The following is a 288,358-nucleotide window of genomic DNA, read 5'->3' on the forward strand; positions in this document are numbered from 1 at the left end:
TTTGTAACTGATGTAACTTTCCTCATGTAAAGCGCTCTGATACCTCCGGGTCTAGCCAGCGCTATATAATACTCAAGTAAATAAATAAAATGGAAAGGAATGGACAGAAATCATAGATATGGAGCTTCCTCTCCAACCATTTCACTTAAGTCCAGATTGGGTCAATGAATATTCGCTCCAGATGATAAGATGTGAAGTACCCAGGAGACACTTGGTTGATGACTGTTCTTCAACATCTACTTGCACTCAATATAGGACATTTTAAATCCATATGTATGCTTATGACAACTAAATTCTCATTTAACGAGAAAGCAGGCCAGCAAGCCAGGCCAACAAGCCAGGCCAACATTTTCACCTGTGGGGGTCAACATGTTTGAATGAAAGAGGGTTCCCTTTTTCTGAAAGGTGTCAAGACTGAAATATTGATTATGGGAGGAAAATAATTCCCCTCACTGCTGCCACAGGGAGCCACTAAATTAGGAGCATCCCCACTGCAAGCTAGGAACCTGTGAGTCATATTTGACACAGATCTCCTTTACCACCCATCAAATTAATGCATTAGTCAAGGGCATCAATTTTGAATTGTTGGCATGAAAATGTCCCCTGCATGGTGTACAGTCATGTCCCCCTGCCATTAGTGCCTTACTGTTATTATACAGTATCCTCATTTTTGATTTTGGCCCAAGTTTCAAACTAATCTAGTGTGTGCTCAAAGGCCTGTTCCTTGACATGGTTGAGGTCATGGACCTATCCTGTGACCAAGAGGGGTATACCATATGTGCTCTCCTTTGACAGAAAGTGGAATACTGTCCTTGTCATGTGTTTGGCATGTAGAGTTGTGGTGGGAACATATCATGTTTTGTGAATCTGTATTTGTGACCGGACATTTTTATTTGTGTCACTTACCCACTCCTCTAAAATTCTGCTTCTATGCACTAACCCAGATGCTAGAGCTAACATCCCAATCATGTGGTATGCATGGGAATAGGGTTGCCATGCTGAGTAATGGAGGAACTCTGGTTCCATTTTGTAGCCCTCAAACCTGTTCCCTTGGACAAGATGGAGGTGAGGTTGTTTCCCTACACCACAGAAATGTATTGCTGACTTTTCTGAAGTTGGGGGCAGGAGGCCTAGACACTGACTGATAGAGTGAGTAGGTAGGGCTCCATTTATAAATCTAATTTAGTCATTTTTGCTGAGATGGGACGCACATTTATCTTCTTGAGCACTACCATGTGGTTGTTAGTGGTGGGTGAAAGGTGGGACTAAAATCTCTGTGGCTGCGAATAGATCTCTTTATACCTCTGTTGTGGGAACTCTATGCTGTAGAGTACCCTTTTGCGATGAGCATCACTGTGCACAAAGGCTCAGTCTGGATACCAGCCTGGAGAGACCAGATGAAAGAACACCTATTCCTGGCCCACTTCTGTAAAGTTCTTTCTCCATGCGCTAACCCAGATGCTAGTACTCACATCCCAACTGTGTGCTATGCACATGAATGGGTGGCCTTACAGAGTAATGGAGGCCTGCAAGTTCCATTTTGGAAGCTCCTGGCCTGTTCAGTTGCACAAGATAGTGGAAATGTATTGAAGACTTTTCTGAAGCTGCAGGGAGGAGACCTAGACACTGATATGGTGAATGAGAAGGCAGGGCTCCCTCTGCAAATTCAGTTAGGTCCTTTTTGCTGAGGGGGACTGCATATTAATCTTCCTGAGCACTGCCATGTGATAGATAGGGGCATGTGAAAGGTGAGAGTGCAATTTCAGTTGTTCAGAGTGTAAAGGGTCTTTTATGTGAAGCCAGCCTTTTGTCCCTTTCCTGATCACTCTTCATTGTGGCTGTTCATTGTCAGGTGCAGAAAGATCACACCTTTTGCATGCCTCTGCTATGGGAACTCTAGGCTGGAGAGTATCCTGCTGCTAGGAGCTTTACTGTGCACAAAGGCTCTGTCTGCAGAACACCTTGAATAAGCCAGAAGAAGGAAGAACTGACCTAAATCCAGTCTAGAAGTATAAGCATGGAATCCACATTCCCAGCCTTCTGTGCCTTCTATAAAAGTGAGAGCCACTGACCCTCTTGTTGTTCCAGTTCCACGTTCTCTTTGACTAAGAAATGGAGTAGCCCTCAGAGTACTCAGTGGACTGCTGTGCAACCAGAGCTGATGTCTGCCTGACAGCCTGCTTCCTAGAGGTGAAGGCACGTAACGAGCAGTCTTATCTTGCAGAAAGGAGCTGATCCTCTGACCTGAATCACCTTGAAGCCAATCTGTTGCTGAGATAGGAAAGAATTTCCCTCTGAACCTCACTGACATATACACTTTCTCTAGAATCCTTATATACCACTCCCTGGCCGTAAAATAAATTTTTGCTCCGAATTGTGGAATCTTATTTTCACTTATACTTTAAAATATGATCACTTTCCACAATTAGGCAATTTAAATATCCATTTATAGGACAACACTCCATCCGATTCTGTTGCCCTTCTGAGAGCACTAGCAGCTCTCCATCCTATTCTTAAAGTCTCATTTCCCTCTGATATCATGGACCACATCTTAGATTGGTTGTAGCTTTGTGTAATCCGCAAGGACCGTAGTGATCTTTGGTGGCTGTTACGTGCATGAGTGCCTAAGAGGATACAGCCATGTGCAAAATTCATCACAACTTTAAAGAGATCTCTGGATTGCCATATGTAATATATGGTGAGATATAATGAGAAAGATCTAGAAATCCCCAGAAGTGGACTACGATCAATAAATTATGAATATAAGGAAACAATAATTATTGAGGAACAATAGTGCCTTGGTCAACGTGGGAGAAGGCATTTAGACCACCCGATATATGTAATTAAGATTCCACAATTAAGCAATATGACTCTCCTGAGGAAGGCTTCACAGACGAAACGTGCATAGAGAATAGTGGAATATCCCATATACACTGAGAATAGTGGAGTATCCCATATACAATACCTACGGGATATTACTATATTATCGGATTATAGAAACCACAGTATATTATTCTTCATGATGAATTATAATATTGGTTTTAAAGAATTGTGAATATATTTTTATCAAATTATATTTCAAGTGGAGAAAGAATTGTGTAATAATCACATTTAACACAGGAAAAAGAATCAAGTTGCTCTACAGTTCTTGTGTAGTATGGGCTATGAGTGGTATGAATGAAATGATGGGATAAAGTGTGATGTTTCCTTATTTATATATGCATATATATATATATGTCTTTTTGTGGATTCTTTTAATAAAATATATGTATTTTTTTTTATAATTGTGTACATCTTTGTGTGATTTGAAACTTATTATGTTCTGATATACATTATATTGAGAGTAAAGTATAGAGTTGCCTGAGGATTTACAATATTATTACACATCTTAGCTCCTGCCTTCTCTAAGCTTGGAGAACTGTGTGTCTCTCCTCTGATCCCCTTACTCAGAACAGAACATTATTCTGGATCTATTCTGCTTGATCATGTGGTTGCCCCCACCATGCGTTCATTATGAACCCCTCCAGCCTGGTCCAATAGTTTGGAGATTCTCTAAGCCTCTGGCTAGCCAGCCTCACCACTGATCAACAACACAGCTTCTGCAGGCTCCAATTTCACTAAGTCGATCTCTTCATCATTGGATGCTGTAGGGCCTATGCCTGTTCTTGTCACGGAAAGCAACCATCTCCTTCATGGCTCGACATTCTTAGAGACATGAAAAGATCGCCAGAGTCCTCGAGGAAAAATTGATGCTTTGTTATGAACCCTTTGTTAAATATAGAGCAACTATCAAAATATACCAGTGTGCTATTCATTTGTCATGAGTTGCTTATTATACACATAAAATTGATACTAACACTAATTCTCCACTCAAAATAGCCACCTTTTTTAAGCCTATGATAATTCTGGTAACCACAAGTCAAACCATTGCTATTCCCTCCCAGCTCTCTATATGGTAAGGTACATTCACAATACATTTGCCACCATCTACACAAATTTGTAGGTGTAAACTATGACAAATGCTTCATCTGTTATAAATTCCTGTCTATAATGACTACATGACTTTGCCTATTTGATCTTTTTCTACCTCCTTCCTTAAATTTCAGACTCTTATACCTATTAATAATTCTTTTGCCCCCCCTCCGATTCTGGTCCCCCACATATTTTTGCTTTGGGAGCATCTCATATTGGTTCTGCACTAACTGATCCCAGCAATATCTTTCTGTGATCTGCCACAGACCCGTCCACCTGGAAATATGCTGTAGTTGTAAAAAGCTTCTGAAAAAGTTGTTCTTGAATCCATTCTACTTAGCTAACTACGGGGCCATCTCACTCTTACCATTCCCAACTAAAATCATTGACAACATGTGAACTCTCAGCTCTCACAATACCTTGAAACAATCATCTCCTGGTTCCCTTCCAATCATGTTTTTGGCCCCAGTACAGAAGCAAAACTGCACCCCTGGCTGTGACAGAATATCTTTGAATATTATCATGGAGGCAATGAGCTCTGAGCTCTTACATTATTAGACTTCTCTGTGACTTTCAACACCATGTCCCAACTTATTCTGGTCACTCACCTCTGTGGTCCTGAGATTTTTAAACCTGCACTCAAATAGCTCCTCTCTTTCTTAGCGAATAGAGTCAATTTGGTTACAGAGCATAGCTTTCATTGGTGGAGCACATGAAGTGGCATGCTGTATTTCAAACAACAGTAAGGAGGTTTCCTTCCTTGTGATAGGGCCCAGGACACACTAGTTACAATACTGATTACTTTCAGTAGACTCCTTCCACACTTACTCCTATGCTTTGCCTTGTGAGGTCTGAAAGAGTTCTTTTTTAAGCTTCACATTGTTCGGCATCAATTTGTCACCTTTCATGGCCATTATTGATTCATTTGGCTTCCCTATTTTTTCCCGTGCAGACAAAACGCAACTTCTTGTGTTCGTCTCCAATGGTCTGAGCTCCACCCAAGGCAGCCTCTGAGCTTGCATGTCTGCTGTCACCAAATGGCTGTGTTTCAATTGTTTAAAATGTAATGGTGAATATTCAGAAGTCATGCTGGTTGGAAATCAGCCTTCTTTTTGGCTAACTTGCTTAGCCTCTGAACTTAGGCAGCAACCAGAACCATCATTGTCTGTAAAGAATTATTTCTGAGATTACAAGTACATGCTTTGGCTTGCTGAGGATGCCCATGGAGATTCTTCCACTCTTACCTTTGACTGCTCAAAAATCGATAGTCTAGGCAGTATTCACTTCTCGCTTAGACTATGGCAAGTTCATTGATGTGGGTCGTGCTGAATCCATTTCATAGCAATTGCAAGTCAATCAATAATCCGTGGCTAGGTTTGTGTTTAATTTCCCCCACAATCAGCCTTTCATTCTACAGCTCAAACACCTACACTGGCTGCCAGTTACCAAGAGATCCATCTTTACGTCCTTATGCTTTGTCTATAATGCGTCCTCCAGTAAATACCCCATTTACCTACAACAACTACTTCACCTTTACCTCTCTTCATATAACCTTCGGTTCTCTGGCTTCAAACTTGCACTTTGTTCCCACGTTAATCTCTCCAGAAATAGTGGCCCCTCTTTTACCTATTTGGCTCCCAAACTGTGGAATATTCGGAACCTTTAGCTCTACTGAAACCACTTTCAGGAAGCGCATTAAAGCAGGCCTATTCCATAACTAGATGCTACTTATCTATGAGTCATAGACATTTTTTCCTCCATCCAAACTAACTGTTTAGTACTAGAATGCCCCAGTTGGGTAGATGCAACCTGTACAAAACTGTACAATTAAATCAAAATAAATCTGTCAACTGTGCAATGTGTGACAGAACTAAAGCAAGAGAGCAGCTTGATCCCCAGTTGTATGGGTCTGCCAGATGAAGGAGGATTGAGGAGACTGATCTGCAGGTACTAAAGATCATAGAGTGCAGTCTCTTGTTCCAAAGGGTTCCAGGTGGGAACTGCATCATAAAGTGTGCTGAGCAGACAGTGGCACACCCCAGGGAGATTTCCCGGAGCAGACTGTGCCGCAGCACCGGGGAAGCAAGGACTAAGCTGCTACAGCAGAGAAGTGTGCCCTAGTGGACTGTGCCACTGCTGCAAGAGAAGCCTGCTGATACATGTGAGAAATATGACCAAGTGGACTGTCCCACATGAAAAAATGTGCTCGGCGACTGGCTGATACGACAATAAACGTGTGCTGTGTTGGACCGCAGACTTGGACTGAGGTGGGTGTACAGCACTGCAAGGACTGTGCCAGAGCTGATCATGACGTTTAATGTCCACAGCCACCCCTGACTCACTGAAGCCCAGAAGCAGGGTTTTCATAACCTGGAGTACTGCAACATCACCAGAGATCCAGAGACCCGAAGATCTGCAAAGACTCCAGACAACAACATTACCTGTGCCTGCTGTGACCATTCCAAATGCGGGAGGAACCTCTCCTTCCAGAAGAGAGAGAGCAAGAAGGTATCTGCTGAGGGTCCACGCCGGCCACTCGAAAAGGACTGAAGTGCCACTGCTGTGGTGAGAACTAAAAAACAAGCACGGTTTTAAAATAACTGAGTGCACATGCTATAAAAAGGGGTAATTTGCACCTGAATAATGATTTCAGCCATAGTAGTCAAACCTGAAGGGGGGGGGGGGGGGGCTCCTTAATACCAAGAAGGAGTGGCACTCATTTGAAGGGAGGGGGTGGGGCAGGACCCCAAGTGCAAGTAAAGCATGCGTGCCTGTAGTCTGTTAGGTGTACTATTAGGTCTTACAGTTGCATTAACGTTCTTTTTTTCGTAATCAAAGTAAAGCACCAAGGGGCATATTAACAAGCCAGGCGATAAAATTATCGCCGCCTTAGCGGCAGAAAACTGGCGCTAAAGCGGCGATAATGGGCGTGATAATATGCTCTATGGAATTCCAATTGAAGCCCATGTTAGACTCCTTCACATTTAACATGGGTTTCAATTGGAATTCTATAGAGCATATTATCAAGCTCATTATCGCCGTTTTAGCGGCAGTTTTCTGCCGCTAAAGCGGAGATAATTTTATCGCCTGGCTTGTTAATTTGCCCCGAGGTTGGACAATCAGTCATTGCGCTGCTTGGTGACTCTTGGGTCCTCAGTTTGTGCACCCTGACACTACCTACCTCAAACATCTGTGACTGCTCACCTAGCTATCAATGAGAGTCAAGTGTTGAAGGGCCCAGTATGAAGAGCCATAGTAGGAAAGACCCCGGGGCATCAGAGACACAGGACCCGAGGCCCCACTCAAGGCCCAGTAGCACCCGCCTGCGCTTTGGCTTCCCAAACGGGATCTTACTGCATAACTGGAATTCATTTGTAATACTGCTTGTAGGCACAATATTTGATTGGTCATGAAGCGATCAAACATTATTCCCATAAGATGTTTATGCTAACATAAAAATCAATAAACAAATATTAAAACATTTATAATGTCTAATATTCTGAATTATATTTGATTTATCAGCGTTTTTATTTTATATGCAATATACGAATAGCACATCGCGCAATGTACTAAATCTGTGTTGGACATATAATTCTCATTTCCAAAAGCTCATAATTACGTTTTAAATAGACATTCTCAATGCTTTTATAGAGCTCTACTTCAGCCAATAAATAATGATCTATATTAGCTGAGCTGGCCATTCCTTTTCCGTGGCCGGTGTATCGCCACCTCCAATCTGTTTTTAAAGACAGTGAATAGAGCCGCAGTTTATCATTTTGACAAGAGCCGTGTGGAAAAAAACATGGAGAAATAAATGCAGCAAATTGCTCTTTAATAGAATGACCTTAAGCCTACTTTCATTTCCTGGGACGTAAAGGGCCCCACCAGCAATGTGCAAACGGTGAAACTAATATTGAAAAGCAAGCTGATGAAAAACTGATAAACATTGATTAACTATCATCAAATTATGCAGTGTTTAAGCAGTCTTCCTCACTGACCGATAGTAATGAATCCAATAAAGCGTTAAAAGAAAGTCAGGCCAGAGGGTCACACAGTGACATGAGAAAAACAGGACAATTGTTTAAGTGTATCCTCAGAGGATTTTTTTTCTAATCCCTTCGCCCTTTATCAGAGCAAATCTGTTCTGGGAATACAAATCACCAGAGGTTCCTGACCCCTGGATCTATGTACATTTTTTAAATTTGCTGTAAAATATATGTAGGTATTAATTAAACAGATATCTCTAATATTTGTCACTGACAATGGAACACATTTCTTGATCACTTTACGCACACAGGTAACCCCAGATCGTCTGTGCACCTTGTCCACTAGAGTTAATCAGGTATAGATGCCTGCAAGGGATTTGTTTGGAACATACTTTCTTTAAAAATAAATAGAGAGTTCATAAAACGTCCTCACATGACATTGTCAATTAACTGAATCAATACTTTCAAGATTAGTTTTGTAAATCAGTTGCAATAGCCTGGTGTATCATTGAAAGTTAAGTTAATATTAAAATGCAACATTTATATATATAAGGGTTAAAAAAAACACTTCTCACTTACATCGATAACAGAAATCACAAGTAAATCAAACGTGTGGGTACACTAGTCATCAATGTATAACTACCCATCTCCACACAGTCAAAGGTTGAGTCTGTCCTATGCATAGGATCTAGAAGTCATAGAATCAAATTTTAACAATAACTAAAAGGAAGAATGGGATATACGTTGATGTTTCAGTCTCCGTTACAGTGAATTATGGAGACTATCTTCAGGACATAAATAAATCTTGTGAGAATCCTCAACTCCTTTGTCAATAAATTGGAGATCAAAGTAATTTTGTCAATATGGTCTCCTCAAATGTATATAGTAGACTCAAGTTAAAGATAAGGTAGCCTTATGTAGAGGAATTGAATTTGGTGCATTCACATTTTTCGTAATGAAGGCGCGGCATTTGTCGGACGGTCTCTCTTGGCATTCCACACATGTTAGAAGCCCATTTCCACTGCAGTCATGGAGGGGGCTCTATTTTATTTCACCTTAAGGCATCGCTTTCCTGCTTGTGTGAAGTCAATTGCTGTGGCAGAGGTTTTACAAAAACACAGCAGCCTTTTGATGGTATGCATGCTTCTGCATATGCTGCTGTGTCTCTTTTGTGTTCTGTCCTCATCAGTCACAATGGACACATATTTAAGTTAGCCAAATGGCTCTAAAATCATATTCTGTAAATTTTCACTGACAGGGTTGTTGGCGTTCATTAGTACTTTGTGAAATTGGACATTTCGAAGTTATTTACTAGCCAGAAATGAGTAAAGTGGGTCAATTTAGGTGCTTCTTATACCTCATTCCATACTCCTCATCCATCACTCGTCATCCACTACACCACATCCCTCGTTTCTCATCTATTACTCTTTATCCCTCACTGTTCATCTCTCATTCCTCAACCTACAGTTGTTACCCCTCACTTCTAATCAATTTTTCTTCACCATTATTTCTCATCTCCCATTCCTGCTCATCTATTCTTCATCTCTCACCCCCTATCTCCCCCACAATCGTTCCCCCTTTCTCATCCCTCATTCCAAACTCCACAACTTTCACTTCTCATTCATTATGCCTTAAACCTCACCTCTCAGTCCTCATCCATCACTTCTCAACCCTTCTTCCACATCCCTCATTTGTCATCCATAGGTCCTCTTCTATCACTCCTGTTCCCTCACTGCTTACGCCTCATCCTTAAATTGATATCTCTCACTTCTACCCTGTGATTTCTCATCCATTATTCCCCATCTCACATGCCTCTTCACCCACTCTTCATATGGCACTCCTCAACAATTGTTCCCCCTTTCTCATTCCTTATCCCAAACCCGTCTTCTCAAGTCTCCTTTCTCATTATTTATGCTTTAAACCCCACCCTTTCTTCTTCCTCACTCCTCACCACTCAGATCTCACAATGGATGAGGAATGAAGAGTGTGGGATGAGGTATATGGATGTCCTAAAATCAATGCGGTTCACCCAGTGTGCATTGACAGTGCACTACAACAATTTGTGTTTCCTAATCTGTGTATGGCCCATCTGCTCCTTTGGGCCCTGGTTTATTCCTTGATGCTCCTTTGCTGTATTAAGTGCTCTCCTGGCATCTAAACTTTGTTTTTTTAGATCGGCTCAGTTAACTCATACTGTTACAAAGTATGAGGCAAAGGTTAGTTTCAGAACACATTTTCACAATGTGAGGAACATTTATCAGATTAAGGACAAGTATTTACCATGTCTACACTTTTGTTAACATGTGCAAGTTTTAGAGTGTATCATCTTACCTTGAAAATCAGGTCCATTTTTAAGATGGCATCGATTATGATGAATGATTGCAAAGCTGTAGAAAACTGGCATTTTGTTTAACCTCAATACTAGTGGGAGGGACGTTTGAGAGCTTAAACTTACTTAACAAGGTAAGAGTCATCCCTTTCTTTAATTAAGAAACTTCAACTTTTTTCAGTGCTCCTGGTATGTGAAAAGCCTTTTGTATGAAGCAACCAGCTGTCTCCTCAAGTTTTTGGCCTCCACATATATATCTGACTTTGTTCTTAGAAGCATTTCTGTTTTTCACCTACTTTGACTTTGACATTCACATGAAGACACTAATTAGATTAAGTCAGAGAGAAAAGATTGTAATCTTAACAAGCTGTGGACTTCAGGTCATGGGCAGGCCAGAAATCTCCAGCAGTGGAAGCCACATTTCTATCTTCAAATGATACACAAATTGCAATATGTCCATACTGAAAAACTAACAAGGGAAGAAATGAGTGCAATTTAATAGTCAGCTCCTGGAGTGTCCTGTTGCCTTTCGAAAGGTGTTGCACTAAACATATTTGTAACAGTCCTTAGCAATTTGGCTGGCAAAGTGGCAAAGTGTTTTTATTTTTTGGCTGGCAACATGGCATTTTACTTGTGTGTATGCAAGTAAAATGTCCCAAAATGAAAGATTTTCTCTTAAGCATAGTTTGTTCTCTCTTATTAGCCTGTTGTGGCAGCAAGTTTAGAGGATTACAAATTACAATTAAAAAAAAAAATTCTACAATTGCTTCAGTCATCCTTTGTATGAGGGGTTATGCTCTCATTCTTGCTTACCGACAAACACCTTTATTTATGTGGATGCATAGGCTCAGTGAGAGCTGTTCATAGCAACAAGTTCTTGTCATTATATTCAGATTGCAACTGAGAAGTCCTTTGCCATTAACAGCCAGTGGTTCCTCAAATTCTGAGATTTTTCCGAATATTTTGCCAGCCAGTTTTCTGCATGGGCAAAATAAGAAAATTAACTAACACTACTTGTTCTCCTGAATCTTATGGAAATAATTTGAACTCAGAAGGATCTTCTCTTTAAAATATGGAAGAACCTTATAATGTGAAGCAAAATGCAAAGGCCCCTTCCTTGTTACCAAAATTGGCTCAAGTAGCAAACACTTCCAGTTTCCTTATACCTAAAGTGTCACTAAACCCTAATGGCCTAAAAATGATCGTCCTTCGTCAGTCAAAACACCTTCCTCCCTATCAATGGAATTACTCTTAGAAGAGATCAGAGCTTTGCGACCATGTATTGAAGAAATTAATAAGAGATTAGAAACACTGAATGACAAATGGACTCACTTGGAAAAAACAGCGGCTGAAATTGAATAACAAGTGAGCACCCTAAAGGACTCTTATGCAAGGATCAAAAAAATGCAGTCACAAATATCTCTTCTTCAAAATCAAGTGGAGAATTTTAAAAATCACAACAGAAGTAACAATTTTAGGATTAATTGCCTGCCAAAAGGATCAGAAGGGAGTGATCCTGTTCAGTTTTTTTCAAACCATTATACCTAAGATGTACGACTAGCTATCATCAATTCCTCTAAATATTCAAACAGCACATAGATAGGTTAATAAACCAAATTTTGCTTCTTCATCTAACAGAGCCAGGGGTGCAATTAACCTTTTTTCTAGAAAATACTCACTTACTCAAAGTCATTATACCTTCTAAGACAAATAAAGAAGTTTCATGGTTTGGTCATGACTTACATTTCTCTTAATATATTGCAAAAGCCACTGCTGACAGAGGAAAGCAATTCTTAGAAGTGCGACCATAATTAATAGCTCTCAATGCTAGATTTGTTTTTTTTACATCCATGCTTTTTCAAAGTTATATATAAATATAAGACAACAACATATGAAGATCCAACTAAACTGAGGGCATTTGTGGATGACTATAAAGGAAAGGAAATGGATAATTCTAAAGTTTCTGAAGTTTCTCACTGACTGCCCTTTCTTCTTGTGCTTACTGCTTCTCTTTAACTTTAACTTTCATTATCATTATCTTATCTTTTATTATTTCCCTTTCTCCTCTCTTTTTCCAACCTCTCCTTTTCAACTCTAATCCAAATCTGCTTCGCTTTCTTTATCAATGTTATGAAATCATGAAATCATGATGGATACATTTTTATGTTTATGTTTGTTCTTTATCAATTTTTTAAGTGTAGCCTTCTAGGTTATAACTTACTTTTTCAGTATGGCACTTAGAGTAGTTTCATAGAATGCCAAGGGATTAGGCTCTTCGATTAAAGCTCATCTTGCCAACCTTACAACAAGCATTGCATAACTGCAGGAGACCCATCTTGTTGAAAGATAAATATTGAAGCATTAAAAGTACTGAGTGGACAATGTTTTTCTCATCTCCAGGTTGGGAAAAAGAAACAGAATGACCATTCTATGTGATAAACATCTTGGCATTCAACTTATCCCTCAAGAGAGTGATGATGAGGGGAGATGGGTGGATGTTAAACTACCTATTTAGAATACAGCTTTAACTATTTTCAGTGTATGTGGTCCAACTCAAATTGACAAATCCTTTTGGTGTAAAATCTCTCAAAAGCTAATGGAATATTCCGATTACAATTTAATAATTGGTGGAGATTATAACCAGATATCTGATCCTTTTATTTTTTTTAAAAAACAGATTTTATTGCCATTTTTTTTATTTTCCAGTCATAGGCATACATATCTTGTCATCCTTGTACTTTACATAATACTTTAACCTGCAATCAACTTTCTAGATTACATCCATTCTATATTTGTTATATACATTGTTATTCTTCAGTGATACCCGAGAGCTTCAACCTTATGATTGTATTGTCATTGTAGATTCCTCTCATGTTCCCCTCCCCCCAACTTCCCCAACATTCCCCCCTCCCACCCCGTGCTGCTGTCAACTAGGAAACCCATTGTTTCTCACAGTTTGTGTGGTCTGGGTCGCCCTCTGTGTTTTCCAGGTGCGTCAAGCCTCGGTCAGTTCCCCATGCCTTTAGGCTCTGCATGCCTTTGCTCCCTATACTACCCCTGCTGACCCCTCCCCAGGTCCGGGCTGCCAGGGCTCTCAGGTCTGGGTGGTTCCCTGGGGGTGCTAGGCGTTGATTCCTGTTTATCTGATCCTTTTCTTGACAGGAATTAAAACATTTCTTTTATCCCAAGTAAAATGTATAAACAATTGCTAAGGGAGTACACCTTTTTCTCTCCAGTTTATCATCCCAGTCTAGAATTGTTCATATACTTGTGGTTGTATGACGGAACCATACATGCAACTACAACGCATACCTTTACAACGTGGTCCTTACCACTACTACGTCTTTATCACACATTACTTCACAATGCATGGCTTAACAACGCATATGCCTTTACAATGCATGACTTTACACCAAAAAATGTAAGCATTTAGCATTTAGCAGATAAGTAGTAGGCCTTTATACACATGTATATATATTTCTATGTCTATACACACATATAAAGATAGATAGATAGATAGATAGATAGATAGATAGATAGATAGATAGATAGATAGATAGATAGATAGATAGATAGATAGATAGATAGATAGATAGATAGATAGATAGATAGATAGATAGATAGATAGATAGATAGAGAGATAGATATGTTTATATTTGGAGGTATCACAGTTACCTGTGAAATACTTATATTTTCATTGTATAAACATGCATGATGAATGTATATGCATTGTTAAAAATGCATATGTATATTTATATGTATTGTTATTCACACATACATGTATGTATGGATGTGTATATATTTTACATATACATATGTATTTTTAAAATACATATTTATTTTTAATTAGACATGGATATATGAATATATAAATAATGCAATAAATACATATTTTTATGTATATATAGATAATTTATTTTAACAACCCCCAAACCTACTCTAAATGCTACAAATTCCCATACCACCCAAAACCCCAAACCCATCCTAAACCCTAAAAATTCCCTTTCCACCCAAAATAACAAATCCACCCTAAATCCTAGAAATACCCTCACAAACCAACACTCACACACATCCCAAACCCTGAAAATTCCCTTGCCACCCAAAAACACAAACTCATCCTAAACCCTAAAATTACTCTATCTATCTATCTATCCATCTATCCATCTATCCATCTATCTATCTATCTATCTATCTATCTATCTATCTATCTATCTATCTATCTATCTATCTATCTATCTATCTATCTATCTATCTATCTATCTATCTATCTATCTATCTATCTATCTATCTATCTATCTATCTATCTATCTATCTATCTATCTATCTATCTATCTATCTATCTATCTATCTATCTATATATCTATCTATCTATCTATCTATCTATCTATCTATCTATTGGCTCTCTTGGCGGGGACAATTCCAGTTACTTACCTATTTGAGGTTTTAAATGAAACCAAACTGATGTAATATGCGCACAATTTTATGTGGTCATGCAAATTAATTATACCTATTTTATGAAGGTTGCAGACAAGAAACAGGAAGTATTTCTTCTATATCTAGTGATTTTTGACAAGCAATCAAAGCAACAAAATGTTTGGATTGAGAAAGACTTTGAGTTTCAGCCGAAACGCGTCTCCTGTCAATATACACAAATAAATTTAGACTGTGTCGCCAAGAGATTTTTCCTGTGCAGTCTTGTGGAGCAAAGGGATTTGGAATACTTCTCTCTTCGAGTGCAGGCTTTCTTTTGAGTAGGGAAGATGTCATTGGATGTTAAAAGTGCCTGCGGTAGCGCTAATACTTGCACCACCTGAGATTTGGCGGCAAGCTTGGAACTGCCATTGTGTAACTTTGGATGTTAAATACAGACAATTTCTCCCTGAAACTGACTGGAGCAGGAGATGGGGCTGGAGCAAGGAGAGGTTCGCGCTGAGAGCCAGTCGGCTCTCTTGGCAAAGACAATTGTCTCTGTTGAAGCCTTTGTCTTTGTTTATGATTGACTGATATCAGGAGCAGGGTACTCTAGGCATCACCGAATGGTAAGGAGGGAAGCCAATATTGCTTTTGAAGGACAAACTGCACAGAGTTTATGATATGAGTTGATCTGCGGCACAGCCTTCATTTGAATAAGTTGCTTTGGTTTGCCTGTGCAGAAAAAAGGATTATATTAACAGTTTCTTTTTTGCAAAGATGACAATTGAATGACAATCGAATATTATAAACATGATGGCAATATTGAGCACTGGAGAATTCTAGTTACTCACCTATCAGAGGTATTAAATGAAAACAAACTGATTTAATATGCGTACAATATTATGTAGTCATGCAACCTAATTATACCTATTTGATGAAAGTTGCAGACAAGAAACAGGTAGTATTTCTTCCATATCTAGTGATTATAAACTATATAACAAGCAATCATAGCAACAACACGTTTGGATTGAGAAAGGCTTTGAGTTTCAACTGAAACACGTCTCCTGTCAGTATGCACAAATGAATTTAGACTGTGTCGCCAAGAGATTTGTCCTGTGCAGTCTTGTGCAATAAAGGGATTTGGAATGTTTGCCTCTTCGAGTGCAGGTTTTTTTAAAGTAGGGAAGATGTCATTGGATGTTAAAAGTGCCTGCAGTAGCTCTAATACTTGCAACATCTGCGATTTGGCAGCAAGCTTGGAACCGCCATTGTGGAACTTTGAATTTTAAATAGAGGCTTGCCCCCTGACACGGACTGGAGCAGGAGATGGACTTGGAGCAAGGAGAGGTTCGCAGTGAGAGCCAGTCGGCTCTCTTGGTGGGAACAATTGTCTCTGTTGAATCCTCTGTCTTCGTTCATGATTGACCAATCTCAGGAGCAGGGTACCGTAGGCATCGGCCGAACGGTAGTGAGGGAAGCCAATAATGTTTTTGAACGACAAACTGCACTGAGTGTATGGTATGAGCTGATCTGCGGCACAATCTTCATTTGAATAAGTCGCTTTGGTTTGCCTGCACAGAAAAAAAAAAAAAGGATTATATTACCAGTTTCTTTGATGAAAAGGTGACAATTGAATGACAATCTAATAATATAAACATGATGGCAATATTAAGCGCTGGAGAATTCTAGTTACTTACCTTTGAGAGGTTTTAAATGATAACGAACTGATGTCACATGCGCACAATATTATGTAGTCATGCAAATTAATTATACCTATTTTATGAAGGTTGCAGACAAACAACAGGAAGTATTTCTTCGATATCTAGTGATTATTGACTATATAACAAGCAAACAAAGCAATGAAACGTTTGGATTGAGAAAGGCTGTAAGTTTCAGCCGAAATGTGTCTCCTGTCAGCATGAAAAAATGGATTAAGACTGTGGCTTCAAGAGATTTTTTTCTACGCAGTCTTGTGCAATAAAGTGATTTGGAATGTTTCCATCTTCAAGTGCAGGCTTTCTTGTCAGTAGTGAAAGTGTCATTGGATGTTAAAAGCGCCTGCAGTAGCGCTATTACTTGCACCACCTGCAATTTGGCAAGAAGCTTGGAACCACCATTGTGGAACTTCGGATATAAATACATATCTATATATAGATATATATTTATCGTAATTCAATTAGATCAATTGGAACAAGAAATTAAGGGTCAAGAGCCAGCATCTTCAGATCAGGAGACATTTGATGCACTAGGTTTAGATATTTATGGAAGTCAATCAACACCCTTTAAACTCCATACAGTTTTTACGCCATTATTACCAGGAGATTGAACTGATATTTTTTCAGAACTAGTAATACAGGATATGAAAAACCTTCAACAGAAAATATTACAACAGAGGGACAATCCTCTTAGAAACAAATCATTAAATATAACAAGTTAATGAAAACACTATTTACCAGGCAAGACACAGTCATCAGACAGTCAGGCAAAGGCGGGAACATTGTCCTTTGGCCATTACATATGTATAAAACTAAGGCTTTCAGACAACTGGATGTTAACGAATGTTATTGCTTGTCCTCCAAATTGGAGATGGAAGAAGTTAAAGCTAAATATAGTTTGGATTTGGCAAAATGGAGAGGTTCTGGATTGATTTCCAAAGAAGAATATTCATTCCTCAAGGTAGAACATCCAACAATACCTGTGCTATACCTCATACCAAAAATGCACAAGGACATTGTCAATTCGCCTGGGAGGCCAATTATATTGGCCATTGGAAGTTTGTTTGAGAATACATCTACGTATATTGATTTTTTCCTCCAGGATTATGTTCAAAATGTATCCTCTCTTATCCAAGATACTGGGGACTTCCTGAAAAGGATTTATGACTTTAATTGGGAGGGTTCATACATCCTCTTGAAGAATGTTTTTTAAAGGGAATGTTGAGGTGAAGGAGAGATCCCACAAGTGTGATAGACCCATTTTATAAAACGTGTCTCTCAGATCTTGCAGCCAGCTAATTTTATGAAATTGATTTGAATTAATAACATCCCTTAAGCCCTCAGTGTAAACTGACGAGTTCTGCGTAACCCATAGTCTTCGCCAGTATAGAATCGGGCGAAGCCTAGCATAGTCCTTTAGAGCTTTCTTACCCCGATCATTCATTAGGGGGAGGATGGGTGTGCTCTGTCGGAGGCTAGTAATTGCGCGTAAAAACGCGTTCTCTGCTAGTGTGAGCTGATTCAGGTATTTCAAGCCACACAGCCCCGCCCCATAGAGGACTGAGCTCACCACTTTACTATTGTAAATTTGAAGAGCAGGGCTAATGGGCTTTGTCAGAGAGGTTTTAACTTCCTTTCTAAGAGTACCAGCTAGCTGTTGATGCTTTAGTGCCATAACTTCAATATGAGGCTTCCTCCTCATGTCCTAATGAAGTTTGATGCCCAGATACGTCCATCTGCTCCAAGGGGAAGCCATTCATCATTATTTTCCCCCTGAAAGATCTATGCTGGTTAAATGTCATAAGTTTTGTCTTTGTGGCGTTGATTTTGAGGCCTCTTAAAAGACAAAACTCTTCGTATCGGTTAAGGGCACGCTGCAATCCATAGGTGTTTTGGAGATTATCAGCATGTCATCCGCAAACATGAGAATGGGATTTTTCCTTCCAGCTAAAACAGGGGCATCCGTGTGAATGGTGTCAAGGAAGTTTGCAACACCATTTATAAAAAAAGAGAACAGAGTCGGTGCTAGCACACATCCCTGACGAACGCCCTTGCACACAGGAAAAAGACCAGTCTTGTTTCCTGCTTCCCCCACAGTATTTGTGCATAACTGTCCGCATGGAGGTGGACAATTAGGGAGAGCAGATCTAGAGGCAACCCCATCTCCTTTAGGACCACCCACAATTTGTTCCTAGATACCATGTCAAAGGCAGATTTAGGATCGACAAAGGCAGCGTACATGCTGGCCTTGCCGGGGATAACTATACACCAGTAAATAAGAACAAAGTGGAACACCTGATCTATGGTGCTAATGCGGGCCCTGAAACCTGCCTGTAGAGGGGAGAGAGCAGCATTCTCATCAATACAGTTCTGGACCTTGGTCAGAACAAGCCTAGTCACCACTTTCTGCATGCAATCTATAAGGCTAATTGGCCTATAGTTACCAGGCAAGGATTTGTCTCCCTTTATATAAATGGGTATTATCTCTGCCCCTGCCAGGTATGCGGAATTGGTGCTCCTTGGGCTATGGCATTAGCAAATAGAAGTATGTAAGTAGACAATTTGGGCTTGTCGTGCAAGAAAATGTCTGCAGGAATGCAGAGGGGAAGTGGTGGATCAAGGATGGTACCCCATCATCAACTTCTTCCTCTGCATATTGAGTGGCAAAAAAATTAACCCACACATCAGGGTCAACGTGGTTATCCGGTGGGGCTGTCCTACTCCCCCCCTTCCCCATTTAACCACATTCCAAAATCATTTGGAGATTTTACTATCGCTGGGGGACTTTAGTTCCTGCCATCTGTCCTCGTCCCAGGATTTTTTGGCGCTGTGAATCGCTTGCTTGTATTTTGTATGTTGACCTAGCAGTTCTCACCCTATCCGCACACCCAGACTTAATTGCCTCACCAAGAATTTTACGTGCACTTCCGCACTCATGGTTGTACCATGATTTTTAGGCAGGGTATATTCCACCCTGGACTTGCTCTGTTTTTGAAATTGACAGCGTATCTTTGAAAGAAAAGAATTATGCAGCTCTGCAAATTCTATGGCCGATTAAGAGGTAAAATGGAAAGTCTCCATCATTTTAGTTGTACGTTTGAGCTCACTGCTTATAGTGATTAGTGTTTCTCGACATGTTAGGATTTTAGGCCATTTAACTCGGCGCATATTGTTAGAGACTAAGAGATCACTCACTGTAGGTAAAGTAGCCGGTGCCACCAGGACACTAAGATCCTTAAGTCTAAACAGTGAGCGTAGCAGATCATGATCACTCTCTATGCGTGCGTGTATGGTCATATCCTCAAAGGTGTACCATAAATTCAAGCTGACTAGGAGGTAGTCAATATGGCTGGAATGGTAGCCATTATTAAAGGTATCTCAACCTTGTCTGTCCGAGATGGAGCGGCCATTAGCTGCCCTAAGGCCATGCTCCAGACACAGTGCTTTTAGTTGGGTTGCGGCCTCTGTCCATCGTTTAATCAGATTTAATGCCAATGCTGGGACTCTCCAGTATTCATCCTCTTCCCTCACTAGGTATTGTTCACTATCTTTACAACCACATCCAGATATTCAATAGTGGTACTGCTGATGGTTTGGGAAAATACAAGATTATGATGGTTTCTGTTGAGTATGTCAATGAAATTGGTGGCTGGGGTACTGGATCCATTCGAAATGATAAATAAATTGCCAATGTACCTCAGCCACAAATCAACCTTCTCCAGATTCTTGTTAAGGTTGCTGTCCTCACATAATCCTTCCTTCCACCAGCCTTGGAAGACACTAGCTAGAGTCCAGGCAAAGCAAGTCCCCATGGCAGTCCAGAGGATTGGTTGGTTATGGGTGCCATAAAACAGGAAGATGTTGTGGGTCAAACAGTGTTGTATAATTTCTAAGATCATCTGTGTATTTGGGTGGTATTTGATGGGTCTGGTTTGCATGAAATGTTCACATGAGGCTAAAGCTTGTTCATGATCAATGACTGTGTCCAGTGATTCCACATGCAGTGTAATGAGCAAGTACTGTGGTTCCCATGCCACCCACATGATTTTACCCAGAAAGTCTTTGGTGTGTTGTACGTATGATGGTAAAGTCATGACAAACTCTCTAAATATGGAGTCAGCCTACCTCTATATATTCTCCAAAGCACTCCCTCGTGAGGAGACTATGGGTCTCCCAGGAGGTTTGTTCATATAGGTACAAAGTCAGCAGTTTGGGGTATTCCTTTCTTAAAAAAAATACTTTGTTCTAATCAATCAGACCATTGTTACGTCATATGGTCAGTTTATCCCAGATGGCGACAAAACTTTGAGTATATACATTCCCATCAAACTTGCAATAAGAAGTACTGCCATTACGTTGCTGCATGGCCTCAGTGAATAGTTGATTCAGTTCATCAGAACAATGTTGTCCTCTTTATCCGAGGGGCGTATCGCAATACTGTCATCCTATGAAAGAGAATCCACAACCTGCAAATTTTGTAAGGTAACCTTATAATTCTTATCAAATTTAGAATTTTTTGTAAGTTTTTTTAAATCAACAATCATCATTTCATGAAACATGTCTAGATTGTCATGGGGCATATTGGGATAAAAAGTGGATAAAGATTTAAACCCACTGGGAAATGCAGCATCATATTCAATAGACAATTCAGCACCAGTATTTATGTCATTTATGTTACCCTTGGAATGTTCTTGTAACATATTCAGGGTATTTGCATCCCCTACGGTTAGGTTGTTAGTTATGGGCACATCTGTCCAGTTGGCCAAATCTGTCTCACCTGTTCTGGGTTTGCGTTTATGCCATTTGGTCAATTTTGACTTCCTGATGTATTGAAATACATCAATCCTTGTGCCCGCATAGCTGTATCCTTGTGAGTGGCAGAAGGACAGACCCAAACATAATAGCTGTTTCTCTCTGAGACTTAATATTCTAACAGATAAATTAATGATAGTTTTATTTATCATTGACGCATCCATCATTGCTTGGTAGCTGTGCTTTGCATGTTGCTTCCCACGTGTCCTCTTGTAACTATCCTTATATCTTCTTTTCTGGAGTTTCTGGTGCCTCTGCAACTTCTCTCTGACCTTGACCTCTTCCTCTTGCTCGCCCTGGTGTCTGTTGCCCTCTCTGTTTGGGGGTTGTCTGCCCTCGTGGTAGCTGACCCTGTATTGATCAGAAAATTGCACTTACTTAGATCTCTTTTCACTTCTTGTGGTGTTTCTGACAGTGGATGTATCCGTTTCATTGCTGTTGATGTTCCTGTTTCATCTATGATGGCAGTGTTTTTACTGGTTTTAGATGCACTTATCATTTCTCAAAATCTCTGTTGTATTTCCGACTAAAGGGTAAGATGCACCCACTCGCATATTCGTCGCAATCCCTCTGTAGTTTGGTTTGTTTGCCCATTTTGATATCCTGTTCGTGTTTTTTTAGACGAACCTGCATGTCTGTGGTGAATTTGGTTATGATGTCTTTTTCGCTTCGATTGACCCATTCCATTTTCAGGGAGGCTATTTACTTCAATAATGTGTCCCTATCCAACCATGTATATTTAATAAGGATTTCAAGCATCCTTCTAGAGCTCTGGACTGTGTATTCTGACCATTCTTCAAGCATCACTGGGTTTGGAGACTGATATAATGGGATGGTGTAGATTATTAGACCCCTGGGGACCATATTATTGTCTGCATAGTTTTGTAGGGAGGTAGCCTCCTTCCATTTCGAGATTTCTGATTTATATATTGACACACATATATATTTATATGTTACCTACTGGCAGTCGCCAGTAGGTACTTATAGTGAGGGTGTAGTTTCTGTAGGAGGAATGTTTTTGGATTTGCCAATAACTTTGGCGTCGTTTGAATAATCTTCGTGAAACATTCAAAACTAGTTCAACACTCACTTAAGCTGTATTCTCAAACGTTTCAGGGTGATCCGTAAAGCAGGGGCCGAGAAAAAGGGGGAGGGCAAAAATGTGTTTTCCCCATGTTAATTTCGGCAGGAAACTTTAGACATGTCTACAGTCCGAACTGCTGAATGGAATTACACCAAATTTGTCAGGAAGGTAGATATTGGTTCAGGAAAATGTCTTTTCTTTAAATGGCGTAAATCTGTTGAGTAGTTGTGGAGTTATTTAAAGGTTTTTAAGATATACAGCTGGGCCACTTTGGATCCGCGACCCCTCCCGTGATCTTTGCTGAGATCTGATTGGATGCCAACACTTCAAACCAGGAAGTGTTGGTAGCCATCTTTTGACTCTGTTGAACCGAGTGGCAGGAAGAAACATTAAAAAAAAGAAAAGGGGGAAGGGTAGAAACACCTTGACCCCCTATGCCTCTTTGAAGGGGGGTACCACAGGGGCCCGCAGGGCCAGAAAAGCATTTTGATAAAAAGTAAATCAGCAGGTGTTGCACTGGATACGCAAATCCTGCTGCAAATGAAAAAAAAAAATAAGGGTGGCCTCCCGCGCTTCATTTATAATCGGCACCCAGGTGGGCCAGCTCCCTGGGCATGTCAATAATACGTTGGAGGTGGGCACATGGGGCCCCCTTCCTAGGAGCCTTAAAGCCACCATCATCCCTGGGTCATTTTGATCAATTAATCCAGGGTTTGTCCTTGGCAAGCGCCATACCCTGGGACCACCACACCCCGGGGCAAATGTTATTTTGATGCGTAGGGCCCGCGCGGCCTCCCCACAGCCCCAGGAACTGCTCCCATCCTGGGGCTAAATGTAATATTAATGCATGCAGGCTTTACCCCCCTGCAGCCCCGCAGACCGTCACCCCCGGGGTTTTACCCTGTAATGGAGAGGGTCCATACAGCCCCCCTCCTAGAGCCATGCATGGCCCTGGGGGCCACCACCCCTAAGGGCTGGCTCATGCTACGTCCTAAGTTTCCCACCACTGGGAGGTAGCTGTTTGCTATGGCTTGGCGGGAGCTTTACCGATCCTTTCAAGCCATAGCAAACTCTGCTCCGCTTCTAGCAAGCAAGAGCATAAAAAATGCTATTGCTTGATGAAAGCAGGGCAGAATTGCTTTTTGACCGGGGGAGCTGCATGTGCAGCAGCTCCCCCTGTCCAAAAGCATTGCTTACTCCTGCAGGGATATGGCAGGGACCCTGGGGGTCTTGAGGTCCTCAACAGTGACAAGCTCGTGCCCTGGGTGGAACCAAAGCACCCACACAAGAGGCTGGTCCCTGGGAGATGGGGTCCCCGGGGTTGAAATCGGCTCAGGAGTGGCCACCCTTCCATACATAAAAAAATATAATAACATTTTTAAAAATAGTCCAGGCCCCAGGCGGATGGGGTCCCTGAGGCCATAATAGGCCCCCGCCACCCGGGTGGATGGGGTCCCTGAGGCCAAAATAGGCCCCTGCACCTAATATGAAAAAAGGAAAAAACAAAGGAGCAGCAAGTGGCTGGAGGCCCTCCCCCTTTTACAACCATGCTGAAAATGCACCTTGTGGTGCACTTCTGTTTGGGGGATGAAGTCCACGTGGCTCCGGAGGGTCCTTTGGGGCCAACAAGCCCTCCTGTTACCTTCAGTAAATCCCACAGAGCATGATTGCTGAGAGGACTTTGGAGGCCATGACCCCTTTCTCCACCACTCTGCAAACACCCTATGGCAATTTATTGGCCTTTTTGAGTCCCTCTGAGACCCCTCTATTACACCCATTGGATCAGGGTGCTATTTTCAGCCCTGGGGACCATTTCCCAATACATAAAGTGGTGGTGAAAACTATTTAGTCAAGTTGCGGCCAGCCAATCAGGGCCCTGCTGTGGCACATGGACACGCAGATCCTCCAAGAGTAGATCCATGGAGGATAAGTACCCCCAGATATACAAATTTGGATTTTGGTTAATATCTCTAAAACTACTGGATGGATTTACACCAAAACACCCAAGGGCACAACCCTGGACCAAGATCTAGCTTCCTGCCTAATTTGTTGTAATTCGGTTCAGTGGTTTGGGATGTAGACCTCTTCAAAAACGCTATGTGAATTAACATGGGGAAAACACCTTTTGGGATCCCTCTATTTCTCATCCCCACTTCACAGATCACCCCAAAACTTTCCAGACAGCAGCTCAAGAGAGTGTCAATTGTTTGAGGGAAAATGTTGTGAAGATTCGGCAATACACGTTTTCGTATGAAAATTAGGTCCTAACTATAACTCCCTACTGGTTGCTGCCAGTAGGTAATATGTATTTATTACCTACTGTTACCTAGTTGCAGTAGCCAGTAGGTAGTTATAGTTAGGACCTAGTTTTCATAGGAAATGCGCTTTTTGACTTGCCTATATCTTTGGCATTGTTTGACGAATCTTCGTGAAATTTTCCCAAAAAAGTGGCATAATAAGTCGTGTTGTGCATGGGAAGTATTGGGGTGATCCGTTCAGTGGGGTTTGAGAAAAAGAGGCTTAAAAAAAGTGAATTTTCCCATTTTTAATCCTGTCGGACGCGTAGTCGAACATACAGCGCGAACCGCTGGATGGAATTACACCAAATGTGTCAGTAAGGTAGATGTTATTACACAAAGTGTGCTTTTAGTTATTTGGTGCAATATTGCTCAGTAGTTTTTGCGATACTTAAGAAAATACAGTAGGTGATATCTCTGGCCGCAACAACTTTGTGAAAAAAGACAAGCTCGTGCAGGGAAATGCATTGCTCTGATCGGCTGATCGGCTGATCGGCTGTCAACACTTCAACCAGGAAGTGCTGGCTTCTATCTTAGAACTCGGCTTCACTGAGTCCCCCCCAAAAAAGTGAAAATAAAGAAAAGAGGGAAGGGTAGGAACACCCTAGTACCGAAGTTATGGTCTTGGGGTCGCTCTGGAGCACACCATGCAAAAAAGTTTTAAAAAAGATATGGGGCAGATTTACGTTCCCTGGTGCATCCCTGCAAATCAGCAGGGATGCGCCAGGGAAGATGCGTCACGCAAGTTTGCCCTTGCGCCACCGCAGATGCGCCGCATTTACAATGCGGTGCATCGTGGCGCAAGGACAAGCAGATGTGTGATGCATCTGCCAGCGTAAGGTTGGCGCAGTGCTGAAGTTGTGTCGCAAGCGCGACGCAACTCCAGCATTGCTCCAACCTGCCCTATCCCTAACATGGTGCGTCACGCCTTATGCCTGCTTGAAGCAGGCGTAAGGATTTGACGCAACAGCGTCAGAAAAGTGACTGCGTGAAATCTTGTAGATTTCACTGCGTCACTTTTCCGAGGCTTTTTTCGACGTAACGCCCACCCTGCACACATTAAACCTGACGCGGGTTTAATGTGGCGCAGGGCTTTACAGCGTGACGCATCTCCCTAGATGCGTCACATTGTAAATCTGTCGCAGTATGGCGCTAGCTTTGCGCCGCCGCAGCGTCACAAAAGTGACGCAACAGCGGCGCAAAAGTGGCGCACGGGGCTTGTAAATCTGCCCCTATATTTCTACAAGGTCGCGAATAATTTGGAGTAAAAGTTTTTTTAAAAGACAAGCACGGCCTCCAGCCAAGTCCCAGAGAAATAATTAATAGTATGCTGGGGCCATGCGGCCCCCGCAGGCCCTGGGGAGTGTCACATCTCCAGGTCAATGAATTATTGAAATGTGGGGGGTCCGCGAGACCCCTTGCAGCCCTGGGTTCCTCCACCTCCTCAGAGCAATGAATTATAATAGTGTGGGAGACCTACACAGCCTCCTGCAGTCCCAGGGACTGCCACTTCACTAGGGCAATTAACTTAGAAATACAGGGGCCCGCTCCTTCCCCTCAGTCCCAGGGATGGCCACCTCCCCGGGGATCAAATAATATAATGAAGGGGCTCCATTGCTGTCACCAGTAGGTAGTAATAGTTAGGATGTACTTTCCATCTGAAGGAATCCTCGTGAAATTTTCAAACTAGTTTGCAGTTCACTGTGGCTGGTGTCTTGAAAATTTCAGAGTGATCCCTCAAGTGGGAAACGAGAAAAAGGGGGTCCCAAAACTCATTTTTGCCATGTTAATTTCCACAGGAACTTTAGTTAAGGCTACAGCCTGAACTGTGAAATTACACCAAACTTGGCAAAAAGGTTGATCCCAAAAAGCGATCTTTTTGTTAATTGGTGTAAATCCATCAGTAGTTGCAGAGCAATTTAAAGAACTTTCCAGTTGCATATCTAGGGACGCGGATGATCCAAGACCACTTCCGATCGCATGCTGAGATCTGATTGGCTGGCAACACTTCAAACCAGGAAGCCATCTTGGGACTCGGCTTCAACCGAGTCTCCAAAAAATTTCCAAAAAGTTAAAAGGGACAGGGTAGAAACACCCTGACTGCCTAGGCCTCTTGGAGGGGTCACAAAGGGACCTCGCAGGGCCAAAAAAGCATTTTTTTTAAAATTAAGGCGGTGTCATACTGGATCCACAGCTCCTGACGAAGTGCGAGCACCTGCACTTCATTTCTAATCAAGCCCCGGGTGGGCCAGATCCTAGAGACAATTTAATAAAGGATGGTGAGGCACATGGCCCCCCTCCTGGGGCTCCTTAATGCCCCAGGTGCCAACACCTCCCCGGGGCTTGTTTAAAAAAAAAAGCGGGGGAGGCCAGTATGGCCTCCCCATTTACCACGGGGATCACCACCTTCCTGGGACTTTATGTTTGAAGAATGTGAGAGGGCCCTGTGGACCTCCCGCAGCCCCGGGATGCTACCTCCCCAGACATTACCCACTGCGCTTTTGTCAATTTGAGTACCGCAGCCCCAGGGATCACCACCTTCCCAGGGTAAATTTTGAGAAATGAGGGGAGTTGTGCAGCCCCCCACCTGAAGCCAACATGGCCCTGTGGACAGCCATCCCCAGGGCCGGCTCCTGCTCTGTCCCAGGGTGCCTACCCTTGGGACATAGTTTTTTGCTATGGTGTGGCGGGAGCATTTGCGCTCCTGCCAAGCCATAGCAAACTGTGTTTGAATTCTAGCAAACAAGAGCATAAAAAATGCTCTTCCTTGCTAGAAGCAGAGCAAACTTGCTTACACAGAGAGGGAGCTGCATGTTAGCAGCTCCCTCCCTATGGGTGAGGCCAGGGCACCCAGAAGAGAGGACAGACTCTGGGGAATGGGGTCCCTGGGGGCGAAATCAGCCTGGGAGGGGGCCCCTCCCCTGATAACATAGTTAAAAAAAAACATTGTAAAGTCACCAGAGGCCTGCCCCCTTTCAACACCACTCTGCAATTGCACCTCCTGGTGCACTGCTGGTTGAGAGATGAAGTCCCCTGGGCTGCAGAGTATCTTTGGGGGCCAACAAGCCCTCCTATTACCTCTAGTAAGTCCCACACAGCTGACTTGCTAAGAGGTCTTCAGACACCACACCCCCTTCTCCATCAGTTTGCAAACAAGCCTGTTGGCGCACTGCTGGTTGGGGGATGAAGTCCTCTTGGATGCTGAGGGTTGTGGGGGCCTAGATGCCCACCTGTTATCTCCAGTAAGTCTCATGCAGCAGGATTCCTGAGAGCTGGTTGGAGGCCCGCACCTTTCTCCATCACTCTGCAAATGCAAATACCAGTTACAAAAACATAGAAATTCACTTCAAAAACCAAAGATTACATGGACATTATAGTTAGGAAATAGAATTTGAAAAACCTTAGAAATTCACTTGAAAAAACAAAGGTTACATGGTCATTATAGTTGTGAAAAATAATTGAAAAAAACCTTAGAAATTCCCAGAAAAGAACAAAGGTTACAGGAACATTATAGTTAGGTTCAGATTTCACTCGTACAAAACCAGTGAAAGTCGGCAGTTATAGTTACCTCTCAAACTATATCTTATGCCCCCGCAAAGCACTGCTTATGACCTCACATAAAACATCATTTATGGCATGGTCAGTGACATCACTGATGACATCTCAAATAACATCACTGACATATATATTATTTATATAAATACTTATACACATACTTCATTAAAAAAAAATATATATAACAAGTAACAAGTAACTTTTGGTGCTTGATTGCTGATGGAGCTACATGTGCCAGAACACAGCAGGATATGTCATGGCACTCAACAAGGCCCACAAGGGGGCCATTATCCAATAAAAGCATCAGCAACCTTGAAAGCATTTACTGCGCCATTTATTGAAACCAGCAGCCTTTGAGAACGGAGGTTTTATTCCCTGAAATTCGTCAGGCAAGCATAATGGAATGGTTTTATGGAGGCAGGCTGACCACAAGCACCGGATGATGGGCGAGCTGTTGAGTGCTCCTCTGAGCTTCTGGGCACTTTGTTTATTCATATTTACACACAGCAATCCTGCCGTGGGGGGAGCTCCATCTCTGTAAGAAGGAGAGGCTTAGGTGGGGAACTGGTCCGGCATTGTTAAGCACAGCTAGCCTTATGGAGTCAACTTACCCGAATAATTCTGGAATCTACTACAGACAAAGAATGCTTCCAAACAAGTAACTTTTGGCGCTTGATTGCTGATGGAACTACATGTCCCAGAACACAGCAGCATATGTCAGCGCAGTCAGCGAGGCCCACGAGGGGGCCATTAGCCAATAAAAGCATCAGCAACCTTGAAAGCCTTTACTGCGCTATTTATTGAAGCCCGCAGCCTTTGAGAAAGTGGTTTTATTCCTTGAAACGCGTCAGGCAAGCATAATGGAATGGTTTTATGGAGGCAGGCTGACCACAAGCACCGGATAGTGGGCGAGCTGTTGAGTGCTCCTCCGAACTTCTGGGCACTTTGTTTATTCGTATTTACACACGGCAGTCCTGCCGTGGGGAGAGCACCATCTCTATAAGAAGGAGAGGCTTAGGTGGGGAACTGGTCCGGCACCATTAAGCAAAGCGAGCCTTATGGAGTCAACTTACCCGAATAACTCGTGAATCTACTACAGACAAAGAACGCTTCCAAACAAGTAACTTTTGGTGCTTGATTGCTGATGGAACTACATGTCCCAGAACACAGCAGGATATGTCATCGCACTTAGCGAGGTCCACGAGGGGGCCATTATCCAATAAAAGCATCAGCAACCTTGAAAGCATTTACTTCACCATTTATTGAAGCCAGCAGCCTTTGAGAAAGGGGGTTTTATTCCCTGAAACACGTCAGGCAAGCATAATGGAATGGTTTTATGGAGGCCGGCTGACCACAAGCACCGGATGGTGGGCGAGCTGTTGAGTGCTCCTCCCAGCTTCTGAGCACTTTGTTTATTCATATATATATATATATATATATATATATATATATATATATATATATATATATATATATATATATATATATATATATATATACATATATATATATATGTAATAAACATGGAGCATTATATAGAAAACCTCAATCATTTGCAATCATCATGTTCTAAAATATATATAGAAATATATATATGTGTGTGTGTGTATTTATGCATGAACATGATGATTGTAAATCATTGAGATTTTCTATATAATACTACATGCTTTTTATTACCTATGCTGCCCGTCTAATTTACTTCTTAAAATTTCTAACTTTTAATTAATGCCCCACTATTCAATCAATCAATCAATTATGGCATTTGTAAAGCGCACTACGCACCCGCGAGGGTCTGAAGGTGCTGGGGGGGGGAGCTGCTACTGTTCGAAGAGACAGGTCTTGAGAAGGCCTCTGAAGGTCAGAAGCTCTTCGGTCTGCCGTAGGCGGATGGGGAGGCTGTTCCATGTCTTGGCGGCGAGGTGGGAGAATGATCTGCTGCCGGCGGTTACTCTTCGGATGCGGGGGACGGTGGCAAGGGCGAGGTTTACAGAGCAGAGCTGGCGGGTGGAGGTGTAGAGGCTGAGTCGGCTGTTGAGGTACGTTGGTCCGGTGTTGTGGAATGCCTTGTGTGCGTGGGTGAGGAGTTTGAAGGTTAGCCTCTTGTTGACAGGGAGCCAGTGTAGGTCTCTCAGGTTGGGTGTGATGTAGCTGCGGCGAGGGATGTCGAGGATCAGGCATGCGGAGGCGTTCTGGATGCGTTGAAGCCGTTTCAGGAGTTTGGCCGAGACTCCTGCATAGCGTGCGTTTCCGTAGTCCAGTCTACTGCTGACGAGGGCCTGGGTGACCGTCCTTCTTATTTCGGTGGGGAGCCACTTGAAGATCCTGTGAAGCATGCGGAGGGTGTTGAAGCAGGAGGAGGAGACGGCGTTGGCCTGCTTCATCATGGAGAGGGTAGAGTCGAGGATGACCCCTAGGTTGCTTGCATAGTCGGTGGGAGTTGGGGGTGTTCCTAGTGCAGTCGGCCACCAGGAGTTGTCCCAGGCCGAGGAGGTGGATCAGAGGATGAGGACCTCCATCTTGTCCGAGTTCAGCTTCAGTCGGCTGATTCTCATCCAGTCGGCGACGGCTTTCATTCCTTCGTGGAGGTTGGTTTTGGCGGTGTGGGTGTCCTTGGTGAGGGAGAGGATCATCTGGGTGTCATCGGCGTAGGAGATGATGTTGAGGTCGAGCCGTCGTGCGATGTGGGCGAGTGGTGCCATGTAGACTTCGAACAACTTTGGGCTATTCAGTCCTTTTTCTATTTCTTTTTCTTCTCTTCTCTTCTCATACATGGAGTTTCTATATACTCCTTTGTTTACTATTAGAATCATTCCTAGGTCTACATGTATTAATATTATCATGATATTCTGTTTTACACTATCTTCTTGGTAAAAGCATAATGTTGTTGTTAATTATAGAATGTTTATTATCTTATATGTCATATAACTATGATCAATAAAGTCTTTCTAAAACTTAAATATTGTAGTCCAGTCAAATGGATGTTGAATCCATTATCCTTTGCCTTTGGTCCCATGTTTTCAACATTTTTTAAATGGTATTCTTTATAATCACAATCATCAAATATACTTTTTTTAAAAAGACATAGAGAAAAAAGTAAGAGAGTGATAGGATCAGAGAAGGATAGGAACAGAAAGGTGGTGAAACAGGAAGAGACAGGGAAAAGGAAAAACAAAGAGGCAGGGAGTGATGGAGAAACAGACAGCAAGAAAGAAAGAAAGGCATGGTTAGAAAAAAAAGAGCAACTATGACCATGCCATTCTATTTAATTATTCTAAAATAAGAGACAGAGGCACAACTTAAGACCCACTGCACTGACCACACTGCACCACCAACCTCCTCTATGGGCTAGTCTAAGAATCAAAAGATGCACTACACCACTGAGCAAGATTGGTGCTGCTGATTCCCTCCCAACTCTCACTCTGGCTCCTGCCTAAATATCACCTGTCTTAAAGGCAGTGCAGCCTCAAGCAATGCGTGGGTATATGCAGTAAGTTTCACACCATTCTTTCCCCTTTGACAACTCTGAGAAAAGGTGAACGAGAGCTAGAGAAAACATGTGGATAAACACATATGAGAACAGAAAGCTAGATGAATCCTAGAAGATATGGTCTAAATGAAACAAACTTCAAGCTGAAACTACCATCCTCAATACAAACCTGCATCGCAGTCCTCACAGCTTCACAGCGGAACCAACACAGCCTCAGCACAAGCCCGCATTGCAGCCCTTGCAGGTCATCGAAACCGTCGCAGCACGATGCATCCTCAACTCAGACTTCGCATTGCTACTCAGAAATGCTGCTGTGCAGCGCAACGCTCCATAACCCGGACTTAAGGTACAATCATCAGTGGAACTAATTTGGCCCTTGCATCAGTCCCATGCTCTACTGTGTTTGTCCTGATCTTGTGACTTTGCCTCGGTCTGGCGGAACGGGATAACCGGAGTTGGAGCTTTGTGCTTTTGAGCACTATTTTCAACTAAACCTTTAAAATTGCATATCTCCGGTACTACTAATTGGATTCTTGACATTTTGGTGTCAAATAATGTAATATATTTTACTGTATCTTTCTAAAATTTTGTGAGATTTTTCTTGTGCTGTATTTTCACTTTATTGCTGTTTGAGGGGGCTAATGTAACATAGAAACATTTGGAGGATCTCTGGTACCCACAGGTGGCAGGAGGGTTGGAGCAAACCACACTGCTAGCAAGAAGCTTGAGATTAAGCCACCCAGGTCCATGCCCTCCCACAGCAGGACAGTTCATTCATGGTCCCTAGGTGGAGAGGTAGCCGGACAGTGGTGCTGTGACATCTCCCTGGTTGCTGAGAGTGAAGCTGCTCAGTGGTGCAGTGAGTGCTGGATGGATGTTTTTGGACACTCTTAGGGTTTGGGATGGCACTGCCAGCTCATTGACTCTTCTGAAAGGATTGCCTTTTCACGTAAAATGCTAAAATGATACTGGAAAGAGGTCATTTTTTACCCTTTGCAATGCTGATGGAAGATTTATTCCACCCGCATAGCGACAAGATATTGGATTTCACCTTGTGATATGCTGGGAGGTTTTGGGAAAGCAACCATGACAGAATTGCTTCGAAGTACAGAAGAGCACTGCAAATCAGAGTCATTAAACGAACCCTACCAAACCATGGCAACCAGATTTCTCAATGCTTATGTACCTTAAAATGGGAAAGGTCACAAACATTGTGGATGCCATGAGCTGCCTAGTACATATGTTGTTCATGCAGCCAGCATACTGTGAAAGTAAGCTGAGTAGGCAGGCCTGTGAGTGTTCAGCATTTGATTACAATGGAAACAGAGAAGGAGGAGAAGCCTTGAATGCTATCCAGAAATCTTAATTACGCCAAGTCTCAAGGTCACATTTAAAATTTGCAGAGCGGGAGCGCACTGGCATCATGTCCCACCAAACTGACTGATTCTCCATAGAGCCTCAGCTGGCTCCACCAGCAGAAACACTTGACCTCACAACCTGTCATCCACATGGCCACTAGGCCACTTTCACAGTAGCCTCCTCCATATTTAGGTTCAGGTGGTCAACACTAGATGTCCCTGTCTGAGTCAGCCATGTAAAGCATGACTGTCCCAGGCAGGGAAATCAATCAGTGGCCTCAAAATATGGTGAATGTCCCCCTGCCAGGGAAGCGGACTCCAGGGCCGCCACTAAACTAGCAGGCCTATTGGAAGGATCTAAATGACCCTCATAAGGCCCTCTGCAGAATTATGTCTGTAAAGTGGGTCCTCACCTGAGACAGATAACCCTTTTTTCATAACTAGAACGAAAACTGCTTTCCTTTTTCCAGCATCAGAACCACAGCATCAGCCAGGCCTGAACTGAAAAACAGGATGCTGCTAAATAAGTAAATTAATTAATTAATTAATAAATATTAGAGCAAGTAAGATTCAGGCACCGTTGTGATAATGCAGAAGAGTTTTGCAGCAGAAAGCCAGCAAAGGCTTGCACAGAAGCAGACAGACGACATCTCATGCAGACATTCCCAGAGGATGGTCAGCAATGCCCAGTAAACAGGAACAATCAGAACCACCTCGAGGTGCAAACAGGGAGCAAGCTTCCAAAGTTGAAACGGCAAGGCTGAACACTAATACAGTGGCAAGTGTAAGCCACAGGATGAGATGAAGCTGAAAATTGTGGAGGCCCACACAAAGTGAAGAAACACCAAACCCTTACAAACTGTGTGGGTCTAAAAAGAAACATTATTGCAACAGTCACCTAAAACAGCATGAGGGGACAGAAAGGGAAAGGTGAGCCCAAAATCTGGAAACACTAAAGCCAGAGGAGTGCCACTGGAAGCTGTATTGGAGGAAGCATGGTAACCATAATGAAAGCCAGTAAGGCAGTAGCATAAGCAAGAGCCAATGGACCAAGAAACAATGGCAGGACCATGGTGTCATTAGAGAGTGGACTGAAATCACCTCAAGGTCTTAAACAGTCTTTCACTTGAAGTCAAAAATCTCAAACTCACTCTCAGTCTCAGTCACACTGATGAACAGACTTGAGATTGCTTTGATCTGTAACTGTGTCCCATATTAATATCCTCACTCACTTCCTCACTCACTCGCTAATATACAAACTCACTCTTGCACTCATACCAATGCTTGATTAGATTACCCAGCCGCCACTCACAGTCACAGTCCTACCCTTAATCACTCCCAATCTAAGTCCCTTCTATTCTGGCAAATCAGTGTCATTCTTAGAATGTCACTAATATTCTCAGTAATATATTCACTGTCAGCAGGTCTCAGTGGAAGCCAGTCTCAGCCTCTATCTGTCTCTGCTTTAGTCACTACCAATGTCTGCCTTTCCCTCCCTCAGTCTCAGTCTGGGCTGGACTGGCCTACAGGGCAATCAGATAGTGCCCGACGAGCTGCTCTGACAAATCAGTATGTGGACCAGTTTTTTGGCTGAAATTGGCCTGTTTTATAGTCTGCTCGGCCAGTTTTTTACTGTTAATTTCCCCAACATTGCCTGCAGCAAGTTCAAATTCTATGTCAGGACCTGAGGTTCAGATTATGCTTCTCCTTCTGTACTACAAAATTTCAACAGCCAATAAATAGGTTTACACACATAAATTACATTTCCCATAAACACAACCATCAATCACGTGCCATTATTTGCCTTAAGTAACCCGGCCAGCCAAGTTAAATACCTGCCATTGATCTGCTATTACTGTGAGATTTATTTCACTGATAAGCGTGTTACTATTATTTCTACTATTCTCTGAAGGGCTTGTTGGGCCTGCTGTGTGCCACACTAAACGTTTATGCTATGAAGTTGTACTTTATAGTTATAATTTGTCAACTTTTTTCAGAGTGTGCTGATCTTGTGAGCACTGAGTGAGTTCTGCTGACTCGCTCTTCTGGTGGTGCAGGAGTGGGAAGCAGACAATAGTGACCAGCTTCACCCCCAGTCCAATTTCCATCTCCATGGGTAGGGCCACACATGTGCAAGCCTTCTGCGCTGTTTTCAAATAGGGAGTTACACTGGTGACCGCAGTGTGAATTCGGGCTGGATATAAGTTGCACTCACCACTTAGAACTATTCCTTAGGGGCATTATTCCGATGCATGGGTGTTGCAAGGAAATGGAAGCTATATAAAGTTGTGGTTGAATACACTCCCCTTCACACCACCGACCCTAATTTTTCTGGGGTTTCAGCTAAGGAGCTTGGCCAGATGCTCCCCCACATTCAAACTTCTGAACTCTGCTTCGCAGAGGTTAGCTCTCCCCGTTTTTCTTCGGTGACATTACGGCACCTGAGCCTAATGGCCTACTTCCAGCCAGACATGGACGGATACTAGGAGCACCAGAGGGAGCCTGAATACTCCATGGATGAAAGTTTAGTTGATGCATTGGACAATTTTGTTCAACAATCAGTCAACAAGGCCCTAATGCTGGCCCTACAACCTTTCAAGAAGCAGCTGCAAGGATATGCCTATCAGGCCACAGCAGACATGGGTTCGCATAATCAGAGCCCCCCAAAAAGACAGAGGATCCAGCTCCTCAAAAAGCAAGGAGAAGGCAAAGAAATGGCCCCATACTGAGACTCTAGAAAAATTATCAGATGCCTACCTGGGAGACCACTTCTATGGATCGTGAAATACACCTAACAAAACTGTCCCTTGGGCTCATGGGTCTGACATTGACCCACACTCTGATCACTCCTCCCAAACCACCTCTACCGAGGGGGATGAAGATTTTGGCCCTAGCAAAAAGAAATTCAAGTTGACCAGGATTCGGGTCAAAGGTTCTAAATTTTGACCCAGATGATTTCACATATCCCAGGTCATCAGAATTTAGCCTCCCCAAGGTGGCCATTTATGTTGAGACAACAATAAGAAAAAACTTTAATAGAGCTGTCCAAACTTGGTTCAGAGCCTAACGCCCTACCGGACATAGTCACCAGCACCCCTGAGTTGCCCCGAGCATGGTTAACTTCATGAGGAAGTATGCACAAGATCCGAAAAAGGACCTGGATAGAGCTTGGTGCAACTGCCAAAATAAGATACTAGACTTGGTGGGCCCTCTAAAAAAGATCCTAGAGATGGCTTATCCTGCCAAGGTCAATGCAGAACAGAATGATCCAGACATCTTGGCGGGTTGGGCAAAATGTGCAATCTGCAAACTAGGAAACACAAATTGTGCAATTTCATAAGAGCGGAGGAGATATAACATACTTTGAATTGACCTCAAACTTAATGATCTGCCAAGAATTGAAGCCAGTCCCATTGCTGAAGGATTGTTATCTGGCTCCCCCTGTGTAAATGACGTCAGCAAGTTTGTGCCCACCTTCAGTGGCATGGATAAAGCCCAAAGCTCCCTTAAAACTGTTTTTAAAGCAGGAATTTTTGAAGGGTGAGTGTTCGGTTTGAGGTTCATTCCAAGCACCTCAGTGGGGTTACAGTCCACAAGGCAACTGGTACGTGGCACCTTCTTCCCATCCGAGGCTGAGGCAGCAGAGGATGCTATCTGATAGGAGGATATCATAGCCCATCCTCTTCTAGATCTGAGGCAACTTTTACAGGTGAGATTGACTCCTCAAGAGGAGGTTATATTGGGGAATCATATTTGGTTTTACCTCCACAATTGGATGAAGATTTGTCAGGATGCGTGGGTCTTAGAGACAGTAGAGGGCTGCAAGTTAGAGTTATATAATACTCCAAACCAACATTCTCCCCAGAGACATCCGTCTTTTTCCTTTCAAGAACTGACCTTCATATACCACAAAATTCAGGAACTCTTGGAAAAAGATGCCACTAACCAATCAATTCACCATCCTAATGATTTCTTCAGCAGAATATTCTTAGTTCAGAAGAAGGGTGGCGGGACACGGCTAGTTCTAAACTTACAGGATTTCAATGTCTAGATTTTGTACCATCACTTCAAAATGGAGGGTATTCATCCTCCAAGCAACCTATTGCAAGACCAGGATTGGATGAGCATCTAGAACCAAAGAATGCTTTTTTAACAATTCATATCTTTGCCCCTCACAAGCATTTTCTGCAATTCCTCTGGTGAAGTACAGACCCACTGGCCTTGGCCATTGATGCCTTTCTGCAGAATGGTTCACAGAATCTTCATTACAGTTTATCCCATTTGTGATGATCCCGAGTGTTTCATCGCAAGTGAGGCAACAGATAGCTGAGATAATTCTGGTGAGTCTGATTTCATCACTTCTAGGTCTGTCGTACGATTCCCAATAAGACTCCCAACGACCAAGGACCATCTGATGGACCAGTAGAGCAGCTACATCCTCTGATCCTGTTGGGTCAATTGAAACTCATGGCGTGGAGGGTTTCCAGCAACAATGGAGTTTGCCAGGAATTTCACACCAGGCCAATCAATATATCCAACAATATTTGTCCTCTTCTAAAAGCAAACAATATGCTTCGACTTTGCGAAGATCGATTAGTTGGAGTGACAAACAGGGTCCTAATCCTATGAAGGCAGAATTGTCTGTAGTGATTAATTTCTTGATGCATGTGGTGGACACAGGGTTAGCTTACAGGTCAGTATACAATTTTTGATTGGCGATTACATTGGGTCACCTTCTACTGGTGGGTAAACCAGTTGGTGATCACTTTCTGGTCTGCAACCTGATGGGATACGTTAGATTGTCTAACCCTGTGAGACCAAGATAGCTAGCTCTTTAGGATGTCTCATTGGTACTGAAACTTCTGGAGCGATGGCCTGACTATAGTGTTGTGTTTGATATTCTGCAGGAGGGTATCAGATGTAAAGGCATTGGACTTAACAGGCATAGTGAGTGTTTTCTCTGAATGGAGCTCTTTTATTGTTTCACAACTTACAAAATGTAATTCTCATTGAATATCGTATCCAGCATTCTCGGACAGTCATAAATTGATTGTGGTGCATTGTATGAAGGAATATGAAGGATGTATGCATGAGTTGAGATAAATGCCACATGGGCAGTTGTTGATTGCATTACAAAACAAGCACTGGCATAGCCAATAGGTCTCGCCTTTGAGACCTTATAAGTGTTTAGCCATGCAACAGGTGATGTTGTTGCACCAAGGATATTGTGCTGGATAACTAAACACTTGTAAGTTCCCAAAGGCGAGACCTATTGGCTATGCCAATGCTTGTTTAGAATGTGGCTTCTAACACAATGTCAGCTGGATTATTTCCTGTCTGGGACCACCATGCACAGCATGCTTAGCACTGCGGTCCGTCTTGGGAGGAAAGGCACACCAATTGTTCACGTAAGAAAATAAACCCTGCTTGTGTGGTTTGATTTTGGAAAATGAAGAAGATGCTGCCACACCACCATGGCATGGTGGGCCAGCTGGCGATGTGTGGTTTTAGAAAAAGTGCTCTTTCCTCTTGGGCAGAAGCATGTTTTCACACAAAATTCTCTCCGACCAGATGGGGACCTCTAGGCTACTCTAGTGGTGTGGAGAGATGTTGTCTTTGCTGCCTAAGCAGTTGAGTGGCTTGTTTCAGCTCCAAAGGAAGTCCTAAGAGAGGTAAAACCGCGTTGCGTATTCTTAGCCTTTGTGTCGTCTTCAGAGTGTTCATTGTGTATGAAGGCATCTGCATTTTGGGTTTGGTTGGCAAAGTGTAGGTTTGTAATCTAATCGTGGTGAGAGATGGTAGACTTCATGACCTGCTCCAAGCTCCATGAAGTCTACCAAGAATGCGCTACATGTTTAAGAGAAGAAGAAAAAATTATAGTTAAAATGGCAGAAAATGTTGAAGTTGTGTGAACATTATTCTCAAAAGTTTGGCTGAAAAAAACTATGTTGATTAGATTTACTTACCCCAGTACAAATGAAAAATGCACACACTGCAAATGTAATCAACTGATGTTTTCGTTCAGTGAAATGTTTGAGGCACCTCATCAACATTTTCACAAAAAAACCACATTTACAAAAAAAAAAGTAATTTCCACTTGCATGGTGCGACCTTATTTTTACAGCGATCAGGTGATGCCACATCTGTTTGGTAAAAAGCTGTTCCCCTTGTAATCAGCATGTGTGCGATTTTTAGGGAGGTCTCAAAGAATTCCTGAAGTGCTCCAGGACAGAATCAGGAGCACTCACTCACAGGCTGACATTTAGTTGTGTGAAATTCACACGTAATGGAAACGTGTGCCTGCTGAACTGTAACGAAAACATTCAACGTCACATTTACCTCTTCTTTTTTTTTTGCTTTGGAGAACCCCTACATCTAAGCTTTTATTGAGCAAGGATGTAGCATTTGCATTTCGGTAAACGTAGCCCACCTAAGTTCGAGAATACCCACAGACTTACGCGTTTTAAAGGGCCTGATTTATAGTTTGGTGGACGGGTATTTCTCACAAGTGCGACTAATATCCCAACCGCCATCGCGACATGCGTTACATTGCTAAGGAGTAACTCGTCCACCAAAGCCTAGATCAGGCCCTTTGTTAGCTCTCCTTGTTCTCTATTGTATCCACGAGGAAGCCATGTATTTCATGAGAGATTGACAAGTGTCTCTTGACGGGAGGTGTGACCGTGCACTTACACACGTGAGATGCTCCATCAGACTGATGTCTCGCATGTAAACATGTCACCCTGTTGAGCCTCGAGCCTTTGAACTCTGATTGCGCAGGATTCCTCACAGAGAGCTGCCCAGGAAGACCAGCTGAGCGATCAACGCGAGACCGGGGGTTTATAAACCGACGCATTCTCAGGTTTTGAGGTGGGAACCTTGTGATAAGGAGGGCAGGCAAGGAAAACAGAGCAGCAGGGCAGAGCAAGGGTAAAGGAAGCGGCGGGCACCTGAAGAGAAAGGATGGGGTCCGATGTTAAAGGAGAAATGTTAGAAAAGGTGGAATCAAGCTGAACCAGCATAAGCGCACGCCTCGTGCGGCAGCAGGGGGATGGGGCCTACGCGATTCCCTTGCGGGAGCGAGCAGCAAGGAGCAATGATTGCGACCATATGGCACCACTATTTGGTGCCGCTCGCTTCCGCAAGTGAATCTCCACACGTGCACGCGTTGCCATTGAAGGCAATGGAACGCGTGCATGTTTTTAGCTGTCAAAGCTGTGCAGTTGACTAAAGGTCTCTCCTAAGCTGCGTAGGCGAGACCTAAACAGTTTGGGATGGTTTTGTCGGATACCTTGCCCAGGTGAGTCTGGTGCCTCTTGAGTGAGGTAGGTATTAATGTCACCAACTTTGGAGTCCCTTCAGATAGGGCAACAATGGCTTCCCAAAAATATATGCTTTGGGTGACATATTGGAAGATATAATGTTGCCCACAGATTGAGCTTCGGGGTCGACTTTTAAATCTTTTACCGTAAGCCTATTATGGATGTTGCTTCTGTTGTTGTGGGGCACCTTTAAACAAGCATAGTCTGAGCCTCTGGTCCTGATATGGAATAAAACTTTTTCTAGTAGATGAGTCAAGAATTTTCAATTCTATTAAGGACACGGAGTCGAGGATTATCCCACCCATTAGGCAAAGTGGTCTTGGGGATTTGTATTGATACATTGTTCTATTTCAAGCAAGGTCAAACTGTATTCATGTTCTTTTTTGCAACTTAGTCGTTCCTCTCTTTACTGAACACGTTATAATTTAGGTAATGACATCAGTGGTTATGGAGTTCCAGCTTCCACTTTTTTCTTTTCCTGTTTAGGATCAGATAACAAGCAAGTTTGAAGTTAAGAGTTACCTCCTGGTGACCTGATTTAGAATCAAGACATATATAGATATAGTATTTATGTTTATCCTTATCTGGATAATTGAGGATTAGGACAAGCGAACATCTGGATCTCCGTGTGCTATATTGGACTGGAATAATATTGTCACTGGACTATATGTGACCTGGTTCGTGTTGATTTGTTTTCCATAAAGTTATTTATATATTTGTGATGCAAAGAAAGAGGAATCAAGATAGGGGATGGGTTATTCATGTCAAGGAATGGCATTTGATCGGTACATGGATTATATGATGAAGTACATGTGTTTATGGGAAATGTACTTTTTGTATGTAAACTTTTCACTGGCTGCTGAAATTTTGCAGTAAAGAAGAAGCATAATCCTAGCTTCTGTGTCCTTACTAGAATTGAAAATTCTTGATGCATCTGCTGTAACTTTTTTTTATCCTTAAAGTCTCCCATACCTTGCAAAACACCTCATACAACATGTCTTTTCAAGATCAAAATGGCCCAATTTGCAAACATGGCCATTTTTCTAGCTAATTAATTCAGTAATGGGGCCAATTTTATTTTGATGCTTGGGCCTATTTTCTGTCCCAGTCTGGCCCTGGTCTCAGTCTCAACTATTTTTTGTCTTACTCTCTCAGTCATTCACTAACAGCCCAGTCTTTCTCAGTCTCAGTCTTTCCAAGTTCCAATCACTCTCAGTCACTCACTTGGTCTCTGTCACTCTTAGTCTCACTCTCCCACTCTCACCCAGAAGCAAGTTTAAATCGTTTAGTCTTAGTCACTATCAACATTTCATAGTCCCAGTCAGTCTTAGTCACTCTGAGTCAGACACTCTGAGTATGTCTCAGTCACTCTCTCAGACTGTCACTCTGTCCCTGAAGAATTATACCTCCCACCTGTCCTTGCAGTCTCTAGCTTCACAGCTACACTTAATGTCTCTCACTTCACAGCTGTCCATGCAGTTTTTTCTTTACTTCTCGCCTCCTCCTCAATGTCTCCCCTTCCTGCTCTTCTCTCTTCCTGCCTCCCTCATCCTCCTCTTTCTTCCTACCTCACTTCAGTTTTTCATTCTCCCTTGCCTTCCTCATTTGTTGCACCACCTGCTCTGCCATCTATCACATCACATCTCAGTCTGTCTCTTCCTTGCCCTCCTCCCTCCTCACCCTTTTCAGTTTCTCCTCCCTCATTCATCTCACTGATCTCTGCAGTTCCTCATGCTTCTTTCTCCTCCCTCTGCCTTGCTCACTACTCTCCGTGCCATACCCTCCACTATCTGTCTACTCTCTCTACCTCACCCTCCTCTCTCTGTCTCACATTAATCCATCTGCCTCGCCAACCTCCCTCCCAACTTAGCCATTCTCACTCTCTTTCTCTGACAGGCCATCCTCTGTTCCTCCATCATCCTCACTTTCTTTCTTGACCTCCTCTCCCTCGCTGCCTCGCCTTCCTCTTCCTCACCATCATTCCCTCCTCTTCCTCACTACAAAGCCTGTCTCTCTCTTCCTTGATCTCTCTTCTATCTTTCCACCTCGCACTCATTCCTCCCTGCCCTCCTCTCTCCTATCACCTGTCCCAGTAATCTAGCCCTGTCTGTCTCCTCTCTCCTCCCCTTCCCTCTCCCTGTCTTGCCAGCCTCTCTCCTCCCCATCCTCCTCACTTCTCCCTTCCTTGTCTGCCACTGCTTCACTGCCCTCCCTTCTTTCCATCATCACCTCGCCTTCCTCTGCCTCACCACCTGACACTCAACGTCTCACCCTCCTCTCCCTATGCACTTCAGGATCTGGTTCTACTGTCCCATCCTATTCTCTCCTTGCTTCAACAACCTCTTTCATACTTCACAGTTTTCTCTCCATGCCTCACCCTTATCTCTCTCAGCCTCACACGCCCATCCTCTCTCCCAGACTTTCCAACCTCTCTGCCTCACCCTCCTCTTTCCTCCCTACTCTCTACTCTCCCATCTCGCTCCCCTCTCCCTCCTTCTCTCCCTTCCCCTTCTCCCTCACAATGCTCTCTCTCCTCTCCTCTCCACATTCGCCTTCTCTTTTTGTCTCTCCTTTTTAGGTCTCGCTGAGCCCCAGCGCTTGCGCTGGCTCGAAGAGACATTTTGTATGTGGGCTCCAAAAAGTGCTACCAGGCCAGCCTAGAGGTACAGTGCATGTGCGCGGGCGCGCGCGCCACGCTTACTTTCACTTTTGCGACCGCACGGCCGCTTTGATCGCGATCACGGCCAACGATCACGGCCAACGCTTGTTTATTTTTGCTGAAATCCATGAGAGTGCATGTTTTTAACAATTAATCTCCCTTCCTACCCCGTCCTTCCTTGCACCCGCCTCCCACACAGAGGATGCTTCCACTCGCCCACTGCTCACACTTAGTTTGCGTACTTCCACACAGAGGCCATTACCAACCGCTGCGCGAAACGTGCACAGCTGCCATTTGGCTTCTTTCAGTATGCGTGTGAATGCCCTCCCCTACCACCTCCCTTCTGCCACTCCCTCCTTGTCAGTTTCATGTTTTTGCATGGCGCGCGATCACTTGTATCAGTTTCATTTACATTATTTGTAAACCATGTTTAAGCTTGAGCCAAGGTTGACTTTCGTGTACAAAGTTATCCTTCTTTGCCGAAATCCATGAGAGTGCATGTTTTTAACAATTAATCTCCCTTCCTACCCTGTCCTTACTTGCACCCACCTCCCACACAAAGGACGCTTCCACCCGCCCACTGCCCACGTATTCTTCTTGTATTCCTTGCGTTTTCTTCTCTCTTTCCACTCCAGTCCCGGCTGGGCTCTCACAGCTGGCCTGCAGAGAGGAGAGCCAGGAAACTGGTGTGGAGGTTTGCATGAAAGCTGATGGCCGCCCGGTGATGTCACACATACCGGCCTATTACTCCAAATTACTAACAGCCGCAGGAGAGTGAGGTACTGACAGACTGTTGGGACCAATTGAAATGAGAAATCAAATCCACACATGGGACCTTTTAAGACAACACCATGAGTCAGCAAAAAACACGAGCAGACCAAGTCATTCGGAAGAGTCTCCCAAACTGGTGAATTTTTAATCCAGATATGACAATACCACTAATTTACAAGGTGGTACCGCGATATGCGTGACATCTTCAGCCTGTCCAGGCGTTTTCGCCAAACAGTATGTTGTACTTTAGCTTTCAACATTCAGGGCTTTAAGTGGGCCGGGTCTTGCCGGTGTTCAGCACTGACAGTTCTATAAAGCAGGTGCTGATACGGGTCCCTTTCTGACTGTCCATTTTTTCCCTCACCCTCTGGATAAAGAAAACATGTTTCTTAACTCTGCAGTAGTGCCACCCTGTACTGTCTCTGACGTGACTTCAAATAAACTTGTTATAATTCTTTCGCAGTGTTATCACTTCAAAATCGAAGCATTTTCAATATTCTATACTACGAATCCATGGTTGTTGCTTATTCATGTTATGCAACTAACACCCTCTGACAAAGCCAATAGTACTGGCTTGTTGTAAGTGTAATGCTACTTGTTGTATTATATATATCTGGATGTAATGACAGAAGTAACAAAATACCACAAACCTAAGCATAGATCTTCAGTTTAGGTGCTTTTAAGACACACCCTTGAATACACCAGCCACGCCCCTCTGAGAGACCCACCCCAGATTTTTTTTATCTCACTTAAATCTCTGTCAACATTGTTCTACAAGATCCAATGGGCTGTTGGTAAAAATCAAGGAATTACAGATGGTTCCACGCAAAGAGTTTGTGAATTGGCGATGGTTAGCTCCTTGACTTCATTGTAACTTTTTTTCAGTTTGTTGAAGTGGAAAAAAATAGCAGGAAAGAAAGGGGATGAAAATGGTCCCTGCCAACTGCGGGACAAAATGTTCTCTGCCGCACAAGGCAAAATAATGCAATGTGGCTACCCGGAAGTGTTGTGCCGCACATAGAGCCGCTAAAGTTTCCCAGGTTCAGGGTCAGAAAGGGACACAAAAAAATTGACCCACGCACCAAACAAACAAGCATTGGCATAGCCAATAGGTCTCACCTTGGGACCTTATAAGTGTTTAGCCATGTAACATTTGATGTTGTTGCACCTACAATATTGTGCTGCCTAACTAAATACTTATAAGGTCTAAAAAGCGAGACCTATTGGCTATGCCAATGCTTGTTTCTCTTTCTGCCTCGCCTTCTCTTCTTGGCCTCGACCTCTCCTTTCTTTACTTCACCCTCTTGCCCTTCTCTCTCTCTCTCCACATTATGAAATCAACTCTCTCCCTCACCATCCTCTCTATCTGCCTCCCCCTTTCTCCATCCTCTCCTCTGCTTCTCCCTCGACTCTCTCAACCTCACCCACCCCCTGGGGTCTTACATCTTCCATTCTCTCCTCAGCTAAGGCAGGTACACTGCCGTCAGCCACAGCCAGACTGCACTGACGTGAGCTCCTCCCAGACACCCTGTCCCCACCCCATATCCCCGGACCCCTCCACATTTGCTGGCCCAGTCATGTACTGCGGCCTGATGGCAATGTGCATCCTCACCCGCAGCCTGCCAACGGAGGAGTGTGAGGTGGGATACGAGGGTCTTCCTAGGCCCCTGCCAGGCTCCACCACCCCAACCTGGGTCCGAATGACAGCATTCACTAAAGTACGCTGCACAGCCCACGGCATTTGAAAGTTTTCTTTACCGTTATGGCAAGGCTCACTGAGTGGACCCAGTGGAAGCTGTGCCGCAAGACCCAGGAGATAGTGGCTTTGGGTGAGGCATGGAGCCCATCCTACCATCTTCGAGGCAAGGCGCACCCGAAGCCATGGTCGAATTGCGGCGTAAGAGATAGAGCTGTCCTCAGTTCTCACACACCTGCAGTTCTTTATCGAAGTGCCCCTTCCCATCACGCAACCCAGCGTGTAAAGACAGGCGCAGGGCTTTAAGTGGGCCGGGTTTCACCGGTGCTGAGCACCGGCAGTTTTTTAAAGGGGGCCTCGAAACGGGTCCCTATCGGGTTCTGCTTTGTGCCATGGCACAGTGCGGTCCGCACCGACAGGAGACTGAGGCACACGATGTGCACGTGCTCACACTGCCCACTTCTCACTTGTGGAGAAGTTACGGCAATGACGTCACGCCAGGTGAGCGTCGTAGGGGAAGGAAAATCCTTTAAAGAGAGTCCTTTTTTCTCTGGATTTCACTTCTCTTTTTGAAACTCAGGAGCAGCAACATTGGTGTCACCAGGGCTTTAAGTGGAAGCTTTTTCAATATTATGTATAACAAGCCATAGGTGTTGCTTATTTATCTTATGCAACTAACAACCATTGACAAAGCCAATAGTCCTGACTTGTTGTAGGTATTATGTTATTTGTTGTATCATATATCTGGATGCAATGACAGAAACAGCAAAGTACAACTCGGGCGGCACACTATCCTAACCAGCAGATATTTAGCTTAAGTGTTTTCAAGCAACGCCCTTAATTACATTGGCCGCACCTCTTTGAGAGACCCCCCAGTTTTTTCATCCCACTTAAAGCCCTTGGCACAGGAGTGTAACTTCGACCTTTCCCTATATGTGTGGGAACGGTAGTCACTGCGCAGTAAAGGATTTGACCTATTAAACGCAAACTCTTATATTTTATTTCCACCTTTCAGGAATCTAGTGCGTGATAGTACAGTGGGATTGATCTCAAAGTATATCAGCTGTTTACTAGGTTTTGGACGTTACTGAATGATTGGGGAAGGTTTATTGAGTTTTCTGGAAATATAATGCGGACAATTGTAGATACCGTTTATGTAGCACCCACTTTTTAAAATTTCAATGAAAAATATATATTAATACATCGTATAATTCAATTGCCATTAAAGCATTCTACAGATCTGTTAAAAAAATATTTAAAAATACATTTGCGTTTTTTTTCATCTCAACACACTACATTTCACGTTTGTCGACATTGTATACACCAATCCATCGAATGAACAATTAATAAACTTTTACTGTTCCAATTTCCATCAGAGACTGGGGTGTACAGAAAGCACACTCTTTAAAATAGTGTATGACAAAAAAATGATGCCCTGTTACTGGACATACACAGCACTTAAAGTCGTTAATGGTTCTTATGAAATGCGCACGAGTTGCTTGGAGTGTGCCCTTAACTTCCCGTTTCAAGACCAGTTGATTATGAGAGACATTTCCGGTTTCAATAGGTAGGTCTGTTCCCATTGTCCTGAATATTGGAGCGGTCACATCATTATAGTAACTCTGTTCTGTTAGTCTCTCACCCCAGTGTGTTGAATAGCATTGGTCTCACTGTAAAATGCAATTTGTTCCTCAAATTTACTTAGGACATTCACATGGATCAAAGGTCCACCATTTGTTGGTTTGATCAATAAATTAACAAATTGGCTGAAAAACAAACAAGGAGCCACTTTCCGCTTTCAGACAATTACTCAATCGGAAGACCAATAAACAAATTTACGGAAATGCACCCAGTTTGAAAAGGAAGCCTTTTGAAGTGCAAAGGAAGATTCCTGCAATAGATATAGATTGCAGTGCATCAATTTCATACAGGTATTTCAGCATATATATTTCAATGGAAGCAAGGCTGAAAGCTACTGACATAGGGGTCTCAAAATTAAATATAGAAGAATATATTTTGCAGACAGGACAAAATGACTCAAAGGAGTTAAATAATTATTTTTGTCAGTTCTCTGAGATCCTCTATCCATCTCCAAACAGTATCACTAATCAGGGTTTAGAGGATTACATTAGCGGAATTACTACGTCAATACCACCTAAGGATAGAAGTAAAAGGATGGAATCCGTGACAGAAATTCAGCTGTTCATTGATCCTGTCCCTTCTGGAAAAACACATTCTGCAAAGGATCTTATAAATAAAATCTATAAAGTTACCAGCTTCTAGCATTGCATCTACTGGAGATGATTAATGAGATCCATCAATAGAACACAACTGTGGCAGAAGCTATTAGATGGTTTTTCTTTCACTTAAAAGGTAAAATTGCTCTGAGGTTTTATGATGTACAACAGAATCTGGGTAAATAAAGCTTTGGAAAACAGACATGATGTGAATGCACCTCTCTATTCTGATTCTATTCAATGGAAAGGGCCTGAGTCAGAGAATTTTCTGTGCCCCTAACTGAAACGTAAGGGCACAAAAAAACTTACAATGTGAATTCTTTACGATATTTTGTTTTACGTTGATAAAATGCACATATGGATACACATAATTTGGCAGAATTGCTGCATGCACAAGTTCAGGGTTGGGGTAGAGATTATGGACATTTCTGGGAGTGTCACCAGCAAATATAAATTTCACAGTGGTTGGAAATATGCAATGGTGTTGTTGGGCACATTTGTACCACTCTTGAACTATTTGAAACAGTCCTCCTGTATAAATTCCTATTTTTGAAGTGGGTATTCGGTGAAACTTTCTGTCTGTACTGTTCTTTATTTAATATATGAATGCAGAAGTACAAAGTCACACAGAACCAATATAAAATTGGCCATCACCAAGTTTAAATGATACATCCCTAGATCTTTCAGAAGAGGTAAATACAGTTAATAGTAAGAATTAAACATCTTACTCCTGAAAATGGACAACCTAACTTCGAGGCTCTAGTATCTTAACGAATGACAGGCCCGTACTGTCCACATGGCATGGTGGACCTGCTTCTATGGAGTACTTTTTCTTACCCACAGTGGCTCTCACCATGTAGGGAGAAGCCACGTTCGTGGAATTCTTTAAATGTGGGAGCCTGACCATGGTTGGTGTGAAGGAGGCATTGATACACCAGTGGTAGAAAGAGAGGTCACCAATGCATAAAAAAGCACCGTGGGAACATTGCACATTTGAACTCATCTGGGTTTGTCTCCGAGGCTAATATCGCCAATGAGCAGTAGTGTTATCAACAGCAGTCTCCATTTCTGGAAAAGGTGCACATTATTCAGACATTTTCTAACGGAGAACAGAGGTCAGCAATCTTTGATTTTTAATTGTGCAGCTGACACATTTCCAGGCTATCAGTTTCCACATATGGAAAAGTGAATGACGGAACATGCAATTTTCATCTTTTATCAAGTAGGTCTTATACAAGCCCTGAAAAATGTGATACACAAATTCACCCCCATGCCACTCCAAAACTTCTAAATGCACATAAATATAATGTAGGAATCTTTACGTAAAATATATTTTCTGAATGGTGAGTATAGAAAAGCATAGGGATGCAAGCACTACGGGTACAGCACAAAACAGGGGAAAATATTTTTGACAACTGGCCATCAGCTCCTTCATTGCCACAAAAAGGAGTCATTTCACATTAATTCCATGTTTGGGATGAGTAGGGGGACAAGTACGTTCTAGATTGAAGAAGGGCTGTTTCACTGCTACTGGGGGCTGCAATACCTGGATCTCATACAATAAATAGAGAGGTTAAGACGGTCAAGAGGGACTGAGATGGACCATAAAACTCTGTACAAATACACCACTGCTAAAGATCAATGTCGAGATACATTAAGTTCAGAAGAGAGCATCACACGCGCATAAGGAAATGACAAAACAGTGAAAGCCACCGGGCCAAATGATTGAGCATCAGAAAATGTCATGGTCCAAATATATGCAGTGGAAATCAGGAGGAGCCATCTCAAAAAATCAATACATGTCAGTGGCTATGACACAGTCAGTTGGTGGAGAGGAGAAGTGATCTTATATTCTTCTGGGACCATTTCTTACTGTTTTTCTTGACTTGGTCTCTGAATCCTGACCAAATCTGAAAGCCTTGTACAAGATCTGACCACAGTAATCTGGGAAAAATGAAATGGATCAGGTTGTGTGTTGCCGTCGTCAATATAGTATGTTTTCCCTTGCATCTTCATGACTGAATTGGCTGGAGCTTTCACCAGATGAGTCACTTGCCAGAGTTCCCATCCATCAGTCTCCCCAAAAGACTTAGATTTAAGTTGTGCACTTCAGCCATGACATAGTGAGCGAGCAATTCGGCCAAGGTAAAGCAGCATTAGGACAGTGGAGAGTATCAAGGGGCATGTAAAACCCCAGACTGTGACAGAGCCTCCTCTGTATTAGCTCACATGTTTCATGCAAGTAAGGCATAGGGATGCTTGGTCTGCTATCCTATGCCTTACTTAAATGAAAGAAGATGCTAGAATGAATGTGGCAGTATTCAAATGGCTATCCCCCAGTGGTAGATGAAGTTGAAGTGGGTGTAATAAAGAGACAATGTGCCCCCCCCAATAGCTGCTACATGTAGAAATATAGCTGCTCTAAAATATGTGTAATTGTGGAGATGGACAGCTCTCTATACCCTGACTCTCTCTGCTCCACAGTCTCTTACCAACTCTCTATAGGTTTCTGTGGCCTTAAAGTGACTGCAGTCATCCTCATCATCCGACTCTCTCTGGAGCATGTGGAACTATGGTATGTGTAATCAGTGAACAGAACTGGGACTTCAACCTGTCTGTGTTGATCACAAGAATATGGGATCATGATGAAGCTCCCTCACCAGCCATTGTGCAAAACACACATGCTGTGATCCACAGTGAAGATCCTATGCTTGAAGCCAGAGTATGGGAGGAAAGGAGTGTTGACAAAATCAAGCCAAATCTGCTCCTGTGACTGCCTCTATGTCAGCTCACCTCCATTTGTTTCAGATATTGTTACAGCCTTGGAATTAAAAGAACACCTTACAAACAACATTAACATCAGATTCATATTGATGTACCTTTAGAATAAGTATCAATAGATAGGGGGCTAGAAATTAGGCCTGGGTGTAATTTTCATTATGCTGGCGTAACCAGAGTAATTTCAGTAATTCCGTGTTACTCTTTGATGCATGATGAAAAGTAACAAAATGCCTTCCCATGCCCATGTTGGACATCAGGGAAGCCTTTTGTGATAAGAATATAGCGCTAAATGCCAAGAGTAAGTTGGGGTGAAAATCCAACTCAAGAGCACATTTAGCAAGCACAAGCAGCTGCTTGCCCTTGCTATTCATGTTCTGTTGCATTTAGCACTATTTCTAAGCTCAAAATGCATTCCCATGCCCATTTTAAAGAGACATTTTTGCAATAAGAGATAGCCATAAGCGCAGAATTACTCTTCTTGTGTGAATATGCATAGTCTTGTGGAGTATTTAGTTAACTGTGCATGATTACGATACACTAAATTACGAGAGTTATGCCCGCCCCTTAGAAAACAAATTTTCCAGATGGAAAGGGTAAGGAGGATGTCATTATGTTATTTACAGAAACTATATATTATTGAATTTTCCCAGAAAGTCATGAGAGTGGTTTGAGCAAAAAGGTGCATGAGCAGGGAATTGCATATTGCTGCTACAGCACCCTGGAATTGCATATTGCTGCCACAGCACTCTGGAATGACTGTAAGGATTCATGCTGGATTGATATTTTGCAAGGTTTGTAGTCTTAGAGGGTTGTGGCTTCTGAGGTTTCTGGAACTCTCCAAAAGGAATGCCTATTTGCGGTTAAGTGGCCATGTAATCATTGCAGTGCCCTATAGGTTAGGCAGACAAAGTTGGTGACACATTTGACTTCCAGGGGAAGCCAGTAAAGCCCTTTGAGAATGGACATGATTGAATTTGGACACGTGATTAATCTGCCAACCCAGTGCATGGTGCTTGTAGAAGAGATTTTTAGGATTTAGTAAGTCCTTCTAGCTAGAGTGGTCCCAAACCAATGCAGGGTGTAACAAGGGTATGAATGATTGTGTACAAGGTTTTTAATTCACTGCTGTGTTTGCACTTGGACCAAATTCATGTATCAAATCTTATCTTCTGCAATCTTTGCCAAACACCCTTTCAAGTTTGGAAAAGATGTCTCTTCGGCAACACCTCTTGATGAGACAGCCCCCCGAAAACAGTCCTGACTGGCGTCCTTCCTGCAATTTATAATCAAAATGCATTTACAGGATGGCCATTAAGAGCTACAAAAGTAAAATGTGCACGTTTGCACTGCACACTTCCCTCTAGGCACAGTACACATGGAAAACACCCCTCATCCTGTCAGAGAACTGCTTTCTATCACTAACTCTTTTATGAAATAAACTGCTTGTAATAATATTTATCTTTTCCTCCTAGGACCTGTTTAACAATCGTACTCATTTTTTCAGACAGAAAATTCAGAATTGCTTTGATGCAGTGCAATTCAGGCTTTAACCTAACACGTCACAGAAATACAATTATATACGTGCATTTGGCAATCTATTCACTATGTGCCTTAACTTCATTAACATATGTGAAACATTTAAACTCATCAATGAAATGTATTCACTGTAGAGACTGTAGATTTATACACATGTGCACTAATGTTTGATTGAAACATGTAAGTATATGTCCTTTATTCGTGATTTAACACTTACACTTCAAGTTATACTTGCATATGTGAACATGTATTCTTTTACTCACATTTGACATTTATTTCTCAAGTTACATGTGTGGATCTATAACCATATATTTGAAATACATATTAAAATGCTTAATTTAATTAGCCAGACTACAGGCCTCAATTGAAATGCTTTTTGCTTTGCCACCTTGTTTTCTCTTTCTTTGCAGGTTTATTATCATGATTTTAGTTAGTTAGAGAAAGACTTATTGTTTATATTAGACTGCTGATAGAGAGGCCTGGAGATAACAACTTAGCACTGAGTATGGAGAATTAATGGTCGAAAGAGGCCTTGTGTTCATTGTGTACTAGGATGGATAGATGTTCAAGGTTGAGAACTGCAGTCCCAGTTGGATGCTCTGAGAAACTGAAAGGATGTTGCAGATGCACTGGAGTAACAACTTGATTGGTTCCAAGTGGTGTGAAAGGCGATAAGGACATTTCTGAGTCTCCTATTACTTTTAAATTGGTGTTCTCGCAGTTGGAAGACACAGAGATTCCCTTTGAGTTCCAGAGGTACAGACCTCTCTGCTTGTCCTATTCTTGCAAATGTGAAGCTTTATGCTAAACACTTTTTTCCTTTTTCCAAGACTGCAAATGAAGTCTAATCATACTGACACCTTCTATGCTCCCTAATTAGAGAGCCTTAGTAAATGATCTTATATTTTAGACTTATGTTTATAGAAGGGAAGTTTCTTTATGGGACACCTGTTTGATTTAATCTGTTTCTTTATTGTTGTGGCTATCACTAATCTGTATTTCATTCTGTTTTGCCTCAACCTCTGGATATCTTGTAACATTGTATTGATGTACTTATTGGACTTCTTATTGGTTTGCATTTATTTTGGATTGATTGGTAATCCAAAGAAAACCCTTTATCTATATTTGATCATTCCTGGTCCTTATTGTGGAGTCACATTGGCTTTAAAAGTTAGAAATGTATTGTTGATGTGTTTTCCCTTGCAACGCTTCACATCAACTAACAAAGGCCCATACAACCAATGGGGAAACATTTCTAACGACTTAACTCAGAGATTAAGTTGTAAGGCCCAGTGTCCTTTCAGATTGTAACATTGCCGTATGAGTGGTTACTGAAGCAAAGGCAGTTAGAGTAACCTGTTAGAAATTCTAGACTTGCCCAAACCCAGTTCTAGCCCATATATCCCATGTCATGGTTCAGAGGATCAGTGGCATTGCAGCGGTTCGGCCAAGAGTTATAACAGTGGAGGTGGTGCGTTGTAATTGTGTATGTCAATCTTGCAGTATTTTACTGAGATTGAATGGTATGATATAATGATGTTTTAGTTGTTGTACAGATGTGAATGTGCTTAATGTTTAACAGTTGAAGTTGTCATTGGGCTGGACATAGACGAAGGTCCCGGGATAGGTATATAAGTGTGGAATACACTGTGTTCTAATTTGTCTGCTAAGTGTTGGTTGCACAATTGAGAAAGGAACATATATCTTTGGGTGAGAGTAAGGTATGATAGTTGGAGTGGATCCGGTCACGCAAAAGGAGAATCTGCACTGATCTGGCTGATTATCCTGCTGTTCGAGGATCCTCCCGCTGGTCAAGGTTTCTCTTGAGTGTGTGTGTCTGAGTGTTACTCTTTCTTTAGTGAAGCAGAGAAAAGTTATTTGATGAATTCACTTAGCGTTTTGTTTTATGCCTGCTTAGAGTTGAGAAAGGGCACCCTAATAAAAATTGTAAAGGATGTTGAACCACTGCACAGAGTGAAAAGTATGTCTTAGTGCATCTCACTGAGATTTGACAGTTAGTGTTAGTGCCACGCTGTTACTGGTGGACTATATAATAGAGTTCCGTGTTGAGATTAGTTGTTAGCACTCAATGAGAATTGTGGGTAAGGAAATTATTTCCTGGTTTATACGAAAATTTAATTTGTGATTGTTGATATTACTGCTGAAAAATGAGAAGTTTCAGAGCTATTCAAGATTTGTGAGATGTGAAAGTCCTTGTTCAATAAGAAGTGATGCCACCAGAAGGCACAGCAGTTATTTATATGGCGATAAATGTGGGACACCGCACATGCAGTTGGCTAAATCAGTGGCTTAATTTCATTGAAAATGAAGGCCCTTTGATGTTTCCACATTATGGCACATTTAATTTTAGAATTATGAAAAATCTCCGAAGTGTACTGTACAACATGAAGTCTCCCCTTAGACCTGCACAGTATGAAGCACTTAATGCATGTGAGAATGCAGCTCATGTCAAAGAAAAAGAGAAGTACCTGAGTGCAGTCAGAAAGGAAGTATGTATCTGTGTGGAACCTAGATGCAGAACAACAAAAATGGAGAGCTGACATTATTGAGGGAACTAGGTTATACCCTGCATTGATGAACGAGGAACCTCAAAAAGAGAAGAAGAAAAAGAAATAGGAAGATAAAGTAGAGAGTGCAGAGGGAACAGGTGAAGATAGTGATAGTGATTCTAGTGATGACTTTCTGGACCTGTTATTGTCAACCTATCCACCACCTTATAATATAACTCAACCTGAAGGAATGAGTGGTGTTATTACCCGTGGAGACTCTGAGAGAGGCACCACCACAGAGAATACAAGTCAAAACCTTGTGGGACAGAGGTCAGGGAGCAGCGCATCTGTTAACTTTACCAATTCTAATGCCCCAGACACAATCACCATCCTGGTTACTATTGGTTAGCAGTTCTCTTGTGTAAACTAGAGTCATAAAGAACCATAACACACAGTTCCTACTTGAGTAAATACGTCAACAACTGTTCCTGTTGCCCCCGGATGGGGAGGCACAGGAAGAAATCCTTTGGTTATGAATATGGCGAATTCACCATATGCCGCTCCTGTATCATCAGCAATGAATCAAACAGTACTCAGTGATGTAGAATAACCAGCTAAGAGGTCACAAAAGTCCCATCTGTCTATTTGGAGTTCACCTCAATATATTTCAAGCAGTAGTCCCCGATAGGGATAATGTGGAATACTTATGGAGTCCAAAATGGTGTTAATTCACAGGAGTTTTGAAGGTGAGGCTTCAGGATTGAGCAGAGAGCCCCAGTCACCAGGAAGGGAATGCAGTGGATGTGGTCAAATTAAAATCAGAATAAGATGAGATGATCTCAGGAAATCTTGATCTTTCCAGATTAGGACCACTACAAACCTTTCATGTTTTTAATCTTTATGTGTGTCCCCCTGGCAGAAATTGTACAATCTTAGGGATTGCTCCTGTTTCTTATGCAGACAACACCCAGATTGTCGTTTCCCTTTTTACAGACATCAAGAACACCTCACAGCAGCTGAATACATGTCTAAAGCATGTTACAAACTGGATGTCGGGTAGTCATCTAAAACTGAATAGCGATAAAACAGAGGTGTTGGTCGTAGGAAACAACCCTTATCTCTGTAATGAACTCAATTGGCCACATTAGTTAGAATAGCTTCTGGGAGCAACTCCATCAGTTAAGAGCTTAGGATTCAGGATTGATGAAAGGCTATCTATGGATGTCTGGGCCAAAAAGTTGACAGCATATTGCTTCAGACTTCTTCGTGCCTTACGAAAGTTCTTGAGTTGGCCTCCAATACAGATGTGCAGAATAGTGGTCCAGGGTCTTATCAACTATCATTTAAACAACGGGAACTCCATCTACCTAGGTCCAAATGTGTTACCAAGCGCATTTCAGCTGCTCCTGCATTGGCAGCCCTTCATTGGCTGTAAATCAAGAACAGAATACAGTTCAAGTCTCTCTGCCCAGCTTATCGAGCTGTACACAGAAAAGTACCCCAGCCCATTTAACATCTTATAACTCCCTGCGTCCCTAAACTAACTTTATGTTCCGAGGGTCAGAATCCTCTTCTTGTTCCTAGGATCAAGAGAGTAGGAGGTGGTGGAAGCTCCTTTACATTTCTAGCTCCCACGGTCTGGAATGAGCAGAAGAAGAAAAATGAAATGGCCTCTAGAAAGCTATTGCAAACCCACCTATTTTAGTGTCTTATAGATATTCTTTAAAGAGAGCAGAGGCCGGTACCAGCGCTGGGAGGCTCATTAAGTAGTCATGTGCTAGATAAATCAACTAAAATTGAAATAGAAATAGGCAAAGAATCAAAAGGTCCTACAAATCCAAGCATATCTTTTCCCACATGCAATCAGCTTTAGACACATGCTGCTCACCTTCCAACACATCCAAATTACTTTCAACCTCTTTTCTGAATTGGTGCACTCCTCACACCTCTTCACCCATTCCATGATTTCACTCTCCATCACAGGTCTCCAGAAATTTTCCTTTAGTCTTCTGAGCGTGAATGTCTCACCCAGATAATCTTTTTGGGCCAAATGTATGAGTTTGACCTTTACAGCAATTGGTGGTACAAACCTCTCACCCCTCATGATGAGTTTTTACCTTGGAAGGACAATTCTTCTGCCAGCTTGTGAAAGGGTTTCACTGCATCCTGAAATGCAGAACGGTACTCTCTCCTCACACTACCCCCTGATCATATCCATCACTGCTTAGACCTCTTCCTCTTGCATTTCATTCAACAAGTCATCCATAAACACATATCTGGGCACATCTTCTGTGGCTTCCTCTACACCTGCTACAATTTCCTCAGTGTCAAAGTCATCTACAGGCTTGTCCAGCACTCGTGATAAGCAATTTGCCACCCTGTTCTTCAAACCTGGATTTTACTCCACACAACAATCGTGATCCTGCAATTTGACCACCAACCTGGCCAATAAACCAGAACAATTTCTTGTAGCATTTGGCCCCAAGACTTAAAGTAAGGATTTATGATCCGTTCTGAGTATAATTTCTCCCCTCAAGTGAAGGTACAGAAGTAACTGGTTGCTCATTCTGTAGCCTGTGCCTTCTTCTCAATGAAGAAACAGTTTCTCTCTGCATCCTTCAGTGAATGTGAGGCAAAGGCCACAGTCTTTTCTGTCTTCCCATGCATCTGGGAAAGCACAGCACCAATTCCAACCACTCTGGCATCTACGGTGAGGACTGTATTGAGATCAAATAGAAAAGGAATTAAAATATCAGCATTGGCCATATTGTCCCTAATTTGTTCAAAAGCTATTCTTTGAACCTCGCATCAAATGAACTTCCTCCCCTTCCTCAATTATTCTCTCAGTGGTTCTGATTTACATGAATAATCCTTCACAAATGTTGAGTAGTACCCAGAAAGTCCAAAAAACGAAAGACCCTTGTCCTTGTCACCTGCCACCTCAGCATTCAGTATGGCACTGATCAACTTCATTTTGGGTCTGACCCCCTAGCCGGTGTTGGGTGTATTTGATCTTCTTTCTGTACCAAGAATTTACACATTCTCTCAAAGTTAACGACCCATGAACTCGATCTTTGCAAAAATATTGCCCAGCACCCCAAAGTTGACTCCTTGGTATCCCTTTAAATTAATCCAGTAGGCTTTAGTTTCCCTTCTAGCCAGGTAACTTCGAACAATTGTTTTGGTATGATGGTGTACAATGAGCTTGAATCTACCATCAAGTCAATAACCACCTTGAAATTCCTTTTTGGATGTATTTGCCTCTTCAGGTCATCACTCCTCACAGTTACACTCTCATTATTATCAACCATCAAAATCCTATGGTCCATTGTCTCTCTCACTTCCTCTACTGAAGCTACGTTTGTTTGTTGTTTTGCACACACATGCAAAATGTCCCTTTTTACCAAAGATACAACATTCCTTGCCTATGGCAAAACAGTTTTTTTAGTCACCCCAGGGGAAAGTTGCTGCCGCACCTTTAGCAAGAGTGAGTAGGAAACTTGCCTGAACCACTTGACATCCCGCTAACCTTTGCGCTTCCTCCTTCGCCATGGACTGTGTCTGGAACATTAAGTTTCGTATTAATAAAGGTCACTAGATCTGAATAACTGTCCACCTCCGACACACCAGATATAATTTTATTCACCATTTTTTGCATTTCTTTCATGAATTTCTCCGACTCCTCCACTAAGTTGGCAATCTTTATAGCCTCTTTAAAGTAGGGTTGCTGGCATTCTAAAGTCTTTCCTGCAATATTTTCCTGTTAAATTGGATTATCAGCTGATCTCTGACTTGCTGCCAATTCCATCCAGAAGTCTTGCCACAAAGTCATCAACAGACTCAAAAGGCTTTTGCGGTTGCTTTTAAAACTTATGGCACTGCTTCACTATATTGACAGTTTTTGCAAATTAGTTTTTTAATAACTATTTTGCTTCTTTGTATAAGTCCTCAAATTCAACCCCATCCTCATCATACACTTGTTGTAAGAATTTGAAGGCATATTGTCCCTCAGTCCCAACCATCCTATTAGCAAAACTTTCTTCCTGAGCAGAGTGAAATTCATGTCTTCAAGTGCCACTAGGACATTTAAACCCAATCCTCCCACTCAATTGATACATCTCTGTATTGAATGAGAAACAAAGGTGGCACCACAATACACTTATTAATGCTCATGATAAATGATAAGAGCAGTTGCATAAATACTGTGACTTAACGGGGCACTGCAGTAAACTGAATGTGAGCTTAGGGATTGTAGAATTCAAACCGTGCTACTCAGGTCTCTCAGTAGGTGGTGCTGCATGTACAGGCAGGGCGTTGGAGAGAATAGGAGCTCCTACGCCTTGGGGAACTGTCAATAGTTGATTCAGTAAGTGGCCAGCTGCAATATGAACTGCACTCTTGCCCAATGAAGTGAAATAAGCACTTTGCCACTGTGAGTTGAAGCTTGAGGACAAATCCACTTGAGTCACTACCGCTGGCTTAGACTCACACAGCAGGCAGGGCTGAGCTTCCCTGCTGATATTTTCAACAAATGCAGGATCGTCTGAGGCTGTGCGTGCGTTTCCTATGTGGCCTTACTGCATCAGAACACTGGTGCGGTGCTGGCTGAGGCATGAGGTCACTCTCAATGGAGGCACGGGCCCGGTGATGAAGCACTGGTCATGCAGAAAAAACAGCCCGAATAGCAGGGACTGATTGGACCTACAGGGAACTGAGAGGCAGTCAAATTCAACTTGAGGAGACTCCACTGGGAATGTGGAGAATGTAGAGGGGCTCAATAACAATAGTGGCTTACAGCGTTGGTGAAAGAAGCATTGACACAGGAAAATAATTCAGTTGTTTACGGAATAGAATTAAAACATTTGTGGAGTTGATTTACGTAGTTTGTAAATTGTTGAATAATCTGAAATCATGAATTGTTTTAAGAGTCTTGTGATAGGTGATGTAACAATTACGGTACAGGAAGGTGAAGAGGCTCCTCCCAAAGGAACACCAGCACATTATATGACAACAAATGTTGGGTTCCATACTTAGGTGGCTTCCTCAATGCTGCAAGATCACTAAAAAAGACGTTCCTTTGAACTTTCCAATATATGGTACATGTGAACTGAGAGTAATCAAAAGGTTTAGAGAAAGGTTATATGAGATGATGATATCACCTAGACTGACCCACATGAAGCATTAAACATTTTGGAGAAAACAGCACATGCTAAAGAGAAAGAGAAATATCAGAATAAAACTAAATGAGCAGTGCGTAATTATGCAGCTGCTCAATGGGATGAGCAACAACAGAGATGGAGAAAACATACATTCAAACGGGCTACACTGTATCCAGCCGTTACTATTAACAAGCCTGAGAAGCCAAAAAAGAATAAGACACAAGGAAAAGATGATAAAGGAGCTGAAAAGAAATCAGATTCTGAGAGTGATGCAGGGGATACAATTTTGGATACATTGTTAGACGCTCTTCCACTACCTTACATGGCCCATGTAACGAATGCTGAGGTTACTTCAATATCTCACATAAAAGTGGCTACACCCCCTGTTGACTCAAATACAATATAAATCAAAAGACCACTACAGTTGACACATTCTGTTGTAAAACCTGTTATATTAAATGTGTTGCCTACACAAATTGAGAATGTTCTAATTGTGATGCCTCTAGGTGTTACTGTTTCTATTGTAAGTTTGCCTGCACCTGTAACTAGGGTTGTGATATCACAGCCATTAGAGATTCACAAAATGACTGCTCCGATTAATATAATTCCAAATACAGTAGCTCAAGTAGCAGTGGGGGAGCACCTATGATAGGGTTTATCCTGACATACACAGAATTCACACATTGTTGCTTGTATACCACGGCAAACAGTTCAATCAATTAGAGAAGGGAGAAGGATTGTCTTTATGACACCAACAACACAGGGTGAGACAACATTATTTTAGGATGGGAGTTTTCCACTATGATTTGAAGAAATGGCTGAGAATAAAAAGACAGAGAGTCAGGTTCTCACTACATCGCAACCAGAGAAGGAGAGACCGTTAAAGGAACTGAGATTAAAGATCGAACTGGAAGAAATTTTCAGAGAATGTTTAGATGTTGAGCATTTGAGCCAGTACCAAAAGAAGGAGCTGATATATTTGAGTAAATAAATTACTTGACGTGCAGCATTTGCTCAAAGAAATTGTCAGAATTAGCCAGAAAATATGAAGTCGATGGTTCACTGACAGAATATCGATTCTAGAAACATCGATCTAAAAAATATCGAAAAAAATATATCAAATGCACAACTATTGATTACCTATACCCAAACAGGTAAGTACAAAAATATTGAATCAAAAATTTCGAAGTTAAAAATATATATTAAAAATATTGTTTTAAAAATATAAATAAATAAAATTATATATATTAAATATATAAAATATTAATATTATCTTTAACAAAATAAATTTAAATTAATATACATTTTAACTAAATATAAAAAATAAACTTAATTAAAACAAATATAAACACACAAACATAATAATTTATACATATACCTATCTTTACTTTAAAATAATTTATTAACTATTAACTTTATTTAATTTTTAATATATACATATATTAATAATTTATAAATAAAATAAATCCATAATTAATTAAAACATTACACTATTAAATAAAATTAAAACATACTTTTCGCAATACAATAAATACAACAGTAGGGAAAATGTTAGATAGCGAAATCATTAAATTTACTGTTCCAAATCCAGTGAGTGCAACAGTGGGAAAAGTGTTGGATAGAGAAGAGGTGAAACTTACTATTTCCACTCCAAAGAGCGCAACAATAGGGAAAGTGTTGGATAGCGGAGGGGCAACATTTACTATTCCCACTCCAGTGAGTGCAAAAGTAGGGTAAATGTTGGATAGCGGAAGAATTAAATTTACTATTCCTACTCCAGTGAGTGCACCAGTAGGGAAAGTGTTGGATAGCGTAGGGGCAAAAATTACTATTCCCACTCCAAAGAGTGCAACATTAGGGAAAGTGTTAGATAACGAAGGGGTAAACATTACTATTCCCACTCCAGTGATTGCAACAGTAGGGAAAGTGCTGGATAGCGGAAGGGTAAAAATTACTATTTCCACTCCAGTGAGTGCAACAGTAGGCAAAGTGCTGGATAGCAGATGGGTAAAATTACTATTCCCACTCCAGTGAGTGCAATAGTAGAGAAAGTGCTGGAGGCGGAGGGGTAAAAATTACTATTCCCACTCCAGTGAGTGCAACAGTAGAGAAAGTGCTGGATAAAGGAGGGATAAAAATGACTATTCCCACTCCAATGAGTGCAACAGTAGGAAAAGTGCTGGATAGCGAAGAGGTCAAAATCACTATTCCCACTCCACTGAGTGCAACATTAGGGAAAGAGCTCGATAGCGGAGAGGTAAAAACTACTATTCCCAACCCAGTGACTGCAACAGTAGGGAAAGTGTTGAATAGCAGAGAAACAAAATTACTAATAACATTTAAACAATTGAAAAAAATTAAATAATCTTAAAAATAAATAAACAATATTTTGGAAAATATACTATTAAATATATATAAAAAGAACATACATTATAATAATAATTACAGAAAACAAAAAGGTACACATATTATATGAAATAAATCAATAAATACATTTATAATCAATATTTATTTAAAAGGAGCAAATATTAACAAATTATTTAAAACATAAATGTATTTATTTTATTTCCTTCCCTATAACACCACACCTACACAAAAACACTTAAACATTTTTATTTAAATGTATTACCATAATCAACGTAATTAATAATGAATCTTTTAAAATATTATTAATAAAAAAAGATAATAAACATTCATTGAGTACACATTCTTTAACACAATAAACACCACAACACACACCTATAATTGTAGCAGTTGGTGTTGAGGGGTGTCAGGCAGCAGGCCCTGGAGACAGCAGCAGTAGCAGTTGGTGGTGAGGGGTGGCAGGCAGCAGGCCCTGGAGACAGCAGCAGCAGCAGTTGGTGGTGAGGGGTGGCAGGCAGCAGGCTCTGTGAGCTGTGGAAATGTGAGGCTCTCTCCTACACATATATAGCCCCCTGGGGTCGTTTTAGTGGTTCTAAGCTGCTGCAATTGGTGTTCCAGGTCGGCCTTTTTCAAATGCATCCAATGACCAGCTCCGCGGTGGTGGAGCACTCCTACCGTGATTTTCAAAATTGCATTAGGCTACCGCGATTGCAGTGCCCATTGGCTGTAAGAACATGGTCCATGGCGGTGACACACCGCAGGGGCCAGGCGGGCGCTACCGCGGTGGTGCATCTTTCAATTGCATCCAATACCGGCCTCGCGGTGGTGGAGCACGCCCACCGCAATCTTCAAAATCGCATTAGGCTACTGTGATTGCGGTTTCCATTGGCTGTAAAGGCATGGTCCATGGCGGTGACACACCACAGGGGCCAGGCGGTAGCTACCGCAATTTGTGTGCCATTCATTGCTATGAATAACCGTGATTTGGGTGGCGGAGCATGCCAACCGCCATTTGGCAGTACTCATATCACTATCACTACAGTGAGTGTGGCTTTGGCATTGGCGGTGACACACCGCTGGGGCCAGGCGGTAGCTACCGCGATTTGTGTGCCATGCATTGCTATAAATGACCATAATTTGGGTAGAGGGGCACTTTGACAGCACCTATGGACACATCATGCTGTGTCAATGGGCAGTTCTCAACAGTGCACAGTGGCCACACGATTAATGGCACATCATTGTGCACACAATGTCAATGTAACATTTACCCCAATGCTAACTACACATGCCATGTTTGTGTATGGGATTTTGAACCTTGGCATGAACTCCCTCACATGTCACTTGTGATATTGATGGGCATGTACACAGAACAGTGTTGTGATGAACTCTCCAATGGGTACACATGTCAAAATGTGAAAGGGCTGAGAAAATCACAGTGATGAATGTCTTAATGAACAATGTGCAGATGTGACTGTCTACTTTTCTTGGCTCATGCACACATGTGTTGTTTATGCACAGACTGTGCTCATTGTGTTGTTGATGTGTGCCCTGTTTAACTTATGCCTGAAGGTGTGGCAGGTACAGCAGCTAGGTATGAGACAGTAGTGTTGCAGTTCCACACATATGCTGTATGAAATACTCTCAGGGCTGCTCCTAGATGTGGCCATATCCCTTTGTGCATTCTCATAGTCAGATATTGTTTTGGAGGTACTTGCTGTGTAAAGGGGATAAGTGAACGAGTAGTGTAATTGAAGGTGTCCCTACATGTAAGGTGGTCTGTAACACAACTGTGATGACAGTCATTGTTGGTGTTGTGTCAGTTAAAACGTAAGATGTTGTACACATCTCATGGTGTATTGCATTGACATGTGTCCCCTTTTATCTCAACTAGGAGGAGACCAAATGTGCATCGTCCCTTCACAGTGCTGGCAGACATGGAGGATGAGGAGGTCATACGGAAATTCCGTCTGAATAGAGACACCCTACAAGACCTATGTGCTATGTTGGAGCCCCACCTGCAGAATCGCAGAACATATCCAACTGCTTTCACCCAAATGTCTAAGGTGATGGCGGCCCTGCATTTTTTTGCCACTGGATCATTCCAGCACACTGTGTCCAGCGCAGGTGGGATGTCCCAACCTATGTTCAGCATGGTGCTACGGGATGTCCTGTCCGCTATGATGATCTACAAGTACAGATATATCCATTTCCCCAGGAGGCATTAATTGGCGGATGTTAAGGGTGATTTTTATGCCCTTGGGCACATTCCCCATGTTGTTGGTGCCATTGATTGCACACATGTTGGGCTGGTTCCCCCACAGGCACGTGAGCACATATACAGGAATAGGAAACATTTCCATTCCATAAATGTGCAAGTGGTGTACCAGGCGGATATGATCATCTCGCCACGTGTGTGCCAAATTTCCAGGCTCGGCCCATGACTCATATATCATGCGTAACAGCATTGTGCCCCAGCTGATGGCTAATATGCTTCCTGAGCATGCATGGATTGTGGGTGAGTATGCAGAGTCAATTAGCGTGCTGTGTGTGTGACATGCTGTCCTCTGCCACAGTTGTATTACAAAGTAGGTCTGTGTATCTAACACATAGGTGACTCTGCATATCCCAACCGTCCCTGGTTGCTGAGCCCACTGTGGAATCCCCAGACCCCGGCTGAACTCCGCTACAATGATGCCCATGGGAGGACCCGTCGTGCGATGGAGCATACTTTTGGTCTCCTCAAGTCACGGTTTCGCTGCCTGGACAAGACTAGAGGAGCCATGATGTACTCGCCCAAAAAGCTGTGCCAGATCGTAGTTGCATGCTGCATGTTCCACAACCTGGCCTTACGCAAGGAGATCCCACTGGTCCTGGACGGTGATGAGCAGTTGAGGCCCCCGCCTGCAAACCAACCCATGTCCAGTGACGAGGATAGTGGAGAGGAGGAAGTTGTCAACTTGCGTCAACAGCTCATCAACCACTACTTCACTTGAAGTTGAGTGACAATGTACAACGGGGCCATTGTCTGCTGATGTCATTGTTGGTGAAAAGGTCGATGTGAGCTTTGTGACTGCAGCCTGTTGTTGACTCAGTGATGGCTGCCAATGTTTTGGGAACAGGGTAGTTATGCACAGCTACAGGATGTCTATGTCGGTACTGTTGCTCATTGTAATGTGTGTAGATTGGAATACCTTGATGACAAGTGTTGTGTGATGGCTGTGATGCCAGTGCCTGACTAGTGACTATTGTTCTATTGTGTTTTCCTAGGTCCCCTCAGACTCTCCTTGCCTACAGACAATCCATGCTCCTATGACATTGCAATCATGGTTAACATTGCTCATACTGTGATAAACATGGAACAGACACAACGACATTGGTGTGTAAGGAATGTTTATTTACAATGGGTATATGTGACAGGGGAGCGAATATCTACAAAAATGTGAAGGGTGAAGCAATGAGTTGTCAGTGATGGTAGATGAGACAATTGAGTCATCACCACATTGATGTGGTGACCCAGTCCAACCGACGGATGCCATTAACATGGCAGTGTGGGGAAGGACAGTTAACAAAATCAATTGCAGGGTGAAGAGCTGTTCCATCATGGCTGGCTTCTTGGATGGCGTTTGGCAGGTGCTTTGACACGGGTTACTCCCAAGGATTTCTTCAGACGGCCCCTTGGTTTTTTGGCAGGGCGGCTACAGCTGCAGGGCCAGTGGGGTCTGAGGAGTCACCCCTCTCTGTGTCCGCAGGGGAGGATGGCGAACTGTCATCCTGCCAGACACCGGAGGGAGATGGAGGTGTTGTTTGTGCCGCAGGCCTGACTCTCAGTACCACAAATAGCTGGCCCAAGATGGCCACGATTTAGCCCATGCGGTTGTCTATGGACCTCAGCAGCTGTTGGAGCTCACGGGCATCCTGCTGAGCCTGGCCCATTTGTCCCTGTACCCGTTCGTAGCCCCCAAGGACTCTGGTGATGTTTGCCAGGGCTTCAGTCCCAGTTTCCTGTTGTCTTTGACTCCCACTTGCCCTTCCACCTGCCCTGCTGTCACGGACCTGTTGCCTTACCACTGTATGCACACGCCTACTCTCCCTGTCCTCTGCAGTTGTTGGGGTGGGGTGGTCATCCTCTGGGGCAGGGCGAGTGTTGCAGCCAACACTGGTGGTGCTGGTGGTGGTGCTGGTGGTGGTGGTGATGGCCGCACAGGTCGTTCCAGCAGGGTCAGCGTTGTTGTTGTTGCTGAGGGAGCGGGGGTGGCAGTGGTGTCCTGGGACCTGTTGCGCCCTGGCATACCAGATGGGCCGGCTTCGAGCTCCAAATCCTCCAAATCCAGGGAGTCTACATCAAAGAGTCCATGTTCAGGTGGAGGAGACTGGCTCTGCAGGTTGATGTTGTCATCCACTGCAGTCAGTTCTTGGTCACCTGTGGGACAGAGGGGAGATGGTCATTGACGTACACCCCTCAAGCTTGCAGTTCGATGTCTCTTATTTACAGGTTATGCAACACACAGTTAACTATTTCACACATTGAATGTTTGCACAGTGATGTACATCATGACATGATGTGGGGGTACATACATTATTTTCCCAAGGTGTGACATGTCAATGGATACCAGGCCCCACGTGAAGATTGAAGTATTACAATGAAAGGTTTTCATCTGACAACTGGCGGCTATTCAACTTGATGTGAAGCATCTTTGCTGATTACTTTGCTTGGCAGCCGTTACATCTGCACATGAACTAGCCATTGTCATCTCATGCATACCTTTGTCCTGTCCTGTGCTTTGATTTCTTTGTTCAAAAGACCACGCTTGTTTTCTTTTCCTGTGGACCTTCCTGCTCAGCCCTATGGTAGTTACAGAGAGCATTCGGTGCTGTGCATGTTTGTGCCCTGATTTTCTTCAACATGGGATTTGGTGAGTCACACGTCTGTTTCTGTGACAGTTACATACGCTTAGCTGTCTGCACACTGTAAATTGATTTTGAATCTGTGTCAATTTTTGTGTGATGTGAGACCTTGTGTGGTCATATGTCTCAATGCTTTTCTTGAAGAATGGTAGGGTGCATGCACTGTCTGCTTACCTGTTCTGTTGTCACATTGTGGTTGATTTTCTGCCACATGCTTCTGGGTGGGTGGAGCTCCATCCTGCTCAGGGGTGGGACAGGGGGCCTGGTGTGAGTTGTAGTGCAGGCCTTCCAACGCCAAACAGCCCTCCCTGGGAAGATGGCTACCTACCTTTTAGGGGAGTGTGAACCATACAATGGCTGCCACATGCTTCTGGGTGGGGGGAGTGCTACATCCTGCTCAGGGGTGTGACAGGGGCCCTGGTGTGAGTTGTAGTGCAGGCCTCCCAACACCAAACAGCCATCCCTGGGAAGATGGCTACCTACCTGGTAGTTTGTTTTTAGTGATACAATGGCTGCCACATGCTTCTGGGTGGGGTGAAGTGCTACATCCTACACAGGGGTGGGACAGGGGGCCTGGTGGGAGTTGTAGTGCAGGCCTCCCACCACCAAACAGCCCTCCCTGGGAAGATGGCTACCTACCTGTTAGGTGAGTGTGAACCATACAATGGCTGGCACATGCTTCTGAGTGGGGGGGAGTGCTACATCCTACTCAGGGGTGTGACGGGGGCCTGGTGGGAGTTGTAGTGCAGGCCTCCCAACAACAAACAGCCCTCCCTGGGAAGATGGCTACCTACCTGTTAGGTGAGGGTGAACCATACAATGGCTGCTAAATGCTTCTGGGTGGGGTGGAGTGCTACATCCTGCTGAAGGGTGGGACAGGGGGCCTGGTGTGAGTTGTAGTGCAGGCCTCCCACCACCAAACAGCCATCCCTGGGAAGATAGCTACCTACCTGTTCGGTGTCGGTGAACCATACAATGGCTGCCACATGATTCTGGGTGGGGGGAGTGCTACATCCTGCTCAGGGTTGTGACAGGGGGCCTGGTGGGACTTGTAGTGCAGGCCTCCCAACACCAAGCAGCCCTCCCTGGGAAGATGGCTACCTACCTGTTAGTTTGTTTGTAGTAATACAATGGCTGCCACATGCTTCTGGGTGGGTTGGAGTGCTACATCCTGCTCAGGGGTGGGACAGGGGTCCTGGTGGGAGTTGTAGTGCAGGCCTCCCAACACCAATCTTCCCTCCCTGGGAAGATGGCTACCTACCTGTTAGTTTGTTTGTAGTGATACAATGGCTTCCACATGCTTCTGGGTGGGGTGGAGTGCTACATCCTGCTCAGGGGTGGGACAGGGAGCCTGGTGGGAGTTGTAATGCATGCCTCCCACCACTAAACAGCCCTCCCTGGGAAGATGGCTACCTACCTGTTAGGTGAGGGTGAACCATATAATGGCTGCCACATGCTTCTGGATGGGGGGAGTGCTACATCCTTCTCAGGGGTGTGACAGGGGGCCTGGTGTGAGTTGTAGTGCAGGCCTCCCAACAGCAAACAGCCCTCCCTGTGAAGATGGCTACCTACCTGTTAGTTTGTTTTAGTGATACAATGGCTGCCACATGCTTCTGGGTGGGGTGAAGTGCTACATCCTGCTCAGGGGTGGGACAGGGGGCCTGGTGGGAGTTGTAGTGCAGGCCTCCCACCACCAAAAAGCCCAACCTGGGAAGATGGCTACCTACCTGTTAGGTGAGTGTGAACCATACAATGGCTGCCACATGCTTCTAGGTGGGGTGGAGTGCTACATCCTGCTCAGGTGTGGGACAGGGGGCATGGTGGGAGTTGTAGTGCAGGCCCCCCAACACCAAACAGCCCTATGTGGAAAGATGGCTATCTACCTGTTAGGTGAGGGTGAACCATGCAATGGCTGCTAAATGCTTCTGGGTGGGGTGGAGTGCTACATCCTGCTCAAGGGTAGGACAGGAGGTCTGGTAGGAGTTGAAGTGCAGGCCTCCCACCACCAAACAGCTGTCCCTGGGAAGATAGCCACCTATCTGTTAGGTGTCGGTGAACCATGTAATGGCTGCCACATGATTCTGGGTGGGGGGAGTGCTACATCCTGCTCAGGGTTGTGACAGGGGGCCTGGTGGGAGTTGTAGGGCAGGCCTCCCAACACCAAACAGCCCTCCCTGGGAAGATGGCTACCTACCTGTTAGTTTGGTTGTAGTAATACAATGGCTGCCACATGCTTCTGGGTGGGTTGGAGTGCTACATCCTGCAAAGGGTTGGGACGGGGGCCTGGTGGGAGTTGTAGTGCAGGCCTCCCAACACCAAACAGCCATCCCTGGGAAGATGGCTACCTACCTGTTAGTTTGTTTGTAGTGATACAATGGCTGCCACATGCTTCTGGGTGGGGTGGAGTGCTACATCCTGCTCAGGGGTGGGACAGGGGGCATGGTGTGAGTTGTAGTGCAGGCCTCCAACCACCAAACAGCCCTCCCTGGGAGGATGGCTACCTACTTGTTAGGTGAGGGTGAACCATACAATGGCTGCCACATGCTTCTGGGTGGGGGGAGTGCTACATCCTGCTCAGGGGTGGAACAGGGGGGCCTGGTGGGAGTTGTAGTGCTGGTTGCCTGGACACAAACAACCCTGTAAATGTTTGCTACTTTTGAGGCGATTCAGATGGAGGGGATGTTACATCTGTGAGACCTGTGTTGGTTATTGTGGTGCAGAGGAATGTACTTGAGCCTCGGAGATGTGGCTTTGTAGCTGTGCAAGACAGTACATAGCAGTGCAATGGTATACATTTGTTGGTACTTACCAGTCTGCACTCCCCCGGCTATTCCTGTGAGACTCTCTGGATGCAGTAAGGAAAGCACCTTCTCCTCCCATGCAGTGAACGTTCTTGGTGGAATGGAAGGGCCACCGCCAGTCTTCTGAGCCAGCTCACGGTTCTTGTTCCTCTTCTTTTTCACAACACTCTTCAGGTCATGCCACCGCTTCATGATTTCCTGTTTGTTGCACAGGGTGGTCCCTACTGCATTGACCTTGTCAGCTATCCTTGCCCACATTTGATTTCTGGTGGCTAATGGTGTCTGTTGGACCAGATTACCAAACAATTGTGGCTCTACTCCTATTATCTCATCTACCATGACTGACAACTCACTCTCTGTGAATTTGGGCATTTTCTGTGGTGCCATGGTGTGTGATGTGCAAAGGGGTTATGGGTGCAGGTGTGGAGGTGGTGATGGTGGTGATGTGTGTGGTGTGTGTGTGTTGTGATGGTGTGATGATTTGCCTCTCCTTTCAGCTATGGCGTTTGTCCCTTCACTTCTGGAGTATTGCAAAGGATTGTGGTCAGGGAAGGGGCTGGTTTTATACTCAGCTATGTGGGTGTGTCAAAATGTGGTATTGTTTTCAGGTGTGTTGGGTGGGTTGTCCTGGGATTTGTATTTTTGAACGTGCGATGGGGGTCAGTCATTGGGGTGTGTTAGGTGTTTTTGGGGGCAGGGCTGGTTTGCTGTGTGCACTTGGTGGCATTGTTGTGATTTTTCTTTGTTTAGACCATATTTGTCATGGAGCATCCGCAGCGGTGGCTATGCTACAGACCTTCCGCCGGCTCTCCCATTCATCACTATTTGCGACCGCGGCGGTCGGAAACAGCGGAACGTTCCCCTGTCACATCGGAGGAATCCTTATTTCACGTGCGGTTACTCCGCGGGCCTGGCAGCGGTTTGGTGTGTTTCCGCCACAAATCTTTCACCAGCTCCGCCCGCTACGGGCATTTTTTCGTTGCTTCTTTCCGCCGCGGTCATTTTTTGGGGGCAGTTGATCATAATCGGACCGCTGGTCGGGGTGGTTTTCCGACCCCCATCCTGATAGATCTCTAAGTTTTTGCAAACGATATTAAATACTTTGATATTTTTTGAATCGATATAACTTACCTAAAATCGATATTCTTGACCACAAGGATTTGTCTGTCGATATTCCTGACCCACGATATTTTTGTCATGATATTTGTGGAATTCTATATTTTTTACTCGCTATTCTGTCTCTAAACCGAAGTCGATATTTCAAAAAGTATTTTAGAAAAGTTTTAGGGTGCAACTGACGGTAAAGCTGTTGAGACAATGTGTTCTTCAGGGATGCAATTACACATTTCTGAATTAGAAAAATGTATTAGTGAAGGGATTGAATTTGATAAATTAGAGAGAAGATGTGCAAAGATTAATCTAAATAAAAAAAACATTTAGCGGCAGAGGAAACAAATACCTAACCACTAACAGCTCCCCCAGATGAGGGAGAAATTTTGGCTTGTCCATTGGGAAAAATACCAGGAGGAGCTAATGTTCATGTACTGGGGAGCAAGGTAAATTTTACAGCATTTACGAATAGTTTTCCAAATTTGAGAGACAATCTCTGTCTGAGTAAGACACAAGCAAATCCTAAAATAAACCTGTGCCCAACCCTCCGGTAGCTTTTAAACTATGAAGTCAGCTTTAACTTAGAGGCAATGTGTTAAGCATTTATGCAGCACTTTAAACAGTAATAAGGTGAAAACCCAACACAAGACAAATTCCACACCAAGTTAGAAGCATTAGAATAAAATCCAAAAAATCATTCCAGACCAAAAACACCAATCAGTAGAATCAGAGATATGCCATTTTAAAGATTCAAGTGAAAATAGTGTTTAAAGTTCAAAGCGCCAACTGTGTTGTTCTGGTTGCGCCAGACAGGGATAAAGTCACAAGTTCATACTGACCGCGAAGGAGCACGGGTCAGATACAGGGACCAAGTTAGACAAGCTGGACAAAGTATGTTCAATCCTGGTTTCAGGAGCATTGCGAGATCCTGCATCTATGATGCATTGTGAAGCTGTAGTTCCAAAGTGGCTGCAAAGCTGTGATGTGGAGTCCTGCATCATCTTCGAAGATGCCATCAATGAAGGGCTTGAGTGTTAAGTCCTTTGTTGACGATGCATCGCGGAGCTACATTTCCGAGGAATCTGTGGGCTGTGATGCAAAGTCTTGTTCCGTCCTAGAGGATGTCGTTAACAAGAGGTCTGGGATGCAGAGGCCTGCGTTGAGGATGGATCACGCAGCAGGAGTCCCAGGGAAGCTGTGGGAGGGAATGTGAGGTCCTCCATTGGGGTGTGTTGCTCAGCAGTGGTTCCTATGCGTCTGTGAGAAGATGCAGCATTCTGCATCGGTTTTGCTCCCAGGACCACAGCTGGGCTAGCAGAGCTCCTTCAGGCTCGCTTCCAAGGGCCAAGAACTGGAGAGGCACCATTGGGGGGGAGGTGTAACTCAAAACAGGCAGAATCCAGGTTCTGGGTTTATGGTGGTTGGAAACTTTTCTGTCCTAGAGGTTCTGATCAGGAGGCCAGACAACTAGCCCTTGGAGTCAATCTGATGGTCCATGGTTCAATGTGCAGGTCCAGTTCTTCTCAATCATGCAACAGGGCAGAAGGGCAGCAGTACAACAGAGCAACAGAGTAGATGTCCTTCTTGGAGAGTAGCACATCAGTCTTTCTGAATCTTCCACAGGGCCAGAGGTGTAGTAAAGAGTTGAGTCTGAGAGTCCATAATGTATACCTGGTGGCCACTTTGAATTAGGATAAGTTTCTAGAGGGTTCCACACACTCGGAGATGGTGCTTGGAATTTCTTGCCTTCGTGCTCTGGCCCCAGCTTCTCTGGGTGTCACAAAAGACTAGTGTCAAACCCTTTGTGAGTGTGCTCAGGCAGAGCCTTTCTGATGTGCAAGTGTGATGGGTGACAGCTCCTCCCCCTCATCTAGTCAGAGATGACCCATCCTGTCAACACCTACTCCTCCTTTGTCTCAATATCTGGAAGCAATACACAAAGACAGACTGCCAGCTACGCCTAGTCATGTGACCCAGGATACACGCTACAGGCATCAAAAGTTAAGAACAAGAAAATGTCAACTTTATAACTAGTGTCATTTTCATAATTGTGACTTAAAATTCAACTTTACTTTAAAAATTATTTTAACTTACAATTCTTTAGACATCAAACATGATATTCTCACTTGCTGCCAATTGAAAGTTAGCACTTATTAAGTGTAAAAAGGTAACCCAATTTTAGCCCATGGGAGAGGTAGGTAGGACATACCCTAGGGATCACTTTATGTATTAAAAAGAAAGGTTTAGCCCTGGCAAAAAGTTTATTTTGCCAAGGCAAAATGGCAGCTTAAACTGCACATTCAGGATGTAATGGCAGACCAGAGCCATGTTTAAAAGGCTTATTAAGTGGATGGCACTATCAGTGCTGCAGACTTACCAGTAGCATTTAATTTACAGGCCCTGGGTACATGTAGTGTCGCTTTACTAGGGACCTACAAGTAAGTTAAATGGACCAATTGGGTGTAAGCCAATGTTACCAAGTTCAAAGGAGAAGGCAAAAGCACTTTAGCACTGATTAGTAGTGGTAAAGTGCACAAAGTCCTAAAGCCATCAAAAATGAAGTAAGGAAAAACAGGAGAATGTAAGGCAAAAAATTGAGGGAAAACCGCACCAAGTATGTTAGGTCCAACACCCTACCATCATTAATATTTCCTGATATTACCTGGCCACACAAAGAACTCTGCAGCAGGTGCCCTGACCCATAATATATTTTAAAATGCAACCCTTGAACCGATTAAGCCAAAACAGATTTACTGTCATATTTCTCCTGGCTGCCAATTTCATTTTCGCAGAGGTTTTAAATATTAATGTATACATTGATTGAGAGTACTTTTCATAACTGGGGGTTTCACATTTATGTCTGTCACTTGCTAGTTGGTGGGTGTAGCTCCTGGGCACTCCCTAATCAATAGAACAACAGTTTCCTGGGTCAGCACTACGTATTTGTTAATAGTTCATGTTTGCCTTACAGCAAACAGGCCCTAAAATGCCATGTGTTAGGGGACTTTCTAGATTGAAAATGTCTTCAGCCACACTAACCTCTGGCACCAAGGGCTAGGGGTATATGTGTGGAGTGTACTATAGTAATCCTAGTGTTCTCCCACATCTAACACTAAAATACAGTTTGAAACACATACTAAACCAACATCAAACTCGGAGATAGAAGTCTGGTAGGAAAAAAACAGGATCCTTCAACATCTAGAGAGAGATCAACAAGAGTTGTCTTGGCATCCTCTTCTATCCCTTTCAAGTGTGGTCCAAGTGCTACATGTGGATCAACATACTTGACATGCCGGATTTGACAGTGTGGTGTCACAGGATGCCCTCAGCTGCATCTGTGAATATTCTGTGATGTTTAGAAGAGTCATCTCTGCCGCTTCAGGTCAACCTATTCTTTGCTAATGGGAGGCATTTCACACTTATTTTATACCTATTCAATGCTGAGCAGGGTCTTATGCTAATTAACCTTCTGACAGTTGAGACAGTTAGTGGGTTACTTTCAAAAAATGACTTTTCCTTAATAGTTATTATAAATCCAACTTCAACATTGATTTAGGATTTTAATAACTAATAAAAATAGGCCTGGGAGACGTTTTAAATATGCCAGACCAATGAGAATAATTTTACATTACGCTTTTGATGAGATATTACCAAAAATGATGTAATTATTCTCGTTCACATAATTATGAGTAATTTGGCACAATAATCTCACGAAAGGAGCGCAGTAACAAAGAAATTAGCAATCACAAGCGCTTATGCTGTTTGTGTTCTGTTGCATTTAGCACGATTTTGTGATCACAAAAGTCCCCCTCCAGTCCATTATTAAATTTATGAATAAGGTGATCTGAACAGAGCAAGGGGTGCTAGTATCCTAGTTATGCTAGCCAATCCAGTTGAGTGTACTCAGCTTTAAACCAGTTTCAAATTCAGGTGATTTTTTTAACATGCTTGGAGCATTAATATTATCTATCCCTTCTGACATGACATTAAACATAATGCTTAATGCCACCTAGCTTTTCTGACACTATATGGCAGAAGAAAGTACCCGGAGATGAAAAATGGGAGACTAACATAATAACCTGCCGGATTTCAATTTTAAGACCATATTACAAGGTGTGCATAGGTTCATTTGTGTTTGTCTGCACTTTCATAACAAATCAATCTCCGATATTAATCCCAGATAAGCAGTTAGGACTTCAGCATGCAGAGAAAATGATACAATTTAGCCACATACCAAATGTATACAACATTTTCTTCACAGTTGTTGCATAGTAAAATAATAAAGACTATGGGCCTGATTACGAATTTGGGGGCAGATTTTCAAAACTTTTGCGCTGGTTTAGCATCACAAAAGTGACTCTAATCATCGCAAGTTTTAGTTTTGCTATTTTCTTTTCAGCGCAAAACGTGTTTTGTGCTGGAAAGTACCCTGTAAGAAGTGCAAAGCAGCGCTCAAGATAATTCTTGCAACCGGGTCACAACATACTGGATGGTCCGTCGGCCCAGATTGACATTGGTAAGTCCTCATTTGTCCTTATATATGGGGTACTTCAAATTGATGTTTATGGTTCACTGATGGTCATACAATGTGGTGCACTTGGTCTTGTAAACATCAGCGTGTTTGTGTATTGACTTTCACTTTATGTCTTTTTAGTGGCATTTTAATGGTTAGGTGAGGCGTGTACTCTGTTGTCTTATCTCTTACGATAAGGTTATAGTTGTCTCTCAATCTTAGACTCTCATTCTACTCCATTTTCTATTTTCCTTCTCCTTTTTTTCTTTTTTTTGCTTATTGACATATGCATGTCAATACCATTTGTGATTTTAACAAATTGTTCATGTCGTGGTTTTGTGCGTGGCAGCTTGGTTATGGTTTTTAAGGGATCTCTCTATAACATGCATGCCTTGTCTATGTAATATATATGCTGTGTGTATATAAATGTTGTTGGTTATGTATAGTGTGTTTTCTGTAAATGTCTTGTATATATCTTTTTAACTTCCAGCCTTGAAGAAGTCCTATGTAAAAAGGATGAAACGAGTTGGATGATGGTTTTGTATGAATTGAATAATAAAGAAGAGAAACATTGTATATCTTGCATTATCAGTGACTCTCTTCATTGAATTAGGATTCCTCAATATCTATGGATATTTCTTTATGGAGTTTTCTGACAAGTTGTAGTGCAGCTCCAATCTAGATTTTGTGCACTGCTTTGTAATACTTTGTGCCAATGGGGCGTTACATGGGTGGTACATGGGCTTTCCTATGCAACCACCCATGCCTTTGGGCGCAAAACCATAATTACAAAGATTTGTAAATATGGTTTTGCGCCAAAAGTTAACGCCCCTTCAAAAGAGGCACTAGCCGGAGAACTGTCTTCATTTCTCCGTACTTTTCCGACTTTCCATGCGTGCTGCACTCTGCAGCACGTATGCAAAGTGGGAAAAGCTTTGCATCATGCCTTGCATAGTGTTTTGCACAGGAAGGGTACCCTTCCTGTACAAAACCTATGCTACACTCATGCACACACCCTAGCACTGCGGCGCTAAGGTGTGTGCATGGCGCACAACAGCTGAAATCAGCGCCAGTGCAAGGGAAAGGGTAGGAGTGAGCCATATCTCTGGAAATATGGCGCTCTCCTGCTCCCTCCCTGTTGCACAATGCGGCGCGGCCTTGCGGGGGGCTGCGCTGCGTTGCGCGACTTTTTAAAAAATCTACCCCTTGGTGGTGCGACGACGGGTCCACCCCAACACCAAAGCCATGGTCAGCCTGCCAGATTTTGAGTTATTCTCATGTCTAGCGGGCTTTTTTTTCCCACAGTGATGCCCTAAAAAATGGGCACCGCAATTAGTGATTGCGGTGCCATAAGTGATGTTTAAATCGTTGTGCTTAATAAGGTTCATTTATTGTAAAGCATATATGCATTTTTATTAGCCACTCCCAGGTATAGGTTGCATTAGTTCTAAATTAGCACAATTACCAAAATTTCAATCAGGTCCAAGTTTCAAAGATCAGACACTAATTTCATGTCCCATCTTATAGAACTTTACCTCATAGATCATGCCTGGTTATCGTTCGTTATACAACACCAGATAGATAAAATGACATTCATTTTACCACATATAGCTCACAACGCCTTTCACAGGGCTTATGTGATGCTTAGTTATTTTCATCATTACATGTTGCCTCCTTCTGGAAGCAAGAATTGTATTCAAAATAATATGTCTAAATTACAACACCTTCTATAGTGCCCTACCTGAAAGGTACACATCATATCGCAGGGAGTAAAAGAAATACCAGAAAGTACCTAAATCAAGTAATCCCAAAAGTCAAAAAAAGCAAAGCATTACACATTAAACTGAAAGCTTTCAAAAATAACCTACAAACTCACTTCTTCTGACTATTCCTCCCTGGTTAACTTTTGCCCCTCACTTCTTTATGTCATTTCTAATACTATACTTAATGTTCAAGGTTGTGTTATAACTGTAAAGAGCTCCAATGCCCTGTCATGATAGTTATGTTCTTTAAAAAAAAACATAAATTATAGTTGCATTTTAAATCTTAAATGCATGTTGGGATTTGGAAGCACTACTGCCATAGTATGAGCTCTACATCCTCATTAAATAAATATGAAGTAAAAATTGAGTATGGAATAATATTGATCATTGCAACAAACCTAAAACCAAGCACTGAATATTAAGCTGTGTCCATAATTAATCTCTTTATAGGCCTTACAGTAACCCGCCTATCCCTAATGGATAAAAACCCAAATTGCTGAGCGTAATGAATGATAGCGCATGATGTGCAAATTAAAATGCTTTACTGAGATCTATAAAACAGTTCCTATTAAACGACCTCTTATCCATATGCCTGGCCTACTCATTAGTTAATGAATTTCAATAATGATTTTGAAGCAGTGTAATGATTTGCTTCAAAGCCAGACTGTTTATCAGCCAAAAAGTAATTACAGTTAATGAAAGCAAATGCAGTGCCAGCCCCTGGGAAAGTCCTTGTCAGGTACCACTGCATGCAACACAGTGGTAAAATTCAAGGTTATCTTCCTCATGCACCCTGATATTCCTCACCTATTTAGCATCACTGTAACACATTTGAGTGTACCATTTGCCTAGTAATTTGCTATTAACTAAAAATACTAATAACCCAACGTTTTATAGTCCACCTTATATTCTTACAAAGTTCTTTCTAATTGTAGAGCGCTCCGATTAACACAGTATATTAAAAGTCGTCTCATTAAAGAGATGGATAATTGCACAGCAAAATATTAATAATAATAACATTGACAACAGCAAAACAGCAATAATAATGTTGATAACAATAATACTATTGATAATAATATTACTAATAACATTAATTAAACATTGGATTCCGTTACACAGCCCTCCCTCTAATGTTCTTGTTGTGTATAATTTCCATTAAAAGCTGTTAACATAGACAGCAGATATGAAACCTGGCTCCCCAGTATCAGCTCTAACACACGTTAATCTGAAGCCTTCCCCTGTCACCAGAGACACGAAGAAATCATTGAGTGCCAGTTGATGGTCTACAATGAGTACCAGTTGATGGTTTGCAACCTCAGCTGCCTTCTCCCTTCTATCTCTGGTCTTTGCAGACCTGTGGCCATATCATGATGGGCTGCATATCTTAGCGGTGGCCGCCATAAACAAGGCGTGGTTGGGCGGGTGAGGTCGTGTGGGAGGTGTCGCGCTGGAGGGCGGTTAATACAATCTAAAAAAAGATATAAAACTTACTTGTTACCGCCACGGCCGGCCACCTCGAGCATCGCATTCACTGCCTCTTCTCTTCCTGGGTCCCAGCAGCCCCTGGGACCCAGACTCCCATCCAATATCTATGCTGCAGAGCAGCACGGAGATTGGTCTGAGTAGGCAGGGGAGATGCCCTGCTCAGACCAGGGAGTGTGTGTGCTTTCTTTAGCCCAGCTGCTCAATGCACTATGCGCACTTTGGGAATGGAGTGCACAGAGCACTCCTCCTCCCACCTCCCATGCCTTAGACCGGCTCCTCCGAACACCGCTGGCACTGGCTCAGAGCCAGACAGTGAGGCGACGCTCCTCCACTATTGCGGAGGAGCCGCAGCTGGTGTATCTACTTTTTGGCCTGTGAGATGTCTAAAGTTAAAATATATAAATGTTTCTCAGACTTAATGGATGAGCATTGGACAGAACAAGCTGGAACTAGAGAAGCAATCTCTACACACAACAACGATCAATAGAATCTGTATGTGTGCACAGCGGTGGCTGGCACAGATTGGGTGTGAAGCGGCAGAGGGGGGCAGGCGATAGTGAAAAAAAAATGAAACTAACCTCCTTGCTGCCACTGCCCAATCCGTTCTCGTCATCCCTCCTCATCTTCACTCTGCTCTGGCCAGAAGCAGGAAGCACCCAGGCTCCCCTGAGCCAATCACAACGCTGCAGTGCAGCATTGTGGTTGGTCTGAGTGCTGTTGATCAGCGCTCAACCAGGGACTGGGCACCTGGGCATGTTCTCCACCCAGGCTGTAATGCAGCCTGCATGGGGAACATGAAAAGTGCGCATGATGGTTTGGATGACCTTATACGGCCGGTCAAACTGTCATGCACACTGATAACAGTGCATTACTCTGGGTGCCGGCTATTCCCCTGGCCCATCCCCAAAGACTACAGACACATAGTAAGACGATGATAAACCATGGTTTTATTTTACTTTATTTACTCTACTGAAATGGGGGTTGTGTGTGCATAAAGTTTGCCAGTGCGCATAGATATTAACTATGCATATGATTAATGTTAGTTTCACAGTCAACAAAAAAACAGCTCAACCCTAACATCAAAGTCTACACTGCTATTTCAAAGTCAAAGTCAAAGTCAAAATAAACTTTATTCGATTTTAGACATTTAAAATCATAAAAGCATACATGATCATAAAAGCAAGTAAAAACATTTGATATATACGGAAATTAAAATACATTATCTATCACAAAGTGCATAAAGTGCTTTCAAGTCGAAGTAAGTTAGCCTACAGGATAATGCATTCCAGACTTTAATCAAAGTAGATATTATACATTTACGCTTTTCTGACTCTCAGTATATTTTTCAGAAAACCAGACATGGCAGATACAGATAATATACTATTTAAAAATTGTAAATATAAAAAAGCTGGTCTGCATTGTCTCCAACCTGCCTGTTTTAACAAAGGGAGAATCCATTTTGTTCTTTCCCTTACATAAAATTTACAAAACAGTATCACATGAATGGTAGATTGTGGAGACACATTATCACAAGGGCAAGGAGAAAGTTCTCTAGACCAATCGTTTATTCCTGGATAACTGACCACTGCTATTTCCTTATGGCTGTACTAGATACAGTGCTAGCTAGTGGATCATTCAGACAATTATGAATGGAAATTAGCCAAGACCACTTGCTGATTTCAGGACATTTCTTGTGTATCCATGCAAGTGCCCCTTAACAGTTTAAAACATTGTTTAGAGGAGTAAAAGCCTGGTGTTGGTAAAAATACCAATGTATGGCATTTATATAATCTGTCATCTTGGGTGTTTTCTTAGGAGACCCCCAGAACTGACGACTGCCCGAGTATCCTCCATTAATGCAATATGACCTTTTCTTCTGTATGGCTCCCTACGGTCTGAGGCAAGGTCATATGATTAGCAATATCTCAACGTTAATAAGTACCATGTGGAAATGTAAAAGCCTATCTGTTTGACTATTTGATGCTTGGTAAAGGTGGTTGATGTATACTTATTCTGCTGTATCTAGCAGCAGCTTTACACCAATAATCATGGGAGATTAGCTGTTGGAAGCAAGGTTTTTTCAGTGGTATGCATTTGTCCTCTCAGGATGCTCTCAATATATCCAGGTGCATTGATTTAGATTAAATCTGTTAATAATCACTGATGAACTTCCATGGTAAACTTGTGGAATCAAACGTGAAAACATATATTGGGATACTGCTGACAACCATCTATACCTTATTTATTTTAAAGTGAGTGTGGAACCCTTTATTAGAGACGACTGCATTTTTTGACATAATACCATACATACACCCTCGAGTTCAGTTTTCCATCATAATTGAATTATCGAATGAATTAATATTGCTTTTATAAAGCGCGAATGTCACTCCCAGAGGAGCATCCTGGCGCTATGCAGTGAAAACGGTGCCACATAATTTTGGTTTCTCTTCCTCCTTGTTCCAGTTGCTTTTATGATAATTAAAAATGTTCCCAAACCTATGGGCTATGATCTTCTCAAGAGAAACATTACATAAGTACAATTTTACAGTTCAACATGTGTTTTTGGGCATGATGATTTTGGATCTGCTGTTATAGAGTGTACGTCTCTGAGTGTATAAGCCTTTGTTGCTCAAACATTGAAACAATGAAGCTATATCACCCTTTGGACCTAACATAACAGTGTGTGCTGAGATGTTGACTGTACTATCTGGTCTGTCAAAAACCTATGATAGTGTGAAGAGCCCATAAACCATTTTTCCTTAATAACAGACATTTTTAAATGAATTGATTTGCGATATTCTGACCAAATTGAGCTGCTTCCTCGAAATAGGTCTCTCTAGAAGACGTGAGAAAACCAAACTATGACTAAAGGCATTTAACTGGTTATTAAATTAACATAAATTGATTGGATCCGGAAGAAGGCTGATACATTCGTGGGATGGCCATTATGGCACCTGCTTACTGACAACTTTCTTGGTTTTAACGTATCCCTCCCCCATAGCAGCCACTTAAATTAGGTTTACATTTTATAAACATTTACATTCTATCCTTTCTTCATAGTTGCACAATAATAATAATCTCTGAACTTTGCTCATCACCAACACACAGAAAAGGGCTAGACACCCAAATTATATTAGAATGGCCCACTGAGCCATTTCTCATTGAACTAAACTAAAAACTACCATGTCAGGCCAGTTTAAAATACCAAAACCCTGGGTCAGAAACACAAGACACCTTGAAAAAGACTCCTTATTCTCTGAAGTGTTGCATGCATTGAATAATCACTCGCCAACACTGGAAAAGAATCAACTTGACAAACACTATAAGTTAATCTAAAATGATGGCCCCAGTAACTCTAAGAGTAAAACCCAAAAATGTAGCCCTTTGGTTCAGAAAACTAAATAAACAATGGATAACTCTCTAGACCACTGAACACAGATGGTGCTAAATCCCACATCTTACAACAACCAACAAAAACAATTTTTGAACTCAAATCCTCTTTTATTAGAAGTAAAATGGACCAAAGATATATTTGATAGTTCAGCAGTCAATGCGCCTGTTTCCAACAACAATTACCATTGCAAGAGAGAGATTTTCATTACAGAGGAGGTAAAAAAAGTCTCTCTCTCGCTCATGCAGTGATATAAAACATACAACCTGAACACAAAAATCGAGTCGACTGTTCCTTGGTAAATGAAATCACCCAAGAGAACCTGATCATTACCACAACAAAGACCAAACCCTTGTCTAACTTTTCCGAACCCATCCCAACAACATCAGTCAAAATGATCAGCGAGTCAGGGTTCACCTACTAACTCTACTTCATTAATTCATCTCTTAACCAAGAGTAACCACTTAATACAACCTCAAAAATACAGATCTGAAAAAATTGGAGCCACATTCTGAAGACCTAAATAGCTGTCACTGTATGTCCAGTCTTCAAGCAGTGGCCAGAGTTCTAGAAATCTGCACCTAAACCCAACTCTAACTGCTTGCAGAAGAAAATGAGCTATTAGGTGATCTCAAGTCTGGCTTAAAATCTAAATTCAGCAACTTCACAGCAACACTGACAACAGTGCATGATGCCCCCCGCGTCCTAGAGAAAGTAGACTCTTGCATGGTTCTCCTCCTGGAGCTATATTCTGTAAGTGCGTGTAGAGTACAACGAACAGAACAGAAAGCAAGGAACTGCTGTTCACGCTGTTGTTTTTCATTTTGTTATATAATTTGTTGATTTCTTATCTAAGAATGTGCCCACAAATGTTGTTTATCTTTAGTGTACACCAGACAGTAAAGCACGTTTGTCAATGCTGATGTACACACAACCCTGCAATTTTGGACAGTAAACCACTGCTGTTGCAAGTGGGCACCCTGGGCTTTAGTCAAAGCACAGCTTAAGATGCTACCTGCCCATCTTTATATTTAATATCACCTGGAAAAACAGGCCTACGCGCCTAAAGAAGATCGACCATATGATTTCAATATAAGATGTCTTTCTTTAAAATCCCTACTCTAGGAACTTGTCTATTTTCCAATTTTGCATGATGCACATTAATTGTGGTTTTCATAGAATTGCGTTGTTATGCAATATTGTCCTTGAAATGATACATTTTGTATTTTTAAGTATTCTATTTTTATTTTATAATGATGTAGTTCAAAATGTTATGGCCTAAGCCATAATTAACTCATTGCATCGGCTGACTTTGTATATTTTGACTTTTCTCCTGGCAGGGAAGGCCTTTGCCGAAAGTGAATATTGATCACAATGGACCTGAATTGCTGATTAATTATTGCCTTTCACTTTAGGAGAATAGAAAGGCAAACCTTTACCTCACACATCAGTTTATAGCTTTAGTAATACAAATCAATACAGAAAATATTTAACGTTGGCTTGCTCTCACTTTTGCAGACAATTGCAGGTTTATCTCAGGAATCTACTACTCCAGTTTCCACAGATCTTTTGTTACAAAAAAAAACATGTATTCTCTATCACCTAGGAGGGAAAAAGTATTTATGCAAAATACATCACCATATTGCTGCTTTTGTCAACTCATATTCTTTATTAGTTACACGAGTCTCATTTGTAGATATGATTGGAAACATTTGAGGGGCATATCAGCAAGAGCGTGCGATAATTATCGCTCAGCGCTTTTAGCGCGAGTATAATTATCGCCGGCTAATGCTGGATTCTATCGCGGAGATAGCGTGCTATCAGCAAAGCCTATCTCCCAAGTGATAGGAATCCATGCGATAATCGCACTGCGACCAGCGATACCTTGCTGATAGGGCAGGGTGGTTTTAGCCATGTAATCCACCTCCCATTGGATTACATGTCTAAATCAGATTACAAGCAGGCGTAAGGAAAGTAGCGATAACTGTGGTTAGCGCTACTTTTCTTATCGCTCTGCTTGTTTGCGTGCAGTTTGATAATTGGAGAAATGTCGCTTAGCAACATTTCTCCAGTTGTTTTGGCACTGAACGTCCACTTTGCATCTCATTAGAGATGCAAAGCTGGGCGTTGTTGTAAGGGGCGCTAAGTCAGCAAAACACGCGATAGCGTGTCTTTGCTGATAAGGCGATGACATTATCACCGCTTTTCAGCCGAAAAAGGCCGCAAAAGCGGCGATAATTTTTTATCGCCGCCTTGTAGATATGCCCCTGAATTCTTTGCTTAGCTCACCCTACCACTGGGGCCGAATTATGTAAACTGCTCGGGTGATGTTAATGTGCACCCTTCTAGTTATAACTATATTGCATGTTATAGAGTGTGCTATTTCCATATTTTTTTTGGCCGACGCTATTACTGTTCTCCAGCACCAAATATCAAAAGCTATATTTTGTCTAGGCAAGCAAAAAGTGACTATTGATTTTTGCTCAGTACACATGAGCTCCGTTGGGCTGTTCATGCCAACCAGACCCAAGGTTAAACCTCTTAAAAAGCTATTTTGTAACATTAATTTAAAGCTGAAGTATTATTTAACAAATTGCCATGATTTGCAACAAAAACAAATAGTCAGAATCTGTTCCTTTCTAAATGTTGAATTTCGCGGCTCCTTTTTCTTAGTGTTCGGACATTTGAAGCCTGAAGCTGCATTTTGACCAGACCTATTGTTTCCAATACAGTTAGAATGGGCTTTAGGTCAACTTGTTGACATGGTGACTTTGTTGTCCATCTCAGTTGCCTCCTCTTGAGTTGATGGCTTTCTCCCCTATTCTTGTATATGTCCCACTAAAGGTGTGTTATGACCTCACAGGTTCTGATTGATTAACTTCTATTATTTATCGCTTTTTGGTAGTAGATGTGTTTTCTTGCTCTCTCTCTCTCATCCTAATGTGCTGTTTCATCCTTCTCTTTGCCACGGCTCTCTTGTTCACCATGTTGCATCTCACCCGCCTCTGCATCTGGCCCTTCTTGCTCTCCTTGGTGTTTCTACTAAACATCTTCCTTCATTCGTCTATTGCTCCCCCAACCCCATGTCTTTCCCTAGGTCGTACCTGTATAGCTTTATTTTACATTCTTAAAGTTCTCTTTTGCCTGCCCGTAGAAGAATACATAGCCCCAAGTCTGTTCTTCTATTTATTTATTTATTTATTTAAATGTGTGGTCTGGCTCTGATTTAAGAGCACAGTTGGGAAGGAAGAGACTTGGGTGTTATGTTTGCAAAAAGATCCATGTTTTCATTTGCTTTTTAAATTGAGTTGGAAAGGGAGTGCAGATCAAGGGGAAGTACGTTCTACTTTCTAGATTCTAAGTAGAAAATTAATCGCATACCAAATTTTTGTGTGTGGATCATTGATGCCAGGGGTTAGTGCGAAATGCACATTGGCAGAATGGAGGAACTTTATAGGACAGTGATTATTTATTTGTTCATATAGGCTAGTCCTTTCTGGTAGAAGGCTTTCTAAGCCAAGCAGCAACGGAATACTTTGGCCACCAACCTCTTGGTCTGCCCACTCAGCTTTGAGTGAGGTGGACCGCCAGGTTTTTGCTAACAAAGTAAAATTTACTCCATCAGCATAAACCTTTCTCCCATGGCCCAATCCAACCATCTACCCTTTTTAATGTGGGTGAGCAGATTTTTAAAGAAAATGATCTGTCTCTCCCAGGAATATACTGGCAGTGAGGGATGCCTAAAATAAATAAATGCCCCCCCAGCATCCTTGAAAAATACTACCATGGCATATGGGCTATTGTCTTTTTCTTTTCCAACAGCATATTCACACTTAGGGAGTTTGTTTTTGAAAGAGAAAACGTGTGTAAAAGTTTGGTGTAAGCATCCATTACCACTGCTGGATGCACACCAACATTTTAAATGGTTTTGGATGAACTGCCATGACAGTGGTTAATTCGAACCCAGAGGTTTCACTGCAGGTCTAGCACCCTGAAGACATAAAGTCCTCCACCACCCCGACTGCCTTCACTCCATCCACCAAGGTCTAAATCAGGTCCAAAGAAGTTCTAAACAAGGAACGCTTCCTGGAAGGAGTCCAATGCACCTCTTTAAGGTGTTGAGATATATGGGACTGAGCAGGAAGATAGATGATCAGGCTGGCTTCAGCATTTTGAATAACCGGAAACTATTATATGAGGTATTGTTGCAAACCCATTTAAAGGACATTACAGTTGACCCGGCAGGGGATGATTAATCCATGAAACACTTATTTTCTGGTTTCTAATGATAGCCAGGTAAATATTTTCCTCAGCATTCACAGGGTGGGAAAGCATCTTGAGGAAATATTAGTGCTCTGTCTGCCGCTTTTCTGCTGGTCGGATTGCCGGCCGGGTGGAAAAGGGACAAAATATGGTGGCCGTGCCTTGCAGGCACCGTCATCTATATTATGGTGCCTGCGGGTGGATGCCTTTTCATGGCAGAGACTCCGCCATGGAAAGGCATGCAGGGGTAACTGCGGGGGCCTGTTGCAGGCCCCCAGGGGGGTGGGTGGCTGCACTTGGGGGGTACCTATGGTACCCCCCTACATTGGCATGCACAAGGTGGCAGGCACCGCGCGGTGCCTGTCACGTTGTGCATGCCGATGCACAACATGCATTTCTTACATTGCGGCGGGTGCTGCTGACAGCACCGCCCGCCGCAATGTAAGAAATGCGGGATGCGACTGCCAGGGTGGCGGTCGCATCCTAATTGCCATAGCGGGACCGCCGCACCTCTTGCAGTCGGTTCCGTGTACCGTTACGGTCCGCCTGTCATCGTAATGGACCCCTTTATCTCCATTTTAGAGCTATTCAATGGGGCAATTAGCTTTCATCCCAGCCACAGTATCTAGCAGACACGTTCTGACCCCTGAGGTATTCCACATGATAGTTTCTTTTCTAGAGACTTAGAAGGAGTCAGTGAGACCTTTAGAGTCCTATCTGCAGAAAATAGTTGAATCCACCTAAGGGCATATTGCCCGATTCCGAAGTCAAGGAAACTTTGAGGAAGAACAGAAATGGGAAACCATGTTAAATGCTGCAGAGAGATCAAGGAGGATGTGCAGCATAAGTCATCAGTTACTGCTACTAGAGCTGATTCAGGGCTGCCGGAGGCACAGAAGCCTGAATGTTATGTGTTTAGAAACTGATTTTGTTCATCTAATGTTGGAGCTGTTTGTTTACGACCTTTTCTACTAGTTTAACTGGCAGTGGGAGGAGTGGAATCGGCTGATAGATGGATAATAATACCGAAGCTTATAAAGCACGACAGCTACCCCAAGCAGGGGTGTCCCAGCGCTAGAACAGCAGGTAACCATAGCGTCATAAAGGGTAGAGAGCCGCCTCCAATTATTAATCTGTCCTAAAAAGCAACGTCTTCAGGGACTTGCGAAAACAGGATTCTGAGTTCGCCTGCCGTAGATGACCTGGCAGGGAATTCCACAGTAAGGCCGTTCTGACAGTGAAAGTTCTGCCGCCCATGCGTGATTTCCTAAAGCGGGAAGAGTGCATCAGTTTATGGTAATTAGATCGTAGCGCCCGGTTTTGCTTATAGGGACACAGTCTATCATTCAGATATCTCGGGCATTTTCCGCTCAGAGCCCTATATGCCAGAGTTAAGGTCTTGAATATGATTCTTTTCTCCACTGGAAGCCAGTGGAGCTTCTGAAGGTGCGGAGAGACATGGTGTCGAAATGGTAAACGACAAACCAGTCTTGCAGCCGCATTCTGTATCATCTGGAGGCGATGAATGGCATATTTGGGAAGGCCGAGATACAGGCCATTGGCGTAGTCCAGCCTAGATGTGACTGTGGCATGAACTACTATTTTACGGCAGTCTACCGGTAAAAGGTGCAACATTTTCCGTAGGTTTTTTTAATTTACTAAAACAAGTTGCAGAGACCTGCTGTATTTGGGCTAGGAAAGAAAGATCAGACTCACATCTCACCCCCAAATTTCGTATACATTTAGCGGGGGAAGGAGGTGGGCCCATTTCTGGCGGCCAACACAAATCTGCATCAGGGACACAGCCCTGCCCGAAAAACAGAACTTCGGTCATCCCCGCATTGAGCTTTAATTTATTTGAATTCATCCATAAAGCTATGTAGCGCAAGCAGCCTTTAAAATTCTTAAAAGCCTCTACCATCTGCTCCTTAAATGAGAAGAACAACTGAGTGTCGTCGGTGTAGGAAATCACTTTCACTCCCCAGTTGGCAATCAGAGAAAATAGTGGGGCTAGGTAGATGTTAAAGAGTTAAAGAATTGTGTATATTTGCAGAAGCTTTTTAAAGAAGGGGGTATACTTGTGCTTTTTCTCCAACAAAAGGGTACTGATCCCATAAGCAGCGATTTATTTACAAGGCCATAGGCCTTATATTATCGCCCTAGCGCTGGTGGCACCCTGTGCAACTATGTATGTGGGCGCCCCCCTAATGACCACCTCCGCCATGGATTCCCTCACTACCACCCTTTCACAGTACCCCTGAAGTCTCCATAACCACTCTCTCAGATGCCTTTAATTACTTATATAGCGCCACTCATACTTTTGTAGGGTGTCAGAGCACTTTACATTGCACACAGACTAACTACACAGAGACAATCAATCATAGGTGTGTAATCAGTGTACATGAAATGTTACATAAGACAGAGGACAACAAGGTGAGTCACATCATCCATACTGGTAGACATGACAGTTTGAAAGTGCTTGGTCTGGAGAAGCACAAAATTAGGGGCCTATTTATGAGCCCTTGTGTCACTTTTACATCAACTATGCGTCACTTTTTATGATGCACCAGCAGCGTAAATAATGTGCCATGTTGCAGTCTATTTACAAAGTGACGCATCTAGGCAGATGCATCACTTTGTAAAACCCTGCACCACATTATACAGTATAATGTATGCATGGGGGCATTCCCCTGCAAAAAGCCTCGTAGAAGTGGCGCATTGAAATCTATGTGATTTCAGTGCGCCACTTCTAGGACGCCATTGTGTCAATTGAAGTACTGGGAATTTTAAGCCCAGCGGTGCAGGGGAACACACCCTATGACTTCGGGTTCTTCCTGTTTCAGACCTACAGAAACACAGAGTCTTCTGGGTGAAGTCAAAGATCAGTTTATTGGCTGCAGACCAATTACAGGTATCCGAGAAGTACAACAGCATGTATGTTCTCAGGAGACTGCTTAAAGTTACAGAAACGGGCTTCTCCTTAAATACAAAATATCCTGCTTCAGGCATACATTCCTTGTTTTATGATATGGCCATATAAATGTATACATTACAAACGAAAAGGCAGAGTCATGATGACCATCCCACATTCCAGTTTAGCCAGCCCACAATTATTTACCCAGCAAGGCTCAGATCCCACATCAGCTATCAACAGGCCCCAATAAACACGAGCATCTCCTGTTTGGAAAACAAGCCATAAAGCAGGAACAGTCAGGTGTGAAAGAGATTAGCTGGAGGCTCGTGTGGGATGAAAAAGGCTTTATGGTGTGTCAAGCCCTCATGCTAATCACAGGTGGCCAGGGGACGGGGAGCTCGTGAGACCGGACTGACCTGGGGCAGCGGAGCCAAGCTGCCCAGGTCACAGAGAAGTCAAAGGAAAGCACATGTGCCCCAATGGCCCGTATTTGCTTCATAATATGTAGCCTATGTGAGGGCAACCATAAGATGGCCACCGCTCTAAGATGGAACCCACGTAGTGATGTATAATATCGTATACATAGTGCATTTATCAATGAAACGTTATATAAAGCACTTGTACATACCGCCTTGACCATTCGCGGTTCGCTAATACCGGGATAGACAGGGGTAGGGCCCTGCCTCCTACGCGGTCCCAAATTGCAAAGTACGACAGACCCTCCTTTTGCCCTTACATAGGCAATAACTATACTCACATCAATCCGAGTCTAGGTCAATATTCACGAAGTCATGGAGATATTGCTGTAGCATCATCCTATTACTTAGCTCGTCCCTCGATACAGGTTTCCTTACACATAATGTAGCACAGAGGCCACATATCGCAGGAGCACACTGGATGCACAGACAGAACAGGAAAAGGATGGCTAAGATCATTCCAATGACCATCAGAATCTTCCAACCCCAGGCAGATATCAGTTCCCAGAACCACCCCACCAGTGACCAATCTCCTTTGTCCACGTGTATGGATTCAGATATTTTATGCAGTTTGGAGATGGCTTTATAAACTGTTGGAGCGTTATCTGGTATGAAAATGCAACAACTGGATTGGATGACCTTACATACCCCACCGCGGTCTGCAAGTATGACTTCTAGAACCATGCGGTTCTGCAAAGTCATGAGGCGATCCGCTTGGAGCTCAGCTGTCAAATTACCAAGGGCACCAGCCGTAACATTAACAGTGGATTCAACCACACGAGTCAGTTGTCTCAGGTTCCTACTATTGACTATAGGTCCCCAAAACGGCAGGAAACCCAAAAAGAAATCTCCTGCTTCCTGACCGGCAGTATCCTCCTTACTAATCACGCCTCTCACAACTCTGGTCTTGTGATAGTCGGAGGTGGCAGTAAATGTCGGTGGTAGCAGGTTTGCAATGTAACATGTGCCCGAGAAATCAGGGGGCAACCATGTATATGCTCGATCATTGCAGACAAAATATGTACCCTTGGCAGCCAAAAACGCAGGGGAAAACTGTGATGGGAAAGTGTACGTTTCAGTACAGTCACTTCTTCCCAGTTGACCTCTTGGATTCTGACCATTACCTTGTAAACAGAACCGACCTATGTGGGGTACGACCCAGATTGGGGATGAGATCTTTCGCTGCCTTTCACCCAGACTAATACTATACCCCGTCGCGTTCCACCCTACATAAGCTCGCAATTCCTCCTTAGGAATAGATGAGTATGCATCGATATCTCTGCTCATATCGGCAACTCCTTTCATTAAAGCTTTATTATTTGTGCTAGGTCTGATGGAACGCGGTTGTCGCGGGGAGTACGCATCTAGAGCAAAGAGAAACATGGTCTGGAATGCCCGTGACGATCCATTGTAACTAAACGGCAGCACTAGATAAGGAATACCCTTATTAATGGTATGTGGCATTAACCCACACATCCAGCAATTGGTTGTATTCATGACTAGTTGGTGCTGGTGCAGGAGCTGAATAAACGAGTTGTTTACAAACTCTGATCATCTAGCTTGTTCATGTTCAGGCAGAGGGTGAAAAGAGTGTGAGGAGACAGTAGGAGGAGGTATAGGCTGTACAGTGGGTGCAATGGGCTCTTGAGAGGAGAAGAATACAAATCCTACAGTAAATACTACCATACTACATAATATAAACAGACATAAAAATACAAAACGTTTGCTCTTCATTATTTTACACATTCTTGCTTTAAAGTTCATTTCCTCAGCGAGTCTCTCCATCTTGAAAAACTCCATCCTCTAATCGTGCCGCTCGCGGCGGGTGAGTATCTTCTGCTAAGGAGTACGCCTGTCAGTCCAGGGAACGCCCTAGACCAACCAGAACCGTTGACCTAACGTCTTCGGCCTGTACCTCAAAGTTTTGGCACCGCGACCCTGCGGCTGAACCCGGATGGTGGTTGAAAAACAAAAATCAAGAAAGTCCTTCAGATGGGAGAGCTATGGCTATCAAAAACCAAAAAAAAGGTAAGGAAAAGAATATTTATTTGTCCATAGGCCTTGGTCTTAAGTTATAGTGAAAACGGCCAGGTACTGTCTGATCTTGAAACAAGAGTTCAGGCTCTGTAGTGTCCAATCGAATTGACGGTGGCACAGCTTCTTGCAAAATATCGTCACTCTGTTGTGCTGAAGTTGTGCCTTTTACGCGTGCATCACTGAACGGCACAAAACGAGGTACAGTGTCTGTTTCAGAGTCGGCGATACCCTCCTGGACCCACTGGTCATACGGCAGAGGCAAAGGGATCCTTTTGATGTGGGCGCCGTGGATCCAGTTCTTTTTCCCCTTTACTCAAACAGCTGATCTTGTAGACAGAAGTACGAGATGAGGGCCAATCCAACGGGGCTCATCGTTGCTTTTGCGCTGGAAATTCTTCACCAGAACCCACGTGCCAGGGTCGATAGGGTGTCCTGGAGCCTCAGAGGCCTGGGGGAGACCTGTTGGTGTAAAACACGCAATTTAGCCGTCAATTCATACAAGTAATCAAGCAGTACTGGATGTTCGATTTCGCTGAATTTCGTCGGTCTTGGCACACCCCATACATTGGCCGGGTGGCCAAAAATAATCTCGTATGGGCTAAGTCCCACTCGTGAGTGTACGGTCATTCTGGTGGACAGGAGTGCTAGAGGCAGAGCGTCAGGCCATTTAAGACCGGAGCTCGCCTGGATTTTGGCCAGCTTGAGTTTTTAGAGCGCCATTGTAGCGCTCTACTAATCCAGCTCATTGGGGGTGATTTGCAGCGTGGAACTTCTGCTTAACCCCTAACCCCTCACACACATTCTTCATCACTCGACCCACAAATTCACTCCCATTATCACTCCACACCATTCTTGGCATTCCAAACCTAGGAAAAAATTCCTTCACAAGGGCTTTGGCTGTGGATAGAGCAGTGTTGTCCTTTAGGGGATAGGCTTCTATCCATTTTGAAAAAGCGCAAACAACCACCAATACATATTTCACGTTGTTGCACCTTTCCATGTGGATAAAATCTAGCTGCAAAACTTCAAATGGATATGATGGAGGCGCAAAATGACCAGCTGGAGTTGGGGTTCCCCTACCAGGGTTGTATTTCAAGCATACCATACAATTCTTGACCACATTCTCTGCACACTTGGGAATCCCAGCATTCTGCCATACTGGAGCCAACAACTTACAGATTCCTTTCATACTGATATGTGCCATTCAATGTGCCATAGTAACCACTGGAAGCACATATGCATCAGGTAACAACCATCGCCTATGTTCTGACAAATCAATCCAACAACCATTCTCATCCAACTTACCCGTACTTTCTCTCCACTTGCTCAACTCTTTCTCTGTGGCTTCAGCTTGAAGGGACTTCACACTCTCTATTGTGTTTTCACACATTCCAACATCACCAACCCATCTTGCAGGGCCTGCAACATACATTCGAGTCTTCACATCTTTTGCTGTTTCTTTCGCGACTTCATCAGCAAACGCATTACCACGACCAACATCATCAGTGATTTTCTTGTGCGCACTGCATTTCAGAATCGCAACTTGTAACGGTAGGGTCAGTGACTCAAGGAGATCATTCACCAACTTGCCATTCTGAATCTTAGCTCCATACGAAGTCAGGAACCCACGTTCTTTCCACAATCGCCCAAAACTATGAGCCACGCTAAAGGCGTACTGGCTATCCGTATATATGTTCACTTTTATTCCTTTAGACAATACGCATGCTCTCGTAAGGGCAATCAATTCTGCTGCTTGAGCCGAATTGTGTGGCACACGTGCAGTTTCAACAATCGTGTGCAAAGTCGTGATAGCATATGCAGCAGTCGTATCACCATTTGGAAGCTTGAAACACGAACCATCCACCCATAAAGTACCATCACACTCAGTCAGGGGAGTATCTTTAAGATCTACTCACCCTTTCGTCTCTTCTTCTGTTCTGAACAGACAATCATGTTGCTCAATCTCATCTAGGTCTGCTGGAATTGGTAATAGTGTAGCTGGATTCAACGTGTTGCATCTCTTTATGTGTATATGATTTGCTAACAGTGTCAGCTCATATCTGGATAATCGCGCACTAGTTAAGTGTTGTGTCTTGGTCCTGTTTAACAATGTGCCCACAGCATGTGGAACCATAACAATCAATGTATTATCCATCACTAGGCCAGCAGACTGTCGAATAGACATAGCTGCGGCGGCTGTAGTTCTCAAACAACTTGGCAATGCCCTCGCTACCGGGTTGACGAAAAATATGCGCATGGACGGGGTCTATCGCCAAAAGGCTGCGTTAACACTGATAATGCGCAACCATCTTTTTCATGAACATACAATGTAAAAGGCTTGCTGTAGTCAGGGGTACCCAACACAGGAGCTGAACATAATGCATTACGCAATTCCCAAAAACTTTTCTGACACTCTTCAGACCATGGGATAGGATTCGGTGTGTCTTTGCATGTTAATGCTAACAAAGGTTTTGCCAACAAGGAAAAATTGGGAATCCAATGCCTACAGTATGAAGTAATGCCCAAGAAAGCACGCACTTCTCTCTGTGTTCTTGGCACACTTAATTGTGCAATGGCTTGAATTCTCTCTGGGGTCAGTTTCCTTCCCTCCTTCGATAAGAGATGACCTAAGTAGGTCACTTCTTGTCGACAATATTGCAGCTTTGAGAGAGACACTTTGTGATGGAAGGCAGACAAATGACGCAACAATGACAATGTAGCTTCTTTGCAAATCTTTTCAGCATCCGCGGCGATTAGCAAATCGTCAATGTACTGAATAAGGATAGCGCCACTGGGGAAACCAGTGCATCAAGCTGCGCTTTTAAAGCCTGACTGTATATTGATGGACTTTCACAGTAGCCCTGGGGAGCGCGTTTAAAGCGGAAGCTTTGACCTCCTAAACGGAAGCCAAAAATGTCTCTACTCTCCTCTGCAATTGGGATGCTACAGAAAGCATTCTTCAGATCGATCACTGAGAACGGATGTATGTCGTTACAACGCACACTTTTACAACGCATGCACTTACAACACATTTTTTACAACGCAAAATCCATTACAACGCATTCCATTACATAGCATGACACTACAACGCATTTTTAAAAACTACCTTTACAACGCATTCCATTACAACGCATACTACCTTTACAACGCATACCATTACAACGCATAATATTAAATTGCATTTAAGGTAAGTATTAGATAGTATAGGGGTAAAAATTACTTTTCTAACTCCAGGGGGGGCAACAGTAGGGTAAGTGTTGGATAGTATAGGGGTAAAAATTACTATTCTAACTCCAGGGGGTGCAACAGTAGGGAAAGTGTTGGATAGTATAGGGGTAAAAATTACTATTCTAACTCCAGGGGGTGCAACAGTAGGGTAAGTGTTGGATAGTATAGGGGTAAAAATTACTATTCTAACTCCAGGGGGTGCAACAGTAGGGTAAGTGTTGGATAGTATAGGGGTAAAAATTGCTATTCTAACTCGAGGGGGTGCAACAGTAGGGTAAGTGTTGGATAGTATAGGGGTAAAAATCACTATTCTAACTCCAGGGGGTGCAACAGTAGGGAAAGTGTTGGATAGTATAGGGGTAAAAATTACTATTCTAACTCCAGGGGGTGCAACAGTAGGGAAAGTGTTGGATAGTATAGGGCTAAAAATTACTATTCTAACTCCAGGGGGTGCAACAGTAGGGTAAGTGTTGGATAGTATAGGGGTAAAAATTACTATTCTAACTCCAGGGGGTGCAACAGTAGGGTAAGTGTTGGATAGTATAGGGGTACAAATTACTATTCTAACTCCAGGGGGTGCAACAGTAGGGTAACTGTTGGATAGTATAGGGGTAAAAATTACTATTCTAACTCCAGGGGGTGCAACAGTAGGGTAGGTGTTGGATAGTGTAGTGTAATATTATGCGTTGTAATGGTATGCGTTGTAAAGGTAGTATGCGATGTAATGGAATGCGTTGTAAAGGTAGTTTTTAAAAATGCGTTGTAGTGTCATGCTATGTAATGGAATGCGTTGTAATGGATGTTGCGTTGTAAAAAATGCGTTGTAAGTGTAGTGCATTGTAAAAGTTGCGTTGTAAATGTTGTTCCCCCTGAGAACCATGCAGCGGAGGCTGGAATCATAGTTAACAAGGCAGTTATATCAGGGACAACTGGAAACTGTGGCACAACAATCTTATTAACCTCTCTAAGATCAATCACAAATCTGTAAACAGGTGGCTGTGAAGGGTCCGTTCGTTTTAAGACAGGTAAAACAGGACTATTGCAAACGTTGCCTCTTGTCTCTTCAATTACACCCTTTTTAATCAAATCACTGACAATTGCTAACAACGCTTTCTGACCCTCATTGGAGATCTTGTACTGGGGAATGCGTGGCAATCTGACATTGGCTTTTAAAGTTACCACATATGGCGGTAATTCCAGGAGACCCACATCATTGGGACCAGTAGCCCAAAGGACATCCGGAAGGGATGACAATTCAGGTGGCATTGCATTTTTAGACAAATACATCGGGGAAATCACTTTCTTGCCTAATGTAAGTTGTACTCCTGAGGGAGAACAATATAGTGTTGCATGCAATCTTTTTAGCAAATCTAATCCTAGCAAATTTTCACCACAACCTGTCGTTAGGATGAGGGGTGCTTTTAACTCGCAAGGTCAAACAGAAAGTGACATAGGACTAGAAATCGGGTTCCTAACTGGGGCGCCAGAAAAACCTACTGAAACATTCATTTCGCCAGACAAAGGCGCGCCAGGGAGTTTTGAATGCATGATTGAACTCTTTGCAGCACCAGTATCCAGCAGAAAGGGCTCCGTTACATTTGCTGTAGTTACTTTAACATAAGGTCCGCTCTGATCCACTGGCACTGAAACAACTCCCTCTCTCTGTCTACGGCTGTCCTAGTAATCATTATCTTCTACATTGTCATCTTCTGCATAATAATCATTATTGTAGTACTGAGCTGTATTACCAGTCGCGTTGGCTTGCTGATCAAAGCTATTTATGGTATTTTGAGGCGGAAGAGGACGCGCGTTCTGGGGAGCATTTCCACGCCCTCTGCCTCTAGGAGCTTGCTGACCACCTCTACCTCTTGCGCCATACGCATTACTGTTACGCTGCATTAATTTAGGGCAACTATTTTTAAAATGACCTTCCTCTTTGCAATATGAGCATTGGTTGGGACCTACAGGGATTCGTGGTTGATAATACCCATTCATTTGCTGGTTATTCTGAAATTGTTGGGGTTGCTGATAGATACCTTGTATTTGCCTATAATTATTCTGTCCTCCACGTGGCGGATAAGCCTGCTGCAAGAGGACCTTTGATTTCAGTTCTTTCGTTTTCTTATCTGTTCTATCCTTCTCATCTTTGTCTCTATTTTCATAATACTGTGCAGTAGCCAGTATTTGCGCTGAAGAGGAAACAGCCCAGGAACTTTCTGAGTCTTTTAATTTTTTACACAACTCGGGAAGTAGATTCTGCACAAATTTATCCACAAATAACCGTTGGCCACCTTCAGTACTCATGTCTTGACCACTGTGGTCGATAAACGTTTCTTCAAACCTGGTAAAGAAATCGGACACTGTCTTATCTTTCTTCTGCTTACATGCGGATAGTTTATCCCAATTTACGCGCATCGCAGGCATTATAGTTTTCATGTATGTAATAATTCTACCAGGGAGGTCTGCTACTAAAGGGTCAGGCTTTGCGCCACCAACTTGTCTAGCGTCTGCAGCAACGATATTAGCCCATGTACCCCCTAGTTCTGCCGCATGATCCGTATTACGGATGGATCCCCATAAAGGCTGTGGAACAACATTCCCAAATAACATATCTATGTCAGCCAGATTCATTACACATGATTCTGCAGTTTGTGATAACTCCTTGTAATATCCTGTAGGGTTTTTATGGGGGTCAGGCAATGTCTGCTTGAGCGCTATTACTTCAGATCGCTTCCAAGGGACATGCACCCAAACACTCTGAAAATGAGCTGGCATAGCAGCAATACCATTAGCGGCATCAGCCGCAACAGCTTCCTTCCATGCCGGAGGGACTTCTCTCATAGGGTATTGTCGCGCTTTTCCCTTTTTCCCCACAGGGAATTCCTGTTCGAACAATGATTGCTGACAATCACCATTTCTGAGGGACAGTAAAGTCGCAACTGTTTATCTACATTGGGGCCCACAATTGTACCTGTTTCAAAATCAAATCGCACTCGACACAATTCCTGTGGGTTTGGGTTTGAACCATTATCCTCCAATTCCTCACAGAGGAATTCACACATTTTATCAAAGACATACCTCTGTTTTGGGGCATCCCATTGGTGAAAAAGGTTAACAACTGATTCCACATTATAGAGTGAAGGGAAAAAAATCCACCTACGCGCCAGATGATCTAACACCTCTTTCTCGTCGGGACCAGGCAGCTGACTACGCAATTGCTTACGCTGTAAACCAGGAGTCGCACTGGACGACCCAAAGAGAGGCGATATTAAACTAGTAACTACATTAGCTAGTCGCTGTCGTGCTGAAGGAGAAGTTGAGGCGAAAACGGGGGGATAGACAGAGGGAAGAAAAACGGATTCAGATACAGGTACCGGGGTAGTGCAAGAAGGAGCGCCAGAGGAGGCCGCTGGCGTGCTAGGCAAGGTCGCAGGAAGCGCAGGGGCAACAGGTAGCAAAACTGGCGGCCCTTGAGAGGGCTGCACTGCAGGGATAGGAGCCAGCTGAGGAGGAGCTGGCGGCTGTGGGAAGGCTTGCGGCATATTCACTGGAGGCTGCACATTTACAAGCTGTGGAGGTGCTGTGGCATTTTGCGCATATGGGGGTGGCGAACTTAGCAAATGGGACATTAGGGAATCTTTCTCATTCTCTTTTGCTTCATGTTGCACAAGGGGTGACAAAACAGGGTAACACTTATCAATCCCTAGTTTGCGCTGTCTGTGCAATTGCTCATTCATTTGTTCCTCCTCATTATCTTTAAATTGCACAGCTGCTTGCATCACTGACATACCTCTTTCTCTCTTATTCCTTTTCGCTAGCTTAATTTCCCTCTGTTTGGCTTCCTTTCGCCATAGGCGGAAAGAATCAAACATCGCCGGCCGGGCTTTCTTTTTAAACAATTTCACTTCCAAATTATCTAAGATATCTGTATCGAAACTACCATTTTGGGGCCATTTTAAAACACCGTCCTTTCTGGTGTATCGGATCCATACTTCATTATATGCAATGGGGCCCACGCCATGTTTTACATAAAGCTCATAAGTTGGAGTTCCAATTGGAGGAACCGGACATGAATCCTCCAACTGGAAATCCCTTCTACAACTCAAACAAAACCAATTACCAAATACACTAGAACCAGGCATCCTCGCTCACTAGTCTAGTTTCAAAACTTCAAAGGATTATCGATTACGATAGTCTCGTGAATACACGAGTCCTCTGGCTTTGGCGCTTGCAAGCTCCAAATCAAAATGATCCCGAAGGATACCAAAAATCCCGAAGGATTCCAAACAAACTGGGAGACGCTCCACTTATACTTAACTGAATATCGATGATCAATGGCCTCACCAGAAGACTCTCTCGCTTGTTTCGCTCTACCAAGATCGTAAAGGGTCCAAAACAGGGCGATTAATCAGGGCAGCAGTCCTTCGTAGCCATCGGGACGCGGAGAACCTCGCAGAAAAGACTTTCGGACCACGTCGACATGCAGGGGTCGATGAAGTGGCGGCCTTCCTCCAGAATTTCCACACGAAGCTCCTCACGAACCTCTGGCTTGGACTGGTACCGCTGAAATCGTCCCGAGTTGGGCGCCAACTGAAGTACTGGGAATATAAAGCCCAGCGGTGCAGGGGAACACACCCTATGACTTCGGGTTCTTCCTATTTCAGACCTACAGAAACACAGAGTCTTCTGGGTGAAGTCAAAGATCAGTTTATTGGCTGCAGACCAATTACAGGTATCCGAGAAGTACAACAGCATGTATGTTCTCAGGAGACTGCTTACAGTTACAGAAACGGGCTTCTCCTTAAATACAAAATATCCTGCTTCAGGCATACATTCCTTGTTTTATGATATGGCCATATAAATGTATACATTACAAACGAAAAGGCAGAGTCATGATGACCATCCCACATTCCAGTTTAGCCAGCCCACAATTATTTACCCAGCAAGGCTCAGATCCCACATCAGATATCAACAGGCCCCAATAAACACGAGCATCTCCTGTTTGGAAAACAAGCCATAAAGCAGGAACAGTCAGGTGTGAAAGAGATTAGCTGGAGGCTCGTGTGGGATGAAAAAGGCTTTATGGTGTGTCAAGCCCTGATGCTAATCACAGGTGGCCAGGGGACGGGGAGCTCGTGAGACCGGACTGACCTGGGGCAGCGGAGCCAAGCTGCCCAGGTCACAGAGAAGTCAAAGGAAAGCACATGTGCTCTAAGGCCCGTATTTGCTTCATAATATGTAGCCTATGTGAGGGCAACCATAAGATGGCCACCGCTCTAAGATGGAACCCACGTAGTGATGTATAATATCGTATACATAGTGCATTTATCAATGAAACGTTATATAGAGCACTTGTACATACCGCATTGACCATTCGCGGTTCGCTAATACCGGGATAGACAGGGGTAGGGCCCTGCCTCCTACGCGGTCCCAAATTGCAAAGTACGACACAATATCTTACGCCTGCCTCACAGCAGGCATAAGACTGATACAGGCCCTTTCACATGGGGCTTGCCCCATGTGAAAGGACACATTGCTGGAGTTCGGTCCGTTTTCAGACACACCCCAGCAATGCGTCAGTTTTGCGCCGACAGATACATCAAAAATACTGATGTGTCTGTCATTCCTTGCGACATGATGCGTCATACAGTAGACATGATGCATCATTGGTGTCGCCCAGAGGGCGCACTGAGAAGTGTTGCATCGCTGCTTTCACGCAACGATGCAACACTTCTCATAAATGAGGCCCTTAAAAAAAAAATTAAACATGGTTGGAGGTTGTCTTTAATATTAAGAATTGATTTTTACCCTGGGGAACCCACTTTGCAACATTAGGATTATGAAAGTCTGTGGAAAAATCATAACGCTCCAGCCTACATCTTGTAGTTTTCTTGCAGTTCTTTGATGACAGTTAATAGCTCACTGTACTACATTAGGATTCTAACTTATATACTGCAAGTAACAAACGGCTCTCTGTGACAAAAGCAGTAACCCATTGACCTATTTACATTATATGCACGTTGTGATCTGCATGGTACAAGTTCTTTGCATCAGGCATAGTAATCCTCTGTGTTACCCTAGGATGAGTAAAACGTCCACGAGACAAAACTCCAACCTTTCTCTCTCTCCAGAAAGGACATTAATCACTGGAGTTACTTTGACATTTTTATTGTTGGTTGAAAATTTCTAGAGGCAAAGAGCAAAGAAACGGGTGCTTTTAAAACCAAACCATAGTACACGGCGCCCCCATCCGCAGTCAGCACACGGTGCGATGGCACCGTTCGCACTGCCCTAGAACCGGCCCTGGCCCCACCCGCAGTCAGCACCCGGTGCGATGGCACCGTTCGCACCGCCCTAGAGCCGGCCCTGACCCCACCAGCAGTCAGCACACGGTGCGATGGCACCGTTCGCACCGCCCTAGAGCCGGCCCTGACCTTAGGAACTCTCAGAAATGCGCCTTATCTTCCCAATTAGTGTTGCTCCATCTAACCATTAATACACACATACATTTCACAGGGAGACTATGTTCTCTAAAAAGCACTGAAACTATTAATCTAAAACCACCTACCTCGGGCAGAATTCTTATCATTAGGAACGCTCCATTCACCAATCTATCCTTACGAACCATTCTTACTCCAAATTGAAGTACACATTTGATTGACTTCTCTTGTAGCATTACTACCAGGTATTATACATTTTCGTCTTTCTAACTATTCTTCGGATATATGATGTCTTATTTCTACACTGGGAGAGCTATTCACAAAAGCATTTTCGAGTACAACAAGTAGTTCTCCAGTAGTACTACTTTACCTGCTCTCAAATGCTTTTCACACACATCTGGCCAGAGATCTCCATCTCCATCAGCTACATCTTTTATGTGTGGAGATCTCAACGTTGTAGTGGTAAATGTAAAAGGGACAAGAGGGAGTGGTTGAAAAACAGGATATGATTGCTTTTAGATGGGTGAGGCTTGGTGTGCACTCTGAATATCAACACCACTATTATCGATGGCACCCAATATCGAAGATGAAATATCGAAACTAAAATATTAACAGGTAAGTCTAGATTTTCTCGACCCAGCTTCACATATGTGTATATGCATCATCCTGATTGATATATATATTTAGCATTTTCAGCTGGCATTAAAAAATATATTTTGCGCACAGACAAGGCGTCGACTGCTTTTGTTGTGAAAGTTTGGCGAAATTACTGATGACCGTGATTGGGAGGTCTTTACTTCGACGCGCCCTTTGGTCTGGAGGCAGCGGGTGTTCCCATTCGTTCGTGGAGTGTATATGTATATATATATGTAACACTCGATAGAGGGAATGCTGAACGATGCCAAACACTCAACCCCAGTGTCAGGGCTCAGGGCCTAAATCCATCATTTTTTTGCTCACCACGTCATTCCAGTTTGTACACAACCATATGCAAATCAGTCTTGACCCTGCTCCCCACGGGAGCAGTACAGCCTGAATTGCCAGGTCAGGTCCTCCCTGGACCGGATGCAGACATCCTAGGACTGGTGTCGGGTAATCACCCCATATCTGCCCGGAAAGCTAGAATCCAGTAGCATGGAGAGCGCAGGACTCATGTGAGGGCATACCTGTCCTACTTTGGGTGACAAGTGCAAAAAGAACAATTGATGGATGAAATGCTGAACAATGTCAAACACTCACCCCCCATCAGAGAGCTGGGCTTAAATCTGTCATTTTTTGCTCACCAAGTCATTCCAGTTTGGACCCAGCCATAAGCATATCAGTCTTGATCCTGCTCTCTATGGGAACAGTACAGCTCGAACTGTTAGACAAGGTCTTGCCTGGACCAGAAACAAACATCCTAGGACATTGTTCAGCATTCCGTTCATTAATTGTTCTTTTTGCATTTGTCACCTCGAGTGAGAATGGGATACCAGAGAATAAATGATGTCTTCTTTCGGGATGTCTCAGGCTGCCTGTTTCCATTGTGTAGTAATACACTTTGTTTCAGTAGAGATGAGAAGGTGTTCAATAATCAGTGTCTGTTGAACTGTGTGGATGAAAGGAGCACATTTGTAGGGGCAAATGATTCCTGAGTCTCCCTTCTGTCCCCCCCCCATATTTGAAAGTGACTTAGCTTACTGCTCCATTCCCTCTTTCCCACTTCAACTATGTGTGTTGGTGACTTGGGCAGAATGCTCCTAAGAGGAAGGAGGAGCAAAGGTATTTCATGAACTGGTTATGATAGCCCCTACTTCCACAACCCACTGTCAAGATCAAATACCTTAAGTGGTTGTTCAAACCTTTGGAGGATTGAGGTTCAATATTCAGGAATTCTCTTCATTCCTTAAACCTCACAATCTTGCAGGAAGTAAGAGAATTCAGCATAGTATAGTTGGTGCATTTAGTGTCCATGATTGATAATCAGTTGTCATATCAAGATTCTAGTTAGGCATTTGTTCATTTAGGAGTCATGGAATGGTTTATATGATCATGTGACTTTCTTCAATGGTCTAGGTGAGTGTTAAGGTCCCTAGTTATATGCTTGATATATTTGTGTACCACTCTTTCAATCATTTTCTTAAACCTTTGCTATAGACCCTGTGGATGAAGAGGTCTTGGTGGTATCCAAATTGGCAGCTAGGCAAATGGTGATATCTGACCGATTATAGCTCACACATTTCAAATATTTCCATAAAGTATACTGCACACCTCCAAGAATACACAGGTTGGGAAGAAGTCCCGTCTTATCTTATTTGAGCAGTAAATCGGAAGAAGGAACCATTTTCCATGTGGTGTGGAATTTCACCGTGATCCAATCCTATTAGATTACAGTACTTAAGCTACTGCAACAGGTGACTGAAGTACCTCACATCAGGGATCCCAAGATAGCATTATTGGCAATGATGTAGAGTGGGATGAGGAATGGGTAGGTGGAAAGTGGTGTTTTTAGATGTAGAACTGGCTAAAATTGATATAGCTCATCATTCTAGATCGACAGTTGCCCCATCCCCTAATTATTGGCTTAAGGGTATACACATTTATGCTGTGGTGGAAGAGATGATTTATGAAGCAAGGGGTTGCCCTAGGATATATGTCAAGAAATGGTGGCATGGTGGGACCATTTTCAAATAATACGGCCTAAGGCATGAGCAAAGATTGGGAGATTGTATTGGGTTTGGGTGATTAACAGGATTATCAATCAGAGTTTTGAGAGAATTTACTATCGGTACAGGAAGTGTTTTGGGATAACTTTTAGAGTGTTGGTGAACTTTTATTTGTTGGATTAAGTGTCAAAGGAGCAAATACGAGTATTGATATGGAAGCCCTGATGAAGTCATGATGCACTAAGAAGTGCATGACGAAACACGTGCTGGCTGCGCTTTTGGAGTATATGGCTGTACTTTGGAACTGTATATAATTTCAATGAAAGAAGAATTCTGTTGGATTTGGTGACCTTCTGGATATGTGATGAACTAATTTGAATATAGGACTTGCTTTGAACTGCAATTAAACACGGCTGTATTTACAATTGTTCTGGATATATGATGAATTATAAATTGAAGAAGGATTTCCTTTGAACCGGGAATACTCTAACTAAACACGGCTGTACCTACAATCGAGATATATGGACTTACAAAGGAATTAAATTATTTACATATATTGTTTTGTTTACTATTTTAGTGCTCAGGGAAGAATTGTTTTTTAGTTTAGGTTGTGCCCACTGTGTGGGTCTTTGTGGGGTTGTTTGATAACCAACCTCTCCACCCTTTGAAGCACTACCCAATTTTAGTGATTGTTAACTTTGCCCAAATATTTAGTAGTGCGCCCAAGTCTAGACCTGGTTACCAATAGTGTTTGTTGAGTTTCAAGATTTCACTCCTCCCATCTCTTAGAGAAGGCAGAGTTCCAAAACCATATTTTCAAACACAGGGGGATATTCTCAAGAACGTGTGATAACTACCGCAAAAGTAGTTTAACGCAACTCTTCACATTGCAGTCTATCATGGGAAAAGAACACCGTGTTAACGTGGTATTCACAAAACGGCGGCACCATGCGATAGACCCACCACAATGCGTCAAATGAGCGTGTTAAAATCAACACAATGCCGCAAAAATGCGAAACACCAACGCGAAAAAAGCGGCGATGACGCAAATCGCGATACAAAAATCAGCGAAAACCAGCCACAGGCCTTCAATCGCCACACGACATGCGGGAAAATGCACTATAAAATTCGGAAAAAAAACACTTACAAAAGCCAAACAACAGCGAAGCACAATGGAGTAAGCCGGAGCAAGTGCAGAGGACAACCAGAACCCCACAAGCCTCCCGGAGGACCAGCCTGGGACCTCGGGGTCAGGGAACGGCAAGGAGAAGAAGAGTAGGAAGAAAAGGTTCAGTCCGCAGGAAAACAGCATCCTTATAACAAAGGTGATAAACACCATCAACTACTGTTCGTCACCTCCACTGTGTCACTGGCAGCTAAAAATGGAATATGGAAGACCATCGTGGACAAGGTGAATGCAGTCGGAGTGCTGCATATGACAATGGAAGAGGTCAAGAGGCGCTGGAATGATGTCAAGCGCAAAACCAAGCAGAAACTCGCAAACAACCGAAAGGCAGAAATGCAGACTGGAGGTGGGTGCCCAGCACCACAGGAGGAGCTGGACGAGATGGAGGAAATGGTGTCCACAGTCATCAGTGGGGAGACGGTGACAAGAGTTGGGGGCCCGGACACTGCTCAACATGACCAGACACAACAGCAACAGGGTGAGTACCGAACAGGGACTGGGGGATGGGAGGAGATGGGCACAATGGCATACATGCACAGGTAAGCATAGCACATCTGCGGACAAACCATGCCCCAGAACCCCAACTCCCACCAAGAGACCAATGCACCCAAGTAGGCAACATCACAGCACTGTATAAGCACAGACGTCAGAGGCACACCGCATGTAAGGGATAAGGGGCAGCCAAAGCAGAGCTGCAGGGGCGACTCCCCAAAATGCGGCACACACACATCACATGCAGAGCACATCAACATTGACAACGATGTGGCACAATCCGCAACACCTCCACAACAGAGGACACAACTGGTGCTGCTTGTGGGCAGAAACTGGCCAATCACATATGGCATAGCAGGGAAATGTCAGTTGACAATGTACAAGTTCAAACACACATACGTGATGCTGTCAAAATGTCCACTGTACCGCATCAAATAGGCAGCTCCCTACAAACACAATGTACACTGTCATGCAGTCTGAATGTAAACATGTACAATGTGTCAACATACATGTAAACACAATGTTAAACTACATCTCCCCTTCACATTGCAGAGGGAGAATCAACACCTCCTGCAGAGCAGTCCCAACCTCTCTTCTCTGATGACGAAGAGGACCACCACACCTTCGACTCTGACGCCCTCCAACAGCTCGTGGAGAGCCTCCGCAGCCTACTACCAGGAGCAGGGCAGCCCAGCTGCTACGAGGAGAACCCACCCCCTGCACAGTATACACAGCAGGCAGCACCCACCACAACGGCTGCTTCCCAGGACCCCCACGACGAACACATGGCCTTCCAATGCCGTGTGTTGGGTTGCCAGGAGAAGCTGGCTGAACAGGTGCAGGTGTGGTTCAACCGCATGGCAGACAAACTAGACGCGATACGTGGATATCTAAGTCCCATCAGGGACCACTCACAGTCCCTAATGGACACTGACAGTCCGCTCCATGCCTTCCAACGAACCATGGCTGAATTCACAAGAGTCCTGACTCTGCGACAAGAACGACTGTCTAGTCAGAGTGGCTCCAGCGAGCTCGCCTGGGAGTTGGGACTCATGCGGATGCTCATGGTGAACATGGAGCGGACGCGTGCAGAAAGAGCGGCTGCACACGAGCGAGAGTTAGCTGGGTCCCTCAATGGCATAAAGACCCTCCTCATGGCATTGCTGCCACAAGGCCTGGCACTGATGCATGCTGCTGCTCCCACTCCATCCACATCTCCGGCCCCTGATGTGTCAGTGCCACACAGTGCGGCAGACATACCAACTCCAGCCCCTGAGGTGTCACTGCCACACAGTGCTGGAGACAGAACACCACCACCCTCATGTGAGGCACATGAAACAGCAGTGGATGAAGATGTGGATGAATCTGCCCTCATGTTCAGAAGTAAGTGGTAGCATTCATCTCCGCCATATGGCCTGTTTCTGCTTGGTTCTGCCCTCTGCATCATCACATTCCACTGTCCCCCAATGCACTCTGCGACACTCACCTTGGACCTCGACATGGACTGCCATATTCTGTTTGGTCACCAATGACACAGCTATCATACTGCGGACTGAACTCCTCCTCTTCTGATGTACGTGTCATTCCCTGAAGGACTCTGGCTGGCCCTCCATGGGCTAACAATGTAAAGTGGGGTTTGCATGGACCTGTACTGCTCCAGCTACGACACTCCATTGAATGTGCATTAAACATTCATTCTCACACCGATGTGTCATGTCTATGATCTTGCAAGTGTGGAGGAATGGATGAATGTAGGGTCAATGATTCCCCCTTACGTCATTGTTGCTCATGTTGTGGGACTTGGGTCACAGGGTGGCACATTGCTGAATGTGTTCCAGGTGGCGCCAACACTATAACAGAGACACACACATTAGTCACTTCCTTGTCCAGCCCAGAATGGAAGCACGCCCAGAGCACCGGGGTCATTGTCCACACCCTTATGCTGGACTAGCATACACCAGGCCAGCCCACTCCGCTTACGCTCACAGGAGGGGACGACAATGCTACATGTCCCAGGTCTTCCCTGTTGGGATCTGCTGCTCACAGGTCTAGTTGTCTGCATGCCACAGCCACTCCCTCACGGCTGATTCACACCCACACCACACCCATTCAGCACTGGTGTCACAGGACATGGGACCCTGCCAATAAAAAGGGCCTGGCGCACGTGCTGGACGCCATTTCCACTCTCCAACTGGGTGTCTCCGTGTGGGTATAATTTCTGCCTAAGGGCCTAGGGCCCGGGCACAGCACATTGCCCTGTGCCGGGGTGACATGATGGCGTCCGCACCATGGGATTCAATCATAAAGGGTCCATGGCTTGCGGTGCACAGACTTGGTGGCACTGGATACACTGCGGCAGTCACAGGCACACCGCCACGGGACGGTGTCTTTCGGTGCCCTGAGGTAGGGGCACCTAAAGTGCTGAGCGGGTGTGCAGCCTGCGATGATGCACCGTCCAGGTGGTCTAGAATGGTGGCATTAGTGTGAGCCCTGCTGGACCACAGTGTAGGCCTGAGCCAGCCGGCAGTGCGGGCCTACCGACACATGGCATCGCCTCGCAGTTCACAGAGTTAGTGGCACCTCTAGGGCTGAGCGGGTGTGCAGCCTGCGATGAGGCCGGGTGCACTGATATGTTCTCTGCCATAACAAAATCAAGACCCGGAATCAAGTGTGTGACCTGGTGGCCTGCGGTGCGGGGCTGCATGATGTGGAGGGTGCCATGGTCGCAGGCCCCGGGCTTGGGGCTCCCAGTGGCATGTGGTGGGCCCTCTTGGAGACACGGTGGCGGAAAGTGAGCAGTGAGGCCTGGTTGCGCAAGAGCGGGCAATCTCTGCTGGGCGGCTGGAGGGGCTGGGGTGCAGCTGCCTGTGTGCGCAGGGGCGGGCAAGCAATGATGGCGTGTGCTACTGTATGGACTCTACCATTCATGTCTCTGGCAACTGTTTCAGATGAGGGACCTGGGGGACTGCAGTGTGTACCAGCACGTGGTTGGAGACACACCAGTGGCTGCAGATGAGTAGTGAGGCCTGGGTCTGCATTGTCAGCACTCTCTCTCCCTCTCTTTCTCTCTCCCTCTTTTTCTCTCTCTTTCTCTCCCTCTCTCCCTCTCTCTTTCTCTTTCTCTCTCTCTTCCTCTCTTTCTCTTTCTCTCTCCCTCTCTTTCTCTTTCTCTCTCCCTCTCTTTCTCTCTTTCTCTTTCCCTCTCTTTCTCTCTCTTCCTCTCCCTCTCTTTCTCTCTCTTTCTCTCCCTCTCTCCCTCTCTTTCTCTCTCCCACTCTTTCTCTCTCTCTCCCTCTCTCTCGCCTTCTCTCTATCTCTCTCCCCCTCTTTCTCTCTCCCCTATCTCTCTTTCTCCCTCTCTTTCTCTCTCTCTCTCCCTCTCTCTCTCTTTCGCTCTCTCTCTCTCTCTCTCTCTCTCTCTCTCTCTCTCTCTCTCTGTACTTTGATGGGTGCATGACACACCTTCTTATCTGTATTTATGTCTTGCAGGCTGTGACTTACAGAATGCCCAGAGAAGACCCACCGTGCCTCTTCAAATTGTTGTTTTTTGTTTCATCTGTAATAAAGTTTTTATTTAGATTATATGATTTGAATGTATGATTTCCATTTTTCTGGCCGCACCTGTATGTTAGGTGTTGTGATTGTGTGACTTCAGGCGATTTGTTTGGTTCATGGTTTTGTGGTGTTGATGTGCATTCTCTTTGTCCAAAGGGGGGAGGGGTGGGTAGTGGTGTCCTGGGGGTGGTGGCGGTGGGTGTTGTTGCCCTATTGGGGCTCTGGGCTGCATGTTCAGTTGCTCGGGGGCATCTCTTGTTCTTCATGTTTGGCTATGGGCTGTGCTCCCTTGGCTGCTGCGGGTTGTTGTCCTACTTTACACCAGGTCAGAGCAGGTGTTTGTTTCCTGCTACTAAGGTGCCTTATCGCCTGTTTTGGGATTTTATCGCCGATCTGGCTGGTCGTTGAGAATGTTGTGGAGTGGTGTTGTCACGGCTTTTTGCTCGGGAACTCCTACTCTGCATCTCATTAGCGATAGTTGCCGGGGTCATCGTGGCAGTGTTTTTTGAGGATGCTATTGTCTGAAAACTGGTGATGTTGGCTGTTAGCACCAGCTTGTGCATAAGGCGATAAATGTATCAAAACTTTGGCTGCACTAAAGTGCTGATAACTCGGCTATAGATCCTTGAGAATATGCCCAACAGTTTTTTAAATAGAGAGAAACAGGCAAGAAGGTTTTCCAACTGTAACATTTTGCACTAAAGGCTATTTTGTAAAATGAGTTTACTATTATATATGCCAGACTATTCTGATTACAGAGATATACAATGATTGTATTTCATATCAAAAGCCTTTGACTCCCATATCCATCAACAGAGCCTATGCTTACAATGACTTTTCATCGTTTACCAACCATGCATCATTTTATAATGAAATATCTACTGTATAAACAATGGGCATGAAGAAAAGCTCAGCATTTTTTTAGCAGAACCCAAGAATCAGAGTTTAGGGACAGGGGTAATTCGCATCACTCTGAATTCTACTTATCTACAATAGCAGGTGATTCTGAGAACAGTTTCTCAAAATGTGTTTTTGTGGACCCTGACGCACAATTGGAAGCCAAAAATATTAAGAACTTCAATAGATAGCAACAAATGTCCTATCATCATGTGCTCAAAAACCTCTCTTTATTAAAAGGTCAGGTGTAGGTGGGCCAGATATGCAGGATATGAAAGACACAGTAACATGTCAAGAAATTAAAGTATTTCTTTTGGGTAAGATATAATTTTATAGTGGGGGTTTTATGCCATATCTGGTTCAGGGGTTGGCCTGCACCAAAGGACATCTTTCACCTCTAAAATGAAATGCATGGGGGAGTCCAGGGTTGTGTGGTTTGCATGGATCTTTCGATGCCAGAAAAATATCCACTCAATTGCCATGGGAAGGCTGTATTTAATGCGCGTAGAGCTGGGCAGCAGTTAAGGAATTCTATGAAACCAGGGCATTTCTGCAACCTAGAGATCCAAAAGAATCCAATGGGTTGTGGCTTGCTTGCATCCTAACACTTTTTAGTTTCTAGAAAGCCCTTCACATTCAAAAATATGGATGCCCTCTTCAATGTCCTTACATTTATGTTACAGAATTTCTAGCCAATAGAAAACAAATCTGCCATACTGCATTCACACATGTCTCTCAATACAAAAAGGTACCCCAAATGTGTGGGTTGGCTTTTTCCATGTGAAAGGTGCAGACCAAAACTGTGGCCATGTAAAGTTAGTGTAGTGTCAACGTGGTCTTAATGTGGCCATAGTTTCTGTCAGTTGCAGAGGGGCAGAAAAAGGGTCTTGGGCCCAGTTTTCAGGCAATTGTCTATCCAGTGGGAGGAGCTTGGCCCCTTTAAAATACTTACTGGTTTAAATGTGTGGATTCCTGCTCTGGAATCGTCAACCTGAGGTGTTCACCGAGCAGGTACCCACTCCATTCACAAAAGCAAAACTGGAGGTTGCTCATTCTCCTACATTGCACCCAAGACATGGAACAACCTCCCTCAACACATCAGAGCCTCCTCCTCACTTCTTGCATTCGCAAAAAGCTGAAGACTTGGCTCTTTGTATAAGCACCTTGGGTACCACAAATCTACACCCCTACCCAAGTGCATGGATACCATCTTGGGTGATGAGTGCACTATACAAATCATCATAACATAACATAACATAATATAACTTAAAATATTGTAACTGGGGAGAAGTACTATGGCAAGCGGGAGAATGTGCCATTTCTAAGGGTACTGCTCCCATTTCTATTGGTGCTTGTGGGACTGTGATGCATGCACCCCTGAACACTGATTACACAGAAAATAGTTGGAGCCAGAAGGTTCAGTCTGCTTTGTTTCATTATAAATGATGTCAACATGTTGCATATGATGCTCTTCATTCATTGAACACACTGCTTGGGACAGTGAGGGATGCTCTTCCCATGCAGTCAAAGGTGTGGGTCCAAAGGTGGAATGCACTAACCAGAGGGTTGCCCAGCCAGCCCTTGGTGACTGGAAATGACCTCCACATTCTCTGCACTCCAGGCGTAGAATAGACAACATTTTACACTGAAAGGGCTTGGAAATGATAAAAAATTGTGCTCTTATGTTTTGAACTCACACTTGCAATCTCCTTTCAGTTGGTGGAAACTCTAAGAGCACAAATGGAAAATGCAGACCAAACATGCAGAAAATAGCTATAAATACCATCTTTTCCACGTTTTGTATGTTTTTGCAAGCATTTCTAACACCAGCGCTACACTATCCCTAAGAAGGGGCATATATTGATCAAATAGTAGGTTCTACTGAAGCTGCACTGGAGGGCAGGATTCTACTTGGTAGTCTTAAAAGGGGGCAAATTGCTGTGAATAGGGCTTATTAAAAGCTTAGAATATTTTACAAACATTTTTGGTTTGATGAAACGTTGTTTTCTAATATAATGACACACAAGATAGGTTATGAGGTCTGGCTATATGTAGAATTTGGTCCAGTGTATGGCTTTGTATGTGAGAAGGTAAATCGACGATCTGGGAGAGGTCTGTTTGGAAGTACTTAGCAAAATAGGTAAACAGATAATTGGGCAAACCCGCTTGTGGCTTCATCTGATGGTGTACACTGGTTCACTCTTCTAGCAATGAAGATTAAGCAACATCGTATTTTGTGAGTGCTATTGTGAGAACCGTTGCTTTCTTTTGCAGCCTGCAGTGTATTGAAGTGAGAGGAATTACTTTCTCTAAATCGTGTTGCTTTGGCTGTCTTACTGGAGGGACCTAACAGGGTAAGACGGCGTAACATTTCCTTCCCTTGTAGGCTCTCATCTCTGGCTGCAGAAATTGAAGTGTTACCCTATGAAATGCACAAATAATTGACTTTGTAGACAGAACAACCAATAGACATTGCTTCTCAAATTGAGGCAGATGTCCCTTTGGAAGCCTAGCAAAAAACATCTCTCTAGGTGTGGTGACCAGAAAAGAAATAGTGTCTCTGTTTCGAGAGGTACACTATACAAATGCTTGCTGAGCTGCTTAACTGATTTAGATTCTCAAGGAAGGAGAGAGTCTATGCAATGGTGATGTAGCAGTCACCAATAGTGTTGTCACCAACAATGAAAACATTGTTTTAGCTACATGGCTGCCATAAAAATGGGGGTTAAAGACACATACCTCTCCTCAGACAGCTTTAGGAGCAACTAGATACACATCATTTAGAGCAACCATTCACATTTATGTTGTAATTTTCTCACACCTCCAGCATTAACAAAGCATTCCCCTGGGATCATCATATTATCCCATGCTGACATAATCAGAGGCTCTAAAGTAGGCAGGGATTATTCCAGAGTTCCTGACACATATTTCTTAATATTTTACCATATTATGATATAGATTGTTTACTTTAAAACAGGATTCTTTCTTTACACTGTTCAATGGAAACACACATGATCACCTTTCTGAGTATGTACAGGTCAGAAATGTGATGTAAATGCCACATAGCACAAACGAGTATGTTAGCCGTGTATGAGGGAAAATAAAGCAGACTATTATATTAAGTTATTGGAGCCCTATCAATTGCAACATTTGGGTTAAATCCGACTCAAAGCTAAACAATTAAATATGCCTATTAGCAGAAGGGGAGACAATAATGTTCTTAACAAGAGTATTGACTCTCAAGATACATTAACTTATCACATCCACCAACATATCCATTGTAGAGAAATGCACATTAAATTAGCAACATTAAATTAGCCCCATTATCACACAGCAGGGTGACTCTACCAATGGGATGTGTTGGAAATTGAGTTACTGGTTGACTATGGCTTGAGCCCTGGTCAAGCAGCAACCACATTCCTACTCAGGGCAAAGTACAAGCAAACCACAAATTAAACTGTGCTTAACCCCCTGGTAGCATGGCACAGAGCAGCCAGGATTAACTTAGAGGCAATGTGTAAAGTATTTGTGCAACACATTAACAATAAAACATTAAAAACATAACACCGAAAGGTTCCACATCATGTTAGAAGAATAGAGCTTAATGGAATAAATAAAATAAGACCAAAATGACAAAAATCCAATCAGTAGAACCAGGGTTTTGAATTTTTCACGAATAAACTGTAATATAGCGCCTGAAAGCCTAAAGCGTGTACCCCGGCTATCTGGTCGCATCAAAGTGAAAAGTTCAAGCTGACCACGATGGAGCGTGGGTTGTACACAGTCCCAGATTACACCCTCTGAAGTTTTTCCTTCTCAAATTTTGTGCCTAGAGTCCCGTTCGCGTTGGAGGGGATTGCATGAAGCAAGGAGAGCATCATGGGCGGCAGTCGGCATGGTCGGGCATCACAGACAGGTCGGCTGGAGCTTCGCGTTGGCTGTCCCCACGGGCTATCAATGCTGTTGTGTGAAAAGACGGAGTGGTGGTGGCTTATACTAATTTCTGGAATGAGTGACACAGTTCTGGTACGAACAGGCTTGTTCTTGGTCACAAAGAGCCCAAAAGCTTTGTTTCAAGAGGCACACTAAGGGTCCCGGAACTTTCTTAAGACAGGCCCATGAGTTGTTGGGGAGCCATTTATGTCTCTGAGGCCCAGATCAGGAGGCCAGCAGACTAGCCCTTTGAGTGAATCTCTGGCCCTGGGTTCCAGATGAAGTTGCAGGTCCAGTTCTTCTTCCCCAGGCAAGAGGACAGCAGGCAGCAGGTCAGCACAGCACAGCAGCAGTTCCTTCAGAGCAGCAGTCCATCATAGTGGCAGTCCCTGTAACAGCACAGCCATCCGTCTTCTTGGCAGAGTATCCACAGGTCCAGAAGTGTACTGAGGACTTGGTGTCTGAGGTCCTTCTTTTATACACAGTTGTGCCTTTGAAGTGGGGAGAAGTTTTCATAGGAATGCCTTTGAATTGCACAGATTCTGTGCCTTCCCTACCCTGGCTCTAGGCTAACTTCCAGGAGTATGCTGACCTTTGTGTGGAGACAGGACCCAGCCTATTCAAGTGTAAGTGGGGTTGTACCCGGCTCCTCCTTCCATAGCCCATCCAGTCAAACCTAAGCTCCCATTGTGTGTGGGGGTTTAGGAGGAATACACAAAGCCCAACTGTCACCTACACTCAGTCATGTCATCAGAGACAGGCAACAGGCACCAAATGGCTGTGGCAAGAAAATTGCAACTTTCTGAAAAGTGGCGTTTTACGAATTGTAATTTAAAATCCGACTTCACCATGTTATGATTTTAAATTAGGGTTCCCGAGACACCAACCATGAACTGATTATCTCTTCCCATTTGAAAATGACACTTAAAAAACATAATAAGACAACTCTAATGTTATCCTATGGGAGATATAGACCTTGTAGTAGTCAAAATCGAATGTAGGAGTTTTTTACTACCAGGATATGGAAAAATTAAAATATACATGCCCCACTTTTTAAATACAATGCACCCTGCCCTTAGGGCTGCCCAGGGCGTACCTTAGGGGTGTCTTATATGTATTAAAAAGTGGGTTTAGGCTCAGCAAAAGGCTTATTTTGTAAGGTTTACATGGCAGTTTAGAACCCCATACACTGGTCAAGCAATGACAGTTCTGAGACATGCCTAAAGGATTACTTAATAGGGCGGTACAATCAGTGCTGCAGGCCCAGTAGTAGCATTTAATTTACAGGCCCTGAGTACAAGTAACACCACTTTACTAGGGACCTATGAGTAAATAAGATATGGCAATTGGGTATAAGCAAATTGCACCTTGTTTTAGGGAAAGCACTTTAGTACTGTTTAGCAGTGTTAAATTTCACAGAGTCCTACAGCCAACAAAAACCAATTCTGCAAAAATTCTAGGTCCAAAGGCAAAACGTTTGGGGATGACATGCAGAAAGGGTCAGGTCCACTAGTATGGTATTAGTATCTAGTGCGTCACTTCTTCCCTACATCTTGTTTTATTTTGTTGTCCCAGAAAGAATTACCAACTAGTTTTCATGATCTGATCACAAGCTCGTGCCCACTTCTTCCTCAGAACTATCACTATTCAGCACTATGTTGTTGCAAGGTTATATCTGACACAACTGATAAGGAAAAGAGCGTGCATGTGGGAAAGCTAAAGAATTAACATGAAAATAATTAATCTTGTAATTTAATGTGCCATGATAAATATACAACGTTATGCCAAAAAGACACGCATTTGAAATGTGCTGATTTGCAATAGACAGTCATAGCTAACGGTGTAGGCCATAGGAAAGCTATGAAGCAAGTTTTCTTTAACTACAAGCAAACGTAATATTGTTGAAATGTGCACAATGTGGTCCAGGAGATTGAACTTAAATTGTCATGCTTATAAAATGATTGTCATAACTACAGAATATTCCGGTTTAACAATTGTATTACTTTATTAGCAAGATTTTTATTCTTGAATGTCGTGAACTTCCTATTATCTTATGTTACATATAACGTTTGAATAGAATAACATGTGAAGTTTTATAAATAATGCTTGATTCGTATTAGAAGGAATGCATTAACTAACAGTAATTTTACCTTTTAATTAGATGTACATTGTTCTTGCATTGAAACAAAATTGAGATATAGAAGGTCGATCTGCTTTTAAAGGCCTATGGGGACCAATTCTAATGTTTCCAGAATCTAACTGCGCAAGACTACTCTTAGCTAACATTGTGATTTATAGTACAAGCTACATATATTTCCGTGGGAATTGAGGAGTTGAACCTGCTTGGCAAAGAAATCTTCCATCCTATTGGTCCATAAATGAAGAAGCCTAATACATTGTTTTTTTAAATGTTTTCCTGACTTTTATATTAGAGTGTGTTCTAGGTAGATGCAACGCTTTTACATTCCATCCCAGACCCCTGACGGTTGTGGCTACTGCTGCTACTGTTTTCACTTTGCTATTTGATTTTCAACAGTTTGCTATTGTAACTGTATGCTGATTTGCTTGGATTTATTGAGACTCAGCTGAGTCCTATGAACTACTCTCTTTATGGGAAATTCTGTTGTTCTAATTTGTCTTTGAAGCTTTATGCTCATTTGATCTCACTCTTTCCTTTGAATCCAAACTCTTCAAGGGTTCTTAAATCTAAAACTCTGATCCTGATCTTTAGAATAGGGAATTTATTCCTTTATGGAAGGTGCTTAATGCACTTTATATATGATGATTTGTTCTAACCATTTTTTTAAGGAGATTTGTGTATGCTTATTTGATTTATGGACTTAATTTAAATATAAATGACAAGAAGAAAGAATTGACTAATATCTTAATGAGAATAAAGGTTTTTGAAAACTATCCTAACTCTCATCATTGACTGAATTTTAAATTGTTGATGGTATTTACAATTGAAATTTGGAATTTGCTCCTTGATTCCTAATACAACTTTCATGATTCATTAGAGAAAAAGAATAATATGGCATATAAAACGGGGCTTAAACCTGCAGGTGAGGGTAGATTTGTGATAGTATTATAATTGAGTTTACTATTATTAGGGCCCTGACCGCTCTATCACATGTGCTACATTGATAGAAATTGAGGAAGACTAAGGTGCCGATTACGATCCTGTGAAAAATTTCCCCGTACGACTCGTATCCAGTCTTTTTACCGTACGAATCGTACAAGTGCCGTACAAACTGCCAACTACGATTCGCATGGGAAAAAGTCCATACGAATCGCATTGGGAATAATTCCCCACACGTCCTCGGGTCGGAAAATGTGCCCGACATGTCCCCGGACGAATTACCGTACAAATGTGAAAAGTGAAGTCCGACCGCGGAAGTACGATCCATCCCGTGTGTCCGATGTTACAACCGGATGGAAAATGCACCGTCCGCACCGAACTCCTATAGCAACCATGGAGACATGTGCCCGCATACGTGCCCAACACCCCCCCAGCCCCCGTATGTACGCGCCCAACCACCCCCCAGCCCTCCTATGTACGAGTCAAACCCCCACCCGTGTATGTACACCCGTGTACGTACGAGTCGAACCCCCACCCGTGTATGTACACCCGTGTATGTACGAGTAGAACCCCCACCCATGTATGTACACCCGTGTACGTATGAGTCGAACCCCCACCCGTATATGTACACCCGTGTACGTACAAGTTGAACCCCCACCCGTGTATGTACACCCGTGTGTGTACGAGTAGAACCCCCACCCGTGTATGTACACCCGTGTATGTACGAGTAGAACCCCCACCCGTGTATGTACACCTGTGTACGTACGAGTCGAACCTACACCCGTGTATGTACAAGTAGAACCCCCACCCGTGTATGTTCACCCGTGTATGTACGAGTAGAACCCCCACCCGTGTATGTACACCCGTGTACGTACGAGTCGAACCCCCACCCGTATATGTACACCCGTGTACGTACGAGTTGAACCCCCACCCGTGTATGTACACCCGTGTGTGTACGAGTAGAACCCCCACCCGTGTATGTACACCCGTGTATGTACGAGTAGAACCCCCACCCGTGTATGTACACCTGTGTACGTACGAGTCAAACCTACACCCGTGTATGTACAAGTAGAACCCCCACCCGTGTATGTTCACCCGTGTATGTACGAGTAGAACCCCTACCCGTGTATGTACACCCCCGTACGTACGGCCCGTACCCTCACCCGCGTATGTATGGAGCGTACCCCACCCCAACCGTGTATGTACGGCCCGTACCCCCACCCGCGTATGTATTGAGCGTACCCCGACCCCAACCGTGTATGTACGGCCCGTACCCCCACCCGCGTATGTATTGAGCGTACCCCGACCCCAACAGTCTAAGTACGGAGCGCACCCCAGGCCCCAACACCAGCACCTTCACCCAACATCGCGCATGTACGAGTCGTACCAAGCCAGAGACAAGGACAGCACTGTACAACAAAATGGCCGATGTACACACCGTACACACGCTAAAAACACATGTACACAACCAGGACAAAGCAAAACAACACAAGAAGACTCTATTCGAATCGCACAAAGCCACAAAACATGTCCAACAAGCACAAATACAACACATTCACTGACCTGCAACTGCCAAACTCCCAAACAGAGGCCCAAAACACAACCACTCCTTATAACACACCCACCCAAAGTTCAAACACAGCCACACCCACCAATGGACCAATAAAAAGGCCCAACACACACAAACCATGATCCTTTGCAACAGACGCACGGCTGCCAGACCACACCGAGAAACAACTGCACCATACTACAACCTCCACTACACCTTACACCTGCACACCTTCACACAACCACCTTCACAAACACCCCCTCATCACATTCACACACACACCTGCACAACCACACCCACACACCCACAACCATCCACACCCACACCCCCCACAACCATCCACACCCCTCACCATGCCCACTAACAAGAATCCAAAGTTCACTAGCCAAGAGTTGGAGGTCCTTGTCGATGAAATCCTCAGAGTCGAGCCACACCTCTTTGGAACATTGGTCAGACAGACCAGCATTTCAGAAAAAACAGCCATGTGGCAGACGATTGTCGATGCTGTGAATGCTGTTGCGTCCACCAGAAGGACCAGGCATGAATGCCAAGCCAGGTGGTACGATCTGCGGAGGAGGGTCCGAGCCAAAATGACCGATGACCACAACCAGGCCAACATCACTGGAGGAGGGCCGCCCCGCAGACGCGTACAATACCATCCCTGGGAGGAGAGGGTGATGGCCATACTGCCGGTGGTGGCAGTGGATGGAGTAGAAGGACTCCGAGAGCCTGGTGAGTACACAAACAACTCACCTCACATGGGGGGAACGTCATCCACAACCAAACTCACAATCATGCACGCAACCACCCCAAGCTATCGCATGACTCAACCACACTCCATAAACACGCACATGCCACTAGCGCCACCATGCCCCATGCACCCAGCTGGACAATCCCAAGTCACAGGCCACAGAAAACACCAACACAAGACACGGCAACCCGGATTGCGGGAGTGTGGGCCTCAAAAATCACATAGTGCAACTCAGAAGCAGACAACAATGCCCTCTGCCCATATGGCCTAGGTCACAGCCAGACAAACAGTGTGTCCCCACACAGGAAAGACTTGGCAGCAAATGGCGGACGCCTTGCATTAAGACATGGGGGTGAAGGCACTTTTTGCACATGACAGCAGCTAATGAACAGCCAACACTGTGAAAGAGTGGCAGCACACACCACCACAGCAGCAGCGCAGACACAGACACTACACCCAATGGGTGCCTGGAGATCAGAAACAAACTCACATGAACAAGCCAAGGGCCATTCAAAGATCTGCAAAAAGTGTGTGCCTAGGAAGCTGGGCTGAGGTGACAGAGGGTGACACACAGAGGGAAGGAGAGGGGGAGAGAGAGGGAGGGAGACACAGGGAGACGGACAGAGGGAGGAGGCTGTCACAGGGAGGGAGGGAGAGGGGGACAGAGAGGGAGTGAGAAAGGGAGACACAGGGAGACCAATTCAGCCTTGGGTGGTGTGGGAATGTCTGCTCGTCAGCAGGTGGACTGCGTGAATGTAGACAAGGGTGGCCAGTGCCTGAATCCCCCTCTCTTCTCCATGGCAAAACACTGGGCCATGTCTCAACCTGTGCACGAGCACAACGCCAGCTACCTGCATTTTATAATTGTGTGGTACAACTCCATGTGCCCACGTACAGGCCCCAACACCAGCACCTTCACCCAACATCGCGCATGTACGAGTCGTACCAAGCCAGAGACAAGGACAGCACTGTACAACAAAATGGCCGATGTACACACCGTACACACGCTAAAAACACATGTACACAACCAGGACAAAGCAAAACAACACAAGAAGACTCTATTCGAATCGCACAAAGCCACAAAACATGTCCAACAAGCACAAATACAACACATTCACTGACCTGCAACTGCCAAACTCCCAAACAGAGGCCCAAACACAACCACTCCTTATAACACACCCACCCAAAGTTCAAACACAGCCACACCCACCAATGGACCAATAAAAAGGCCCAACACACACAAACCATGATCCTTTGCAACAGACACACGGCTGCCAGACCACACCGAGAAACAACTGCACCATACTACAACCTCCACTACACCTTACACCTGCACACCTTCACACAACCACCTTCACAAACACCCCCTCATCACATTCACACACACACCTGCACAACCACACCCACACACCCACAACCATCCACACCCACACCCCCCACAACCATCCACACCCCTCACCATGCCCACTAACAAGAATCCAAAGTTCACTAGCCAAGAGTTGGAGGTCCTTGTCGACGAAATCCTCAGAGTCGAGCCACACCTCTTTGGAACATTGGTCAGACAGACCAGCATTTCAGAAAAAACAGCCATGTGGCAGACGATTGTCGATGCTGTGAATGCTGTTGCGTCCACCAGAAGGACCAGGCATGAATGCCAAGCCAGGTGGTACGATCTGCAGAGGAGGGTCCGAGCCAAAATGACCGACGACCACAACCAGGCCAACATCACTGGAGGAGGGCTGCCCCGCAGACGCGTACAATACCATCCCTAGGAGGAGAGGGTGATGGCCATACTGCCGGTGGTGGCAGTGGACGGAGTAGAAGGACTCCGAGAGCCTGGTGAGTACACAAACAACTCACCTCACATGGGGGGAACGTCATCCACAACCAAACTCACAATCATGCACGCAACCACCCCAAGCTATCGCATGACTCAACCACACTCCATAAACACGCACATGCCACTAGCGCCACCATGCCCCATGCCACCAGCTGGACAATCTCAAGTCACAGGCCACAGAAAACACCAACACAAGACACGGCAACCCGGATGGCGGGAGTGTGGGCCTCAAAAATCACATAGTGCAACTCAGAAGCAGACAACAATGCCCTCTGCCCATATGGCCTAGGTCACAGCCAGACAAACAGTGTGTCCCCACACAGGAAAGACTTGGCAGCAAATGGCGGACGCCTTGCATTAAGACATGGGGGTCAAGGCACTTTTTGCACATGACAGCAGCTAATGAACAGCCAACACTGTGAAAGAGTGGCAGCACACACCACCACAGCAGCAGCGCAGACACAGACACTACACCCAATGGGTGCCTGGAGATCAGAAACAAACTCACATGAACAAGCCAAGGGCCATTCAAAGATCTGCAAAAAGTGTGTGCCTAGGAAGCTGGGCTGAGGTGACAGAGGGTGACACACAGAGGGAGGGAGAGGGGGGGAGAGAGGGAGGGAGACACAGGGAGACGGACAGAGGGAGGAGGCTGTCACAGGGAGGGAGGGAAAGGGGGACAGAGAGGGAGTGAGAAAGGGAGACACAGGGAGACCAATTCAGCCTTGGGTGGTGTGGGAATGTCTGCTCGTCCGCAGGTGGACTGCGTGAATGTAGACAAGGGTGGCCAGTGCCTGAATCCCCCTCTCTTCTCCATGGCAAAACACTGGGCCATGTCTCAACCTGTGCACGAGCACAACGCCAGCTACCTGCATTATATAAGTGTGTGGAACAACTCCATGTGCCCACGTACAGTGCAACATGGAAGGCGCCAATGCATGGCTCGCCACACCTGCTCACTCCACTGCTGACTGCAGTCACAATTGACGCAGCAAGTAAGACTGTGTCACACATAGGTAAAGTCTCAAAAGCTGTGGCCAAGGGACATACCCATGCACAAGTGCACTGTGAGTGGAATGCAAGACATATCCAAATACCCAGAGGAAATGTGCCAACTTTGAAATGAATGAAACATGGATGTTGCATGGAACAAAAATAACATTGTCTCTCTCACACACAGGTCAACGTCGTGGATCACCCCCCAACACTGGGGGGGAAGACTCACAGGACCCGGCTCTGCGGGATGACGATCCCACCGGCAGCGACGACTCTCACCACTCTGTGGACGACCCCGACCAACCTGGCCCCTCTGGTGTCCAACCACCTGCAGCACCTGCGTCAGGTACAACTGGGCCAACCACCACACCCACTCCTGCCACATCCCAGGAGACACCCAGGATCCCTGCCCCACCACCACAACGCAGCCAGGCTGACCAGGAGGGACACGGTGTACCGGGCACCCAGGAGGAGGCAGGCGACAACGCTAATGCCACCCCTCAGGGGTCCCGGAGATCTGATGTGCCCACAAGGGCAGGCCAGGTGCAAGTGGGCAGGGGTGGTGGGAGTGGAGGACGGCGGAGGCGTGAGCCTGACCAGTTGGCTGCGGAACCGGTATATTCCCATGTGAGAAACATCCTGGACACATACCGGCAGGACACCACGGGCATGAGCCAGGTTGTGTCCACCCTCAATGAGATGAAGGGGACCCTCGAGGAGATCAAGACCCAGCAGGCCCAGCAACATGCGGAGCAACATGCCTGTCAACTGCGACACCAAGGGCGGATGGAGGACAGACAGGCTGAGCTCGTGATGGTGTTCACGGGAATTCACCGTACACTCCGTCGGATAGCCGACAACATGGGCAACCCTCCCTGTGCCACCAGACCAAGAACATCACCACCCACAGGGAGGGATCAGGAGGAGGAGGAGACATCCGACAGAGCATCTCAAACATCGTCACGGCCTGCTTCTGAGGGTTCCCGCAGGAGGGCGGGTCATGCACGGAAAAGACCGTGAGGGTCGGCGCAACAGCACCATCTCCCAGGACACCTGGCCTGGCACCTGGCCCACTGGACCAACAGCAGCACATCAGACATACGCGAGCACACCCATAGTGATAGTGAGCGTACAGGCGTGTGTACGGTCCGTATCACTATGGGTACGCATACGCGAGCACACCCATAGTGATAGTGAGCGTACGCACGTGTGTACGGTCCGTATCACTATGGGTATGCATACGCGAGCACACCCATAGTGATACGGAGCGTACACACGCGCGTAAGCTCACTATCACTATGGGTGTGCTCGCGTATGCGTACCCATAGTGATACGGACCGTACACACGGGCGTACGCTCACTATCACTATGGGTGTGCTCGCGTATGCGTACCCATAGTGATACGGACCGTACACACGCGCGTACGCTCACTATCACTATGGGTGTGCTCGCGTATGCGTACCCATAGTGATACGGACCGTACACACGCCTGTACGGGCCGTTGCTATGCATTTGGGGTGCCCTAGGGCCCCGGAACGCACCGTACCTGTGTGTGAATCTCCGAATTACATAGGGGACACATGAGGGACAAGTATAAAGGCCTACATGCATGCTGGTTGTCATGGAGACCAAGTTTAAAGTATGAATTTTTTTCTGCAGGTGCACAGCAAAAGTCGGTTTGAATGAATCTACTTTGTTGCAAAGTGGTTGTGGAGTTGACATCATGCTCAAGAAAAAAAAAAACACTGACTGTGCTAGGTTTAAAGGGATTGGAGGAAACATAGGATGCAAATGTGAGTGACCAATCACTCTGTACTCCTGTGCATGAAACAGGCCAGCAAGGCAGATATAAGGCAGCCAGGTTCCATGAGAGAGCACTTGCCTGCACATCTTTGGATTCGACGACCCTGCTGCTGCTCGTGATTCCCTGGAACCATGTCAAGGTCTGTGGAGAGGGCCCAGCCTTTCACCCTGGAGGAGAACCTGGCATTGCTGGATGTGATCCTCTCACAGTACCCCATGCTGTATGGGCGACCAGGGTATCAGGGGAGTGCAGAGTCCACTAGCACAGACTGTGTCCCTTTTTTGTGACTGTGACTTCTGGCATTGTGTCCAGGTGTGACACACATGCAATGTACTGTAGGGAGGGTCCCAGGGGGGAATGCCTGATGTCTCCCAGCCAGAGCATGCTGTGGTGCATGTCTGCCGTCCTCACTTGCATTGTGTTTACTGTGACAATCATTGCATGGTGCATGCCACATTCTGCCTGTCTTATCCTCCTGGGAATGTTGCCTCTACAGTCCTCATGTGATTATGTGGTCAGCCCAGTGTGACAGGTGACTGTACCCACAGATGTGTGTTAGTTCTGTGTACCTGTGCTGAGAGTGTAAACATGATGTGTTCGTACCCTGGACATCGGTGTGTGTGTAAGTCCCCTGTCATGTGGGTGGGTGCATATGTGGAGTGTAGCACCCAAGCTGCATGAGGGATGGATATACCCTGCCCATCTGATGTGAGCAGGGAGCAGTGCTGTGTGTCTGACGTGCAGAGCCAGCCCCACACCTGTGAGCCCCCCCGTCTAGTGGCACATGTGCAGAGTGAGGTTTGTAGCTGCATTTGGCAATGGCAGGTGAATGTCCTGTGCCTGTGTGTGTCTGTGTACTCTGCTGAGGTAGCGTCAGTGGCCTGTGGCATGTGACTGCTTTGAGGTGCTGCACATAATCCTGGTGTAGCTTGTGATGCACAGTGTGAGCCTGGATGATTGATTGTGTCGTTGCCCTCATTCCACCTGTGTACTTTCAATGGCACGTACTGCTTTTGCCCTTCCCCAGAGGATAATGTCCCTATGACAAAGTGCAATGCGTTGCCTGCATACTATGCCTTGTTGTAACCAGCAAATTTGTTATAATATGTGTCTCTGTGACATGTGCCAGGTGTATTGATGTAGTGTCACTTGTTCATCCTCACAGGTAGGCGCCTCTGCCAAGAAGCAGATCTGGATGAACGCCGTCAGTGCCGTGAGGAGGACGGAGGGTCGCAAGCGGCGCCTGGCCCAGGTGAGAAAACGCTGGCAGGATATCTGGTGCTGGACGCGGAGGATCGCACGGGTCCTGCTGGGGGACTCACCTGAGACCCATAAGAACCATGGGCGCCGCCATCTGACCCACATCCAGAAGCGTGTGCTGGCGGTGGTCTTTCCAGACTTGGACAGGCGCTTACGGGAGAAGCAGCAGCAGGAAGGGGGTAGGTACATGTGTGTTTGTTGTGTGTCACCAGCATTTGTAAGTGCGTAGTTGCATGGATACACTGCCAGGGTTTAAATGTGCTGTTCAGATCCTGTTACCCACAGTATAGCGGTGCTCTCCTGCCTCCCTTCCCCTCCTTGCAATGTGTTCCCTGGTCTGTGTGTAGTCACTCCTTCACAAGGTTATCTAGGCTGGCAGTTTATCCACGTGAACAATGCCTGTAGCATCATGTGTGGGGGTGGTGTGTAACAGGTTTTGGGACCTTGCCTGTGCCCTGTCCAGTTCAGTACTTGTGGGTTCCATGTCAGTTGGCACTGATGCTGAGTCCAGACATGGGAGTTAGTCTCTCAAGTGTCATGCCTTATAGCACGCATGTCCTATGTTGTGGCCTGTGACATGATGTGCATGAGTGTGCGATACGCATAGTGCAGGGATGGTGGCGTGTGTTGCAGTCATTCCCATTCAGGACCATGGAGTTGTGTGGCCACTACTGTCCCCTGGGGCATATTTCCTAGGTGTCATGTGTGTCATCACAAAATGTGGACACTCTCAGTGTCTACAGCATAGGTTGTGCTCTGTGCCATTGTCCCCTGGCACCATGTATATTGACGTAAAATGTAGTACAAGTGTCCACTGTACAGCCTGACCTGATTTTCCTTGTTCATACTCACGGTGGCCAGTGCCTGTGTGTCTTCTTACAATCATCTGATGATGCCCATTTGTACATGATTATTTGGACAGGCGCACCTTGGGTATTTTGTGTCCAATCTTGCATTTTTCCAGCCCATGTGTATTTCACCCAGACTAAGAGATGTAAGTGCTTCCTGTGTCTCAACAAATTGTCTCATGTAGGGGGTGGTTGGTGCGGGCAAGGCCTACATGTCAAAACCTGAAATCTCCTTGCTAGGTCTGGCCAGTGTGTGATGTTTGTCTGGACGTACACTCTAGGTGCAGTGAGCCAGTCATGGTGGGCATGTTTTCAGTATTACCTCTGCAGCATGTGCCTCAAGTTCATGGATATGGTCCCTGCTCATCCCTATTTTCGGCAACGCTGTGTGGTGCAGATGCAGTGCTGGATTGTCGCCAGAGCCTGGCTCCTCTGTCAAAATCCATTTCATGTCATTTGCAATTGTGTCATGCTCTCCATAGTTTTTCAGTGGCATGGTGGGTCAACCAACTGTGTGTTGCAGGGCCTACATATGTACCTTGTATTGTAGATGTTACTCATCTTTCTTTTCAGGCTATGCACTGTAACCTATGTAGATTGGACTCATGTGACATATGTATACAGGTGTATGATTAATTCCTGTCTCTTCACCTTGCCCACAGCATCGTCGGGGGACACGGATGGAGACATCAGCACAGACCGTGCGGAGGGACCGAGCACCAGTGCCAGCAGTGACATCTTGGCTGGCACATCGAGTGGGACTGAGGCGGAGGGGAGTGAGGCGGAGGACCTGTCCAGTGCCACCACAGAATATGAAGCTGACGGGTCCGAGGCTGAGCTCTCCGAGTGGGTGGAGGCTGCACCAGCAGCTGACAGCGGCACAACATCTCTCCCCGCCCCCTCCATTGCCATCAGCCACCTCCCACTTGCTCATGTCCCTTCCCAGCGTGCCCGGTCACCACATGTCTCCTTCCTGCCAGGCACCGCACCCCCTGCCCCTGTCTCCACTGCTGCCGCCAATGCCGAGTCTGTGGACATCCAGCGGCAGTTGCAGGTTGGTCAGGCTGCGATGCTTAAGGTCCTCCATGGCCACAGCCAAGTGCTAAACAACATGGAGGCATACTTGGAGGGCATTTTCTCATCGCAGGCTGACCAACGCAACTTGCTGAGGTCCATTGACTCGACGCTGACTGCAGCAGTGGGTCTCCTGCAGCGCTTCGTCCAACCCCCTACCCCTGACCCATCCACACTTCCCACTCCCATGCCTGTCCCACGTACACCCAGACGTCAGCATGCACCCACCACAACAGACACAGGCACGACACCAGCAGGGAAGGTCAAACGCACACCTCCTGGCACGCACACACAGGGTGAAGTAGGCACACCCACTGGGTCGGGGGGCAAACGTAAGACACGCAGCCAGAGTGGGAGTCCGCATTCCACAAAATCCACTCCCTCCAAATCCCCTCCCCTCAGCTCTCCTGGCCAAGAGTCGGATACAGGGTCAGTCCTGCCCAGTCTGTCCATCAGCCCCAGTGTGGCACCACCCCGCAAGCGGTGGAGGCAGGATACCGGCAGGGGAGTTGAGGCCCCCCCTGTCCACACCCTCCCCCAGTGGCGCTGCGACCCATCCCTCCGACCCCCCCCTCCTTGGGGCCTGTGGTTCCTTCGGGTGCAGGGGAGATGCTGGGGGACCTTGCTAAGGTGTGCAGCGCCATCCTGACCTCCACCTTTGGCGCTGCCCCACCCCCTGTGGTGGAGTCCTCCATCCCTGCACCCACGACACCTACCCTTCGCCCTCATGTCCCTGCGGTGCCTGGTCCTTCCCCCCCACATGATGCCCCCCCCCCTCTGGAAGACAAAGGAGTCTGACTGTGCAGGCAAGCTAGGGGACACGCGTCCCACTGTGTCCCCCTTCCGGATTGGAGTCATGCACTGCCCTATGGGCCTTGTATATATTGACATTTATAAGGATTATTAGTTAGATCCTGCTGAATAAAGCATTTTTTTTTTAAAATAGAACACTACTGTTTATCTGGTATTGCTGTTGGTGGACCTGCTCCATTATTTTGGGTGGTGGTAATGTGTTGGGTGTGTGGGAATTGTAGTCTTGTGCTGGTCATAGGGTGGACCCTGGTATCTGTGTGCCATCACAAGCTGTTGGCTACATAACTTTGTTCATGTAAGCAGTTACTGCATGGTGACATCGTCCCAAGGTGTGTTCCTTCCTCTGTGTAACCTGACATCTTCCCTGCAGGGTCATTCCAATATGTGGTGCTGAGCTGTGTCTACATTGGCTGGGTGTGTGACGGACTCGTTAGACTTTGGCCATGCATGCTGAGCGATGTCTCGACCTGCATCATTCGTGGCATCCTTGGTGGTCACTGTACTTGTGTATGTAGACTGTTGACATGACTTCATGTGGACATGTTTTCTTTTCGGCGCTATGCATGTGTATACTCCCAGCCTCGCACACATGTGGTACATGTACTGCAGGGTCTTTGTGCACCTGACTGACATTTGTGGCCATTGAATCTGTGGGTACTCCACCCTTTTCTTTCCAGGGGCACTGCTGTGAGTGTTAGGCACCCACCCCTCCTGTGTCTGGGTACTGCTGGGAGGACTCTGCACCCACCCCTCCTATGTCTGGGCACTGCTGGGAGTGATAGGCACACACCCCTCCTGCGTCTGGGCACTGCTGGGAGGACTCTGCACCCACCCCTCCTATGTCTGGGCACTGCTGGGAGGACTCTGCACACACCCCTCCTATGTCTGGGCACTGCTGGGAGTGATAGGCACCCACCCCTCCTGTGTCTGGGCACTGCTGGGAGGACTCTGCACACACCCCTCCTATGTCTGGGCACTGCTGGGAGGACTCTGCACCCACCCCATCTATGTCTGGGCACTGCTGGGAGGACTCTGCACACACCCCTCCTATGTCTGGGCACTGCTGGGAGTGATAGGCACCCACCCCTCCTGCGTCTGGGCACTGCTGGGAGGACTCTGCACCCACCCCTCCTATGTCTGGGCACTGCTGGGAGTGATAGGCACCCACCCCTCCTGCGTCTGGGCACTGCTGGGAGGACTCTGCACCCACCCCTCCTATGTCTGGGCACTGCTGGGAGTGATAGGCACCCACCCCTCCTGTGTCTGGGCACTGCTGCGAGGACTCTGCACCCACCCCTCCTATGTCTGGGCACTGCTGGGAGTGATAGGCACCCACCCCTCCTGCGTCTGGCACTGCTGGGAGGACTCTGCACCCACCCCTCCTATGTCTGGGCACTACTGGGAGTGATAGGCACCCACCCCTCCTGCGTCTGGGCACTGCTGGGAGGACTCTGCACCCACCTCTCCTATGTCTGGGCACTGCTGGGAGTGATAGGCACCCACCCCTCCTGCGTCTGGGCACTGCTGGGAGGACTCTGCACCCACCCCTCCTATGTCTGGGCACTGCTGGGAGGACTCTGCACACACCCCTCCTATGTCTGGGCACTGCTGGGAGTGATAGGCACCCACCCCTCCTGCGTCTGGGCACTGCTGGGAGGACTCTGCACCCAACCCTCCTATATCAGGATATGTACGCTTAGAACATACACGGGTGTGGGTTCGCTCCATGCATACGCGGGTGGGGGTACGGTCCGTACGTACACTGTTGTGGTGGGGGGTACGCTCCATACATACGGGGGTGGTGTTACGGTCCGTACGTACACTGTTGGGGTGGGGGTTGGCTCCATGCATACGCGGGTGGTGTTACGGTCCGTACGTACACTGTTGGGGTGGGGGGTACGCTCCATAAATACGGGGGTGGTGTTACGGTCCGAACGTACACTGTTGGGGTGGGGGGTACGCTCCATACATACGGGGGTGGTGTTACGGTCCGTACGTACACTGTTGGGGTGGGGGGTATGCTCCATACATACGGGGGTGGTGTTACGGTCCGTACGTACACTGTTGGGGTGGGGGGTACGCTCCATACATACGGGGGTGGTGTTACGGTCCGTACGTACACTGTTGGGGTGGGGGGTACGCTCCATACATACGGGGGTGGTGTTACGGTCCGTACGTACACTGTTGGGGTGGGGGGTATGCTCCATACATACGGGGGTGGTGTTACGGTCCGTACGTACACTGTTGGGGTGGGGGATATGCTCCATACATACGGGGTGGTGTAACGGTCTGTATGTACACTGTTGGGGTGGGGAGTACGCTCCATGCATACGCGGGTGGGGGTACGGTCCGTACGGACACTGTTGGGGTGGGGGTATGCTCCATATATACGGGGGTGGTGTTCCAGTCCGTACGTAAACTGTTGGGGTGGGGGGTACGCTCCATACATACGGGGGTGGTGTTACGGTCCGTATGTACACTGTTGGGGTGGGGGGTATGCTCCATACATACGGGGGTGGTGTTACGGTCCGTACATACGCTGTTGTGGTAGGGGTTGGCTCCATGCATACGCGGGTGGGGGTACGTTCCGTACATATCCATACCCACGCTGTGGAATGCTTGTGCGGGCCGTACCCAGGCCTTTGCCATGTGGGTACGAGCCGTCCCGCCATTGTTGGGGTGACATAGGTGTGGGCGTGGTACGACTCGTACCCACGCTCTTAAGGCGTGGGTACGGAACGTACCTGTACTGTTGTGTTACCGGTTCGTGTCGTCAACCACTTACGTTGTGGCGGACTCTGGCTTTGCTGGACACGCCCCCACCCCCTCGTAGTGACCAGGGCCTGGGGGTCAGGTATGTCCAGGGCATGTGTGCTGTGTGACTTGGGTGGGGGTTTTGTGGCCTGCCCCTGCTCCTGCCCCCCACCCCCCTTTCCCCCTCCCTTTGTTGTTCTGACCTTCTGCGGCGTCTGCGTCGGAACCTGTAGAGGAGGTCGACTGCTATGAGGGCCGGGATGACACGTAGGTTCGGGTCCATGTCTGTCCGTCGCGTGCAGGTACTCCTTGTTCACGTCGTCCTGATTTCCCGGCAGTTTTTGGCTGCCGGAAAATATTCTCTGTGCGGGATGACGTCGGTGCGAATCGTACTTCCTGGTTCATGAAAGGCAGGCTGCATGCGTCCCGACGTCACGTCGGCGCTTTCCCGGATCACATTTGTATGTATATTTTCGTCGGTCGGTGTTTTGTACGACTCGTACGGAAATAGTATTTCCGTGCGCACTCAACCCGGACACCCTCGTCCATGGCCTCTCTCCTTTCGGCCACCCCGGGCCCGCGTGCCCACTTCATGCACCAAGATGGCCGCCCGGCCCCAGCGCGACCCGGGCCTAGAGGCGCCACTCCGGCTGGAGGACATCACACTTCCAGGGGTTGAGAGAGGGAGGAGCAGTTTCTATCGCACCTCTGAACTCCCCTGGGACGATGGGTTTCGATCGGCCCTCCGGCCTCCCTGAAGGCTGGCTCCACGCCTGCTGGGTGTCTGGGACTCCTCCCGACCCGGCCCTGAAAGGATCAAAAGACAATGGCAGGAAACCCCCAACAAGCGACCCCCAGGTGACAAGACCCCTGCCTGCACAGACTCCGGACATCAAAGAGGGGTCGACCTATAACCAGGGGTGCTCTGGGACTGTCCGGCAGATTCGACGCTGGAACAACGAGAGCCTGCTGACGCGGTCGCGGCTCCTGGAACTTAGAACTACCCGAGCCCTGCTGAGTGACTCGCGGCTCCCCGAAGATCGTAAGACCTCCGAACTTGTACCTGAGCCCTGCTGAGTGACTCGCGGCTCCCTGAAGATCGTAAGACCTCCGAACTTGTACCTGAGCCCTGCTGAGTGACTCGCGGCTCCCCAAAGATCGTAAGACCTCCGAACTTGTACCTGAGCCCTGCTGAGTGACTCGCGGCTCCCTGAAGATCGTAAGACCTCCGAACTTGTACCTGAGCCCGCTGAGTGACTCGCGGCTTCAACAAACTCCACTGGTCCCGCCGGACCCCACGACAACCAACCTACCCCCCAGCTCGAGGATTGTGAGCTGGGCGCCGGGTACATCCTTACCTTGAACTTTTGTGCCAAAGACTGTCCCGCTACCCCCTATCCCTTCCGAGACTCATTGAGCCCGCGCTCTCCTTGTACATATTTGCAGTGCTAACCTATTTGATAAAGATTGATTCCTGAGAACGCACGGTGTGTTGTTCCTGTGTCGTGTGGTGCCCGAAGTACGATCCTCGATACGAGACTTCTCCTCCTGAGGAGTCTCCCGCCAGTGCCCGGCTACGATACTTGAGGGTGGGTCTCAGGGTAGTCAGGACTCCCTTCCCGGGCTCCTCTGAGGTCGCCGTCTAACACCCGGTATATGACAAACCCCATTGCACTGTATCTCTTCATGGAGCCTAGCGAAATCCAATCCAAGGTAGACAGGATGGGCAGAAGGGACGCCATAGGGGAGCACACTGTTTGGCCATGGAGCTTCATAGAATAGAGGTTCCTGGAGGTAGCAAGACCATCACACCAGTGCACAAATACTTCCTATCCTTTCTCCGTCTGCAGTCCCAGGGTGGCCCTTAGCATTTTTGGGGCACCTTCTTTAATGACAAATGGACACTGGACATGAAATTCCAGTGCAGGACCTCTCATCTGAATCACGTGGGGAGAAATAAGTCCCATGGGAGGGGATCCAATGCTAGCATAGACACCCCCTACCAGGAAATCTGGGATACAAAAATTAATAAGAAATATTGGTTGGACGGAAAGGGGTAACCCCTAATTGTACAAAAACTTACACTGTACTCTTCATGTTTCAGAGGCAAAGAAACCATACCGCTGGATAATAATGAGGGCTGAGACATGTTATTATACATACTGGACCTGCAATGGGGCACCTCCACGCTGATGGATATATATTGACCATGCAGTGACTTTGCTTACACCCAGCTCATCCCCGAATGGCAGGGTTTCTGACCCTCTTGACCATATACACACAGATCTGTTGAGTTGTCTCAACATCTGTTAAAGAGAAAAACTGCTGATTATTTTGGCTGGGCTCGCTACAAGGATATTCCAGAAGAATTTAGACTGTTCACAGAGACTCAAGTAAACGCCGAAGGATTAATACTGTCTTCGCAGTGCAAACAACAGCCAACGCCCACTTGTTACAAATAACCAGGTGGGAACTGCTGCAAATGCTATTCAGAAGAACTGAGGGACATCCTCCTTATGGTGATGCAACATCGGTACATGTTGGACTTGATGACCCCAATGGAAGGGGAATGTGTGTCAAGATTGGTGCTACTTCTTGAAATTTTATACCCGGAAATCATATGGACCATTGGACATTAGCTCATACCATCCAGACTGCATCATCGGCAAGACAACATGAAGAAGGAGGGAGGTGCCCCAGAGCAGGACTGGATGCATAATATATTTTTGTGGCTTCCCCTATGGGTGACCAAACTATTCACATCACTGATGCCAGTTTCATTATTCTACTTCAGTTGTGTCGTTTCCTACAAGTAGAGGTTTACTGTTGTAAAAACACAGTCCTCAAATTAGGTAGTATGCACTTAGCTAGGGAAAAAGTAATAACAAGTCACAGGTGGGGTCTCTCTCAACCCAAATATAAATGCACACCCAGGGAATACCTTGATCGATCCCACAGATAGATAGTTGCACCACAAACAGGTCTGTGGCAATTGGCCCCAAAAAACACATTTGACCAAAGGGTCGCACTCCCCAAAAATACTACAAAGCTAGATGCCACATGTAGATAGAAACACTAAGTCAATCAGGACACGACATGCACCCCACACCTACTGACCATGCGTTCATTATCCGGACATCTGGACACATACATACGGGCCCACACTAGCTCTCCCTGAGGTCGAGAGCCATCTTTGCCCTTATCAGATGCCCACACTTGTTAAATTTACAACTGTAATGCCTTTTAAGAATGCAGAGATCATTTTACGGTTCATCACAAAATGTATTAAACTAGCCAAAACTTTGTACACCGAGAGACATTCCTCAGAGGCATTCTGTTGAGACTCTCCCAGCCGTTGCGTTTAATTTAACCAGCTTGTTCCTGTTTTGCCAAACACCTCTTGTCTTTTCATTTCCTTAAGGCAAGTTCATATCCGAGCAACATCCTGATGATGAAAACAAGTACTGGTGGTATGACTAACATGTGAGTCAAAATTAAACAAATTGTCAAAGATGACCTCAAGGTTTTTAGCCGATTCCACCAGGGTGGGTAAAGGCCCACAAGTCTCAGGCCACTGGTGAGCCCCAAACACAAGGACCTCAATTTTTTCCGCATTCGGTTTTATACAATTGCCTTTGCTCCAGAGGTTGATGCTGGTCATACACCGTTATTTACATTATTTCTTTATTTTCGAATGTTTGGCTTGCAAGGTATAACACAATTAGCGAGGTCAAAGCTGTCCACTTGTCGTGTTTTGGCAATCTGTCAATTAGTTGCACATGAACTTGTGTTTGCAAAGCATTGATATATTAGCTATTTGGAATGAGCCCGCAAAAGGCAATTTGTGAGCTAGAAAACCTTTTCATACTCACAAATAGTTTTAGTACATTGCAACTTGGGTTTTTGTGGTCCTACAGCCTGTTTAACACATAACATATACCGTGTATTTGTAAAGTGCACATTCACCAAAGGGTATCTTGGGAATGAATGACAGATGTTTATTGTTACCCAATTCAATGGTACTCATTGACCCCAAGATTGCATGTATGACTAAATAAGTGGAAAAGACAAGTAGCTGCAGCCAACCTTGATCTCAAGCATTGAGAGAGATAACAATACTTCCACAGTTGACACAAACCAGAGCAATGATACTAATTATATGTTTCTTAAAACACACCTAGATGCACTAACATCTTAAATGAGTGGTGAAAGTCACTCTTTGCACCCATCAGCCCCTGCAGTTTTATTGTTTGAACTTACTTTCCTTCCTCTGGTATAACTTTGTGTTGCAGATCATTTCAAGACAGGTGCTTTTCTTACCCTCGGAATGATATTTCAGGATACCCTTATAATCGCACCCTAGGCCAGCCCGTCACAGTGACAAAGGGAATCTGGAGAGCTGCCGCAGAATGTAAACAACAATATGAATCTGCTCTGGATGTAGAAAGCTGAGGGAGGATTGGGTTCCAAAAAAGGCATATTTTCCCCTTCACAAGTATTATGAAGGTTAAATCTCCTGTCATTCTGTTGATGCCGTTGTCACAGACCCATGCACAATTTGCATGTGCCATGTTCTTCTACATATTACAGTTGTAACCGTCTGGAGGATGTGTGAAAATGAAGACTGCCAGATGCATTTTGCCTTTGTGATAGTTGTTAAAAATAATTAACTTGCACAATATTTAAGCACACACAAGATTTGTACCAGGGATTGTGTTTATGTTTGTTGCTCTTTGTGGCTCAATATCTATTCAGATGTCTCAGAGTATGGTCATGATTGTTGCTGTATCAAGCTGATCTCCTCTCAGTACCTACTTCTCAGACAGGTTCATATTCCCAACGCTCTTCTACCATATTTGGTTTGCTTTAGCTAACAAATGTATGTGGCTTTTATGGGATGGGTGGATAATTTGGATAGACTATATGTAGCACTGTATAGTGCCAATGGATTCTTTTTTCTCTCCAAGGAGGCCATTTTGATTTTATAAATTGATTTGCTCTTTTGCATGAAAATTGGTGCCTCTAGCAAGCAGAATTTAACTGTGGAATTCTGCCCCACCCAATCACAAAAGGGCAAGGGCCTCATTAATGAGGCCCCTTGCTGCACTGGAACATCACTTTTTTGTTGTTCCGGTGGTGCTATGTGCCCCGTCATATTTACAAGGCCATGTAAAGCCACTTTACATGGCTTTTCATGGCCTTGTAAATATGTGCCCCTTTCACGCAGAACACTGCATGAACGGGGGGTTCCATGGGCGTTACTTTGGGTGTTCCCACGCAACACCCATGAAATCTGAAGCTTTCCCAGATTTATGAGAAATTGTAAACCTGGGAATGCATCAGAATCTAACGCCACCCCACGACTGGCATTAGAGAGGCGCAACAAGGAGAAATGTTTCTCCTCGTTTTTTTTCTTTTTCTATGTGTGTAGTATTCTGCAACACACATTGAAAGAGGAAATCCGCTGAATTCATTGATACTGAAATTCAATCAGCCCCGCAACGTAGGCACCCTACTGACTGATAACTGTGATTCCAACCACCAGAAGTCTCTGCAAGAAATTCTGACCTACTACTAATTGGGGTTTTAGGAGACTACCACGATGGAGGTCGGAAAGCCTCCGACCTTTGGTTGGAGGCTTTTAATCCGCCATCATCGGTTTCAATTCTGATTGACTGATTATGCATCACCCGGTCAGAATTGAACCCGGCTGGTCATTCTGGCTGGCTCCCGATGGGTTCAAGGACCCCATCTGCCAGTCGGAACCCGCTCGTAATCCCAAAGGGCGTGCCTTTCTGCCCTTGGGATTATGATGCACAGTTTCCGGCATGGTATCCGTGCCGGCCTTTCGGACATGGAGACCATGTCAAAAAGCATGTTTGGGGGCTACCAGCAGGGCCCCCTTGTGTGTGCGGCCTCCGACTGGGGGCCGAGGGGGCCCCTATGGTGCCCCCCTGTTGATCCCTGCACCCCATGGCAGGTCCATTGCGGTGCCTGCCACAGGGTGCAGGGAATGAACAACACCTCCCATTTCCCTATGGGAGTGGCTGTAATGCATGCTCCCATAGGGAAATGTCGGAATGCGAACAGTATTCGGTCGCATCCTAATGAGGTGGTCAGGACCATCTGTCATTTGCCCGACATCGTGATGGCCCCCTTAGCCATCTTTACACATTAAAGAAAAATCTGAGTTTTTCACAGAAATATATGAATTTACACACCAGAGCTCTGATTATATTCAAAAGATTGAACATTTTCATTTATACTCTGAATTACTGATTACCTGGAAACTAGGATATCACACATCTCTAATGTAAAAAACACAAAGAAAACTGCATGAAATGACTAAGGGCTACATGTACGACCATCAAGTTTTCTGACTCGCAAATTGCTATTTTTAGCCATTCACAATTTGTGAGTTACTAAACCTGATGTATAACAGTGTCTCAGACACTATTTGCAACTCCCAAATTGGTCACAAGGGACCTGCCTCATTATTATTCATATCCACCTTGTCTGTGACTGGTTTTTAAATAAAGAAATCTCTTTTTAAAATGCAGCGGAATTTCCTTACAGGAAAATGGGATGCATTTCAAAAATGAAAATGAAAGGAAAAAATGTTGGCACACACGTTCACGAAGGGGTCCCTTTAGGACCCCTTCCCATTTGCGAATGGCTTACCACCATTTGAAATTTGGTGGTAATCTGTGAATGTTTTGTGACCGCATTCCGGGACGAAAAACTTCATTCATACCATTGCGACTCGATATTAGGAAGGGACGCCCATTACATGCCCCTTTCTAATAGCGAATCGCAAACCCTATTTTGCAAGTCGTTATTAGGTTACCAACTCGCAAAATAGGGATGTTAAATAGGAAAATGCATTTTATTGGTCACAAATGACCCGATAGGCTGTCTGCCACTGGTAAAATGCATGGCACATCTGGCCCTAAATCATTTTGCACAATTTCCATAACTCTAATCAATATGTGATCAATGAGAATAATTTAACAGACACTTGACTGCCTATATTCAGTAAATAAATTACTGCTAGCAGAATATGATACCTAAGGAATACACTATCATTATTTCTTACATTATGAAGTGCTTATTAGAGTTGTTTTATTTGTCAGCTAAATTCAGGAGACGCTGTTTGATCTTTGGCAGACTATGTCTTGCAATACACAGTACAGTGACCCATAAATTATAAATAGGAGACCCTAGAAAGCAAACCTAATTTAGTGCTTAGTTGTCATCGCAGGTCTGACATTGACACGAGCTGTTTTCTGTGTTGGTTTTCATCATAATAGAAAATGATAATTATGAACAAGGAGGAAGAGCCCTGCAATGCATTCAGAGCCATTGGGTGTCATAATCGCTCGGCTGAGCATCTAAGCGCATGCCTGGAATCCGTAAGCAGCCATCTTCATTTCCGCGCGCGCGAGGCAGACGTAGGTGAACGTGACTCATTTTCTGCTGCATGAACAGAAATGTGGCAGAAAATGAGCCATGTTAATATAGAATAATTTTTGTCATATGTTGTGTCACTTCTCTAATGTAATTCTGAGCTTCCATTAATCATCGCGACTTGACGCAGGGACTGTATGCAACTGCAATGCATCATCGTGCGTAAATGAAATAAGGGCATTTAAGAATGCCACATTGGCCGCGTCTGGCACTTTGAAGCAGATCAAGACATTTTAGGAACGTTCAGTTCACTGCTTCGTTGAGATATCAAAAAACCCTTTGTTGCACATCTGTTTCAGCTCTGTGCAACTCGGATATTTTTGTGTTGCTAGTCTTAGAAAATAGACTTTTACAGAGGCATAAACTCAACATTTATACAAATAATTTATAGCGCACAGGTGTAACATGCAAATAGAATGCTCATGCAATCTACTTGGGTTGTTAACAGTGAATACCGCGCTGTATGGAAAGTTGGTATTGGCTGACACAATGAGAGTTCTCAAAATTCTGGCACAAATTACTGTCGTTTGCCTCCAGTTCAATGACAGTGACTGTGGGAAGCCAAGACCTAGACCAGGCAAGGATGGTGAGGATGTACATTTGGTAGGTTGGTTTAGATTAAGAAGGGTGCTACCACAGTCCATCAAGAGTTAACAGCTTTTAACTTCCCATTCCCTCATTATATTACAAAACACCTTAATCTGCAAACCCCTCCAAGCCCTATGAATTTGGTAAATAGAAGCTATTTCCCAGCCCTATAGTGTTTCTGTGCATGAGCCATACTAATACAGCAGCAAAACCTCTTTTGGTATTCAAACATTAATAGCTCCAAATCACTTTTTCAGTTCCTCTATAGGATTGGATGACTTCATCAGATACATTTGGATGAACTGGACATCTATAATGTCCAGTAATTTAGCTAGAGGACAGAATAGCCAATGCCTTCCTATTCCCAGGTCTGATGGCTTAGTGATCTGATGCATCCACTGTAGGAACCTATCTTCCACCTCATAGTCACAGATTCAAATCCCATGAGATCCACTCAGCCTTTCATACTTCTGAGGTCGATAAAATGAGTACCACTGGGTAACAATAAACGTCTGCTATTCAGTACCAAGCTACCCTTGAGTAAACGTGTACTTTATAAATACACGTGTTATGATTAAGCCGTCCACTTCTATTTTAGATTTCTAATGTGAGTAACCATGGGTGCTTGCTGCACCTCTATAAAATGGCTTCTGTTTTCACCCTGATTGATTTACTGCCCACTGTAGATATTTTTTAAGCTCACCTATAATTTAAGACACCTGTGATATGCTCTTAATTTCATAGGGAAGTTAGTATTATTCTCCCACTGCATTGGTCAGTGATAATATAAGCATCATGTTGTCGATTCAGTTTCAGGCCAGTGGTAGCAGAGGTGACATTGCAGATTTACTTCATTGTCTCATGTTTAGCTCTTCAAGGGTCATATTTACAAGGAAAGTGGTGAAGCGTGTCATTAAGCTTAAAAGGCTAACTACATGCTCTGTCACTTTAGAAAAGCAGGGCTGCACCATATTTACAAGAATATGGTGCAGCCCTACATTTCCCCCGTGCTGGCGCTAAATGTAGCTGCCTAGCTCCAACGCAGGCACACTTGCACAATAGTGCAAGGGTGCCTGCGTTGAGGAGAGTGATTGTTTATGTGTACAAAGGTGTCCCTTCCTGCACATAAACAATCTTTAAATGGTGTTTTGTAACTTCTATCTGTGCTGCTTAATGCAGCACACATAGAAGTTGAAAAATTTCATGTTTTTAAAATGATTGTTTATGTGGAGGAAGGGACACCTTCCTGCATATAAACAATCATTGACGTTTTGCTGTTTACATCTGTGCTGCACAAAGTAGCACACATGGAAACAGCAGAAACGAGGAGAAATTAAACATTTCTCCTCGTTGTGCCTGGGTAAGACCAGGTTTTCCCTGGTCTTAATGTTGGTGCTGCCCCATATTTACGCCGCCCTTGTAAATATGGGGCAGCGTCAAAATCAATGGGTGTTCCGGTGGAACGCCCACAGCAACATCTATTGCCCTCTCATTTCATGCTAAGTATAGCATGAAAGGGTGCAGTATTTACAAGACAGCGTTAAGCCACATTGAGTGGCTTAACACTGCCTTGTAAATAAGACAAAGCACATAATGCCACAGGAACATCACTAAAAGTGCCCCCAAGTCTTCTGCTTGTTGCAAGGAGTCTTGCAGAAAGGGCAAGGAATGAAGCCCCCTGCATCTTTCTTTAGTTTCCTTCTTGACCCCTGTCTTTCAGTAGTGAGGTCAGTGATGGGGGTACCAAGGACAAGTCAGGCGAAGCAGTAGAGACCCCTTGCTAGCATTAACTGATGCATGTGACAAGCAGCATTTTCTGTTTCCTGTATTATTTAACATTATTTGAGCAACAACAGCCTTTTTGAGCATCAACGTCCTTTTTGCTTTCCTACATGTTGGGCTAGATCTCCTACAGTTTTTCCTGGATCTATTCTACTTTTTCCTCTGCAGTAAGTGAATTTGTTGGAGCCAATTGCACTGTGCTGGATCTTATCACCATTTTGCCTTTTGTTAAGTGTTTCCCATTGCTGTCAGTGGTATTTCAAACAATGCTATGTTGAACAAAACACCAAAATATGGTTGACAAGGCTTACATCTGAAAAAGTTCACATACACCTCACACAAAACTGGTTCTCTGATCTGGCCTGTGATGCTGTTTTATGCTGTTACTACACCACTCTCCCTCTTTCATACTACTTCCGCAATGGTTCGCAAGGAAGGCAAACATTGGCCCTCATAAAAGGGCAGTCCCTTTGTGCTGCATTCAACAGTGCCACCAGAGCTTCATTCACTCTTTGTGAAGCTTGAGGGGATGGAGCCAGGTACTTACACCTGCCCAACCCAGGTGCCGGCCTCTTTGTTTCCCCGCTGGGCACACTGTCAAGTTGTGTCGCGTTGGGTATCCCAGAGGCAGCGTTGGGCATTGGTGACTGCGGTGAGTTCAGGGCCCTGTGGTTCTCGTTGCTCTTACCTCCTGGCGGCGTCCATTTGGGGACAGCTGCTCCTGCCTCCTAGTGAGCTTTGCATTCGGCGTGGAGAGTATGTTTCGATATAGCCAGCACTGCCACCTTGGCTGCTGCCAGGACGGGTCTAGGTCGGGGTCCTGTCGTTGGTTCTAGGGCTGGGGAATGCCCTGGCGTAATGTGGTTAATGCTTCTGATAGCATGAGGCATGTTTCATTGGTCTCCTTACCAGTGAAGTGTGAGTTTGAAATCTTTAAACGTGAAGCTGGCATTTCAATTGATGTATTTGTTCCCAAATGCGTTCATATCCTTGTAACTTTGATAGTGTGCCTCCCTATATTCCTGAGGGAGGTGTGCCCAAGTACACAACTCCGTGTCAGTGGGCCTAACAAACAGAGCTCAGAGGCACGGCCATGATCATTGGTTGTCCCTGGCCGTTCTACAGGAAGGGTTTGTGTCCCTCCACTTGCAGCAATATGCTGGAAGGTCTTCTATCTTTAAGTCTTCACATTGGGCCGCAGAATACATGAGGCACACAATTACAATACTTTATTTAACAGTTTATATTGGGCAGGCTGAAATGGGGTGTGGGTTTTCTCCTGTCCTTATGTATTACCCCACATACCGGGGTGAGCAGCTATTGCTGCACCTCACGGCTTGCCCCTCTGATCCGCACTATCATTGGGACTCAGCTATGCAGACATGTACCCCTGTTGGGCTGTTTCTGCTCCTCGTTTGATGCTGGTGTCCTGCTCGGAGTGCTGGGAGGCTTAGCACAAAAAAACATGTTGCAGTTACCATCCCTAAGCAGATTTACTGCATAAAACAGGTGTAACGTTTCATTACCTTCTTGTAAGTCTTCCTCGCCACCAGAGTTTGCGAAGTTAGCTTTAGCTCCACCCACCAGTACCCTCCAAAGCAAATTAGCATCCCATGCCTCCCATCCCTCCCCAACATGGCCGACCCCTGTCACCCTTGACCCAGTATGAGGGGAGGGTCACCCATCCCACTTCCTGTTTTTTTCGTTCTGCTCTGCAGACTCTTCCAGAACTCGTTTCAGGTAAGTGTGGGCGAGGTCCTGCTCTAGCGGGTCCCATGGCCCTGGGGTGGAGGCCCTGCACTAGCGGAATCATTTTCTGGGTTCCCCTCCCTTCCCTCCACCTCATGGTTTCCAGCTGCTGCAGGGATTAATTTTGAAACTGTAGATTCATAGGGTTGTCCACTCCTGCGGTGGGGGGCCTGAGTCATACAATCAATCAATCAATCAGGGTTTTGAACTGCGTGATACTCACCCGTTAGGGTCTCAAGGCGCTGGGGAGTGGGCTCTGTTGGGGTTACTCGAAAAGCCATGTCTTGAGGTCTTTCCTGAATTGGTTCAGTGTCGGCTTCACCGGAGGTGAAAGGGGAGATCGTTCGAGGTCTTGGCAGCAAGCTAGGACTGGTCATTTTGTTGTATAGGCTTGCACCAGGTTCGTTGGGCATGCGGATGCGTGTTTGCATGACAGCTGAAAGAATATCTGTTTGTGCTAATGGGATGAAGGATGTATGGTTTGCTTGGCATTTGTTGCTTTTGGCATTTCTCGTGCACCTTGTGACCCTAGAGCTTTCTCATCTAAGTCGATCCTACGCCTTCATGGGCAGGCCTGCGAGCCTGATTCATTTGGCCCGTAGGTGCGATCATTAGCCACCATTTCTGTGAGCCGAGTTTGAACTAATGCACATGGTTCACTTTCTGGGCGCTTCTGGCACAGGGGCGTTGATGTTGGGAGAACAGCTGGATCATTGTTTTTTTGTTTTCTACATTTGTTGGGCGATAGAGTTGTGCTGTTACCAGGCAAAGGCATGAGGTGTCAATCATGTGGACCAAAGTTTATGAGTTCCGATTGTGTTCGTGCCTCAATTTGCTTGGGTCAGATATTAAAGGCATAAGTAAGGTACCCATTATAGCCGATAGAACCAATACTGATATGCGGAAGGAGTTGTTTCCTACGTGTGCTGCTATCAGCTCAATGTGTACAAACCCTGATCGGAGCATCGACAGTGTAGGGGGGAAATTGAGCAGTGTGCTGGGTGGCTCGCAGCCCCGTTGGGTGCCAGGCTCCCTTATGAGTTGTAATGAAAAGATGTAGGCACTGCATGTTGAGCCGGGCTGGTCGGCCCCCGCATAAGCGATTGTTGGTGCTGCCATTGTCGTTGGTTAGACGTTGGCAGGCCGGTGTCACCCCTTAGGGTGGTACGGGCAAGTTGAGCAGCACCTTTTACGCCCAGGTGCTGTAGCTCCGAGGCAGTTTTTTTAATTCATGTGGTGTCACAGGTCCATTTAAGGGGGATTTCAGTGCAGATGTCTCAGTTAGAAGCACAGATGTTTCACTCATTTATGTTGGAGAGGGGTACCTTGTCAGGTTTGAAGAATTGGGTGTCCAGGAGCCCAGTGTGTGAATCGAATTTAACAAAGTAATCACTTTACTAGGAATGACTTAATGAATAACGTGTTATACTACTGTTTGTTTCACTTAGAGGTTAATTAAGATCCGCCACTCACAGCTGTGCAATTCTAATTGGGGCCCGTATCATAGTATGCTGCTCTGAGCGCCTTAATTCCTGGCCGTTAGGCACATGTTGCCGCTACAGGTGACCATCCCAGATGGAGCTTTCCTCATTTTGATATAGTTTGTAGAGCGAGGCCAGCAGCCATCTTTTGCGACTTTCTGCGGTGAGGGCTTGCCCTCTGTAACAATAATTTGGGTTAGATCGGCGATTTGACCCCTCGAGCACCGTGCATTACAGTAACTAACTTGCATCCGCCACATAATTAGAAACTTTAAACATTGAACAGTGTGAGGACTCGCTGGCGCCACTCCTGGCTACCATGCTTGATGATATGGTATGGGACAAGATTAATGAGGGTTGGTGCTAAAGATGGCAGCTCTGTTAACATTAAACAATCAATAGTTTTGAGCGTTCAGGGACCAGCTCAGTGGGAACATCTCGATTTAGGCAATACCTGCATGTGATATGCACATTGTACGTTTTTCATGCAAGGAACTTTGGAAAGACTTTCTTTAGTTGGTTGCTGCCGCACCATTGTAACAGGATTTTATTGTCCTATTTCACTATTTTGGCTGCTCCCACCTGAAATCGCCACTACTTCAATAGAAGTCAACAAGGAACGACATTCTCCTGGTCAGGGCCGGCTTTAGTGCTTGTGGCGCCCTGTGCGACAATGTTTGTTGGCGCCCCCCCAATGACCACCTCCACCACGGATTCTCTCACTAGCACCCTTTAACAGTGACCAAGTCTCCATAACCATACTCTCTCAGATGCATTGAATTAGTTATATAGCGCCACTCATACCAGTGTAAGGTGTCCGAGCACTTTGAATCACATGCACATTACACAGAGACAATCAATCATAGGTGTGTTAATCAGTGTATAGGAAATGTTACATAAGCCAAAGGAGTAAAAGTGTAGGAGTCACATGTCATCCATACTGGTAGGCAGTATAGTTTAAGAGTGCTTGGTGTGGAGAAGCACAAACTCAGAGTCGAAAAAGAAACAGCATAGTTGGGAGTTTACTTTAATAATAAGAATCGATTTCTAGCCAAATTAACCCTTCTTGCCACATTAATCAATGTTCTAATAATGTATACTTTGCAGTGTGTATGCAGTTCTAGGATGAAAGTTAATAGCTCACTATTCTATATTAGGACTTTATATTATAAATTGCAAGTAACAAAAGGATGCCTCTTTTGAAAGCAGTAACCTGCTGATCTGTTCACATCATATGCACTCTGTAATCTACTTGGTACACGTTCTTTCCAGCAGGCATATTAACCCTCTGCACTAACTTCACCGAATTCAAAACCTCAACTATACAAAATGCTCATCTCTCCCCAGGAAGATAATTAATCACATGAGTTATCTTGACATTTATTGGAGGCCTGGTAATTGCCGGGGGAAAGAAACGCTGCAGCAGGTGCTTCAAAAGCATATTAAACTTTCAAACACAGCGCCCCCAGGAAGCCAGCACCCGGTGCGGTGGCACCGGTCGCACCGCCCTAAAGCCGGCCCTGCTCCTGGTTACATATTTTGGGGCATATCAGCAAGGGCCGGCGATAATTATCGCTCAGCGCTCTTAGTGTGAAGATAATTATTGCCGGGTAACGTGGATTTTTATCGCTCAGATAGCGTGCTATTAGCAATGCTTATCTCCTCAGCGATAAAAATCCTCAGGCTAACTGCCTAATGTGAGATTATCGCTGGAAACCCAGCGATAATCTCACGTAGTGTGGCGTTAGCTTGCTGATAGGGACTCACAAACTTAGCCATAATATCCACCTTCCATAGGATATCATGGCTAAGTCAGTCCTGAAGGAGGCGTAAGGAAAGTAGCGATAACAGGGGTTGTCGCTACTTTTCCTGCCGCTATGCTCCATAGCGTGGGGCTTGATGATAGGAGAAATGTCGCTTAGCGACATTTCTCCTGTCATGTTAGGTCAGGAACGCCCACTTTGCATCTCATTAGAGATGCAAAGCTGGTCATTAGGAATCCCCACGCTAAAGCAAGGGTTCACGCATTAGCGTGCCCTTGCTAATTAGGCGATAAAATTATCGCCGCTTTTCGGCCGAAAACGGACGCAAAAGTGGCGATAATTATTTATCGCCAGCTTGTAAATATGCCCCTTAAATCTTAAGTCTCCCACCTTCCTCTCCTAAATGGAAGGGTGTATGCTTCCATGGCTAACTTTGAACGTTGATATTTGCCGGCTCAGCTGTATGTTGTGCTCCTGGGCATGTCATCTGTTTGCAGACCGGGGATTTTCAGTAGACCAAGAGTTTGCACTGTGAACTGCTCACCATGTACCTTTGTGGTGCGGCATTCAACTCTCACAGATGAGAATCACTCCAGAGTATGGAATTGTGCCTCTCTGTATGCACTGGAGGTGGCAGTCAATCTTTGCCAGGAGAAACAACAACTTCACACTTTAATAAGAGGGTAGAGAGAGTCAGTTGTTCTTACTAAAGCAACAATTATATTATATAATACTTTCTATCCAACGTGCTTTTCCCAATTAGCATTTCCCTGGTTGGTCCTGCAGCACACTGGCTGGGCTGGCTTTTCATTCCCCCACATTAGCTATTGTCTGTTTTTCGGATGGTCCGGTCTTTCAGGTGGGCATTGGGGGCCCGATTCACAGAACTAACTTAAGACAAAATCCTAAACTTACTACCATTTTCGTATTCACAGAAGGCACTTACTCACTTCGGTATTCACAGAAGTTAGGAGTCCTAACTTTAGGACCCCTAAATGCCTTCTGTGAATACCGAAAGTCTTAAAATTAGGATTCTTCTCAGTTTAGGAGTCCTAAAGTTAGGACTCCTAACTTTGCTACTACTAAACTGAGAAAAATCCTAATTTTAAGGCTTTCGGTATTCACAGAAGGCATTTAGGAGTCCTAAAGTTAGGAGTCCTAACTTTACTACTACTAAATTGAGAAAAATCCTAATTTTAAGACTTTTGGTATTCACAGAAGGCATTTAGGAGTCCTAAAGTTAGGAGTCCTAACTATACTACTACTAAACTGAGAAAAATCCTAATTTTAAGACTTTCGGTATTCACAGAAGGCATTTAGGAGTCCTAAAGTTAGGAGTCCTAACTTTACTACTACTAAATTGAGAAAAATCCTAATTTTAAGACTTTTCGGTATTCACAGAAGGCATTTAGGAGTCCTAAAGTTAGGAGTCCTAACTATACTGCTACTAAACTGAGAAAAATCCTAATTTTAAGACTTTCAGTATTCACAGAAGGCATTTAGGAGTCCTAAAGTTAGGACTCCTAACTTCTGTGAATACCGAAATGAGTAAGTGCCTTCTGTGAATACCAAAATGAGTAAGGGCCTCATGTAGGTAGCTAAATACCGGTCGGTAACGGCCGAAATTCGGTAAATATCCCGTTACCGACCGGTATTTAGCTATTTGAGATGTAGGAGGCATAATTTCAGGATTAGGTAAATTACCGAATCGGTAAAATACCGATTCGGTAAATACCGAATCCTGAAATCATATGTAGGGAGCACTCTAAAGAGTGAAAATTAGTATTAAGAATTCGTTATTTACCACCAAATACAGGTTGGTGATAAATAATGAATACCTTGCAAAAAGTAATATTTTGCAGATTTAAGAGTGCCATGTGGCAGACATACATGCCCTTAGGGCATGTATGTGCGCCACATGTGCACACATGCAAGATTCAGGGGTTCAACAGGGTGTCAATGTGACACCCTGCCACCCTTGAATATGCTCCCCCCATCCCCGAATCGGTATTTACCGAATCGGTAATGAGGCATACCTTCCCATTGATTCCTATGGGCCTCCAGGCCCATAGGAATCAATGGGAAGGTATGCCTCATTACCGAATCGGTAAATACCAAATCATAATTACCGAACTTTTCCGAATCGGTAAAATTCGGTATTTATGAATCGGTAAATGTGATGCTACCTACATATGGCCCTTAGTGCCTTCTGTGAATACCAAAATGGTAGTAAGTTTAGGATTTTGTCTTAAGTTAGTTCTGTGAATCGGGCCCTGGGTGTTCAGCATATCGTCACTTAGGGCAGTAATTCCCAGTCCAGCAATTAGATTCCTTAGAAGTTCTCATCCTGGACTCCATTCCCCGCCGGGCATATTTTCATCAACTTTAGTTCACCTTGCCACAGGGTACTTTGGGGTAGATTTACAATAACTCACGCTTCCCTGCATTTTAGCAGGGATGCGCCACTCAAAACCCCCTTGTGCAACCATGGATGTGCCGCATTTACAATGCGGCGCACCATGGGGCAAGGATAGAGAGATGCGTGACGCATCTGTCGCCGTAAGGGTGACGCAGTGCTGGAGTTGTGTCGCAAGCGCAACGCAACTCCAGCACTGCTCAGGGGTGCCCTATTCCTTATGTGCTGCGTCACTCCTTATGCCTGCTTCAAGCAGGCATAAGGATTTGACGCAGCTGGGACGTAAAAGTGACTCCATGAAATCTTGTAGATTTCACTGCGTCACTTTTACGGGGCTTCCTTGCGACGGAACGCCCACCCTGCATACATTATACCAGACGCAGGTATAATGTAGCGCTTTGCTTTACAGCGTGACGCATCTCACTAGATGCGTCACGATGTAAATATGTCGCAAAGTTGCGAATTGTTTACGCCACCGCTGCGTCACAAAAGTGACACAACTGTGGCGTAAAACTGTCGCAAGGGGCTTGTAAATCTGCCCCTTTGATTTCAGCACTGGGTTGCTCTCAGTGCAGAGTGACCGACACCCTTTAGCAGATAATTTCCCTCCAATATTCAACCACTCTATACTTAACCTAACACTATTAGTACAATTTGTGCAGAATTTCAATTGCTAGACAAAGCGGTACATGGGGCCCGCGCACGTACTCCTATTTAGCTGACCGCTCAGACCGGGTGTCAGTAAAAAGGCAATATATTATAAAGATATATGCTGAATCACCTTGTTTAAGCTGCGTTCCATCTATTCCGACAAGATCCTCTGAAAATATATTTAGGACTTCGGGGAGTCCTGGTGGCTCTACAAAGGCTTAACATTTTGTAATACCATGCAGTTATTTAAACCTTCACCGCTTCGGCCTGCCTTTGACTGACGGGTCACATATATTAATCCAGAAAGGCCCATTCATTTTTATGGTCCCATGATCAGTAGCAATAAAACGAGTAACTTGAACGCCTGGTGTTTACAGCGATACAGAATGGCAAGCTCACTTGGCACTGTGTTAATGCTCAGATCACATTAACAAGCGCTTTATGCTTGCTGGAGCCTCAATATGGTATAAAATGCTGAAAAACAAGGTTCCTTGCTTTGACCTACTAACCAGCATATGCTTACCTGCTGCCAATTAGGACCTATTTAGCTTCTCCAAAGAGGAACTATACCCAGATACTGGAAGGTAAATTAATGCAAGAGCAAGGGCTTTATGCTGGTGGCGCACTATTAATTCCGGGACAAGCAAATTGAACTCGGCTAATTTCTAGATTAATGAACCAGGGCCATAGCTCGGCTGCACGTAGTGTGGAATTACCCCCCATTCGGAGGCAGATATAGTTAAAGTGCCATGCATGTGACACTGTCACACAGTCTGGTTAAAGGCCCCTGCTGTTGTCAATACCGTGAATTTCTACAATTACCATGGGCAAGGAACATATGGGTTACCCCAGCTAGCAGTGATGTGTCACAAGATGGAACTATGTGCACATTATTTACTTTTCATGCAGCGCAAGTGACATGTGTCACATTCTCCGGCCCAGGCAAGCAGTGACACCAACACGAGGCAGATACGTTCCTACCTTCACATGCTTCTCCATCCTGGCCACATCAAGACATCGCTGTCCTGACTCCAGCTCTTGGTGTGACACATAGAGGAAAGCCTTTAACATGTTTAATCTCATTGTGGATGCATATGGTCACACTACTGGCCATGTTTGTGCCTTAGCATGAGGGCCTCCATTTGGTTCGACTGGTCCTACTTTTTTTTTTTTTATTCTTTTTATTGGTATTTCAATTACGAAACAAACAGTGAACAGTAACACAAAAAAAGGCAGTACATTACGTAGCCGTCAGGACAGCTGGCCATCCAGGGATACAGAAATACACATTATAACGGTAGTATGTGAGAACAGCTGTGGACAACGACGGCCACGGTAACCACACTCCCCTGCTGTGTTCCCTTCGTAATTGTGTCAACAATATGTCCAGACGAGTGTGCACATGCAACTCCAGCACCTTCCGTCGTTGGGTGCTAGCTGCTAGGCAGAGGAAGAACAGACCCAAAATTGGAGTGGTGTACTACTCCGAAGCAAAAGTTGTCTTACAATAAGCCATTTCGTTTTGTTATATTGTATCAGTAAATCCTTTATTTTCATAGACATCCAACAGTAAAAGATACCAGCCAATGCGTTTCGTTCATATACAACGAACTTCTTCAGGGCTGTAAATTTCAATATAAAACACGTAAATATATATACAGACACACAATAATATGCACTTGACACAGGACTTTTGTGACAATAAAGAGTGAAAAAGGAAAAACATTTGTTAAAAATGACACGTAGGCAGAAAAGAAAAGAATAAAACAGGCAAGGAATATAAGTAATGGAGGAAGAAGGGGAGGGGGCGGGAGAGAGCAAGGGGGGTAGAAGTGACGTACGAGTAGCAAGACAAAGTAATGACCGGAGAGCATAAAAATATCATTACAATGTGAGAACAAAGGATGTGTGGTAATACATATACGCTCAAAAAACAGGATGACATATAACATATAAAAACATTTAGAAACATATGTGTGATGGACATGTGATTCTAAGTGTGACTGAAAGCGATCTGCCTATACATGTGTAACAAGTGCATTGCCCAGGCTAGTAACGCACAGTGTAACTTCAGGTTATCTGCCTTAATTAGTATGAACGGCGTGCTGCCCCAGCTGTAGTGCGACAAAAGCGACAGGGTCAGGTTATGATCCAATGTGAGAATCCTTCCCAATGTGAGTATATGGCAAGTGGGGCCCTCAACCTAATCAAGGCAAACCCATCCCGGTATAAGAGCAATCAGAAAGGGCACATTGCCACTGGGTATGTGGGGCCCTCAACCTATTTGAAAGAAACCCAGCCGGGTATACGAGCAATCCAAAGAAGCACATGATAACATTATAAAAGAAAAAATCGCAACTGTAGTGCATAGAGCATGTACATACCAATGAGTGATGTACGATCGTGGAGGGGAGAAGGTCCTAGGTTACCCCTGGTGTTCTTATGAGCAAAGGGCGAGCTTGGTCCAGAACGTAGAGTCGTGGAAAAGGAGTATTTGACGTGCACAAATGAATGTGACTGTGTGGGACTCCTTGATAAGGGCCAGCATTCAATGAATCTGAGAGAAAACAGGATACGTGTGAACTGTAGTGCACCATCACAATAAAACAAAAACAAAAACAAGACATGAAGGTAGGTAATAAAAGAGGATTTACGGGTGCGCTCGTGGTCTTACAATTGGTGAAGAAAAAGGGATGGGAAGAAGGCGAGAACACATAAAGGTGGGGCCGAACTCGTGGAGGCGGGTCACATATGACACATCCAAATGTATACAATGCGTTCAGGAAGGTGCGTGATGCTAGGCCCGAAAGAGATTAGAGTCAATAAAGAGAAAAGAGGGGCAGGATCCGCTTCCTGTGTGCGGTAAACACTGCTTCCTATGATGAAGCGAGGCCCATGGATAGTAGCGTCTGTCGGGCCGAGTTACGGGTGTGGGTTGGTGATGTGGGTCGCTCACATCCGGGCTCCCCAAACACTGACAATAGTACACAAAGCAAGTGGGAGAGTAAAGAGCCCCCGTGAAGCCCCCTGAGGCTGCTGGGCAAGAGGGAGGTGAAGGCGGGTTAATCAACTGCGCGCATTAAAACGGCAAAAAGAAAAGAATATCCAGTGATTTAAAAAAATGTGGAAATACATGGATGGTGACTCATAATATTAAAACACGAACGGCAGAAAGCCGAGCGGCGTAATGGCTGAGGTCAAAAGGGAGTATGGAAACACAAATTGCATGAGGCCGAGCAGAATCATAGCTCGGGTCCATCTGTGTGGGGAAACACGGAAAGGTGTAAATCGCAAGCGAGAATCGTACCTAAAAAGCAGGAAGCTGCCATCGGCTCCGTTCTGAAGTAAAAGATGCCGGTTAGGAAACTGCAAGATATACGCTGAAAAGCGCGGGGTAACGTGATGGGCATCCGTGTGAACGTGGAGCAGACGACAAAAGAATGGGATAAGGGCCTCTAGTGGCTGAAAGAGAGGCAGATGAATCCGTGTCCCGGAATGTATGTCTAGTGAGACGGCAGCGTCAGCAAGTGTTTGGCACTAGGCAGGTGAGTGCTAGAGTGTGCAGCATCAGTACTGGTTGCCGCAAGAAAGTGAGCAGTCAGTGTGATCACCCTGAGCATCCCGCTTAGAACAAGGTGGTTGGTCTAAGTATGATGTGAGCTGGTATAAGTTCGGGGAAGGCAGCATCAGCACTAGTTGCCAGACACAGGGTCAGGTGTGGTGACGTGTAAGAAAAGTCCATAGAGCGTCACTGAAGATCTATTGCATGTATTAGGGTATGATAAACCCATAAACCCGGATCCAATACGTAAGTGTATAAATGGCCTTGGGCATAAAGAGCTCAGAATAATCTCAGCAAATAGTGAAACTCATGGTCAGTGTTGTGTCCGCTCTTGACCGCATCCAGTCTACAAATCCACTTGGCCTCCGCCCTCCTTAGTGTCAGTTCCCTATTCCCACCTTGTTTGGTGGGTGGGATATGGTCAATGCCAAAGAAGCTGAAATTGATGGGACCAGTATGTGTTGTGCGGTAGTGTTCAGTCATTGGGTACCTGTCATCATCGTTGATAAGGGACCTCCGATGTTCTTGGATTCTGGTCTTAAGGTTGCAGACTGTGCTGCCCACGTAAATGATGCCGCATGGCCATTCCAGAATGTAAATCACAAACTCTGTGTTGCAGTTTATGTGGTGTATGATTTTGTGCGTATAGTTTGAGTTATAACACAGTTCCTTACACTTGTTTTGACCCAGGCAGCAAACATTGCAATTGATGCAGGTAAAGAAGCCTCCAGGTGGACGTGGCAACCATGTGTTGGTGGTTGCCTTGCTGGCTGTAATGTAGCTGGGGCAAGGGAGCTTCTCAGGGTGCGCCCTTTTCTAAAGATCAGTGAGGGGTTGTCGTTGGGGTCGTAGTGTGGGAAGTTCAACCAGTAGGTGCCAATGTTTTCTGAAGGCCTTGAAAGTCCGATCGCTATGTGCCATGTAGTTAGTGAAAAAGGTCATCTTGTCTCTGTGGCGCTCCTTGTTGTGATGTTTCCCTGCCCCTTGTGTGTGCTTGTTGGTGAGTGTGTCTGCTCTGGGAAGGGCAAGTACTCTTTGCTCCACTCTGTCCAATACCCTTTGGTCATATCCCCTCGATTTGAAGCGTTCCTTGATGTCTGATGCATTCTCTCTGAAACCCTCCTCTTCGCTATAAGTGCTTCGTGCTCAGACCATTTCCCCATAAGGGATATTAGAAATGACCAATTTTGCGTGGGCACTTCCCGCATGAAGTACGCTGTTGCAGGAGGTGGGTTTTCAATGTAGTGAACTGTAAACCACCCCGTCTTTCACAAATATGTAAATGTTCAAAAACTCTACGTGTTCTTGATGCTGTTGCATAGTTAGTTGGACATTGAATGGATTGTCATTGAGGTGTTGGAGATATTCGTGGAGAAGTGCCTCTGTGCAAGACCATAGACAGATAATGTCGTCTATGTACCTCCCCCAGTATACTATGTGTTTGGTCCAGGGGGAGGCACGTCTGGCCCAGGCATGCTCCTTCTCGTACCAGCCCATAAAGAGCCCCACGCACGAAGGAGCGAATCTCAAACCCATGGCTGTCCCCTGGAGTTGGTGGTACCAACTTTCATCGTGTTTGAAGACGTTGTTAGTGAGGATCAGCTCTAGCATGTCCATCATCATGTTGTTGTATGCGTAGTGGTCTGCCCCTTCAGTTTCCAAGTAGTAACGGGTTACCAGCATGCCAATGTTTTTATGAATGCATGTGTAGAGTCCCACCATGTCTAAGGTGACAAATCTGAGCTCCTCAGACCATGTGAAACGTTCCAATTTGACCAGAATGTCCCTGCTGTCTTTTAGGTAAGCTGATAAGTTGATGACATGTTTTTGTAGTGATAAGTCCACAAATTCAAACAGTCGCTCTGTTGGGGACCCTACACCCGAAATGATCGGTCCATCTGGAGGAAATTGGCCCCCCTTGTTTACCTTGGGCAGAATGTAGATGCACGGGAAGCGTGCATTCTCGATGTGTAGGTATTTGTACTCATTCTCAGTAAGTAGACACTCCTCCCTCCATTCTGTGAGCCTTGTATTGATGGTGGTTTGTAGTGTGTATATGGGGTTGTGTTGGATGGATTCGTAACACTGTGGGTCATTCAGTTGTCGTGAGATTTCCCCCATATAGTCCTGCAGGTTCATGACCACAACATTCCCACCCTTATCTGCCTCCCTGATTACAATATTGGGGTCATTTTGTAATCTCTGTAATGCTTCTCTTTCTCTGTCGGACAGGTTGGGTATGGAGTGGGGCGTGTACTTGTTGGGGCCTTCGAGCTTCCTAAGCTCCTGTGTGATTAAGTCGCCAAACTTAGCGTTAGCATGGTATCCACCCGGTGGGACAAACTTCGATTTGCATTTGAGACCTGTTTCCCGGTTGTAATTCTCCCTGATGTCTAAGTCATCTAGAATGGTCTGTATGTCAGGTGTTACATTATTCTCAATGGCAAGAGTGTTTGTACTCCCCGTATGTCCCCAATGGTACGGTGTGTAGGTGAGGTGCGCAAAACGTCCATGACAGGTCTAACAGGTTGCTGTGAGAAAAATTCGATTAATTTCAATGTTCTAAGAAATTTGTACAAATCTATATGAACATCAACTAGGTCCCCATATTGCATGGGACAGAATCCTAGTCCCATTTTCAAATCATTACATTCATGTTCGTCAAGTGACCTGTTCGATAGGTTGATAATCTGTGGATCTGAGTTCTGCACTGGCGTGACTTTGGGACCGGTGACCGAAACGCGTTGGCTGGTATCTTTACTGTTGGATGTCTATGAAAATAAAGGATGTACTGATACAATATAACAAGACTAAATGACTTATTGTAAGACAACTTTTGCTTCAGAGTAGTGCACCACTCACTCCAATTTTGGGTCATTATGGTAGTATGTGTCCACATCACATAAAATAGGCTACAGTCCAGTAGTTCACTGCACTATCACTTGACATTCAAGTCAAATCATAGACGCATTACATCCTGAGCAGCATTAACCCCACCCTTTTCCCAGTACACACCGAAGACCATTCTCCCCTGTTTGTTATATCAGGGGTCGTCCGCAGCGGCAGAGCCCAGCCAACTTGTGAATGGGCCCCAGATGTCCTTTGGGCGGGATTGCGTCGGTAATAATTCCCAATAGCAATACAATTGGTCCCTGCTGTAAGTCACATTTTTGAACCAGTCCCTCGCTGTTGGGGGGGAAGCGGCACCCCTATACAAGGCCACCTGACTCTTTGCCATCAGCAGCAGCATTGCAGTGAGCCTCCTTGACTGTGGTGGTGTGTTTTGAACATTACCCAGCAGTGTCACCAGTGGTGTGCACAGCAGCTCCTGCCCTGTTATGTTCTTGATGTGAGACAGAATTCTCAACCAAAAGTTGGATATAGATCTGCACTGCCAAGCCAGGTGTAAGAAGGGCACTTGGGATGCCCCACACCACCAGCAGTTATTATCTGAATGCAGTCCCATCCGATGGAGCTGTGTAGGAGTGCGGTAAAGGCGGTGAATATATTTGAAGTGAATAAGCCTGAGGCGATAGTTGGATGACAGCTGCTCCAACTGTCTGCAGCAGAAGTCCCACTGCTCGTCAGTGATGTTCAACCCTAATTCCTCCTCTCATGCTTTACATGATGTAGGCACCACTATGGGAAAGTCTCTCTGTGTTATGTTACAAATATGAGATACTAGTTTCTGGCTCGATTCCACAGTTATTATGTTTTCGAGCACCGGCAGCATGGGGGGTGGATTTGGAAATGCACGGAATCTACTCTGGCAGGAGGCACGTAGTTGATAGTAAAGCAGCATGCCTAGCGCTGACTGAGGTGAGGCGCGGGGCCTCACATGTGCTGCAGCATTAGCAAACTATCCCCTGGTTATAGGTCCTGGCTTCTCTGGATATGGTGAGAGTGTGCGTGCGCCTGGCCTTGCCATCCATAAGTGGAGGGTACAGCTGGTTATTTGCCAACGGCATGGAGGGATCATAGAGTGTGTCAATGTTTGCTCTTTTGCGTAGCCCTCCTCAGGCCCAACATAAAGTTTTTGTGTTGTCCACTTTGCTGCCTGGGTGTTTGTATGGTTGGTAAAGTGTTGTGTTTAAAGGAAGAGATGCTACCCTGACTATCTCAATTGCCACATGAGGCTGAAATGGTATGGGGTGTACCCAAAAATGTAAAAATTGTGCCTGGGCACTGTAAGCATAAAGGGTGAAGTCCAGGGCTCCCAGTCCCCCCTGTGCCAGTGGCAGTGTTAGTATCTCCCAGGATAACCTAGGCTGTCCCCCGCCCAGACCAGTTCTATCATGAGTGATCTGAGGCGCTTGAAAAATTGCACCATGATGGGAACGGGAATGTTCATGAATGGATATAATAATTTGGGCAGGATGATCATCTTCGTTACAGCGATGCGGCCCGCCAGAGAAAGGGGGAGTGTCTTCCACCGCTTTACTCGGTCCTCTATCCAGTCCACTACCCTGCCATAGTTGGCTGTCCAGATTTCCTGCAGGTTGTCCACCGGCAGATTATGTATTACCCGGCGGACATCCTCGACTGTGAAGGGGACCTCCAAGTATTCACGACGTGCCCTTCCAAGCCACAGGAGTTCTATCGAATCAAAATAGTCCTGCAGCACGGAGTCAGAAGGGTTGGACTGTGAGGTGTATAGGTGCGTGTAAAAAATGTTCATGGTGTCTAAGATGGCTGGTGGTGTAAGTGCCATGCCGTCGGCAGGGGTGGCAAGTGTTGTGAGCCTCTGGGTGGCCTCAGGAGATTTTCCAGCATTCTGCCGGGCCTGTCACCCTCCCTGTATCTACGTGCAGTTGCGTGTTTATGCAAGAGATTTGTTTCCCTGATCACCTCTTCTTGGTACTCTGTTAGTTTACTATGAATATGCCCTAGTATTACAGATGAATTGTGCTTCCAGTGTTTGGATTTCCTTTTCTAACCTTCCCAGACTACCCTGGATGTCTCGTACCCCAGATTGAAGAGCTATGCAAGACCCATGAACAACCACCTTGAACGCCTCCCACAGTGTCCCAGCAGTTTCGAATGACCCTGTGTTGTGTTCAAAGTACTTCGCTATTTGCGCCCTGATCTCCTCTCAGAATGCTGCATCTAGTAGCGCATTAGGGGGAAGGCGCCATTCAAATGGTTGTATGTAGGGCTTCGGCACTGAGAGCGTCAGCATGGCTGGGGCATGATCCGAAAGTGTGCAGGCATGATGTGTGACCTCTGTGGCCCAAGAGTGCAAGTCCTTGGATGTTAACCAGAAGTCTAGCCTGGTCCAAGCGTGGTGTTGTTGCGTAATATATGTACCCTCTTGAGCAGCGGGGTGAAACACTCACCAGGAATCGATTAAATGGTGATCAGACATTAACCCTTTTAGGGTGGCTGCAGCCTGCGGGTGGTGTGTACGTGAGGCTCCTGCTCTATCATCCGTGAACGACAGAACAACATTAAAGTCACCTTCCCAAAGTATCGCGGCATCTCCTAGAGACTGCATCCAGTGCCATACCTGTTGAAAGAAGGCCAGATCATCAGTATTAGGGCCATATGTGTTGGTGTTAAAAACCTGCTGATTGAACAGTGACCCGCGCACTATTATGTAGCGGCCTTCTGGGTCGCTGATCACTTGCTGCATTTGCCAGGGCACACACCGCCTAATCAGTATTGCCACCTCCCAAGAGTAGCTTGAGTAGTTGGATGTGTATACCTCACTCCATCTATTGGAGGTTAACCTAGAGCGAGCGGCTTCCCTTAGGTGAGGCTCCTGCAGGAGGCAAATATCCACTGCGTGTCTTGTAATATATGAATGTACTAGTCTTGATTTTCTATGGTCATTCAGACCTTGTACGTTCCAAGTGATGCAGTTTAGCTTCAACATCTATGCACGTTGGGTGTCAGCATGTGGGTCTGAAGGAGTGCCACTTGCTTTGCATGATGTATGATGACAGTGCATGGATTGTGTAAATTACTCCCTGACATTAGGTCTTGCAGACGCATTTCCAATGTGTACTGTGGTGAACAACAAATATCAACAACAATCCCATCCCTCCCCCCTCCCACACCAACCCCCCAAACAGGTTGGGTTACCCCCGTTAATGACCCCACCATAAACATGTGCCCTTGGATCTGAGGGCTAGGGGGAATTATTCCAGGGGGAGCGTTGGGTCGCCGGCATACTGCCCTGTCGCTAAGCATGCTTAGTACTACCGGTAAATTTCCCTTGTAACAAATTTAGCAGGAGGAACACCTCTTAAAAAAAATTCTCTCAGCTCACAGCTAGTAGTGGCACAAGGGGACCAAACTGGTGTGTGCCAGTTGCTGTGCACCCCGGCAGTTGGCGCATACCCCCCCGGTCAGTCTTGTTACCCTTGGAAGTGAGGTGGCGACTGTTCGGGGCAAATCGGAAAATTATGGTTGGTTAGTCATTCTCACATAGCTGACTTCATGGTGAGGTGTCATTCACGCCGTCTCGGCCATGTTGCTTCCTCGCTGCCTGTTTGGCAAACTTTAGAGCGACGCTTGCGTAGGTGAAAATCATGGGCTTACCTCCAGCTTGCACCCATAGCTTGGCTGGGTAAAGCATGGCGAACTTGGTGCCAACCTTCTGGAGCTGTTTTTTAGCTGGGATGAACTCTCTGCGAGCCGCTTGCACCGCCTGGGTGAAGTTTGGAAATAGTGCAATGGCATTGCCCTGGTACTGTAATGCTCCCCGCTCTCGCCAACACGATGTCCCTGTCCCTATAGTTTAATAAGCGAGCAAGTATCGGATGAGGTTGTGCTCCGGGAGGAGGCCTGGGCCCCAAAGTGCGGTGAGCACGTACCACTAGAAACATTGCGGACAGATCAGTGCCAAATAAGTCTTTTAGGAGCCCTTCAATGTTCGTGGACTCCGGTATTCCAGTTATTCGGACATTATTTCTTCGCGATCTCGCATCGAGGTCTTCGTTCTTTGCCCTTTTCATGTCGAGCACTTTGCCCATTAGGAGTAGTTGTTCCTGTGCCCCAGCTTGACGGTCATCAGAATCTGATACTCTGTTTTCCAGTGCGTCGATCCTCCTTTCATGCTTCTCAACCTTCTGCAAGACATGATCCATACGCACTGCGAGTGAGTCTAGTTTTGAGTCTATCTCCCGCAGACTGGACTTCACATCACGCAGCATGGCCTTGATATCACACCCTAGGTCAGAGTCCATCTGCGTTTCGGGCCTATTGTTGGCGGCGCAGATTCCGTGTCTTGTTGTCTAGTGGAGCGCTTTTCAAAGCATATCTTGGCCTGTTTGTTGTCTGTTTTTCCCATTGCAGCCGCCGTTCAGTGGTAACAGCTCTAGAATGTGCGCCCACAGGCCCAAGCACAGCCATCCTGTCCAGGTGGTATTTGGGGTTTGATAGATGATCACCTTTACACCAGGTCCCAGTGGTGCAGCTCTTGTTCACGTCGCTGTTAATGCAAGCAGCAGCCTCAGTATCTCCTGGGAAGGGGGGGAGTGGCTCACTGCCCCCACACACCCTAAATGGACCAGGTTGTGGCCTGGGGCTTAGCCTCCCACCACTCGGGGGCTCGGGTGGCCTCAAAATTGCAGCAGTCTCAGGTCTCAGCGCTTGGGATCCCTGCTTGTTGCTGGCTAGAGACTGCCTCAGTCCGTGCTAGCTGTGTTGTTCAAGTAAGGTATTTGGCCAAGTCCTGCATGAGCTGTTGCCTCAGTATGGTCCTATGTCTCTGGGGAGCCACGGCCTGGCCCTTGACCTGCATACGGGACCACAGCACACGTCGGTCACTCTGGTTCCAGGGGGTCGCAGCGGGAGCCGCACCTGCACCTCGCGGTCACGAGCGCTCCACTCTGTCCGCCGCGGCCGGTTTCTCCCGACACCTGAGAGCAAGGGCAGGCCCAGCCACGCAACTCACCAAGCTGCCTGCCAGTGGGGTCCTCCAAACAGACGCAGCTCTCTTCGTTGGGGACCACAGCCACACGTCCAGATCTGCGCGGGGTCCCAGCAGGAAGGTATGTAGCTCTGGTTGCACCCTCTGTCTCCAGTGAGTCGTGGCCCCGGGCGCCCAGGCACCCCACCTCTGCAACGTATTTTTCTAGGCCGGGGAGGCCACGATGTTGGTCGTTTTGGTGCGGCTCCTCGTCTCACTGCTCCCAACGGTTGTGACTTCACGGACAGCTCACCAGGCACCACAGCTTTCTTTCTTGGGGGACAGCAGCCGCTCCCACAAACCTTCATGGGGTCCCAGCAGGGAAACCTCAAGCCACAGCACAGCTCATCGGTGCACCCGGCGAGACGTGGTCACAGGCACCGTGTGGGTTGTCACTGCTGTGTGTTCCCCCAAATGGGAGATAAGCCGCAGGATCACAGGTCTGGTCACTGCAGCAGTTATCAGCACCTCACTGTTCCAAAGGCACCTGTATGTGCCCCAGTAGTAGCCGCACACGTTCTCACTCTTTGTCAACTGAAATCGGTGGTATATCGCCGGATAGGTGTCGGATGATGCGCTCGGCCGGCAGACCCTTTTTCACAAGCGGCCATTTTGCAGCTCGGCTCTGCCACGCCCCCGACTGGTTTCTACTTTAAGGGTCCCTGATATGAACTGTGCTGTCTTTAATGCACATATACTTCCTGAAGTATGAGCAGGGCTCATTTCCAAAGGACATATATAGAGCACTGCCGGGTCCGGGTGTAATTTGCAGGAGAAGACTTCTACAACTGCTTGGGCTTCACATGCTACGATACACATTTCTGTGCACACCATTAAGTCTCCTGGCTGTGGGATGCATGGTACCCGTACCCGTCCAAGTAATAGGATCTTTTAAATTAGGGGGTTTGTAAGTCCAAGCTAAATAAAGATGCCTTTAAACTCTGTCTTTGACTGGTCACAAGTGTTGTGCTTCAAATGCAGAGGTCCAATGTGAGGCCATGCCCCAAGACAAATCCTGCTTAGATTTTAATTATTTTAACACAGGGATTGGTGCTTTCAAACTCCTTTCATTTGGCAGTCAGAGAAAGAAAATGTCAAAAAATAGCTTTGAATGAACGGGGAACACAGCAGTCAGGAAAGCTAACAACGAAGCACATTTCTGAAGTGTGATGGAAGCAACGATTTTAATACTGTCAAAACAAAGCAAGACACTTTACTTGATGAGGCACAAAACATTAATAGCCACTGAAGTGGGATTTTGGCTCAATGTTTTGTTCAATATAGTTGTATGAGGAAACTTAGTGGAGGGCTTAATGGAAATGTGCTCTCAGTAAACAAGATTGTGTGCCACAGGATACTTAGGTTAATCACCTGCCTCATGGCCATGATAGCCAGATGGTGCAGGTGTTTGTCACCCTGGAAGTGGGTCATGGTTCTCAAGGTTTTGGGAACACTGGTTTGGAGGACATTTGCTGACAGAGCATATTAGAAAACACTTAGCATTTCCATAATTTAGGAAAGTGCAGGTAAAATTTGTATTTATATTTTAACCAAAGTTTTCACCATCACAAAGCTTTTCGACTTATCTGCATTCTGGTAATATCTTTATTAGGATTTTGGCACTGGGTTAATTGCGCTAGGGTGGGTGCATAAGCATGGCGGCACAGCATCAAATGACCCAGGTTAGATTGTTGTGGATGCTGGTAATACCTTCTGTTTCAGATCCATCCTTGCCGGGTTTAGGTGGGAGAGGCACACTGGGTATCCATTAAAGGACATGACACAGCTCCAACCGTTGGAGACATGTTAACAAATTGCGAGGGATGGGGAGGGCTTGGCCACCCGCGCCAGCCTGAGCAATGCAATGGTACTACCTTGCACAAGACTCTACTGTCCCCACTGCAGAAGAAGTACTTATCCTCCCCAGTGGGTTTGTTTTCTTGCCGGTTCTGCATTCCCTGGGGGCCCACTGATGAAGCTTACAAACGGAGGAAAATGGGGAAAGAAAAATTAATTGTGATGGCCAGAAACAATAACTGATTAGCAAATATACTTATGACACTTTAAGGCGTTCTACTTCACTAGGATACCAGGGCTGGGTTTAACCTGCACGCCTTGGTGCAGTCTGATCACTAAACCGCAGCAGAAACTAGTGGGAGTGGGTCCCCACTTCACATTTTAGTAATTTACCTTGGTGGCAATTATATCACCTCATCTGGGGCGCTGCACACTGATGAAGGCAGTGAAATGTACCTTGGGTGAAATCAAGTCATGGGGAGATATGGTGGTCCGGAAAATCCTGCTCAGGATAGGGCATGAAGTTGGGTCCGGGGAGGCCATGGAACATTCCTGCAGAAGGGTAATTAGCGCCATGTGCAAGTTCACTGAGCAGAGGGGCGTGGGTAAAATAAGGAATGGCCTGATTAATGCAAACATCACAGGGCACTTCAATAGGGACAGGGTACACCTGCCAGACGTGGATATGGACTTAGTCCGGCTAGAAGGACTGGCAACTGCGGGTTGCAGGAGATTATGGAGCCTGCCATGGTGAAGGTGCTCTGGATATGACGGTGGGCACATCTAGGGCATTGGTGGAGTTACAGGGCGATCCGGAGGTAGTTTGGTACATAGGTGTACCATCTGAGGGAGCACCGTATGGGTGTTCGATGCTAAACTCCAGGAGTCCTTGTAGCAGGACCCTGAGATGTAAACAATGGTGCTCCGTTAGACCTTTGGGCAGTTGCAAGCCTGAATAACCGGGGGCTTGCTCTGGTCCACTCCGCCCATAAAAAGGTGTAAGTAATTATCTGGGACTGGTGGTCCTGGATTTAAGGGAGTAAACTTCCCAAATGAAAAATGGTAGCACCAAATGGATTGGCCGACGGTGCTGTTTCGCTCATCAGGTGGCTGGGCAGCTTAAGTAACACTGCTGCCTGCCTTCGGTTCGCCCGTAAATTGACCAACCACGTTGGCATATTTCACTTATGGAATGAACCTGCAGGAGACTGTTTTCCACCAAACTATCTGTTGTCTGATTTGTTTCTTTTCTTGTGCACTAAGCAGCTATTAACCATGGTTGTGGGGGAAGGTTGCTGATATCGGCGCTATGATCACAAGTTCTCTATATAGCATGTAATATACAATTATATGTAATCTATACTCTAGGAAACCTCCTCTTTCATATTGTTCCATGTCAGCAGTCTTCTAGGACTTTTACATATTTATGAAGTTCATTTTGTATACAGAGATGCCTTTGTCCATCAGAACATTGAAGACTGAAAAACCCATTTCTTGCTTTCATTCAATTTGCAGGTTCCATCGAGCCATGACATGTAACAATGACTTGTGCCAGTGAGTGTGTGGCACCTCATCAGTAAGTGAAGCAATGGTCCCATTGGTGCATGAAGTGAAATTCATTCAAGTTCTGAGTATCTCCGTGAGAGGTTAGGAAGGTTAAATGTAAATACACAAATCTTAGCAGTCTGTCGAACAATTTCTTTTGGGTTAAATAAAAGATTACTCTGAGACCTGACTGTTGTCCTCAAGACAGCTTCGCTTAATCTTTATTTCACAATAGCATTGCATGGAACATCCATTTGTATAATTTCTTATTTGCTGATGTTCTAATTTTTTAGTAAGCTCAGCAGATTTTCCTTCAAGGGAACCAAAAAGAAGCACACATGCTTGCAACAGTAAGAAAATCTACTTCAATAGATGTGGTTGCCTCTTTCTGCACAAATATTTGTCTTGTGAAAACGAGTGGTGGGTGTCAAGACCCTGTTCATCGAAACTTGAAAGCACAATTATGATACCTAGAGCTAAATGTACACAAAACCGGCCATAAATAGTGTTCGCAAATTACGCACCGACTATTTGCAACCAGTCGCTGTTTTGTTGCGGTGCAACCTGCTTATGGGTCAAATTTAAAAATCTCCACTAACGGAGGGTTGCTGCATGACCTGCCTAATGAATAATAAGGGTTACATCCATTACAACGCATTCGTTAGGTCGCATGCGTTTACGTCGCAAGCGTTACAACGCAAGCAACGTTAGGACGCAGACCATCACGCCGCGCACCATTACATCGCATGCGCATTTGCCACGCATACGCTTTTAGATCGTATGTGGTATAATGGACGCGAGGCGGGCGGCCCTTACAAGCACCGGGGAAGAGAAGGAGGAGCACCGGGACGACGCAAGGAGAAAGAGGTAAGGGGGCTTAAAATTTAGGGGCAGATTTATGAGCCCCTTGCGCCACTTTTGCGTGACTTTTCCCATGTTAAAAGTGACGCAAAAGTGGCGCAAGGGGCTCATAAATCTGCCCCTTAGTGTTTAGGGTTTAGGGCAGTGTCTGGAGATTGTGCAGACAGTCTAGTGTTTAGGGTTTAGGGCAGTGGCTGGGGATTGTGCTGACAGTGTAGTGTTTAGGGTGTAGGGCAGTGTGTTTAGCATAGTGTATTAGGGGTAAGAGCTTAGGGTTTAGGGAAGTGTAGGGTACTTTTTAGGCTTTAGGCGCGTGTGTGTTATGTAGGGGGGTATATGGGAAAAAACCGCGATGTTAAACAATGCGGGGTGTTTGTGTGCGTTGTAAATGTGTTTTGCATGTGTTTGAATGCGTAAGCTAAGTAATGGTTTGCGTAGTAAAAGATTGCGTTGTACATGTGCATGCGATGTGAAGACGCCGATGTAAAGGGATGCGATGTAAACGTTTGCGATGTCGCATCATAAATCCAATAATAATTAGCAGGTTGCTATTTTGCGAACCCTGTGATTGGCTTTCCACTCACCTGTTTTGCATTTTGCTTGAGTTTTCTGGGAGTTGTGTCTCGGAATATTTCTGTGGTGCTACTGTAACATAATCTAATGTGCAGAGAAGGACATTGATCAATGGGGAGAAAAGCTGCTGGGAATTTACTTGTGGATTACGCTGAATCGAGGTACATAACTGGCAGGCTCCTGGACAATTCACATACATTGCTCGATTATCTTTTGTGGCATGCTTCCAGGCATTTGATTTTATATGTTAGTTAGTTTTTACGGTTAGTTTTTCTTTTCAAATGTATGCTTTTTTAAGCTCATTTGCTCTAGTTCAGTTGTGACTTGTAGTTTTCTCGGAAACTGGATTTTGTAAAATAGACAAGGTAATGCTATGTAATTCTGAGGTAAAACATATTTTATTTCGCATGTTTGCTTTGTATTATTCACTGTATTATGAGTTGAAAATATCTACTTTTTCTAGTGAATGCAATTAAAGTTTGTCAGTCAGAAACTGAACAAACGTGACTTTTCTTTAGAAAACGACAAACTCTCCAGCATAAAATGAATCACTTTTGTGCTGAACTAAAACGCTTTTTGTACTTGGTTCCAACATTGTCGCTTTTTAAAAGCTAGGTTTTATGTGTGGGTAGAAGACAGCCACCTTCTAAATAAACTTCAACATATACTCCTAATATGACTGCTCGTATGCCCGTGTTTTAATCTAAATTAGCTGACACAATAGATTTGCAATCTGGAAAATCTTTCCTAGCATACAATGCGGATTTCAAATTGGTAGAGGACTTGGCAGGTGACTACAAAAACGTCTGAGTGAGGAGTGTCACTGTCTTGTATCCTGGCAGCCAGCTCTCATGAGTGGTTATGAGTGAAGATGGGCTGTAGGTAACTCCTATCAAACATCACTAAGGAATGCTAGGAAGGGTGAGTCAACTCAAAACCATCCCTCTCCAAATGTCTGAGAAGCTGCCATGTAGATTCTACCCACACGAAAAATGCCTGTGTTCTCCTAAAGCTGCACAGTGAAGCTGAGATGTAATGGGCAACTTCAAAACTCAACCTCTAAGTTCAGTGGACACTAAGTGAAAACCTGAGCACTATATTGCAATGGCTGACTGTAAGAGGCTGGCTTACTATATGGTGCACACTTATTTGAGTGAAGCACCTTGATCTAATCCATACAGCCCTTTAGGTGATTTTAGTCGTTTTAGACAACCATGGAAAGCTCTCTAAGTGCCAGCTGTAAAGAACAGCCTTCAGGCTTAGTCCAGAAGGAGTGTTACATAGCTTGTTTTACTAGAATTAATCACGTGGTGTAGGTTAAACAAAAAAGACCCACATAGTGTAGCTATAAATATAGTTATATTTATTATACCCACTCACTAACACATTGGTATACCTCCTACCCGGAGATATCAACACAATGCACACAATATTTCAAATGTAAACAGGTTAGTAAGCACAAATACACAGTGGTCTCCAAGAGTAGACGAAACCATACACTAAAGAAGTGGAATGTGAACTGTGATTCATGTCAGGATGAGGTTCCGTGCGAGACGGAACGACACTTTTTGGGTGTGGTCGAATATGGATGAGTTTGGTATCTACGAACCGCAAATGACGAGTTTAGTGGGTGTACGCGGTTTCGCTACGCAACCACGCATGGTTCGTCTCATTTTTGGGTTTGTCCATCCGAACCCTCGGGTTCCATTTTAGATGCGGCATCCATCTTGTCTCTTGCCCTCAAGTAGCCAGCGAACGGACCTTGTCCGCTCTGTGACCCTGGGATTCTCAAGCTTACACCAAGGACACGTGTTTCTTTGAGGGTGACTTTTATGATAGGGGAAATGACACGGCAAAGGCAGATGGCCCCGCTCGAGGCTCATCTTACCGCGCTAGTCTATTGTTTCAGTCGTGCATGCATTGGGCACGAGGTCATTGATCCTGTAATCAAGTTTCCGTTATTACTCCCAACACTCTTTTCCAATCTGTCGTGCATCCTTGTTCTTTCTTTGCATCTGTTTCTGTCCCTTCTCCTAATGTGTTTACAGTCAGAATGGAATGTGTTTAACTGTGGAGATGATATGCTTTTACAGTTGGGAACCGGCAATGCTGCTGTAATTATGTTCCGGCCTCCTGAAACATGAACGCGACTCTTTTGAAGTTTATTATGGGAACTGAGTTGTAACCTTTGTTTGCCATGTTGTGCAATGGCAGAAATATGTATAAAAGGAGCGACCCACTTCTGCAATTCGGAGCAGTCTCCTAGAACCTACACGTTGTGTACTTCTTGCGATTTCTGTATCCCTGCAGTAAATAAACGCTGATCTTTGACGTCGCTGGAAGTGTCCCGTGTCTCTGTGTTTTGTACGCCAGAACAGGTAACCCACGAAGGTTTCAGGTGTTGTCCCCTGGCACCGCTGGGTCTTAGAATAACCCAGTCCTTCAGTTGGCGCCCAACGTGGGGCGACATCAGCAGTACCGGTCCAAAGCCCGAAGGTCGTGAGGAACTTCGTGTGAAATCTCCGAGGGAAGGTGCACCCCGCTTCATCGATCCAGTTGTCGAAATAAGTGGCCCGAAGTCTTTTCCCGCGAAGATTCCCGCTTCCAGACGGCTGCGACGGACTGATGCCCTGACTGTCGACCTTTTTTGGCGCCTGGCGTAGTCCTTTGTACGGCGAGACGATAGACGGGCCTTCCTGGTGACGCCATTGCTCTTTCAGTTAAGTATTTGTGGGTCGCTCCCAGAGTTACCTTGTTGTTTGCATGGTTCCATTGCATTTGTGGTTCTTAGTTGTTGGTTCTTAGTTGTTGGGTTTTATTTGACGATTGCAATTGCCAAAAACCGAGGGTCTTGCATTTTTTGTGTGAGGACATCATAATTCGATAGCCCTCGAAGTTTGTAAACTCGGTTAGTGTGCACGATGCCTGGCCGTAGTACTTTGTTTGGTTTCCTTAAATGTTGCAGCACGGATTCCCGGCTGGAGGATTCATGTCCGATACCTCCGGTTGGAACTCCAATTTATGAGCTCTATAGTCGCCATGGCGTAGGTCCTATCGTATATAATGACTATTGGGTTTGTTACACTAAAAATGATGGTGTTCTTAGTTGGCCATCACATGGTAGTTTCGAAACTGCCGTCTTAGATAATCTTGAAGCTAAACTGTTTAAAAGGAAGGCTAGGCCGGCCATGTTTGATTCCTTCCGGTTAAGGCGCAAAGAGGCCAAGCAGAAAGAAATCAAACAGATTAAGAAAAATAAGAGAGAAGGTGTTATTACGGTGATGCGAAATCCAGAACAGTATCAGCGAGACAAAGATGAGAAGGAGCAGGAAGTCAGTGCTCGCCTTCATCACATGGCGGTGGATAAGTGTTATCCGGTGTTGCCGTCTAATTCTGATAAGACGGGAGAGGAAGTGATAGAAGATTTGTTATTGTCTTATCTATTGAAATCACCACCTCCCTATGCTCCAGATACCGTGGGTCCTATGATTCTTCCTATTCCTCAACCTGCTGTTCTGGCGGCTGCTGGTCAGCCCGTCGTTCCTCCTGCTCTCCCGAATCCTCTTGTGCCTCAGATTGTTCATCCTCCTTTACCAGCTCTTTTTCCTACTGCCCCTTTGCCAGTCCCTCATCAGCCTATTGTTACCACTACTCCTGTTAACCCGTCCACTACTACTGTCTCTACTCCTACTGTTGTTGCTCCTGTACCTCCTTCTTCTTCTCCTTCTGTTCGTAGCCGTCTCTTTAATGCTGTTGCTACTCTCTATTCTCCGCTTTTTGGGCCAATACTCGGATCAACTCTTTCTGATGTTGCTCAGAGGCGCAGTCAGATTCCTGATGGTAGGGAACGTGAGTCGTTGGTAAAAATGGCGCGTAAATGGATTCGCCATCCTGTGAAGTACACTTCGCGTATAGTGTTTGAGACATTTTCTCATTTTAATGCGCCCACACAAAGATTCGTGTTCGAGGAAATGTGTAAATCTTTGAGAGAAGAGTGGGATAATGATGCGGTTGATAATGTACCGCCCGAGGTCTCTGAGCTCCAGAATCAATTTTCGACTGGTGTGATTGTGGGTGATAATGTTCGATGTGCTCTAGAGCGTCTGTTATCTTTTCGATGTACAGTGCAACCTCGAGCATTGTTTAAGGACGAGACTGAAGAGTGGATGGCAAAACCTGGTCAGTATCCTATGCGGGAAGTTCCCCCAGTATGGATGCCAGGTGATCCTAATGCTAATCCTGCTATTCCAGCACGTTTTCAGAGAGTTTGGATACACCTCCCTTGGAAGCGATCGGAAGTTTTGCAGGTAAAGCAAACCTTGCCCGACCCCCGTAAAAATCCTGCAGGTTATTATAAGGAGTTGTCCCAACTAGTGGATGCTACCGTTATGAACCTTGCCGATATTGACATGTTGTTTGGCAATGTAGTGCCTCAGCCGATTTGGGCGAAAATCCGTCACGAGAATCACGAGAATCACGCGGCTGAGTTAGGCGGTGACTGGGCAGCTCTTGCGGCGGCAGACACCCAGCAAGTTGGTGGGGCTAAACCTGAACAGCTTATTGCGGATTTGCCCCAGAGGATAATTACCCTTATGAAGACACTTATGCCAGCAATACGCGTTAATTGGGATAAGTTGTCTGCGTGCAAACAAAAAAGGGATGAGAGTGTCTCCGATTTCTTTACGAGATTTGAGGAGGCATTTATTGATCATAGTGGTCAGGACATGAGCTCTGAGGGAGGTCAGCGGTTGTTCGTTGATAAATTCGTATCGAATTTGCTGCCTGAACTCAGCAACAAGCTGAAGAATTCTGAAAGTTCGTGGGCCGTTTCTACCACTGCTCAGATATTAGCCACGGCCCAGTACTATGAAAACAGAGAGAAGGAAGAAAGCGAGCGCGCAGACAAGAAAACGAAGGATCTTAAAACTAAGGTCTTATTGCAGCAAGCGTATCCTCCGCGCTCGAATTACAATGACTCGCAACCGCCAAATCGATCACAATCGCAGTTTTCTAGATCACAGTTGCGTAATGACTCTTCTGCACCTCGCTTTGTGTTGGGGTATAAGCAATGTGCATATTGTCGGGGTGAGGGCCATTTGAAGTTTAATTGTCCAGTTTTACGTGACAGGAACAATGGTGTTTCGGCTCGAGGAGGTCGTAGTGGTCCTCAACAAGCTTCACGTGGTAGAGGTCGCGGTGTTACTCAGAATCAGACCGAGCATCTTGCCACTTCCTCAGACTCGCAAAATTGTTTCGATCGATGCGATCTCTCGTCTGGTAGATCTGCACAGTATCATGTGGATGACTATTATGTCGAGCATGATGTTGATGCGGATGGTATCTACTAGGACAGCCATAGACAGAGGAAGGGAGAAGTATCAGTTCCGGTTGATCAGAGAGGGCCTTATGTCGCAGTTGCCACATTGGGTGTAGTCGAGCCTTTTCTGTTGGACACTGGTGCAGCGAAAAGTTCCATCATGCATTCGAAACTCCCTGGCGCGCCTTTGTCTGGCTTAACAAATGTTTCCGTTGGATTCTCTGGCGCCCCGGTTAGCAATCCAGTTTCTAGCCCTTTGCCCCTTACAATTGGGTCTTCTGAGTTAGAAGCTCCGTTGATTTTGACTACTGGTTGTGGTGAGAATCTTTTGGGCTTGGATTTGTTGAAACGGTTACATGCGACTTTGTATTGCTCTCCTGCGGGAGTGGAGCTTACATTGGGTCAGAGAGTGACCTCTCCTATGTATTTGTCGATTGATAAGCTCCCACCGGAATTGAGTTCTCTTCCGGCCTCTTTGTGGGCGACAGGTCCCAATGATGTGGGCCTGCTGGATATACCACCTTATGTTGTTCAATTGAAATTCAACGCGCGACTGCCGCGCATTCCCCAGTATCGTATCTCCCTTGATGGTGAACGAGCACTATTAGCGATCATTTACGATTTGATCGATAAAGATGTCATTGAGGAAACACGAGGTAACGTGTGTAATGGTCCTGTGTTGCCTATTTTTAAGCGAACTGATCCCTCCAAGCCTCCTGTGTACCGTCTAGTTATTGACTTAAGAGAGGTAAATAAAATTGTTGTTCCACAGTTTCCCGTGGTACCTGACATTACAGCTTTGCTGACTCTGATTCCAGCCTCTGCATCATGGTTCTCGGTAATCGATCTGAAGAATGCGTTCTTTAGCATTCCGATTGCTGCGGAAAGCAGAGATTTATTCGGTTTCTCATTAGGTGGTCGTAGCTTCAGGTTCAAACGTGCACCTCAGGGCTACTGTGAGAGTCCATCGATCTACAGCCAAGCTCTTAAGAGTCAGCTTGATGCGTTCGTGCTGCCAACTGGTGCGGCCTTGATTCAGTACGTTGACGATCTGTTGGTAGCTGCAGACACTGAACAGATTTGCAAGACTGCTACAGTGTCACTGTTACAGCATCTCTGTGACTTACATCACAAAGTGTCACCTTCTAAACTGCAATATTGTTGTCAAGAAGTAACCTATCTAGGTCACTTATTGTCAAAGGCGGGAAGAAGGTTGACCCCTGAAAGAATTGCAGCAATTGCTCGAATGACTGTGCCAACAACTCAGAGAGATGTGCGTGCCTTTCTAGGTATCACGTCATACTGCAGACAGTGGATTCCAAATTTTTCACTGTTAGCGAAGCCATTGATAGCTCTCACGTGCAAGGATGTTTCGACTCCCTTGCCATGGACGGAAGAATGCCAGAATAGTTTTTCTGAACTACGTGATGCGTTGTGTTCGGCTCCTGTGTTAGGTACTCCTGATTACAGTAAGCCATTTACACTATACGTTCACGAGAGAGAAGGTTGTGCGTTGAGTGTTTTGACGCAACAATTCGGTGGGAAGCAGCGTCCATGTGCATATTTTTCCTCGACTTTAGACCCGGTAGCTAGAGCGTTGCCAAGTTGCTTGAGGGCGACAGCGGCAGCTGCGGTGTCTATTCGACAATCCGCAGGTCTGGTCATGGATAATATGCTCATAGTGATGGTTCCGCATGCAGTTGACACTCTCCTGAATCGGACAAAAACTCAACATCTGACGAGTGCAAGGTTGTCTGGGTATGAGTTGACCCTTTTGGCAAGTCATATACAGATCAAGCGTTGTAATGTACTGAATCCGGCGACATTGTTGCCGACTAATATGGAATCAGATGATGTACCACCACATGATTGTTATTTACGAACTGAGGAAGAAACAAAGGGTCGTGTGGACCTGAAAAACACTCCATTGACAGATCCCGATGGTACTTTGTATGTTGATGGTTCCTGTTTTAAATTGCCGAATGGCGATGTGACGACCGCGTATGCTGCAGTGACGTTGAGCACGGTTGTGGAAACTGCGAGATTGAATCAGAATTCAGCGCAAGCGGCAGAGTTGATTGCATTGACAAGAGCCTGTTTTTTGTCTAAGGGAAAGCGAGTGAATGTGTTTACCGACAGTCAGTATGCATTCGGCGTTGCGCACAGTTTTGGTCGATTGTGGAGAGAAAGAGGATTTATGACATCGCATGGTACGAAGATCCAACACGGGCAGCTCGTGAAGGATCTTTTGGATGCACTTACATTGCCTAAACAGGTGGCGATTGTTAAATGTAGTGCACATCAGAAAGTGACGGATGATGTTGGTCGTGGTAATGCATTTGCGGACGAGATTGCTAAGGAAACGGCTAAGAATCTTGCAACCCGAATGTATGTGACAAGTTCAGCGAGATGGTCGACGGAAACTGGTATGTGTGAAGACACTGTTGAGAGTGTGAAAGCAATTCAGAACGAGGCCACTGAAGCTGAAAAGACCAAGTGGAAAGAAAGCACGGGAAAGTTGGATATGCATGGATGTTGGGTTGACTTGTCGGACCGTCAGAGGTGGATGTTACCGGATGCATATGTATTAGCTGTCGTGACGATGGCTCATGGGTTGTCACACATTAGTGCGAAAGGGATATGCAAGTTCTTGTCCCCTGTATGGAAGAATGATGGTATTGCTAAATGTGCTGAGAGAGTGGTTAAGAATTGCATGGTGTGTTTGATGCATAATCCTGGCAAGGGCACCCCCACTGCACCTGGTCATTTTGCTCCCCCTGTTTGTCCCTTTGAGGTTATCCAACTGGATTTCATCCATATGGAGAGATGCAATAATCTGAAGTATGTTTTAGTTGTGGTTTGTGCGTTCTCCAGATGGATTGAGGCCTATCCTCTTAAGGATAACACTGCCCTGTCCACAGCGAAAGTCCTACTGAAGGAATACTTTCCTCGGTATGGAATGCCACGGATTGTGTGGTCAGATAATGGAAGTGAGTTCGTGGGAAGTGTGATGCAGAGTGTATGTAAGGGCCTTGGAATTCGGCAGAAATTCCATAGCGCTAATCATCCTCAGGCAGCGGGTTTAGTTGAAGGGTACAATGGTACCCTGAAGCTGAAACTTGCAAAGATACAAGCTACGACTGGTCTATCATGGCCTGATGCCTTGCCTCTGGCTCTCCTATCAACCAGAGCGACTGTACACTCTCGAGTAGGGCTCAGCCCATATGAGATTGTGTTCGGCCGCCCTGCGAACATTTGGGGAGTCCCGAGACCTAAGGCCTTTGATAGTCTTGAGTATCCAATGCTAATTGATTATCTTCATGATCTGACTACTAAATTAAGGTTAATTCACCAACAGGTCTTTGAAGCTTTACCGGCACAGACAGAGGGTCCTGGACATCGGCTCCGGCCAGGCGATTGGGTCGTTACCCGAAATTTTGGCCGAAAACGTAACTTGGAGCCGAGATTTGTGGGACCCTTCCAAGTGTTATTAACAACGAGGACTGCAGTTCGGTTGGAAGGCAGAAAGAACTGGGTACACGCTGGCCACACGAAAAAAGTACCAATCCCCTCACCAACAGATGGTTGGGTGAGAACTGGGATTGTGGCAACGGAAACTGAGACCCCTTTATGCTTTGTGCCGTTTAGTGATGCTCAACCTGTAGGAGACAATTTGTCGCTGCCAGACACACCTGTGGAGTCATCAGTCGTAGAGAACTCAAGGTCTGAATCGTCGTCCACTCCACCGAACACTGTTTCACCAGCTGAACAATTATTTGTAGAGCAGACTCGACCTGGAAGAAATCGATACTTTCTTCGTCCACGTAGCAAGGACTAATAAAATTTTGTTTTATATTTTCCTTTACTGGTGCTACGAACCTTACGAACAATTACATCCTTTCTTTTTGAGTTTCTTTTTATGTGCTTTTCACTGCTAAGAGATTTGTATTAAACTGAGCATTTAAGAAAACCTATCATCCGGGTTAACCGTAGGGCCGTGCGGGTACTCCTTTCTGTTTAGCAGGTTTCTGACACTAGGTCGGTTACTTTTGTCGACTCCTGGGAACTCCTGGGAATTGATAATCGCTACTCGGAACGAAGTGCGTCAAGTACGTCACGGACGGTTTGTAGAGGATGGCATTCTCTAAGCTGTTGGAAGTAGAAAGGATGTCGGCGCAAAGATCAAAATTGCATAAGATTGTACGAACAAAATGTTTTCTGTTTCAGGTATTCCTACTATTTCTGACTGTGTCTATGCTATTGGTGGGCGGAGTGTATTTTGGAATACAGTCGTTATTACCTTCTGTTTCACCTACTCTTTCTCCTAAACTAAGCTCCATTACCACTGTTTCTCCACATTCTTTTCATCCCCTGCCTCAACATGAACAGGTTAGACGTGCGGAATTCATGAATAACTCCTTCGTTCAACTCCTACATCAGCATCAGTTGGTGATGAATACTACCAACTGTTGGGTGTGTGGGTTAATGCCACATACCATGGATAGGGGTATTCCGTATCTGGTTCTTCCTTATAGCTCCCAAGGGTCAGCTCGAGCATTCCAAACTATGTTCCGTAGTGCACTAGATTCCTACCCCAGTCGAGAGCCACGCTCTACGAACCTTGGTCCTGGTCCGTACCACAAGCCTTTGGCGATAGCGATTGCTGATCTAGATAGAGATGTTTTTGATACATCGCTTATTCCAGATGAAGAGGTGCAAGCCTATAAGGATCTGAGTGAGGCTGAGTATAGTACGTCAGTGGGTGATAGACAGCTCAAGAGTTCGTCCCCAATATGGATCGTACCCCACCTCGGTAATTTCTGCTTGAAAGGTTTGGGTCGAAATCCGAGAGCACAACTTGGGAATAGTGCTTGTACTGATACGTATGTCCTACCGATGCTCTCTTCCCCTGTTTTTCTGACTGCTAAGGGCACTTACTTCGTATGTTATGAACGTGCATATACATGGTTACCCCGTGATTTCTCGGGTACCTGTTATATTGCGAATCTTTTACCACGACTTTTACAGTTGCCTCAGACTATCACAAGACTAGAATTGTGAGAGGCGTTATTAGCAAAGAGGACACTGCCGGTCAAGAAGCAGGAGCCTTCTTTAAGGGTTTCTTGCCGTTTTGGGGACCTATGGTTAATAGTAGGAACCTAAGACAGTTGACCCGTGTAGTCGAGTCAACTGCTAACATAACTGCGAGTGCTCTTGGTAATTTAACAGCCGAACTTCAGGCGGATAGACTCATGACATTGCAGAACCGTATGGTTCTAGACGTTGTTCTTGCAGATAGAGGTGGTGTGTGTAAAGTTATCCATTCGAGCTGTTGCATTTTCATTCCTGACAATGCTCCAACTGTTTACCAAGCCATCTCGAAGTTGCACAAGATCTCCGAGTCCATACACGTGGACGAAGGTAATTGGACACTTGTAGGATGGTTTTGGGGCCTGATATCCACTTGGGGTTGGAAGATTCTGATGATCGTAGGGGTTGTTGTAACGTTTCTATTCACGTGTTGTCTTTGCGTGCAGTGTGGTCCTGCCTTATGTGGCCTTTGTGCTACAACGTGTATAAGACGGCCATCTGTTACCAAGGAGACATTGATGGATAGAATGATGTTCCAGCAGCAGCTGAACGATTTGATGAATATTGAAATTGATTCCGATCTTGACTAGTGCTTGCCTACATGAGGGCAAAAGGAGCGTCTGAGGTTCCGTGCGAGATGGAACGACACTTTTTGGGTGTGGTCGAATATGGATGAGTTTGGTATCTACGAACCGCAAATGACGAGTTTAGTGGGTGTACGCGGTTTCGCTACGCAACCACGCATGGTTCGTCTCATTTTTGGGTTTGTCCATCCGAACCCTCGGGTTCCATTTTAGATGCGGCATCCATCTTGTCTCTTGCCCTCAAGTAGCCAGCGAACGGACCTTGTCCGCTCTGTGACCCTGGGATTCCCAAGCTTACACCAAGGACACGTGTTTCTTTGAGGGTGACTTTTATGATAGGGGAAATGACACGGCAAAGGCAGATGGCCCCGCTCGAGGCTCATCTTACCGCGCTAGTCTATTGTTTCAGTCGTGCATGCATTGGGCACTAGGTCATTGATCCTGTAATCAAGTTTCCGTTATTACTCCCAACACTCTTTTCCAATCTGTCGTGCATCCTTTTTCTTTCTTTGCATCTGTTTCTGTCCCTTCTCCTAATGTGTTTACAGTCAGAATGGAATGTGTTTAACTGTGGGGATGATATGCTTTTACAGTTGGGAACCGGCAATGCTGCTGTAATTATGTTCCGGCCTTCTGAAACATGAACGCAACTCTTTTGAAGTTTATTATGGGAACTGAGTTGTAACCTTTGTTTGCCATGTTGTGCAATGGCAGAAATATGTATAAAAGGAGCGACCCACTTCTGCAATTCGAAGCAGTCTCCTAGAACCTACACGTTGTGTACTTCTTGCGATTTCTGTATCCCTGCAGTAAATAAACGCCGATCTTTGACGTCGCTGGAAGTGTCCCGTGTCTCTGTGTTTTGTACGCCAGAACAGGTAACCCACGAAGGTTTCAGGTGTTGTCCCCTGGCACCGCTGGGTCTTAGAATAACCCAGTCCTTCAAGGACTTGGACCAGAAGACTCGGAAGAGCTGGGAACACAGGGACCCACCCAAAGTAAGTACCTAGGAACCCCATGGAGGCTTAGTGCAGAATGGAAACATTGACGCGTACTCAGTGCAAGTCAAGGTGAAAGTCGTGGTTGCAGTCTTTAAGAAGAAGTACCTCCCCAGAGGATGCTAAAGAAACCCCATGGAAGACAGAAAGTCGGAGAGTCACCCCACCCGTGGATACCCCAGGAACCAGGATACCTACACATGGGAAGCTGGGTGCATAGGTGCGAAGTGACATCAGAAACTGCTGTAGACCACAACAGAGGACTTCAGTAAAGACGCCGCTGGCAAAGGAGGTGAAAGAGTCTGGTGGAATCCAAGGGTGGATTCTGAAAAAGGAGTACCTGCATTCAGAGGGGACAGAGTCTATGCCACTCGGAAGTGACCAGGAGGCACGGAAGAAAAATTACCACCGATGACGAAAGATGCAGGAGTGATCATGGTGACCTTGTCGATGTAGCTGTGAGGACCATGTGATGCTGTGGAAGATCAGGAGTCATTCACAAGCTGTCCCATTTCATAAGTCAAGAACCAGGGGGGGTGTCCGGCAGGAGCACCAGCAAGCCTTGGCAGCACATCAGACACGCTAAACAAAAAAAGTGCAGCGTTGGGACCAGCAAGGTCTGAGGGACTCAACCAGGGCAGGCAAGTCAGAGCAGGTCCGGAGAAAGGAGAGGAGCCCACTGAAGCCAAAGAAAACCCTCAAGAGGACCCACAGGCCGAAGGCACAGGAGTCGCAAGAGGGCATCAAGCAGCTCACCAAAAATGCAGGCCTACGTTGCAGAGGATGCAGAGAGGACAACAATCTTGGCAGGATGAGATGCTCAAGGCTGGAGCTTCTTGTAGCCTGAAGATCTCTGGAGGACAGAGCCAATAAGCCTTGGCAAAGGCAAGTCAACCCAGTGCACAGTGGTTCTTGTCCAGCGGTCCCAACGAGGTATACTGGCCTCAAACCTGCTAAGAAGACAGGGCAGGCCTCAGGGGAGTTGCAGAACCAGCACCTGTGTTGCTGAGCCTTTCAGAGTCTGTAGGATATCATGAGCAGCAGACCGGTCAGAATTGTTGTGGCGCCAGCAGATGCAGGGGAGTGAGTCCTTCACTCCAAGGGAGAATACTTAAGGTGCCTTTGATACTTACATACCTGGAGAAGAACCTGGATGAAGCACAGGCACAGATGATGCAGAAGACTGGCAGGATACAGCCAGTCACAAGTGCTTCCAATTACAGTAGTGACATACTAGCTTTTGGGGCCCCACAAATGGAACATGATAAAGGCCTTACACATATGTTATATACTTACTGATGCAGGTCTCACTTTAAATGCGGGAAAGTGTGAGTTTCTTAAAACCAAACTCAAGTTCTTTGGGCAAATCTTTTCTGATGGAGGAATGGCTCCTCATCAAAATAAAGTGCAAGATTTATCATCCACTTCTCCCTCATAAGATCTTCAAGGTGTAAGTTACAACCTTGAAGATCCTCACTGTACTCTTAGTACGCACTTCTTAAATGATCTCGAAGCCCTGAATCTATCACTACGGAACTCTGGGCCCACTCATTCTGCCGGTCACTTGTTGGACCCTATTTTTTCTAATTTACACTTTGATTGTTCTCAGAGTGCTCGTCCGTTGGAGTGGTCTGACCACTTCGCGGTTCATTTTTCCCTGTCCCTTTTTAAGAGTCCAGCCAAGGGTAGCAGTGGTAAGGATGAACTGATTCATCAGTGGGGAAAGCTTGATATTGTAGAGTTCAATCAGTACCTCTCCAATACTTGTCCTGACACGGATGCTTCTGTTTCAGAGCTTAATATGGCAATATCTCACTGGTTCACGAGTGCTATAACTACTCTACTGCCTCTAACACCTAAACGCATTAGATTACATCATCCTCCTGCACCTTGGTTCTCGGAAGACTTGAAGATCTTAAGAGCCAAGTGCAAGGCACTTGAAAGGAAATGGAGGCATTCCTACTCTGCTTCTTGTAAGGCTGAATACAAAGAGGCCCTGAAGGGGTATCATTCCCAATGTAAAAAAGCCAGGGCCACGTACACTGCGAGTACAGTGACGCAAGCTCAGAATTGCCCACGTACTCTTTTTTCTGTTGTTAAAAAGCTAACAGGAGCAGACACTGCCCCGATCCCTCCAGCTTTGGAGGAAGATCAATGTATAGCCATTGCTGAGTATTTTGTTGCCAAGGTTGAACGCATATATGACTCTATGAGTTCCCCCTTGACAGCAATGGACCCTCACCTGGCACAATTGAGTGTGCCTGATTTATCTTCCCCTCTGTTGAAGGTTACTAACTGGCAACCGTTTGATGACATCTCCTTCCTCACTTGTTTGAATAGTGTCAGATCCGGATCTCCCCGGGATCTAATTCCAGTAAGAGTTCTAAAGTCATTGGATCTTGAACCCCGTCGGGTTCTAATGAGACTTCTCAATGCGTCCCTGTCTGAGTCTCATGTGTTACCAGAATGGAAGCATGCAATGGTTGTCCCTCTCTTAAAGAAGGCCGGTGCGGACACCTCGAACCTGTCCAATTTCAGACCCATATCTTTGTTGCCTCTTTTTTCAAAGGTGCTGGAAAGACATATTAATTCTCAGTTAAATCACCTAGTGGAAAGCTCGGAATTTCTACATCCTTCTCAATCCGGCTTCCGAGCACACTACTCTACTGAGACCGCTCTCCTTGGGGTTACGGAGAGGCTGCGGCACGGTATTGATCGAGGGGAAACATCTGCACTCATCCTATTGGATTTGAGTGCGGCCTTCGATACCGTGTCCCATTCTATTCTTTTAAATTCACTCCGGTCCCTAGGAGTAGATGGCCCTGCACTTGCATGGATTGCCTCATTTTTGAGTGAGCGCACTTTTCAGGTTTTTTCGGCGAAAGCCTCCTCGGCCATCTGTTCATCGGCACATGGCGTTCCCCAGGGGTCTATACTTAGCCCTCTGCTATTCAACATCTATGTTAGACCCCTGGCTACCATCGTAGAGGACGCTGGGATGACAATCTTTTCATACGCCGATGACACCCAGATTGTCTTTTCTCTTTCCAGCAGTGAAGGCAACTGTGAATCTGTTTTGAAGAATGGATTATCGCGTGTCGCCGAGTGGATGCAAATGCATCTCCTTAAGCTGAATGGCGACAAGACGGAGGTCGTCATTTTGGGAAAGAACAAAGAGTTATGGGGCCCCCAGCACTGGCCAAGTAATATGGGACCCCTTCCACAACCGGTCTCTGTAGTTCGTAACTTGGGTTTTCTCATAGATGACAAGTTATCCATGAGACAGCAAGCCACCAAGGTTGCCTCTACCTGTTTTGCCATCTTAAGATGGCTTCAGAAAATTTTGTGGATGCTTCCTCATTTCACTCAGAGAACTGTCGTACAAGCGTTAGTTATATCTCGCCTTGATTACGGTAATGTTCTCTATCTTGGTGCCGACATTTCTACCTTGAATAAACTCCAGGTGGTACAAAACTCGGCGGCACGACTTCTCTGCAATCTACCGCGGAGATCCTCGGCTGCACAGGCCCTTCGCGATCTGCATTGGCTGAGAATCCCTAGCCGCATACAATTTAAGGCCCTCTGCTATCTTTTTAAGATCAAACATGGCGTGGCCCCAAAATATTTAAAGAGTCTTGTTCAAGCCTACAAACCTAACCGCTTGTTACAATCCTCGGCAAATGGCGATTTTGTTGTCCCAAGATTTAAACTTGTAAGAATGGGTGGTCGGTCCTTCTCCCATCTGGGACCCAAATTTTGGAACACACTGCCTACTGCCCTTAAGCTGGAAGCCAATTTGTTTGGTTTCTGGAAAAAACTGAAGACCCTGCTTTTTTAACAGCTTTTTTGTTGTTTTAGCTGGTGCTGACATAGTATTGCGTACTCTTTTCTTCTTTAGTCTATCCCTGGCACCGGGAAACCCACTGCGGGTAGCTGTTGCGCATTATAAGTTCTATAAAATAATAATAAATAATAATAATAAGATGTCACTATGCTGCGATTCTTCCTTGTTATGGCCAGTTACTGTTCAAGGTATATAAATCACTTTTCCGCTGTAAGTGCCCCATTGGGAGACTTAACAAAACAAAATGTTCTATTTCTATGGTCCCGTGAATGTCAACAAAGCTTCAAGAAAATCAAGCATGCAATTGAGAACGGCACTGAAATGGCATACTTTGATACAAAATTGCAGATGGAGGTTGTTGTTGATGCAAGCCCAGTAGGGTTGTGTGCCATCCTTGCCAAGCACACTGAAATTTCCAATGCCCCAAGACGTATTGTGGCTTATGGTAGCCAAAGTTTCTCATCAATAGTACATATCTATTCACAACCTGAAAAAGAAAGCCTCACTCTGTTGTGGGCTTGTGAGCATTTTCTTGTGTTCCTGTATGGAAAGCATTTCAGAGTTGCTCAACATTTTCACAATCCTAAAGCCAAGATGCCCCCTTGCATTGATACTAGGGGTGGGCGGAATTTGCGTAATCGCGTTACGCAAATCTCCGCGAAACGGTAACAAATCTCCGCGAACACGCAGAAATTCCGCGAACACGCGGAATTGCTTGTTCGCGATACTTTTTTCCTGTTCGCGATCGCTGTTTGCGTGCTCGGGGTGAAATATCTCGCGAACACGCATATTGAGAACGCGAACAAGCAAAAAATTTCGCGAAGTCGCGGAACGCAGATTTTTGGGCAATTTCGCGTTCTCCGTGGAACGCGAAATTACCCAAATTCCGCAAATTCCGCGAACGGAACGGAATTTACCGCCCAGGCCTAATTGATACGTGAGGGTTGCGATTGCAGAAGTATGATTATGAGAATGTGTATTGTCCAGTGAAAGTTCAAAACCCTGGTGAGTACTTCTCATGTGTACCAATACAGCATAATGGTACTATTTCTAAAGCTTCTGATGCTTTTGTTAACTTCATCATGAAATTCAGTACCCCTGCAGCCATGTGAGTGGAACAAATCATTGCTGCCATGAGCACTGACAGAGATTTGCTAATACTCATTACTTTATTATTATTACACACAACTTGTGGTGAAAACATACTCCACCTCTTCATGACGACTTTGAATACCAGAAATGCAAAATTGTGCAGGAAGAACTTTCAGTTACCCCAGAATGCATCATCTTATGAGGGTTGAGAATTGTCATACCCGAGAGTCTGAGACAACAAGTTATTGAAATGGCCCATGAGGGACATTGTGGAGTTGTTGCTACTAAACGAGAACGACGGGACAGAGTGTGCTTCCCTAGTCTTAAAGAAATAGTTGAAAAATAATGAAAGGCATGTCATTTCTGAAACTGCTTGTCATCCAAAATAACCCTGCATTTGTTAAACATGTCTGATCTACCACACCATGCATGGGAGGAGATTGTAATTTCTTTCACTTCCTTGACACTGGACATCATCTACTAATGATTGTTGATGAATATTCCTGTTTTTCCCTAGTGAAGATCTGTCATCAACTTCTCATGTCAGAGTCATTGAGGGATTAGAAAGTATTTTTGCAACATGAGGTGTTCCTTTGATTTTTAAATCTGATAATGGCCCGCCTTTCAATAGTCGAGAATTTAAATATTTTCTCACTCATCTAAATGTCAAGCATCAGAAAAGCACACCTCTTTGGCTACAGGAGAATGGTGTTGTCAAGAGATTTATGAGCACCCTCAAGTAGCCCATTCAGCACGCTGCACTGGAAAAGCTTTTTTTAACTTTATTAGTTCTGGAGACCGAGGACGCGCTTCCCTTCGTCGACAGCTCAGACGGTTCCTGGCCTTTGTTGAGTTTAACGGCTGTAGCGGATATCTACTCCCTCGCTGCGACTTCCTTCTGTGGCGTCTGGGGAGAGCATCTGCTATATGAAGAGCACTCTTTAATGCCCGGAGATCTTCAACATACGAGACAGTAAGTCCGTTCCATTTTTGCATAAACAGCTCCGGACTTTGCAACTCGCGCAGAGCGTGCATATCTTCCTTATTCCCAGTCCTGGAGTTCTGAACCCCGACTTCTCCTGGGTCTTGCCTCGGTACCCTAATCCTGTGCTATTGAGCGCGAAACTAAAGAAGCCCTTGGTCTTGATAACTCTGGGTGCCGCTCGTGTAGTGGAGGAATTGTGGACAGTGTTTCTGGCCGTTGTAGGGGCAATAACAGCAGCGGAGCCCTTTTCAAGACCCTCTGCGTGGCCTGGGAGCATTTCGGCTCGGTCACCTCGGCTGGGGGAGTGCCTTAGACGCCACCTGCATAGGGAGCGGGACTGCGAGGTCCAGAAGTGCTTGCGCCGTCCACCGCGCGCACCTGGTTCCTCTTCCCGCCCCCTTCTTTCCTCCTCTACTTTAACCCCGCCTTGAACGCGTACGCGGGACGCGCGCGGACGAGGAAGCGGGCGAAGACCGGGCAAAGAGCGGGCCGTTAGAGGCCGGCAGAGACCGGACCGGGCCCCCTCTCTAACGTTGTCCCTGTCTCAAGGCTCATCTCCATACTCCATCAGCCTGCGGCTTTGACTGTTCCTCTCGCCATGGCTACTAGAGTATCCAGGAGTAAGGCTGCCCAACAGTGCTCTAGCACACTGGAAAAATTCTTTCAGAAGACCAGTGCTGCGGCTAGCAAAGGTCGCACAGTATCAGACACTCTCCTTGAGGTAAACTTAGAAAATGTGTCAGTTTCAGTGGTCCCCTCGGACTCTTCATCCATTGATGTTAGTACTCCAATACCCTTTGACGCCACCCATCTATCTCTCATGGATAGTATTGATCAGACAATCGAGACAGTCCTTCAGCAACTTAGGACTCCGTCTAATCTACTGAGGGATAGCGAGTCTCTGCGTCCCTCGGGGGTGGTGGAGACCACTCCGTATATGAACTGTGCGGAAATGTCTAAGGTGCAGGATGAAGGGCAAGTTGCAGCGCCAACAGATCCCGTAGGCAGTAGAGTCGACCATCCTCCGAAAAGGAAAAGGTCAAGGAAACTTAGAGGGGCAAAAAGGGCCAAAGTGGATAAAACCAACCCAACATTAGATGTTAGCTCAGACATTCCGGCTTCTCCCGTGGTTACTTCCCCGGGAATTGGGTCTGATCAATCAGACTCGCCATTAGCCACAGTGGTACCTGGGTGTTCTGGCCCGTTCATATTCGGTGGAAATCCTCCAAATGCGACAGAGGCTCTGATTGGCTCTTTTAGGGACATCCTTATGAGCCTGTTGGAGCCCCTGTCTGTAAAATTGGATTCCATAGTTGCTAGACTCAGGGCTATAGAAGACGCACATAACAGGAATAGTCCTAGCAGGGGGTTGGGTCCAAGTGCACAGACGGCTCCCCGGGATTCTGCAGGGATTAGACCATCTACTGCTGGAACAAGCATACAGGCCCCGGTTGGGGCACAACATAGTGTTACAGGTAGTCATGCTCCCCCACTGCCCTCGTTACAAATGTCTAGGCCCCCTGTCCCTGCACCTAGAAGATCTAAGCAACCAACACTACCCCTTCCAACGAGTGGGGGGCGAGTTAACAATGAACATACTGGTCGCCCCACTAGCCCCAACACTAGGCGCAGGGCGGTTAATTTGCCCCCTGAGGCTGTGCCCTACACAGCGATTATGGTGGGAGTTCCTGAGCTCACTGGCGACACCAGAGAGCCACAGGACTTACTCCGTAATAAGGTAATTAGTTGGCTTAATATTAACAGGCCCCTCCCTTCTAACATCAAAGGTGATGTGTTGATGGTCAGAAGGATCCCATGGATTGGAATCACCCCCAAAAACAGGGCAGGGGACTGTATTATAATTAGTTTTAAAAGCCCACTGGTTGCCCCTTACATTTGCAACTGGCTGGTAAGGCCGGATAAGTCCAACATAGACTTAGTGTCCCTCTCACACTTCTACCCAAATGCTTCCAACTTAGTAGTGGGGAGGGAACAGAGTTGGACCAGAGTGGGCTTCGCCGTAGATGGTTCACGGTACAGACCCAAGTACAACACACTGCCCGCCCATGGCAATTTTGTCCTGCAGAATAGATTCTCCTGTCTGGACCAAGTAGATTGACCAATAAGGGGGGACATTCCACAACACCCAGTAAATTTTGCCTATGGGTCTACACTCAGGGGGGAAGGTACATCTGTTCCCGTAAATGAAAAAAGGTCCCTGGCCCCTGCAAATGACGGGGGGACCGCACTGGGAAGCATCCAAGTTTTAGATGAGGATCCACCAAACACATTAACTGTTGTTATAACGCAATTGGTGGAGCTTGTTGAATTACCCACCCAGTCGCCCATTACTACTGGTTTGGGTGACTTGGGTAATTCTGCACATGACATCCCGTCTGCACTAAGTGAAGCAGGTCCCCAATTCCAAGGTCCAGGTCTGACTATCCTTTCCTGGAATGTAGCTGGCATCTCAAGTAAGGTGGATACCCCGGAGTGGGAAACTTTGGTCAGTAAAAGTGACATCCTCCTCTTCCAGGAGACATGGGCTAGGGCACCACAGCTCAGGAGGGGATATGATATTTTTGAAATCCCGGCAAAGTCGAATGGGAGAGGGAGACCCTCGGGAGGTTTGGCAATCTGGGTGGCGAGCCACATTGGGTGTCAGGTGGATAGAATGGACACACTTTCACCGGACATTCAGTGTGTGCTCCTCAGATGGCCTGGTAAAAGTACATGGGCTATTGTTAACGTCTACTCTCGACCAGTCGCTGTGGGTAAGGAATCCCCCACCCTAGCTGATCTCTCATCTTTTCTAGGGCAACTGACAGGTGACCTGAAAATAGTGATGGGAGGAGATTTCAACTGCCACTTTGAACCCCTGGAAGGTCTAATGGAGGGTGCCTTTACTGCCGAGGATGACCACTGGGGAGTCCCTCCTTCCTCCTCACCTCACCCCAAAGCTTGGTCTCCGTTGGCAGTACAACTTACCTCTCTCACTCTGAACTTTGCACTGAGGGCGGGTAACGGACGCACCCCTTCTGACACTCCTTCGGTGTGTACCTTCAACAAAAAGGGCCATGAGTCAAGGTTGGACTACATTTTTATAGATATTTCCCTGTGGCCCAAAGTTCAAGATTTTAGAGTGATCCCGAGGACAGACAGTGACCACAATTCCCTTTTGTTGGAGATCCAGCACCCAGCCCCTGCCATAGGGATGCTAACTACCGATTTTGGAGTCGACCAGGGAGACATACTACTCACTACAAGCAGGCGCCGAGTGAAATGGGGGAAGCTAGTTGATAAAGAAGAAGCTTTAAAAAACCTCTATGGTATAGCACTCCCCAGGTTCCAGGAGGTGGATGCTCTCATTAATCAATCTAGACCCTCAGACTACAACGAGAGACTATTTGGCATTCACCAGGCTTTAGTAAGGGACCTTGCAGATGTCTTCAATCCGGCCCTGCCCACTAGAAGGAAAAAGACTCGTGCTCCGACTTGGTACACCTCCACCTGCAGGAAAACTAAGTCTGAGCTTCTTTCCGCAATTAAAGAGGGTAGTGATAAGGTGAAGATTGCTGCCCTTAGGAGGGGGTACAAGTTAGTACTGGCCAACGCAAGGGCAGAGTGGGATTGGAATCACTGGCATGACCTGTCTGAAGCCCTCAAATCCAAAGACTCTAGAAAATTTTGGGCTCTGGTAAACAATGGAACAGGGGATCTGCTATCCGCAGTAGAACCCAATATTGCCCCCTCTATTTGGGAGGCCCATTTTGGGACACTATATCAAGAAACCACTCTCTGGCCGGAAGGGATGGTGGTGGAGTCCCCCTGCCTGCCAGATGTGGCCTTGGAATTTTCCTTGGGGGAGGTGAAGCTAACACTGGAGCGCTTAGCGCTGGGGAAGGCACCGGGGCTGGACAAGCTACCCGGTGATTTGTTCAGATACCATCCTGACATTTGGGCCCCGTACTTTCTTGTCCTTTTCAATGCTATTCTGGGAGGTATGGCGGTCCCTTCCTCTTGGTTAGGGGCTGAAATAGTTCCGATTTACAAGAAAGGGTCCCCTTTGAGTCCGGCAAATTACAGGCCTATTAGCCTGATAGATGTTCCCCAAAAGCTTTTTGCGCGCCTTATTTTGAACCATCTATTAGACTGGGTGGAGGAAAATGACATCATGAGTCCCCTGCAGGCTGGCTTCAGGAAAAACACGTCGACCATGGACCAGATCTTCCGCCTCGTTCTCCTCTACTGGAAGACGGTGAGGATCGAGGGCGGGAGATTGTACATGGTCTTCGTGGATCTGAGGTCAGCCTTTGACCTAGTCCCGCGCAGGAAACTTTGGGAGGTGCTGGAAAAGTTAGGAATTCCCCCCCAGCTACTTAACATCTTGGCCAGGCTGCATGAGAACAACTATGCGCAAGTTAGGTGTGGGAAAGATGGTAAACTTTCATCCAGGTTTCCTGTGCGTCGAGGTGTGAGGCAGGGTTGTGTCTTGGCACCGACCCTGTTTTGTTTATTCATCAATAACGTCATCTCACACCTGGAAAACGTCAAGGACAACGACGCCCCCTGTTTGGCAGGTAGGAAGGTACCGGCAATCATGTTTGCCGATGATACCATCCTCCTTTCAAAATCCCCCATGGGGATCCAGAGGATCCTGGATGGATTTGGTCTTTTCTGTCATCAGCATGGGTTGGAGGTGAACACAGAAAAGACCAAGTTCATGATCTTCAACCCACCAACTAAAACTAGGCCCAATCCTACCCTGGGGACCGCCAGCCTTGAGAGGGTGTCCACCTTCATATATCTGGGGGTTACACTGCAGGAAAACTTAGCATGGGACCGACAGATAGTACGATCCAAGGCCAAATTATCCTAACTGTCGGGTGCAATCCTGAAAGTGGCTAATACTTCTTCCTTCAAGCCCATAAGCCCGGCCCTTGAAACTTACAAGACCCAGGCCAAGGCTGCGGCCATGTATGGCAGTGAGCTATGGGGACACAAAGCGGTGAAGGGCTTATCAACAGTGGAAAATAGCTTTCTAAGGCGCCTCCTAGCCCTTCCAAGTGCCACGCCACTTCAGCCTCTGAGAATGGACATGGGTCTCCCCCCTATTGCAGAGGAGCTTGTGTCAAAGCCAGTGAAGTTCTGGCACAGGCTCTGGTCCACGGACGAACTTCATCATTATAGGGAGGATCTCACCCATGTCATGAGCTTAAACTCCAGCGGCAAAATCCCCTGGCTCACCTTTGTGGAAAACGAACTGTCTGCCATCAATCTCCGTGTCCTGTGGGAGGACCCTGCGCGAGGCTGCGTACAATCTCGCGCAAAGCCCTGGCACAAATCTACAAAGCCAGGTCCCTTGCTCACTTGATGGACGCTCAAAATAGCGGCACCCTAACTTTGCGATTTTTAGAATCCAAAAATTCTTATGCTTTTGAACCTTTTATGGATTTTATCTTTCCCATCCTGGCAAGGAAACTGTATGTTCAATGGAGGCTTAGCACACTACCTATTAATTCATACACCTCTAAGTGGACAAATGGGGGCGATAAAACATGTCCCTGCTGTAACAACCATGTGGAAGACGACCCCCACATCTTGTTTGTGTGCCCTGCATACCAAAGGCCCAGAAAATACTGGATAGCACCGCTCTGTAAGAACCTGGGGTTCAGAGAGTATGCACAAGCATACAGGATTTTGAAAACTAGTACCCTGGGCCACATTGTGTTCGCTGTTTCCAAATTTCTTATGGCCATATGGTTGATCAGAAAGAAAAAATCGTCTGAAGCCCCTTGAACTTTCTAAAGAACTTTCTAAATGCAATTTTAAATCACTCCTCGCTGGGAGAGTCGATTTTATTTAAATGTGTTTTAATAATGTTTTAATGTTTGTAATGTTTGCATTGCATCTTTTATGGTCTATATGGCCGAAATAAAGAATTTTTGGATTGGATTGGAAAAGCTTGCACTCAAATCAGTTCTTAGGTCTACACTTCGTGCATGCAGGTCAACTCCCCATTCTACCACGGGCGAAAGTCCTGCCACCTTAATGTTTGCTGAGAGAGCCATAGGAACCAAGTTGCCACAATGGAACTCTGAGGGATGTATCAACATTGATTAATTTTGCACTACTGATTGGTCTCACAAACCTGAAATGAAGATCTATGCGGACAGACACCGCCATGCTCGGAGAATTGTGTTCAAATGAGGAGATAATGTGATTGTCAGGCTGAAATGGAAACACACATCTTTTGCTCCTTTTGATGCTGACCCACTTAGGGTTGTGGCTAGTAAAGGACACATGGTGACTGCTTACCACTCTGGAAAGTCCATTACACAAGATTCTTCACATTTCAAGCATCTGCCTAATATATTCTTCTGCTCCAGATGTCAGAACTGAGACTTATCCATCTGAGAGCCCGGAGAATCCAACAACTGTGCCAATGTCTTTGTCACCAGTGCCAGTTATGGGCACTTCTCCTGTATCTCTGCAACCTTACATGACAGAATCCGGCCAAGTGATTTGGGCACCGAAATGATTTATTGAAGAGTTGTAATGCATATTTGTATTAATTGTACTTTTTACTTAACAGAGGGGCAGATGTAGTGTTGTGTGAGTTAAAGATAATGAGACCCTTTGGGTCCCTAAGGCACTGCATAAAATATTGACATACATGCTTGGGCATGTGTGATAGAATTTATGATGTAGAGTGTTCAGTCAACAGTCAAAAAATGAGGAATAAAAACGTGTAATACCAAGCTCAGTGTCAGTCGTGATCCTTTGCATGTACCTGGGCTGGGGAGGACACTACAGACATCACAAGAACACTTAGAGAAATAACATAATTTTTTGCTTTTGTCTCAAAAATCTAAATCTAACAAGACATTGTAAACTCAGACCCTCTTTTTACATTTTTGAGCAAACTAGAGTCAGTGATCACTGGGTTTTTATGAAAAGATCATGTATTGCCCTTAGAAAACTCGTTTCAGAGCAAGAACCGGACTTCAAATCTTGTCATAAAGCCTTTGTACGCCAACAGGGAGCTTTTGGAATGTTAGCATCACAGTCAACTCTTGACCTTAAGTGACCGATCATGCAAGACTTGAAGATAATTTGGTTGATGCTTGATGCAACACCTACTAACCAAATTCTTATTTTGAATTAAATATTTCATTGGAGGGATTGCACCGCTACAGGCATCTTTATGATAGGAGGCATCAAACAAGTTAACTGACATTCTGCCACAATCCACCTTATCCCCACATTTTATATTCTACCAGAGTGTTGGCATCATTCTTTTAAATGCAGTAGACCTCCCCAAAAATATTACTCAAGCCTGTAACCTTAGCCCCCTTTCCATGTTTTTATACAAAACTAAAATATACACTAGGGCACCCCTTACTCTGCCATCATGCAATTTTGTGGTTGATGGTAGACTTAAGTGAAGACAGGAGCCCACTAGAGGAGCAATGTCAGGGAGAGCCTGAAAACGGATGTGTCCAATAGAAAGTACAGGCATTTAGAATCTTGCCTATAATTGTGGAAAACATTGTGAAAGCCAAGATAGGATTGTTACCCTCAGTAGAATTACCAATCTTTGCTGGATATTTGAGCAGAATTTCAAGAGAGAGCCACCCTTCCTGGCAGGCGAAATACCACAGTGGAACCTTTAGTGAAGGAATTTTCTAACACCTATGCAGAGAAGGCCACTGGAGTTACTGATGTTTTTTCTTCTCCTAAAACATATGGGGTGGTGTACCACTCTCTTATGAAATACAGGAGATAATTACTCATTTTGCCCACCTGTTATGTTATACACATAGCTAACTATAATTCAGTCCTGAAGAAGGTGGAAACATAATACAAAATACCCCCAAAATATGCGTTTACTGTCAATGTATCCAGTCAGATGCTATTATACCAGAAAGAGAGAATTATAGAGATCCGCTGATGTATTTAAGACGTCTTGCTGCTTTTCAGGATTGGTGTATGATGAGTGTATGGTTTGTAGTGTGAGTGGGATGCTAGTGGAGAATGTGACATAGGAGGAAAGATGTTTTGAGGTATGAGTATTTTAAATTTATAAACACATTTGTAAAATGTTACAATTGAAAAATTCAGTGTTTTAAATGAAGAAATTAATATATATCTGTAAAAAATATAAAAAAATGATTTTTGTAAAGATTGATAAAAAGTATGAAAAAATATATAAAAAAATGGCAAAGTACTATGTTATACATAAACTAAAACATAGAGGCCTATTAAGATGTCGGTTGGATGAGCGTCTGACTGACACCATAGCGGGATGGAATCCTCCCTACTATTAGTCGCGGTTCCACCCACCAAATTAGGATGCGATCGCCCTATGGGTGGTCAGAAACATCAAGTATTCCATTGCAGCTTTTGCGGTGGACAAAAAAGGGCCGCAGCACAAGCTGCAAAAGAAAAAGTGATGTTTCCAAACATCCATGCACATTGTGCCAGGCACCATGTGCCTGTCTCATAGTGCATGGATGCTTGGGGCCCCATAACAGAGGCCTAGAGGGTATGGGGGCCCTGCTAGGGGTTCCCAAAGTCACTTTTGCCTACCTATTCATTGCGGGCAGACCTCCTTGAAAGGCAGGCGGAAAGGAATATCCTGATGGCGGAGTCAAAGCTGGTTCCTCTGCCATTTGTGGATTACATTTCTGACCGCAGCCTCGATGGTCTCTGCGGGCCCATAGGAAGTGCAAGGCAATTCCCCTGTAGGTTTTCCTTTGACTACAAGTATCATAATACAGCGGTCAGACGGAAACCTCTGTTGTTGGGCAGAAAGCCTCGGATGGATGGCTTTCTGCCCAACAGCATAATGAGGCCCATAGTGTGGTCTGGATCTTTTGGATTTATTCCCTTGTGAAAGAGATTTAGGCAGGTAGGACCTCTTTCTATTACTCCTGTCTCCCAAACTATCTTGATGATTCATCCTAAACTGTACACACTTCCCCAGAGGTCATTTGCTAACATGATGCAGGCAGAGATAAAATGTCCTACTTATGTAGTCTCTTGCTAAATTAATGGAACGGCTTTATGTTGGAATTGCCACATCATCTTTGAATGGAAGGAACTGCTATTAATTAACACTTATTTGAAGGGAATATTGGTGATCATTTCAGATATCTACATTTTGTAACAAGCATTCCATCATGCTTATAAATTTTCATGCTAATTCCATCTTTCCATGTGCAATTTCTAGTGTATAATGTAGTGGTAAAATCTGCAGTGTCAAGTTTAGAAAGCGCCTTCATCCTGTCTTGACATAAGGGATGGTACTGGGATGTACTCTTCCTAAAATGCATTAATTATGACTCGGGGTTGCGCCTACAATCCTACTGGTCAGAAGGTGCAATGTCCTACTGACCAGTAACCCAAAAGAGTGGTAGCTCTCTTTCCTACTTTTAACTGTGCTATTGCAGCACAAATGCTACATATAAACCTCCACGAACATTCATACAAACCTGCTGTTATGTTATTTTCATTTGAAATGGCTGAATGGAATGTATTCTGCTTTGCTGCTGTTATTGCACTCTGTGGCCTCTTATTCTCATACCCATTTCATGTTGTGCCCTTTCACTCCTCAGCACACAGTGCATAAGAAGTGTCTGACTAAAATATTGAATCAAAAGAAGCCGAGGTCACAAATACCATGGAAGGTAAGATATAATTTTTAGGTATTTAAAAATACTGTTTATTAAATATACAGGTGTATGATATATTTTTTTAATTAGTTTGATGCATTTTCATTTTTTTAGTATTGTAGATTACTGGAATTGTCATAATACTCGTGTTCAATTTGTTGCTATATAGTTTGTAATATTTTTATATGAAATGTCTTTTTCTACATTTAATCAGAAATTCTTAATTTAGCAGCAAGTTGTTGGGTGTATTAGGCATTAGATAGGGAAGGGGTTTAGTATGTTAATTATAATTTTAATTTTAATTTTTGTTTTATTTACTGCGTTTAATTAATTGATAATAATGTAAATAAAATAATTAATTATTTGTTATTTTAATGAACTGTTTTCATTTGTTAATTACTTAATGGATTTATTTACTTTTTTAATTGTGGTAAATACATATTTATCAATTTAAAAAATGCTACAGTGCTTTGATTATTTGTAAAAGTAATATTTACAATGTATTATTCTTTATATTTCTTTATTACATTTATTAGTAGGGTGGAAGTGTTATAACAGAAAATATTTTAAATTTTGTAAAGATTGTTTTTATTTGTAATATGACATTTGTATTTAATATAATATATAACTGTATTTTGGAATTATTTGTAATGAATCTGTGTATTATTTTAAAGATTTTTTGATATTTTAAAAGGTCTATATTTAAAAGTTTTATTTAAAAAAGAAACTCGGATGAGGATAGTAAATACAAAGTATGAGGGTCTGATTATGACTATGGTGGTCCGATAGACTGCCATAGCCACAATGGCGATGCAGACACTGCCGCTCCGGTGGTCCCACCACCCTACTGTGAGTTTGGCGATCAGACCACCAAAGGACCGCTGACATCCCTCGGCAGTGTTGTAGCGATGTGAGGCCGCAATATGCTGGCAGTGCTGCTGCAGCACTGCCAACCATATAACGAGTTTCCACACATCCATCCTTTTCATGGTGGTGACCCCATGGGTGGCAGTGAGGAAACAAAGGGGGACCTACAGGGACCCCTGTTGCCTAAAGGCCTGGAGATGCATGCAGGGGGACATATAGTGTGCCCCCCTGTGTGGATGCACTCTCTGTTCCTGCACAGCTTGGACTTCACAGTCCATGCCGTGCAGAAATGGGCTTTAGCGCTCCCATTGCGGGGCTTTTCTAAGAAAAGGACCGCCCATGAGACCAGGAGAAAACTCCTAATCTGGGGGGCTGCTGGCAGTCAATTTGGCAGTCTTGGAATAAGCACTGCAGCCAGCTCCAAGACCTCAAAATTCATAATCAGGCCCTAACACGTTCCCTACTGTTGCTTAGATTGGAGTGGAAATAGTTAATCCTACCCCTCCAAAGGCTCACACTTTGCCTACTTTTGACTGCTTTTGCTTTCGTTGGACTGGGAATAGTAACTTGGACCCTTCCATTGTCCAACAATTTTTGTTAAGATTGGATTAGGAATAGTGCACATGATCTCTGCAAATTCCAGCACATTCCCTAATGTTGTTTAGTTTGGAGTGGTAATATTTCTTTTAATTCTTTCCTATTTTTTTTATTGTTTTTAAAATTAAACAGTTTTATATATGTATAGATATATATTTTTTTCCACAAATTTTAGTCGCACACACAAATCCTTCTAATTAATGAATTTATTCAAAACAGAGCCAGTCTGTCAACCGACGCGTTTCGGCCTATGCGGCCTTTCTCACGGTTGGGAGACACTACTATCATCAACTGTTTTATAGCATTTCCTGTTCGAAAACAATACTATTACATTTTGGGAATTGTAGTATTTCGTACTTTGTAACCCAACTTGATTTGTTATGCTGTTGTTACCTAATATTTGCATTGCTCATTTAGAAATTTCAGCATGATTAATCTAGTCAAATGTATAGTACATTTTGCTTGGTTCCGACATATTTACACTTGTTGTTCATTTGGACAAACGTTCAATGTATTGCATTTGTACATCTATAAAAAAAAACTAATAACGCTCTGATTTTTAAATAGCAATTACTATTTACATATATCTAAGCGTAGAGACACCTGTTGTCTCTATTTTTCTAATTTCTAAACACTAGGAGGTCCATTAGGATGACGGGCGGAAAAGCACCCCGACCGCCATGGTAGCGGGAAAACACCGCCCGCCAGGACCGCGGGAAAACCGCCAGTCCAATTATTATGCTCCGCAGTGGAAATTCGACCGCGGCGGTCTGATAGCGGCAGTTAACATTGTGGCGGACGGTGCTGCCAGCAGCACCGCCGCGATGTCCAAACAAGCATGTCCTGCATGTCCCTGCACTGTGCTGCAGGCACTGCACAGTGCCTGCCACCTGGTACAGGGACATGTAGGGGGGCCAGTGCACCCACACCCCCCCAACACATTGGGGGTCCGCAATGGAGCCCCGGAGACATTCTCCGCATGCCTTTCCATGGCGGTTCCACCGCCGCGGAAAGCTGGCTACCGCCGGCATCCTATTCGTGCCAGCGGTGCTTGGCCCTGATCCGCCACTATTGTAGCGGTCCAGCTCTGCATGCCGTACAAGCGGGCGGACTGCAACCAGCGGAAAAGTGGCAGCGGGAAATCACACCACTGCGGTCACGACCGCAATGCTAATCGGACCGGCGGTGTTCAGGGCTTCGATGACGGGCGAATGTCCGCCGCCGGTCCGGCGGTTGCTATCGCCTGCCCGGCGGAGGACATTTGCCCTCCATCCTAATGGACCCCTAGGTCTGAATAGTGTGCATAACTTCCATCTCTTTAAGGGTCAACTTTAACCCCTTCAGTGCCCATGACGAGCTGGACTCGTCATGGGCCGCGGTTGCGCTGTGCCCATGACGAGTCCAGCTCGTCATAGACCCCGCCCGCTAATGCAACGGCCGGCACAGGGCGGGGAAAGGGGCGGGCACTGAAGGGGTTAAATAATTTTTCTTTTTTTAATAAACATTTTATTGAATTTTGTAACAATAAATAAAGGAGACATTTAACAGCATTAGCTCACTATTCAAGGCAATCCAAGACATCATAACAACTTCACATATATGATCAGTCCCCCATCACTCCTCATACCGGCGGATAGAGTAGATCATTCTATGACAGAAAAGAGCCTGAATGTGTACTTCCAGGGACCACGACCCTTGAGTATAAGGTACCAGGATGAAGCCTCTCTGTTGGGCCAAGTCTTCCCATATTTTCTGGTGTTTACATGGAGATCCCCATGCCACATAAATTGAACTTTTCAGGCCCATGCAGTGATGCAACCCTTTTTATTATGCCTCAAGATATATGAGGCCCAGATCTTTCCAGCTTAGGACAATGTCTCTCCTAGTGTACAGAAGATCAATCCATAGCAAAGCCACCGTACATCTGTTACTCTCAAGGTGCATATTAATATGCGAGAGGGCTTATCTTGGGATCCTGTTGAGTTGCCTCACCAGCACGCTCAACAGATTGGTAAGCTCCCCCTCCAGAAAGGAGGCAACCAAACCACAGCTGCACACTGTGCGGTCAGATCTCCGCTATGTACAACATTCTAGAAGAGCAGCAGTGTATCTACCAGCCCTCTTTTCCCCAACATGTACTGTGTAAAACACTGGATGTGTCTTAATCATGATGCAATAGTGGCCTCCCCTGGTTAGGACCATGCCTCTCTCCAAACATTGTGTGTCAGTAGACCCAAATCTATTTCCCAAACCTCATGCAGACACACAAAGGAGTTTTGGGGTGTTGACCATGGATCTGTAGATTTGAAAGATCTTGTGTTTCTAGAGCTTCTCAGTCAGCAGTTTTACCCCAGTGGGCTACAACCTGGGTGCTTTGCTAGTCCTGTAATCGAGGGCCTAATGTATGTCAAAGTTATCGATATCTGAAAAACTAGCTACGGTGAAGTTCAAATTCTGTCTGTAAGAATGAGAAGGATTTAGGGTTGTCCCACCCATAATGTTACTCAGTCTAGAGGTACTAATGGTATCCAAATGGAGGAATCCTTGAATTGGGCTACTGGAACGAGCTGTCTCTGGGCCCACAGTGGTGTCTTTTTAATAAGCCTGTTCTTCCATCCCAGGTATAGTAACCAGACACAATCCTTGTCACTTTTCTCGTCTCCATATTTCCGGTTCAAAGTACACCAACAGTAACCTCCTTCAGATTCAAGCAGAATTCAACATGACAACCAGCTTAGAATCTACACATCTTCCCATTCCAACAGCATTATCCCCAACATCACAGCATGTTCCATATTCTACAGTATCTCCACACCAGAGATTTAGTTGTTATGGCATGCTAGTTTTGTAGCACAGGGGCCGGCGGGAGAGAGAGATGAGTCAATCTTTCATAAATCTTTCATAAAGGAGCTGTAGCAACTGTACCTCCTGCATCATCCATTTCTCTGACAGAAAGGCAGGATCGCCTTTGGCATCGTGCCACCACGCATTAAGAATCATCAGATGGACTGCTTTATATTATAATGTCCATTTCTTATGTGGATTTAATACACTTATATAGCGATTCTAGTCACCCCGTCATTGCAAAGGAAGTCCAAGGAAGACCCTGAGGATTTAATTTATCTTTGAGAAAACAAATATGTGGGTTTTCACCATGGAAATATTTGTGCCTGGTATTGCAAATGTGACAAGACGACCATTTTAAATATAGCCTATCTACAATGGGAAGGTCGACCATAGTAAAATGTCTCCTTGTAGCCTACTGAGTTGTGGCGCAAAATTCATCACCCAAGCTCCCCTATGTTACATATACTCTCAGATATTTAAATCCATCTGTAACCACTCTTATATTGCATGCCTAATCCAGGTTGAAACAAGGGTCACCAACCAGAGTCACCGACCAAAAATAAAGATGATTTGGTTTTATTTATGCGAGGTCCTGAGAGATGGGAAAATATTTGGAAGCTCTGCAATGAACGTGGACCAAACCACTCCAAGTCTCTCAGGAACACTAGCACATAATCAGCATAGAGTGTTAATCTGTCCTGAGTTTTTGAAGCCTAGTCAAAACTTCTGATCTGGGAATCCACTTCAAGCTATTCCACTAGTGGCTTAATCATGATGGCAAACACCAGAGGCAACAGAAGCAGCCCTTTCTAGTACCTCACCGCACCTGAAATGCATCCGAGGTGGCCCTCCCTATCTTCATCCATACTATTAAATTGGTATAAAGTAGTCTTATGTATCAGTGAAAATGGGGGCCAAAATTACATTCCTCAAGGAAGAGAAATAGGCAGTTCCACCTCACTTAGCAGTAAACGTTTTTGAAAACAACTAGGAAAAGTGCCAGTGAATCCAGTACTCTGTCCACTAGGGCAAGTGATTTGTAAACCTGCCTGATGATATTTCTTTTCTTTCTTACTAGTGACTCAATTATCTTGGACATGAAATGAAATCCAGTATTTGTAAAAGTGCACAATTACCCGAGGGTGTCAAGGCGCTGGGGGCCGTCGGGAAGATGAAGCGAGCTAATGCCCAGCGTCACATGGTGCTGGGCTAACCTGCCGCAGGCACCGGGGATCGACCCGTGAACCCCGTGGTCCGGAGTCAGGCACCCTGGCCGCTGCGCCACACCTCTTCCAGAGGAACTTTGCAATGAGTTTTTTTTTCCTGCATTTAACAGGGAAATTGAGCGTCATGATGAAAAACATTTGGGTGGGCAACCCGGCTTGAACATCACCATTTTGAGAGTTCCTTTTTTTAAAGAAAAATCGTACAAAGGGTCTGCTGCTCTTGCTGGGGATTCAGTAACAGGTAGATCATGCTTGATCCGCTACTGAGCACTAGTGGCCCCTTCCCTTCACTGCAATGACACCACGCTGCTACACTGCTCTGTACTTCATGGACGAGAAAGTGGGTAGTTGGATGGCTGGTGTTTCCTCTCCCCATACCTTGGTTCTATCCAGATTTGGAGCACAATAGCTCTATATTTGATGCACCATGGGTCCAGAACTGATAAGTTCACAAGGTAGTTTTACCTGCCCGTTGTAACAGCTTTAGTTTTGCTACCAGCTTTCAGTGAATGTCGAAAGAGCCCTAGAGGGTTATTGCAGCTCGGGCTCTGAAGGTTTTCACAGACGCACAAAGAAAAAGTCTAGATCTGGCAGAGTTCGTTTGGGGAAGGGTGTGAACTGTCAGGTTTCTTGCCTGGGCAGTAAGTGCTCCCTGCTCTTTTCTACATTGGGAAGCACTAGATTGTACACCCATTTGAGGGACGCTGGTCAGTTTCTCGGCATCGCTGCCCCCTGGGGTTTCTGTGAGCCTATTGTTTTTTTCAAATTGTAGTCATTGCTGGTTTCTTTTGAATATGCAAAACCATCTGAAGGCACCAGGTGCTTCTGAAAATTTGGATGCTTCAACCCTCGCACAGAGGGTGGAAAAGTGTGAACCACAGGCAGCAGCCCGTGCATATCATACTTCTTTGGTGCAAAAGGAGCCAACTATGGCTACCAATACAGTGAATTGTGTCGATAAATTAATTGTTCCAGAACACTTTGAGCTTTTTGATGCGGGGGAGCCAAACATAATTGCCCTACAGGATGCTAACAATTTAGGAGCTACTGGTGTGCCAGCTGAATCTCATACTGCTAAGCAGATGGTTGGGGGGGAATTCAGCTGAGGTCGTATTGGAGCCTGAATTAAGTTTGGGCAAAGTTAAGGAATACCCTCTATTTTTTAAAAGTAAAACAGGTGCAGTAGCTGATGTATCAGATGGTTTTCAGTTTACAGCTCATTGCCCCCCCTCTTTAACATCTGCAGAGGCATCTACAAGTGTTGCTGAGTCTGCACAATTGTCTACATCTACTCCCCAGGAGACTTTGCTTTCTGTTTCACAGTCTGTTAGCTTGGGAAGTGAGTGAGCGCTCAGTGATTCAGCACCAGGTCTGCATCAGGAGGACCCCAGCAAGGTGTTAAGACAGTCACTATGCATTGGCACTCTAAAAATATGCTCAACCTTATCTTGGATGAGATCAGCGAGCTCAAAGCCTCACAAGACATAGAAATCGCCGCAGCTTTGCATGCTAGGCTTGAGGATACTGTTGCCCAAGTCCCAGAGAGGCTTAAGGAGGCGGAGTCTAGAATTTCAAAGTTGGAGGATCAGGTCATTATGATGCAGAATAAGGTTGACCAATTCCAGAAACAAAAGTCCTCATTGGAGAATAAGGAACTTGAAAATCATTCATGCAACACTAATTTATGCATTGTAGAGGTTCCTGAGCAATGTGAGGGCCAACAAGTTCTTCAGTGGGTCAATACATTTATAAGAACTCATGTTCTGCCGTAACACTCAAGTGACTTGACATTAACTACAGCTCATCTTGTGCTGGTGCAGCGTTCTCCGAGTTCAAAATACCACGTACCATTTTGGTTAATTTTGGGGACTCTCAAATTAAAGAACAGGTGTTAACAAAGTCAATCAAGCAGAGGCAGTTTTCCACACCTGAAGTACCCATTTGCCATATTTTTCTTAATATGTTCGCCTTTGCAGTCAGACATCAAAAAGACTTTGTCAAAATGCTTTATTTGTTTAAAGCCCAGGATGCTCAAGCAACAATTGCACAACTATCTAAATGGAAGGTTGTGGTAAAGGGGCAATTTCACTTATTTTGTATTGTCTTAGAGGCACAGGAGCTTCTGCAACAGATCTCTAATAAGTCCTAATTTAATTTGTCATCATAATAATTGTTAATGCATATTGATAGTAAGATCTACCTGCGCCTGGCTTTGCAACAAGAATGTTTTTAAGATTTTTGCTATCATTACAATGTTGGTGAAGTGTTGGGATGGGGGATGATGTTTGTGCAGAAGGGAGCAGTGTCATGGCACCCAGGATAGCTAATCCCACTGTGAGAGTGGTGGTGGGCACTTCCTCTCTCACTGGGGTCGAGATTTCTTTTTTAATTGTTTTTTTTCTTTTCTTGCTGGGGCGCGTGGTGGTCTTCAAGGTGGGGTGTGGGGTTGGAGGTAGGCACGCATACCAAAAATGAGCAGAGTTATGACAAGTTTTTAACTTTAAGAGTTGAGGGGTTCAGTCAACTGTGAAGATTGGAGCTCTATAGAGCTATTTTGGGGTTTGGCATATATTTAAAAAATCAGCAGATTTGCAATAAGATTGTTAGTGTTAAGATTGAGGGGCCCAGCAATGTCTTTTGTAGGTATGAATTATCACTGAACTGGGTCATAAGGTGGGAATTATCTTGTGCAATTTAAATGGGATAGCTAATAGACGTAAATAAGGTGCTTCGATTAGATGACTGGGCTCTTACTCCATGGAAGTTTTATTTTCACAAGAGACCCAAGCAGAGTTGCGATTTCTTTGGGCCGAGGGGTGGATTGGGTTCTTAGCGATGCAATTAGCTATGGCTGAATGTCAGGGCTAATTGGATTCCATTAAATTTGATCAATTATTATGCCCCAGTGGTGGATGAGGTAGAACCTTTGTTGCAAGATTTATAAGCTTTCTATGGGGGAGGTTGGGCGGATAATTTTGTGCAATTTTATTCAGGATCTTGGTTGGGATACCTCTAAAAAAGCTAAAAAATAATTGAAGGCTTGAACTAAAAAGATTTTCGACATGCTTAAGAGGGATTTTCTTCTAATAGACCCATGGACGGCTGACTACCCTGATACACCTTTTTCTCACACCGGTATCATACTGCCTCCCATATTGATTTAATTTTACTCTCTCATTCAATTAAAAGGGTGGGTTCTGATATGTGGGCCAATTTCAGATCATTCATTAGTTTCAATTATAATAGACCTTGGTACAACTAAAGGTGACAGGACCAGGTGGCAGCCGGACCGGTCGCCATTATCAAATCAAGAATGGCAGATAGAGATGGGGCAATTTATTCATACATTTTTCCTATTGAATAGGCATACGGCTTCATTGGTTTCTGTGTGGGAAACTTTTAAGGCCACCGCTAGGGGGCGGATTATTGCTTACAAGGCATATCAATATAAGGTGCGTAGACAAAAAATTGCTCAGCTGCAATCATCAATAGATCAAGTATCAGCACCAAATAGATATTCATCAGCCCATGAAAAGGCTGAGCAAAACATGAATGATTTTTTTATTTTGGAAGAAATTAGTAGTTCCAAGGCATTTCACCAGCAATTATATGAAGAAAGCAAACAGATTGGGAGCTATTGGTCTTGGTCGACTCGGGTCAGACAGGAGACCACATATGTGAGGTGTGAGGGAATTGCAGAATCCCACTTTGGGAGATTTAGGGCCTGATTACGGCTTAAGCGGTGCTACTCCCGTTTTGCGCTGGAACAGCACCGCCAAAGTTGTGCATAGTCTGCCCGCCAGATTACGAGTTCAACCAGTGTCTGGCAGGCTCTTCTTTTGCAGTTTCCACGGTGGTGCACTGAAAATGGGCAACTCAGTGGGAACGCAAATGCAGTTCCAGAATGGGATGGACTGTGTGAAGTGCTTGCCATGCTGGAACTTGGGGTGCATGCAAACACAGGGGCACATGTTGTACCAGCCTGAATGCATCCGATGGTGGTGGTGTCACCTTTGTTTTCCCACCACCAGCCTTTTCAGGTGGGCTCAGCTTCATGAAATGGCTGGAGATGGGAAAACGCGTGATCTGCTCGGTGTATCATGGCGGTCCCGTCTTCCATATAGTATACCCCTGTCTGCTGCACCACTGCCGGGGTACGGCGGTTCCCTGGCGCAGCTAATGCAGCGGTGGGATTCCGAATAGCTGCTTTGTAATTCGGAGGCCACGGGACTGCCACTGCTGCACCACCGTGACTCTAGCGGTCAAAGACCGCCTGACTTTTAATTTGCCCCTTAATCTTGCATAAGGAATATATTTCACAATACTTTGTTCAGCATTATAAGGACATTTATGAAAAAAGCCATGTAACTTCACAGTCAAGTATATGTCAATATTTCCAATCTATTAGCTCATCAAGTTTGCCAGATTCATAGGTGGCGAAATTTATGGGCACTATTTTGATAGCTGAGGTTAAGAATTCTTTGGCTACAATGCCAAATGGGAAGGCCTGGGGTAAAGACGACTTCCCAGCCAAATTGTATAACAGGTCTGCTATTGAATTACAACCCTATCTGACTGATTAAGGAAGGATGTGAAGGCTTATCTTATTTTAAGGAATCAACTACTGTCAGTTTTTTTTTTTTTAAAAGGGCAGAAATCCTAAATATGCCAATTCATTCAGGCATATTAGTTTCCTCAATGCTGACTATACGCTCTTTATGAAATTATGGGCAATCCGTATTACTCTGCTCGCTCAGGCTTTAATTCAAAGCAAAAAGTTGGGTTTTATGGAAGTTTGGTTCATGGCAGCAAACACGGTCTTTCTAATCCAGGAAATCGATTATTTCTCAGTTAACCAGACAGGCACAGTAGTTATCATGGTTGATGCTGAAAAATCATTTGATCCGGTTAACTGGGATGCTTTGTTTTTTGGGCTGAAGAGAGTTGGCTTTCCTCCCTACTTTGCTAGAATGCTCTCAAATTTATATCATGAAGGCCTACACTTTTTTTGTCAACTCTCAGTTAGCAGTGGTTACAAACAAGGAGACTCATCAGGGGTGACCCCATTCTCCTATTTTGTTCATGTTCTTTATTGAGCCTCTTGCAATTAGGATCATGGCCTCGCTGGCTATTGAGGCCCCTTTCCAGGGTATGGTTCAGCTTAAGAATGTTTGCAGATTATGTTATTCTCTATCTGAAGCCGGGAAAAGGTAACATTAACTGAATTCGATAATTTTAAAGACATTGGGGGTTATGAGATTAACTCAACAAAATGTGAGGTTCTTCTTTTTGATTCTCCTGTTGATACTCTCCCGCTCTTATTTTGTCCACAGGTCAGAGCCCAGAACCCGATTCGATATCTTGAAGTATTAGTTATTGATAAGTATGTCAAGCTTGTTCAACTAAAGTGTCTCCGCACATTCTACAACATAAAGGCACTACTTGATAGATGTATGCAGCTTCCACTGACACTGGTGGGCAGAGTGGCCCTTATAAACATCTCTGTTCTCCCATTGATTTTGTTTCTTTCTGTGGAACGTTCCCATCAAAGTGTACAGTACCTATTTTTCTAATCTGGATGCACCTGTCAGGCAGTTTAGCTGGAATAGAAAAGTACCCAGGGTTAAATACTCCACTCTTCAACTGGACACTGTACAGGGCAGGTTCGCCCTTCCTCATCTTCTAATGTATTATCATCAGGTGGCCTTTTTGATTTGTGTGCAAGTTTCCTGGATGGTAGAGGTACGATGGATTCTTTCTTTATGGCTAAAAATGAATCAGGATGTGGGAACTCAGCTACCGGTTTTTATTAAGGTTCCTAAATTGCCAAAAAAGAACAGATATAAGGTTTGCTGGATTTAAGTGTTAGACTTTTCGCTTTATATAATTCTAATCAGATTTCTTCAGGCTCGATGCTTCTTACACTCTAGGAATCTGGGCATTTTTGTTTGTCAATTCCTCTTGCCCTAATTAGACTCTGGAATGATTACTGATTTTGTGAGCTTGCGCGTTTTTTATTTCAGGGTAAATGTTTGATATGGCAAGAGAATTATGCTCTCTGTGGTGACCACAGGATGCAGCTTTTTGGGGGCTTTCATCAGATCACATCCTTTATTAGGGCTCATCATTTTAATCCCAGTCTCATTATTCATCCTGTATTATGTGTTCTTTTGGGACTAAGGTGGTTAGTGTAGGGAATTGGTACAGACTAACATGTAATCAAGGTGCACAACAGTATGTGATCAAAAATATTCTAGATAACATTTGGCTATCAACACATTGTCATCTTTTGGTGGAGGATTGGCAGCCTATATGAGCATTAGGCCTCAAGTCGTTGAGAGCGGCAAACTTTAAAAGAATGTAATTCTCATCTTGTTGGATGGCCTACTACACTACTTGTTTCACTCTAACTATCAGGGCGAAGGGAGGGGGACTTCATACCTTTTATACATGTCAAACATTTGTACCTTTTTGGCAGCAGCTGCTTTCTGTTTTAAGCTCAATCATGGGGTAAGAATCAATTTGGATCCTGCTTTGGTGCTTTTTGGCCTTTTTTAAGCATGGTGAATTAGCAACAATAGCAAAATCAGGGCAGAGGTTCTTGTCAATTGTCTTTACCATTGCCCGTTCTTTGATTCTACAAGTTGCGAACCTGTAGGGTTCCCTCATACCAAGAACAGCTGAATAAGATGATTAGAACAAAGAAATTTGAGGAAGCCTACGCTAAACGGGTCGGGAGTTTAAAGAGATTTAATTCCTCTTGGCAGTATATTGATTTAATTCAAAGATTGGGCTCTATAGTTCAGGATTGTTCAGGTTCCCCTTAGGGGAATCTTGCTTAAAGTCTTGTGCTTTAAGTTGTAGGGTGTGGGCCATGCGATCTTTCTAATATTATAATATTGTTGATTAGCCAACCTAATGAATTATGACTATACTTGGCTTTATTTTTCTTTTGCCACGTCATGCACTTTAGTACAGGGATGACTTGTAATGCATTTATTAATATGGGTCCTATTAGGAAACGCCCGCCACCGTAACAGTGATCGGGTCCGAACGCCATGTGTGCGGTGGTCCCGTCTATTCAATTATGATGGGACCACCACCTCTGCGGTCGGCTTCCGCTGCGATGTTGAAAGGAGGATGTTGTGCATTTCACTGCACTACGTGGCAGGCACTACACTGTGCCTGCCACTTGGTGATTGAAATGTAGGGGGGTACCATGGGTACTCCACTGTGCACTTACACCTCCCCCCAACACAAGGGGGGTCCGCAACGGGCCCCGGAAGACATTCTCCCCCAGCCTTTCAATAGCGGTTCAACCGCCACGGAAAGGCTGGCTTCCGCCGGCATCATAATTGTGCTGGCAGAGCCTGCTGAGCTCCGCCGCCATTGTGAGCATGCTGACCGCTCCGCCGGGCAATCGTAATGATTGCTACAGGCGGGAAAGCGGCGGCCGGACTTTCCCTCAGCCGCGGTACCCACAGCCATTCTAATTGGGCGGTGGGAAATTCCTGTGCGATTGCGGGAGGACCGCCACCGCCGGCCCGGCGGTGGCGGTCCTTTCGCCATCCTAATCGCCCCTATGTTTTTTTCTGCTTGTCTATGCACTTTACTGTATTCTTAAGTAACTTTAGGAATTAATTAGGACCACTAGATGATTTTGATGTCCTGTAGTGCGGTACGTTTTTGATATATTCTTGATATTTTTATCAATTTGTGATAATAGCTACCTCTGGCCCTTACTAGTAATGAACGCTGGAACTGTATTCGACTTGTAATTTACTCTGAATATTGTTGATGATGCTGAACTTCTATACTTGTCTATTTGAACTCATGTTTCTTTTTTCCATTTGTACAAATTCTGCTCAAATAAAAAAATACATTAAAAGTGAGCTGCTGAACATGCGTGCACATGCAGTGGCCATCTTTGAATACATTTTCTTACAGTGAAGCAAAAAACATTCCAGGACAGCTGCTGCACCTACAGGCTCATGCATGGCCATCTGAGGGTGAGAAACAGGCAAAGCCAATAGGTGTCACTGGTGAAATCATTTTGTTTTGCCAGTACTTCTTTTACTTTTGTTATCAAAACAAGGAGGAGTCCTGATGCCTATATATTTTCTATTTCTAGGCTTGAGTCCTCCTAAGGGTAGCATTGTATATACACATTTTGTATACATTTGGAAGAGATTACAGACTCTTCCATGAATGATGGGCAATTCGAAAACATGCGGTGGACTAGAACAAAGTACTGCACTCTTACCCCAGAAAATGAGGTGAGGCGCCTACTGTTGTACTCTTAACATCTGTGGTGTAACAGCCCAAGTAGAAGTCTGTATATTCTCACAGGTATTCCTAGGCTATATGTCATTGTTTGGAAAATGGGCATACCATTGTGTCAATCAAAAAACGTTCACTAATAAACTGAAATGTTATGCAAATGATGAAAATGTGCTTTAGGACACATTTTTACCTGAGTTTTGGCTTACTTTAACATACTCAGGAAAGCATTGAATGCGGAAAATTCCTACTTAGATTAATTTGCAGTTTGCAAGATTCCACATGATTATGTTCTTTGAAAATAAAAAAAACATTCTAAAAACTAAAGCACTGGAAAATGGCTTACACTCTACATATAGCTCAATTTCAAATGAATAATAATGGATGCATCTTTAATCGCACAGGGCAAGTTTGGTAACAAAAACATCCGGGGCATATTTACAAGGGCTTTATCTCCGCTTTTTTGGCTTTTAAAGCCAAAAAAGCAGAGGTAAAACTATCGCTCTATCAACAAGAGGGTGCTAACATACATTAGCGCATGTTAGCACCCTTTTACCCAACACCTCCCTTTGCATCTCTAATGAGATGCAAAGTGGGCATCACTGGGCAGGACAACCTTGTAAATATCGCTGATGTTCACATCGCAATATTTACAAGGCTGCCCCAGCATTTTAGCACACGTTAGTTTTTGGAGAAAACCGCTGTTTTCTCCAAAAAGAAACGTCTGCTAAAAAGCAGACTTACCTATCCCTAACATTGGGGTGGATTATGCTGATACAACCAGGTTATCACCGTTTTGCAGGGAACATCACTAGAAAACCAGCGATGTTCCCTGCAAAACGGCGATTTCCCGCTATCTCTGGAACTTTTATCGCCCTGGAATAACGCGTTGTTAATAACGCGTTACCAGGGTGAGAAATTCCAGAGATAGACGGCGAAAAATAACAAAGCGCTGAGCGCGCTTTGCGTTTATTCATCGCCGTCATTGTAGATATGCCCCTCCGTTTCTAAGTCTTTTTCACAGTTCAGAAACCCTTTCAGCCTGGGCAGCTAATGTAGGTCCGGTGAATGGAGTGGGGGTCCGCAATCAGATTTCCATGGCAACAGTCTCATGCATGAGTTCCATTTATAATTCCTTGACTACTTTTCTTGGACACCCTTGTATATTGGTGACCCTTATAATAACTAGCCTAGTACATTTAGGCGAACTTTTTATAAAACCTATTACTCATTAAGAAAACCTGAGTGCAGTCGTTTGCTGTAATCAGTATGTCAAAGGTTAAAAATAATCCCAGTAAGGAGCTCAAGGTCAGTAAATGGAGTAATATTAAATTGGGTAATAGTACCATCTATTGCATCTAGTGTTTGGAAAAGGCAGAATTAAGGTATAAAATAGCATCTAAATAGCACACTATACTTCTCTTCTGTACACATTCATTTCAAATGTATCATTTATCAAATGGTGGCGCGAGTGAAGCATTTGCTGCAATTTATATAATACAGTGACAGAGCTCAGCATCATTCACGGCTCATTTTTCACAGCCTTGGTAAATTATTTCCACAAACATACCATTTGTGCTAGATGAGTGAGTAAAGCACTTAGGGGGAAAAGGGCATCTCCTGAGAAGGCTCCACTTCAATGGTGGTTCAAGACCTCATTCAATGATAAATAGCTTCAAAGATATGAATCATTCTATTTTTCATAGCTCTAGCACTAATAGTTCAATAAAAGCAACAATCTTACAAAACGAGGGCTGTGCATCGTTGACACATTCCTTTGGAACACAGGAGCCATCTTCAGCACCTCCTCAATGGATTTAATAAGATGACGCCCAAACACCTGAATTTTACGTTGTAAAAAATGTGGCATGAGTGTATGCGAGGCATCCATTCTGAAAATAAAAAATATGTTTAATGTGCTCTTTCTGACTTCAATCCCTCTCAATAAAAGCAGAATCTAAACATAATGTATTACTGTAATTACACTTGCTGTAATTTCCCAGGAGTCTCCAGCGGCATTCAGTGCTCAATGTTGCTAATAAAGATCTTCTGATACAGGTTATGCCGCTGATCTGACTAATATACCAGCAGATGCTAGCGGTATGCACTGAATCCTGGACAAAGAACTGTGCACCTTAAGATATATTACAAAGACACCCAATAACATGCAAAGTAACATTCTTACTTGGCGCCTTTGGCTAATTGTCACTAAAAAACTGATGCAAAAAAGTTGTTCAATAACCCAACAGAGCAATCTGAATTTGGCACAAATATTCACCCCCTATTTCTCAATCTTCTGTTTCACTGCTGATGAAACAAGTGTAAAACCCGCTTTTAGAGAGAGCTATTTTATAAATGCGATTTTGTTTTCAATATACATACATGATTTCAGTTAGCGCTGCGTATGTTTTGTTCCGAACATTGAATTTCCCACGTGAGCACACATTGTTGACACTTCGTTACAGTGCCACCTAATATAAAGTGTTTTTTTAAAAACAGTGGAAGGTGACATGAGAAGTTAACGAAAACACAGTTTATGTTTTGTCTACAGCTGTGTCATATTTGTTTATTTGCAGATGAGTGATTTATATTCTGCTGCTTAACCCCTTCGCCGCGGCGGGAATTCCGCCGCGGCGCTGGGGGGAGCGGGGGGGCAGCGCGGTGGCCCGGTGCTCATGACGGAGCCGCTCCGTCATGAGCCACAGTTGAGCTGTGCTCATGACGGAACGGTTCCGTCATGACTCCGCCCAGTTGCGTTGTCCCCCCGCACAGGCGGGGAAACAGAGCCGCGTGGGCGGAGCGGCCGCCAACGGTCGTGTCATGAGGGAACCGTTCCGTCATGAGCACACGGCAACCGTGGCTCATGACGGAGCGGTTCCGTCATGAGCGGGGAAGGGGTTAAACAAACATAGGTCTAGATTACTTGTCTGTCGGACCATCGGACTGCCGTTGCGGGGGTCGGGAGAACGGCGCCAAACCAGCGGAACACCGCTCGCCACATTGCAATTTTACTGCTGGGTTTGTGGTGTTGCAGCTGCTGTGGTACATCGGTGGCATGCTTCGGCTCATATAGAGCCTACAGAACATGCCGCCACTGGGGTACCGCCACTTACACATCAGTGTACTCTGTAGCAGGCACTGTGTCGTGTATGGCACACACATGACATTACAAACAGGGGTGGGCACAACATGTGCCCCATACACACATCCCCTGCCCAAAATCGCCCTGGGGTCTTGTTTGGGGCCCTTCCCTGCCTTTCTGACGACCTTTTCATGGCGAGATCCCACCATGAAAAGGTCGGCAGGAATGGAGGTCATGATCAGCACGGAGGTGCCGGCATCAGCACCGCTGCCATTTATCACTGCTTTCCCTACTGCTGCCCCCGCAGGATCCGAGATCCTGGCAGTGGTCGTTTGGTGGTCCAACAGATCGAGTGATTGGACTGCTGGGGAGGAGGCGGCAGTCAGATTGTGGGTACGGCGGTCTTAGGAAAACCATGCTCGTAATCAGACCGTAAGTATAGTGTCTTATGTGTTAGAAATGATGGAACCCTTTTAGCTCCTGATGGACTCCAGAGAACTGTGGCATACGAGTTAGAATGGAATGCAATGAAGGCTGGTTTGGAATGTTGAAATTGCAGTTACAGACAGGCAAATAAAGACATGTAATATTAAGCTCCATGTGTGGCTTTGTCCTTGATGGGTACACAGGCTGGGGACGAGTTAGGGGATAAGTAACCCGAAGATCGACAGTACTCTCCCAGAGAATTTGTCATGGTCCAAGCAAACTGCTTGTGCATGCTACATGTTTTGCAGTCAAAGTACGTAACTGACGCTTAATGATGTGGTGTCAAAGCACACCTCCAGCTGCCGCAAAGTAGTTAAAAACAATGAAAGCACTGCAAAGAAATCTACATATTGGTGACCGAGAATGTGCTGGTCAGACCACACATAAAGGTACCGAGCTGCTACATAATATACAGTCATGCGTAATACAGAGCGTTATTGCAGAAGGCAAATAAAACCAGGTTGTCTGAGAGCAGGTATTCATAATCACAAATTGCAAGATAACGTTACAATTAGAAAGTGCTGAAGATAAAAAGCACGCTAAGAGCTGCTAAAGGAAAAAAAAATGCATACTCACCAGAAGCCGAGTAAAGCGAGTGGGTCTGACCTCAGAGCCAGGCACCACAACGCAGACCAAGCATGAGGTTGTGTTTGACAAGTGCGCAACAATCACCACAATCTCCGATATCTTCTAAATAGTGGAGGGTGTTCATGGAGGCAAGGACTGAAGTTGTCTTTTCCGAATGTCCGAAAACCTTATATGTCAAGATGTCATATTACAAGATAATTGCAACTTGTTTCAGTATTTTCCATTCCACTGTTTTTTAGTTTTCCACAGAACTTGCTCTCATAACTCATTAGTTCATCTCAGCACACTTTCCAGTATGTCTTCAAAGACGCAGTGCTCTGTCTATTTTGTCTATTTTCTTGTAGCCTCCCTGATACCCTTATTTTGGTTTTCTAATATCGTTGCCTTTTTTAGTTCTGTCCTTCCTGATGTATTTAATATGCTTCCCTGCTTAAATTCTGTTCAATCTGGGATATCGTATACTTTGTCTATTAATAGTGAGAATACTGGTCCCATGCAAGGTATACATCAGGACAGCTGAAACACTACTGGAGAACTGACAAACTTTCTTTGATCTTATACATAGCTTAGAAGCAAAACTTTAATAGTGTGCATTTACATTACAGCACATGGTGCAGATCATATGGGTCATATAGTGCAAGAAATTGGAGTAACTTATTGCTCTAAGGTCATGCTCTACATTGTTCATGCTCTCATCCACCCAAACCCATGCGATTAAGATATCAGGTGATCTATTTGAATAAGGTACATGCACTACTAATGAGATTTATATTTCTACCTGTGTTCAGAGATTGTGTTGATCCTGAATACATGAAATCAGATCCTAGGATTGTTTCCTAGTGACTCATTATGAGTTTAGTGAGCCAGACATCAAGTGAATGTGGTGGAACAGGCACCAGCTATGAAAAACCATATTTAAACTTCCATGTCGACTGAGTAGAGTTTTTCTACCAAACTTGACCTCACCAAAATAGTTCTGGAGAAAAACAAAGCCAGCTGCTCCACCATGCCATGACAAGAAGGCAGGCCAGTTGGCAATCTTTTTATTTTCTAACGAAAACCCCCCACACATAGGTGACTTTGAAAAACAAATAGTGCCTGGGATTTGCTGGGAATGTTCTGCAGTGCATGGGAGGCATTTTGAATTTCTTTTTGCCCAGTTCTTCCATGCTGTGTGCATGACACTTTGGGCAAGAATAAAATTGCTATCATGTAAGACAACCCTAAACAGTATGGCCCAACCGACATAATGTGAGCTAGGGGCACAAGTCCTGGGAGTGTGCCTCTGACAGTGGAGTTGGGTGGGGCTCCTCCAACAGTAGTATAGCTTTCTCCTTCTTAGAGGAGTCGCCAACTATGTTGACAGGACACCAACTACTTTTTTTTTTTTTTTTTTTTTTTTTTTTTGAAACCGTTTATTGCATCCATAAAAAGGTTACAGGTATGGGCCTACAACCGCACGGCCGGCCGCTAAAGCATCACAAATATAGTACATACAGACAGTAAAGGTCTCTCAGCGGTGTACAGTAGAAACACAGGAGTAATCAACGGTGCAGGCCTCACGGCGTCCTGCCACAGAGTACGGTTTCATTTTAAGGACTAACAACATCAACAAAAAACCACAACCGCAAGGCAACCCGAGATTCAAGATGACAACACTTGCTCCATAGTGGGGGATCCAGACTGGCAGGAAAGATCTGAAGAGGGGGATGGGAGGAGATCAAGGACTGGGGGGCCGCGTGCCCGCGGCCGAGCAAGAGGGTCCAGCTAGGGAGACGGAGCAGGCGAGGCAGCCGGCAGCTGTGGTGGCTCACAAATGCCCCCACGGTAGGCGTTCCAGGGGCCCCAGATTTTCACCCACGCCCCAGGCTTACCCCTCGCCACATACACCACCCTTTCACGGAACATACACCAATCCATGTGCTCTTTCCAGGCCGACACCGCAGGGGGCCTCTGGGATCCCCACAATTGAGCAATATCACGTTTCGCTATCATGTATCCCAGAGTCACCCACCGCGTCTGCGGAACCGAGTAGTCATTCGGTTCCCATACATTCAACAAGCACCTCCTCGCTTCGGGCAGCAGCGCTACACGCGTGACCACACGCAGGACCTCATGCACACCACGCCAGAATCGCTCCACCTTCGGGCACTCCCACAGTATATGCATAAAAGTCGCCAACGCACCACATCCACGCTTACACAGTCCGTCCATGGCAAAACCCATACGTAGAAGCCTCGGCCCCGTCACGTAGACCCGGTGAAGAATCTTGAGCTGGACGAAACGAAGGCGAGCCGGGATGGCCACCTCTTTCGGAGAGGCCACCGCGGACATCCAATCCTCGTCGTCCAGCTCCAGCCCGTCGGCCACCCAAGCCTCGCGTAGACTAGTTAACAGGCACGATCTATCATTAATCAGCTTCTTGTATATGAGGGAGATCGTGCTGTCCGGGACATGGCCATCCAGCACTCTGTCCTCCAGGGGGGAAGACTCCGGAATGGATGCAACATCCGGGAAGACGGAGCCCAGCGCATGGCGGACCTGCAGGTACCGAAAGTACTCACTGCCCTGCAGCTGGAACTCCGCCTGCAGCGTCTCAAAAGTTTTGAATCCCCCCCTCGTCCAAAGATCCCCCACTGTGCTGATTCCGATCGTGTCCCACTTCTCGAAGCCCTTCGATGTCCACAGGGAGCCCAGTCTCTCAGAGGCATACAGTGGAGACGCCCGGGTCAAACGGTCCTTCCACCCCATAGCTGCATTAGCCGCGTGCCAAACCCGCACCATTACACGCGTCGGTCCCGTCAGACGGGAGTCAGGCGCACCAGAGTACAGCGCTCGATTGTAATCGCCACCGGGCAGGAGCATCTTGTCCATCTCGAATGCCGGGTTCAGGGCGGGCCCGTAAAGGCCATGATTAATTGCAGCTAGCTGGGAGGCCCAGTAATACCGTTTAATGTCCGGGAGGGCGACCCCTCCATCGTACCACGGGAGCGTCAGTTTAGCCAGAGCAATACGCGGCCTCCCGTCCCAGAACAGGCGCCGCTGAAGGCCCTCCACCTCACGAAAGTAGCGTGCCGGGACCATATCCATAGTGTTCTGGAGGGCGTAGAGGAAGCGCGGCAAGGACATCATTTTAAACAAGGCCGCTCGACCGAGCGGCGAGAGCGGGAGACGCCGCCAGCGCACCACATCCTCCTTCAAACGCTGGAGAGGGGGCAGCAGATTCCGCTCATAGCGGGCCTCCGGGTCAAGAGTGATATATATACCCAAGTACCGGAAACCCTGGGAGGCAATCTGGATCGGGCAGTCCCGCGGCAGGACCGGAGCCTCCCCGGAAAGCACGTAGACGCAGGATTTCGCCCAGTTAATGACTAGGCCTGAGTTGCGACCGAAGGAGCGCAGAACATCAACTAGGACGATCAGGGACTTGCGCGGGGAGGCGAGATACAAAAGGATATCGTCCGCGTAGAGGGACACGCGGTCCTCGTGCTCGGGGGTCCAGCGGAGACCACGGATGGAAGGGTGCCACCGCAGCCACTCCGCCAGGGGCTCCAGGGCCAGGGCGAACAGAAGAGGCGACAGGGGACAACCCTGTCGCGTGCCCCGCCCCAGCGCGAACGGGGTCGACACACGCCCGTTCACCACCACCTGCGCCATCGGGCCCGAATATAGTAATTTGACCCAGCTGATGAAACCCGGGCCGAACCCAAACTTCGCGAGCATCGCCCAGAGATATGGCCATTCGAGCGTATCAAACGCCATGGTGGCGTCCAAGGACGCCAAGATGGCTGGCTCCCGCACAAATGGGACACGCGCGAGCACGCCGTGCAAGCGCCGTAGATTAAGAGCCGTATTGCGGTGTGGGATAAAGCCCGATTGGTCTTGATGGACCAAATCGCCCACCACGCCAACCAACCGGTTAGCCAACACCTTGGCGAGGATTTTGGGCTCCGCGTTCAAAAGCGAAATCGGCCGATAGGATGTGACCCGTTCACGGGGCTTCCCCTCCTTGTGGATTACCACAATTGTGGCCAGACGCTGGTCCGGCGGGAGGGAGCCCCGCGAGTGGGCCGCGAGGAACATCGCTCGCAGGTGGGGTGCCAGCACATCCGGGCGTAACTTATATAGCTCAATGGGAATGCCATTGGGGCCCATGGCCTTGCCGGATGAAATCGAGCGAATAGCCGAGGCAATTTCGTCCGAGGTGGGAGGGACGTCTAGCGAATCTCTGTCTTCCGCCGTAAGGGAGGGGAGTGCAATATCCCGAAGCAGGGCACGGGAGTCCGCCTCCGAACAGGGAGAAGCAGGGGAGTAGACTCCGCGGAAATAATCCGCGAAACAGGAGACAATGGCTTCCGGCTCCGTGGCACACGCACCATCCACACTCTCAATCAAAGGCACCACTCGGCTCGCTCTCTCTCTCCTATCCAACCACGCAATCAATTTACCGGCCTTATCACCCACATCATACAAGCGCCCCTGCTGCTCTCTACCAAGGCCCCTGGCCGCCTCCGTGACGAGGGCCCGGTAGGCCGCCTGCTTTAACTGCAGAACATGTAACTTGGCGTCTGTTACCCCGTTCCCCAGGTCACCCTCCAATTCCGCAATCTCGGCCTCCAACCGGGTCACCTCCTCCCGCTCACGCCGCCGGGCACTGGCAATAAAGGAGAGGGCCTCCCCTCTAAGAACCACTTTGAAAGCCTCCCATAGGGAGATGGCAGATGGGACCGACCCCACATTCTCCTCAAAATAGCGCTGCAAGGATGTGACCAAGTCGGCACGAATGGTGGGGTCGCGCAGATACCAGGCGTTAATCGGGGCCACCCTGCCATCCCCCCTCGGGAAGACATCGAAATGCAACAACAATGGGGAGTGGTCTGAAATACCCCGTGCCAGATGGCGCACCTCTCCCACCCTCCCCGCATGGGCCGCTGGGACAAGGATGTAATCAAGCCGCGAAAGACTACCATGGGCCCCCGAGTGGAAGGTGTATTGTTGCAATACGGGATGCTTTAAGCGCCAACAATCCACCAGGCCCAGTGTGTCTAAAAGGCCAGGCAGCCACGCCTGTGCCCGGGGGAGGTCCCTAGGGGGATGGCGATCCATAGATCCAGAAACAACCGCATTAAAGTCCCCTCCAACCACCAATAGGCCACTCGGAAGTTCCAGAAGGAGGCGCCCCAGGTCCGCAAATGTAGTGGCCTGTAGCCCAGGCGGGACGTACACCGACACAAAACTGAACACTCTACCCTCCATACGTCCCGCCAGAGCAGTGTAACGTCCCCTCTCATCGTGGTGCACCTCATCAATCTCCAACGGGAGCGAGTTCCTAACCATAATACCCACCCCCCGCGAGCCTGAGGTGAAGCCAGAGTGGGCCGCCAAACGATATCCCCTCCGATTCATTGCATGAAAGGTGTTACCTATAAGGTGCGTCTCTTGCAGAAAGACAACATCTGGGGAAATACGTTTTAAATACTGCAGGACCACACCACGCTTAATCCTATCCCCCAGGCCGTTAACATTCCATGACAACACAGTCAAGTCCCTACCCCCCATCGTACGTCGAAACAATCGGTCGTCCCCCACCGAGCAGTCTAAAGACAACAAAACAGTCGCAGGATTGCCTTGCGGTACAAACAAACAACACACCCCCCCCACCCCCCGGTCCCAACAAAACTCCCCCCTCCCTGCACCCCTGCATGAGCCCAGACAGCCCCCCCAAAGTGCAGTGTGCCTGTCGCCCCATAGCTAAATACTAATTAGTCCCCCAGAGGAGGAGGGAAGCCCCCAGCAGACCCCACATGACCTCCATGGGAGGGGAACCTACAGAAGCAGTATGTGGTGAAGGAACAATGTCCCGAGTAAGGCAATACAGTCACCCCTCAATTCTGAACCAGCGGGCCCCCCTCGCCAGCTGCGCTCCCCCCACCCCCTCGGCCCCGATCCCCAGGCAAGGTGTCCAACCAGTCCCCAGCCGCCTCGGGCCGGTCGAAGAAGTGCGTGCGACCATCCACCTCCACCCGCAGCTTAGCCGGGAAGAGCATTGAGTACTTAAGATTTAGGTCCCTTAAACGACGTTTGATGCCAATAAAGCTCTGCCGCTGCTTCTGGACTGCCGGGGTAAAGTCTGGGTAGAAGTTTACGTCCATGTTGTCCAACCTGACCGGTCCCTGTTGCCTGGAGGTCTGGAGGATGGCATCTCGGTCCCGAAAATTAAAGATTCGGGCAATAAGGGGCCGCGGCGGGGCACCGGTCTTAGGGCGGCCCCCGGGGACCCGGTGGGCACGTTCCACCGCAAAAAACTTACTCAGCCCCCGGGGCTGGAGATGGGTCAGGATCAAGTCTTCCACGAAGAGATCCGCCGCCTCCGCCTCACGTCCCTCCGGCACACCAATAATGCGGATATTATTCCTCCGGGCGCGACCCTCGGAATCCTCCAGTCGCCGGTCCATCAGGGCGCTCGCCTGGCCAAGCCGGCGCACCTCCTTCTGGAGGGCCACCACGTCAGTCGTGAGGCTCGTTGTGGTGTGGGTCAGGGAATCGACTCGGTCGTTCGTCTTTGACAAGTCCGCCCTCACAAGGCCCACATCCACCAGGACCGAGTCAATTTTTTGCGACAAGGTATCAAAACGCTGGTCCACTGAGGCCTTCAGTTCAGCGATGGCGCCCATGACGTCCCGGAGGGTTAGATCCACTGGATGGGCAGGTGTCTCCGTCGGTCCCACCGGGGAGGACCGCGTTGTCTCCGGAGAACCCCTTTGGAGCGTGTAGCGGTCCATACTATTGGCCTGGTGCGCCGTGCCACGGCGGGTCGTCTTCACCTTCGCCCGGTCGCCATCTTGTTTGGTGGCCATGCTGGCCCTTCCACCGTCGCGCCAAGATCTCCAAACGGGCCGTCACACCAGATCACGGGTGTCAAGGGGGCGACCACAGAGCCGCGGGTCGACCCACCGCCGGCGGGCCAGCTGGGTACCTGGACAAGGCCACACCACCGCACCCCGCTCCGCAGCCCGACCCCGCCAGAGAGCAAGGAGGGCGCAAAAGCGAAAGCGAAAGTGCGGGGTGCGCGAGTCGCCCAGCCCCGCTCGCCGCTGTTATTCACCTTGTCCCCGGATCGCGCCACTACTCCAATCCGGGGGGCCGGCGAGGAGAAGGCCGCAACCTTCAGTCGATGTTCCCACCGGTGTTCGGGGTCCGATTCGAGCCCAAAAAACGGGTAGTGCCTCAGCTCGGGTTCCCCGACACAGTCCCCTTAACAAGGACAGGATATTTCCAGGATTTATTCAGGAGGTCGCGGAGGTCCTCGGGAGCCTCGCACCTACGCGGCCATCTTGGTTGCGCGCTAGGCTCCTCCCCCCACCAACTACTTTTTAATGGATGCCCTGTAACTGAAGGATAGCAATATTAAGGAGTATACTTACAATAAGTTGGTGTAGGGCAGTGCCGCAAGCCTTCTAGCAGCACTGCCCTATGTCAAAAGGAAAGGGCAGGAATGCACTGTATCTACAACATACAGTGTATTCCTGTCCTTTCTGCCAATGCTGGCGCACAAACTGCAGCTGGGCGCCAATGCAGGCACCCTTGCACCATGGTGCAAGGTTGTCTGTGTTGTTGGCATTGTTGGCAATGTTGGTTTGATTGTTTTTGTGCAGGAAGGGACACCGTCCTGCACAAAAACAATCAAAGGAGGCGTTTTCCTCATTTTGTGTGCTGCAGAAAGAGGAAAAACGAGGGGAAATGTAAACATTTCTCTTCATTTTGCTGGCTTTGGGAAGGTGTTATTTTTGGCACTGCCCCAGATTTAGGCTATGTTGTAAATATGTGGCAGTGTCAAAAAACATATGTGTTGCAAGGGAACACCCACAGCAGCACCCATGAAATGCTCCTTCCCCACAGAGTAAGACATTGCCTTACTACATATTTACAGGGCCATGAAAAGCCATGCAGAGTGGCTTTGCATGGTCTTTTAAATATGGGGGCATATTTACAAAATAATGATGCAACAAGGCACTGCAAGCCATCTTGCTGTGCTAAGCTGTGTCATTAGGAAAGTGCAGGAATGCTTTGTATTTACAACAATACAATACATCCCTGTGCTTCCCTCTGCACTGGCGCACAATAGGCTGCCTAGTGCCAATGCAGGCACCCTTGCACCATGGTGGAAGGGTGCCTGCTTTGCGGGGATGATTGTTTTTGCGCATGGAGGGACACTCTCCTCCTCAAAAGCATTAATTGATGGTGTTTTCCTGCTTTTATGTCTGCTGCAAAATGCAGCACCCATAGAAAGATGAAAAACAAGGAGAATTAAAGGTATTTCTCCTCGTTACTCCACTTCTTTGCCTCTTCTGGGAAGGCCTTAGATTCGGATGGATTTCCAGATTTACAAATGCGTAAGAATCCTTGGTAGTGTTGCATGTGAACACCCACAGCAACACCCATGGAATGCCCCTTTGACGCAGAGTAATGCAGGAAATGTGGCCATATTTACAATGCCATGAAAAAAACATTGGCCAGCACACTGTGCCACCGGAGCATCAAAAAAGTGACACTCCAGTGGCGCAAGGGACTTGCAAATATGTCCCATGTGCTGGCACACTGCGCATCAGACCCTTAACGAAAGATACACTCCGGCAGCTTAAAAGTGCAGTGTAGTGTAAATATGCACCTAAGCTTCACTACTCTTTTGGAGAATGTGTTGGCAGCATGCTGTGCCACCTGCTAGCAAAGATAATAAAGTTCTATACCATGATGTCTAAAACACATATTCTCAGATATGGATTTCATAAGATTCATATTCAACTTATTCCCAGTCAGGTTTTCACTCAATTTATCATCATTTACATTCCTCTCCAAGCCCAATACCAGTGGCGGCATCCTAAAGGCATAGTTACTTTTAAGAGCCACAGCAAGCTGTTATTTTAATTATTTGCACAATTCACCCAGAGAGACAAGTGCGGCAAAGTCCTTTTTTTAAACTCCTGCGTTATTCGGTACAACGATGCCTATACATCTGATTCCTGTCTTCCAGAAATGTATTCTTTTTTTTCTACACAGGAATTAAATTGCTTCTACCTCCCACTTAAATGAATTCAATTACTTTTAATTCAATGAATAAGCCAGAACATTACTTATTTTATTTCTTCACTGTTTGGACTTCTGTTTCTTATTTAACATTGACTCACCAATTGTCTCTGCCAAGAAGTCTTGTACTTGGTCTACAACTAAAAAGAGAACATGGGCAAGTTTAAAAAAGAGAACATTTTCCCTTCTTTGACTATGTAAGACTTCTACAGTTGATAATTATGGCAATCAATTATGATTTTACTTACCTTCTTTCTTTGGTGAAGACTGATGATCAATGAGCAACTAAGCCCCTGCTTTTAAACACATCTGTGAATAGTGTTTTTAGCATGATGATTGGTATCAAAGAGCCCTCAGATAACTGTACTCTAGCCATGATTTCTATTTTTGCTACAAATCTGTGTTGCTTCATATAGTTGGGATAGTGCAAGGTCAGAGATTATGTATAATAATGTCCGACAGGCAACTAATGATGCTAATCAATTTCTAATGTTGAATACCCTTTGTAGCACTAAATTAATGAACAGGATTTTATCGCATTGTGAAATTGTATATCTTTTATGAATTATATATTGAGAGTTGCCAACTACTATGTGTATTTTAAATTATAATTGGCAATACATCTGTTCTTCTCCAGGGGTATTTAAACTATTGCCTTTAGTAGAATGGCTCCAAAAATACAATTGTGTTAAAAACATGATCTGCTAAAACTATTGTACTTCTATACATTTGACACTGTATGGATGTTTTTTGTTAATTGCAGGGTCTGAACCTAGTTGAAAGGCAGCTGAGCCCTGTAAAGGGTTTGAAAGCAGAAACAATCAGAGAGTGAATCAAAGTGGGTGGTGCTTGGTTCTGTGAGAAAGGGGGGCTATTTTTTGGTTTGTGATATTGTGTATTTTAAAGAGGTTTGCTTTGAGCTATTTCCTACATAGACGATGGGTAGAGACGGCCCTGATAGATATAAAACATTTTCCGAAATCCAATAAATCCACCTCAGTTTGATGGTTGAGAGTGTACCGAAGATGCTGGAGTTGATGAGCGTGAGCTGGTGAGCATGTCTTTCAGATTAGATGGGTTCCTGATGGCTTGGTGGACTATGGAGCTGGTCTTGCAGGTGGTACGGGTCAGCAAGGGAAGCCAGTTAAACTCATCAATCTGATGTCAGCATTACTGAACTTGCGCAGCCTAATAATGGCTTTGGAGGGCTCTTTTCACTTCTCCATTGTCTGCTGGCTTCATAAATACTGCAGCTATTAGACACTGAACTTTGGATACAAAACAGATTTTGATCCCACAAAGTTCTAAATTGTAAAGCAAATGCTGAATCAATGAAGCTCATATTTGTCTGAGCTCTCCACAGATCCCACCTTGGGGTTGAGGATTCCCATTTCCATACTACTCCATTACTCTCTGCCCTTTCACATAGGACTTTAACCTCAACCATATGCAGTGTTTCATTGATTTTATAGTTTGGTTTGGTATAAAATCAGTATCTAGAAAATACATTTTGGCAATGCAGCAGAGTTCACTAAATTCAGAGAACATAATGTGAAGTCATGGGGCACCTGGCAAGAATTTAGAGAAAGGATTATACAATTCACCAAGTTTGGCCACCTCCCAGATAAACAAAGGCCTTTGGGCTTGTGAGGCCTCCTTGTTATAGGGGTATCCCTCTCTCTGCAGGAGCTGGTTGGTCTCTGCATCATATTTAATGTGTTAAGTAAATTATGCAATAAGTCCTTCATTCATTTTCATGGCTGCAGAAAAATAGCATTTGTGATCTCGTATTACAATACAAATTGTCTGGGGAACACTTTGCCCAAAATTGGAGTCAAAGGATGATACATGCTTTTGCAGTGCAATTTCTTCTGTAGCACACATTTGCAAGTATGCTTGTCCAATAGCCACTTTTTTCAAATCAGCCTCATCTATCCTCTCGTTATTCAGTGTTTCGTGCAAAGGTCAACCGCCGCACCAAATATTTTCCATCTTCCACGCCTGTTGTGCTCAGCTATTATTATCATTACCTGTTCTGAAAAATGAGGCCGAGTGGAATGGCACATAATAAAAAGAAAAAGGCAGAATAATATTACCCAGAAATCAGATATAATGAACCTTCAGATGTAGGGTGAATGCTGCCTCCAAGTCCAATTTGGCATAAATGTTTTCAGCAGAGAATAGATTCCTGTGACTGAGAGAAGCCCTGGGCCTCTCCCTTCTCCCCCCCCCATTAAAGCAATGATATAAGCATCTTCTGGTCATTATGATAAATATGTCTTATTATATGAAGTACTTGACAAGTGGAGTTTACTTAAATGTTTTCAGCAGAGAATAGATTCCTGTGACTGAGAGAAGCCCTGGGCCTCTCCCTTCTCCCCCTCCCCCATTAATGCAATGATATAAGCATCTTCTGGTCATTATGATAAATATGTCTTATTATATGAAGTACTTGACACGTGGAGTTTGTTGAAATAAATGTCCCTGAACCCTGATCTATGACCGCATGACAGTAAACTGCTGAAGAGGTATTGGTGTTTGGTCTTTTTTCCATTTTGATACAACCATGATCACGAGAACTAAAGAAAAACGTGTGATGTTAATGGCTGCAGGTAAAAAATAAGTCTTAAACTATATTAAGTATGGAACTTAAACAAACAAGGCTAGCTAAAACATCCAATAATAAGAAAACAAGTTATAACAGAATTCAAGGAGGCTTGACAACTTCTTGCATAGACAGAGCAGGAGCAAAAGATTTTTTTAGCACTATCATCCAAAATTTGTGTAATGGGGGGACCATATTTGTAGCCTTTGTTTGGCGAGAGACATAGGAAATACAAAAGTTGTGTCTAATCGGTGATTGTGACAGACAGAATACCACCAAGCTAAGTATGAGAGTTTGGAGGTGTTTTTCCAATTTTTAGTTATGTGCTGGACAGCCGCCGCTAGTAGTAGGTCAATAATTGGAAGTTGTGCTTTTTGATTATTCCAACCGGTGGCAAGGCTACTAAGAAAAATGTTACCAGGCATCAGAGGAACTTTGGCATGGAAAATTGACCCAATTTGTGTCCAGACTTGAGTCCAAAAATGCCATACCTGTGGGCATGTGAATAATAAATGCTTTATATCAGTGTGCTCAAATGAACAAGACCAACAAGTGTCAGGGACATCGGCGTGCATTTTATTGAAGGAGATCGGTGATAAAAGGAATCTATTATACATGAAAAAAAAACGTTTGGGTAGCATTGGCTCTGTATGATTTCCTAATTTTCAACCAGATCTTATCCCGTAAGGGAATGGGCCAATGAGTATCCAAGTCAGCTTCCCAAGAAAGCTCTGTGCTTGTTTTGTTTCTTTCAACGGGGGAGAGTGATAGATGAAGGTAATAAATAGAGGCTTTGGATGAGATGCGAAGTATGTTGTGCCAAGTAGGGTCTGGTAATGGAGATGGAGGAGAAAGGGACTTGAAATAAGCGTGAAATTCTAATGTAACAGAACGTAGGGTTAGAAATGTATGTAGAGCAGAGGAAGGCAGGTGAAAGAGAGCGTAGGTTAGAAAATGTGAGGAAAGTGTCTTTGTCAAATAATTGGTTTATCCATATGATACCTTTGTCTCTCCAAGTTTTCCAGTAAATGGGTTTATTTTTAATACATATAAATCTATTGTGCCAAATGGAGGAGGTGAGGAATGAATCAGTATTATAAGGGGCAGAGGGTAAAAGAGAGTTCAAGACCTTGCATCAGTAATTAATAATCGGTGTACAAAGTTTCTGTGGTTTACCAGCGAAAGACAAAAAGTTCTGAAACTAAAAAGGAGAAAGAAAGGACATTTCCAAATCAAATCACAATGGAGATTAAAGAGTCATGTCAGACACCCATCTAGAAAGATGTCTCAGTAGAAAGGCTTTGTGATATCTGGGAAAGTTGGGAAAATCAACACCTCCTTCTGAATTTGGCCTTGATAGTTTTAATAAAGACATGCTGGGTTTTTTATTGAACCATAAAAAGGATATGAGTATCGAGTTAATTTTATGAAATAATCTCACAGGTATGGGCAAAGGGATGTGATATAAAGGACAATAGGAGTCAGCATCATTTTAATTGTATCAAGGCGACCCCACCGTGAAAGATGTAAGGGGTGCCATTTGGTTGTGAGAGTTTTCAATTTTTCTATGCATTTGTCAAATTTTAAAGTAATTGATGCTTTGGTAGACAGGGTGAACCACAAACTAAGATATTTGATCTGTTTTGAGTTGCAGGTGAAGTTGGAAATTGAAAAATCTTCCTTAAAAGTATATTTATTTAGGGGTCAAATTTCACGCTTATCATTATTTAGTTTATAACCCGAGACCCCTGAGAAGGATTGAACTTCCTCTAAAAAAGCCGGATGGGTGTGGAGGAGCTGAGAGAAAAACAAAAGGACATCATCTGCATAGGCTGCCAATTTAATTTGAAGGGAATTTTAAACAAAGCCTTTAATGAATTGATTTTGTCTTATTCTGGAAAGGAAAGATTCTAAAGCTAGGTTAAAAAGAAAGGGAGATAGAGGGCATCCCTGCCTCACTCCACTATGCAGAGGAAAATACGATGAAGTAAGACCATTAGCAAAAAGAGCCGCTTTAGGAATTGAGTAGAGTAAGGAAATCAAAGATATAATTTTTGGGCCAAAGCCAAACCATGACAACGTGCGAAAGATGAAAGGCCAATATACTCTATCGAAAGCCTTCTCCGCATCCAGTGTGATGGCAGCAAGAGGCTCTGTGTATTTTGAAGATTTAGAAATTATATCATAAAACAAACGAGTATTATCTGTTATAGACCGCTCGTTGACAAAGCCTGATTGTTCCTTGCCCAATAATGTAGGAAGGAGTGAGTCAATTCTGAGGGTCAAGGCTTTGGAGAAAATGTTGTAGTCTATATTAACTAGGGAAATGGGTCTGTAATTCTTACAATAACGTAAATTCTTTCCATCTTTTGGGATGCGGCAGATCAAGGCTTCTAAAAAGGTTCCTAAGAAGCTCCCTGAATCAGCAAAAGAATAAATGAGAGTGAGCAATTTTGGGAGAATTATTTGAGCAAAATGTACATAGAATTCAACAATAAAACTGTCGGGCCTGGGGCTTTATCTTTTTTAAGGGTCTTAAGTGCCATAAGCAATTTTGCCTGTGAGATATCAATTTACAGGAGAGCCAAGTTTGGTGGGGGATTTGTTTGTTTGTGAATCGAAGAAAGATAGGAAGATATATCGCCCTCTGCGGGTTCATTCTCTGGTGTATACAAACGTTCCTAAAATTGAACAAATACTTGTAGGATATCTGAGTTTTTGTGTTTAGAATTGTTGCTATCATCTATTATAGATTCAATATGAAGTTTATTCTGTTTGGATTTCAAGTAGTTGGCTAATAATTTACTTGATTTGTTTTGCCCTCCATAAAATTTTGCACTAGTTTTTAATATAAATAGGGAGACGCTGTCTGTTGTATCTTTGTTGTACTTAAGCTTAGAATTAATAAGATCTGTGAGGCATTCTTTTGACTTAGAAGTGTAGTAAGAATGTTCCAATCTTTTGATCTTGGAGAGAAGTTCAGCATTCACTTGTCTAGAAGTCTTCCATTTGTTGGAAACGTAACTGATAATGAAATAACGTGCAGAGGGCTTGAAGGCGTCCCAGACTATGTGAAAGGCAAATTATCTGTGTTATTAAATTGAAAGTACTCTTGAAAAAAGGAAACAAAGGAAACAGTAAAATTAAAATATAAAAGCAACAAGTTATTAAAGCGCCATCTCCTGGGCTGACCCGAATAGGGTACAATATCAAGCTGAATAGAAACAGGTGCATGATCCGAAATAAGAATGGGGCCTTTGTCTGCTGAAAGTAGGGATTGGGAAATATTATGTGAAGTGAAAATATAGTCAATTCTTAATTGGGTATGGTGAGGTGCAGAGTAGAAAGTGTATTCCTGCGAAGTCGGATTACATCATCCCCAAGCATCAGTTAGGTGTAAATGCTTAACTGACTGAGTAAAAGCTTTGTGTGCTTTGGTTGGTAGGAAGGATGCTTTAGATTTTCTGTCAATGAAGGGGTCCATTACTAGATTGCAAATACCGGCTAGGATTAAATTGGTAGCAGGAGATTTGGGTCCAAAAGGGGGCATCTCCAAAAGTGGGAGCATACACGTTAAATAAGGAAATCAGGACTTCCCCAATAATCAAATGAGTAAATAACCATCTACCTTTGTCGTCTGTATCTTGTGAGAGAAGTTGAACAAGTAATGATTTATGACACAGAGTTATGACACCATTTAGTTTGCTGGCCTGTCACCCAGTGAGAAGAAAACATCACCAACCCAATGTTTCTTAAGCTTTAAGAATTCAGTATCCGTGAGGTGTGCGTCTTGCAATAAAACAATATGAGCATCAATTTTGGATAAATATGATAATACTCGCTGTCTCTTAATAGGGGTATTCAAGCCTTTAACATTCCCCGTAACAATTTTTAAAAACATAAAATAGCAATACAAAGTTTATAATACGATAAAACAGCCATAATGCAAGTAAAATTCAGAGTAATAAACGATACCATTGAATAAGAAGATACAATTAAACTCAAAAGAATAAGGAGAAAAGATAAAGAAGAAAGAGATCTCGTAGGTATAAGGGAGTATTGCAAGTAGAGGGAGTAGATGAAGGCCAAGGAGATGAGATAAAGCTATATGCATATGTGATGAAAAACATTACAAATAAAAGGAATAACATACTGACAAAAGCTCCTAGACAAATGAAAGGTATGGGAGGATGAGGTCACATGGAAGGATGGCACGTCTGACTCCATGAGGAAAGACGGGGATGGCTGCATCACAAACAACAGGTACAACAAATGGATCACATGACAAAATGGCAAAACCTGTAAGGAGAGAAAAAAAGGTTAGCGTCAAACAACAAATCTTAATATGAACAGCAATAACTGCACTACCTAAATAGGAAGAAATCATTAAACTAGTGCACACATTTTGAACCTGAAACGCAACAGATCAAACTGTTTAATACGTGTAGAAGAAGTGTCCATGGTCTCGGCGCTACAAGAGTTGAGAAAGTTTTTCAGTCTTGTAGGGTCCTCATCAGTCTTGGTGTTGTTATTATAAGTCACTTTAAACAGACATGGGTGAATAAGGCCAAAACGGGCACCAATAGAACAAAGGCGAGGCCTTAGAGCAAGGAATTCTTTGCGTCTGTCTGCAGTAGCCTTTGCATAGTCCTGTGAAAAAAATAATGACTTGCCTGACCATGAAATGTGTTTGATGGATCTAGCGGCCGCCAGGACCCTGAGCAAATCTGCATATTCTAAAAAGTACAAGATGATTCCTCGTGGTCTTCTCATATTGGAAGAAGAAGTAGCGGATGGTGGGCCCAGTCTATGAGCACGTTGAATATTGAGAGTACCATCTGATATGTTAAGAAGTTTTGGAAGGAAAGATTTGAAGAAGGCGATGGGGTCTGAGCCCTCTGGTAGACCGTACATGCGAAGATTATTCCGTCTGTTTCTATTTTCAAGATGTTCAACCTGCTTCTGAAGCGATGTTTCTTTAGAATGGAGATTTTCTACTTTAGTTTTAGAAGATTCCAAAGATTGAATGTTGTGTTCAGTGATGGTAAGTCTTTCCTCCATTTTATTTTTTTAAATATATTTGTATTGATTTTCAAACAACAAAGGAAATTAGGGCAGCATTGCAATATCAAATATATGACATCATATCAAATCTCAAGCTGCTTGTCCCCTTAACCCCCTCCCACACTCCTTTCCCCGCCACCAGTGTGCCATAGGTGCACACATTGTAAACAATAAAGAAGCATCTAAGTTCCCTGAAGTAAAGAGTTCAACAACATTAGTGCAGTACAGGTAACATACTTTCATTGGAGCTCAACAATTGTTCTACTTAAGTAAGTCTTTCCTCCATTTGTGACCAACTATCTGATAGAGCTTGTATTTTAGAGTTTGTTTCCTCAGCAAAAGGGCGAAGAGCTCTAATTTCTTCCAAGAGGAGGCCCATGGAAACTGATGAAGGTTGTTTGGGAGGAGAAGGGGATCCTTCTTCAGTCTCTTGCTGGGTGTCTTGGTGGCCCCAGACGGCATATCAATGGCAGATGAGGAAGCACCTTTAGGTGATGAATTCATTGAATTTTCCATTCGTAACCACTGTAAACGAGAGCTTGAACAAGTGGGAAGCTATATGCGTGGAGGACAACAAATGATATTTAAGTTTAATTGTTTTGAATATATATCCGTTGTGTGGTAAATAATTTAATTACCGGGACTTAATTTGATACAGAAACATAATAAAATAGCTCAGTAAATAAGAGGCAGAATCCGTGGTATTAGAGGTTCGGAATGGGCTTTATTCCAATGATCGATTATAATCGGTTGCTCCAAGTTCCGTCACCACGAAGGTTCAGGAAGTGAAGTACATACATTATTGACAAGAAATGACTTTTATAGAACATACATTACAATGAAATAGATGCGGGAGGCGTAACAATTGATAAGGAAGGTGACGATTCACATGCGTAACCGAAAATGGGTGTAATGAGGAGTAAAAAAGAACATAATTGGTTATGATGTCATATATAGGTGGATCTATAAGATTATACTTGGCATAGATGCGTGCGCAGCAGCATGACGTGTGATTGACGTGCAACTAGGGGGTGAAGGGGGCTTGACATTTAGCTCTACATGTGGAGACAAGAAGTCTGGAGGGTCAAGTCAACCTAATCCCAAATCATATCTAACATCCTATGTTTAAAGAACTATGTTATCCACAAAGGGAAGCCTCTTGGACAAAATCTATTCTATACTGACTGTGTGTGCGTGTACAAGCGTCTAAGTGTCTACACTAGATGCGAGGGCAGGAATTTTCCATAGTAACAGGGCTATGAATTACTTGCATAAAGACAGAGAAGCCGAGCCTTTGCTCGGTAGCTGGAAGAATGTTTACTTAAACTACTAGACAGGAATGCATCGGGCAGGGAACGGAGCAGATAATTTTCGAAGGTGAAATACAGTTCTTGGCAGGCAGCAAGCTGATGTCAGGCTTCGTGAGCCACGCAGAGAATGAGGCAAAGTTCATGGTCACGGTTGCAGGCTCAGACTGGAGCTTTCAGAGGCAGAAGGCAAAAAGAGTTCGATGGCAGAATCAGGGCCTACTTGCCTGGACTGTAAAATGGCATAAGTGAACCATATAAAGGCGGTGGCCTTTCGTACTTAGGAATGGAATATCCGGCCCATTCATGGCGGATCAACAGAGGACATGTTAACGGTGGACGCACATGTATTTGCGTCTTCATAACTGGAACTGGAGGGAACATACATGTACTTGTAACATGCACATAGAACCGTTGGGGTCCAAGATAGGGGACATAACTGACCAGAAAAATCCACATTTCCACATTCCCTCCTTGTCCCCTACTTGCCCGTCAAGAGATATCAATCTTCATTAATCCATTGATCTGTTCATATAACATCATTTGTTCTTCTTTCTTCTTCCGTGACGAATGAATTCTTGGTGGTGGAATACACGATGTGGCACACAGACCACAGATCGCTGGTCCACATTGTAGACATAGACAGCAACTGAATAGTATGAGAAGGCCAATACCTAGGAAAGATAGGACCTTCCATCCAAAGGTAGATAATATACTCCAAAACCAACCGGACCAAGTCCAGGTGCCTGGGTTCTGGTGTATCTGGCTTACAATCTTATGAAGGCGGGTTATGGCCTTATATACAGATGGCGAATTTTCTGGTATGAATATGCAACAGCTTGATCCGATGACTCTACAAGCTCCGCCCCTATCGGCCAGGATGACGTCAAGGACAAGACGATTTTGAAGCACAACAATCCGCATAGCAGACTGCTCTTCTGTTAAATTGCCTAAGGCGGAAATAGTTTCATTCACTACTGCTTCAAGGGTTCTAGTTAATCTACGTATCAGCTTACTATTAGTAACAGTACCTATATAGGGAAAGAGACCTTTATTGAAATCTGTGTATTTTTCCCATGCCGTTTCAGTGTAATCGACTATTGGGAGATCTCTCCTTTCTCTATTGTGTACTAAATGAATATTTCTGTGATAATCAGGAGGAGCTATAAAAACAGGTGGCAAAAGGAATCCAATGTAGCAGGTACCATCCCAATCTAGAGGCAAACGTACATATGCCGTCTGACCACATATGAAATAAGAATGGCGAGAAGCTCTAAATGTAGACTTGCCTCGATCACTAAATTCTACTATAGTGGTGCATCTACTATGGCCCATATGTATGGAACCATTCTTTCTTACACATAATTCACCTTTTACTGGAAATATTGACATAGCGGGCAAAATTGGAGTAGCTTCGGATTCGACATTTAGGATCATAAGATTAAGTGTGAAATTACCTAATCCATACACTTCGTTTTCTAGATCAGTTCCTGTTCTCTGGGGAAGTCCCTCCTTGTTGGGGTAGCAGACCTTAAGTAAAACTAAATTCAAATTTCCCCATACCCAGTTATCTTGATAAACTGCAGAATTCGAATCTAGAGAATTAATTAGGCTAAACCATGCTCCACAGGAGCCGTTGTGTGTGAACGGGTATGGAAAGAGAGGTAAAATTCCTTTATAATTCTGATAGGGAGGGAGTCGGCCACATATCCAACAATTTGTAGCATTGCTAACCTGATGGGAATGATGTAACATACTAATAAAAGTGTTATTGCGCAGCGCAAATCTGTATGACAATTCAAGCGGAGGTAATTCACTAAAAGAATGTTCAGCAGTAACATTGTAAACATGTCTAGAAATAGGATAATATATGTGCAACAATATACTTGCAGTAATTATTAAAAGACTTGAGAAAAACAAAATTAATAACGTCACTATGCAATGACTACGCAGTGATTTACAGTACGCCTGTCGTTTCAACATTTTTCGGGTGTTTTCTCTATTCAGGTCCAAGGGATACATGTCAGAGACAATTCAACCGCTTCACCTTGGAGAGGACTTAAACAATCAAATTGCTTGACTGATTGGGCCTAAGCTTTAGTTTATAAAGTTCCTGACTGTTGGCCTCAGCCAAAGGTAGTTTTGAGTCAATGGGTGAAGACACACGAGGTGGGCTATTCACATCCGAAGGAAGTCCATGAAATTTCTTGATATGACTTGAATGCACCCATCCTTTTCTGCCTTCGATCTTCACGGCTGTCCTTGTGGTGAGCAGGACCAATTTGGGTGATCTCCACCTGGGCTCCAGCTGAGTCTTTCGGTCGAAATTCCTCACAAGAACGAGGTCCCCCGGAACTACGTCAAGGGGTTTCACCTCAGTGTTGTCGGGAAAGGTTGCAGCTACCTGTGAACGACAAGATTGTAGTGCAGACATCAAGGAAGCTAAGTAATCTGTCAGCATATTACAGTCAATATCAGTTATTTTTCGTGGCATAGGCGTCCCCCACATATTTGGTGGTCTGCCGAAGATCACTTCATACGGGGATAGCCCTGTTCGAGAGTGTGCTACCATTCTTGTGTAAAAGAGTGCAACTGGTAATGCTACTACCCAGTCGACACCTTTTTCCCTGCATATTTTGGACAATCTAATTTTCAGGGTCTGATTATGTCTTTCTACGAGACCTGCTGCCTCAGGGTGTCGGACACAGTGGAATTTCCACTGATAGCCTAACAAAAGTGAAACATGTTTCATTAATTCGGATGAGAACGGCTGGCCGTTATCTGAGTGAACAACACGTGGTAAACCGTATCGTGGGAAGAATTCTCGAACCAACTGTTTGGCAGTAGTCGGGGCAGTGTAAGCTTTGCATCAGAATCGGGCCCTATGTGTTTGACGACAACACTTTGATGCATCGCCCATGCTTCTTCAGGCTTAATTTGAATGCAAAGAGTTTTTAAACAGAAATATTTGCTTTTAACCGTTGACCGAGGCGCGAATTCTGCCGCGGTGCGGGCCAATTAATGAGTGGGCGGAGTTCGGACGGCCCCCGGCCATCCTCCGCACACGCCCACTGTGACATCGGACGGCCGAGAGCATCTGCTGCCTCCTGACAATGTGATTTTCTAGGCTAGTTATAGTGCTGTTTTGTAGTGTATCGCTTTGTGTGTGATACATGCCATCTTTAGCTTGATTCTCGCTTCGTAAGGAAGCCAGTTAAGCGCGTTCAGATGCAGGGTGAGGTGGTCAAACTTTCTGGAGCCTGTTATGAGCCTTGTGGCCAGATTGAGACAGGCTTTTAGTGGAGCTGTTTTAATTTTGGGTAGTCCTGATAAAGTTGTGCATCCGTACTCAATCTTCGAGATGACCAATGCTTGGACTGCCGTTTTGAGGTCTGATGTAGAAATGAAAAGTTCAAGTTTTCTAAGATAGCTCAGATGGAAGCGGGCAGTTTTAGCCATCGTGCTAATGTGGGATTGCATGTTCAGGTTCTTATCTAGCGTGATTCCAAGAGACTTGGTTGAGTCCACTATCTTTGGAGTACAGTTTAGCTCAGTGATGATTATTCTTGCTGAGCTTTTCTGAGGTGAAATCAGAAGGAAATCTGTTTTATGCGAGTGAAGCTAGAGGTGATATTAGTTAGCCAATGAACGATCCTCTTCCTCTTGTGAAAGGAGATGTTTGCCTGCTGTAAAACTTCTGTTAGAGGTTCTACATAGAGATTGAATAGAGATGGGGATAGTGTAGATCCTTGTGGAACTCCAATTAGTTTAGGGGCTGATGCTGATAGTGTTTGGTTTACCTGGAATCTTTGTGATCTGTTCTTAAGGAAGGATCTAAACCATTCTAGGACAGTGCCCGATAATCTCATCCTTTCCTCCAGCCGGTCTAAAATTTTTACATGGTTTACCGTGTCAAATGCAGATGAGAGGTCAAGCAGTACTAGGAGACAAGTTTCATTGTGGTCTAGGGCAAGAAGAGCGTCATCTACCATGTGAAGAATTGCTGTTTCGGTACTGTGATTTGGTCTGAACCCCGATTGGCAGTCATTCAGAAGCTTGATTTCAGAAATGTGTTGGCTCAGTTGTTGTTGAATACATTTTTCCAGGACTTGGCTAGCATGGGAATGTTTGTTAACTGTCGAAAGTTATTATGGTCTGAGGAGTTCTCAGTAGGTTTTTTAAAGATTGGAGTATCTTGCCCCGCTTTTAGGCAGTCTGGTAATGAACCTTGCGATAGCGAAGCATTAATAATCTTGGTCCACGAGGGGATGAGCAAGTTGTTGATCGTAGGCCAGCATTTTGGGGTAAGTGGGTCATTGAAATGGTTGTTTGCTTTTATGGTCAAAAGGGTTTTGGCAATATCTTTGTGGTTATAATACTTGAATTCTGACCAGAGAGCATTATTTTTGGGCATTGCCTGTACTGGTTGAGACTGAAGCTTAGTTGGAGAGCTCTTTTGATTCGAGGGGTTCTCCGTGGCATTCTTGAGCTCAATCTCCAGGGAATTGGTTTTGTCTGTAAAGAATCATGATAAATCTTCACAACTGATTTCTGATTATTTTATTTTTTAAATGATTTGGCCGTTTTTTTAGATTGATCTTTTAGGAGTTTGAAGAGTTTCCTCGGTCTGTTTTTTGCATTATCCAATTCTCTTCTGAAGAAGTCTTTTTGGATTTTAGAATACTTTTATTGTAGGCATTTCTTGCCTGTCATAGTAGTTTTAGGTGGCAATAACAACCTTTGAATCAGAAGACTCAAATGTCCCAACTTGACATAATTGCTCCAGGAGAATCACTACTTTGTAATCAGACGTACTGAACAATGAACTGTTTTAGTAGTTGCCAAGATTGTCATGGACCCTAGCAAGGAAAATAGCCCCCATGACATTGGCAGTAAAAGATGATCATAATTGGTATCCAGTGGGCCCCTAATATTCCTACGCCTTTGTGAACCTGCAGCACTACTAATGGTTTCATTCTACTAATACACCCATTTTAAACTAGGCCAACTTCAGCTTTGTACTAATTAAATAAGACACCTGATTTTGAACCTTTAAATAAGCCTGGGCTTATTGATTCTGCGTTGCGGGATTCCACAAAGTGAGAAAAAAACTCCACGACAGGGACCAAGGGTCATGCCGTTCACAGTGATTTTATGCGCCGGGTGTTTGTCCCATGATGTAAAATCATAGTGAAAGGCACCACGAGAACCAAGAGGGTGCAGCTTCCTTTCTGCTCATCGAGTAGATTTTCTACCCAAGTGCCTGCTTTATCAAAGTGAACAGAAGGTTTCTCAAAGTGAGTGTTTGCTTCCTGACGCAACCACTCTCATTGAAAAATCCAAACACCGTTGTTGAGAAATCTCGCCAGGAGGCTTATTTTCCTTGCTCACGTTCGACAACTAGACCTTGGCGAGCACGTGCAAGGAAAAATCTCGCCGGGAGGTGGATTATTCTTGCTCACCAACTTGATGTTGATGAGGGCGAGCTACGAAACAAAAACTTTTTGGGGAACTCCGCATGCACCGCAGAGTGTGGAAAACTCCGCAAACTTCAAGCAGAGTTCACTGCCCAGGGTTACCTTTAAAGCACCTCCATGCTTTTTTGCTTTTACCTATCTTAGCCATTTTTTTTCCAGCTCCTTTCACATTATGTGAGGTTGGGTTTCACCAAACTACCCTGGATTCTCAAGAGCGAAGAGGGGTTAGGACACAATATCGAAAATAAGCTATTGTGATACAAAAATACCTTGTCAAGAGTGTTGTGATATCAAAAAATAACATCGACAGGAAAATTGAAGTTTAAAATATAATTTTAAGGTGGCAATTACGATGTCGTTAGGAAGGGCTCCAGATGGTATTCGGTATTGTCAAATCCGATTCGGAACCCTTGTTTCTTACCGAATAGTACAGTTTTCCAACGACCGATTACAATGCCGGGAACCCGTTCAAGCAGACCGAATCGGTTCCGAAGGGCATCCGGCCAGCCCAAGTCTTTCAGAGCCGATTCGTACAGCTCTATGGACCTGGGTTCAGGATGAGCGATCATCATGACAGATTCAGACAGCCGTTCCAATTCGATTTGCCCGGGACAAAATAGCTTTCTGAATCAGTCTTTGGGGGCCCATTGCGAGCCTCCCTTCACCCTGAGGAGTCCGAAATGTGGCCCATGGGGATACTCAAGGGACCCCTCTTCCCAACCATGCACAATGTGGCAGGCACCATGGGGTGCCCACCACAGGGTGCAAGCTTTTCCCCAACCGCCCCTTTCTTCAATGGGAGGCTGTGTTCTTATTCGTGACACAGGATCCATTGAAGTCAATACGAGTCCGACCGAACGATGTTTGTAGGCATCGTAATCGGTCGTACGGACTCACAGGACCTGATTCGTTTGGAAACTATTGCGGAACCTATTAGTTTTGGACAGTTTCCACACGACATCGTAATCGGCCCCTTAGTGTTGTTTTTAATGTAATTGTCATAAATATCGATATATGTAATATCGTTGTATGTAAAATTATTTGTAAGTGTTAATCAATATATCATTTATAGTACTGTTTGATTGTATACGTTTATTATTTTTAATTATTTGTGTATTTAGTAATATTATTTTTTTGTTATAAAATTGATGAAATCTGTACTTTTTAATTTTATTAATGTATATCAATTGTTTCATTTTGTTGTAGCATGATATTGGTGTTTTAGGGGTTAAGGATGCGGAGATTTAAAAAACTATTAACTTTAAAGATATGCAAAATAATATTTTAGAATTTTAAAATGTATTTAAATGTATTAAAATATATTTAAAATGTTTAATACATTTAATTTCATAGTAATGAAGATATAAATTATTGGTATTAAAAATACAAAAATTAAATAGTATAACTTTTTAAAATAAATAACAAAGCTTTTAATTAAGCTAACTTTATAGAAATATGATTATATAAACTTAAATTTTAAATATTTTGTATCAAATTTTTATATAAAATTGTAGAAGTATTTTCAACTTTTGGGGGTTTTAAAATGTAATTTTATGATATATATATATATATATATATATATATATATATATATATATATATATATTCCTCTCCAAAGCGTCCAGATCTTGGGGAGGCACACGACAGCTTGCATCTCTTCAACCTCCTCCAGCACTCCCGAACTATCTCTCTCATGCCGACGCGTTTCGAGGTAAAGACCTCTTCTTCCAGGGCAATATGTACACATGGAGCACAGTGAGTAGTTTCCTATTGGCTCAGTGCCTTTAAATTGATTGGCTTAGTGCAACTTCCTGTAGGAGTGCATGCTGGTTTAGTACAACTTCCTGTTGGAATACATGCTGGGATATTGAGTGCCTAGGCAAAGTACAATTATTTTCCCTAAGTGGGCCACTCGCGCTCCTGTATTTTAAAACAAAGTAATCCCCTATAGTAGGGTCTGGAGCTGCCTGGGAGGAATCCTCTTCCTTTCTGGCTCGCTGTGCTTCTCTGCCTGGATATAGTTCCTGGACGCTTTGGAGAGGAATATATATATATATATATTTCACTTTCTTTCGCCCACAGGCAAAGATTGACGACGCTATGTTCTGGCCAAATAATTTATTGGGACAGCTTGGAAGGACGCGTTTCGCCTGCCCAGCAGGCTTGTTGACCAATAGTTTAACTATTTTGAAATCGGCCATTTTAACCATAGTGCATAAATACCTTGTCACGTGATACAACTACAACTTTAGTGTATTAGACGAAAGACTAGTAGTTCTTTGATATCGAACTTCCCTAGTTTCCTACAATCGACTTATAGATTAATTCATACATTACTTTAGGTAGATAATAGTGCAACACAAGATACAAACTGAATTATTAAGCACTATACAAGTGCAACTATTGCAGTTCATTATTTAACAATTTCAATAAAACTTTATGCAACCCCTAATTCACACACAATCCTTATTGAATCAAGCATTTGTGTAATTTTAGCAATGCAACCCTAGTGGGTATAGCAGAATCTGCTTTCTATATAATTATCGGTTAAGTTGTTACTAACAGATGGCAACGTATCTTTCAGTTAATTCCGCCCCTGTGGGCACATACAAATTGTGCAATTTGAATCAAACTTTGTTCAACCGTCAGTGCAAGCATAGCCCTTATTAAATCACAGTAATGTCTGTTCTGAATATAATTGCTATTGCTATTCTACCTGGCAATGACCCATATCTCCTTGGGATAATTCAGCCCCAGTGGGCAAATACAACTCATAGTCTATTTTAGTCGATCTTTAATTTTTTAATATATGTGTCTACCCGTGAAATATCTAAAAAAGTGTGTGAAAAAACTAAATGTAAAAAAAATAAAATAGTTAAAAACAAGATTTATGAGAGGTGCAGTATATATCTCTTTTACTTACTAATAACGTTTCTTGTACCTACGATTTTACAGGTGTGTAATCAAATCCTCTTCCATATTTAAGCCCATAGGGGATTTTGTATTTAGTTCTATAATGTAGCGTGACTCTAATCTTCAAAGCTTTTTTCCCGATTGCCGCCCCGAATATTAGGAGGCACGCAATCTATCACGAAGTAGCTTAGCCCTTGTACGTTTTTGGCATGATGTGATTCAAAATGACGTGCCACTGGATATGTCTTATCCCCATTCCGGATAGCTCTCAGATGTTGTAGTACCCTTATATGAGCTGGGTGGATTGTACTGCCCACGTATTGCAGGCCACATAGGCACCGCAGTACGTAGACAGCATATTCTGTCTTACAGGATAGAAATCCTTTAATCTTTTTCTCTCTTTTGGAGAGTCCAGGTGTATATGAAAATGTGTTCTTCCCATGGCTACAGGCTTTGCATTTTGTACATTTAAAAAAACCTTCCTTCCTTCTGAACCATGTTTTCATCTGTGCGTCTTGCTGCTGTGAAATCATATTACTGACTAGCATTTGCTTGAAAGATCGAGCTCTTCTAAAAGTAATAGCTGGTCTTTTTTGCACTAGCTTGCCTAGCAGTGAGTCGTTCCGAATAAGAAGCCAGTGCTTATTAAGAATATTCCTCACTTGACCGTGTTGTCGATTAAAGGAGGTGATCATTCTCACTTGATTGTTTTGTGAATTCTGCCATCTGATTGGCTGAGGCGTTACGAGCACGATTATTGGTTGTGAGCGCTGCGAGCGGTTGCAAATAGGAAGTGTTGGCCGCCATTTTTTGATTCCGTTGAAGCGAGTAAGGGGAAAAAAGGGCAAAAAGAGTAGGAAAGAGGAGGGTAGGAGCGCTGTGAGGTCTGTGGGGTGGTTAGGGTGTGCTACACAGGGAGTGTGAAGCGATGTATTCACCCCTACCGGTGTGAAAGTGCTGTTTGCCCAGAGTGAGATGGTGCTGAGGTGAGGTGCCGGTACACTCGGGATGAAATCGTGAGCTGATTGCTGTAAACGGATGATCTCTGGGTGCTGTAGGATACTGGCCACTGTAGCATAGCTGTGCAAGTGGTATAAGTATGGGTTTAGAGTATAGCGGTGTGAGCTCTGTGGGGTGGTTAGGGTGTGCTATACAGGTAGTGTGAAGTGAAGTATTCACCCCTAGTGGTGTGAAAGTGCTGTTTTGCCCAGAGTGAGATGGTGCTGAGGTGAAGTGCCGGTACACTCGGGGATTAAACCGTGAGCTTATTGCTGTAAACTGATGTGCTCTGGGCGCTGTAGCATACTGGCCGCTGTAGCATAGCTGTGCAAGTGGTGTTAGTATGGGTTTAGACCATAGTGGGAGTGGGAAACAAACTACTCACCCCTACCGGTCTAAAGACTCGAATGGAGTGTTTTAGCAAGAAGGAATAAAGAAACAAATCGTGAAGAATATAATGCAGAATGTTGCAATGCCACAGAAGACATATGGTGAAATCAGGTGTGTTTAAGAAAGTGGTTGTGTGGGATAAAGCGATGGAGTCTGCAAGTTATATAAAAAGTGTCTTTATGTAAGTGCCATAAATGGAACCACTGGTTAGCTAAGGCATCCAGCTGATGCATGTAGAAAGGTAACTCTGGGCCACTCACACCCAGGCCAGCATCGACCAAGTCTTGGGAGTCTATCAGATGAAGCAGCTGCAGAGGAACATGCAGCAGGAGTTGACCCCCCAAGCCACCAACATGGGCCAGCTCATTGGGGTGCTGCAGGACTTCAACACTTTTTCACCACCTTCTATCCCTTCCTGTGGTCCAACTACGTCCGGTCCATAAACACCTGCAGAAAACACAGTACGGGAGGCCCTGTCAGTTGGAGACCCGTACCCAGATACCCCTGTCTCATCAGAAGTGGATCCCCCATCAGCAAAAGGAGGAGATGTCTACCCAAATATCCAGGAGGTGTGAATGGCAAGACACCCACCACCGCCAATAGGAAACCTCGCACCTGATTTTCTCCTGTTTGTAACACATTCACTTTCTGGACTATTTCTGGACACTTTTCTATTGCTAATGAGAGAGGAATTTTAGAAGTTGGACCCTAGACAATTTTGCATCCTCAACTATGGTTTCATTCACCATGACTGACTTCTTCATTTTTGGTTTTCCCTGTTTGGTTTTACACATTGTTTATTTCATCCTTGTACACTGCGATAGATACACTAGTCACAAACTCATTGTCTGCTGTAGAGTATCTCACAACTAGTAATATAACTATACACACATACATATATACATACACACATACATACAAATATACATATATTATCTACTGGCGGTCGCCAGCCAGAAGGTAGTTATAGTCAAAAAGCTTTTTTTCTTTTGCCAATATCTTTGGTGTCGTTTGACGAATCTTCGCCAAATGTTCAAAACTAATGGTTCACTCAGGTCAGCTCCTGTCTTCAAAACTTTTGGGTAATTCGTCAAGCGGGGGCCGAGAACAATGCGGGGGCCCAAAACGCATTTTCCCCATGTTAATTTCCGTAGGAACTTTAGACACGGCTACAGCTCGAACTGCAGAACGGAATAACACCAAATTTGGCAAAAAGGTAGCTCTTGGTCCAGAAAGCAAGCTTTTTTTTAAATGGTGTAAATCCGTTCAGTAGTTGCTGATAAATTAAACATTTTTTTACATATCTGAGCACCGAGAAGGAGTAACAAACCCTCCCAAGCACGAGATTCATTCTGATTGGCTGCCAACACTCCAAAGCAGAATGTGTTGGCAGCCATCTTGTGACTCGGCCCCCCAATAGTGGCCCAGGGAGGGGAGACCACGCGGCCCCCTTCCCTATATATTTTTTTTAAAAAGAGACCATGCCCAAGGGGATGGGGTCCCGGGGCCGAAATTGGCCTTGGGACGGGGGCCGCGTAGCCCCCTTCCCCTTTTTTTTACAATTTGTTTTTAAAAAGGGTCAGGCCCTGAGGAATGGGGTACCCAGGGCCCAAAAAATACTAAAAGAAGGGGAGTCACACAGCCCCTTATAAAAATGGAGATAATAGGAGGGGTAGTTGGGGGCCAACTACCCCTCTTGTCACCTCCAGTAAGTCCCACACAGTGGGATTGCTAAGACATCTTCGGAGGCCATGCCCCCCTTTCTCCACCACTATGCAAACGTGCCTCCTGGCAGACTACAGGATGGGGAATGAAGTCCAATTTACTCCTGAGGGACTTTGGGGGCCAAGAAGCCCTCCTTGGACCTCCTGTACGTCCTATGCAGCAGAATCCCTGAGTGCTGGTCGGAGGCCCAGCACCCTTTCTCTACCATTCAGCAAATGCGACTACTAGTTCAAGAAGTGTTTTCAATGTAATAGGTTTTGCATGTCCAAGAGTTAGAGCTATTGGCGTTGTAAAAGTAAAAGTTTTTACTAATGTTTTGTGGAGTAGAGTGGATGTACATTGTGTGTAGTGGAATTATGTGGTATGTTGTGCAGTTAAATTATGTGGATAGAAAGTATGTGGTATTTAGTGTATAGCAATTATGTAGAGTGGGATTATGTAGTATGGTAGTTTGTGTTGTGGAGTGGTAACCTTAGGTTTAGTCTTCCTCGTTTCCATAGAAGCTCAACTATGAACTCAGTGAGACAAAAAAAGAAAGAATCATTAAGGAGCACTTGTGGACCTATTCAGAGGTATGAGCAGAGCCACTGGAATTATGTGACTGTTTGGCTGCACCGACTTCTGCACAAATATACATTTTCTGCATTAGCCACAAAATTCATCATCTGCTCCCTAATCTGCAGATTTGAACAAAAAAACCCCTTGTTTCTAGCTCAAACGTCTCAAACGTTACCAAAAATGCAGCGACAAGTGTTACAGAGTGGTGGAAGGCCCTTTGCAAACCTAGAATGGTCACCTGTTACTTATTGCTAAATGTGGGTGTTAAATTGGTACTAATGGTGTGCAAGCCACTCTTGCTTCCTTCTGCGCCCCTCTTGCCTCTTTCTGCATTTGTGCTGCTTCTTTCTGCACATTTATTGCTTTTTCTGCACTTCTCTTTCTGCAAATATCTTCTACTTTCTGCACCTTTCTTGCCTCTTTCTGCATGTCTGTTGCCTCTTTCTGCACCTCATTTGCTTCTTTCTGTACCCCTCTTGCCTCTTTCTGCACCATTCTTCACTCTTTCTGCACCTCTATTGCCTTTTTCCGTACCCCTCTTACACCATTCTGCACCCTTTGTGCCTCTTTCTGTACCTCTGTTCCTTCTTTATGAACTTCTTTTGTTTCTTTCTGCACCTGTCTTGCTTCTTTCTGCATCCGTGTTGCCTCTCTCTACACCCCTCTTCCCTCTTTCTGCACTTTTGTTGCTTCTTTCTGCACTAATCTTGCTTCTTTCTGCACATCACTTGTCTCTTTCTGCATCTCTATTGCCTCTTTTTGCAGTTCTCTTGCCTCCTTCTGCACTTCACTTGCCTCTTTCTCTAACTATCTTGCCTTTTTCTGCACCTCTCTTGCCTCTTTCTGCACCTCACTTGCTTTCTACGCCCGTTTCAGCACCCCTCTTCCCTTTGTGCAACTCTCTTGCATCTTTCTACACCTCTCTTCCCTCTTTCTGCACCACTCTTGCCTTTTCTGTACCTCTGTTCCTTCTTTCTTCACCTGTCTTGTCTCTTTCTGCACCCTTTGTGCCTCTTTCAGCACCTCTGTTGCTTCTTTCTGCAGTTCTCTTCCTCTTTCTGTACCCCTCTTGCATCTTTCTGTACCACTCTTGCCTCTTGATGCACCTCTCCTACCCCTTTCTGCACACCTCTTGACTCTTTTTCCACCTCTGTTGGTTCTTTCTGCACCTCTTTTTCATCGTTCTGCACTTCACTTGCCTCTTTCTGTCCCCCGCTTGCCGCTTTCTGCACCTCTGTTGGTTCTTTCTGCACTGCTGTGGCTTCTTCCTGCACCTCTGTTTCAAATTTCTGCATCCCTCTTGCCTTTTTCTGCACCCCTCTTTCCTCTTTCTGCACCTGTCTTGCCTGAGTCTGCCCACCTGTTCCCTCTTTCTTCACCCCTTTTGCCTGTTTCTGCAATATTCTTCCTCTTTCTGCAGTTCTCTTGCCTCCTTCTGCACCTCACTTGCCTCTTTTTGCACCTCGGTTGGTTCTTTTGCAATTTAGTGAAAAAACCATAGGTTTATGGACGTTATAGTTAGAAATTAGCATATAATTTTTTTTAAAACATAGAAATTCATAGAAAAAAACACAGATTTCAAGGACGTTATAGTTAGTTGGACATTTCAGTCGTACAAAACCAGAGAAATTCGTCCGTTATATAGGGGCCGATTCCGATCCTGGATAAACCGGGTACGAACCGTCGGACGGAGCATTTTCTCCGTCCGACTCGTACCCAGTTAAAAAACATTACAAACATGCAAGTACGATTCCCACGGAAACACCATTTCCGTACGAATCGTAAAAAACACAGACCGACAAAAAAATACATACCAATGTGATCCGAGACAGCGCCGACGTGACGTCGGGACGCATTCAGCCTGCGGTTCACGAACCAGGAAGTACGATTCGCACCGACGTCACCCCGCACGGATAAAATTCTCTGCCTGCCAAAAACTGCCGGGAAACCAGGACGACACGCACAAGGAGCACCTGTACGCGACGGACAGCCATGGACCCGAACCTACGTGTCATCCCAGCCCTCATAGCAGTCCACCTGCTCTACAGGAACCGATGCAGACGCCGCAGAAGGTCAGCACAACACCCAGGGGCAAAGGGGGGGGCAGGGGCAGGAAACCTAACCCCCACCCAAGTCACAAATTACACATGCCCTGGACAAACCTGATCTGCAGGACCTGGTCACCTCGAGGCGGTGGGGGCGTGTCCAGCAACGCAAGCGTCCGCCACAACGGAAGTGGATGTTGACGTGAACCGGCAACACAACAATACCGGTACGTACCATACCCAGGCCTTAAGAGCGTGGGTACGGGTCGTACCACGCCCACCACTACGTCACCCCAACAATGGCGGTACGGCCCGTACCCACGTTCTAAAGGCCTGGGTACGGTACGTACCAGCATTGTTGGGGTGATGTAGGGGTACGCGTGGTACTACCCGTACCCACGCTCTGAAGGCCTGGGTACGGTGCGTACCCCTACGGCACCCCATTGGGGGTCTGCACCGTACCCAGGCCATCAGAGCGTTGGTACGGGTCGTACCACGCGTACCCCTACATCACCCCAACAATGGCAGTACGGCCCGTACCCACGTTCTTAAGGCCTTGGTACGGGCCGTACCAGCATTGTTGGGGTGATGTAGGGGTACGCGTGGTACGACCCGTACCAACGCTCTGATGGCCTGGGTACGGCATAGTCTAAGCTAGTGGAGTCTGCACTCACCTGCTCCCCTGGTCTACCATACAGCATGGTGTACTGTGGGAGGATCACATCCACCAATGCCATATTCTCCTCCATGGTGAATGGCTGGGCCCTCTCCACAGACCTGGACATGGTGCCAGAGGAATCACGAGCAGCAGCAGTGTTGTGGAATGAAAGGATGTGCAGGCAAGTGCTCTCTCATGGGACCGGGCTGCCTTATATCTGCCTTGCTGGCCTGTTGGTCAGTCACATTAGCATCCTACGTTTCCTCCAATCCCTTTAAACCTACCCCAGTGAGTGGCTTTGCATGGTTTAAAAATTGAGCATGATGTCAAGTCAACAACCACTTTGCAACAAAGTATATTGTTTCCAACCGACTTCTGCTGGCCACCTGATGGAAAAATTCAAACTTTAAACTCGGTCTCCATGACAACCAGCATGCATTTAGGCCCTTATACTTGTCCCTCATGTGTCCCCTATGTTATTTCAATATTTACACACAGGTACGGTGCGTTCCACGGCCCTAGGGCACCCCAAATGCAGTGAAACAGACCGTACACGCGTGTGTAGGGTCCCTATCACTACGGGAGTGCTGGCGTATGCATACGCCATAGTGATACGGACCGACCCTACACACGCGTGTACAGTCCGTATCACTGTGGCGTACGGATTCGCCAGCACTCCCATAGTGATAGGGACCCTACACACGCGTGTACGGTCCGTATCACTGTGACGTACGCATTCGCCAGCACTCCGATAGTGATAGGGACCCTACACACGCGTGTACGGTCCGTATCACTGTGGCGTACGCATTCGCCAGCACTCACATAGTGATAGGGACCCTACACACGCGTGTACGGTCCGTATCACTATGGCGTACGCATACGCCAGCACTCCCATAGTGATAGGGACCCTACACACGCGTGTACGGTCCGTATCACTATGGCGTACGCATACGCCAGCACTCCCATAGTGATAGGGACCCTACACACGCGTGTACGGTCCGTATCACTGTGGCGTACGCATTCGCCAGCACTCCCATAGTGATAGGGACCCTACACACGCCCTCAGAGCGTATGTACGGTGCGTTTCACACCTGACAGTGGTGACAGGTGGCACACAGGAAGGAATTGAGCTGTCATACTTGGCCAAGGCTGGACATCAAGGCATTGTCTGTGCAGTACTACATGTGTCGGGCACAGGTGGGTCAGGCTGTGATGTGGCACTATACTCCTGAGGTGTGAAGCTAATTAAAGTATGATGAGCTGTGTACACATGTCATGTGTGATGGTGCCCTATGTGCCACACATCCCCTTCACTCCTTTGACATGTGTGCATGTAGTACAGACTTGGTGAGCCATGCGTCACTGGCATGGCACAGTCACCGACACCCGCAAATGTCCCCTGATGCCAGGTGCACGGAATGTTACCCCTGACAAGTGAATGCCCGCGTTGCACGCTGTAACTATGTCATGTGTGTGTCATGCGTTCCCATAGGTGTGCTGTAGGTGTTTGCATCTGCATTTGCTGCAACCAACATGGACTTGACGACACGGCTGGCACCACACCTCCAACCGCTACACAGGTATCCTACTGCACTGACACCCAAGATGAAGGTGATGGCAGCCCTACATTTTCGGGTACCTTTCAACATACCATTGCCCATGTCGGTGGCATGTCCCAAACCATGTTCAGCCGTGTTCTGCATGATTTTTTGGAGGCCATGTTGGATCACCTGGATGAGTTCATAAAATTCCCAACTCCTGAGCAGTTGACAGGTGTCAAGCGTGAGTTCTATGCCCTCGGAGGGATGCCCCATGTCATTGGGTCCATAGATGGAACACATGTGGCTTTGGTACCACCACAGGCACAGGAGGTAGCGTATAGGAACCGCAGCATTACCACTCCATTAATGCCCTTGTGGTGTGTCTTGCCAACATGGTGATTTCACATGTCTGTGCTCGTTTTCCAGGATCAGCACACGATGCCTACATCATGAGGCGTAGCAGGGTGCCTGAAATGATGCTGCAGCTGCGCAACGAACGAGCATGTATTGTTGGTGGGTACACTCTGGCAGTCCTGTATTTAACGTCATCTTCCTGTCTTACTGCTTCTCCTGACCCACTGTTGTCCATGATGTTTCCATGTAGGGGACGCTGGCTATCCCAACATGCCATGGCTGATCACGCCTCTCCGCAACCCCAGCACGGCTGCTGATCAGCGCTACAACAACGCCCATGGGCGGACCAGGCGAGTGATAGAGAGGACGTTTGGCCTCCTGAAGAGCCGATTCCGTTGCCTCCACTATACCGGTGGTGCACTCCCATATGCACCGGTGAAGGTCTGCAAGATATTCCTCGTGTGCTGCATGCTGCACAACATGGCAGTGGAGAAAGCTGTGCCACTCATCCTGGATCCAGATGAGCAGGACCATCCACCCGTGGAGGATGAAGGGCTTGGTCACGAGGCAAGTGATGTGGAGGAGGAGGAGGCGGTAGAGGACATCAGAAGTCGGCTCATACGCAACTTCTTTGCTTAGTGGTGAGTTCCAGTGTCTGAGTGTGCACGCATTGGGCCGTGTGTGGCATGTGTTGCAATGTGTGTGTCCATCTGCATGTCTGCCAAGTGAGTCAGAGGTGTGTTTGGATGTGTCACTCGAGTGATGGTGCAATAGAAGAATGTTTTTCCAAAGTCATCATTGTCACCTAGCATGTTGACAACCTTATACGTGTCGAGTACATGCACATGCATGCGGATGTGCTTCTTTTGGCTGACTTCTGGTGTGTCTCCCATCCACAGGTACTTGTGCATACTGTCTGCTGGTGGCATTGTTGTGCTCCTGCTATTCCTCATGAACACAGCAACATGTGCTGAATCAGCGTTACATGCACGGACAGGTTAGAAAATCTCCTTCGGGTAAGGCATGCAGCACAGCTTTTTGGGAGTGGTATTTGTTTTGTATGTGTGTGCACTGCTCCTGTTCATGTTCGGATACTTTACATACATGTAGAATCACCACGGGGCACATGACATGGAGCTGAATTCACCTGAATTGATGGTCAGACTTGGTGACAGTCATCTGTAATGGGATTGTGGATTGTGATGGAGCCATCAATGTGTGTAACACTGCCCTCGGAAACATACGGGTTGCACGGGGTTGACATGGTGTGTGAATTCCCCATTAGGGGCTCAATGGTGTATAGCAGCCTCTCCCTGAGCTGCAGGGGGTGTTTAGCTGTAACCCGTCACTTGTGTGCCAGTGCCATGGATTTCCAGCATCTGTGGTGGTAAGGGGGTGCCAGTGTTGGTCCCATGTGTTCATCCACATGACCTGTGTATGTGTTGACAGAGTTGCATTGGCATTCCGACCCACATGAGTAATAAAGGTGTCCCTCTGCCTCCAAGGTGCCTCATCTCTGTCAATGGTGGTCTGTTGCCACTGTGCATGCGGCATGTCTGGCATTGTACTCAGAGATGGTGCATATGAGTCTATGTGTAGAGTAGCAAGATGCAAGCTGTTTGTCAGGGATTAGATTCTGTATTGTGCATGATGTCCATGGCTGTGTAGGTATTGTGGCATGTCAGTCTCCACGACGGCCACTGTGCTGCATGTGCATCCATTGTGTGTGTGTGTGCCATGTTGAAGCAGACATTCCTTCCTTGACATACACCTTTAGCATAGTTCCTTCCTGAGATCCTTGTGTTTGTGTGCTACTTGTGGCATTGTTTTCTTCACATGGCGCATGCTGCTGCAGGCCCTGCAGCAAGGGCACCCAGTGTCCACGCAAACGAGCTGGTGTTCATCATGGATTGCTTGCTGACATGTGCTATGCTGATCAGCAGCATCTGTGCGTCATGCGGCAGCACACTCTGCATTATGCACAAGATCCCCAGTTCCATCAAACTCAAGGCAAGAGGGAGACCATCCCCCAGGTCAACTACGACATCCGTGTCTAATCCTACCCTGCACTCTACGGACATGTGCGTTAGAAATCCCATGATACTTGTCCACATCCAGGGTGCATCTGCACAGCTCTGCTACTACATCCGGCGACCAGGCCACATCAACGTCCAACAGAGATGGGGGGAGTGGATCACTGCCAGCTGCAGGATGACCTTCTCAATCCACGCACACACTCGGGATGCAGCCCACAACCACAACACAACCTTGTGGCACTGTGATCCAACACCCAATTGTGCCATCTCCATGCATCCAACCTTGGCTGGCCCACCATTCTCCACATCCACCTGACTCAAGCATGCAGGACATTGTTCTGCCACGTGTCTACACATACCTGGGACTCCCACCCCAGGACACTCCACATGATCTCTGACCTCTGCGCATGACTGTTGCTCTTCTAAATAGGTCTGTAGGCACAGTTGTGCGGGCACCCCCTCAGCTGGTTGGGCCCATCACGGGTGAGTATGGTGCTCCATGTCTGTCTTGGATGGTACATTGTGACCCATGTGTGTCCTGTGCCAGACTCAGACCCCAGGGTATGGATGTTTGGAGTTACTTCTGAAATCAGGCATAGTTTGACTTTACAACACACACATGTAGTGGAATAATGCAAAATGACGGCATCATCTTGTGATTGTGATGAATTGTATTAGTGCTGGGGTACGTGTTTGGGGGGGTGACAAGAGGTGCTTGGCGGGAGTGTAGAATCCAAAGTTCACAGGGGGAGTTGGTATCCTGCCATTGAAAGTCATCAGAGTCTGTGCTACAGTCTTTGTCAACATTGGTCAGACAGTGACCAGCAAGGCCATGTGGCAGAGAATGTCATTTGCTGCTGTGCTGCTGTTGGGCCAGAGGGCCAGGTGCCAGGCCAGGTGACTTGGGGATGGTGATGTTCCGCTGACTCTCACGGTCTTTTGCGTGGACGACCCACCTTCCTGCGGGGACCCTCAGAAGCAGGCCTCGACGATGCTAGGGACGCTCGTCAGATGAATCCTCCTCCTCCTCCCTCCCTGTTTCTGGTGCTGGTCTACGACTGGTGGCACAGGGAGGGTTTGCCAGGCTTTGGGCAATCTGACGGAGTGATTGGCTCACGTCCCTGTGCACCGCCAGGAGCTCAGCCAGTCTTGCCTCCATCCGTCCATGGTGTTGTAGATGACTGGCATGATGCTCGACCTGCAGGGTCTTCATCTCATTGAGGGTCTCCACTACCTGGTCGATGCCTCTGGAGTCACGCCGGTATGTGTCCAGGATGTTGTGGACGTGTGACATTACCGGTTCCTGAGCCAACTGGTCAGGTTCGCGCCTCCGCCGTCCTCCACTTCCACCACCCCTGCCCACTTGCGCCTGGCCTGCCGTTGTGGGCACATCAGGTCTCCGGGACCCCTGACGGATGGCATTTGCGGTGTCGCCTGCCTCCTCCTGGGTGCCCGGAGCACCTTGTCCCTCCTGGACAGACTGGCTGTGTTGTTGTGTGCGGGCAGGGCTCCTGGGTGTCTCCTGGGATGTGGCAGGAATGGGGGTGGTGGTTGGCACAGTTGTACCTGACGCAGGTGCTGCAGGTGGTTGGACACCAGAGGGGCCAGGTTGGTCTGGGTCATCCACGGAGTGGTGAGAGTCGTCGCTGTCGGTGGGGTCCTCTTCACACAGAGCCTGGTCCTGTGAGTCTCCCCCCCCAGTGTTGGGGGGAGATCGACGACGTTGACCTGTGTGTGAGAGGGACAGTGTTAATTGTGTTACATGCGACACCCATGTTCATTCATTTTTGATTAGGCACAGTTCCTCTGGGTGGTTGGATTTGGCTAGCATTCCTCTCACAGTGCACTTGTGCATGGGTATGTCCCTTGGCCACAGCTTTCGACACTTTACCTATGTGTGACACAATCTTAATTGATGCATCTTTTGTGAACGCAGTCTGCAGTGTAGTGAGCGGGCGTAGCAAGCCATGCAGAGCCGCCTTACGTGTTGCACTGTACATGGCCAAATTGTGTTTTTTCCATGCAATTTGAGAATGCAGGTAGGTAACTTAACAATTTGTGACAGGGTTCTGACAAACACAGTGGGTGGGTATACTGGGTGTAAGGTTCTGTTTGTGCCTGCAGCACGGATGTACTCGTGCACAGATTGACACATGGCCCAGTGTTTATCAAAGGTTGAAAGGGGGGTTCACGCAGTGCCAAACCTTGTCTACATGCACACAGTCCACCTGCTGACGAGCGGACATGGCCACACCACCCAAGGGTGATTTGGTCTCTCTCTGTCTCCCTTTCTCCATCCCTCTGTCAGCTCCTCCCTCTGTCCGTCTCCCTCTGTCTCCCTTTCTCCCTCCCTCTGTCAGCCTCCTCCCTCTGTCCGTCTACCTTTCTCCCTCCCTCTGTCAGCCTCCTCCCTCCCTCTGTCTGTCTCCCTGTTTCCACCTCTGTCTCTGTCCCACTCTCTGCCCCTCTCCCTCCCTCTGTGTGTCACCCTCTGTCACCTCAGCCCAGCTTCCTGGGCACACACAGTTTGCAGGTCTTTCAAAGGCCATTGGCTTGTTCATGTGGGTTTGTTTCTTCTCTGCGGGCACCCATTGGGCGGAGTGTCTGAGTCTGCACTGCTGCTGTGGCGGTGTGTGCTGACACTCTTTCAGTGTGATGCGTCTTCATTAGCTGCTGTTATGTGCAAATTGTGCCTTCATACCCATGTCGTCCTACAACGCGGCCACCATTAGCAGGCAAGAGAGTACTGTGTGGGGACACACTGTTTGTATGGCTGTGCCCTAAGCCATATGGGCTGAGGGCATTGTTGTGTGCTTCAGAGTTGGTCTATGTTAGTTTTGAGGCCCACCCTCCCGTCATCGGGGACAACCTGTCTTGTGTTGGTGTTTTGTGTGGCCTGTGACTTGGCATGGCCTTGCTTGGGGCATGGGGCATGGAGGCACTAGTGGCATGTGTGTGTTTTTGGAGTGTGGTTGTGTACGGTGCAGTCTTTGTGGGGGTTGCGTGCATGATTGGTATTTGGGTTGTATATGGCGTTCCCCCCATGTGAGGTGAGTTGTTTGTGTACTCACCAGGCTCTCTGACTCCTTCTAGTCTGTCTACTCCCACCGGCGGCAGCGTGGCCATCACCTTCTCCTCCCAGGGTTGGTAGTGTACCGGTCTGCGGGCCGGACTCCTCCAGTGATGTTGGCCTGGTTGTGGTCGTCCGTCATTTTGCGGCGGACCGTCCTCCGCAGATCGTACCACCTGGCTTGGCACTCATGCCTGGTCCTTCTGGTGGACCCAACAGCATTCACGGAATTGACTATCCTCTCCCACATGGCAGATTTTTTGGCTATGCTGGTCCGTCTGACCAATGTTCCAAAGAGCTGTGGCTCGACTCTGACGATTTCGTCGACAAGGACCTCCAGCTCCTCCTTTGTGAACTTTGGATTCTTGTTAGTGGGCATGGTGTGGGGTGTGGGTGTGGATGGTTGTGGGGATGTGGATGGTTGTGGGTGTGTGAGTGTGGTTGTGCAGGTGTGTGTGTGTGAATGTGATGAGGGTGTGTTTGTGATGGTGGTTGTGTGAAGGAGTGCAAGTGTAAGGTGTATTGATGTATGTAGTATGGTGCAGTGCGTTGTCTCTGTGGTCTGGCAGTAGGGGATCTGTTGCAAAGGATCATGGTTTGTGTGTGCTGGGCCTTTTTATTGGTCCATTTGTGGGTGTGGCTGTGTTTGAACTTTGGGTGGGTGTGTTATAAGGAGTGGTAGTGGTTTGGGCCTCTGTTTAGCTGTTTGTCCGTTGCAGGTCAGTGTATAGGATGTATTTGGCCTTGATGGATATGTTTAGGGGTGTTGTGTGCATCAAATTGACTCTCCTTGTGTTTTTTTGGTTTGTCCTGGTTCAGTACGAGTGTTTTTTGCGTCTGTACGGTGCGTACATGGGCCATGTTGTTGGACAGTGCTGTCCTTTGCTATGACTTAGTACGACTCATACATGCGCGATGTTGGGTGAGGGTGCTGGTGTGTGGGCCTGGGGTAGGGTGCGTACGAACACGGGCAGGGTGTTGGTCCGCACCGTCCATCGGTGGTGGTGTTTCGCACCGTACATACAGGGGGGGCTGGGTGTGGGGTCCGTACATACACTGGTGGGGTGTGGGTACGGTCTGTACATACACTGGTGGGGTGGGGGTACGGTCCGTACATACACGGGTGGGGGTACGGTCCGTACATACACTGGTGGGGTGGAGGTACGGTCCGTACATACACTGGTGGGGTGGGGGTACGGTCCGTACATACACGGGTGGGGGTACGGTCCGTACATACACTGGTGGGGTGGGGGTACGGTCCGTACATACACGGGTGGGGGTACGGTCCGTACATGCACTAGTGGAGTGGGGGTACGGTCCGTACACACACTGGTGGGGTGGGGTACGGTCCGTACATACACGGGTGGGGGTACGGTCCGTACATACACTGGTGGGGTGGGGGTACGTTTCATTCATACACGGGTGGGGGTACGCTCCGTACATACACGGGTGGGGTGGGGGTACGCTCCATTCATACACGGGTGGGGAGTTGGTACGCTCCATGCATACACGGGTGGGGGTACGGTCCGTACATACACGGGTGGGGGTACGGTCCGTACATACACTGGTGGGGCGGGGGTATGGTCCGTACATACACGGGTGGGGGTACGGTCCATACATACACTGGTGGGGTGGGGGTACGGTCCGTACATACACGGGTGGGGGTACGGTCCGTACATACACTGGTGGGGGTACGGTCCGTACACACACTGGTGGGGTGGGGGTACGGTCCGTACATACACGGGTGGGGGTACGGTCCGTACATACACTGGTGGGGTGGGGGTACGGTCCGTACACACACTGGTGGGGTGGGGGTACGGTCCGTACATACACGGGTAGGGGTACTGTCCATACATACACTGGTGGGGTGGGGGTACGCTCCATTCATACACGGGTGGGGGTATGCTCCGTACATACACGGGAGGGGTGTGGGTACGGTCCGTACATACACGGGTGGGGAGTTGGTACGCTCCATGCATACACGGGTGGGGGTACGCTCCATACATACACTGGTGGGGGTTTGGCGCATACATCCGTGGCCAGGGGGCGTTTTGCGCGTACATGCGGGGTCTGTGGTGGGGTGTTCGGCGCGTATGCGGGCACATGTCTCCATGGTTGCTATGGGAGTTCGGCCCGTACGGTGTTTTTTCCATACAGTTGTGAAATCGAAAGGACGGGAGTGATCGTACTTGCGCGGTCGGACTTCATTGTTCAGATTCGTACGGTAAATCGTCCGGGGATGTGTCGGACACATTTTCCGACCCGAGGACGTGTGGGGAAATGTTCCGGATGTGATTCGTATGGAGTTTTTCCCATGCGAATCGTACTTGGGAGTTTGTACGCTACATGTACGATTCGTACGGAAAAAAATCCGGATACAATTCGTACGGGGGAAATTTTTCCAGGATCGGAATCGGCACCATAGTTGTTTAAAATTTCAATTTTTTAATTAGTGTTATGTATTTTGGTATTTGTTTTAAATGTATGTAATCTATTTTTTTGAATACTTTTTTAGTCTTTTTTTAATGTATGTGTTATATTTTTAGTAGTTATTAATTTTATTTTAATTACATTTTTTGTTTTGTAGTTCCGTAGCGGGTGGTGGGTTTATAGGAGAATAAGGAGGGAAGTAATTTAATTATTATAAATGAATGAATATATTTATTTATTAATATTTTTTTAATTTGGATTTTATAATGATAATTGTGTTTTTTTTTGGGTAATTTATAGGTGCGGGTTGTGGGGTTTATGGGGTAAAGGGTGGGAAGTAATTTATTTTTAATTAATGAATGATTAGTTGTTAAAATTAATTAATGAATTGACAATTAATTATGGCAATTGTGTAATTAATTTTAGGTGAGGTTTCTGGGGTTCATAGGGGCAAAGGGTGGGAATTAATTTATTTTGAATTAAATATTATTTTGTTGTTAATTAATATTAATTAATTAATTGACAATTAATTATGGTAATTGTGTAATTAATTTTAGGTACGGTTTGTCGGGTTTATGTGGGTAAAGAGTGGGAAGTAATTTATTTTTAATTATTAATTAATTAGTTGTTAATTAATATGAATTAATTGACAATTAATTATGGTAATTGTGTAATTAATGTTATGTGCGAGTTGTGGGGTTTTTAGGGGTACATTTTGTGTTTAGTTTGTTTTTAATTATTAATATTTGTTTAACTGATAATTAATTATGTTATTTATGCAAATCCATTATTTTTATTTTTGATGTGGTTTGTGAGTTCTCTGGTGTTTTAGGGTAAGAAGTAAATACAGTAAATTTATGTAATAAATAACATTTTTGTTAATAAATAATTTCTAAATATTTATTTGATTGAAAATTATTTTTTATAATATTTAATATAATATTTGTGATATGTATTTAACATTATAATATGTTTTGTTTTTATATAAACATATTTTTATTTGTGACTTTTTTTTGTATTCACTTAGAAAAAATATATTTTTATTTTGTTGATGATATTTTGTGTGTTTTTAATTTTGAACTGACAGGAGTGGGAATAGTCAATTTTACCCTCCCGCAATCCAGCACTTTCTCTATTGATGCACTGACTGAAAGGAGAATAGGCAATGTTATCCTTTTGCTATCCAACACTTTCCCTATTGTTGCACTCACTGGAGTGGGAATAGTATTTTTTTTTAGTTTAGAGAGCTTTATTGAAACAAGTAAAGAGCAAGGTACAGAATTATAATAATAATAATTAAAGAAGTACAGAGGGTAATGAGAAATATACATGAAAAACAAAGGAGGAAAACTTGATATTTCATACATTATCATGAACAAAAACCAATGTTGAGAACAAAGTTAAGCAAATGTGTACCATACTACATTAGCATTTTTTAAATGTTATAGGGGATTAAAGAAAAGAAAAAGAGGGAGAAGAAGAGAGAAAGAAAGAGAAAGAAAGAGGAAAAAGGAAGATAAAAAGAATCAACAACTTTATTGAGTAAGCTAACAAAACTTTCCATTAATAAACAATATAAAATCTCAGAGAGCAATATACTATCAATAAAATATGAACAATGTGAAAAAGATTGAACACAATACTCACGGTGGCGGAAATACAAAGTTACTATCTTTGGCATGTAATGCTGAGGAGAATAGGTAATTAGTAAGTGGAGACCAAAAGGCTTCTTTTCAGAGATGATGCTGAGAAGTAGATACAGAGGCTCTATCTAGCCTGTGATGGTAGCATAGAAGATTTCACCAAGCAGAAAAAGAGACATTGGAGGCGTCCTTCCAATTGGATGCAATTTATTGAAAAGCAATAGCAATTAACAAATCTACAAATAAGCCCAATTTACGAGCATCCAGCCAATGTATGGAATTACTACCCAGAAATATGGAGTAGATATCAAAAGGGAAGTTGGTGGAGCAAATGGAGGCAATTGATTTACATACTTTTGACCAAAAAATGGAAATGTTAGGGCAAAGAAAGAAGGAATGTATGTATGTTCCAGGAGTATTCTTACAGGATCAACAATTGGGAGATATGCCGGAACTGAATTTGGAGGCAGATAATGGGGTCAAAAATAATCTCTGGAATAGTAAATTTTATCCATCCGCTATTCAACACTTTCCCTACTGGTGCACTCACTGGAGTGGGAATAGTAATTTTTACCCCTCCGCTTTCCAACACTTTCCCTACTGATGCACTCTCTAGAGTGGGAAAATTAATTTTTACCCCTCCGCTTTCCAACACTTTCCCTACTGTTGCACTCACTGGAGTGGGAATAGTATTTTTCACCCCTCCATTATCCAACACTTTCCTGACTGTTGCACTCACTAGGGTGAGAAGTAATTTTACCCCTCCGCTATCCAACACTTTACCTACTGTTGCACTCACTGGAGTGAGAATACTAATTTTTACCCCTCCGTTATCCAACACTTTCCTTACTATTGCACTCACTGGAGTGGGAATAGCAATTTTTACCCCTCCGCTATCCAACACTTTCCCTACTGTTGCAATCACTGGAGTGGGAATAGTAAATTTTATCCCTCCGCTATCCAACACTTTGCCTACTGTTGCACTCACTGGAGTGGGAAATGTAATATTATAGATTGTTAAATTTATGATACAATAGTTTTTTAAAATTAGATTTTATGTTATTGGTATATATATATATATATATGTATATATATATATATATATATATATATATATATATATACATATATATATATATATATATCAAAAGAGGCGCTCCCCACGTGGCCCCGGAAGCAAAGGTGGCACTCCAACTGGAAAACAATCATCTTTATTTTATCGTGGCAACATGGACAAACTGCCTCTCCAACGTGTTTCAGCATACAGCCTTTGTCAAGGGTTCCAGCGGCAAAGATGGCTACTCGGACTGCCACAGGTAAGTTCATTATATAGTCCTCCAATCAGATTGCTCAATGGAAACAATTGCATCCTGGGCCGAGTAGTTCCAACAAAACAATCATAGCCCCAATGGGCGTAACATCAAGGTCCATGTAAAACAATCATGCCAAAATTGATAAATCCAGTTGGCCCCGTCATAGACCCAAAATAGCTGGTCAAGACAGGCCCTTAGAAACGTGGCGCTCCACGATGACACGAACCGCCAGTTTTGATTCCTTCCGGCGATCACGTGTCGTTTTGCAAGGTGACGCAAGCCTTTTACCGGCACTGGGCTGTGCCGTATATTACATCAAAAGAGGCGCTCCCCACGTAGCCCCGGGAAGCAAAGGTGGCACTCCAACTGGAAAACAATCATCTTTATTTTATCGTGGCAACATGGACAAACTGCCTCCCCAACGCGTTTCAGCATACAGCCTTTGTCAAGGGTTCCAGCGGCAAATATGGCTACTCGGACTGCCACAGGTAAGTTCATTATATAGTCCTCCAATCAGATTGCTCAATGGAAACAATTGCATCCTGGGCCGAGTAGTTCCAACAAAACAATCATAGCCCCAATGGGCGTAACATCAAGGTCCATGTAAAACAATCATGCCAAAATTGATAAATCCAGTTGGCCCCGTCATAGACCCAAAATAGCTGGTCAAGACAGGCCCTTAGAAACGTGGCGCTCCACGATGACACGAACCGCCAGTATGTCCGCGCCGTTCCCCCAGCCCCCCGTATGTCCGCGCCGTTCCCCCAGCCCCCCGTATGTCCGCGCCGTTCCCCCAGCCCCCCCGTATGTCCGCGCAATACCCGCACCCCACCCGTGTATGTCCGCGCCGTACCTGCACCCCACCCGTGTATGTCCGCGATGTACCCGCACCCCACCCATGTATGTCCGCGCCGTACCCGCACCCCACCCGTGTATGTCCGCGTCATACTCGCACCCCACCCGTGTATCTCCGTGATGTACCCGCACCCCACCCATGCATGTCCGCGCCGTACCCGCACCCCACCCGTGTATGTCCACGCTGTACTCGCACCCCACCCGTGTATGTCTGTGACGTACCCACACCCCACACGTGTATGTCCGCAACGTACCTGCACCCCACCCGTGTATGTCCGCAACGTACCCGCACCCCACCCGTGAATGTCCGCGACGTACCCGCACCCCACCCGTGTATGTCCGCGACGTACCCGCACCCCTGTATGTACGGTGCGAACCCCCACCCCCGTATGTACGGTGCGAACCCCCACCTGTGTATGTCTGGTGCGAACCCCCACCCCCGTATGTACGGTGCGAACGTATGGGGGTTCGCACCGGACATACGGGGGTGGGGTGGGGGTTCGCACTGTACATACGGGGGTGGGGGTTCGCACCGTGCATATGGGAGTGGGGGTTTGCACCAGACATACGGGGGTGGGGTGGGGGTTCGCACCGTACATACGGGGGTGGGGGTTCACACCGTACATACGGGGGTGGGGGATTCGCACCGTACATATGGGGTGGGGGTTCGCACCGGACATACGGGGGTGGGGGTTCCCACCGTACATACGGGGGTGGGGGTTCGCACCGGACATACAGGGGTGGGGTGGGGGTTCGCACCGTACATACGGGGGTGGGGGTTCGCACCGTACATACAGGGGTGGGGGTTGGCACCGTACATACGGGGGTGGAGGTTCGCACCGGACATACGGGGGTGGGGGATTCGCACCGTACATACGGGGGTGGGGGTTCGCACCGGACATATGGGGGTGAGGGTTCGCACCGTACATACGGGGGTGGGGGTTCGCACCGGACATATGGGGGTGGGGTGGGGGTTCGCACCGTACATACGGGGGTGGGGGTTTGCACCGTACATACGGGGTTGGGGTGGGGGTTGGCACCGTACATACGGGGGTGGAGGTTTGCACCGGACATACGGGGGTGGGGGATTCGCACCGGACATACGGGGGTGGGGGTTCGCACCGTACATACGGGGGTTGGGGTTCGCACTGGACATACGGGGGTGGGGTGGGGGTTCGCACCATACATACAGGGGTGGGGGTTCGCACCGTACATACGGGGGTGGTGTGGGGGTTGGCACCGTACATACGGGGGTGGAGGTTCGCACCGGACATACGGGGGTGGGGTGGGGGTTCGCACCGTACATACGGGGGTGGGGGTTTGCACCGTACATACGGGGGTGGGGTGGGGGTTCGCACCGTACATACGGGGGTGGGGGTTCGCACCATAGATACGGGGGTGGGGGTTCGCACCATACATACGGGGGTGGGGGTTCGCACCGTACATACGGGGGTGGGGTGGGGGTTCGCACCGTACATACGGGGGTGGGGGTTCGCACCGTACATACGGGGTTGGGGTGGGGGTATGGTGCGGACATACGGGGGGGGCTGGGGGTACGGCGCGGACATACGGGGGGCTGGGGGTACGGCACAGACATACGGGGGGCTGTGGGTACGGCGCAGACATACGGGGAGGGCTGGGGGGGTGTTCGGCGCATACCGGGCCCCCTTTTCCTCATGCTTCGCGGCGTACTTAGCTTTTCCGGGACTTTTTGTGTGCCGTAAAAATATAGCCGTCCGGAGTGCTGTCGGTACGAATCGTACTTGCTGGTACATAAAAAGCTGCCTAACTCCGTCCGCATGTCGCGTACGCGCCATCATGGATCACATTTGTATGTGTTTTTGTGTCGGTCTGTGTTTTGTACGATTCGTACGGAAATGGTGTTTCCGTACGAATCGTACTTGCATGTTTGTATGGTGTTTTTACCGGGTACGAGTCGGACGGAGAAAACGCTCCGACCGACGGTTCGTACCCGGTTTCTCCAGGATCGGAATCGGCCCCTAAGTGTATTTGTTATATCTGTTAAAATGGATATTGAAATCTATTTTTTTAAATTATTTTTATTTTTTAATATGTTTACTATTTATTCATTTATATTATATGTGTATATAAAAACAATATTTTGTACAACTATATTGATGACTGATATTTTTTATCTGATATTTGTGTACCATTATAAGTATAGGATGTAGATATTTTTGACATCAATATTTTGGTCACAATATTTTTGTATGGGGATATTTTGGTTGTCAATATTTGTCAGTGTATCGAGAGAGCAAGGCCTGACAATGAGTTGTGCCCATTATGGGCCATGGCCCAGGCTGCAGCAGAGTTACTGTGGCAATAAAACTGATGTAGAGAGTAATCTCCCTGTAAACCTGAAGATCCTTGGATGTTCCCCGAAAGATTTTTCAGAAACAACAGTGGCCCTGATTGGTTTTACATGAGCTATATTTCGAACGGTGAGTGAGGTAACCCACTGACCTTATATTTCTCTCCCATTGATCCCAATATTGTCAATGTGTGTCATTTACTTATGAGAGGGCCTTTACTCCCACAGGTCTGTTGTCACTTTTCCATAAGTCATGATTGCACTTTAGAGGCCTATTGTACATGTAACACATTACCAGTGCAGATAGTTGGTTACTTCTGAAGAGAGTTTGATATGTGAATCACCAGCTTTGTTGCATTTAATCCAATCATACAAGACATACAAGGGTATGTTGTATGTCATCCCTGTAACAGTGCCACATATGGCCTAACATGTGTCCTGTGATGGCAGTACATACAACGCAAATTCTATCAGAGGTAGTATGATAGCCAAAAAAGAAGTCCACATGTCCACACATCCCCAGAGAGGAAGCTCTCAGTGACACACATGCAAAACCTTTCATTGTGACTTTAGCCTTAGGATGCTGTCTATACTATGGTACCAGACTCTATGGCTGTAAAGGTGTCTGTGCAGTCATGCACAAGTAGTTTAGCCTTCAGGAGGTCCCAATAGTGTGTTGTGTGTCATAGTAGCTCACATCACAGTACATGTAGGATGGCCCTGGGCTACATGATGTTAGTGGGCTAGCTTAGTTAGTGTAGGTCATGACCAGGGTTGAGGATACTTAGCAGATGGCAACAAAAGTGTGTATTCATGCTTTTTTAGTGCTTAGCATGTGATATTTACACATGCAGTGTGTTGACTATCAATTAATTATTGTGCTGGGTGTATACAAAATGTATATAAATCAAACAGATATCCAAAAACCTGCAGTTACAATTTGTTCCATCATCTATTACATCCATACAGGTAAACATCCATCTGAAGAAAGCTATTTGGCGAGCCATCACCCGGAAGGTGCCTGACCTTGGGGTCTTTAACCGGTGCAAGGTTTATTACAGGAAGAAGTGGGAGGACCTGAGCTGCTGGACAAAGAGATCATGGAGGTCCAGCTGGGGAACTCCTTCCAATGTGGAGAACCTCTCCCAAAACTTATGGGGTATGTGCCGTACATTGACCTCCCTAATGGCCCACATACTGGCGGTGGACTACCCGGAGCTTGATGGGCAGTTGAGGGCACAACAACAGCTACAAGGGGGTGAGTCTTGGCCAGAGTCATACATGTTACATTGCAAACTTTCAGTGTTACACGCAGGCATTTCTCATCAATATTGGGGTGGCACATGTGAGACGCACAAGAAGAGTCATTGATTGTGTAGGTCTGGTAGTAGGTGCATGTTGATGTGCTGTGCCTATTGTCATTATGACTAGGAACATAGCAGACTCCAGTCCACTATCAATTTGCTGTCATGCTCAGACACTTGGCTTAATGAACAGAGGAATCATCTCAAGTTCTTTGTTGTTCTGGTTGACAATTGTACCACAAAGATTACCGATATGCCTTGTATAAGGAGTGATGTTCCTTCACTACTGTCTCTCATGTGATGGTGGCCCTATTACATGTGAAATGGCATACAGTGCACGGTTTATGCAGTGACTGTACAAAACTTGCCATTGATAAGTTGTGATTCAAAAGTGTCATGAGTGTGCAAAAATCACCGTTGCCTTCAGCATTAGCGACTACATGTTGCCTAATGTACATTTCCCTGTTGTGAGTTCATCTGCAATTGTGTTTCAAAATTCATTCACTGACTGGTAACATGCAGCAGGGAGCGAGATTTCGAACTGTAGAGATGATATGTGAGTGTTGACACTCATACTTACAAGGCAATCAGAGTTTGCTACACCAAAGAGTGCTGTGATGTGCCATCCATTAGGACTCTAGTGATCCCACATCTTCATGTCATAAATATTCACTGACATCCAACAACCTTCAAAGGTATATTGGCTTGTAGGAACACAATCTATGAATAGTGTTATCACCTGTAGCAAGCAGGATTGGGGATGGTCATATGTCTATATGAAGTCTTGTGCTGTGTGATTATGGAGCATGTATCACCCAGAACTTTGGCCCTCAATGTTTGAAGGCAATCTTCCTCCATTACATGCGATACATAGCTAAACTACTTCAGTACAGCGTTCATTAAACTTTTCAGGTAGTGGTCATATGATGAAGTTTGTAGTCAAAAGTGTCATCAGTGTGCAATGAGCATTTGCATGTGACGTGATTTCTGCCACAGCACATATTGATGGTACATCGGTCTTAAACTTGACCTTCATAACATCATGATGTGTTATGAGAAAAAATGACAATTTGTTGGAATCTGGGCCCTGTGTGAACATTGGATACATGTAAAAACTTGCATCCATCCTATTTGGCAACATCATTTTACTATGGTATACTACAAGTGTCAAATTATGCAAGGTGATCAACTATCCTAGTATTGAGTATAAGGATGGAGTGTGGACTATCCTATCAATTCATTTGGAGCTTTCTGGGGTTTTGACATAAGTGGAACCAACTGTTTGCAGGTTATGTAGCATGCATGTATGCATGTGCTCATGCTTATGTTGACGTCTATAGTGTGAAGCTGGTGTGATATTTGCACTTAATAAATGTCTCTGTTGATATGTGATGGTTAGATGTGGAAACACAGTTGCAATAAACCTTTTTTACATGTCATTTCAGAGTCATCCTGGGCAGGTGAAGGAGAAAAGGCCAATGTCGTTGGGGACACAGCTGGTCAAAGTGGTTCTGTATATGACAGCAGACACAGATGGATCCAGAGACCTGGAGGGTGTAGGGAGAGCCATGGAACACACAAGCTCAAGTTCATCATCGTGGGCGGACCCGACAGGATTAGTTCCACCTCCATCCTTGTCTGCCACCCCCAGTTCCATCATCACTCTCACTGTTGTCCCCCAACAAGTTGGCCAGGCCCATTCCCCTAACAGGGGAGCCATCGCCTTCGCTGCAGCCACCTCAGCCCCTGCCCCTGTTATGCCCGCTGCCCTGAGTGAGGAGGCCATTGACCTCCTGAAAAACATCTCAATGGGTCAGACTGCACACCTCCAGGTGCAAGGCAGCCAGCTGACATAGATGGTGGCGTACCTGGAAGCATCCACTGTGCTATGTCTGGCCTACAGACGTCGTTTCAGCCTCTGGCCTCCTCCCTCACTGCAGCCTCCCACTCATCCCAAACTTCCACCCTACCTCCTGTCCCTTCCCTATCTAAATTCCCTATTCCCAAACCTGCACCTAGCACTCGCGCACATCCGCACATACACGCTTCATCAAATCGAAGCACCACACACATACAAAAACCGCATAAAAATGCAGGCAAGCAACAACTAACTAGACACTCACCCCCTCACCACCACCTGCAACATACCCCCAGACACCACACCCACATACCCCTCCACAACCACCAGCATTCCTGCAGACACCACACTAACACCCACAAACCATTACACAACCACCAGTATTCCTGCAGACACCACACCAACACCTACAGACCCCTCAACAAAAACATGCAATCCTGTAAACACCATGCCAACACCGACAGACCCCTCCACAACCACCAGGATTCCTGCACACACCACACCAACAACCACAGACCCCTCCACAACACCCACAATGTCCACATCACATACACCAAAAAAACACATATGCTGACAGTCACTAATACAACAGACACCTACAGAACACACCGTAGATACAGCACACACACCTCTCACTTACACTCCTTCTACCTCCCAAACCCAACTCCCTCCCAAACATCCTCTCTTGTGTTGTGTTTGTCCTTGACCTTAGCCCTGTGAAATCTGACACCTCCTGCCAACGTCCAAAAAACCTCTCCCAATGCCCAACCCATCCCTTTCACATCCCAATCTACCCCTGAAAAACCAGATCCCCACCCCACTAAACCCAGCCATACCTCTTAGAAGTAAAAAGAAAAACCGTCCCAACACCAAATGCACCCCTCCCTAAATGGACCCCCCCAGTAGCATTTTGAGATGCCTATTATGCACAATCGATGCCCCTATGTGGGGAGGTTCCCTGGCAGTGTTACCAAGGTCAAGATTTCTGGAATGGACTGGACACTGGCCTTTGTTTTACCTGATGTTTTTCATCCATTCATAAAAAATGTTCATGGTTTGGAAGTCATTTGTCCTGCCATTACTTGTCTTATCATTTGATGTTATTGGATAGGTAGTTATGTGTAACTACTGTTGTATTTGTTTCATCCCTGATTGCTGATCCAGTTGAAGTGATTAGAAGATCTGACCTTGGACATAGTACTCGAGTTACACAGTACAAGGGGAAATGTTGATTGGATGTCTATGTGGGATGAAATCCAATTGGGGCTGACATTGCATTGGGTGTTATATGGTGAGTATTTCAGCATGGCCTGGCCAACATCAACATTGCACTTCATCCTATAATGTAAGTTGGATTTATGTGTGATGTGTTCAAGTTAGATATTTGTTTAGTCACACATGGAGGATGTTTCTTTGCCATACCTTTGCAGACATTTGTATGGAAGTGGGGTGCTTGCTTTCATGAGTTGCACTTACACATTACCTACACATGTATTGCACGTGGTTACGCTATTGGTTGTCCCTGATATACTTCAATCCATAGGTCCTGCGCACATAGAGGTTTCAAGGCATGTGTAAAATGGACTGTGGCCACAGCGTTTCAGGGCTCTCCCTGATAGAGGCATACCTATTCTGCAGAGAGTGTTTACATTGTGCCATTTGAATGCTCCTCACACTGGTTTTTTGTAATCCCACTTACTGAAATTACCTTTTAATGTGGGTGATGTGTGTGAGTCCCATACAGAGTTGTAGCATGACACATTCACACAGATGTCTTTGATCTCTCAACAGGACCAAGGATGTGTGCAATGTGAGGGCATCACAGAGATTGAAAGGTGTGATATTGATGAGGAGGTGCTGTTGTGTGACACAATTTAATGCACATATCTCTATCACTGATTATGAAATGTACACACATGTCTATTTGTGGGCCAGTGCAGTCTCAGTCACCTGGTTAAAGAGGGCATCATAGAGCTGTATTTGGGTTATACATTGAAAACAATTCTGAACAGGGTCCCACAAAATATATTTGGCCGGGAGACCCCACCCCCTTGCCAGCTCCATGGCGGGGCATCAATTTGCTGAGGAGTGTATGGAAACAGAAAAGAGTATAACTTACCATTGGTTGTGTCCACAATGGTGTCGGTTTTGGACGTCATCAAGCAGGCACAGCAGTGGCAGGATGTGTAGGATTGGCTCCATGGCGGGACAAAAGTTGTGAAGGTGAGCATGGGTGAGTTTTGGCCTTACATCCCTCCCTTTCCGCCAGCTCAGATGTGGTGGTTGGACCATCACAATCACTCTGGCTGTAAGGCACTTCATAATTGTGCCAGAAATAACACTGGTGGTCTGCCCCCTGACAGACGCATTGGCCTATCCTGCCATGGTTTGGATTTCCAAGCTGCGGCGGGACCGCAGTGATCTTTCGTCTATGTAACACATGCCTCGTAATATGGGGGTCACCCCACCAGTCGTGCAGTGGTTAATCTCCCACCCCGCTGTTGCGGTCTCAAAATATGCACAGTGTTTCTAGAATTTTCGCTCTTTTACTACTCCATGAACAAGGGTATCCAACAATCTGATTTTTTTGTTTTTATTAAATGTGTTGCTGTAATAAAGATGCAGGATCACCAATAGTAGTAATATCCTTTAATAAGTCGAAGAGCTGACCAGCATACAAACAGTTCTCCTCATCACAAGTAACTGACTCCAAATCCCCAAAAGATACATTCTATAATGACCTAAACACATTCCAATCAGAACATCTAACTTACATCATACAGAATTGAGAACACTAAGAATGAAAACGTAACACATCCCCCTTTCTCCAAAACAATAAATACAAGAGAAAAAGTAACAAAAGAGAAAATTATATATAAACTAAAAATAACTAAATAAATTAAAAAAAATAATAATAATAATTCGAAAATTAACCCCATAATACAATACCTAAGTGTCATTGGACACTCAATAACTTAAGTGTTATTAGACACTCAATAACAGTAACTACTTGCTAATAATGTAATTTTTCTACTTGTTGGTAACAATGTAATCTTTTAGCCAGGAAGACACCACCTTCCTCCTCAACGAATGACGAAGAGAATCTGGTTCATCATTCGAAGAGGAGGAGGAAGGAGTGGCGAAATCCGAGGTTGGCGAGGTACTAATAGAGTCTTGTGAAGAAACACCAGTACGTGCATTAGAATTTGACATAGTAATATTTGAGCTATTGTCTGGAGTACAAGTAGAAGAAACATTCCTAGAGACATTATCATCAAAGTCATTAGGCATCCAATTATAATGAGCAAGGTTATTCTGGCACTTAGCAACTCTGTTTAAATTCCAAACTCTACCATCACTAACCCTTACTGAATTAAGTAAAATTTAAATTACTTTAATGGGTTCTGAAAATTGAGAAACACCTTTCTGAACCTTGTAAGGTTTTTTATACGTACCCAGTCACCTACATTTATAACAACTTCTTTAGTACTGTGTTTCATGTCATAGTAAGCTTTGCTTTTATCATGCACAAGTTCCATACGTGTACACACTTCTTCCCTAGAACAAGGTTGTACCTCACTTGAAAATAACCACGTGGAAATAGCTTTTGGGGCTACACTCGTAGGGTCTGCAAAAGTTTTTTCTAGCTTTCAAGAAGTCAGTTTGGAACAATCAAAACAGGCTATCCTTACCTGTAAATCGGGTTCCCCGTTCGATCCGTGTCCTCCGAAAGTCTTTCAGGCACTTGTAGAGAGTATCAACCCGGTTATTAATAGGATAATTAATGCATCATTTGAGTCCGCTAGTGTTCCGGACACTTGGAAAATTGCGGCAGTAAAACCTCTCCAAAAAAAGGAAATTGCTGATCCCAGTACACTTTCTAACCTACGACCAATTTCATTATTGCCCTGGTTGAGTAAGAAGGTGGAAAAACTGGTAAACAAGCAATTGAACGAATTCTTAGGGAAAGAAAATATTCTTCATCCTAAACAATCTGGCTTCAGACCTGGCCATTCGACAGAATCAGTGCTGCTCCACACATCAGAAACATTAAAATTGGCGTTAGATGAAGGCAGGGATGCAGTACTGATTCTGATGGACTTATCGGCAGCGTTTGATACCATCTCCCATGCTGTCTTGTTGGATAGATTGGCGAACTATGGCATTACCAATAAGGTATTATCCTGGCTGACATCCTTTTTAGGAAATAGACATAGTATTGTCACCCTCGGCCACCATAAGTCGGCAGAGAAACTGAGTCTGTCAGGAGTCTTTAAGCCCTACACTTTTTAATCTATATATGACCCCGTTACTCACTCTGATCGACTCATTTGAGGTTGAGGTTATTACATATGCAGATGACACCCAGATCATCTTTACCTTAGATAAACATTCCACCAATTCCGAGGAAAAATGTTATCACTGCCTAACAGCAGTTATGAATTGGATGAAGGAGAACCATCTAAAATGTAATAGCCAAAAAAACGAAATTATGTTGTTTGGTAAAACTAATCTTTTTTCACCTAGCCAGTGGTGGCCTGAAAATATGGTTCCTCCACCTAATATTGCGGATTCAGCTCGGAATTTAGGAATTGTATTTGATCATTCTTTATCCTTCCACAGACAAGCATCGCACGTAGCAGGCATGTGCTTTCATACAATAAAGACTTTGAGAAAGTTTCTGGACCTTTTTCCTGTTCATGCTAGGAAGGCGGTTGCAGTGGCGCTAGTGCTTTCACGCCTGGACTACTGCAACAGCCTGTATGCGGGTGTAAACAAATCCATCATAAAAAAGTTACAAGTGGTCAAGAACACAGCTGCCAGGATGGTGCTTAGGCTTCCTCGGAGAGCTTCCTCTTCGTCAGCACTTCAATGTCTACATTGGTTGCCCATACATAAAAGAATTCTGTTTAAAATTTTAACTATCATCTATAAAACTACTAAAGCACTTGGGCCAGTCTATCTTAGAACTCGAATTCAGCCTTACATTACACATCGTTCTCTTCGGTCTTCATCTGGACATTTTTTGGTAGTCCCCCGTTTTCGACTGAAAACAAAAGGGGGTAAAACTTTATCGGTTTTAGGGACAAAGGCTTGGAACAGGCTGCCGGCTCAGCTGAGATTGGCGCAAACTGAAGTGCTTTTTAGAAAGCTCTTAAAAACCTGGATTTTCTCTATCAATGATAGTATTGTGTTCTCTCTGCTATCATGCTAATCATGCCATCTGTTTTTCTATTTCTTTTGTTACCGTTATGTCCTTTGTTTCGGTCTGATAGCGCCAAGATGCTCCCTGGAGTGGACGTAGCGCTCTATAAATAAACTCATTCATTCATTCATTCATTCATTTCTCCCTTTCATGAGTATAAAGGGGGAGAATCCTGTAGACTAATTTACAGTAATGCGATAACTCCACACGGTTTTCCCAACTTGAGTTGGCCAATCAAGATTACCATTCAATCATAATTGAATGGTGTTTTTTAAAACTCTATTGAATCTTTCCACCATTCCATTGCCACTAAGGTTGTAAAGTGAAGTGGTTTTGTGTGTAATTCCTAATTTTTTGAAATACATCCTAGCTTTTAAAGATAGGAACTGCACCCCATTATCAGTGAGTACATATGAAGGAATACCCTTAGCCACAAATGTTTCGTCTAAAAATAGTAAAACCGAATCCGTGTCTGCACGTTTAACAATTTTAACAACCGGCCACCTAGAAAATAGGTCAATGAGGACAAGTAGGTAACAATGAGAACCATCCTTTTCACTAATAGGTCCCATGATGTCAATTGCAATATATTCCCAAGGATTTTTAGGAATGAAACCTCTAGTCATTGGAGGACGGAAGGTTTGCAAGGTTTTATCCGAAGAGGAACAAGGAATGCAATTTCTTACTACTCTCTCAATTTGGGAATCAAAGTTTGGCCACCAAAACAATCTTTTAACCAAAGACTTAGTCCTAACAATTCCCAGATGACCCTCATAACATAAATCCACAATTCCTTCTCGTAAATGTTCTGGGGGAATTATTCTCTCACCCCTCAGGAGGGTATTATGAGAAATATATAATTCAGATCTAACCTCCCAATAAGGTCTATAATTTGCATTTAATAACTCTTTTTTCTTGGGCCAGCCATTAATGATAAAAGAAATGACAGCCTGGAGAATATTGTCTTCCAAATATTCATTGTCCCACTCCTCTCTACTAAATGCAGAAAAACCCTGATCTTGTACAAAGGCAATGTGTAATTCATTCCATTCATTGCTTTCACATTGTTCCAACATCAAAGGCATTCTTGATCAGAAATCTGCAACCACATTATTTTTACCAGGTACATAAGTAACTTTATATAAAAAATGTTGCATTCTCATAGAGATCCTAGCTAATCTCGCTGAAGCAGTGATTGCACCTTCTGTAGTTAAAATCTTAACCAATGGCTTGTGGTCACAGCGAAGAATGCATGGTTTCCCCCAAATAAAAGATTTGAAATGCTCTAACTCCCATGCGCAGGCTAATGCTTCTCTCTCTATTATTGGGTACTTCTCCTCACAAGGAGACAAAGACCTGGATGCGTAAGCTATAATATTTTCTCTGCCTTGGCCGTTAACTTGTGACAAAACTGCACCAAGGCCTTTGTTGCTAGAATCCGTGGTAACTACACTATTTAATGAAGGATCGAAACTATGAAGAGCAGTTGCTTTTGCAATAGCTTCCTTAATGACTTTAAAATCTGTGTCACAATCTTGTGACCACACAAATGTACAATTATTTTTTTTAAAGTTGACGAATATTGTATGTTTTGGTGGCAAAATTTGGCACGTATTTCGAACAAAATTCTGCCATGCCTAAAAAAGATCTAACATCATCCTTATTGGAAAGTATAGGGGCTTCAAAAATAGCAGAAACCAAGGAAGGTTTCGGTTTCACACCCCGCTCGTCAATAACATGACCCAAATAGGTTACAATCTTTTGTGCAAATTTTCATTTAGAATGCTCAACAGTAAGGCCATTACTCTGCAATATGCTTAGAACTTTTTTAAGTCTAGACATATGTTCTTCCTCATCACAGCCAAAAACAAGAATATCATCTTGAAAAAACATAACACCTTGCTCCTCTTTGAAAGGATGGAACATCAACCGCTGAAAAACAGCAGCGGCTGAAGCCATGCCGAAGGGCATGCGTTTATATTGGAAACACCCAAAAGGAGTGATAAAGGATGTGAATTTCATTGATTCAGGAGACAATGAGATCTGATAATACGCAGATGACAGATCTATGGTGGGAAACCATTTGGCATTGTTTAAATTTGAAACCATCTCATTGATTTTTGGTAACGGGAACTTATCAACAACAATATTGTTGTTCAGGTACCTTAAATCTACACAGAGACGAATTTTTCCGTTACTGCGTCTTGCTACGACGATCGGGGAAACCCAATCTGAGGCATCAATAGGTTCAATAATGTTATTAGACACCAATTTATCCACTCCTTACTAACTTCCTCCCTTACCAAGATAGGAATATTCCTGCATTTGTGTACTTTGGGAGACGCATCTTGTTTAAGAACAATTTTGTGTTCAAACCTTTTAAGGTTACCTAGAACACTACTAAAAACGTTTGGAAATTCCTTTAAAATGTAATTGCTAACTGCCTTACTGTCATCAACAACCAACACTTGTTCTTTACTGTTGGGGTCCAAAATAATATGTAACTGTTTTTGGTCAAACCAGCCGAGAACTGGTGGTCCCTTTTTTGCAATATATAATTTCACTCTGCATTCTCTTCCTTTGAACTTGAAAACAAACCAACGATATCCAAGAAGATCAATGGTTTCTCCACCATAAACTTCAGGGTGAATGTCAGGTTCCAATAACTGTGCACCCACCTTTTGTATAAAGGAAGATTTCCACATTTCTTCATTTATGATTGTGTAAGGTGAGCCTGAATCTGCGTAAATTTTTATATCTACACCACCAATATCCATTAAACGAATTGGTTTGTTAACCATAGTTCCCTCGTCAATATTTAGTACTAATTTATCATGTAAATTCATAACTAAACCACCATCATTTCCCATTTCCTCAGTCTCGCTTGCACATTGAATGTTTTCATCCATGTTATTGACAAACCTAACACTATTTTTACGCCTTCTACAAGCTTTGGCAAAATGACCCTTTAGTCCACAACTAGTACATTTGAATTTAAGTGCAGGAGAAGTTTTGTTATCAGCTAAATGTTCCAAACTGTTGCATCTGTAACATTTTGGTTTAGATCCAGTAGAAGGTGCGTATCTAGTAAAAGCAGGTTTAAAACTCGAATTATCTTTAGAGTTCATAGTACCTTTTTTTTTTCATTCACATTGACTTTACTTACAACATCAGTGGTACTATTATCCTGTTTGAGAACATTAGCACATCTGCCAGAAATTTCTGTTTTACGCACAATAGCGATAATATCATCCAGAGGTGCATCACCATTTATCCAAAGTCTATCCTGTATAGTGGGGTTAAAGGCATGCATTACTATTTGGTCTCTTATTAAGTCATCTTGCAACACACCAAATTTGCAGTCTAAAACCATTTTCCTAAGATCCAGCCAAGTAATGATCAATACTTTCCTCCTTATTTTGTTTCCTGGAAAAAAAATCTATATCTAGTAACGCCAATAAAGACTTTAGGCGTAAAATAAGTATCCAAATGAAGCAAAGTCAAAGCATACACGTTTAAGTCACCTGTAAAACAAGGTTTGGACATCCCTTCATACACTTTTAACCCAACTGGACCCAAAGCATGTAACAGTAATCTTTTCTTTTGTGCGTGAGACATTTTTCCGTCTTCATCCAATGCATCAATATAGTTACAAAAATAAGGTTTCCATTCCAACCATTTCAAAGGAGGTTCAGTTCCAGAAATCCAAAATGCTTGTGGAGGAGTAATATTATAATTAGGTTGACTCATAATGTATTAATTTATTTCTTGCTTGAAATTGCTTAAGTAAAATTGTTAATTAAATCTGTGAAAATTAAAATTGAAGAAATGCTGGAATGACTAAGTAAAAGTATTCTTCTTTAAAACAAGAATTAAATAAAGCAAAAGTACATACGCTGTTTGTGCTGGAAGTAATAATAAAATGAATAAACTTATGCTTGTGCTAGCAGACTCTTAAGCACATCCGACGCGCTGTTGAACTGGTGAAAATAGAAGTATTGACAGCGCTGAGACGTTTACTAAAATCGTAGCGTTGACATCCAAAAATAACTGCAAATGACCCCAAACAAATATGGCGCTGCGTTGGTTACGCGACGTGACTTGCCACGATGTGTGCGCGTAACATTCTTGTTGTTCTTTAGATGAACGGTATCCCAGCAACGCGTACGCAAAATCATGTGTGCATACGTTGCTATCGCGCTCAAAGTAGAAGCAGGCTGCGCGAGCGAGCAGGGTTGACGATCGCGCTCGAGACAAAGCGGTAGGATTTTTTTTCTTTTAATAAATCTTTTCCCTTTGAATATCCGAGATTAATTAAAATTGCAGCACTCACAAGGATTCAATTCCCGTGTCGGCTCCGGTGTGTTCTGACACTCCCCATCGGCATTTGTCAAAAGTAAAATCACATTCAGATCACGGCTTTAGGGAATCCTCGTTAATTTGAATTCCGAGGTTGATGTGGGTTCATCCGCTCTTCGACATCCCGTCGCCAGTGTAATAAAGATGCAGGATCACCAATAGTAGTAATATCCTTTAATAAGTCGAAGAGCTGACCAGCATACAAACAGTTCTCCTTATCACAAGTAACTGACTCCAAATCCTCAAAAGATACATTCTATAATGACCTAAACACATTCCAATCAGAACATCTAACTTACATCATACAGAATTGAGAACGAGCAAAAACACTAAGAATGCAAACGTAACAGTTGCATTAGGTTGTGATCTGGTACTGTACCCTCATTGTTACCTCTTTCTTCAACATCTGCCATTAAATGTATCAAAACAATATTTGCCACAGTGGTATCGTTTAACATGTCTTTAACACCTGGTGCTATATATATTGTATATTTATTACTTTTCTGTATTTGTGATGCTTTTCTTTTGTAGCAAAATTGTTGCTTATGAAGGTTTATATGTATAGTTGATGCTCAAAGCACTAAAGTTCTTGTGTCTTCTAAAGGCTGTAAAAAACATCTGAAAACATAATATATTCATGATTTAATCAATATTGAAATACTTTCAAGATAATAACATCTATTATTGCCATAAAGAAAATTACAATGCACTAAACTTTCAAATACATGTAATTAATCCTTTCAGAAGTGAAATATTACAGGTTCAAAGTCTTACCTTGATAAGTAATAAGTATGGTAAAGAGCCACAAGAAACAGCAACTAAGGTACATACACCTCTAAACACCTGAACAAAAGTCACAGTTCCCGGACTGTTTGCAAAGTTATGCAAACTCTCTGAGGGTGGAGTCTCATTTTTCCTTACTCAAGAAACTCAGTATGAGTAAATAAAAAATGTGATGTGTGCATCCTGACAGCCTTCTATTTATTTATATATTTATGCAACTTATAAAGCGTGCAAATACCCTTGGGTATCTCTGCGCTGTGAACTAGACCGAGGAAGGCTGACACGGCCGACTATTGGTTAAAGAGCCAGGTCTTTAGTTGTTTCCTAAAAGTGAGAAGAGTGGAACATGTTTTGAACATGAATGTTCTGTCACCACAGGAGCCTTTTTTAGTGCGGGGAACAATCAGGAGGTTTGCTGCTGAAGAGCATAAAAGTCTGGTGGGGTTGTAGGGGCAGAGCGATTTCCTTAAGAACTCCGGTCCACTGGCGTGTACATGATATTATTGGCACGGAGAGAGATCTGCAAGAGATGGAAGGATCCACTCCCCCCGAAAAGAGAAGATTGGCTGAATGCGGCATTCAGTATGGCTAGGCTGGAGTATGAGCGCTCCATGGACAAGGTCTTAAATATCTGGCACCCGTTAATGAGTTGGGGTCGCTCGTTGAGCCTGTTACCATCAGTCCTATGATTACACCATATCCCTGAGAAACATCAGAAGGGATGGGTCTGGTGACCCCAAGCAAGCGCGGTAAGCCACTGGGCCTCCCCCCGCTCCATCCTTATTTGTTGGCTATTAAACCCGCTGCCGCTTGATCAGGTGAGATGAGGACAAAAAAAAAAAAAAGTACATACGCTGTTTGTGCTGGAAGTAATAATAAAATGAATAAACTTATGCTTGTGCTAGCAGACTCTTAAGCACATCCGACGCGCTGTTGAACTGGTGAAAATAGAATTATTGACAGCGCTGAGACGTTTACTAAAATCGTAGCGTTGACATCCAAAAATAACTGCAAATGACCTCAAACAAATATGGCGCTGCGTTGGTTACGCGATGTGACTTGCCACGATGTGTGCGCGCAACATTCTTGTTGTTCTTTAGATGAACGGTATCCCAGCAACGCGTACGCAAGATCACGTGTGCGTACGTTGCTATCGCGCTCAAAGTAGAAGCAGGCTGCGCGAGTGAGCGGGGTTGACGATCGCGCTCGAGACAAAGCGGTAGGATTTTTTTTCTTTTAATAAATCTTTTCCCTTTGAATATCCGAGATTAATTAACATTGCAGCACTCACAAGGATTCAATTCCCGTGTCGGCTCCGGTGTGTTCTGACACTCCCCATTGGCATTTGTCAAAAGTAAAATCACATTCAGATCACGGCTTTAGGGAATCCTCGTTAATTTGAATTCCGAGGTTGATGTGGGTTCATCCGCTCTTCAACATCCCGTCGCCAGTGTAATAAAGATGCAGGATCACCAATAGTAGTAATATCCTTTAATAAGTCGAAGAGCTGACCAGCATACAAACAGTTCTCCTTATCACAAGTAACTGACTCCAAATCCTCAAAAGATACATTCTATAATGACCTAAACACATTCCAATCAGAACATCTAACTTACATCATACAGAATTGAGAACGAGCAAAAACACTAAGAATGCAAACGTAACAGTTGCATTAGGTTGTGATCTGGTACTGTACCCTCATTGTTACCTCTTTCTTCAACATCTGCCATTAAATGTATCAAAACAATATTTGCCACAGTGGTATCGTTTAACATGTCTTTAACACCTGGTGCTGTATATATTGTATATTTATTACTTTTCTGTATTTGTGATGCTTTTCTTTTGTAGCCAAATTGTTGCTTATGAAGGTTTATATGTATAGTTGATGCTCAAAGCACTAAAGTTCTTGTGTCTTCTAAATGCTGTAAAAAACATCTGAAAACATAATATATTCATGATTTAATCAATATTGAAATACTTTCAAGATAATAACATCTATTATTGCCATAAAGAAAATTACAATGCACTAAACTTTCAAATACATGTAATTAATCCTTTCAGAAGTGAAATATTACAGGTTCAAAGTCTTACCTTGATAAGTAATAAGTATGGTAAAGAGCCACAAGAAACAGCAACTAAGGTACATACACCTCCAAACACCTGAACAAAAGTCACAGTTCCCGGGCTATTTGCAAAGTTATGCAAACTCTCTGAGGGTGGAGTCTCATTTTTCCTTACTCAAGAAACTCAGTATGAGTAAATAAAAAATGTGATGTGTGCATCCTGACAGCCTTCTATTTATTTATATATTTATGCAACTTATAAAGCGTGCAAATACCCTTGGGTATCTCGGCGCTGTGGACTAGACCGAGGAAGGCTGACACGGCCGACTATTGGTTAAAGAGCCAGGTCTTTAGTTGTTTCCTAAAAGTGAGAAGAGTGGAACTTGTTTTGAACATGAATGTTCTGTCACCACAGGAGCCTTTTTTAGTGCGGGGAACAATCAGGAGGTTTGCTGCTGAAGAGCATAAAAGTCTGGTGGGGTTGTAGGGGCAGAGCGATTTCCTTAAGAACTCTGGTCCGCTGGCGTGGACAGCCTTGTAGGTAATGCATAGTGCCTTGAACTTCAATCCGCTTCTGACGGGCAGCCAATGGAGCTGTCGTACCACGTTTGATATCGGTTTGAATTTGGGGGTGGCTGTCAGAAGTCTAGCAGCAGCATTCCGCACTAGTTGTAGTTTGTTTAGAACTCTTTTTTGGGCATTGATGAATAGGCCGTTACAATTATCGACCTTGGACATGACTAGTGTGCTGATGAGGGCTCTACCAGCGCTGACAGGGAGGAAGGGTAGATGTTTCTTTATTATTTTGATGATGTAGAAGGATGCTGAGATGACTGCATTGGCATGGTGCATAAATGACAGCTTGTTATCAAACATGACATCTAGATTTCTTACCTTTGATACAGGTGATGGAGGTGATCCTAACTTAGCTGCCCACCATGAAGGGGACCAGGGAGGGAGAGATTACCAAAGATCATCACCTCCGTATTGTCTGAATTTAATTTGAAGCAATTGCTTGCCATCCAGGTACTGATGGATAGCATTCCTTCTTGGAAGTTTGCCACCACCATCCCTCTGTTATCGTGGACCGCTAACACTAATTGCGTGTTATCGGAGTATGACGTTAGGCCCAAGTTGTAAGATTAAATGACCCTCTCCAGGTTCGACACATAGATGTTAAACAAGGTCGGACTTAGTGAGGATCCTTGAGGCACACCACAAGGGAGGGCAAAAGAGGGGGAGTTGAAGTTACCGAGCGTCACTGATTGAGTTCGGTTGGAGAGAAAGGAGGCTAGGAGGGCCATGGTTTTATGAGAAATGCCAATGGCTGCGACACGGTCGATCAAGGTTACGTGGTCGACTGTGTTGAATGCTGCTGAGAGGTCCAGTAGCACGAGGACCCCGTCAAGTATCTTTCTGATTTTATTGGATGCTTTGATGACAGCAGTTTCAGTGCCGTGGCCCTTTCTGAAGCCAAGTTGGGTGTCGTCGAGTAGGTTATTTTCGTCAATAAAGGGTGCTAACTGTGTATTCATGACGTTTTCTGCGATTTTTGCTGGGAATGGAAGACAGGCAATTGGTCTGTAGCTTGTAGTGTCAGCGGGATCGAGGTTGTTCTTCTTTAGAAGGGGCTTGATAACTGCTTTTTTCCAGATGGAGGGATATGTACCAGTCCTGAACATTGAGTTAAAGATGTTTGCTAGGTTGAGGCCTATAATGTCGGGAATCAGTTTGAGAGTGGAAGGGGGGCATGGGTCATTGGGGGGTCCGGATTTGATTGTGGTGAGTAGGTGATAGATCTGTTCTGCGGAGACTTGACTAAATTCCTCAAGTGTGGGAGGGGTATGTATGTCGGCTGGAGTAAATTTACAGGGGTGAGGAGGGTTTTTGAATTTGCTGGGAGCTACTGTGTGGTTGTCAGTCGTAATGTGGGCTGCGAAGTTGGCGTAGATGTTACTGACTTTTTCTTGGAAGTAGCTGGCCAGCGAGTTACAGAGTGTTTGGGAGGCGATTGTGTGGGGGGTGGATTCTTGTCCAGATAGCTTGGTAACTACCTGGAACATGTGTTTGGCAGAATCTTGCGCCGATTCAATTTGTTTAAGGTAATAGTTGCTTCTCTCGGTGATTAGGAGATGTATGTAATTGGCTAGAGCCTTTTTATAGAGGATTCTTTGGGCCGGATCGTAGTTATGGCACCAGCGTCATTCCTGGTGCCTGCAATTTTGTTTCTCAAGTCTTAGTGACTCAAATAACCAGGGCGCGGATGGAGTCTATCTGTTGTTTGAAATATTTTTGATGGGGACCGTCGTGTTAACAGCGTTCTGAAGCCATTGTGTGTAGTAGTTGGCTGCGAGTTCAGGGTCTGATGGGAGGTCTTGCTGAGTTGCGAGCAGATTGGATTTAAAATCTAGTGGTGCGATCTTGCTCCAGGCTTTGAACTGTCTGGGGGGTGGGGAGTTGGTATGAGGGGAGGCACTCGTTTTAGTTTGAATTTCAAAGAGGACTGCACAGTGATCTGTCCATGGCAGCGGGAGGATATTCTCTAGGGAGATTTGCTGATTGTTTGAAAACAGTCCATCCAGTGTGTGGCCGGCGGAGTGTGTGGGGGACGAGACTAATTTTGAGAGGCCTACAGCCTCTAATTCGGTTAGAAGGGCTGACGTGTCTTGATCATCATGGGCTTCAAGATGAAAATTGAAGTCTCCAAGGATGGAGAAGTTATTTTCTCCTGCTACTAAGTCTAGTAAGCAGCCCATGGAGGAGAGGGATTCCGTTCGGGAGAAGGAGAGGGATTCCGTTCGGGACCCAGGGGGGCGGTATAGAAGAATGCCTTTGAACAGGAGGGAGTAGGGAACCATGATCAAGAAGGTGAAAGCTTCACAGATCTTGGTGGGGATTTTTGCAGTCCTAACTGAGTAGTATTCTCAGTGGATGAGTGTAAGGCCTCCTCCTTTTTTGAGACTTCTGTCGAATTCGCAGGCGGAGTAGCCTTCAGGTGTTGCTGTGCAGAAGTCTGGCCCACAAGAGGGGTCACCCCAGGTTTCTGTTATAAAAAGGTCTAACTTGTAGTCTTCTGGAGATTCAAAATTTCGCATTTGTGTTTGGGGAGGGAGCGAGCATTTATAAGAGCTGAACGAATGATTCCATGGATAGTGGGTTGTGAGTTGGTGCTTGATGGTGGGGGTGGGATAAGGTTGTCTAGTGAGAATGGGCAGTTGGGGCAGCAGGTGATGGACTGAGTGGCTGTGTGCTAGAGGTTGAGAGGAGGGCAGCTCTGTGTGTGTTTGCTAGCGCTGCGTATAAGTTTAAGGTGTTTGGAGGTGTAGGTTATAGTCTTGCTATGAGGAACCGAATTAGAATGGCAAGGGGACATGGCCCTGGGCCCGGTTCAGGCTGGGACGGGCGCAGACGGGCTTGCCTTTGGCACGCCTTTGGCGTGCCGGCAGTGCACCCGCTGCACGTGTCCGCTGCGCGTAGCGACTGGCATGAATCTTTTATGGTGAGGGGGAGAGGAACAACTGGGCTGCTAACCTGTGTGACGATTACAAACCAGAAGTAGTAATCACTTCCAACGAGTGCGTCCAGGCTTCCCTCCACTCAATCTAAGACTAATCAGCAGTGAACCGGGGCAGTGCGCGAGCAAAGTCAAGGTGAGAACAATGTTTAAAAAACAGTATTTAAGAACAATGAAGTGCGGTTTTAAAAAAACAGTATCAGGCAATAGCGATTCCTAAGTGATTAAAAGGGCAGGCTGTGGGTTGCGGGAGGCCTTTGCCAGGCGCTCCGATTAAGTAAGGAGTCAGAGTGTTTTACCAGTCCTCAGCGCGTAGCGACTGGCATGAATCTTTTATGGTGAGGGGGAGAGGAACAACTGGGCTGCTAACCTGTGTTAAGATTACAAACCAGAATTAGTAATCACTTCTGACGAGTGCGTCCAGGCTTCCCTCCACTCAATCTGAGACTAATCAGCAGTGGACCGGGGAAGTGCACGAGCAAAGTCAAGGTGAGAACAATCTTTAAAAAAGATCAATGAAGTGCGATTTTAAAAAACAGTATCAGGCAATAGCGATTCCTAAGTGATTAAAAGCGCAGGCTGTAGGTCGCGGGAGCCCTTTGCCAGGCGCTCCGATTAAGTAAGGAGTCAGAGTGTTTCACCAGTCCTCAGCATGTCCACTGCGTGTAGCGACTGGCATGAATCTTTTATGGTGAGGGGGAGAGGAACAACTGGGCTGCTAACCTGTGAGAAGATTACAAACCGGAAGTAGTAATCATTTCCGACGAGTGTGTCCAGGCTTCCCTCCACTCAATCTGAGACTAATCAGCTGTGGACCGGGGAAGTGCGCGAGCAATGTCAAGGTGAGAACAATCTTTAAAAAACAGTATTTAAGAACAATGAAGTGCGATTTTAAAAAACAGTATCAGGCAATAGCGATTCCTAAGTGATTAAAAGCGCAGGCTGTAGATTGCGGGAACCCTTTGCCAGGAGCTCCGATTAAGTAAGGAATTAGGGTGTTTCACCATCCTCAGCGAGCCCACGGCTCGTAGCGACTGTCATGAATCTTTTATGGTGAGGGGGAGAGGAACAACTGGGCTGCTAACCTGTGTGAAGATTACAACTGGAAGTAGTAATCACTTCTGACGAGTGCGTCCAGGCTTCCCTCCACTCAATCTGAGACTTATCAGCGTTGGCCTGGGTAAGTGCGCGAGAAAAGTCAAGGTGAGAACAATCTTTAAAAAACAGTATTTAAGAACAATGAAGTGCGATTTTAAAAAACAGTATAAGGCAATAGTGATTCCTAAGTGATTAAAAGCGCAAGCTGTAGGTCGCGGGAGCCCTTTGCTAGGCGCTCCGATTAAGTAAGGAGTCAGAGTGTTTCACCAGTCCTCAGCGCGTCCGCTGCTTGTAGCGACTGGCTTGAATCTTTTATTGTGAGGGGGAGAGGAACAACTGGGCTGCTAACCTGTGTGAAGATTACAAACCGAAAGTAGTAATCACTTCTGACAAGTGAGTCCAGGCTTCCCTCCACTCAATCTGAGACTAATCAGCTGTGGACCGGGGCATTGCGCGAGCAAAGTCAATGTGAGAACAATCTTTAAAAAACAGTATTTAAGAACAATGAAGTGCGATTTTAAAAAACAGTGTCAGGCACAAGCGATTCCTAAGTGATTAAAAGCGCAGGGTGTAGGTCGCGGGAGCCCTCTGTCAGGCGCTCCGATTAGGTAAGGAGTCAGAGTGTTTCACCAGTCCTCAGCGCATCTCGAGCAACGATTTATGGCAGTGGCACCTCTACTCCTCCTGTGTCACCCCTTTGTGGATCAGCAGCGTTTTCAGCAGACACCATGCCTTGTAGGTCAATACTCTGGTTAATGGTATGTAGTTGTATGTGTTTCTTTCCTTGTTTTAAATGCATTTACTGGTTTTACAGGGCCCTGCAAGTGCCCATGAACTCAGGAGACACCTGCCCCATGCTGTTGGGGACTGCAAGGAAACCTACAGCCCTTGTGGTCCACACCGACTCCATCTGTATCTTTTGCTTGCACAGACCGCGAGGCAGAGGGGGCGGGCTGGCCATTATATATAGAGATATTTTGACATGTAGGGCCGCTGAAGGGTCTATCCTGGATGCGGAAAGTTGTAGCTTTAAGATTCAATTGTCCCCCAACGACTCACTGTCGGGGTTGCTGATTTACCGGCCTCCGGGCAACATCAAGCAGTTCGCGAACTCTCTGCTTGAAGAGGCCCCATTGCTAATAGCGTCGGCACCCAACTTTCTCCTGCTTGGAGATTTAAACCTACATTTCGATTCAGCGGAGGATAAAGCTGCAAACGACCTTAGATCTGAACTTGGGCTGGGGAACATCACCCTCCATAATCAGGAGCCCACCCACGTCAAGGGCCATTTATTGGATACGGTGTTTTCTAATCTTCCCCGTCTTTCCATGTCACCGTCCTTGCCTCTCCCTTGGACGGATCACTTCCTGATCCCCTTTCAACTGGGTTTTGTTACAACTCCCCCATCTCTCCCGGCAGCCACAGCACAAGTACCAGTAAGGGCATGGTCGAAACTCCCGGTCGGCGATCTTACACGCAAGCTGACACATACCATCCCGGTGCTTAATAGGGATCCTATAGAGGCAGATGAGGCTTTCTGCGAATGGCTCAGCACAGCTTTAGACGCGGTACTTCCCCTGAAAATAGCCAACAGGAAGACGGGGGGCCCCAAATCCTTATGGTTCACCCCAGAGCTGGGTCTTCTGAGAAAAATTTGTAAAAAGAAAGAACGTGACTGGCGGAAAAACTGGGCAGGAAACTCCAAAGAAGAGTACAGGGCAGCCATGAGAACTTATAAAGTGGCGCGCAATGCCACCAAAGCGGCCTACCTTGAAAATAGGATAAAATCATCAACCAATTCTTCAAGGGAAACCTATAAAATTCTCAAAGAGCTGCTCAAAGTTCCAGTATCTCCAGAACCCTCAGAGGGGAGTACGGACCGCTGTAACCTTCTGGCCCAGTACTTTGACCAGAAAATTCAAAACATCATAGCCGGCCTCCCCGTGTCCCGTCAGAGCCTGCCCTTGGGGGAGAGCCGTCTGGCCACTGATAGAGCCGTGCTGGACAAGTTTGCCCCGATCACCAGGGAAGCTTTCTGTAAAGAGTTGGCCGCGCAAAAAAGTGGCTCTCCGACGGATCCCATGCCTATGTACATCCTAAAGCAGTTTATGGATGTCATAGCGGGACCGGCAGTAGATCTACTCAATGCTTCCTTTGCCGCCGCCAAGGTCCCCCCCAGTTGGAAGCAGGCTATAGTAAAAGCCCTGCTAAAAAAAGCGGGGCTTGATCCCACCGATTTGTCCAACTTTCGGCCAATCTCCTTACTGCCAGGGATGGGAAAGATTGCTGAGAAATGGGTTAACCGGCAACTCTCGTCCTTTTTGGAATCTAACGAGTTGTTACGGCACACCCAGACTGGCTTTCGGCCCGGTCAAGGCACTGACTCGGCGCTGATCACCATGGTAGAAGAGGGCAGGTGCATCTTAGATTCAGGAGGATCAGCAGCCCTGGTCCTCCTGGATCTGAGCGCGGCATTTGATACGGTGGATCATAAGATCTTGATCCACCGGTTGGAGGAGCTGGGAGTAAGAGGCCTGGCGCTCACCTGGCTAATGTCATTCTTGAGTGATCGAACATATCAAGTGTGCGAGGGCAACTATAGATCAGTGCCCACCCCCCTTCAGTGTGGTGTCCCGCAGGGCTCTTCACTGAGCCCTACGCTTTTTAACGTCTACATGGCCCCACTGGAGGGGGAGGTCGCACCCTTTGGAGTGAAACTCGCAACGTACGCGGATGACACCCAATTGATTGTTTCGCTCTCGCTCGCAGAAAGCCATGGTGAGAAGTTTGCCGCCTGCCTTACCAACATCATGGCATGGATGGCCGACTCAAGACTCAAGCTTAATGCCTCCAAAACCGAGGTGATGTTGCTGGGAAATCTCTGCACCTCCCTCCCCAAATGTATGTGGCCGACTTGTTTAGGAGATCCTCCGACCCCGAAGGGATCCATAAAAAGTCTCGGCGTCTGGCTTGAACCGGAGCTGTCGATGCACACTCAGGCGAAAATAACTGCAGGGTGTTGCTATGGGCTGCTCCGCTCAATACGGAAAGTTATGCCCTTACTCCCATTAGACTCTAGGAAATTGCTGGTACAGGGCCTTATTCTGTCAAGACTGGATTATAACAATGCCCTTTTCCTGGCTGCACCGGAATACACCTTGAACGTGCTCCAGAGGGCACAGAATGCAGCTGCAAGACTGCTGACGAACACACCTAGAAGAACGTCAGCAAAACCGGCCTTGAAAGCGCTCCATTGGCTGCCCATAAGAGCGAGAGTGAAATTCAAAGCGCTCTGTACAGTGTTCAGAGTCCTCCAAGGCACAGGCCCTCCGATCCTCAGAGATCTGATCCGCCCTTACAAATCAGTACGAACGCTCCGCTCTGGCGAGGAAAACCTGGTAGCTATCCCGAGAGCAAAAAGAACAAGGACCGGAGGACGCCGCTTTTCAATAAACGCGGGTCAGCTATGGAACTCCCTCCCAACATCAATGAGGAAAGAACCTAGCTTGACCAGATTCCGAAAATCCCTTAAAACGTTCCTTTTCCCCCAGAATGACTAACATCTCTGGATGCGGCTCAGAGGAGGTCTGTCTGTGTGTACACGTAGCGCTGGGACGCTCAAGGGCAGCCATGCGCTTTAGAAATTCTTTTTCATTTCATTTCATTTCATTTCATTTCATTCATTCATTTCAAGCCCACCCAGGGCATCTCCTGCCATTGTGGAGCAAGTTTTTATATGTTTGCCTCCCACTTCGGATGCCTCCCCTATGCTGGGATCCCTACATTGGAGAATGGTAAGAGGCTGTGTGACCCCAGGAACTCACTTTCCCACAAGTTGCCTCCAAATGACACAGAGGCTATCTGACCCAAAGAAATCCACCACCTGCCCCTGCTAGGGACACCAGTATAGATGCAAGCACACTGTGCTTGAGTTGATCCCTATGGCATTGACCCTCCTCTGTGATGGGATTTCTTCATGTGACAGTACATGCCAGCTGTTTTGGCTGGTTCTATAATGCAGTGTTGTAGACTTGGAGTGTCATTTTCCACTGAGTCTCCTGGCCTCTAGATGTTAGCAATTTCTTCTTAATGGAGCTTAATTTTATACTGCAGTCTGTCTGTGCACACAAGGACCAGCCCTCCTGTCATTTTAGCTCCTAACAGCTTGAGTTTTCCCAAGCTCTTCAACCAGACATCCCCTGCAGCGCTCAAGGCAGAACACGCTGCCTGCTTGTACTTGCCATGCACCTCATCCTTCTAGCCACTTATAGGGCACCTGTGTGTCTAGCAGCACTACAGGATAGCCCTTCCTAGGACACCTTCAGCCAAACCTGGATCACAGAAATCCTAAATGAACCCTCCTCTCCAGGGTCCCAAGTAAGTCCAACCTCTACTGCGCCCCACAGAAAGTAGGGCGAGCAATGTCCCCACCACTGTAAACAGAGTCCACAGAGTTCCTAGATGTACAAGCTTAGAGTGGCTTTCCACTCCAAACAGGAGTTCTTCTAAACCGTGGGTTCTTCTTTCTTCTTCTGTTGTTTCAAATCTTCTCAGAGCTTCCATCCTTTACAGTGATTTAAAAGTGGACATGGAGTGTCCTAGAAAGTGGCCATCTCTGCTCAATCCAGACATGCCATATCACTCCTCCAACTTAACATTCCATAGGCTGGTCCATCCCCCTGCATGGCATGCTGGGATATTCTGAAGTTGCAAAACCACAGTTTTGAGTTCTCTTTCAGGCCAGGACTTAGACCCTGATTTAGAGCTTGCCAGACGGGTTACTCACAAACATGACGGATACCCTATCTGCCTTATTGCAAGTGCATTGCATCAGATGGCGCTTGCAATAAGGAGGATGGGGATATCTGTCACATTTATGATTAGGTACCCATCCACCAAATTCTAAATCAGGCCATTTGTCTCGTCCATAACTGTAACTCAAAAATTAGTTCCTTCCCTTCATGTCCTCAAAGAGAGCCCTTGTTGTTACTGGTGCCAAATGTCTGCTTAATTACAATTGCCCCGTGTGAAAAGGACATGTTCAGGCTTGTCAGTGAAGTGACATTTAATGAACCTAAGCAGCACCTTCCTCCACAAAACCAATTCTACGAGGTGTTTTCCTCTTTCTATGTGTGCACATGGAAAGAGGAAAAAATTTGTAGAAATAGACATATTTCTCCTCATTACGCCTCACCTCGGGTGGCGTATGGCTCTGACGCTACCCCAGTTAACTTCATTCTGTAAATCCAAATTCCATGGGTGTTGCGTGGGAAAACCCACAGCAACATCCATGGAACGCCTTCCAGGTGCAGAATAAGGCGACGCATCAATTTGTGCAGCATTGCCCTACTCATGATTTATGAGGCCACTCAAAGCCACGCAGGATGGCTTTACGTGGGTTCATAAATCTTTATGAGACCTCTGCGTCATGCATGTACCACTTTACGTGGTGCAAAAGTGGCGGCGGGCTCTCAGAAATAAGCCCCTTAGCGTAATCATTATCTGACAACAATGCCTATTTTCAAGCATTGTTTTCAAGGGATGCCCCATTTTATGAACTGACAAACTTTGAAAAGGCAGATTTTTCCGTGAAGGTCGACAAATCGGGACTTTTGGTGAACCTCAATAATTTCTTATTTCAGGTCACCTAAATTGTTAACCATAAATGAGATCTCTTTGAGGATTTTTGCAATAAACGCTGTACTTTCTCTTCTTTCTGTTCTTTATAAAATCCTGAAAAATGAATCCATTTTCTGTTGGACCTGTTTTGGTCTTAGAATGGTGAGCCGGTACCTTACTATAGTGAACATAAATGGGAGCATTGTGGTTTACAAAATTAGAAAAAGTCTACTTTGCATTTCTAAATTTGGATGTTTTTTGTTTGTAGGACCTTCCGCTCCTATATTACAAGGTTGAACAAAAACATTATACATTTTTGGAAATCAAGGATTTATTATATTCAGTATTTTTATGAACTTTATTAATTCAGGGAAATATCACAATCTGGATATCAGGATGCCCGTGTCTGATAACTGATGATATATGGAGCATCAATTTCTTTGCTCTTGTCACTTTTATCAACTTGTGCGTCATCACTAAACAGCTTCCCATTTACGATGTTTTTCTTTGTGCCCTCTACTACTTTTATCCTACAGATATTCCTACCAGTAGCCTTTTATAGAATGTCGTTCTTATGATAATCCATGTATGGGCATTAATGAGTTTTAAATAACATTTTCGTCTACATGAGCAACACCATCATTTGAAATGGTAAGTAAGGATTTTTACCTAATACAGATAATGTCCTTCTCTTTCGCTGCAAATGTGAGCTATTTTCTTTCTTTTTTGCATTGAACTAGAAAAATGCAATTTCCAAATGACAAGGCGGTGGCTCACATGCAGTGGTTGTTAATGGAAGAGGAGTAATGTTTGTAATTAAAATATCTTTTAAATGCATTGTGATTTCAATGATAGAATTACTATCTTGCAATGTGGTGACATTGTCCTTCTAAGACAGATCGGCTGACCAAAGTAGTTTCCACATAGGACTCAAATCCACAACAATGCCATCTGGTTTACTTAGGTGGCATTTTTGGAAGTAGTGTGCATTACTGCCAAGCTCCAGGGAGACTTTTAAGGTCTTGCCTACAAACAGCTTTTAGAAATCTGCTGTTGAAGACCTTCTGTGGACAATTTAAATACTTACAGTTGGCTTTGGGGCAGTCTATTGCTTATCATTCGTTGGATTTCTTGTCAATCTCATTTACTTGCTTCTTAATCAATTACATTCCTTCATTTTCTTGTGTTTGTTCCTCCCTTAGGGGCATATTATCAAGCCAGGCGATAAAATTATCGCCGCTTTAGCGGCAGAAAACTGCCGCTAAAACGGCGATAATGGGCTTGATAATATGCTCTATGGAATTCCAATTGAAGCCCATGTTAGATGTTCTTCACATCTAACATGGGCTTCAATTGGAATTCCATAGAGCATATTATCAAGCCCATTATCGCCGTTTTAGCGGCAGTTTTCTGCCGCTAAAGCGGAGATCATTTTATCGCCTGGCTTGATAATATGCCCCATAGTTTCAAGTTTATTTTCATTTGCATAATTACTAAAAACCATTGCAATATTTTAAAATAGGCAATAGAACTGATATTGTACACCATTAAAATCAATAAAACACATGCTAAAAAATGCTGTACAGTGCTCAAAATTGACGGTGTGAGTGTTAACAAGAATCATTGGTTTGCAGATTAAAGTGCAGTGCTGTCGCTTAAAGCGTTACTGCGGCCAGAAATACGCATAGTAAAGTGCTGTATAGTGCATATTGTTTGGCAGTGAGAGCCAGTGGGTTAGTGCCTGCTAAGAGTTTATACAATAAAAAGGTGCTCTTTCCTTATTTCAACAAAGAGAAGCAGCGACTAGCTTGCCGGCCAATTGCTCCACAGGCAGCTTCTTGTTTGTGCGGCCAAGGTTGGGTTCTTATTTTAGGCATTTTTTGTTCGGCCAGCGTGAGAAATGTTACCCTTCTGCAGTTCAGTTGCGGGTCCCCCGGATTAAAGCATGCCAGCACCGCTTGCCTCCTGGAGCGGATACCTTTCTGTCTCTTAGGACATAGGGGCTTATTAGTGAGAGCACTGCATCACTTTTGAACCAAGTAAAATGGTAAATGCATGAAGCAGGTCTCTCATAAAGATTTATGAATCTACACAAAGCTATTGTGCGTGGCTTTGAGTGGCCTCATAAATCATGAGTACGGTGATGCAGCACAAAGCGCTACGTTGCCTTACATTGCATCCTGGAGGTGTTCCATGGGTGTTGCAGTGTGTTTTCCCACACAACACCCATGGAATTTGACACTGTTCCAGATTTACAAAAACATGTAAACAGGAAAGTCTCAAATCTGTACAACTTCCCAAGTGAGGTGTAATGAGGAAAAATACCTCAATTTATCCTTGTTTTTTCCTCTTTTCATGTGTTCTGCAACCTGCAGCACACATAGAATGAAAGAGAAAATTGCCTCTTAGGATTGTTTTAGTACAGGAAGGTGCACCTCCCTACACAAAAACAATACTGCCTGCAACAGAGGCACCTTTGCACCATGGTGCAAGGGTGCCTACGTTGACGCTAGGCTGCCAAAATGGCACCAGCCCAGGCAGAAAGGACAGGAATTCACCATATTGCTTAAATACAGTGCATTCCTGCCCTTTCACTTTGGCGTACAGCAGCGCAGCAAGTTGCCTTGCTGCGCTGCTCTACACCAAATTTCCATAGATGAGGCCCATAGCTTCTTTACCATTCTCTTGATTGGATGACTTCTATTACTCCACCGCTTACATTCAAGGAATTGCTTTTTTCTTTACATTTCAGAACTCCATAGGAGAACAGGTATTTTTTTGCTCTCTCACGCTCACTTGCCGATTCCCAATTCAAATCACTGCCCGTGCACTGTTCATGTTGCTCCTCCCATATCATCCTTTGCTTCTCCTATCCCTCCTGACTTTATTAAAATTTTATTTTTTAAATTGTCCCCCAAGCTCCTCTGGTACTTGCCCCACCCACCCACTCCCACTTCTGCATTGCTGTCCTGTCTATGCTTGTTGGCTTCCATTTTTGGGAATAGCCAACAGCTGCAATTTGCTACCTGGCCCCTTTTTTCGATTACGTTTTTTAAAATGTACTGTTCCAAGATTGCAACCCGACATCTAGGAACTAAATTAAAAGTTTAAAAAAAAGAAAAATGATGCCACGTCATTACGCACATGTATGCATGGGTGGTGATGCATGAGCATGAATATGTTAGCATGCAACTGCAGCTTTTTTGGTCTTTTTGCCGATGCATACCAGCATTGGCAGAGAAATATTTGTTTGTTTTATTGGTGATGCGGAAGTGTGTCAGCAGCAGCGGTCCATGCAGGTAAGCGCGGTAGGTCGGGCGGGGGGGATGTCGACAGACGACAGAATAGGATTTATTTATTTTTCCCCATTCCGTCATCTGTCACCTCCCCCGCCTCCCGCCACACCCCCGCACCACCCCACCACGCTTAATTTAACGTACCACTGCTGTATATCAGCAAAAACCATTCTCAAAGCCAAAATGCGGAGTAACTTAAATTAAAGGCAAGACTTATTGGGTTAGGTAATGCTCAGTATGTGTGAGTGAAGAGAGGAAGTGCAATTACACCATGAGCTGAAGCAACATTTTAAGAGGGAACAG

This window comes from Triturus cristatus, chromosome 4_1 (assembly GCF_964204655.1).
Source record: "Triturus cristatus chromosome 4_1, aTriCri1.1, whole genome shotgun sequence".
In the NCBI taxonomy this organism is placed as follows: domain Eukaryota; kingdom Metazoa; phylum Chordata; class Amphibia; order Caudata; family Salamandridae; genus Triturus; species Triturus cristatus.